This window comes from Rhipicephalus microplus, chromosome 2 (genome assembly GCF_043290135.1).
Source record: "Rhipicephalus microplus isolate Deutch F79 chromosome 2, USDA_Rmic, whole genome shotgun sequence".
In the NCBI taxonomy this organism is placed as follows: domain Eukaryota; kingdom Metazoa; phylum Arthropoda; class Arachnida; order Ixodida; family Ixodidae; genus Rhipicephalus; species Rhipicephalus microplus.
This window is the reverse complement of record NC_134701.1, coordinates 155,496,877-155,749,843: the sequence shown is the minus strand read 5'-3', so window position 1 is coordinate 155,749,843 and position 252,967 is coordinate 155,496,877. Positions and strand designations below refer to the sequence as shown.

At 47.2% G+C, this 252,967-nt stretch overlaps 4 protein-coding genes and 1 long non-coding RNA gene across 10 annotated transcripts in view; 3 read left to right on the top strand and 2 right to left on the bottom strand.

Moving 5' to 3' along the window:
* The first annotated feature begins 86,493 nt into the window (after window positions 1–86,493).
* Window positions 86,494–222,376, top strand: LOC119170664 (syndecan-4). The gene is made up of 6 exons (XM_037421892.2): window positions 86,494–86,749; window positions 193,393–193,452; window positions 197,396–197,534; window positions 199,116–199,207; window positions 202,153–202,339; window positions 221,837–222,376. Exons 1-6 carry the CDS (start codon window positions 86,681–86,683, stop codon window positions 222,004–222,006), a joined length of 717 nt encoding a protein of 238 aa, XP_037277789.2. The 5' UTR covers window positions 86,494–86,680; the 3' UTR covers window positions 222,007–222,376.
* Window positions 137,251–142,265, bottom strand: LOC142796416 (uncharacterized). Of its 4 annotated transcripts, XR_012893823.1 has the most exons (5): window positions 141,631–142,265; window positions 140,576–140,654; window positions 140,322–140,382; window positions 139,131–139,195; window positions 137,251–138,982 (listed from the first exon to the last, which is right to left on the bottom strand). It is a non-coding gene; the product is annotated as an uncharacterized LOC142796416 (long non-coding RNA). The 4 variants fall into 4 exon arrangements; XR_012893824.1 differs by lacking the exon at window positions 139,131–139,195; XR_012893825.1 differs by lacking the exon at window positions 140,322–140,382.
* Window positions 222,377–231,433: 9,057 nt separating the features above from the next.
* On the top strand, window positions 231,434–234,825 carry LOC119170665 (uncharacterized). Of its 3 annotated transcripts, XM_075886931.1 has the most exons (4): window positions 231,434–231,841; window positions 232,652–232,852; window positions 233,696–233,776; window positions 234,253–234,825. In XM_075886931.1, exons 1-4 carry the CDS (start codon window positions 231,526–231,528, stop codon window positions 234,780–234,782), a joined length of 1,128 nt encoding a protein of 375 aa, XP_075743046.1. In that variant the 5' UTR covers window positions 231,434–231,525; the 3' UTR covers window positions 234,783–234,825. The 3 variants fall into 3 exon arrangements, with proteins under 3 accessions (XP_075743046.1, XP_075743048.1, XP_075743047.1); XM_075886933.1 differs by lacking the exon at window positions 232,652–232,852; XM_075886932.1 differs by lacking the exon at window positions 233,696–233,776.
* Window positions 234,826–236,150: 1,325 nt separating this feature from the next.
* LOC119169700 (uncharacterized) lies at window positions 236,151–237,544 on the bottom strand. The gene has a single exon (XM_075886934.1). It carries the CDS (start codon window positions 237,542–237,544, stop codon window positions 236,429–236,431), a length of 1,116 nt encoding a protein of 371 aa, XP_075743049.1. The 3' UTR covers window positions 236,151–236,428.
* A 9,398-nt stretch (window positions 237,545–246,942) lies between these two features.
* LOC119169701 (disintegrin and metalloproteinase domain-containing protein 10) overlaps window positions 246,943–252,967 on the top strand; it is a 52,956-nt gene continuing 46,931 nt past the window's right edge. Inside the window, exon 1 of the mRNA XM_075885610.1 lies at window positions 246,943–246,991. Coding sequence (XP_075741725.1) covers window positions 246,943–246,991 — 49 coding nt within the window. The remainder of the gene's footprint in view (window positions 246,992–252,967) is intronic.

Sequence of the window (252,967 nt, the reverse complement as noted above, 5' to 3'; positions counted from 1 at the left end):
GACGTAAAGAAAATGAAGAGAGAAGGAAGCGGAGAGGAGAGAGCTCAAAGGGGTGAAAGGGAAGAGAGAGGCAGTAAAACGCGCGTAGAAGGACAGGCGAGAGTACGTACGCCTATATATGTTGTTAGGGGGTTTCCACGACGACCAGCGCGACCTCTTTTCCTTCCCTCGCCTACTATATTGCTTCCCTTCTCTCCCTTTTTATCCCTCACGCTGTTTTTCTGTGTCTTTCTTGTTCTTCTTCTTGGTCATCTCTTCGTGTTTGTATGGCGTTTAGCTCCTGTGTTTGCTTTTTTTTCTTCGTATAGCAAGTACGTACAGCACTGTTCCGGTCACGCGCTCCGCTAATGAATCGAGTTGCTCGTAGTGTATAGTCACGTGATTTCCCCTCGGGAGCGGCCGCGCTTCGCACCGCGACGTGTCGTCGTTGACGCTGTGTCAGTGTGCTACTGAGGCGTACATAGGTGCGGTGTAAGAAAAACACGCAAAAAAATTGCGTCAACGAGATCTGAAATGGGAATAGGATCATGTAAAGTGCAAACTAGCCTTAATTCGGCTGTCATGTAAGCGATAACGAGCGTACAAGAGTCGCTCTGGGTTTTCGCGCGTCGGGTTCATTTTCGTATCCTGCTACGTGGTCGCACTCGTCGGTATCACGTCTTCCGGGTAGCCGAAATCATGGAGGCGTGCCACCGGGGTTAGGTGAATTATTCAGATGTTGCCTAATGACTCTGCCGTAACGATTTTGCAGTCGCTTCTTCAATATATATATATTTGCTCAGCAACAAATGAGGACTGTTTTACTTTGGAACAGCCGTATGCTAAGCAACACTTTCATTGTTAAAGCTATGTATCCAGCTAATTATTATTTCAACTCTCATTAAATTGCGGTAATCATAGCATTTCTGCTTCCAACGCAGATGACGGGTGCTCGATTTCGATGGAAAGACTTCTGAAGCGCGTCGATTCGGTTGTTACCCAAGGGAGCGTAAAATGAAATTGAACCATTCGCCAAATAAATGCTCGCTCGATAATCGAGGTAAACGTCTGAAATAGAAACACGCCTGAGGCATGAGCCTAGGCAAATTACGTAATTGTATGACCCTTGAGTACTGCAGCGTTGTAGCCGTGCTTTGCAAGCACGGTTCCCGCAGTTTACAGTGCGAAACATGAGGGCGTGTTTTGGTCACTTATAATTTGTAAATGCAGTTTTTTTTTACGGCCGCCTTTGTGTGGCATGTCTATAGACTATGCCAGTCAAAACGATTCGTATGTTTCTGAAGTGCTGCTTGATCTTTATACTGCACATATTTCGCTGGTTTTCAAGGGTACATCATCGTCTGGGTGGAGCTCCTATTAGAACATTGCCTGGCAAAATGCGTGTTGGTCGTCGCATCGTTGGTGAAGATGTCAATCAGAAAGGCGCAATGAACACATCTTATTGTTATGACCCTGAATGGTCACTCTGTGTTTTTTTTTTCTCCTCTGTCATCAAGATGCACCATCTCAGAAATCTTGCTTGCGTAACAGCGCTCCGTGCTATAACCATCAAGTTTCTGCTTCTATATATATAGTTTGAATGACCCATGCGAGCGTCCATTTCCCCTTCCGACTTGTAGACGACATATACCAATGCTTATCTACAAAAAAGCTACACATTTCTTCTGAATAATTTGCTCATCCCTCATTTCTTTGGTCTAAGGCATGGCATCGCAGAAATAGAACAAAGAAAAAGAGGGTACACGAACAAGTGCGGACGTCAACAAAGCTTTATTGTGTAACGTCTGATGTGTAGCAATTTTACACTTCAAACTCTGCACTACCAACTATCCCTATCTGCCAACCCTCCCCTCCTCTTTTTACTTCCCTTCCCAAACTTCTTCCCACGCGTAGGGTCGGAAACTACAAAATGCGACAAAAACCTTGGTAGTACAATTCTAATGGTGTCACCAAAAATATTCGTATTATCCGACGTTCCAGTCCCCAGAAAACATGGCAAATTAGTGAGCCACAAAAAAAGCTGGCGTGCGTTTTTTTTTTTTTGCTGCTTCTCAGGGCCGCAACAACGTCATAAACAGCTCTGAATGATCGCCGGTAAAGTTTTGAGACGCTGATGATAATACGTGTACTTGTAACTATACGTGCACACGTGTGTAACTAAATAGACCATATATACTGGACTAGTGACGCATAAGTATAGGTAAGTAGACTTTCGATTGCATTATAGTTTTTTATAAACTATCTATAGTGTAAGAAACTGTCGGTACTGCACTATCGCTTAACTACCAATAGTATTACCGATAATGCAGTGGCTGCTACCATCCCTAGCATTATTACAGGTAATACTGTTTGTTCATAGTGCTCTGAATAATGAGGTCGTTGTTGGCCAGTAGTATTGCGAAAACATTCACTATATCCTACTGTCACCAACAATTGTGGGAAATATTTTGGTAAAAGAAATAAATTATTTCCAAGGAAAAAAATCCGGCTGCTTTTTGGTGAACTGCATGGTGTGCTCAAAATAATAGACTGGCACCCAGAAATAACACATAGAGGCCGGAGCAAACATTCAAGTAACTATTAAATACGAATCATTTCTTAGCGAACTTCGGTGACTTTGAGTGTATCTAGCTATCTATCTATCTATTTATGTATCTATCTATCTATCTATCTATCTATCTAACTATCTATCTAGCCGCTTACGTTTGGGTGCTCTCGTGGTCACCCCCTTAACTTGGCGTGAACCAAAATTAGCATGGAAGGGTAAGATGGTTTGAAGAATATGACGCGCTGGTCAAGACATGAATAATGTCACAATCTCGTCGCGTACGTTGACAAACACTTCCCGCCAGATAGTGGCACATACCCACAGGCCGGTATGTGCCACTAATATTCCGGTATGTGCCACAAGTGATTGACACTTAGTATCTACCAGAAATGACGAGAACACACACGGGCAATTTTAACGCGTGAGCGTTAAGAACTAGCCGACATCGGCAGCGTCCACCCGACGAATCGAAAGAATAAATGTAAGTGTCCCAGCTGGAATTGAACCCAAGCATTCTGCGTGTCAATGAGGCATTTTACCACAGAGCTACGCCAGGTCTCCGAACTACTTTTCAAACAGACCTAATCTTCGTGAAACGTCATTAGTGGTAGCAGTGCTGCCTTCCTAATTTTATAAACATTACATATGTACTCCTTTGATAGAGTCATCACGTCGGGTTAATGTCAATTGTGGTTAGTTACCTAGCGCTGAAGTTGATTTATGTAGCACTGTCCAGGGTGAGCGTTTTCGCGAGCATGAGCGCTTCATATCAGCTTCTGGTGTTCTTAATACGCATGTTCCAGTTAGCATCGTTGCGCAAGTACAAGCAACTGGTTATATAAACATCTGCAAATATTCAACATATGGCTTTGCGTACAACATTTGTACATATATTTAGCGTCATTTCATAACGTGTCACTCAATAAAAAAATGCAACATGGTCACCTTCCCTCCGCATGCTTCGCATACCCCCGATTTCTAGGTACGTAGGATCTGCCGAATTTTTATTGTTCGTCACCCTTCAACATATATTTATAAAACACATATCTGCAAGCAAAAGTAGTCTCATGGTAACGACCAAATAGAATAGAGTAAGGCATGCCAATATTTGCTCTCACAATCAAATAACGATACAGAAGTGTTGCTTACACAAGCAAAATTTCTTACAGAAATGTAAAGAGCCAGTTCGCAGGCTGTTGTATCACTGTTTCTACCAACAAAAGTGTGGACATCCACCTGAAAAAATCGTATTTGAAGAGAGTGAGTTACATTTTACAAATGGGAAACTTACTCCTCGACAAATATATATCGGTATGTAAAATCCCAATATTTACAATTGATAAGTTTACTTCGAAATCAGAAAAAGTTCACAAGGATTTGAATCCTAGCAGTTCCGAATGATTCAACGGCTTCTCTTTTTTCGCAGCGGATGAATTGTAAAACTTAATTATCATGTGTCAGCGAAACATTCGGGTAAAAGAAGACGAACTTGTCACCATCATTGCCCTTCAGCATGCTCCTTTTGTTTCATTCACCCCGTACCCGAGGAACGAAATTTACGCTTCAATGAGTTGTCGTGGTTGACTTTTGTAACATTGATTCTGTACTATCAAATGCACTGTAAACAGCGCTAACGATAGCTTTAGGGGTGAAGTCCCTTGGGGTCTAGACTTGTGCGTGGTAAGTTGGGTGTTCTGCGTTGTCCGGCGCAGCACATACAAGGACACAACTATACGACCGCCATAACTTCCATGAAGTAGGGAAACACCAGCTATGCCACTATGCTATCCTTCATTCTGCTGATAAGCGAGGTACCCACTACACATCTGTAAGGCATTATGTACTCCTTGTTTGTGCTGTCACTGATAATGAGGAAGAATACGCGCATTACAGACCACACTTTCTGCCACGGATGAAAATGACTGTGGACGCGTCCTCGCCAGTAAAGGCAACGCATATGCGGAAAACAAGCTATATGCCCGAGGCGAGGGAGTTCAGGAAGCAATGGCAAAGCAACAACGCAGACAAGCTGCCACTTCGGAGGTGTGTATGTAGCATACGATGGCTCAGTGTCTACAATTTCTACCGAACGCTGCCTATTTCGTTAGGTGTTTTTTGTGTGAATTTACGTTTTATCCGAGGATCATCGCTCTCTTGCGGGCAGCGATGGATCCAGGCCCCACCGTTCGCAATCCGGACTTGGCGTCACCTTCGACGTCCACCTCAAGGAAGCGCAACAGCCGGGAGGACGACAGCACCAGTGACAGCACTGAACTGTACACGGCGAGTAGTGAAGATAGCGACGAAGATTTCATCCCTGCAGTGAAGCGTAAAGCTAAAAGAAGAATGGTCGGCGCGTCTTCGCCAGCTAGCGTCTCTACCGTGAAGGCGGCGTGCAGTTCTGAACGCCATACCATACTTTTTGTTCCTGTCGACTCTTCGATCAACCTGAAGAACATGAACAGGCAAGTGATATCAGCGCGTCTCGAAGCTATCGTGCCTAATGAGATAAAGGATATTAGACTCAACCCACGGAAGAATATCCTGGCCATAGACGTTGAGCACCCGGCTGCGCTTCATACCCTGTGAACTGTCACTGAGCTTGGAGGCATCTATCTCAGAACTTACATTCCGCAGGATAGTGACACGACGACAGGCGTCATTTATGACGTTGATGTTTCCATACCGAACGCAGACCTTCCTGTTCTGGTAAAGCCAGCTACTGGGGCAACGGACATATTGCAAGTATGCCGGCTTGGCAAATCCCGTTGCATCAAGGTGACCTTCAAAGGTGATTGCATCCCATCACATGTAAAGGTTGGTCATTTTCGCCACGTTGTCCGACCATACATCCCAAGACCACTACAGTGCCACAACTGTCTAAAACTGGGTCATGTTAGTGCTGTGTGCAACAACAAGCAAGCATGCCCACGTTGTGCCGGACCCCACAAAGCAGAGGCTTGCCAAGCAACTCTCCTAAAATGCAGCAACTGCAACGGCAACCATGAGACCTCGTCCAAAGACTGCCCAGTACTGAAGAAAGAGAGGAGCATTCTGAGACAAATGGTTAAAGACGGATCCTCACGAAAGGAAGCGGTAACGGTTGTTCAACGACGGCGTTCCCGTCGACGGCGGTGCTCGAAGAAAAGAAAAAGCAGTCCTGTGCCGAAGGTGCCTTCACTAACGCCGCCACCGCCACCACCACCGCCGCCACGACCACAGAGACCTCCCCCGCCCCCGCCACCAGGTGGGGTACGTCCAGAGGTACCAGAAGACACTGTGGCGCTACAGAGAACATCCGGCTCTGACTGGCCCACTTTACCGCGGGTACACGTGTCTACGGAACCGCAATATCGACAGTCAACAACGAATATGCCCCCAGCAGGTAGTCTGTCCGCCCAAGAGGTACAAGTCTTTTCTGTACTGAGGTCGTTCATGAGTGTTATTCGCACTCTATTGGATAGTCTACAGATCCCTGCCGCTAAATGCGCGCTGCAAATCTTGGACACACTAGAACCAGTTCTTGCCGGACTTCAGTAACAAGATGGCGCACCATAGACCGCATCAGCCTTTCCGAGAAAAAGTCAAGCGTGCTTCCATAATTCAGTGGAACGCAAGAGGTCTACAGTCAAGAATGCCTGAGTTCCGACAATTCATTTTCGAAAATAAGTTTCCCATCATCATCATTTGTGAACCGCATTTTTCAAAAATACCTCGTCTGTCGGGCTATGAAGCGTTCGTTTCTTCAACGTGCATTGAGCGAAGTCAAGTTGCTGTGTACATCCGTAAAGAACTCACTTACGTTCTCCAAAGAGTAGATTCTCGCAATGGAAATCACTACGTGTGTCTATATGTTAAAAAGAAGAAGTTGTCGTTTACACTGATAGGCGCATATATAGCGCCGTCAGGTCGACTAGATCAACAAATCTTGAATGGTATATTTGCAACGACTCCAGCGCCTTGGATATTGATGGGTGACTTCAACGCCCATCATCCATTGTGGGGAAGCATCAGGACAAATCGAAAAGGCACGGACCTAGTTGATCTCGCATCAGAGCACGGGCTTCAGGTGCTGAACGACGGCAGCCCTACTTATCTCCGAGGAGTAACTTACAGCAGTTGCCTGGACTTGGCATTAGTGTCGCATAGCATTGTCACGAAAGTCCAATGGTTCACAGATATTGAAACACGTGGCAGCGACCATATCCCCACGTACGTGACAGTCAGAGGTTTGGACGATTCTCCTTCCCCTGGACATTCAAGACTTATTGACTGGGAAGAGTTTCAGATATCAGTGGAGAGCAAGTGCATTCACGGACCACCGGAATCCATTGAAGAAGTGATTAGTTGTGCAATGGAGACTTCCACGAAGATATGTTCGAAAGAATTGAGACGCACGGCACTCGACCAAGAGTTGGAACAACTTAGAGCGGTCCGCCGACGTGCCGAAAGACGATACAGACGCACGAAATCTATCTCTGACCTCAGAGAATCCAGACGCATTCAGAAAAAAATCCAGCGTCGAATGCACAAACTTCATGAACAACGGTGGAAGAATTTTTGTGACTCGCTAGACCCTCGAAAGCCCTTGTCTCCCGTATGGAGGACTCTTCGAGGTATTCACTCGCATCCGCAACAGCGTCACCCCTTCGCCGCTCTGGCGCTACATCAACGTCGCTCACAGCTTGATGTTTCTGGGGAATTTTGTGCAAGGATCGCCGGCGATATCTCTATACCGATCGATATAATGCCACAGGATGTTCCAGTCGCACGAGATCAGCAAATGGAGGTTGCGTTCACCATGGCAGAACTTCATGCGGCATTGAACACATGCAGACGCTCATCGTCCCCAGGTCCGGATGGAGTGACCTATACTGCCCTACGTCACCTAGGCTCGAAGGCTCAGCGCTGTCTCCTGGACATTTTCAATAAGTCTTGGCATGATGGAATGGTGCCTGATGAGTGGAAGTGTAGTCGCCTGGCGCCTTTGCTGAAGCCCGGAAAGTCTCCATTCGATTTGGCATCATACCGGCCTATAGCACTAGCAAGCTGCGTTGGCAAGGTCATGGAGAGGATGCTGCTTACACGCATGGAATGGTACCTGGAACATTATAACATCTATCCTGATGCTATGGCTGGTTTTCGACGAGGTCGCTCCTCAGTTGATAGCGTTATTGACTTAGTGACGTCTGTTCAGCATCAGAAAGCTCAGAAGCGGCTGTCGGTAGCTCTGTTCTTAGACGTGAAGGGTGCCTATGACAACGTGACCCACGAGGCTGTTCTCAATGCTCTTGAAGCAGCTGAACTTGGAGGTCGTGTCTTTCGATGGGTAAGAAGCTACGTCACAAAGAGATCTATGTTCGTTTTAACTGAAGATGGGTCTACGAATAAGTATTTCACAAGTCGTGGGGTGCCACAAGGCGGTGTTTTGAGTCCTACACTTTTCAACCTGGTTCTCGTGGGGCTCACTGAAATGCTGCCACAGACGGCTTATGTATCTCTCTACGCTGACGATATCTGCATTTGGGCGTCCGGCGTGACACGACCTCAAGTGCGCGCAAGAATACAGAAAGCGGCAACAATGACATCGACATACCTTCGCCAGCAAGGTTTGACTATCGCCACAGAAAAATGCGCAGCGGTGGCGTTTACACGCAAACCGATGTCTTTCTACTCATTGTGCATCGATGGCAGATCAATCCCATATAAGAGCACTCATAGATTCTTAGGCGTCATCGTAGATCGTGACCTAACCTGGAGCCCGCATGTCACATACCTGAAGAAAAAGCTCATTGGCATTGAGAATGTATTCAAGTTCGTCGCCGGAAAATCATGGGGCCCATCCGTGCACTCCATGTTGCAGCTTTATACAGCCCTCTTTCTCGGAACTCTCCGGTACAGCCTTCCGGTCCTGTCCAACACGTGCAAGACTAACATCCGTGCACTGCAAAGCGTACAAGCCCAAGCACTTCGGACATGCCTTGGCCTTCCAAGATGCTCATCAACAGTGTCAACTATTGTTATTGCACAAGAACAACCGGTCACAACGCACATCATTGTCGAGACGCTGAGAGCGCACATTCGGCATTTATCACGGCTACCGTCACATCATTTAGCGTGTTTGACAGCTCGGAGGCCCCATTCTTCGTACTGCGGTATCGTGACAAAACATCAGGACATACTACCGCCTGGCTTCAAACTTGCCATGCATCCAGCAACTGCGCCATGGAGTCCTCGTCAACCTGACGTGCGCTTATCAGTTCCTGGAATCTTTAAGAAGGCACGCATGTCAACGCTAGCCCTGAAGCAACTGACTTTGCGTCTGTTGGACGAAAGGTACTTCGACCGCATACATGTTTACACCGATGGCTCCACTAATTCCAACAGCTCCACAGGAGCAGTGGTTGTTCCATCTGAAAATGTGTTGCTTCAGTACAAGTTTTCTCACACCACGACGTCGACAGCAGCAGAGCTCGCAGCACTTCAAGGTGCAGTAAAGTACATTCTTCACCAGGAACCTAACCAATGGGCCATCTTTTGCGACTCCAGGTCAGCCTTACAGTCACTACGGTTTGTTCTGCAGCACGGGCTACATGAACAATCAGTATATCAGATAAGGCACGACTACCACGAAGCGCTTGCGGAAGGTCACGATATTGTATTTCAGTGGTTGCCGAGTCATTGCGGAATCGTTGGCAATGACCGCGCAGATGAAGCTGCTCGATCGGCTCATGACCAAGACCAGCGCACGCCCATACCACTCTTGAGAACGGACGCTGCAAGGCTACTACAATCACTTGCTCGCCGTATATCTCTCCTACAATGGAATACGCAGGGTTTCTCCAACACGCACCTGTATTCGATCGACCCAAACTTGCAACTTCGTTTGCCATCCGGGTTCCCACGATGCGCTGAAACTTTACTGTGTCGCATGAGGTTGGGCGTGGCATTTACGAATTCGTACTCTCGTCTCCTTGGAATGGCGAGCACTTCGGCATGCAACATCTGCGCCTGCGAGGAAACGCTTCAGCACATTCTATGTCATTGCCCAGCATACCAGACCGAACGACGTATTATGGAAGCCAAGCTCTGTCAGCTGGATTCACGGCCGCTTACAGAAGAGAAGATCCTGGGACCTTGGCCGACGGCTTCCCATACGCGCAAAGCCACGAAAGCCCTCTTGTACTTTTTAAGGAACACCAAACTTCACGACCGCTTGTGAAAGAACTGTGCGAGGCCGTGCTGTGTAGTTTCGAGCTGACTATTTATGCTTCTCTTTCTTACTCCTCTTCTTTTCTGTCTCTTTTCGTTCTATTATTCCCCTTTTCCTCCACCCCAAGTGTAGGGTAGCCAACCGAGCCAAGCTTGGTTAACCTCCCTGCCTTTCCTCTCTATTTATCTCTCTCTCTCTCTCTCTCTCAGTGTCTACACAGACAGTAAGCTATCCAGGAGCAGAGAGCTCGGGAAGCAGCGATTAATCACTCCGCGGCTCCCATTCATAAGTATCGGTCGTTTAACGTATGCCAACGGCCTGCAGTACGGAGTCAAAGTCCATGGGGCCGATAGACGTTCAGAAGACCGGTGCAATGCCTTCCTAGAAACATACCTGACGACGCAGCCATCAGTGCCCACATAAAGCGAAAGCTGATAAACAAGCCCTCGTACAAACCCAGCCTGGTCAAAAAATGAATCATTTCTTCAATACCTATAAAAATACCTAAATGTAAAAAAATGTGCAGAGACTTGGTCTGTGCAACGTCAATCTCGATCCCATCGAAGAACAATTAGCTCTACATTTCACGAACCCCAAAATAACAATGAAGGCAAAACAAAATTCATAACTCAGCACAACATACGATTAGGACATGTACTCATTGTATATACTGTTCACGCACGTCGTCACTCATTTAGATGCATTATTTAGCGGCTGTTTTAACTTCCCAGTGCTTTACCCACTCGCCTTTATGCATTTAATGGCGGTGCATGCTTTCTACCATCGATAGTTTCATGGTCACTCAACTTCGATAGTATCGGTAGTTCTACATCAATGGTGATGACCCGAGGTAGCTAGTAGCCCCTTCTTATTATTACTACGGTTTTTCGCATGGCAGAGAGTAATGTGTTGAAAGTGACTCAAAGGGACACTAAATAGTAACAATGACTCTGTTTAGATTGATAAAACGCACACTTAAAACTCTAATGGCAGATTTTTCACTGTCATAAGTTCATTATGAGCGGAGAAAAGCAAGGTTGAAGTTTCATTTTTTTTTAGATTTCACGTCGAAAGATTTGAGCGTGGTGTCAAAATTTTCAAAATGTGTATTTTTGTATGTTTGCAACATTGGCTCAATGAAAATTTTCGAAACATCGTATAATAGGTCTATGGCACCTACAGACGCCAATGTCCTTCATTTTTATTGAGTATACGCTATGTAGGAGCCAGTAGACGCCTTCCAAATTTACTGTGTCACGGTGTTTCGTGCGCGAATCTCACGGTGGTGTCTCCCCCGCATTTTTTTTAAATGCGAAGCATTTCATAGTGAGTTTCGGTGACTTTGACCGTATCTATCTATCTATCTATCTATCTATCTATCTATCTATCTATCTATCTATCTATCTATCTATCTATCTATCTATCTAGCCGCTTACGTTTGGGTGCTCTCGTGGTCACCCCTTTAACTTGGCGTGAACCAAAATTAGCATATAGGTTTTTGTCAAACGAATACCAAAGTTAGCTTGGTCTATGCATATTATTGAAGCATCCGTGCTTTAGGTAAGGCATAACGCTGAATTTCTTGCAGCAACATTGCGATGTGTTGCCTGGCATAGCTCCATTGCTTTCCAAGCTTCTGGTGAGAATGTCCGAATGGATAGAGAGTAACAGGGATTACAGCAGACGCTAGCGATCTGTTGCTTATTCTTCCGGGCACAATAGGGCTCAGTAACTGTCTGGCTATTATGCGACCAATGAACAATACTTAGCGCGTACACGGTCTGCTTAAACCTCCAATGCCGTAACACACCCTGTATGCATTGTTTGTGGTCATTCCGATCATTTGACTACATGAGGAATGGTACCACTTTTTCTCAGGGATGAAAATTCCGCAGAAATTTAAAGCTCCATAGTAGAGCACCGCCCTTTACATCTCAATGTTGCAGCTGCGTAAGAGGGCTGCCAGTGCCATTGCGTTTTCTTTTCTTTTCAGTGGATGGTTACTTGGTTATAGAGCATACCGGACGCATTGTGTTGCCATTCGCCGGCATAGTGATTGTGCTTTTGCCTTTAGCCTTTATGAAACAAGACTTGTTTCCTGGATAAAAGCAGAAACTATATTCCTCCCGTTACTTTTGTTTCGTGTTTTTTTTATTGGTGGCAGAGAGTATCCATTTGTACTGTTGTGACATACATCCTCCTTCCAACTTTATATGTTATGGTCAGAAGCGACACTAAATCATCCATGAGATCTCGTATCATTGACAGCGCGACATCCGTCACCCTCTCGCGAGACTTATATAATCGAGAAAACAGCATTCTTTGAAAAACTCCCAAGCATTTCCCCGAGGGTGAACATGGTTAAGTGCGAATACACGGGGTGATGCTATGAGGGGTATTTATAAATTCGCACTATTATATTTATTAATCACACTATGGTGCCTTTATGGTGTAATGGTTCCTGGGAATCGCAATTTGATCACACGGGGGAGTTTACGCTAACTCACTGGCGAATGCCAACGGATTTTAACTTTACTCCCACTCACGACCCGCTCTCGACGGGAGACTGAGAGAGAAGGCGGGCGCGCGAGAGAGAGGGGTGCGCGCGCAGCTGCAGCGAATGAGGAGAGCGGAGAAGCGAGCGAAGGGGGAGGGGGTATAAGGCGCGTTACTGACACCGATATCAGCGTCGCGTCCGTGGCTTATTCGGTAGAGCGTCGCGCTGCGGCCCGCCAAGTCCTCTTTCTTTTAAAGATAGAGAGAAGACTGTGGACGCCGCCGACGGCGGTGGATGGTTTGGGGTCGCTTATGAAGTGTATTCACACTTAAAAAAAAGAGAGCTGGTTCCAATTCTGCGACAATGTACAGCAATATGCCCATGTATCCTCCCATGAAGTCTCATTGTACTTTTGATTGATTGCACATTTGATTGCACCTTCGAGCGAAACCATGCACTCTATAGGCGTCTCGCGTGTTGCGGGAAATATTTTGTTTCTGTTGAAGCACAAGCCATCGTTTTTTTTTTCAGCGTGTAATTTATGAGACCATGAATAAATTTGAAAATAGGAGCGCAGACCACGTGAGCATGATGAGATTTCGTTTTCCTAGAGTTTAATGACTCATAAAAAAGTTGCGATCATCATACTTTAACCTTTGGCATCCGATGTTTCAATGAGCAAAAGCAGAATATCCTATGGCGTATTTTCTATTTCCGAAAAAATTCACCAGATCACACGCACCTGGGAATTTAAGGTGTGTGAAGCATGCGGAGAAAAGGTGACCGTGTTGCAATTTTTTTATTGAGTGACACGTCGTGAGATGACGCTAAATATATGTACAAATGTTCCACGCACAGACATATGTTGAAGAGTTTCAGATGTTTATATAACCAGTGGTTTGCACGTGCACAACGATGTCAACCGAAACATGCGTATTAGCAACACCAGAAGATGATATGAAGCGCTGATGATCGCGAGCATGCTGGCCCTGGACACGGCTACATAAATCAACTTCAGCGAATGGCAACTAACCAGAATTGACGTTAACCCGACGTGACAGCTGTGTCAAAGGACTACATATGTATAGTTTACAAAGATTAATTAGGCAACTCTACAACCACCATTGACGTTTCACGAAGATTAGCGTGTATTTGTAAAGTAGTTCCGCAACCTGGCGTAGCTCTGTGGTAAAATACTTTATTGCCACACAGAATTCTCGTGTCCGATTCCAGCTGGGACCCTGACATTTATTCTTTGCATTCGTCGGGTCGACGCTACCGTTGTCCAGTATTTCTTAATGGTCGCGCGTTAAAATTGCCCATGTGTGTTCTCATCATTCCTGGGCAGATACTAGTTGCCTATAACCTGTGGCACATACCCACATACCAGCAGCGCATACCCGCCCGTAAGTATGTGCCGCCTTGTGGCGGAAAGTGTTTGACGACGTATGCGACCGTATTGTGACATTATTCATGTCTTGACCAACGCGTCATGTTCGTCAAATCATCTCACCCTCCCATACTAATTTTAGTTCACGCCAAGTTAAGGGGGTGACCACGAGAGCACCCAAACGTAAGTGGATAGATAGATAGATAGATAGATAGATAGATAGATAGATAGATAGATAGATAGATAGATAGATAGATAGATAGATAGATAGATAGATAGATAGATAGATAGATAGATAGATAGATAGATAGATAGATAGATAGATAGATAGATAGATAGATAGATAGATAGATAGATAGATAGATAGATAGATAGATAGATAGATAGATAGATAGATAGATAGATAGATAGATAGATAGATAGATAGATAGATAGATAGATAGATACGCTCAAAGTCGCCGAAGTTCGCAAAGAAGTGCTTCGCATTTAAATGTAACCGTATTTTGTAAAGTAAAGCTCTTAATGGGTAGTAGGAGAGGTGCACAGGTGAACGCCCGTGCGTCTCTTCATACCTTTAGATTGCGCCATCATTTCTTCACACCCCTGAAACCAGAAATTTCTGTGTGCATTTAGAAGCATGTGACGGTTTGATTTGTTGGTGTTAAATTAAAAGATGTCAAGGAACTTCAAAGATAACTGTCATGAGACATACGAAGCCTGACGGCTCTTACCATTTATAAACTAAGCAGAGAAATTGTTGGGAAAATTCAGGGAAAATATGCGGGGCTTTTCAGTACTGCATATGTTTGGACTGCCACTGCATCCTTGGCTCTATGCACAGTTGAACTCACCCTGGTAGGCGCACGGAAGGCTTTATGCTTACCCATAGTAGAGTATCAAGTACTCAGAATCGTTCACCGCATTCTCCAAACACACGAGTGAATTACACAAATGCAATTAGTGGGTCCTCATCAAGTGTGAAGCCCACGAGACGGCTGTATGTTCTCCCATAGTAGAATATCAAATGATCTAAATTATTAGCCACTTTTTTCTTGATACACAGATGAACTGAGTCTCTTTGAAACTTTTTTTTCAGGCCCATGGGATCATGGCCATCGTCTAGGTTTGGTCCTCCCTTCTCCTCTCACACCTGAAAGGGGAAGAGGACCTTTCTGCTAATTAAATAAAGTTTGTTCATCATTATCATCACCAGAATTTCAATGTAATTAGTACGACTTATTTCTCTCCAGTTGTTGAGTACAATTTTTTTCGAAATCGTTATTCACTTTTTATAAACACACCTTAAGATGTACTTCAGTGAATTGCGTCATCAATCAAATAGGCTCCATTGTTGTAGATGTTGAGCGTCAGTGATTTAACAAATTTTTCTACACACACTCTTGAAAACTACGTTAATTGGCTAGAATATGTCCACGAGTGGGATTATTCAGGGTAACCCCACTGTAGAGTACGTATTTCTCATAACCGTTTTGAGGTTTCTTCAAGTCACAAGCTTACCTGAAGCACCTGTGTTTTCGGGTGTCACCAGAAGGGCCACTTTTTCGTGCACGTCTCGGGGGCAGTTTTCAAATAGAAAGAAAATTAAAGGACACTTTGAAAATTGAAGCACACTTGGTGTGCTCGGCAAAAGCTTGTTCTCGTTCTACTGGTCATGTCAAGTCTTTCTTTTTTCTGATTGGAATGGCAAACAAACTGATAGTGTGCTTGTTTTCTTTTTTTGAATTTTTACCGTGCATCGCATCCAGACGCTAGAGTAATCTGCCTCCGTTTCACACGCGTTCGTATTCTCACACACTGCACATTGGACAGACGCTATTCGCGTGTTCCAGCGCTCATAAGGCCCATTGGACAGATTTAGTTGCGCGTCCGCAGCACCCGTACGGACGCAGCCTGTCATTGAAAACGCCTAGCGGGCTGCGTCCGTCTGCTGCTGTGAACGTGCCGCTAAATCTATTACTCAGGCGTCAGGCATGGTGTCAGCTGTGGCGTCTCCCCTCCTGCATGACAGAGAGAGAGAGAGAGAGCGTAAAACTTTATTCGGGGGAAAAGCAAAAGGGAAGTTTTAGAGCCTATACGGTTGGAGTCCTATGTCCAGGTCTCCACTGGCCTTTACCGCCCACCGGATTTGATCCAGTAGTGCATGCGAGCTGCACTCCTGGTTCCGAGCTAGCGAGGTGTGCCTCTCATTTCTCCATACTAGGTCTTAGAGGTTTGACCAGAAGATTGGCTATGTCGCTTGGCTTACTAACGCACCCCCACAACTTTTGGCAGAGTCGGCCTATACCACCGCACCACAGACACATGGCCGGGTGAAGAGTGGGATGTGTCGCGTGTACCTTCCGTAGGTGCGGAAATACATTCGTCTGAATTTTCGTAATGTCGGCAGCCTTTTGCCTATTGAGGGATCTGTGAGGTGTTCCGCATTTTTGCCGCGTGAAGCGCTGGTGAGCTGAAATCTCCCTAGGTAAAATTGGTGTGGTCAACGAAATGGATGGATCATCCACTCGGTTACAAAACGCGTGACCTAGAGCGTTTGTAACCTTCGAGCCCTAAGTGTCCCGGACACCCGATCAAGCGATGGTGGTGTGTTTGGGTCCTAGCATCCTCAGCCCTATTGCCGGAAGGCGGCCAGTTAAAAAGAGCCTGCAGGCCTCCTGGGAATCGGATAGAATAACTGATGATTCTCCCCTACGTTTCAGAAACCTTAATGCTAAGGCTATGGCCATCGTCTCCGCCTTTGTAACAGAGGTCGTGCGCACGGAGGCACTCGTCAACAGCGTCATGTTGTGGTCGATAACAATATTTATGTGTCTCCGCCAATCTAAACTGGCCGTATCGACGTACGCGACGTTAGAAGCTGAGCCGAAGTGCTTTTAGAGACAGTTAACTCTCGCAATACACCACTCAGCGTGAAAGTCGTGATGCACATTTTTTGGGCACCGGTGTGACTGGGATTTGACTGCGGACATCTTGGGCAATGTCAACCAGCTTCTCATAAATGTGCTGTGGGTGGGGCGAGATTTCTATCCTAGCGCGTATCGCCAGGCCGATGATTCCTCTGAGAGATGAGGACTGCGGCACTGAGCTCAGCATAAGTGTTATGTATACTGAGAGCTAGGAGCCGCTCGGTTGGTGTGCTGATGGGTAGACCAAGTGCTGCCTTAAAGGCGCTTCTGATGGAGGCATCCAGCTAACTCTCCTCGCTTTTGTCGAGTGAGTGGTACGGTATAGGCCATACGTCACTCTGCTCGAAATCAAAGCCTGGACAAGCCGCACAGTATCCTTTTCTTTCATGCCTTTTTTATGATAGGTGATACGATGGATCATTCTGGCTATCTGTTTAACCGTAGTCTTCAAGGTGGTTATCGTGTGACTGGCTTTGTCATTGCTTTGGAGCCAGAAGCCAAGCATACGGGCCTGAGTAACCTCGGCTATGGCATGGCCATCAACCAGTAAGTTTATGTCGCCCTTACTTTTGTAATATCCTTACTGTGCATTTTTATGAGTTCAGATCTTTCAGACGCGCAGCTCAGTCCACCATTTCTCTCGAACTCCGCAATAGCGGTCGCAACAGCCTGGAGAGTCTGCTCTTACAGCACCAGCACTCCCTTTCTATAGCCCAAAGTGTGATGTCGTCCGCATACAATGTTTAGCCAAGGTGCGGGATTGCTTCGAGCTCGTGAGCAAGGCTGCACATAGCGATGTTGAAGAGCAAAAGGGGAGATCACTGCTTTTTGCGGTGTGCCTTTATTTGGCATCGAGAACGGCACCAACCTCATGTCACCTATCCCAATAGTTGCCGAAGCCCATAGAGGAAGGATTTAATGTAAATAAATGTCCACTTTTCACAGCTGATTGTGTTGAGGTCAGAGAGAATGGCCTCGTGTGAAACCTTATCAAAGGCCCCTTTGAGGTCGAGGCCCAAGATCGAATGTTGACCTCCTCGGGGTACGCAACTCATGACCTCTTCCTTTAAAAGAAGGATGGCATCCAGGGTTGAGAGTCTGGAGCGAAAACCAATCATGGTGGCGGGAATAAGTTTTTTCTATGTAAATTTGCAGCCGTGTTTGTACTACTCGCTTGTAGAGCTTTCCCATGCATGACGTAAGCGAAATGGGCCACAGTGCTCCGAGTGAAGATGTTTTACCTGGCTTCGGTATTGTTATTATTTTGGCTTCCTTCCACTCCGGAGGAACGTGACCTTGGGACCACCAGCAGTGGTCGTTAAGAAATTGCGTTATCTGCTCAAGAACCTCATTGCTGAGGTTCATGATAATAGCATTTGTTATACCATCCGATCCCGGCGCAGAGTTTCGATTGGCGGCCTGGGCTGCCGTGAAAACTTCTTCTTTCGTGATTTGGGCGTCTAACTTGGCATTCTCGCTGCCCGTGTACTCTAACATGCATGGCGGAACCACATAAGTACCTATATATTGGCCTTGAAGCGCCTAAATCGATTCTCCGCCGGTGCTGGGGTAGCCATGTACTATTCTTTGAATAGTGTGGTTCATGGAAGACTTCTATTTGTACAGCTCCAGCATAGCCCTGAGTATCGTCCCCGTCTGGCTAGTCCTATAGAGTACCACAAAGAGAACCACTAATCTGCACCCAACCATCGGTGGCAAGTTTGGTTGCGTACTCATTTGCTTCCTCCGACAGAGTAGCGATTCGCCTGTAGTGGCAGCGGTTGAGGCGTTGCTTTTATCAACTCTTGACCAGGCGTCGCCTACTATCCCACACGCGCAATACGTGACGGTCTATCGTAGGCGCCTGAACCGTGCGCGTTATTTTCTTAGAGATGGCACCACGTGTTACGCGAATGAAAGCAACCCACCCACTGACATCGCAGGGCGTTTGCTCCGGCAAAGGGCACTTTCGAAAGGACATCCAGTTTGCCATCACAACGTCACCAGCGACACGGCGAACCCTTGGTGATGCTATAGAGGTGCTAAGAATCTAATGGTCACAACGAAGATTTTCATCGAGGTTTGACCACGTGGCATTTTTAATGTTCAAGGTGAAGGTCAAATCACGGTACGTGTTCCTGCTGATCCTATTGCCGAGCCTGGTGGGTGCTCTTGGCAGAGTAATAAGGGGAAAACCTAATTTGAACGTTCTGTTCTCTTGGGAGAATCCTGGACGTAGCCCCAAGCGGTTTTCGAAGCATTAAAGTCGCCCACCACAACTAATTGATCTCTGATGCCAACGGCTCGAGATGCCTAGTCTAAGAGTGGGGCAAAGTCGTCATACTTGTTTTTGGGATGACTGCATGTTTGAAATTTTTGTTCGCACTTTCCCTCGTTTTTGTGGAAGAACATAATAATTTGGTAACTAATATCGGTCTGATCGTAATTATCTAGCGCGACTGTCATGGATGAATGGATTGATATGGCTGTACCGTTTAGATCGGGTGGTGGCTCACGCCATCAAGCCGTAATACTTAGTAAACCAAAAATTAGATTACTTTTTTTCCTTTGAATAGTGAGATCGAGGACTTGTACTTTGCAGTGAAAGGTTTAATTTTTACTCGTGCCTTGACTTTAGTCACCAATCAGATAACCTCCTTCTTGTTAATTCTACTCGCTTAAAGTCTGTTTTGCCCTCCCTGTCCCTGAACCCCAGTGCCTCGAAAAACTCTGCGCCATCTTCCTGAACTATAGGGTGAAGCCCTTTGCAGAACATTATCAAGTGTTCGGCAGTTTCCTCTTCCTCTCCACACGCACTGCATACCGTGTTTACCCCTTTGTATTTAGCCCGATATGTCTTGGTTCGCAATACTCCCGTCCTGGCCTCAAACAGTAGAGAACTACCCCGAGTATTATAATAGATCCTTTCCTTGGCAATTTTGTGCTTAAAAGTTCAATATATCTCTAGTGCGGACTTCTTAATTATGCCAATTCTCCGCATGTCGGTGTCAGCTTACTCCGCCTTCTTCTTAACCGATACTTCTTTTTGGTTTGTCCCCCTGCTGTTTTCTAAGTATTGATGAGTCAATTTTCTGGTTCGCTTCTCCAGTTTGTAGGGACATTCTTCATGTACAAGTAGCTGAATACCTTCCTAGCCCAACGCTCCTCCCCCATTTCTGTCAATCACTTCTCAAGTTTTATTTTGCTGCTATATAGCTTCCCTGCACTCAGATGATGTCCGTCCCATATCACCTTGTACTCCCTGATTTTGTGTATTCCCGTGAGCTCCTAAGGCAAGCCTACCTATTCCACGTTGCCTAATTTCTAATCTTGCTTGAACTCCTGATCTCATGCACAAGACCGCATTTCCGAAAGTCAGACCAGAAACCATGACCCTTTCCATATTCCTCTCACAACATCATACATATTGTAATTCCACAGTGCCCTGTTTTTCATTACCGCTGCATTCCTGTTACCATTAGTCGTCACGTATGTTTCGTGTTCACTTAGGTACTCGGCCTTATTGCTTATCCCTACGCCCAGATATTTGTATTTATTTGTTATCTCTAGCGTGACGTCCTGTATTCTAAGCTCACTACCTTCATTATCATTAAAAACATGACTGGTGATTTTTCCTTACTGAATCTGAAATCTAGCCTATCTCCCTCATTACCGCAGATGTTCATCAATCTCTGCAAATCTTCCTTGTTGTCGGCCATTAGCACTATATCATCTGCTTACATCAATGCTGGTAGTGCCTGTTCAATGACTTTTCCTTGTTTGACGAAAGATAGGCTGAAGCCCAGTCCACTTCTCTCTAATTTGGCTTCTAATCCTTGTAGATACATCATGAATAACAAGGGTGACAGAGGACACCCCTGCCCAACCCCCGTTTTACCTCTGCAGGCTTGGATACTTGGTTTCCCCACTTTATAACTGCCTTGTTACCTTTATAGATATCCTTTCAAAGCTTAGTGACTCCATCCTCCCCACCTAGAGTGTCCAGTACTCCCCACAAGTCCTCTTGAACCACGCTATCGTACGCTCCCTTGATATCCAAAAATGCCAGCCACAGGAGCCTGTGTTCCTTTTCTGCTATTTCGATGCACTGCTTCAGTGAGAACAGATTGTCTTCTAACCTCCTGTGTTTCCGAAACCCATTCTGCAGTTCCCCCAGCAACCCCTCATCCTCTATCCATGCCTGCAGTCTTTCCTTTATAATCTGCATCGCCAGCCTGTAGAGCACTGATGTCACTGTTATAGGACAGGTAGTTGTTTATGCCAGCTTTGTCCCCCTTTCCTTTATAGATCATGCTCATCCTGCTAAGTTTCGATCCATCGGGGACTTCACCATCGATTATTATTTTGCTCACTGCCTCTCTCAAAGCCTGTTTAGACTTCGGACCTAATGTCTTTATCAGCATAATTGGAATGCCATCTGGGCCTGTTGATGTACTACTAGGAACCCACTTCTCAGCCCTTTCCCATTCTCGCTGTGAAAATGGAGCCATTACGCCACTTGATTTATCCTTGTCTATTGTGGTGCATAAAGCACTTCTTTGTTGAATTTCTGTCGCCCTTGTTCTTATATATTAAATAGCTTGTCCCCTTCTCGTCTATCACCTTGAGCTGTGGTTATAAACCTCTGCTCTAGGCTCGTCTCCTTCCTTAGGGAGTTTAGATGGTTCCAAAATTTTCTAGCTGCGTATCTTTTTTATGTACTTCTGCCACCCACCGAGCTCCCTTTCTTCTAATATTTTCATTGATCAGAAGGGATGCATCCCTTGTACAGCTTGAAAGATTTCCCATTTTCTTTCAACATCATCTGTTGGTTCACCCCGCTGCTTAGCATGTCTGTGTTCCCTAGAGGCGTCCTGACGTTTTGCTATGGCTCTCTTAACTTTCTCATCCCACCAACTCTTGGGTTTGTGTCTGCTTTTCCGGGGTGACTTGTTACGTGCCTTAGCAAGCTCCAGCTCAAACAGTTTAATTAGATTCGTGTATGTCCACACTGTTTTATTATCCTCAGTGATTACTTTCTCAATTTGTTTAGTAGCTATTTCTATTTGCCTCTCTGAATAAAAATTTTCCTGTAGTTGCTCATCTTTTCTCCTTCCCACTTTACCTGCTCTTCCAAAACTAGCTTGATACGTTTGTGATTACTACCCAGACTTCTGGAGCCACCTTCATCTACGTGCATTCCCCTGAGCTTATCATACATCTTATGTGACATCAGTGCGTAATCTATCGTCTACTGCAGCCTCCCTACCTCCCATGTTATTTGCCCTTCACACTTCTCGGTACTGTTGCAAATGATCAAATCATGCTTTTCACACATATCCATGATCATTTTGCCTGCTCGGTCAATATACCCATCTATATCTTCTATGTTCGTATTCATATCTCCTATAATATAAATATCTCGCACTCTCCTCCTAACTCTACCATTGCCTGGTTTTCCTCTCTGGTCTTTGCTACCGTTCACAAGTACACCAAACCAAGGAGTGTCCTTTGCCCTGCCACTTTCCCTTTTAGCCATAAATGTTCCTTGCACTCCTGCTTGACCCTTTGCCAGCCTGTACTTTTATGAGTGAATGCCCCAATACCACCCACCTTTCTGCTGCCTTCTGTTCTATTACAATATTCCCACGTGCAGTCCGGATTGTTAGGAGGTTGTTCCATGTCCCTAAGATGTGTTTCTACCAAACCGTATACCATCGGCCTCTCCTCCCTTAGCTTTTCTTCTATCTCTTCCCACTTCAGCCTGTTCCTGCCACCCTGCATGTTAATATACCCTATGTCTGAATCGGCTCGGACCTCATGGCTACGTCTGTTTCTGCCCCGGACTCTACCTGTCTTAGATATTGGTGCCACTTTGGAATCGTATCTGTCCATACCACCTGTCAAACAGTCTCCCTGGTTGTTCTCCTCGCTACTAGCTATCCTGCACCCCGAAGGTCGCGCGTGCCCTCCAAAAAAGCTACTGCGCGTCCTGCAAGTCGCCGACCCACCTCATCACCTAGCTGCTCATTGAAGCGAATTCTGTCTCGTTGAAAACCACCCCACCTATGCACATCTCTGTTTATTTCCACCACCTCAAAGCCTTTCTCTCAACTGATCCACCATATGTCTCGGTTTGCGTTGACAACCGCTCTTTGTAGGTTGTCGTCATGCACAGGTACCTCCGGTATTGTGCATATCACGACCTGTACATGAGGAGAAGTGGTGCGCATATCATCGACCCCTTTCGCCAGCGTGGTCGCTATTCCTGCCGTATCTTCATTTAAGACATCGTTTAAACCGCCTGAAATAGTATCGCGAGGTTTCGTCTATCAGCGGTAGTTTTGAATACCATGGATTTAATCACCAGCGCCGTAACGCGGGGGTATTTTGGATCAAATAATGTGTAATATCCCTGCAATTTAACGGGGATGGTTACCAGCTTCTCGCAGGCATATTACATCGGGCGGGATTAGTGTTGAATGAATGTAATTCTGCAGCGCCGCCGTTCGTTTGTGGAAAGTGGGACAATTCCACTGCCAGATTTCTAGGTGGTTGCAGTTTCATAGAATTAGTTCGCGCCATGGTGACTACTGCCCTTATTGGAGATGTCCACTTTCTCCGTGATCCAATGGTCCTTCGGTAGGTGACTGCTCACGGAGGTAATACTGACACGCTTGTTAATGGCACGCTGAATACCTACAACTGCGTCGTTAACGTGTTGTCTTTGCTGTTTCATTTCTGCAGCAAACTCTTGTACTCCGAAAACATTTCATGTATATGCTGCATCATCTGCTCTCCGAGTTCAGAAGCTGCTCGTTGCTGCATGTGATTGCAGTTCTCGCATTAGGTTTCACAAGCACTGCAACTGTTTCCCCGTCTGTAAATGGCTGAGTGGCGTTTTTGTTGGCCTCTGAGGCGTTAAGCCTTGCTTCAAGTTTGGTTTCTAAAGAAATGATTTTGTGCAACTCCCGGCGTTCTTCCCTAATCTGCGTCGAAGTTTCTCATTTTCTATCTCGGCAACCATTTTCAGATATTCGGAGCACTGGAGCCCACTCTCCCGCTTCAAAATATTCGGGCGCTATAGTCTCCCCTTCGATGTAGTATTCCATCTTCAGCTCAATAAGGCCCACGGCCACAAGGCGCCCGGCGACGCCACCCAGGCTCGGCCTAGGAGATAGAGCCCTAGCCTTGCCACCGCGGGGTTGATAGGAAAATCTTGGGAACTCCAAAAACTGGGACAAATTTGCCTATACGAGTGGTGCCCGTAGGTACAGGGCAACCTCCTGCAGACGAGCCCACTGACAGCAAGTCCAGAACAAAGCGCGTCCGCCGATAGTCGGTCACCGGGCCGGAGCTCATGCGACGCACGTGGGCACAGCGTGTCACTCCGGCCGCGTCTCCCGGTTGAGGATGAGACGTCCCGCGGCGCGTCGGTTGGCCGAAGTTCAGGAGAACGTGGGGGCGTCCAGGAGCGACTGTGTATTTGGAACCTGGATGACGGTCGACGATGCGCAGGTACAAAGTCATTGAGGCGCCTGACAAGGGCGTCCAAACGGTTCTCGATGCTCGCGAGTGCTGGGTCTGCAGCGGTGGCTGGTGGCGGTTAAGTAACGGCGTTGAGGCTATGTGCCCGCGAGTAGTCCGCCACTCAGTCAGCCATTTAGCGAGTGTGTCTACTGAGACATCTCCTGCAGCTACGAGTACCGGTACCATGCTCTGCGGTAAGCGCTGGAGAAACAACTCACGTAACAGCTTCTCCTCTTGGGGGACGGAGGGGCTGGCCAAGGAGCTGGCGCATGCGTCGCGGGAGCTTTGATGGGTGACGGTCACCGAGCTCTGTAGCCGTGATGAGCTGTTGGAGTCTGCTGTGTTCGGACTCAGAATTGCGGGAAATGATAGCTGCTTTCAACGTGTCGTATGAATGGCTCGGGTGTGGCGACGCTAAAATATCAGCTAAGTCGTCGGCTACGTCCGGAGGTAAGCAGGACATCAGATCCCAGTACCTGGTCTGTTGGCTGTTGATTTTCCATAGATTCAAGTGCGCCTCGACTTGCAGAAACCATGTGCTGGGGCTGTTGGGCCAAAATGGTGGCAGGTTGACATGTTGAATCGCAGCGATTGCAGCACCGCTAGGTCTGGCGTCTTCTTTGGCGTCAGGACCGGTAGGATTGGTGGCAGAGCCGGTGGGATCCATGCGGTATGATCGGGGTTGTGTGTTCTTTATCGGGTCACCATTAACTGTCGGAGCTAACACAAGAAAGATCCTGTCCCGACAGCGTTCAGTTTTCGAACTGATTTTTTTATTATTATCGCGCTTCACCGGAGACGCGGCGCGGCGTCTGTGTTGTTCATACGACCTTCGAGTGGCTCCTGCTTCCTACAATGATATTCAAGTGAATTTTTCGAGTGCGCGTTCAGCTTTGTTTGTGTCGCATCAGTGAAAGTGCCAAAACTATTTTGATGCCAAAACCTGCTGCGTGAGTGGATTATTTTCACGTTTTGGAACGTTTTTTCTCCGGAGCCAGCCACCGCCTGGGCTAAGCCTAACGAGGTAAGCCCACGCCGGCGCGACGCCAGCCGCATCGCCGTTCCCGGGTGCCCTTTTCACTCTTCTCAGGGCTTATTTTCAGAAAAAAATGGAATATCAGGTGGTGGGGGAGGACATAACCCCCGAAGAGGTTACAGAAGACCGAGCTTGGCAGTCTGCAGGCGCCAGAAGAGCTGGTGCGCGCTCGGCAGGCGCTAACCCTAATGGTGCTACTCTCAACGAGACGAAGTCGACAACGGCCGAGGCCCCGCGAGGCCGCAACAGTGGCAATAACATCAAGGCTAGAATCATCCGCGCTGGCCGGATGCCCCAGCTCCCCAGGGAGGATACGAAGATCGTGATTCGGCCCCGCGGAGGCCTCAATATTGTCAAGACCGTCTGCACCGTGGTGGCTGATGCAATCCGGCAGCCACAAGCATCTGCGCTGAAGATTTGCGGGGTGACACGCTATGCCCCAACTTGCAGCAGAATATTATGGTTGTCAGCACACCTAGAAGAGAAAATGCCAACCACTACGTCAAAGTTCGGCAGATCGTCGTCATGGGCCGAACATATGAGGTCAGTGCCTACGAGGCCGCCCCTCATTCCACGTGCAAGGGCGTGATCCGAGGTATTCCACTCGTAGACGGCCCGAATGATATTGACAACAATATCGTAAATGAAAGAAATCCACTCGCCCTGGCAGCCAAGCGCATAGGCAGCACCGGTACGGTAATCGTCGCCTTCGACGGTCATAGAGTCCCAAACTTTGTACGCTACGGCCCCACCCTTGTGCAATGTTCGCTTTATCGCAAGAAAATAGACATTTGCTACGCTTGTGGGCGGCTCGGTCACCGTGCTGACGTGTGTCCCTGTCCAGGCGACGTCGTATGTCGGGGCTGTGGGGCTTCAAATCCTGACACACAACACAAGTGTACCCCCAAGTGCAGGCTGTGTGGTGGGCAACACCTCACGGCTGACAAGGACTGTAGGCAAAGATTCCAGATCCCGTATGTCGTGCGACGAAGGCGCTGGGAAAAGTCTCGTGCCACCGATCAAGGCCAAGCCACGGCACCACCATCACCCCCCACGGATGGGCAGGACTTCCAGCAGTCACGTGGTTCCGGGGGTCGTTCCAGGCGACGTTCTCGGTCCCATTCCAGGGGCCGTTCCCGGTCCAGGAGCTCCTCCCGGTCCCGAGGAGGAGTCCGGCGTTACAAGTCTGGGAGCCGCTGCAGGTCTCGATCCAGGTCTACCGGGCATCAACAGCAGCCTAGCGGGGTGTCAGCGAGAAGCAAGAAGTCGGGCTCTATAACCTGGGCCGACACGGTCCGAGGAGGGCCAGCTGAGGTACTGTCGGGGTCACTCCGAGAGCATGCGGAGAGCGCGCGCGAGATTTCCCAGCTGAAACGCGAGAACGCAGCGATGAAGGAAACCATAAACAGGCTTATGTCCGAAATTGCTGAGATTAAGAACGCGAAAAACCCACCACCGCAACCCGCCGCCGCATGCGTCGCCGATACAATGCCCTTACCCATGGAGGTGCACAGCACTAAAGCCGGCGACAGCAGCAGTGAGGGTCAAAGTGCTTCCAAGAAGAGGGCCGTCACCTACGAACAGGAAGGTGTAGCGATTCGAGTCAGGTCTGAGCTTCGAGACATGCTATCCGCGCACAGTGAAAGCATCAATAGGCTCGGGGAGAATTTCGCCCAACTGCAGATCACCCTGGCCGCGCAAAACGACCGAGTATCCAAGGTAGAGTCGTTTCTCGAAAGCGTAGTGAAACCAGCTCTGACCTCAACCGCCGTCGTACAACCCCAGCCCGGCGCTACGGGCCCCATCGTTCACGCTATTCTTAGCCAATCTGAGGGCAGCACCAGCCCACAAAAGCACCAAGATGGCCAAGCCAAGTGAGACGTTTCTTATTTGGTAATGGAACTGCAGGGGCTTCCCTAGTAAAAAGGCGTCCTTGCAGCAGTACATTCGATGCTCTAGCGAAAAACCCCTCGTCATTCTGCTTCAGGAAACATTAACTCCAAACGTCACACTGACTGGTTACAAGCCCGTCTCGCGTTATTCCGATGGCCGGGGCGTCTGCACCTTAGTCAGTAACAAGCTCACACACATCTCTCATGACCTCAAAATGGCCACCAGCAGCGCCGAATATGTCATGACCGAGATTCTGCCGCGCAGCTCGGACCGAAGCAGCATCTTTTTTCTCAACGTGTACAGAAGCCCTAAGGACCGACGGCAGCGCTTCAGGGCCCTCATAAAGAAGGCCGTCAACTTGGCAGGTCCAAACCCCCTGGTTGTGGCGGGCGATTTTAATGCTCCGCAACACACTTGGGGCTACCCGTACAATACCAGCAAGGGCGCGGAACTGTGGCAGAACGCGATGGACATGGACCTGACTCTAATCACGGACAAGGCCTTTCCAACTCGGTTGGGCACCTCATCCTGCAGAGACTCCACTCCCGACTTGATCTTCGTCAAGAATCTCCCCGATGTACAGTGGGCCAACTCAAACATTGACTTAGGTAGCGACCTTTACGTCCTGGTGATGCAGTTCTTAATGGTCCGAAAGAGGGCACGGGAGTTTTCTTGGACAAACTGAGACCAGTTTCGCAAAGTCCGCAACGACCGACCCCTACCTGCAACCAGGCCAAGCCTACAGGAGTGGATTAGCCAACTCAGAGAGGACGTCATAAGTACCACCAAGAATATTAGTACTGACCTTCCGGTTGAAAAAATGGATAGCCGCCTTGCCCACCTGCTCGAGGCCAAGCAGTCACTTCTCACCCGCTGGAAAGGCCAGCGCCTCAATCGCAGGTTGCGCAAGAAAATCTCCGACCTAAACAAGACCATCGAAGAGCACTGTCGCGTCCTCTCCAAGCAGCAGTGGGACGAGGTGTGCAACTCGGTAGATGGCCAGATGCGTAATGGCAAGACATGGAACCTGCTCAAGCACCTGCTCAGCGAGACTAACACCAAAACTAACCAGCGGAACGTACTAGCGCGAGCCATGCACGAAGCCAAGCAGTCCTCTTCAGAAGAGGAGGTTTTGAAGCAGCTGGTGCAAAAGTACCTCCCTGTCGACTCGAACCCCGCAACAACGTACCCCGAGTACTCAGGACCGGCCAACACTGAACTGGACGCCGAGATATGCCACGAAGAGGTTCGGCAGGCGCTTTACGGGCTCAATGGGAGGTCTGCCGCGGGCCCCGACGGCATAACTAATAAGACCCTGCGCAACCTGGACGACCGGTCAATCGACTACCTCACCGAGGTCATCAACGAGGCATGGAAGAGCGGCGAGGTCCCCGACCCGTGGAAGGTCGCGTGCACCGTGCTCATTCCTAAGCCGGGGAGGTCACCCAACTTGGACAACATGCGCCCCATTTCGCTCTCATCCTGCGTGGGAAAAGTAGCCGAGAATGTGGTCCTCAATAGGTTGACTCGGTACCTGGAAGACAATGGGCTCTACCCGTACACCATGATTGGTTTTCGGGCCAAGCTTTCGACGCAAGACGCTATGAAGCTGCTCAAGCACCAAGTCATCGGTTGCAACACTCCAGACATGCAGGCCATTCTCGGCCTCGACTTAGAGAAAGCCTTCGACAATGTTGCTCACTCTTTCGTGTTGCGGTCGATTGCTGAGCTCGGCCTTGGAGTCAGATTCTACAAATATGTCAAATCATTCTTTACCCGTAGGAGAGCCACCCTCAGTGTGGGAGGCCTTGTCTCCAAGGAGATCGAGCTGGGATCGCGCGGCACGCCACAAGGGTCAGTGATATCGCCCACCCTGTTCAATCTTGTCATGGTCGGGTTGTCCAAGAGGCTCTCATGTATCGAAGGCATTAACCACACAATTTACGCAGACGATATTACCATTTGGTGCACAGGTGGCAGCGACGGGCAAGTCGAGCGCTCCCTGCAGGAGGCCATAGACACCACGGAAGATTACCTCCGTCCCAGAGGCCTGAGGTGTTCCCTAAGCAAGTCCGAGCTTCTCCTTTACAAACCCACTAGGCGAGGGCCCAAGCCCAAAAACTGGCAGCCGATCTCGAAGAGTGATATCAAGCTCTACACCGGAGATGGCAGTGCAATACCCAGAGTTGACTCCATTCGGTTTCTCGGCATCACCATCGAGTCCAATGGTTCCAACGGCAAGACTATACTCAAGCTCGCCACCAAGACGGATAACGTGGTTCGGCTGGTTCGGCGGGTGGCCAATCGCTACCAAGGCCTCAAGGAAGACAACCTAATCCGCCTGGTCAATGCCTTTGTGCTCTGCCACTTTTCATATGTCGCGGCCATGCACAATTGGCAGCGTGCCGAGCGTGACAAGATCAACGTCTTGCTCAGAAAGATTACCAAGCGAGCCCTCGGTATCCCTATCAGGACGCACACCGAGCGCCTGCTCCAGCTCGGAGTACACAATACGTTGGAGGAGATTGCCGAAGCGCAGGAGCGGGCCCAGCTCGCGCGCCTTTCGAGCTCCCAGACCGGCAGACATATACTCCGAGAGCTCGGTCACTCTCCGGCTGAAGTGGACGAGAAGATGAGACAGGTGCCCCGTGAGATTCGTGACCTCTTCACCGTGGCACCGATACCGAGGAATGTCCATCCCGAGCACAATCGTGGTAGGCGACGGGCTAGAGCTGCCACTCTTCTCAAGCAGATTCACAGTGAGGAGCACGGCGTCAGCTTTGTCGACGCGGCCGCGTACCGTGGGAGCCGCGCCTTCTCCGCAGTCGTCGTCGACTTCAAACAACAAATTACCAACTGCGCATCGGTTCACACTGACGATCCGACGGTTGCTGAGCAAGTGGCCATCGCCCTGGCCATCCTGGAAGGTGAAAGGGAGGTCATCTATAGTGACTCTAGGTCAGCTGTTCACGCTTTCGAGCGCGGTGTAATCTCCAAGAAAGCCCTGCGCGTGCTCCAAAGTGGTAGCCGCGACGGCATCAAGCACCACGTACTGATTTGGTTTCCTGCACATGTTGGACAGGTCCAAGGCGCTCCCCCCAACCTCAACGAGTCTGCCCACGAGGCCGCGCGCGCACTAACCGACCGCGCGGGTTCCGGGCAACGATTCGGGGCCAACGGGGTTGCGGAAAACAGGGACGCGCCTGCCACGTACAACGAAATAACAAAATATTTTTACCTCGCGCGGAGACTATATCCACTCCCTCATCCAAATCTTAATAGGCCACAGGCCCTTACGCTCAGACTACTGCAGACAGACACGTACCCTAACCTGAGATCCCTTCACGCTATTTATCCTGACGTGTTTCAAAATGACACTTGCCCCGCATGTGGGGATGTATCCACGCTGGCGCACATGCTCTAGGAGTGCAAGGCAATGTACACTATCCCCAACACTACATCGGTCAGGTGGGAGGAGGCCCTACGCAGCTCCCTCCTGGCCGACCAACTTTGGGCCGTCCAGCAGGCCCGCGGAGTGGCCGACGGGCTTGGCCTAACGGTCCCGACGTGGGAGTCGCCCGCTGCGCGCTGACGCGCGCCTTGCAGGACCTCAATAAAGTTTCGCAACCAATCGCGCTGCACCCACTTCGCGGCCCAATGCCCACTACTTCTTCCTTGACGAGCGCCGCATTCTGAGGCGCGCGCTACAAGCCGAACTGCCGGAAAGCGTGAGCGCGACCAGCGTTCCTTGGAAGATAGAGCGCCGATGCAGGTGACGAAACGGGGAGCATTGCACGAGACGCCGCGGCGCCTCCCGCAAACTCAGGACAATGCCTCCTAGGAGGCGTTAGGCCGCGTTCACACTGAGCATTTCGGCCGCCGAAAGTGCTCCGAATCCGTTTCGGCAGCGGTGAGATCCGCCGAAAGGGCCCTCTTCGAGCCGATCACTCTCAGACCGATTTTCGTGGCGTCTGCCGCTGAATCGGTCACTCCGGACCAATAGTAGCGCTAGTCAAGGAGTTCTGAAAAATGGCGGCCAAGCCCTACTCACTTGTTATGCCGTTGTGCACGTAACTGAATGTTGAAACCAAAGGGAGTTTAACCTACTCTGTGCCTACTTCGCCTCCGTATTTCGTGAAAGAGGTGACAGCGCTTGCTGTTGGCGTGACCGAGCTTGTTGTGGTCTTGCAGAGCAAAACGAACCCACCAACGCCGCTGGCGTCGGTGGTTTTTCTGCTCTTCGTGCATTACAAGACAGCCACTTGCCAGCAAAGTAAGCAGTACTGTCTTTTCTTGCTTCCTGCGTACGAGAATCGTCGAAGTATACGGCTTCGCGAAGTGATCAGACGCGACGCTCATCGGCTCCGTCAATTTTCGGCTGGAACCGTGCTGTTTTCAATGTGGCTGCTCTAAAACTTGTGTGACTGCATCTGCCAAGTCAGCAAGATTCTGGAGACACCGATCTTACCCAGGTACGCCCGATTTTCGGCCACTTCGAGCAACTTTGCCTGACAACGTAGCGAACGAGCTAAGCCTCACGGCGGCGGCTCCGCCGCTGCTGGATGCGGAGACGCCGCTCGGTCAACTCCTCAACATGGCGCTGCCTGAACAACGTGGCTACGACCCTACGACTCTGTCGTGGTCGTATATCCCGACAAATTCATCAGACGACGGCCCATCCACCATTTCGGCGGAGCAAGCCGACATTTTTCAACTCGTCGAGGGTCGGCGTCGCCGCCGAAGAAACGCGGAAGGAGCGTCTGCACTGAAAACTCCTCTCAACAATTCCGCCACTGGAGACGCTCGCGCTCCATCTCCTAAAGCTCCACAAAAGACTTCACCAGTCTCCAAGTGGACGCCGAAACCAACGGTCAGGATGAATCCTGGCGACTACGTGATCGTGCTCAAGCCACGCATCACAGTAGCCCTCAAGGCAGCGTTTCAACAAGGTGAGCTCGGCGCTGCCATTTCCCAACTCATCGGAAGGCAGCACATGAATGACATCACCATTTCTCCCAATTGGGAGCAAAACATCATCATCTGTGGCACGCAGAATAACGAGGTGGTTCAGAAACTGCTGCCGGACTTTCAAATCAACACCAGCAAAGGACCGCTGCCGCTTCGCGATCACCTCAAGCTCACCGGTGATGTGTGTCGCGGCGTGATTTCTGTGCACAACCTCGAAACCAGTGCGTCTCTGAAACATAGTGTGCAGTGACGTGGCGGTGAACTAGTCTATGCACGCAAGCTGGGGAACTCCAACGTAGCTGTGTTGACTTTCGCGGGAAGCAACGTTCCGCGTTTCGTCCACTATAACGCAGAACTGACTCCCGTCAGGGAGTACACGAAGACAGTGCCAGCGTGCTACCGCTGTGGTGCACTGGGGCACCGGGCGGATATCTGTCCCAACCCGGTCACCGAAAGATGCAGCCTTTGTGGCCAAAACGTGGGCGCTGGTCCTGAGGGGATGGCCCCCCACGAATGCAACCCAACGTGCATAGTTTGCGGGGGTCCGCACCTCACCAGCTCCCGTGAATGCACTGAAAAATTCATCAGGCTTCAGCAACCAGGGTCCAGGACATCGGGGACCCCAACGAAACCAAAGCGCCGGTCAACTGGCAAAGTACCAATTCCTGGCAAAGCAGCAACGGCAACGCTACCACCTGGCGCGGCGGAATCTCCAGCTTTCGGCGCTCCATCTGGCAATGCTGCACGCAACCAACCCAAGGTAGGCAGTTGGGTGGAGGTCGCCTCCTCTCCCTCCTCTCTCTCTTCTCCACCTTCTTCTGCCACAAGCATTGCCGAAACACAAAAACGCAGGCATGAGCTCGCCCTTTTGCGATCTCAGAATAAAAAACTAGCCAGCGAACTTGACTCGCTCAGAACCAATCTCACTACTAAGCCCTCGTTGAGCGACGAAGAGGAAAATATAACAGATAGGGAGATTTCTACTACTGTAGAGAGTCGCGTCGCGGCCCTGGAGACCCAGGTGAATGCAATAGAAACACAATTGGCCGACCTCCCCAAAATTATCCACGACACCATCGCGCGTCATATGGAGACTGTCATCGCACAGGTGACACAAACAGTAACTCACATTATCCAAAAGTGGATACAAGATAATCCACGCGTCCTCAAGCGCGTAGGGCCAATTAGGGACGTTAATCGCCCCTCGAAATTTAACAAAGTGACTCCAGATGAGTCGGACTTTTCTGAAGACTCCAGTACGTCAGCACAGGGTGCTAGTGAACTGAGTAATCTTGACAACACAACCCCACCCTCTATCTCCGAACATGGCCTCCAACCCTTGGTCACGAGCCAGAGCAACTCAGCCGTTGTTACTAACACAGTGGAACTGCAGAGGTCTCAAGAACCACAAGAAGCGGGCTCACTTCCGCCTCTATCTTGAGACCTTTGAGTTCCTCGTTGCCGTGGTTGCCCTTCGGGAACCCGGCACGGACGTCAAACTCACAAATTACACTACTTTTCAACACAACCCGGAGACATGTATACTTGTTCACAAGCAATATACCGCCCAGGAAGTCACACTCCCCACAACACCGCCTTTCCCATACACGATGGTGTCGGTGCTGCCTATAAGGCGATGTGACCCACCTGTTTATATTTTAAACATTTACTGTCCCCCAAAGCTTAAGAACGTCACGTTCAGCGCAACTTTCACACAAGCTATGCAAGTGGCAGGACGGGACCCCCTCCTGATCGTCGGCGACTTCAATGCCCCAAGCAGGTTATGGGGTTACCCACGAGAGGACACGCATGGAAAGAAGCTTGCGGAACTTCTTTCTACACTTGGACTCACCATCCACACTGATCCCGCCAGCCCAACACGTGTAGGCAACTCTGTTCAACGAGATACTTGCCGGGACCTCACAATTATACGCAACATACGCCATGACGACTGGCTGAACACACAGGACACTCTCGGTAGTGATCATTGTGTATTAAACACAACCGTGTACATGCGTCCCTTAAAACGCCCACTTACACAAGCTCATATCCCAGACTGGACAACTTTCCGCACCACTCTACCTATTGTAGACCCTCTCCAGTCGGGATACGACACCTGGTCTGAATCACTGACGTCTACACTGAAACAACACGAACAGCTGATACAGCTCACGGAAACTCAAACGGACGTGGACAACCACCTCCTCCATTTTTGGCAGGCCCGCCGCAGCCTCACCAAACGATGGAAAAAGCAGAAACATAACAGACGCCTCAAGAAACGCATCCTAGAACTCACGGAGCAAGCTGCGAAATATGCTGCTCAGCTAGCCGACACTAACTGGTTGGACAGGTGCAACACCGCTGCACGCCAGATGTCTGGTCGCAACACGTGGTGCCTGTTTCGCGCTCTCATCGATCCAACACAAACACGCACGGAAACTCAACGTCACTTACATAAGGTCATGCACAACTTTACAGGAACGACAACACAGCTGGCAAACACGCTCAGGGACCGATATCTGTGCACCACCAAGGACCCCCGGACGGCCGCATACTCCTACGCAGGCAAAAAGAACACGCAGTTGGACACCCCGTTCCAGCTCCACGACCTCCAGGCGGCCTTACGCAAGATGAAGCGTGGCACTGCACCAGGGCGTGACCAGGTTACGGTCAAACTGTTGGCCAATCTTCCCGACGCAGCCTACGCCACGCTCCTCAAATACATCAATAGCGTTTGGGACGGAGAAACTCCTCTCCCTCTTGAATGGAAATCAGCTCTCGGGACCTTCATCCCGAAGGCAGGTAAACCTATTGACGTGGGGAACCTTCGCCCCATCTCCCTCACGTCTTGTGTCGGCAAGCTGATGGAAACGATGGTGCACGACAGACTCTCCGAGTTTCTAGAAACACAGCACACTTTTGCGGACACCATGTTTGGATTCCGCCCTCAGAAGTCAGCCCAGGATATACTTCTACAGCTCCACCATGACATATTAGATCCTGTTGAATGCCCCCACAATGACAAGGTAGTCCTGGCCTTGGATCTTAAAGGGGCATTCGACAACGTGAAGCATGAGGTAATCCTTGACCACCTCAGTCAGACCACCTGTGGTTATAGAACATTCAATTATGTTAGACAGTTTCTTACAGACCGACAAGCCTACATACGCATACAAGATGAGGAACATGGGCTTTACGTCATCGGCCCGAGGGGAACTCCTCAAGGCGCGGTCCTTTCTCCCCTCCTGTTTAATATAGCCATGCTTCATCTTCCCCCCAAATTGGCTTCTTTACCAGGGATACATCACGCTCTTTACGAGGATGATATCACGATCTGGGCCACGCAAGGTAACCTGGGTCACATGGAGTCATGCCTGCAAGCAGCAGCGACTGTAGTCGACGACTACGCAACCTACTGCGGACTCCAGTGTGCCCCGGCTAAGTCAGAATTTGTGCACGTACGTCCCTCCCCTCAGGACACAACTCAGCTCTATATCAGTCTTCCCTCAGGACCAATCCGTGAGGCCAAGGAGATCCGCGTCCTTGGCCTCTTCATACACCACCAACGCAAGGCCGACACCACAATAGCCAAACTTCGCACGGTGGGAGACCAGGTGGGCCGTATGGTCCACCGGGTCTCCAACAAGCAAACGGATTACGAAGCAGGGATGCAATGCGGCTTGCCCATGCTTTCGTAACGAGTAGAATACTCTACTCAACTCCCTACTTGCACCTACGCAAACACGAGGATGATCAACTTGAGGTCATCCACCGTAAAGTTATCAAGCGGGCTCTCGACCTCCCTATCACCACGTCCAACCAGAGACTTCTGGCCCTAGGCGTGGTGAATACCTACCGGGAACTTCGAGAAGCCCACCTCGTTAACCAATACACGCGCCTTGCACAGACCCATTCCGGTCGCCGCCTCTTGGACCGAATACACATCAAACACGATTACTATATTGAGGAAAGGGTGAGAGTGCCAGAACCTTGGAGACGCGCCCTCCGGATCCGACCTTCCCCGCAACATGTCCAAAGAAAACCACAGTGGTCGCCGCCAGGCGCGCGCGGAAGCGTTGCAGCGACACTTTGGTCAAGAGGAACACGTGTGCTACGTGGACATTGCCGGCCCGCACCGTGGGCGGTGGTATACTGCCGCAGTCATACACAACGCAAACACCGTAAACGGGCTCACTTTCAAAGCCTACAGCGCAACACACGCGGAGGAGATTGCCATCGCTCTGGCTCTCACCTATCCCTCTTCTAAACATATCATCACCGACTCACGAGGGGCCTGTCGGAACTATCAGCTAGGGTGGGCTTCACCGCTTGCTCAGCGCATACTGGAACCTAGCTGCCGATACGTTAATCCAACTTCGCGAAATCTGGTTTGGGCACCCGGTCACCAAGGACTCAGGGGTAACGAACAGGCTGATCAGGCCGCCAGCGCACTCTCTTCCCGGGCTATCTCCCTGTATTTGGAAGCCTACTCGCAATCAGACAATTCGGCCCTTTCATTCAAAGATATTACCAATTACTACAAAGAGGAGCACCGGCGCTATCCAGACCCTTGTAAGGGACTGCATCGTGCTGACGAGCGCCTCCTTTTACAACTGTTTACCAATACTGTACGGTGCCCGGCGGTGCTAAAACATTTCAATTCATCCTTTGATGGCACGTGCCAGTTCTGTGGTGAGGTGGCTGACACCTTTCACATCGTCTGGGCGTGCCAGTCTAATCCATCTATCCCCCCCAACCCCAATCCCACGAGAGAGGACTGGGAGGCGGCCCTGCTCGGCTGTCAAGACCTGAAGGCCCAAGAGGCTCTGGTTCAACGGGCGCGGGCGGCGTTGCTTGCCAATGGAGCCCCGGAATAGGGATTCCACCTAGTGCTGTGAGGGTAGGAGGCCAATAAGGCCCCAACCCAATCACCTCTCTGTAACCATTTAATGGTTATTAAATGTTTTCACCACCACCCGAAGTATACACCACCGGACAGCGTAGTAGCGTTTGCGAGCCGCGACAACAACCGGGTGACAGCGCATCCATCCCGCGTTCGCCCCGTAGTAGATGGCATATTCGGCGGCGCGGGGCGCGTTCAGTGCGAACGACGCTGCGTTTCAGTGGCAAGGGAATTTTGGTCGCTGTAGATTGTGGATGTTTCAGTGTGAACTAGGCATTACTCAGGAGCTTCGAACAGCACGTCTGCTCTCCGCGAACACTAGAGCCAGGCTCCCATCACGGAGAGACGCCACAGCTGGCACCGTGCCAGAGGACGGGACATAGGTCACCGGTAAAATTGTACAACTGGATTCGATCACGGCTCTCGCATAGCAGTGAACATTACGCTCGAAACCGTGTCAATTAAAGGCGTAGGTATATCTGTGCAGACTACATAATAAAGCTACCCATCCTTCTGTTGCGTGAGACTATTATCTCTGTAATGGAATGAATGTAGCGAGAGAAAAAAGTGTCTGTCACACTCAGTTAACAATCCCGGCCTACACTTTTTGAATATGAAAGGCTTAGCTGCAGGTCCAAAAATTATCTTTTACGAGTATAGAAATTGAGCTGAGTTCGTAGGAATCTATTTTTCAGCAGGTAGTTCAAAATACAAAAACACGAGCATTGCGTCTTTCTTAGTAACTAGATTTTCTTCGTATTTCGGCTAACTGCTCATGAGCGCACCCTTTATTTAACGGCAGAACTGTTAAGCGTGAGGTTCCGTGCTGGATCGCTCACAGAAACTCGCGTTGTCTAGCAACCACTTGGTTCAGCAGCGCTTACTTCGCCGTGTGCGCAACCTAGCAACGCTTTGGAGAGAGCGCAGGAGGGGAGAGGAGAACATAAACTGAGAGGAGGATCAGGAGAGGGCGATGAAACATAGATTAAACGCGATTTGACATTGAACCTGGGCACCCGGGACCCGAAGGCGAGTGTGATAAACATTCCGCGATCAAGGCCTTCGCTAAATCCGGGTCTTCGGTTTCTTGGGATCCTTCAACGCAGAAAATTGTCAGAAAATGGTCAGAAAAAAGCCACCTGGAGAAAGTTTAAGCCCTTGCTCAATGGCCAGCCATCTTCATGAGGTTGGTGCATTCATGCCAGTAAACTTTGTCGATCAAAAAAGCAAATAATACGCATCTCTGAAGCACAACACCAATGCGTAAGTGTTATGTTGCGTGTTTCTTTATGCCTACATATGCAATTCTAAAGACACCAATGTTTCTTGCGCTGCACTGCAATGGGACGCAGTGCACGAAAAAGCGGTTGTTTCCAACGCTTCGTCAAGACAATATTTTGCAGCCACCTACCAATGGCTCTCCGTTCTACGCAAGCTTCTGTTTTCCGACATTACTGCCAGATGGCGTCGATATCTCACGCGGCATAGAGTTGCTGTATTTGCTCTCTTCGGGAGCAGAGTTGCGCATAGTTCCGCCATTAAGTTCAACAGCTGTGTGGTTAATCCACTCATAGCGCATGCAGGAGACAAATCCAGCCTGATGTTTCTGCACGGGCGACGTACCACCGAGTTATTTGCACGAGCCAAGGAAGATTGCACTCCCTGCAGTGAAGCTGTATAGTGCTATAGGTTCTAACGATTGGCTTCCACGAATACAACGACGTGTTGAACAACATTTTTGAATTGGTGGGCAGATTCCAACATCACAGCTTTCAAGTGCATCACAGCTTTCAACACCTCGAAAGTTCTCTTTTCTGCGCAGTAATTTTCAACAAAAAGCGATGCGTTTACTTTAAGCATGCACATGACCTTTGCTTCCTGAGACGGATGGAGAGAAATAGCTTCAAGAGAGCTTGAAGAAAAATGCGTTTCACAAAAAGATTTTTTGAACGTGCCAGCTTGTCGATTTGTTGGGCAGAGCTTCTTTATCTACATCTACAACGAGTATCAGATATAACGAACCATATTATAAAGTCAATGCTACTTTTTTTTAGTAAGGTTTCACCGTAGTTTTTTTCTGCACTGTTTGTATAATGCGCACGTGGAGATGTGATCATGGAATATAATTTTAGATGCAAGTGTTTTGTCACTAAACACCCAACCAGTTATCTCGAGCGTTGTCTGCTAAAGCTGCGAACCGTCGGCCATAAATGAAACGCGTGTCAACACGGCACCCTTAATTCTTATTGAAGTACAAATCAGTACTGGCCATTCTTTCTCTGGAAGAAATTATTTTCAAAATCTAGGTGGATGGATGGATGAATCACAAGCGCGTCATGCCACTCCTCACGACTTGTTACTGGCGACAGCTTATACATACAACCTAACGCAGTGTTCTTCAGCTTTGTTGGCAAGGTTCGCAAGCTGCAGGGAAATTTAAAAGAAGAGTATGTTTCGTGTGATTCCAAGGTCCGTAAAGATTCCACATCGATTTCACATTGTCTAAAATGTTATCTCCCCTCTATCTCTCTCTCAAAGAGAAGGTTCGGGCTACTTTGAATCTTCATGCGTGTGCTACAGTCTCCCAGGCTGTTACCGTCAAACGAACAGCACTTTCCAAGTGAATGAAGAACGAATTCAATTCAAGGGCTCTTCTACAGTCCTCGAATACAACACACGCTGATGCGGTCTTCTAGTTTATTAAGGCTTTCAGAGCACGCCCTGAGAGACGAGTTTGAGAGAGGCTCATTTTGAAACGCCCGTCACGTAGCTTGAAATAAACTAGAATATAGAGGCTTTGTAACAAACAAAAGGTAAACATTTGAACACGCGTGGTAAACACAACGAACATATACAGAGAAAAGTAAAGACCGAGACACTGGAAGTTCCACTCTGCATTGGACGTACGTATTGACTGCGTAGCGCGTTTCACTGTTATTCAGTGTGAGCGTGGAACCTCCTTCATGTAAAAAATAAAGTCGTGAGTGAGTGAGTGAGTGAGTGAGTGAGTGAGTGAGTGAGTGAGTGAGTGAGTGAGTGAGTGAGCTTTTAATGAATTGCGCAAGAGAAGTTTTGCAACTGACATTTGTATAATATATTCTACTGCATTCCAGGTGGAGAGTGCACTGAAAAAATTTAAATTATATGTGCCTTACACGCTACAGATACGCGAACTATTCAAGCCGAACATGCGACATGCATATCGACTTACCAGTGAGCAATGAAAAAAAATACACCAACGTGTATAAGTGTGCACGGAAGGAAAATGCGCGTGTTATCGGCCATACTAGTTTTAACCAAAAAAAAATAAAAAATCACTGCATATGCACGAAGTGAATGATGATAAGTGGGCGAAGCAGGAGATCATTCGCTGTGACCGAAAATCACCCATGACATTAGAAACTCGTGCATGTATTTGAGTGCCAAGCGGTGTAGAGTTATATACAATGTTTATTGGTCATCAAGGGTATGCTATTTTGAGTTGTGCATTCCGTTTTGCTTTCATTATTACTACTTTTTGGTGTCGGATCATGTCTGATGTTGCCAAAGACAAAGTCTGAGCATGTTTCCTTGGTGGTGGTTGGTTATTGCACTTATAATAGCATTTTGAGAAGCCATATACTCCACAAGCTATTTTTTCATTTGTATTGAACAGATGTCATTTTTATTAAACAGAAGTGCATGGTACTGTGCGATAGTGTAACAAGAAACGGTTTCTGTCGCATGCCTCCGGGTTGGCCAATATGTTGTCATGGGGATAATAGGTTCTTTAATTGCTATAAAATACGTGAGGAAACACTGTTACTACTGTTAAAATTGCAGCGATATGAAAACATCCAAGTCTTTATCGTGAGCAACTTGAAGCACTAGTGTAGGTTTGTGTAGGAAAATTGGGAAATCCTTAAACTACGCCTTTAGGAGTCGAATGGTATAGCGACATCCTGTCCCTATAGTGCGTACTTAAAACACTCTCTCGATACTTTTTATTGTATGATGCTACTCGGGAAGTGTAAATTGTAGATCACCCCAATATAATCAATCAAGTTAAGAGTGGCTTGTGTCAGTGAAACTTCCACATACGGCTGCATTCTGTGTGAATGTGCGCGTGAAATTTTTCCATACTTGCTATGCACCCACTACGTGGTTCCAAAGAAATACGCACCGTAACGTGTGTGCCTTTCATATTGGGTGGCCCCTTTCAAGCCATGAAGTCATTATAATGACATGTTCTGACACCCGATCACAATGTACGCTTGTAGCACGCATTGTTACTGCGATATAACACGTTGCATTGGGAACCATGTATACAGCATGCGTGCGTTTGTAAAAGCATCCATTAATTTCGCTGTATATTCCTCTAACGGTGCGTTATTAGCATTATAATTTGCCTTCATTCACAGTCACGTCATCTATGACAATGTTTCCAAGGTAATAAGTATGATTGCCATTTATCATCTATTCAGAACTGAAAAACCTAACTATTCGCATCATTTCTACTAGCAACTTACTCACCAATGCGTCTGCATTACTTCGTAACCACTGCAAATTACATATATTAGGCTTGTTTAGCTATTATCTCACTGTCACATTTGATAAACTGCCTAATAATTACCTCTCATGCAAACTGATTCCTTCCAGATATCATACCAATTAAAATAATATCAGGTTCGCACACAGCTCTGACTTTATTTTATTAACTACGGCAAAATGACCTTCACACTCATCGTCGTAAAACTGTGGAGTGATGTATCACTCACTATCAAATCTTCATCATCTTTTCATCAATTCAAACATGCCATTAAACTATTTTTATTTGCAAACGTAAGTTTACCTTAGCACTATACGCTACTTCCAACTTGTTCTGTCTAATTATCACAATGCGAAATTTGTGTTATCATTACTTTCATATACATCTTTTCTCAAATCTTGTGCCTTGCCACTGTGTTTAAGTCAATATACTCCAGCTATTGCATATTACTTGCATTATTGCGTTTCCTTTTTATGTTGCTGTGGTTCACCTGCTCACTGTTTTTCCTTTAGTCTTCTTGTTAACTTCACTAACCGAGGGTCCCGCTGCAGTCTACGACTACAGGACCATCATCTGTATATTCTTTTGCATCTGTACTCTTTTGTATAATAGAATAATAAATGACTTTGACTTTACGCCTAGAAAGAATGCTCATTATATAAGGATGTCACTGATGATGTACTCGATAAAAATACGCGGGTTAACTAAACGGCACACGTAACCAACGGTGCTCACCAGGAAGAACTCACGAAACCCCTTTCGGGACGGGATCTTGTTCAAGACCAATTGCAACTTCGCACGCACTGGTTACAAGGATATTGTTCTGTCAGGGCAGGCGGCAGTACTTTGCTCAACATCCGGAATTAGCGCAGTGTCCGCAGAAAACTGCCCGGCGGAAAAGAAGAACGCAAAAAAAAGCTGTTTAACCACGCGTCACTGTTTTGTTTCGTTGTTTTACCACGCGGATCCGTACATGGAAACCCAGTAGTGAGTGAGTGAGAACTTTATGTTGATTCAAAGGTGGCATAGAGTGGACGGGACCGGAAGCCTCGCTAGCTCAACCACGTGGCTTAACCAAGGATGGCACCGGTAGGTGGGGTCCCTCGACGATGCCCCGGGCCCTCTGGACGGCCAGTAGTTAGTTGTCGACTTCCGTGCTGTACGGGACAGCCTCCCAGGAGGCTTGGTCTGGTAGTTCTAACCATAGAGTTTCCTATAAATGTAGACTATAGAAGGAAGTCTGGCGCTAGTGTCTATGGAAGGTGCAACGCACGGTGTTTCAGTGAGCATGTGAATGATAGGTAGTACACGGATCTGTCTAATCTTCGTACTTCTGGCTCCGTGTGTGTTGGTGTGGCTTGGGGCTGTTTTCTGAAGAAACAAAAATGAGCAAATAATAAGCGGTTATGCTTCAGCACCTTATTCTTCTAGGCTTACATTTTCAAATCTGGTCACGAAGTTCAAAAGTGTTCGTTTTTTTTTTCTTCGAAACACAACCGAAACACAGCAATAAACGAAGGCACACGTACAATTTGCCGCTCGCAAATACGAAGACTAGGCAAATCCATACACTACCCATTATTCCCATGGTCGCTGAATGACTGCAGCGCCAGAGTCCCCTCTTGTTAATTTTAGTAAACTCTATGGTTCAGACCGCGAGTTAAAGGGGCACAACCAGAGCATGTGTTCAACATTACAATACTCGTGGTGGCAGTGTGAACAGTGGGGTGAGAAATCCGGGTCGAGTCTGTGCAGTATAGTTGGCGTGATATACGTTTGCATCTGTGGTTGCAGAAGTGTAACTGCTTGTCTTTTTTTATTCAATTTAGGGTGTGGAAGGAGGAAAACTTTGCGCCCTAGTTTATGAAATGCGGCGATCGGGTGAGACGTAACCGATGTATCCTTGAAGTTTATCTATCCCCGTTCGCTATACCCGTCTGAGAGGGCCGCTTACCGCCGTGGGTAGTCAGTTCGTGCACTAGCTGGTGAGACCTCTCATTTGGGTTGCCGGTGGGGCAAGACGAGAGATTACCTGTATGGGCCGGGAACCGTGCGATAAGTGTCAGGGGGACTTCAACTTCGTTGGCCTGAGTGGGCACCTTATTCGCGATGTGAGCAGTTGTAGGGGAGACGAACCCGCATGAGGATTACCGGATGACTGTTTACGAGTCCGAAAAGATGGCGACATCCTCTCTTCGTTCGTGCAAAGCGACCGATCGCGAGTTCCCCGGCTTTGTGGGTGATTCTGGTGATCATCGAGGCAGCGTTGACTATTTTCTCATTCGCTGGCAGGAATTGTAGCGGCACCTGACCACGCCTATACGTGCTAGCTGAGAGAGTTCAGTGGATGATGATGAACTTTTATGCAACACGAATGACACGTTACCTTTTTGCTGCGTAGATAGCGCAATACTACTGCCTGTTCACCTTAGGGGTAGCGTGATAAGCCAGATATCTACTGCCATTTTAACACAATGCTGGGTGACTTTTTTTAATCAAAATAAATATCAGTCCCTCAGAACTCCAATAAAGTTATTGTCATGTGAAGTCACGGATGACAAAGGCAAAGCACTCCACCGAAAACAATTATTACGTTATATTGGGCCGCACATCGTTTTAGAACATCCAACATTTTGAAACTGAAGCCGAAATCAAGATGAAAGTTGTGGGGAGGGCGGCAGGGGAGAGGTAAGTTAGCCTTGTGAAGCTTAAGAAACCACGAATCTCGTTGATCTTAGGGGCTTAACGCGGCTTTTTTGGCTGACGCTACAGATCTTTCCTAGGTGTTGACAAAGTATCAAACCACAGCTTGACACGGACCACACAAAAATGTGCGCGAGAACTAAGGGGCAAAGCTGGTTGTGACACACCCTGTGAAAGCGCGGGTCTTTGGTTGCTCGTATACTCAACTCTCGCAACGAGCAAACTCAGCGCGTCGGCTGCCCAATGGTGGGCACGGCTGATAAGCAAGGTCACGCGAGGTTTTTTTGTGGGCACTTGTCGTTTTACCTCAATATTTAAGGGCAACGTTCATAAATAGAAAGCTATACGATTAGTTAAGGCACAATTGTTGAAAAATAACAATCTGTTGCAGGACGTGTGCACCACAAACAGGGCCACGACAACGTTTTCTGGATGGCATCATCGAGTACATCTGCGCTCCCCTTCACGTTGTGAAGAAGCTAGCTGGAAGTGAGGATCGGTTACGAAAATACTTGCTGATGGTAAAGCGAAGGAGGAAGGACTTTGCCAATGAAGTAGGGAGGAGAGGCTCCGAGCTTTCGAGTGCCGATGAGAAACGCACCATTCGTTGTAACTTGTAATGGAAGGGACTTAGATAGCAGTACACCTGTGCGCTGGTATCGAAATTGCCGGAGGCGGCATGCCTTATCGGATCGGCGGGGGGAAGAGGCGCATATATATATATATATATATATATATATATATATATATATATATATATATATATATATATATATATATATATATATATATATATATATATATATATATATATATATATATATATATATATATATATATATATATATGAGATCTAACAGACAGTAATGCCAAGGATTGTACAGGGGAAGTTATTAGAACCAATGGAATGTAAATAAGAAGAAAGAAGAAAGAAAAGTGGAGGAAAAAATAACCAGCCGTGAGCAGGAACCGAATTTACGACCTTCGAATAACGCGTTCGATGCTCTAACCACTGAGCTACCACAGCGGCCCTCCCTCCATCCACTTTTTTGGCTTTATATGTGAATTTAGAAGTAAGAGTTACCTAAGGGCTCGTTTTTTCGTGTTTTAACACAATATTAATGAGATCTAACAGACAGTAATGCCAAGGATTGTACAGGGGAAGTTATTAGAACCAATGGTATGTAAATAAGAAGAAAGAAGAAAGAGAAGTGGATGAAAAAATAACCAGCCGTGAGCAGGAATCGAACCTACGACCTTCGAATAACGCGTTCGATGCTCTAACCACTGAACTACTACAGCGGCCTTCCCTCCATCGTTCGGCTTATAGATGGCGCTGACTGTCACTCCTACTTCTAAATTCACATATAAAGTCAAAAAAGTACTGCCAGACTTGGTGTGTTTAGGTTGTATAAGAGGGACAATTAATCAGCTGCCCGCTCATAATAAGTTCACGTGCTACGTGACGCCAAACATGCGATTAAAAGTGTTATCACACTCGTCGTTTGGCTTATAGATGGCGCTGACTGTCACTCCTATAGTTCTAAATTCACATATAAAGCCAAAAAAGTGGATGGAGGGAAGGCCGCTGTGGTAGCTCAGTGGTCAGAGCATCGAACGCGTTATTCGAAGGTCGTAAGTTTGATTCCTGCTCACGGCTGGTTATTTTTTCATCCACGTTTCTTTCTTCTTTCTTCTTATTTACATTCCATTGGTTCTAATAACTTCCCCTGTACAGTTTTTGGCAATGCTGTCTGTTAGATCTCAATAATATTGTGTTAAAACACGGAAAAACGAGCCCTTAGGTGTACACTTCTTTCCCTTATATATATATATATATATATATATATATATATATATATATATATATATATATATTTATTTATTTATTTATTTATTTATTTATATGTATATATATAGGGTACAAGAGGTGGACAAATGTGCGAAAACACAAGTTTTACTAACGTTTCTGCAGGTGGGCCTGCCTTCGTCGGAGTGATTCACTCGGACGAAGGCAGGCCCACCTGCCGAAACGTTAGTGAAACTTGTGTTTTCGCACACTTGTCGACCTCTTCTACTGCATTTTCCACCGGATCCATTTTCCACCCCTCCATATATATATATATATATATATATATATATATATATATATATATATATATATATATATATATATATATATATATATATATATATATATATATATATATATATATATATATATATATATATATATTTATATATATATATATATATATATATAATCAAGTTTCAAGAGTTTGTGGGGAGAGAAATTTCTCTTGATTTTTGAAAAAAAAGTCTGTTCCCCCGAACCCCCGAAAAAGCCAAGCAGTTAAAGTGACAGCAGCATGTGTAAATATTGTTTATTAACAAATACTTCTCTTCAGTTTTTCATACATAGGAGGTTTGAATACCAATAATCGGCTCCTTGAGAAAATACAATTTATAAAATAACAGGTTTACGCCATTTTTTTTTTTAAATGCTCAAAACTTAGTCTGCGCCGATACTCATCAAGCTCATTCCAAAAAAGCACGTTCTGCAGAAAAGCAAATGACAAACAGAAGAAAACGAGAACAATCCTGAATTGATATAACGGGCACAATATTTAGAGGATGAAATCTCCGAATACGGTGTGCAGCAGATTCAAAGGAGTATATGGGCGCTAGAACACTTGAACCAGTGTCTTATTTACGCAGGAAGGACACGTTTGCAAGTGCACCGATGTTCGAGAGAGGCTGCAGCGCTAAAACACGCGCATGTGAAGCAGGCGAAAAACGCTAGACATAGCGACGAAATATAAGCAGAACCACTTTTTCAAAAACATATTCTATCAAAGTTAGGTCAAGTTTGCGGTGAGGCGGCCAAACAAGCAACGCATATTCGAGTCTCACCAAAGTCTTACGCACTGTCAGTCAGTACTCTTTTGTCGAGTTGCTTAACGTGCGTCGGAGACTCCTAAGTTTTCGAATACATCGTTGCAGATTCTTTCGACATGCCTGCGCTATGTTAAATCTCCTGTGAGAATTACCCCATTGTACTTGTACTACACAACATCTAGTGGACTTACACCACTAATAGTATGAGCGTGAGTCATTGGTATTAGTGTGAGTCACTTCGTTCATGATTGCTTGAGAGTGGATTACGAAAAGAAAATGAGAATAATGTCGATGGGTGAGCAGTGAGTGAGCGCTCACTTATTTTGTCGACCTGTGCGTGTCGGTGGCCTAAGCACCGTCCCGACGAGCACGCTCACGACCATTCGATGTACACCAGAATTATATGTTACTGTGGCGATTCGAAGTCGCAAGAGCGCAGCGGCGCAGCTCCAGCCGCATGTCCCGCTCATCAGTACGCTAGCGCCATCTGGGGAACTTGTGCAACACTAGGTACAAAAGGTCCTCGTTTTTTTTTTTTTGTTTCTGAATGATTAGCGGAATTCATGGAGCAATGCGGGCTTCTTATCGCGCCGCTTGTCCAGGCACCGATCTAAGAGCGATTCCGGCATTTTTCACTGACGGTTATTCTCTGCCTATGCCTCCCGTCTCGACTTCACAAGTAGTAGTAGTAGTAGTAGTAGTAATAGTAGTAGTAGTAGTAGTAGTAGTAGTAGTAGTAATATTCAAACGGTGATAATAATAATAATATATTATTATTATATTGAGAATATATTTACATTAATGTTAACATAATATTGTTGTTGTTGTTGTTGTTGTTGTTGTTGTTGTTGTTGTTGTTGTTGTTGTTGTTGTTGTTGACTGTTTATTTCTCAAGAAATGACTACACTCATCAGGTTTGCCAAAGCTACATTAGGCTTGAGGGGCAGTTCTTGGCAGCAGCAGAAAACAGCAGTCGTTGAAGTTATACATTAGCTTATATAGAATACAAAAAAAATGGCACAGAAAAGAAAAGCACCACTTTGCTTAAGACGATAAATAAACCATTCGCCTCAGAGCCTTTTCTAACTTGTGTTTAGTCCGGGTGCGCACAACCCTTGAAGGCAGCTTTGAAGCGCAGAGAAACGTAGTAGCCTCGTATACCTTTACCGTAACTTGTCCGACGCCTGGGTACCAGAGATGAATCATTGCGGCCGAAACAACGTGCCGAAACGTACTTGGTTTTGTCACTATTGTTACAAAAATGCCTCATCACTACACTTTCCATTAGTAAGTCAGAGAAGTCTGGCATACATAAGGTTTTAAAAGAGTCATTTTTCGGCATCGAGGTTAAGGTCATAAGTAAAGTTTTCTTAACGTATGATGAAGAATAGAGTTTACCCTCATTTGCCCGCGTGCCGCACAAATTAATGGCCGTATACTGTTATACGGTACGTTACTACACAACAACCCAAAGCATGTAACAACAAGCTTTCGACTGGATAATATAAAATCTGAAATTGTACAGCATGCATGTACATCGCGAAGACTTTTGCCTAGAGATTCTACAAGAAAATTCCAAGAAAGATCACTGTTAAAATAAAGACCAATGTGCTTTACCGTATCTACTTATTCCCAGGGGGAACACAAACAAGAATAACAAATAGAATTAACCAGCAGAAATGAATAATTGATATATATATATATATATATATATATATATATATATATATATATATATATATATATATATATATATATATATATATATATATATATATATATATATATATACACCTTTTCAATCGGTTGTGAAAACAAATAGGTTAAGTCTTATATGTAATACTTTTAATTAAGTTAGCAAAAAATCAGTCCGCAGCCCTAGTTGTAACTGCCTGTAATGGCCCACATAAAGCTGTTCGACGCCGCTATATATATATAATTGCACTGCCATCTGCGTATTGATATAAAACAACAGGGACACCATCAACCAGGTCATTCACGAAAATGTCGTATAGCAATGGTCTAATGACGGAGCCTTGCGGGACAGCGGACTTGATTAATAACAAATCACTCTTGACCCGCCCAAGAGAACCTAGCTGGCGTCGGTCATGCACAAACTTTCGCAGGAGATGCAAGAATGTGCCACGAAACCCCGATAAAGAAAGCTTGGTTAACAAAACAAAATGCCAAGGCTCACGCTATTGAATGCTTTGCTCACGTCAAGAAGGATTGCTCACACAAACTCATTACGTTCGAAAGTTAAGTTCAACACGTCGGATAAATCTTCATAAAGCACTTGTGCCCCTTTTCCTGGAATGAAATGGTACTGGGAAGAAGTGGTATATACTATGCTCGTCTAAAAAACTTGTCACTATTAGCAGTATATGATTTTCTAACACCTGAGATTGGCAAGAAAGCACATAAATAGGGCGGTAGTTTTCTGTACACTTATAAGCCGTTCCCTTAAAAAGAAGAATTGCTACGGCAGTTCTCATATTCACAGGAATTGTACCCGTGGAAGTAACGTTGTTGTACAGCGGCAGCAAAACTTCTTTAAAACATTAAAATTGTCTTTCTGGTCATTTACACGAATGTCATCGTTACCAGGTGGTCCCCGTACGCTTTAGACTGAAAATGAAAGATCTGAGTGAATCTTCAGTAAGAAAAGCTAAATGAGCAGGCTCTAATGTACTATTCTTCGAATAAATGCATGTCGATGGGAGGGGTGATGCATTAACCGACACTGGGGTGAATACATCATTGAAGTCGTTGGCGAGGGAATAATTACGAACACCAGAAGAACTGTAATCACATGCATGATTACCATGTTTGTTACCCTCTTTAGGATTGTTTATCAAGGACTATGTTTCCCTGGAGTCTGCTCGAGCATTTTAAAATTCATTTAAGTTCTTTACACTTTTCGCAGAATTTGTTTTGCTTCGTGTTTCATTGAATTTACACCGCACTGCTTCAGAGCCTGTATAACAATAAGCTAGACTCCAATGATACTTTTTTTCTTTTAAAGTTCCCACAATTTCTGATGTCATCTTCTTATTTCGTTTGTTGCGTTGTTTTACGAGGATGGTGCTGGGGGCCGCCCTATATAGTTGGTGTAATACTACAACGAGTCTGTCATATATATCAGCTGGAGCAACATTTTTAGAAAACTTTTCCAGTCATATTTAGATACTAGTGTGTAGAATGATTTTTTATCACATACGGTAACTTATTTCTTATTATAGATCACAGTAAGGACAGGTGTGCTGTTCTGCCGAGTTAACAAGCAACAAACAGAATAATGATCAGCAAGTTTGATTTGGACGCACTTCTCTTCGGTAGAATAATTGTTGGGGTTTATTCTCCCAAAACCACAATATGACTATGATAGGCGCCGTAGTAGAAGGCTCCCGACCACCAGATTTCTTTTCTTTCTTTCGTCTTTTTAATGCGCACCTAAATATGAGTACAGATCCTAAAGCGTATTCACCTACATAATAAATGTGGCCGCCACGACCAGGATCAACGCAATCTTTGTATCGGCAGTCGAGCGCTGTAACCACTATGTCACCGTGGTGCCGTGGATACAGAGTCAGCAGTATTAAGGGGCGGAGTCGGCAGTATGGTACGGGAGCAGTTCGCATTCTCGTTTGGCTACTGTTTTGCACATGCTCCCTTGAGTTACACGTAAACGCACGGGGCATTCACAGACCATTTCCTCCCCTAGTGCTGCTTACTACTGGACAAGCACTTTACCATTCATATATATCCAACACCATGATTGGCTTGCTTCGCGATCTAGCCAGCAGCTTCAAGAACACCAGCCCTCGCTTCATGTGTATTCATGAAGAGACATTTCGCCAGAATTTTTGTAAGATAAATATGATTTCGAATTAGCCCTGATTCCTTAGCCTGGAGGTTAGGGAAGGCGGTGAAGTAGCCAAGTTTACTCATTCAACAATTTGTCAAGTGATAACTCGGGTATTAATGCGTTATTTGTATATTTATCTTGGCTTGATTTTGGCGCTTTAATAATAGCCTGTGCTGGTGTATAACATCAGTTGACATCTTGTCTTTCTCTAGGTCATAGTTGCGGAAATGGTGCAAAACAGTTTAGAAACGCAGCTAGTTCCTTGTTCAAGAGTGACGCCTTTCTCAAATAAGGCACCTGTACTGTTTCTTTACTTTAGCGGAAGTTTAACGTTCACAAATTCCATGTCTCTGGTGTCCACGTTACAAAAACTTGCGTGAGCCCCACGGGACGGCTCTGTGCTCTCCCACATAGTGTACCTATTCCCCCAAATCAGTAGCCACTATTTCTAAACACACAAAATCCTCTGCGTGAAAGTGGCCTAATAAAGTATGAGGGCCACGGTACAGTTTTAAGCTTTCCCACATTAGAGTACCAAGTACTCTAAATTGTTAACTACTCTTTCTAAAAACAGAGCACCGGAGTGGCATTGATTACGTGGTTGGGACGGCTTTCTGCCCTACCATAGTAGAGTAACAGAAAAATTCTTTGTCGCACCATGTCGCGGACCCAGCGTCAGCGGCATGTAGTAAAATAAAAGAAATCACAGCGTGTCCACGGAGTGAATGGTGATGAGTAAGGCGAAGCGTCCGTCTGTGCGTGTGCCCAACCACGCGTCCATCCATCCGTCCATGCGTCTGTCCCTGCATTCGTCCGTATGACCGGGCCTCCGTCCGTCTGTTCTTCTAGAGAACACTCCAAGTACCGCCATCCCGTGTCTTTTCCTCATTTACAAGTACCGCCACCCAGCGGGCATTCCAAAGACTAGACGAGAAGTGGCTACCTACTACTACGACTACTGCTACATACATCGGGGATGCATGACCTACGGCTTAACGATCTTCACCCCCAAAACTGAGAGTGGTCACTCTAACCAATAGCGGCGGCGCTACGCATTTTCACCATAGAGAAACATACTTACATAAAGGGCAGACACTCCGGTAGCGCTCTGTGACCAAGCTACTGCGCTCCTTTCAGTGCCACAAGCGACTGGTCAGACCCGGAAATGTCTTCAGCATAAATGAAACAACGAAAAAATTGGCAGATCCCACGTACAGCGGGAATCGATGACAGGCGAAACACCTATGAGAAATGTTCATATGTCACTTTAAAATCAGCCCAACGTTACGAAGTGAAGGTAAATAATCTGTGCATGACTTCCGTGGCATAATTATCACGTTTGAATGTGTCGTTTACCTTCACCATCTATTCACGTGACGTAATACTAAATTTAGTATATGTGGACCTAGCTAAACACCCTCCAGCGCATTATGAAGGGCCCATATATTCATATGTAGCGTTGGCGCGCGTCCGCTGGGCACAGCGACGCTATGTTAGCGAAACTCGAGGATTCTATAGTCTGACGCCAGGTGCGACCAGCGTCCATCGGCACGGCCCGACGGCCACTGGCGCGAAATGCGACATGCTGAATTTCGCGCCGATGTGATACCCAGACAACACTGCGTCTCCCCCTTTTCATTACGGAGGGACGCCGGACGCACTGAAACACGCATGCGTCAAAGCAACCTAGCGCGGCGCGTGCCTGCGAGTATATATGGCAGGACTGGTGCCTGGCGTGGCAACACCGGCGTGACGCGACGAAATAAACGCTGGCGAGCATGCGCACCTTCTCACATGGCACACATGTCATGATTATCATGTTTGCACCACTCACATACCTTCGTTATCTATTTACGCCACGTAATACCAAATTTGGCATATGTGAAGCTAGTGAACCGGCCGCAAGCGCATCATCAGTGTGGGATGTAGTCATGTTGTTACATGACACGCATATCGTGTTATCATGTTTGGATGTGTCATTTACCTATGTCGTCCGTTCGCGTCACGTATTACCGAGTTTGGTACATGTGAAGCTAGCCAAGCGACCGTGAGCGCATCATGAGCGTAGCATGTAGTCATGTTGTTACATGACACGCATCTCATTGTTAATATGTGTGCACCAGTATCATGCCTTTGTCATCCATTCATGTCCCGTAATACCAAGTTTGGTATAAGTGAAGCTACCGAAACGGCCGCCAGCGCATCATGAGCGTGGCATCTAGTCAAGTTGTTACATGACACGCGTCCGATGATTATCATGTTTTCACCAATCACATACCTTCGTCATTCATTCACGTACTCAAATACCAAATTATGTATATGTGACTCTAGCGAAACGGCCGCGAGGGCATCGTGAGCGTGGCATGTAGTCATGCTGTTACATGACACGCATGTCATGATTTTCAAGTTAGGATTTGTTGCTTGTGTTCACCATGGAATCATGCCATACCCTACACATTTTGCAACATGTCAGGTGAACGAAACCACCGCAGGGGTTGCAGGACCATGAAATGTAACTCATGACAGTCATGACACAAATGTCATGAGTTTCATGTTATCACTTGTCATATATGTTTTTAATACAGTCATGTTATGCCATACCAAGTATCCATACCATTATCGAAACGGCTAGGAGAGCTAAAAGTCGTAGGTGGAGATAGATAGATAGATAGATAGATAGATAGATAGATAGATAGATAGATAGATAGATAGATAGATAGATAGATAGATAGATAGATAGATAGATAGATAGATAGATAGATAGATCGATAGATAGATAGATAGATAGATAGATAGATAGATAGATAGATAGATAGATAGATAGATAGATAGATAGATAGATAGATAGATAGATAGATAGATAGATAGATAGATAGATAGATAGATAGATAGATAGATAGATAGATAGATAGATAGATAGATAGATAGATAGATAGATAGATAGATAGATAGACTCAAAGTCGCTGAAGTTCGCTAAGAAATGCTTAGCATTTAAAATGTTTATTCGTTCCGAAGCTTCGACATGAACCCGAACCCTCATGCTCTGAAAGCGAGTGTCTTTACCACTAGGCTACACATCCATGCTTCCGCAAAGGAAATACATGTACAGTATAAATAGGAGGAAGAAAAAGTTGTCACAGAGAACAGCCTTTGCTTCGAGCTCTGTGAGTTCTCTAATTCTTTTGCCTAGACTTTTCAATAATCGACACACCTCGGAGGGGCGTTCCCCCTTCGAATGGGGGATCAAAACCCTCCTCCAGCAACCGAAGCCGGGCCGACCACATCATAGTGCGTCTGACACAAGTTCTCACCTCGGCCCAAGCGTGGTCCACGTTGCGAATTCTGATGACTCCTCCGTTGAAGATATGGCTTCGGACAGCGACTACGTGGTCGTACCAAGCCGACGCCTGAAAAGGAAAATCAGCCGGACATCGCCGACTGGCCGGCAAGCACAGACAAAGGCGAGTAGCATGCGGTCGTACACCATTTCGTATGTGCCGACATCGAAGACAGGCAACTTGAACTCTCTAAATAGGCAGAGCCTGTCAGAGTCGCTCGTCGCTCCAGGGAAATTCATAGAAATGCGCATAAACACTCGAAAGAACATACTGTCCGTAGAGGTCACTACGAAGGCTTTATTGGACACGCTGAAAGTGATTGTTTGATTAGGAAACATTCCGGTGCGCGCATTCTCCGCGTATGACGAAAAAACGACAACAGGAGTTATATACGATGTGGATGAAGAGATAACAGACTCGAGTCTCGAGAAACTGCTGTCATCGTCAGCTCCCGTGCTTGGTTTCCACCGCTTTGGACGCACGCGATGTGTTAAAGTAGTATTTCAGTCGAAGACGTTACCCACACATGTAAAAGTTGGGTACGTGAGGCACTCGGTACGTCCTTACGTACCAAAACCTCTGCAATGTCATAAATGCATGAAATTTCGGCACGTTAGTGCAGTTTGCAAGGGTGTGGTAACCTGCAAGCATTGCGGTTGCCTTCATGATGGTGATAACTGCAATGCTGTGGCCAAATGCCCAAACTGCTCAGGCGCCCACGACGCAACATCAAAGGAATGTCCCAAAATGAGGAATGAAATTAGTATCCTGAAGAAGATGGTTCGAGACCACTCCACTCACAGAGAAGCTGCAAGAACTGTACGGCGCCGTAAACATCGTTCGCGACACTGACGCAAACGAAGCAGCAGTGCTCATAGCTCATCGAATTCGACACACAAAACCGTGCCCTCACCACCTACAAGCCTACTTTTGTCGGCCAGAAAGGAGGACACATATGCTCAAATGTCAATACAGTCCACGCAAGTACAATGTAACCAGTCATTGGCTCTCCCCATGTCGGATACTCAGTGGCCTTCACTACCGTCAAGAGCTACGATAGCGCCATCATCACATAGTGCCCCTACCCCCAATGAAGAAAACAAGAAGATGGACAACGCAGATGTCAAGGCTATGCTTAAAAATTTGATGGGTTCGATGCGTAAGATTCTCAGCAGCCTAAACACTCCCGCTGCTAAGGCGGCTGTGCAGCTACTTGAGGTTTTGGAGCCTCTTCTACTGGTTCTTCAGTAAGTGAACATGGCACTGATATTCGAAGAACGCATGCGCCAGTCGCTTGTTATGCAATGGAATGCTCGTGGCCTACGCGGCCGTCTGTCAGACTTCAGACAATGGGTTTTTAAATATCAATTTCCTGTTATCGTTATATGTGAACCGAATATGGTTTCATCTTTTCGTATATCTAGATATATCCAGATTTGGTCCCGCAGTGATCAACGTACGAGCAAAGTTCTCGTTTGTATACGCCGTGATTTGACGTTCTTGAGACATGAAGTCGCGTCGCATACCAGCAATGATTACGTGAGCCTGACTATAACACATAAAAAGCGGACATTCTCACTAATAGGAGGATACATACACCCAAGCGCACAGATGGACTGCTTCCACCTGGGGCCATTCTCCAAGCAGCACAAAAGCCACACATTGTGATCGGCGATTTTAATGCACATCATCCTCTCTGGGGTAGCACTACAACGAATTATCGTGGAAGGGATTTGGCCAATTTTATGTGCAACTATAGACTAAGCGTACTCAATGACGGATCACCTACATTTGTTCGTGGCACGTCCTACAGCAGCTGCCTCGACCTCTGTTTCCTTTCCAGAAGCCTCCTGTCTTCCGCATGTTGGTGCTCAGATTTGGGCACTCGCGGCAGTGACCACCTTCAAACCTATGTTCAGTTCAGGTGGTTTCGCCGCACGCACACACGCTACATCCGTCAAACCGACTGGACACTGTTCAAGGCATCTGTCAAGTCTGGCTGTGAGCACACGACTGATCCATCCGAGGTAGAGAACATCATTGCTTCTTAACGGCGTGACACAACCAAACAGGTTAAGCTACCGATGCAGAGATCAGCAGTTGACTCCCAGTACGAGGCCCTTCGGGCAATCCGTCGCCGTGCCGAACGCCGATACAGACGAACGAAGTCGCCTTCAGACCTTTCCGCCTGTCGTCGAGCTCAACGACATGTTCTTCGGCATCTTGACAAGATTGACAGGCAACGTTGGAGAAATTTCTGTGGATCTCTGGACGCCAGGCAACCTCCATCTAAGATCTGGCGGGTGGTACGAAGTTTGCAGACAACTCTCCAACAACGTCAATCATTTCAAGCTGTTCCTCTACATCAGGAACGGACAGAAGTTGAGATAGCCAGTGAATAATGTAGCCTCATCGTGGACACCACTGATGGTCTTGCCACTGATAAGCCTCTTACTACCGTTGGGCCTCCATCGTCTGACGAGCGCCTTGATGTACGTTTTGCAATGCATGAGCTTGACGCTGCGATTTCCGCCTCCCGCCGATCATCGGCACCAGGACCTGACGGAATCACGTATGCTGCACTCAACCATCTTGATACAGAAGCACGACGTATCCTGTTATCTCATTATAACGCCTCATGGGAGTCAGGAGAAGTCCCAACTCATTGGAAATGCAGTCGCATTATTGCATTGCTTGAACCGGGGAAGTGTCCTTATGCACTTTCCTCCTACAGACCAATCGCCTTAGCCAGCTGCGTCGGAAAAGTGATGGAAAGAATGGTTCTGTCAAGATTAGAGTGGCTTCTAGTGAAGAACAACTTCTTTCCTGAATTTATGAACGGCTTCAGAAGAGGCCGATCTGCCATTGATGGTGTGGTCGACTTGATCACCAGCGTTGAAGAGGAACGAAGCCGACGCAGACTAGTGGCGGCGGTATTCTTAGACATTAAGGGTGCCTACGATAATGTGCTGCATTATGCGATCCTTGACGCACTGGAAGATTTCGACATCGGTGGACGACGGTAAGCTTGGACTTTTAGCTACCTTAGGGACCGCACCATTTACATGACGACAAATAACGGAGACACCGATCAATATAAGGTTCATCGTGGTGTTCCCAAGGAGGAGTTCTCAGTTCGATCCTATTTAATGTCACAATGATCGGCCTAGCAGCAGAACTTCCCAGCATGGTGCAGATCAGTGCATACGCTGATGACATATGCATACGGGCATCCGGAACTACTCGTTCACAATTACGAGCTCGACTACAGCGTGCATTGACGATCACATACAAATATCTACGACGTCAAAGTCTCACTCTTTCAATCGACAAATGCACAGTGCTTGCGTTCACGCGCAAGCATATGTCGAAATACCCGATATTTATTAATGGGACAGCGATACCGGCTGTAACGCACCACAAGTTCCTTTGGGTTGTCGTACACAGAGATTTATCATGGACGAGGCATGTCGCAGTACTTAAATCTAAATTGAAGAGCTTTGCTCTCGTTCTTCGCCACGTAGCAGGAGCAAGATGGGGCCCGTCAGAATCATCGCTACTTCGATTGTACAATGTTATATTTGTGGGATACATTCGATACAGCATGCCGGTGCTCTCCAACATGAGACCTAGTTGTGTGAAGACGTTAGAGAGTGTTCAAGCTCAATGCTTACGAAGATGCTTGGGTCTACCGCGCTGCACTTCTACAAATGGGATAATCGTAGAGGCTCGGGCTTGTCCCATCAGTGTATACATGCTCTGCGAGCCACTTAGAGTTCACCTCCGATTGCTGAGCAGACACAGACAGCACCCACTGTCAGTACTACCCGCCACTCACTCAGATTGCAGTTTCTCAAGGGTAATATCCCGGCATGAAAACATTATACCATCAATGTTTTCTCCGCCAAATGCCCCTGTAGTGCCTCCATGCGTCCTGCCTAAACCACCTGTTTCTTTTACGATACCTGAAATCACGAAGAAGTCGCTCATTTCTTCTGTCGGCCTCAGACAGCTGACCCTATATCACATTTATACAACGTACAGTGATTCTCTGCACGTGTACACCGATGGATCCACCACGCTAAACACCTCCGCCGCAGCCTTTGTCATCCCAGACATGGATATCACTCGACGATTCAAAGTGGACCATAAAACCACATCAACTGCCGCAGAGCTTGTCGCTATCTCGGAGGCAATAAGATTTATTTCCGCAGAGCGACCTCGAGCCTGGACGATTTTCTGTGATGCCAAACCCGCTTTGCAAACCATTAATTGCATCATGAAGCAAGGTCCGTATTACAGCTTGGCAATAGAAATCACAGAACTTGTTCAGGTTGCTTCAACAAATGGTCATCTTATACCTTTTCAGTGGATTCCCGCTCATTGCGGCGTGATGGGAAACGAAGAGGCAGACGCTGAAGCTAAAAATGGCTTAAGCAGTGCCCCTGAAGTACGCATTGCATTTTCACGAGCTGACACGAACGCCCTGCTTCGCTGCGTGATGCGCAGCTACACACTTCAGCACTGGACCAAACCAGAACGGCGACACCAGTGACTTCACAAATGGTACCCGGAAATGAGGTTCCGCATGCCCCCTAAATTGAAACGGCAACTCACAAGTATGATCTACCGCATTCGTCTTGGTGTAGCGCACACCAGACGTTACGCACATGATTGATATGTGGGGTTTAACGTCCCAAAACCACAGTATGATTATGAGAGACGCCGTAGTGGAGGGCTCCAAAAATTTAGACCACCTGGGGTTCTTTAACGTGCACCAAAATCTGAGCACACGGGCCTACAACATTTCCGCCTCCATCGGAAATGCAGCCGCCGCAGCCGGGATTCGAACCCGCGCCTTGCGGGTCAGCAGCCGAGTACCTTAGCCACTAGACCACCGCGGCGGGGCGACGTTACGCACATATCATCGGTCGCAGTGACACCGGTCCTAATTGTGAACACTGTGATGGGCCAGAAACACTTGAGCACATATTTTGTGTCTGCCCAGCATACGCACGTGAACGACAAACACTGATTTCTTCTACTGAACTATATCGCAGTAGGTCATTAACTGATGAGACCATGTTGGGCCCTTGGCCAGACACCAACAGTACAACTGCGGTCACAAGAGCAGTTATAACGTTTTTGGAAACAACTGGACTATGTGCTCGGCTATGAAATGTGTCTCAGCTAGAAAGAACACTACATACTCACCTCTCTATCTCACCATCGTCATCTATTAATCTTTCTTTTCCCCTTTCCCTTCGCCCAGTGTAGAGTAGCAGGCTAGAGCAAGCTGTCGCTCAGGCCGACCTCTCTGCCTTTCTGTAAATAAACTTACCTCCTACATGTACAGTATATATTAACATATAAATCTGTACCCGTTGTGCAAAAACCAATGCAGAAAAACAACACTTTCTTGTGGCACTTTACTGATTTTTGTGGAAATGTAGAAACGCATCGAACGTCCTCAGTGGGACACGATATGAAAAATTGTACAAATCAAATTTTCTTTCTTTGACAATAAATGATGCCAAACTTGAATCTTCATGGTTCTCCTGAGGCGTCTACTACATGTGTTGACTAACTACTAGAAGCGAGCATGGGTACGCCATCTATCGGTTGGTCAAACCCTTCTTTGCTCGGCCGCGATAAGGCTGGATTGGCCACTCTTTACGAAAGCATACATTTCTTTATGAATTCACGCCGGCCGTAAGATGGCAACACATCACACACTGCTTCCTAGGAAACGCGCGTATAACTTATCTACTACGGTATCTTTTCTAGTGCTTTATACCTCTACGTGTATTTGCGACTGCGATTGTGGCTTTCCTATCCGGCTTTATCATCTCGCGTACTCATGCTTGGGTCGGATATGGTATGAATCGGATGTGAGAGAAGTGTACATGGCGTAACCGCTACGAAAAACGTTGCCACGCTCCGTGTTCATAGGCATTGTTACGCCTGCGAGTCCACACCGAACGTCAATGCCTCTGAAAAAGGCAATCTGTGTCAAGGCCAGCGATCGAGCCCACCTGACGTGATCAACTCAACGACATCATCAAGCGGTGGCGCCGGTCTGTCACGTAACGCACCACGAGCTCACTCAGCCCGCGAGCCCGTCGAAGCAATCGGCGCCTTCTAGTCTGGCGAGTCTTACGCAATGCGTAGGAACGTCACTCGTCCTTGGCTGCAACCACGCGAAGCGGCGAGGCCCCATTGGAGGATCATGACATCACGGCCAGTGGCGCTTCTGGTTGAACATTTGGTTACTCTTAGGACCCACCCAGTGCCTATAAAAAATGGCAGCATATCCACGGAGTGAATGATGGATAGTGGGGCGAAGCATCCGTCTGTCCATTCGTTCTTGCATCCGTCCATCCATGCGTGCATCTGTGTAGCTGTCCGTGCGTGCGCCTGTTCGTGCGTCCGCACGTTCCTCTGTGCGTTTGTCCCTGCTTTCGTCCATGCATCCGCCCCTGCGTCCGTCCATGCGTTCATCCGTCCGTGCAGCCATCCGTGCGTCCGTCCATGCATCTGTCTGTGTGTCCGTTCGTCCACCTATTCAACACTCGAAGTACCACCATCTCGCATCTTTTAGGGGCGAATCTCTTTATAGCGGCACTCGTTCGTTCTTCGTAGCCGTTGTAGTGTGTAACAAGTATAACATTGTGACCTCCAAGGTGGTGCCGGTGAGAGATTTCTTCTGTGCGTTGTTGAACAATAAAAGATATTGCTCAATGTGCATGCCAATGGCTGCTAAGGGGGAACGAGAGGCAGGAGCATTCGGCTTTTATATAGTTAACGCGCACGCTGCGAATTTTTTATTGTTCAACAACGCACAGAAGACAAAGGGTTGCTACGTTATACTCGCTGGATGTAACCTACTTAGTTTTAGAAAGGTTTAGCGAGCGTTGAGCCGCAGTGCCATCAATACAATGAACTAGTATATACCATGAACTCTAGGTGGTTAAAGGCGGGAAGTAGATACGAAGCGCAAGCCGTAAGAAAGTAAAAGCCGAATTCTCCTGTCTCTCATTTCCCATTAGCAGCCATTGACATGTACATTGAGCAGTATCTGACTGGAAAAGGTTGCTCCGTTATACTCACTGGGCGTAACCTCCTAGGTTTTAGAAAGGTTTAGCGAGCGAAGTGATTCTCTCACAGAACGCTTGTGCCCATGTCTCAGTATTTTCAATTTGTTTTCCTGATATTTCTGGGAGCTGCCGCTCCCTCCTTTGCGGTGATGCTTCAGGACACACCTGAGAATGTTCCAGGTGTGCAACCGTCGCGCCGGGCTTCGTCGTGCAGGAAACGTGGCAACACGTCGAGCGACACGAACAGCGAGGCAACCGATTTGTACTCGGACGGCTTTGAGTCATCGGATGATGACTTCGTGGTCGTCATGAATCGAACTACAAAACGAAGACTGCTGCGGACGGCATCGTCGGCAAAAGTTTCCACCGTTAAGACTGCACCACAACGGTGGCCGCACACCATGCTCTTCATGCCCGAAGACCCTGCATCTAACTTGCGACTCCTCAACAGGCAAGTTCTTTCTGTGCTTCTTGAGGAAACCGCACCGAATGAGATCAAAGACGCGAGGATCAATGCACGGAAGAATGTCTTTGCTGTAGACGTTATGCACCGTTATGCGCTGCAAAACCTACGGCACATTACAGAAATCGGCAACGTGAAAGTTCGGCCAACGGTCGCTACAGGTTGCAATGACACTGTAGGCGTCATTTATGATGTGGATCTTTCCATCCCAGCTAATGACCTGCCAATACTAATAAAGCCAGTGACAGAAGGCACCCGCATCACGCACATTACCAGACTCGGCAACTCATGCTGCTGGAGGCTTGTGTTGAAGGGAGAGAGCCTTCCCTCGTATGTCGAAGTTGGCCATGTTCGCCACTCAGTGCGTCCATACGTACCAAAGCCACTGCAATGCTACAAGTGTTTCAATATGGGACATGTAAAAGGTGTCTGTGAGAACAAAGTTATGTGTCCACGGTGCGCTGGAGCTCATCCAAAAGACGCCTGCAGTGCCACCGTGTTACGATATCCAAACTGCCACGGCACTCATGAGGCCTCATCCAAAGATTGCCCGCGGGTGCGAAACGAGCACGCGGTACTCAGGCGTATGGAGCGGGATAATTCACCGCACAGGGAAGCTGCCGCTTCACTACGCCGACGACGGCATCGTGGGCGAAGACCATCACGGAAAAACTGTTCTACCGATAGAGAGATGTCATCTTTTATCAAAGAGGCTGACCCACAAACACCGAGCTCTCTGAAGACGGATACTGCTTAACAGAAGAAAGGGACAGCAGTCGCACCTTCCGAACAGTGGCCCTCACTTCCACGAAGTCAACCTACTTCAGAGCCGCATCGAATCCTGCGGCCCTTGACGACCCCTCAAACCAGTGATGCGATGAATGAAGATCAAGTGATAAGCTTGCTGCAATCGCTGATGAGTACCATGCGTGTCCTACTGAGTAATATGAAGACTTCGGCTGCGCAGACCGCACTGCATGTGCTGGACACCCTGAGTCCGGTGCTTGAAGCTCTAAGGTAATACCGTGGCCAGCGAGGCACCGTCGTTTCGAGCGGAAGTCAATAATGCATCTGTCTTTCAGTGGAACGCCAGAGGACTGAAGTAGCGCATGTCTGACTTTAGACAGTTTGTATTTGTGAACCGCTTCCCCATTATCGTGATTTGTGAACCCAAACTGTCTGCTTCAATCAAGCTGTCAGGATATGAGTGCTTTATGTCCTCCACTCACAGAGACTGCAGCAAAGTTATTGTATTCATGCGCCCTGACCTCACTTACGTTCACCACAGAGTCTCGCCTGATGAAGGGAATCACTATGTGTGCCATACTGTGAAGAAGGATAAGGTTGCTTTCACGGTTTTCGGAGCTTACTTACCTCCATCAAGCCGCCTTGACTGCGAGCGCTTACGCGGTGTCCTGACATCGACTCCAAGGCCATGGGTGATCACCGGCGACTTTAATGCCCACCATTTTCTATGGGGAAGCTCCAGGGTCAATTCTAGAGGATGAAAATTGGTGTCCTTAGCCTCGGAGTACGAACTCTGCGTTTGTAATGATGGAAGCCCTACATATTTACGCGGATCAGCCTATAGCAGCTGCCTGGACCTTACATTGGTTTCTCGCTCACGTACCAGGAAAGTGCACTGGTTTTCGGATCTGGAAACGCGGGGCAGCGACCATATACCAACTTACCTGCGGATAGAAGGTTTCACCAGCTCCAAGTCCTCAAGAAACCTCAAATACACCGATTGGCCGAAATTCAAAATGTTAATGGATGACTGCTATACCGTCGGCTCATCATATAACCTAGAGGACTCGATAAAGGATGTCCTGCAGAATACCACGCATTCACTTTTGACTAGTCATAAGCGCACCGATTTCGACATCGAGCTTGAGAAACTTCGCGCGATACGCCGTCGTGCAGAACGAAGGTACCGACGGACAAAGTGCATGGATGATTTGAGGCTGGCTAGACGCATTCAAAAGAAAATGCAGCGGCATATGGATAAACTGGCTAGGCGACGTTGGACATCCTTCTGCGAGTCGTTGGATCCACGAAAGCCCCTATCACTGATATGGCGAACTGTCCGGGGTCTTAGCACAACCTTGGGTCAGCGACACCCATTTACATCTTTGGCACTTCACCGTCAATGCAGAGAGATTGACGTGGCAGAATTCTTCTGTAAGAGTTGCCGGTGATTCCTATTTCACAGTATCAAGGATGGAAACATTTGGCAACCCACCGCCCTCACGTGATTCCCGTATGGAATGCCATTTTTCTATGGATGAGCTAGAGGCGGCACTGGCACTGTGCAGACGTTCTTCAGTGCCCGGACCTGGCGGCATTACCTATCGTGCCCTTTGTAATCTTGGAGATGAAGCTGGGAAGGCACTCTTACGCCTATACAACAACTCCTGGCAGACTGGTACGGTTCCCCAGGCATGGAAGTCAAGTCGCCTAATTCCACTTCTAAAGGCTGGTAAATCTCCTTTGGATATTGCCTCATACCGTCCTATCGCACTTGCTAGTTGTGTGGGAAAAACAATGAAACAAATGATTCTAACACGAATGGAGTGGTATTTAGAGCACTACGAAATCTATCCAGTATCCATGACCGGATTCAGGCGTGGCCATTCGTCAATTGACAACGTTGTTGATCTGGTGACATATGTTCAACACCAGAAAGCCTGTAAGAGACTGTGCGCCGCCCTGTTTCTAGACGTTAAGGGGCTTACGACAATGCCACCCATGAAGCCATCCTTAGTGCTTTGGAAACAGTAGATCTTAGTGCCAAGATATATCTGTGAGTGTGCAGCTACTTACAGCTGAGATAATTTTACGTGATGACAGCGAATGGCTCAACACCTGATTATTACAGCAGCTGAGGAGTTCCTCAGGGAGGAGTGCAAAGCCCTACACTTTTCAATCTAACTCTCATTGGTCTAGTCGAGCAGCTACCAAGCACTGTAGAACTTTTTGTCTCCGCTGATGACATCTGTATTTGGACATCAGGTGTGACAAGGCCTCAGCTTCGCGCCCGCCTTCAGCAGAATGCTACAACGACGTCACGCTACCTTCGTAAACAAGGCCTCGAGGTGTCCTGGGGAAAATGTACAGTGGTAGCGTTCACGCGGAAACCAATGTCTGCTTACAGCATATCGATTAATGAAGAATACATATCGTTCAGCAGAAGTCACAGATTCTTGGGAGTCATAATAGATAGAAACCTGTCGTGGACTCCACACGTGAACTATGTGAAGAAGCGGCTGATCGCAACATGCCACATGTTCAAGTTCCTTGCAGGAAAAAATTGGGGAGTGCCCATACCATCCATGTTACAACTGTACACAGTGCTGTTTATCGGATTCTTACGGTACTAGCTTACCTGCAATATATAACACCGGCAAGACCAACCTGCGCGCACTTCAGAGCATTCAAGCCCAAGCCCTTAAGATATGCCTTGGATTACCCCGCAGTGCTTCAACGGGTGAAACCATTGCCATCGCTCAAGATCACTCGATAAAGACACATATTATTACCGAGACAATGCGCATGCACCTGAAGCATTATGCCAGGACCCCTTCTCACCACCTGGCGAGCCTAGCTGCTGAAAGGCCCTCACGACATATGGCGCTACTGTCTAGAAGCATCGTTCATCGTTTACTGAGACGTACGCACCTGCATCAAAGCCACTGCTTCCTTCTTGGAGCTTGAGCCGGCCGCGAGTTCACTTAATGATTCCAGGAATGAGAAGAAAATCGGACTTACCGACACATGCCCTGAAACTACTGAGTCTATTCCTACTGGAACAAAACTACATTAACCACGTGTAAATATATATACTACGCCGTCTAGTTCAGGTGGAGCAGTGGTTATACCATCACAAGAGGTAACTCAATGTTTTAAGACTTCACATGTGACAACGTCAACGACGGCAGAACTCGTCTTGTCCCTTTTGTTGCTTCCTCCTAGCGAGCGTCGGGCCGCAGTGCCATGAATACAGTGAACTAGTATATACCATGAACTCGTGGTGGTTAAAGGTGGGGAGTAGACACAAAGCGCAAGCCATAAGAAGGTGTGCGTGTGCCACCTCTCGTTTAGTCCTTGGAATGTCCGCCGGATGGCGGTGCATACGCGGAATATATGATGAAAAGAGGCGAGATGATGGTACTTGGAGTGTTGACTAGATGGACGAAGGGAAACAAAGACAGATGCACGGACGGACTCACGGATGGCTGCACCGACGGATGGAGGCATGGACGGACGCAGGCGCGGATGCATGGACGAACGCAGGGGCGGACGCACAGAGGGACGTGCGGACGCACGAACAGACGCACGCACGGACGGGCGGGCGAATGGATGCACGGACGGTCACACAGACGGACGCATGGACGAACGAAAGCAGGAACGAATGGACGGATGGATGCTTTGCCCCACTCTCCATCATTCACTCCGTGAATATGCTGCCATTTTTTGTGTTGTTCACATCCCGTATTATTAGGGGCGAAGCTACTCATGCCGTGAATCGTGCGTTCGTGATGTAGTAGTAGTAGTAGTAGTAGTAGTAGTAGTAGCAGTAGTACGCGCACACTTTCTTACGGCCTGCGCTTCGTGTCTAGTGCCCACCTTTCACTGCCGCTAGTGCATGGCACTGCGGCCCAACCTTGCTGAACATTGCTAAAATCAAGGAGGTAGCCCGGCCCAATGAATTTAACGTGACAACCTTTTCTGCTGAGATAGTGCTCAAAGTGCGTTCTTCTGTTATTAGTTTCTGTAGTAAGCATCAAATTCAAGGCAAACTTTATTAGAGATTAAATCACCGATACCCGGCTCTGTAGGTTAGTTCACGATAAACAACTCTCTTTTTATTTAGGATTAACGGGCGCGGGTTTCCTCCTCAACTTTAAAGAGTGTGCGCGGCCGTTCTTCTATAGTCCGGCTGTGGAGGTGGCTACCTACTACGACTATTACTACTACTACAGCAACAACTACTACTACTAATACTACTACTACTACGACGATGACGACGGCTGCTAGTACTACAACAACCACTACTATTACTACCACTACTACTACTACTACTACTACTACTACTCACCGCTCGCTCGGCGAGCGATATGAGGCGATTACAGTAGCCTGTGCCATAGTTGCGCACAGTGTTTGATGATGTTGTCAGTTGACTACGCACTACAGGCGTGAGCCGAGAAGGAGTGCAATCTTGCCGTGCTTGCCTACCGGCCATAACTCATTATCTTGCTTGGCCATAGACGACGCGAAAAGCGAACGTGCTTTCTTCCCCTGTCAGTCGATGGTGCTGTAGACAGCCACCGCAGAGCGCAGGCCACGCGTTCGCGTGTTCCCTTTCATAAAGGACGGGAGTGTACATTCCTCCTCGATTCATCGTAAGTGAATGCTCAAGATACCCTGGGACTGCGATTATAGGATTTTTTCCGAGTAAAGATGCAACATCGTCACTTTAAATGTAATCGCCCCTGTCCGTAAATGTAGCCGCCTCTGTTCAACAGGCTTTGCTATAGGGTTACCAACAATCCCGGATTTCGCGGGACTGTCCCGACTTCTCATACACCGTCCAAAGTCCTGCAACGTTCCGGTCGGGACACCTATGGGTGCCGGCTTTGTTCCGAACCGTCCATTTAGGAGTTCTTATGTGATCCAACGCACGCTTAACAACGTGCGTGACACTAATGAGTGTGAACTTCGCACGAATGGCACGCACGAAGTTACGAAGCAATGTTAAGGTGGCTGCAAGGAGCTTGACGCATTTGAGCAAACCTTTCGGATACATTTTTTTAGCGACAAGAAATGCGGCGAACGGCACGTAGCCAGGTACCACTTCAAGAGGCCGCAAGAGTAAAGAAGGAATGGGTTTGTCTCGAAGATTCGGCATAAAATGGGCCGATTTCGCTGACTCCCTGGGGCAATGAGTGGGCGATGCAAGAATAAGTGGGCGATGCACCTATGTTGCTCAGAAACGCATTGAGAGTAAAACAATGCCAGTGTATACAGTATGGTTCACTATTAAAGGGAGAACTCGACTGCACACCATCATTATTCTTGGCCCTCTAAGAGCAAGTGGTTTAGGAAACAATCTTCATGCCAGTCATTGTTCTGTCAAGAGGAGTCAGAACTGTTAACCACCAATAGTCTTATGCATGTCTAAGCCGCCATGCTTCTGTAAGATAGCGAAATGTAAACATACTGCTCACGCAGGTGTTCCCTTTAACAGTGTACCCGTCTGTACATGCGGCAATAGTAAAGGCAAGTAATCCTTTATGCAAATACTGTTTTCTCGCAAAGTTACTCATCGTCAGAGCGGCTCTCTTGACGTATTCATCGTGTGCGTCAAGAGAACTCATTCTTGTGGACATTTATATTCGTTTGACGGGTGTGTTACGAGGCATAGCATGTCACCTTTAAATGTCCTGCTACGTTGGCGTATTGCGAAGAGAAAAAAAAAAGAGGACTCTATCAAAGGCAACATGCGACGTGCACTCCAAAATAGCTTAAGCCGAATAGAAGATTGATCGCTGTGACTGTCAGTGTAACTTTAGTATTTTCAAACGACCGCCGGCAAGAGAATTTTGGTTATTTTCGTTATTACCATTGTGCAACATCCTTTACGTGGACACAATTGTAAAGAACGCTCATGTTTGACATATACATCGTATGCGCGCTTCTCAGGTATATCTTTGATGCCTCCTTAAGCAGGTTGCACTTGCACAAAAGTGCATCTTGTTTATTCAGTATCGTGGTCTTTGGATGTATTTGGCCCCAACTGGTTGTTTTGCGATACCATAATCTTATAAATGAACGATCAGTTAGTTCTAAGTAAAACTGTGATTCCGTGCGTTTGCACAGTTATATGAGCCTGTGTACTTTAACATCCAAGTTCATTGTTTTCTGCCTTGTAGAGGCGCAGACAGTGGAGGCGCAGAGAAAGTTGTCAGCGACGGCTTGACCAAGCCGCGACACCCTTTTGTTTGGCATCGGCTTCAATGCAAAGCTCAAGAGGCAACATTATTAAAATAGACTAATCAGAAATATATAAATATTGACGAATACAAAAGAGAAACAGAAAGACATTATACAAAGAGTACAGAGAATATCCACATTTGATACACAAAGGCACGGCTGTAAAGAATACAAAAATTACTAGCTAGCATATACATAACACTCAAAGTATTTTATAACCTGCTTTCGTACACACCATCATCGTGCCGCTAACAGCGTTTCGCTACAAGGCAATCGGATTGTGAGTATTGAACTCGATTTCTTTAGACTTAAAAAGACACGCTACGTACTAAAGTGACGCGAGCGTATTGCGTGTAAGCCCTGTTTCTGTCGTGCACTCCTCCACTCATATATATATATATATATATATATATATATATATATATATATATATATATATATATATATATATATATATATATATATATATATATATATATATATATATATATATGTGTGTGTGTGTGTGTGTGTGTGTGTGTGTGTGTGTGTGTGTGTAACGTAAGTAGGTAGTGACTGAAAGTAGAGGCTGAGAAGGAAGAAGTGAGAATAGAATAAACATGGGGTATGAGCCAGGCCACGCCTCCCAGTCATCATAGTGTCACACGAGTCGGCAGGATGAAGACCTCGCAAACACTTCATCAACCGGCCATCATCAGCTAAGACCTCAGCGAAACGCAGTGACCGAATGCGGAGCACCGAAGTGTACCGTCACTGGACACCGTTGCAACCATCATGACGACTGACCTTCATCGACTGACCTTCCCATCCCCAAGTACACCGGAGCAGCGAACGATGGACCCGTGCAGGACTGGTTCGACCTGTTCGAGCTCCACGCTACCGCTGCATCCTGGTCGGAACGGGAGATGATCATCAACTTCACTGACTACATCTCCGGTGAGGCATTCAAGTTTTACCTCACCGACATCTTTGAAAATGACGAATCATGGCAAAAAATCAAAGAAGAGATGATTACCTGTTTTAACAACTATGACCAAGACCTGTTCAATGCCAACCATCTAGAGACAACCACACACTATCGTCGATTCCTTAGGCAGTCCTCAACCATTCGAAAGCCCAGCGTGAATCGACAACTGCCTCAAGACGAAGTGGCACATGAGTTTACTAACAGAAGGCCATGCGCATATTGGGAAAAACCTAATCGTCAAGCGCGCCTCCCTTCTGCGCGAAAGCCAGCATTTCCGAAGTCATCGCTTCAGCATATGACGCGAGGCGTTGCTCACCGACCTGATGCTCTTAATTCGTCTTCTCGCATACGCGGTCCACCACGCGGTTTTCTATCACGCGGCTCTTCAAGCGCTCTTATCGTTCACCATTCGGATCATAAGGATGCGGCGATCACAATAGACGACCTGACGCTTCATGAACATATTCTGTCAAGCCAAGCTCCTTCCGCACGGGCTCATGCATCACCGTCCGGTGCATACACACTCGACAGTCGAAGCAAAACAGAAGGCTCAGACGCATGGAACGTCACACGCTGCCAGGCTCAAGAGCCCCTCGTAGTGAACGGCGTAGAAGAAGCTTCTGAAGAGCTTTCTGCCAACTGTGAAACATTATCTTTATTGCCCAAACTGCATGACAACACCACATCAAGTTGTCAAAAAAACCGGCCTGATGGTCAAGAAGGGCTCTTACCACAACACGTTCCACAGCAACATCAGCAACGGCAGCAAAAGTGTGTCCAGGACTATAATGAAGATTCGATTAGAACGAGGCGTATCGATGCATTCAAATTCAATAATCACAGTCATAGGCAACCTTCACTCATTCGAGCACAGAGCAGAAGTTTACATTTCCCGTCAGGCGAAGTCAGCCGTCTGCTCATGGAGAGACATCCGGGCCGTTTGTCTACGAGGCCCAACCTTCCGCCTGGTTTCCCATCCGCGGAAATATTGCCAATGCTTAACTCTTCGCTGCATAAAAGAGTTGAATTCACTATTGATGAACCAGATGCCTTTAATACTTCGTGCCACATGCATACTTTACACACTGACTTGGTATTCAGCTCAGCAGTTCCACAAAGACAGAAGCATTCACAATCAGCATCTTGTGAAGAAAAGGGTTCTGCAGGAGCGTCTAGCGTTCATCAATCACAAGATCGAAGCGACGTCATTCCAGTATACAACCTCACTGCCAACACTGAAAACAAAAGCGCAGGTGCGACTTCTGATGACACAAGTACTCTTCAGGCAACCACCAACAATGAGCGGTTTATAAATACAGAAGATTCAATTGCACGAATCCCCTTACATTGTCTTGCGCCAAAAACAGCTGCATTAGTTGGCGTCGTAGAAGCCTGCGAAGTAATTGCTAAGAATCGGGGCGCACCATGATCAATGTCACACCCCAAGCAAGTCGACGAAACCAAGAATCTACAACGTCAACGTATACTTCAACATTGTCAACGACGAAAGAAAACTTCATCGAAACCACTCGTAAGGCTCAAAGAACATTGCGAAAAGGCCCATCGTCGTGAATACATTCTCCACCAGAGATCAAAAATGTGCCTTCGATCAAAACATCTGCGACATCGCTATGGAAAAATTTCCAAAAGCCACAAAAGCACCCCTTGTACTCGGCAAGAACACAGGCAGCGCCCAATCAACCTCGATCAACGCGCACGCAAACTGCATACACGGCATTTGTATCACTCACGACGAAAAATGTGACGCCAACAAAATTGTCGATCCTGCAAGGCGTTCCAACCTCGTTTATTCCTCGTAAGAACGCCGGCTGCGTTTTCATCTGTTTCCACGCTTGAAGCATGCTTATGTTGTCCAGAGCGTAACAGCCTGCCTCGCCCACCAGAGCCGTACTTGATTACCCCGGATTGCTGCCCTCTCTTGTGAAGTCTGTGCGATCTTATGGAACTTCAACGTGATGTGGAACTACAGCCAATTTGGACGTTTTTTGTGTTCTAAGATTGCTTGTTCATCATGTATTGTAATATGTAACGCGCGCATTCTTTCGGGGGGAGGGGGAATCGTGTAACGTAAGTAGGTAGTGACTGAAGGTAGAGGCTGAGAAGGAAGAAGTGAGAATAGAATAAACATGGGGTATGGGGTATGAGGTATATATATATATATATATATATATATATATATATATATATATATATATATATATATATATATATATATATGTATATAATAGGCAAGTGGGTGACAAATTGGTTGATATTGCGCCTCGTTGCACTCATTTCGTCACGGCATGAGACTCACTGCGGCAATTGGCATCATGCAGTAGAAACCAGCCTGCTTGCCGCCAGCTATAAATAAGCGCATACGGAACTTTACTCCGCTAGCTGGTATTGGCAGGCGGGCGCTCCTTACCATAACTGCTTCTTTTTAAATCCTGAACGCGCAGGAAAAGAGATATTGCACGTAGCTTAATCAGAACGCCTTCAGGGCATATCCGTTCGAAAAGCCATTTTCGAACCGCCTCAGCCAATCGTCCCCACTAAAAGTGTACGGATGTTACATTCATTGGGAGCAGCGTTCTCAAGGCTTAAATAGGCGTGGTGGCATCAAACGTTCTGTAAGCGACAACGTTAGTCGCAGAATAAAATACGCTCAATGTCTAGAACTAAAAGCTTGTTCAACAATCTCATGCCCAAGCATTTTTTAATCAAGAACCAGCAAAACACTCGCCGTCTTAACGTTTACATATACATGCGTGTTTATTGAGCAACTGAGCAGGTATATGCAAATTGTAATTTGTGAAATGTTGTAATTTCAGTATAGTATACGCTCATTCGTGAATATTGACACCAAACCTCGGCGGGCTATCATCAATAATTTAGCTATTCCGTTCATGTGGTGTGATTTCGCCTTGTTTTATGGGCTTATTCAAGCCCGAGTTAACTGTTCCGATCAAGAAGAACCAGATACAAACTTTCCTTTTGAACACCGATGATATTGAGCGATATATATTTTAGCCGCAGTATAGATTTAAAGATTTTGGGAATTTTAGTGTCATTAGCACACTGGCAAGAAATTGTGGAGCAGGCCCGACCATATTCCCATTACCAAGAAAACTGCGTTTTACTCAGTTTCAATATAAAGTGGACATGGCTTTTTCAGCAGGAAAAAATTAAAACGCTACTTTTTTTCTTACACCGTGATCGCGAGTGGAATGGCAACGTTAATCGGGAGTGGGAAATATAGATAGATGCAAATAATTAAATTGAGTTCAAGTGGAAATGGTATACCCAGATCTTTTGCATGACAAAGACGTTTTCTATACCACAAAGTCACACCATAGCTCGAAACATTTTCGTAAACGAAACCCTATATATAAATCACATCTAGTAGGAAGTGCCGTAACGCACGAAGTATTTGTGGCAGAATAATCGCACCCGGAGTCGAAGTATTTGCTTGTTAGCATATGCTTGTTTTCTAGCAGTAATGCTTATTGTAATTACCGACTCCGTGTTTTTGGAGTAGGGTTTTTTTGAAACTCAGAGGGTATTTTACTCAGCTTATTATTTTTTAGGAAATTCAACGTTTACAGGAGTGTATTTCGCGCACATTCTCGAGTTATCCAAAATTTGGCGTTTAATTTTGCATTATAAAATGTTGCATGTGTTCTCATAACGTTATTTCCATCAAAAATACGTCGTATTGTTGATGATAATCCAGTTTTAAAGTCATTTCATTTTTTTTCCCACTTCCTTTTTGTTTACCGTGTTAATAGGGCTGTTTATGTATACCTCTGTCAACTCGCAAAAGTGCGCTTTGTGTGTGTGTGTGTGTGTGTGTGTGTGTGTGTGTGTGTGTGTGTGTGTGTGTGTGTGCGTGTGTGCGTGTGTGCGCGTGTGCGTGCGTGCGTGCGTGCGTGCGTGTGCGTGTGCGTGTGTGTGTGTGTGTGTGTGTGTGTGTGTGTGTGTGTGTGTGTGTGTGTGTGTGTGTGTGTGTGTGTGTGTGTGTGTGTGTGTGTGTGTGTGTGTGTGTGTGTGTGTGTGTGTGTGTGTGTGTGTGTGTGTGGAGGTGAGGGGGGGTCGGAGCTTGGCAAGTGGATTCTCTCATCCCTCTCTGATCTTCGTGATGAAAAATAAAGGACCTATTATAATTATTCTCCATACTCCGAAATATTTGATGAAACTATACCTGAACGCGAAAACATATAGTTACGCTGAGTGTATTTTATAAGTCTGGACAGTTTCAACGCGCAAATACATATGCACACAAGGACAAACACTTGAACACAATGCGCCTACGTTTATTGGTATTAAGACATTTTGTGGCAACAGACGCAAGCATGTTGTACGAGATTGCTGCCGCTGATGGAAATCCACTCCTTTCAATTCGTCGTCACCAGCTTTGAAAATTCCCTTTGAACGTTGCACTGCTCTTACAAAATCAGTACTTATCAAATAAATCTGAATTCTCAAAAAAATACGGACGAGTGTTCATTGGATTATGTCGGATTTATCCAAAAACAAGGGGCCATAATCCTGTCGTGCAACTTACATCTACGTCTTTCACGATGTTTATTTTTCCTTTATTCAGCCCGCCTGCTTGATGTGCGGATTACAGTTTGTATGAAAGAAAGAGCTTATTTCACTAAAAAAATAAGAAATATATACACGCAACACCCAGGCCTAGAGATGCTCTGTCATCTTGAATTGCTTTTCATTGATTATCTCTTCGTCTGAAATCGACGAAGTAATTCACGAAAAATATTGGAATACCCTCACAAAACCCATTCATTTAGTAGGTACTTTTTCACAAAAACAATACAGAAATGGAACCGTCTCCCGGACAATATCGTTGATGAAACTAATGATGAAACCTTTTTTTTATTTTTTGTAACAACGCCCACAATGTCGCTGCCATTAAGAATGTTTTATCATATCGAAGCGTTCATGTGTTTTAATTGTATCACTGTTACGTTGTTTATAGCTTATATCATTCTCTATTAATGGAGTGTTTTCTATTAAAGTATCTCGTGTATTCTTGTAATTGTTGTAGCTATTATATTTATTGTGAACTATGTCATGATAGTATACCGACGCGTACCTCTGCTATGCCTCATGGTAACGTAGGTGAAGTATAGATAAATTTTCAAAAAATAACTCTTTCTGGCTGAGCGCTTGCAGACGCACCATATAGAAAGCCGTTCAGATGGCTTATGCTTACAATAACATCCTTTTTTTTTTGTTTAGTTGCATGACTGGTGCGCAATTTGCATCCTTTCAAACACATAATGGCACTTGAGCCTGCTGCGGTGCACCCCTTGATATTTGCAGGAGGTCACAATTGCGTCAGTGCGCACATAGCCTATCTTTGACGCATATTCCCATCTGTCCGGCGTGATCATCTCCCTAAGAACACGTCCGTGAGCGTGTGTTTTGACCAGTTTAATTAGTTACACACATTTTAATCTCTACAATGCCAGCTCACACTATGTGGCACCAATTAATTCAGCACATGCCCCACCCCCTGAAAAGTAGCGATATGAACCTGCCTTCTACTTTTTTTTTAGAAAGTCACGCTAAAGTACGCTGTCATTAGGCTATGCGTGTTTTCTTATGTAAAATTTGCGCAATTATCACGAAATAACAGTTCGTTATGTTTAGTTACACCATTATCTATAGTTTATCACCAAAATGTAGCACAAAAATGCCCTTGAGTGCCTCAAGTTTAACTCTGAAAACAGGTACAGAAAGACAGACCTATCAGTAAAGGTCTCAAACGCGCGAAAACATTTTACTGAACGGCTGTTAGCTAACGTAAATGATTGAAGCGTCTGTATGAGTAAGACTATCTTTAGGTTGGACAGTTGTGTTCCTACTGCTCTAGTCTGAAGTTACCACTGATCATATATTGACTGCGCCTACTTAGAATTATTAAGTGAATGCCACCTATCATAATTACATAAGCTACACCCGCTTGCTCTTACATAGGAAGGTTCAGCCGATCTATATATACAGTTATCATTCTATATCAGTTGCAGTAGCTGCACTTCTCACGACCTCGCGTCGCCATATACTGCTTATTGCCTCGTTCAGCAGTGCTGCGTAAGGCACTCTTCGACAGCCTGAGCACACTACGCTTAAAGTCGAGTTTTCCAGTCTGAATGCAGCGCCAGAATGCATAGTCTATAGCGGATAAAAGAAGAAACTTTGAGACTACATCGGTAAAAATGGAACGCGACGCGCGCGTCTTGCACCCTGCATCTTTGAGCGGATTGCGCCCGGGATAAATTGGGGACGCGAGAACACGTCTCATTTCTGTGTGCCCCTAACGGTGAATGTCAGAAAATCTGAGACGAGGCAGTGTGACCAACGCAGCTCCCTCTGGTCAGTGTGCGGTGCCTATACCAGGCCCCGGAAACTCTCAAGTTCAAGTGCTCACCTGTAGGGGGCGAAAAAAATCAACCGCGGCGCGTTTCTGCTTCAAACACCCAGTGTGGATCTGCTAACCTCTCTCACCACTCGCGCTATTGCACTTTTTTGTAGAGGCGCCTTTGTCGGTGCCAAGTTTATTTTAAAATGATCAAATACTACATGTTTGCGTACCACTACACATAAAAAACATTTTGTTCTTCTAGCAAGTAGTTTTTATTAAACATGTGCTGCGTCATCAACTTTTTGTAGTAGTTTTTGCTGCAGCTGACTCGATGTCAGTAGCAGCCTATCGACATCATTATCCTCATTTCAAAGCCTCTGCCGACCGACACATTCTTTCTCGTTCTGTTTATTTTGACTCGTTCAAATGCTTTCGCGAAGGGAATTCGAGTGACTTTCTGGGAACGAAGCGACCGTTGAAGCTTTGATCGGATGAACACCCGTTGCAAGCCCTGGCCGGGGAGTAGAAACCACTTCAGTTCTTTAAGGATGGTTGATTGCGGGGCTAGTAAGTTCATTTCAGCATATGTAGCTTTTTTTTTTGCCAATGACTGCGTAGGCGTCACACGGTGGCAGCGCATTGCAGTATTAAATTTTCAAATTCTTGAACGTCTCAATCTGTAACCGAAAAAATGTGCGTTACTTGCGGCGTGCATGGCTTCACGTGGCAACGAGTCGCTGACTCAACAGTCAATTCTGAAATTCTATCACCACGTAACACCAACCAGGCCGTTGCGATAAAAGAAGGCAAATAAATCACTGTCGCCTCGCATGTGTCTTCTTAGCTAGCCCATATATTAGTACAAAAACCCTACTACTTAATAGTGTGCTGCCGTCGCGTTTGAAAAACATCACATAATTAGGGGTCTGGTTTTGCTATAGTGTGACAAAGGAAGCGTCACATAAATGAGAAATACTTCTTTTTCTGCCACAGCCTCCTGGCCCACCTGACATGGAAGCAAATGTGTACAATGGGCAAGGAACCTGCTACATGACATGCCTTGAGAAGAAGAAGCCCTAAGTGATATACGTGTGATGAGGTAACACTACATATATGTATAAAATACTGCTGTTTACTAATTAACTGAGTTTATTTGTTTACTTTGGAAAATTTCATACATTGATTATGCATTGATTTCATGCATTGATATCTGGTGATGTTACTCGGTTTTCCAGACTGCCATGCAATGACAGTAGGACTACCCCCAAATGTCCACTCTGCAAGCACGTTAAAACATCTGAATGTCCACTACAACAGGTCATCTCTAACCTCACACATGTAATGCTGTATTTGTGAATGTTTTACCGCGCATATCATGGAGAGGCGCTTTAGATTGGCTACAAGCATTGCCTGCCTACCGTGGCATGGAATCTACACTTCAATGATGTTGAAACTGTAACACTATTAGTTAGATTGTGTGGCGCTGCTGAGCTCAACAACACACTGTTTGATCCCAGCCACTGCAGCCATATTTTGATGGGGGTGAAACGCTAAGACGCTTGTGTACTTACGGGTTTGTTCGATTCGCCTGCACCACATGATCCATTTTACAAACACCTCACCATTCGTTTCAGTAACGCAGCAATGGCATCTTCTAAATCTTGCCATTCATTTCAAAAAGCGCAGGAGAGGTACAGCACCAAAACTATTTCATGACTTTCCCGTACTTTCTGCTCTGACGGCGCTGGTTTGGTGGAGCCGCTCGCACAGCTTAACAAACAACATAGCATTAGACGTAGGTGCTGTACCCACCCCTATAAATGCGGCGTGTTTTGCCAAGATGTTTGCACCTCATTAAATTAAGCAAACAAAAATAAGGATTCCACCTTGTCGGTACCTTTTCATTCACTTGTGATGCCGCAACGTGGAACTCCTGCCGCACAAGTTCTGAACTTCTCGTGCACAGCTGTGAACCAGTTCGGATTGGTGCAGGTGAACTAAACTGACCCTTAAAAGATGGAAGCTTGAAAATATGAAAAATATGTTAACATAAGAGTCAAAGCAAGTGTTTCGACAAGCAGTCTTGTCTCCTGTGAGACTACAATGTCATTTGCTTGAACCCCTGGAAGCCAGAATCAATCTAAACTTGCCCACTACTGTACGACTCACGATCACTTCATAGTTGGCATGTGAATCGTCGGAAATTATTAATTGCACTTCATAATGAACACACCCACAGTGATGGGCATCAACAGGCTTTCCGACATTTAGTTGTGTCTTGTGACAGTTTACGAACAACACCCAGAACTGTTTTGTCTTAATTAACTGTGTCTAGCTCATACAGGTTTACAAAAAGATGCACCAAAGCTTATAAGACTGCACTCATTTGCTTTAGCTTTGCACATATGTTCCATGAGCTCCTAAAATAATAAATCATAAAGGTGATGAGCAGTTGCAGCACAGCTTCCTCAAAGACGTGAATGCTGTCATGAAGAGCAAGATTGTGTTGATTGCATGTGGTACTGTTTTTTTTTTTTTTTTTTGGCAGAAGTACGTTCCAGATTTATTTGTGTACATCTGCTTCTGTTTAAACTAAGTGTCATAACTATAGTGTCTACCACTACGAAATGAAATTTTGTGCACAACGGTCATAAAAAAAATCTAGAAAATCGCACAGGTAGTTGAAACATACATGATCTTCACTTATCTACAGCCGCACTGCAAGATAGTACGTATTTCAAGTTCTAACCTCTAAAAGTAGCAGGGAGAAAACAACTTCATTTTCGAGCACAAGTATACTGAAAAAGTAAACACAATAACAAATGTGTAATAAATGTGACCTTTATTGATCCAGTATTCGGACAGATTCACATCATGTACCACCAATTAATTTCAGGAGTGCTTGCTTGCAAGAGAGTACTCACGTTCTGTGGATATGTCTATGCAAAAAAAAAAAGAGATTGTGCTTAGGGTTGAGCAGACAGTGTGATGTAAGAGTACCAACAAAGATATACACGGACAACAAAATTGTACAATGCATACCTGAAGCTTATTTTCTTAGAATCGGGCCTTTCGGTCTGTAAGCACACACCTCATAAGTGTCCCTTTAGCATACATGTTCGCTGCATACTCAGCAGACTGGCCATTACCTGCGACGAGAAATTCTAGCTGGTGTGACTGTGTAACTTCACTTTGACAATAAATGTAGCAAGCCTAAAATATATTTAGGCCCATCCTCTAAATACATAATACCTATGATATGGGCTCACGGCTGAGTATTAAAACTAGTGCCTACCCTCTCGACACGACGCGAAATCGCAGAATTGTGAAGTACTCAATGTATCATTGCAGAGCGAGAAAGATTCAGAAATGTATGGATCTGCAATTGCTTATTCAACAAATTTAGCTAAACTACATTGCTCTAACTGCGCGAGCTATCTATCGCCAATGTGCAAGTTTCCTTCCCGATTCCACATCATGCATTCACTTCAAGATCAACACTACGGGGCAAGCGCTGCATCTGACGAAACAATCGGACCCTTGTCCTGAAGCCACGCTATTAAACTCTAGCGCCGCAACACAATGAGAGCGACGTTCATTCAGCGATTTCTATGTTGAGTTATATGCATATGCTTGTTAGCTTTCAATAGTCTTTACACATGGGTTGAAAGCTTTCAATATAAATGAGTGACTTGTTTTGTTTGGACCCGACCGTATACATTGATTGTACCGGCTTGGACACTCGCAATAAACGATGCAAACCTTACTTGGTTGGCGTTGTTTTTGCTAGTCGAGGCCAGCTAGGTCCCTTGGCGATAATTACAGACGCGAAACGCGAGCAGTGCGAACCAACCGTTCCCCCCTCCCCACCTGCAGCAAAAAAAAATGCGTCTGTTTATTGATGATGATAGTACTACCAGCGCCATCTTGCCTCGTGGTATTGCAGTTCAGTACGCCGCCGCTGCGTATTTGCATGTTATTTTGATACAACAGCCCAAAGGTACAGTTTCCGTTCTCTAAAGTGGAAGGTGTTCCGTGCCCATACCAGCGCGTCACTTTTTGACGTTGCGCCGCGCCCTCTCCCTATGGAGATAGAAGGCACGTGGCGACGTGAAGCTGTGCGCCCTCTCTCTCAATTGGTAGAGGTTGCGGCACCGCGTCTGAAAGCCGCATGCTTTCGCTCTGCAACGCGTTCGTGTGGTCAGGCCCTTATCTATTTAGAAGCTTAGGCGCGTGGCGTGTCTCGAGTTCGCGCGCACTGACGTCGATTGTCTCAGCAGTGCAGTGGTGCTTCGGTGTCGTTGTGTGTGGCTGTCAAAGCTAAACAATGGAGCTCGGCGAACACTTCATACGAGCGGTGCACATGCGCTTACGTGTCAGCGACACCCGCCCCTCTCCTTGGTAGGACAGACTCGCCTCTTCGCGGCGGGGGTCGATGTTTTCTGATGTAAGCCCGTGACCGACATTGTACACCTAATTAGGCAGGCAGGAGACGTCTGCTCTCCCGAGTACCTCTTTCTTTTCGAACGTGCTAGCGGTGACACGAAGACGGACAGCTCGAGGTCGGCTCGAAAAGCCGAACTTGCATGCGTCGGTGACGGTCGCGCCACGAAACCTGCGTTTTCTCGACTGTTTTATGACGCGTTTAGAAGTGTGCGGACGCCAGTGCCAGGGACTCCTCGGAAGCGAGTACGCGCAAGGGAGGCGTAAACCGTGATTAAACGCAGTCGAAAGGAAAAGAGTTTATTTTTATGTACTTTAAAAAGCTGAAGTTTACAAAGGTAGAGCTTTCCAAACAACAGACTTTAATTGGTTTTCAAAGTTCTAAGCAGAGGTGTAGACCAAAAATTTTTCGGAACAGGGGGGGGGGGGGGGGGAGGGTACCTCTTTAGGATGGCTATTTGTCACTCTGTGTGTTATAGCAAAAAAAAAAAAAAAAAACAGGAAGAAGGGAGGGGAGCACGGGCCCGATGTGCCGTATCCTGGCTACGCCACTGTTTCAAAGGTTGAGGGCATGAATCCTATTGACGCGGAGTGTGCTTTTTCGTTCGCTTTATAGTTCCTTTGAATTAAGTCCATTAGCATTACCGTACAGTTAAACACAACAAATGCCTTCAGTACTGCTCCGAAGAGACAGTAGCTCTGCAATGCCCTCTATCGACTGGACCATGAGACTCTTTCGGAGGAAAGAATCCTGCGCTACCAACCAGACTTAATGTCGCAGAAGAAGGCTGTGTAAGCCCTCCTGCGCTTTCTACGTTCCACAGGTCTCTCTAGACGACTGTGGTCGGGACGTCCTGCATATGTGTGTATGTGTATTCTTTTTTTTCCTTATTTATTTTATCTCTCCTTATATCATCTTTCCGACCCTTATTTCCCCCCCCACAGTACAGGGTAGCAAACCGGTCCTTCCACTAGGCTAACCTGCCTGTCGCTTCCTTTTATTTATTTCTCTCTCTAAACACAACAAATAATGTATCCGGAGTTTAGTTGGCTTAAATGTCTGTTGGTTTCATTAGATGTGTCCAACAAACAACACGACTCCATAGGACAATCCCCCTTCGTTAGATAATCAATGGTATTTTCTGTGAAATGTATGCATGGGCTATGTACGTTGATGTGCCATGTATACATAAACGTATTATTCTTTGTTTGTATCAGCATATGTCTTGATCTAACTGAATATGAAGCATATCTGCATGTTTAATAACAATGCCACATTGACTGTTCTTTTTGTTTGGCATAACGATATCAAAATTGACATTCTCTATGGGTACACCCACTGTTCTATGGGCTTATGTGAGTTTTACGGACACCCCATATTCTGTGCTCGGCTGCTTGTACAGCTGGAGTCAATGCATCGCATGCGTGCCTACATTTTATTTATCCGAAGATGTTTTTTTGGAGTAAGGGCAGCGAGATTGACGTTTTGCACTATTCATCATGCCTACTCACAGGCGACATTAGTTGGTAATTATTTGTCGTATTCGTCAGTGCCCCATTCGGCAATTACAGTTCCTGAGTTTAATGATAAAATATTCTTTATTTTAATTTCATTTTGTACAATACTGCAGACAGTAGTCCAAACAGGAGAGGATGTACATATACAGAAAAACAAGAAAGATCATAACTTGCTGCGTAGCAAGGGTGAAGATGTTTGTGAATTCCACCCTGTGATTGTTCGAAGGAAGAATGAATATTTGTATCAATTAGTTCTTGCGAATAAAGGTTCGATGCAATGGCTGTGCTTGCGACGTACGCGAGGCTAGACCTATGTGTTTCTGAAAGTAGTCGTCAGATATGAATGCTGTCTCTTTTTCTTTTTTAGTTGTTATTGAAGAGTTATCAGGCGATTGCTTTACATCATTCAATATTTCATTGTTTCCATTAATATATGATATGTAGATGATGTTGGCACTTCTGTACGGCACCAGCTACTTGCTCTCATGGATGATAGGATAAGTGAAAAAATCAAAGCCGTGAAAGCAAACCATAAATAACAGCCTTCAGAATTTATATCAGTTCGATCCCGTAACAGCATGAGGAATTATTGCCCTCTGTGTACAGTACAATGACGGAATCTTTAGCGAGAGCGTAGTGGACAATCGTGCTAAAAGTGGTGGCAAATCAGTGATTCGTTGGTTTTGTTCACAGCACGCCTAGTTCGTATGAATCCAACGATAGTAACAACGCTAAAAAAACAACATCGGGCACCCAGAAAGCAGTGACTAAGACACGCGCTGACTTTCACCTTAGCTTTCCAATAAAAAAATAGATATATGCATAAACAGATAACCATAGAATGCATGCGTGAAAAATGTTGCCTATACTTTGCCGGCACCTAATTCGAAAGCACATCGTAGCACGTCCTGGATTATAATCCAAGAACGGTCTTTTTTATCGGGCAGTGTCGCCGACTCCTGATTGACACATGCTAGTGACGGTGAACTTGTGGTGAAGACATGCATCCTTATGCTGGCGCATGTATGTGTCAGTCAAGTGTTGATCTGACTGACATAAATATCGCGGTCTAAATCAAATACCAACTCAGAGCTGGACGGCACGCCGGCACTATAAGCTGAACACGACCTTTAACAGCACGTTAACAGAAGTTCGTATTAAAGTTCAGCCCATAGGCATGAAGTTCAATTTCAGCTGAACATGAGGTTGAAGCAAGTTTTCGCCTACATGTGCTCAGAATATGCTAAACATCCCGATTTCGTGTTTTATTTATCTGTTTGTTTATGCACTCTGTAGCCTCGTAAAGGTTGCTGCAAGGGGGGGGGGGAGCACTATAGGAGCGAACTTATAGAACAAAGGTTTGTAAATACGTTCGCAAAAATTCTTACAGAAGGAATGGACAGGTGTTATCAGGTAAGGAATTTCAGGCTTTCATGGCTCAAGGAAAAATAGCGCATTTGAAGAAGTAGTGTTGTAAAAATTTAGAATTGACAGTTTTTAGCGAGAAATCGCACCGTGTCGATCAAGGCTTAGAAAAAAATTATTAGGTAATGTTCTGTTTGGATTCCAATGTCAATGTTATGAGCATGAATTCAAAATTGATGTCGTTATTTTTTTGTTTCTTACATGTTATCTTTCTGTTTTGATGTTTGCTAACCAGGTCTGATTCTGTGTTTGAAAGCTCGTTCGTTAAGTAAAACCCGTAACCCATTGCATTACTTTGTTTAGTAAATCTACATGCCATGCTTTCAGCTGGCAGTGTCTGTGTTAAATAAATAAGTAAATAGATAAATGAATGAATGAATAAATAAATAAAATAAATAAATAAATTTGGAGAAAGACGGGGTAAGAATAATAGATTATACACGTGGATCAAACACTCAATACGACGAAGCACGACCCAAGTAGTGCCTGAAATGAAGCAGTCATAGCGGCTTTAACTGACGTTTGTTGAGAAACAGATGCGTAAACAGAACCTTTCGTCAAGCATTTTAATTCATAACGTTTTCGCAGGCACAGTGTGCATTTACATCTAAGCAGATGAAAACTTAAAAAGGCAAACATGATTTAACCAAAGACAACAATTTGTGTATCGCGTTTTACTGTGTCGTGTTTTGTTTTTTATTTTTGCTTCCACAGGGACGTTTTTATAACAGCACATATTTTCATTGTTGAAGAGAACATTCTTAAACTTTGTTCATGGCAACCGACAGCCTATATTATGCTCTCAGAGTTCACGGCACAAAATTGATCGTCACGAAGTGACAGCTCAATACGCTCTTGTGTCACCACTATACATTGGAAAAGGCTACAACAACCAATGCAGTTATTCGAGATTAACCAAAGTGATTGTGAGCCGTTGTAGCTTGCATGTGTTCTTTCGCTCTGCGATATCGTTCGAGAACCGTGTGTGAACGTAAAAGTGCGTCATGCGCTTGTGCCCACAGTCAGTGCTGACGTAATCACACTTGTCTAGAGCACCGTGTTTCTGGTTCCTCACATTTGCTTGGAGCTTGTGTTCCTGCTTCAATTAAAGCACATGGATCTATGGCATGTGCTATAGTGTATTAAATATCGTTAGGAGCATATTCCCCGTAGACAACGGTGGCTGAAGAGGCCGGCTTGGTGCTCTAAACAAGTTTGATTCCATCTGCACAGAGCAGTGACCTAGGTGTCATTCTGAGTTTTGTCGCCTTGGCCACAGACGACCAGCTGTCGTAAATTTAAACTTCAAGGTCACGGAGTCAGCACTGATGATTGATTTGATTTGTGGGGTTTAACGTCCCAAAACCATCATATGATTATGAGAGACGCCGTAATGGAGGGCTTCGGAAATTTGGACCACCTGGGGTTCTTTAACGTGCACCCAAATCTGAGCACACGGGTCTACAACGTTTCCGCCTCCATCGGAAATGCAGCCGCCGCAGCCGCGATTCGAGCCCGCAGCCTGCGGGTCAGCAGCCGAGTACCTTAGCCACTAGACCACCACGGCGGGGCGAGTCAGCACTGTCAAGGCTGCAGCTTGAGCACCTGTAAGGATTCCAATAAACTTTCCGTATCCATCGTATATCGAAGCTGCTCGTGCCTCACGCATGGTGTAAACTGCTGCGGTCTAAACGGAGCTAGCAGCGATCGCCTGTAGATAAATTTTGTTTCAACGAGTATGCATGCCATCCTGTTATCACAAAAAATCGATCACATTTCATGGTATCTGTAATAATCTTCGTTATATAAAAAAAGTTGCAACTTCTGCCCTATATTGGAAACGAGTTTTACATTGTTCGTTACATGCCAGCGTCCGTTTGAGCGCAAACGATCGCCACCTAGGTCCAATATCGATTCTTAACAGTAAATGAAAAAGCCTTAAACGCACAACGTTGAAATGGTTGCGAAATAGAAAGTACCACTTAAGCAAAAATAAATGTGAGGAAACTGTAGTTATTCTCCTCGGAGTCCGAAGGCGGATTCGATGGCAAACACGTTACTTACGTTCTCAGCCTCGAAATGTCACCGTAAAGCAGGAACAAGACCATTTAAATGGAGCACAATTGATTTTATCGAACGAGTTAACTCAATCGATCGTTATTGAAGAAATGGTTCTAGACGATTAAGTACAAGGATATCAAACCTTCATAAGAAAGAATAGGTTAAAAAATGAGGAATATTAAAAAAAGTATACGCTTGGTCTAATGCATAAAAAAGGGAGAAGCAAAAAGACATCACTCGTTGCCTTAATGAAAACAAGAAAGGCACAAATATTTCATGTGAATACTAGGTTCTAGCGTATTCTGAATGTTTACTGACGTAAGCTGTTATTTTGTTTAGTGGTTATACATTATGTTACTGCCCAGCAAATTCTTGTATTTACCTAGGAAAGCATGCTTGATAGACACACAAAATACTTTTTTTTTTTGCTTTTAGATTAACGTATACACTTGTTTATCTTGTTTGGCCTCAACTACATAATTTTGTATTTTACATCTACTGACTATTCTGCAATTTTGTGTGTGATATTTCGGACGCTTTTTTTGTGTTGTTTTTTGCGAAGCTACAAATAGCGGCCGATGAACACTGAAGGCACGAATATGTCCTACGACATCGTTTCCGCCCAAAAGAAAGTATTCCATGCATTTTCCTGCCTCCTCCGCACTTTTGTTTCCACTAAGGAATTAAAACGAGTGGACGAATGCGGCCACGCTGAGAGAACCAAAACCGAAACCCCTGCGACGCAAACTGGCAACCACGTAATAAGAAGGGTTCTCCGTGGTTTTGCTGAGCGCCGACAGGCGGAGCGAGGCGTGCGCCGCGGAGCGCGTTTCGGAAAGCGTCTCTCCGCACGCAAAACATCCGCTAGGCGGCTAGGCCTCTTAGTGGTGCGGTTGAAATATCAAGACGCGGCAATGGTGACTGAATAGTTTGCTGGTTGTGCGTGTGCTGTGTGTTTGCTTATGGTCGCAAGTGGAGGGCGGAGGTGGATACTCGATTCCTAAGGGGACGCACGCCCATCGCAGCCCGCTGCAAACTTTCGTGGACCGTCTTACACGGATTATCATCTACGCCTAGTCGGAGGAATGTGGAAAGCGACGCTTGTTATCCTACTACTGCTCGCCGTCAATGGAGTACAACTCACAGCCGAAAAGGTACTGTGCCCCGACACTGGGACGCTTGCTCTGCCGCTGTCGCTCGGCGAATTTTGCATGTAGTGGATACCTCCCCTTCGCGGTAGCGTCGGCTACTTTCGACCGATGCCGGGTAGCGCTTACTGGCGAGCAACAGCTGCGCTTGGCGCAGTTTCTTGCTCTAATGCGTTGCCAAGGTTAGTGACCGAAGCGAGGCAGCGGCGATTTTCACGAAGTCATAGAAGCTTTACCGCTATACTCGCGTGCTTTGACAGGCGCTGGCTTTCGTGGGTTCGCGAGCGTTTTCGATAAAAGAACGAGAGTTTGTTTAGCCGTTACCGTGAGCCGCGCTGGCCACTCGAAAAAATAGCCGCTGCCGGTTTTTGTGTTTGCTTCGGAAATGTTATCGGACGCATCGCTCCGTGCTAGAAGTCATCCCGTTGTGGCACTGTGCCGCCGCTGATAAAGCGAGCGGGGCTTTTCTGTCGAGTGCGGCGTTCGCTTGGTTTCTCCTCCATCGACACACCCTTCTTGGAGAGTGGTGCTCGTATCGCGTCCCTCCCTGGAGAAGTGCCGCACCGGACGGGCGTTTTGCTAGCACGAGCTGGCGTTCTACCGCCGGCAACGCGTTGCCGGTCGACGTAAAATATCGTAGCGTTTCATGGACCGCGCTTTCCTAAAGCGCGTCTTTTACGCCAACGCTTCGAGCGTCGCGTCTCTGTCCGTGCAGTCAGTTCGTGACAGTCGCCTCGCAACTTTTTGTCCGCTTCCTCGTTTATGTAACCCGCTTTGTTCATGACGTTTAAAACTGGGAACTCCGCTTGCTTAAGCCTAATGACTGCTTTGCTATTGATTTGAATGAAGTCGAGCGCCCTTAGTTTCGCCGCGTGCGTTTACGTTCATTGTTCTCGCAATACCGGACCGTGTAGAGCACTGCCTCGACATCGTGCGGTGCGCCCGTGACTCAGTCCGAACGTGATAGTGGGTATCCCCGGTTTCGCTGTCAAAATGAGCTGTCGTATCCCTTGCGTGTTGCCGTACAACACAAGCCGGTGTTTGCTTTCTAACGGCACACGTTGTTCGTGCTCTGCGTAAGGAGACACTACCGCACATGGGTGCCATGTGTGCCGCTCGGGAAATGTCGTGCACCGGCTTAGTTCGGTGCATCGCCGGTGCGCTCTCGCGCGAAGCTCGCAAGCCGGTCTTGCGAGGGCGGAGCAGTTCGACCACGCTGTGTTCCGGCCCGGCCCTAAATGGAGCGGACTGCTCTCGGAACTGATCAAATTGGGTGCACTGGGTCGCTTAGCTTGTCTGTAGGCATTGGTTACCTGCAGGCTTCTTCTCTAGTCTTTGTTCATTCTTGTACTTCGCGCACAGCGGCGTTCGTTCTGTAAGCCTTATTACGTTGCTCTCTCGCCTTCTTGGTCAACATTCGTAAGTTCCGTCAAACCTGGACGTTTAGTTGGTATTTGCCTGTGTCCGCGTCCCCTCCCCCCCCCCCCCCCATTTTTCTTTCTTGTAGTTTTGCAAGACACCTGGTTGTGCTCTGTAAAATGTGAGCAAAGCTGTTTTAGACGCCCAGTGTCGACGCCGGTTGTTACGTTGCCACTTGAACGAGAGCTCCTTTCGTTTGAGATATCCGGCTCGCGGACGGCACAAATTTCTGCAGCAGCGCTTCGCCACGGCTTCGATTGGGCTCTTCGCATATGAGTGTGCGCTGCACAATACGATATAATGTTTCCCAGAGAACTGGTCTTCACTCTAATGAAAGTACGTGCAGTTGCCTCGGTGTGGGCAACTGATATGCTAATCGAGCCAGAAAAATTGCCATCTTTCCTAGTGTTACGAAAGGTCGTGAGAGTTCCTATCATGTTCCTTCGGTTTCCGTAGTGGTAGACCAAAGTGACATGAAGGTGGCTCGAAAATTCTTTTAGACTTCTATCAACAGTCTTCTTCCATAAAATGAGGCAAATAGTATCTAACCCGTTCAACTTGTGGTAGTAGTAGTCGATCGTTCTTGAGCAAAAATGTCGTAGGGAGTGGTGTTCATGTCCGGCCAATTAACCGACCCTTTGTAATCCGGACCGCGCTGTTTGTAACGTTAGCGCAGGATAGAATAGATAAGAAGCGATTACAGACGTGTTCAAACCGTCCTTTTTCAAATCTTACGTAAACTAATTTTTTTTCCCAGAAGTGTCATGCCTTTATATCGTGACGTAAAGTGGATTACACCCCTCCAATGCCTCGCTTAGGCTGGCGATACCAGTGTGCTATTCATGTAAAGTTCGTCAAGTTGTGGCGGTGTTTTTTTTCTTTGTACTTTCATTACGCTAGCAAGGCTAGCGTCTTTCGCTTCCGCTGTGTGCCTCGTGAATGTCTAGGTGGGTTGGGTTTTGCTCCGCCTCCTCTATCAAGCCGCCATCACTGTTGGGCACACACCGAACAAAAAAGTTGGCCCGGGCCAGTCTCCAACGTTGTTTAGACTAAACCCTCACCCCCTCCCTTCAAGTCATTCCGGACGTTCTCATTAAATCTATCGGAGTCTTGTTCGCTGATTCACTCACCCCCCCCCCCCCCCCCCTTTTTTTTTAGCGTGTTCATTTGGACGAGCCATGAGTCTCGCGTTATCTGACAGTCCAATCCAATCAGTTCAGAGCTCGCTCCGAGGCGACGGTTCTCGTTTAGTGTAACTTGTTTTGGGAGGAATGAGGGCTTCGTTCAATCAGTATATACTGCAATACTGCAGCTTCTCGTGTTCGGCTTTCCTTTTTTTTTTTTCTTCTGTCGTGCCTCTTAGCTGCGTAACATGTCTTACGCGCGCCCATTTAAGTCTTTACTATCTTCTCAGATGTTCGATGGTGGCGATGGTGTTCATCTGCGTTAAGGGCCAGACTTTTAGTGCTTGATAAGCAAAACTTAACTGGTACAGTAAGAGACTGTAGAGGCGGTGAAGAACACCCGGTTTAGTGTAGTTGAGCACTCCCCCAAGCCTGCTTTTCATTTAATTTAGCCGGTATAGGCTCGCCAAGATCGTAGAGGACGTTAATTTTTTTTTCGTATTTCGTGACTGAACTCGGCGTCCGCCCTCAATTTGTGGGGGCCACGGATTTCGACGTAATTTTGCCGTCTTCATAACTTTGATCATTATCTTGCGGTAACATAAGTATGAAAACTAGTTCTGGGATATCTGAGTGTAGTGCGACCTACTTCTTGACTGATAAGCGTTAATATGGCCTCGGCATACGATTTCAGTGTGAGGTTGCGTCCATCGGACGTAAAGTAGGGCGTTTTAATGTCTCCATTGGCCTTTCGCGCTACCCCTGTCGTTAAGAGCTAAGTTTTTTTTTTTTTTTGTACTGTCCAAGCTTTTTAGGAATACAGCTGAAAAGGGTACTATGTTTCAGATTTCAGTTTCAGAGCCGTAATGCGGTGCGAATTACGTATATGCACGCAAGTTTGAAAGATTTCCGCAGTAACTGCACAGTTAACCCGAAAACGCTGCTTTGCTACACGAAAGGATGGGAAAAGTTGGCACACAGCAAGGTAAGGACGATTTCTTCCCTCGTGGAGGATAGCGCCCTTTTCGGGTTCCCCTTTCTTTTTGAAGTAACTGCAGCCATGTTCTTGCCGTGTCCAAACGACCCATTGGTACCGCTAAACACTTCCAAATGGTGCCGTGGGCTTGTGTGGTGTAGGGGACAGTGCACGCACACGCTGAATCGATGGTCGCGAGCTGGAATCCGATGTTCTTGCTGCAAATTCTTAAAATTTATTTCTGATTGCGATGCTTGCATGTTGATTGTACGTCGAAGCACATGTTTGCACACTCTTCAAAATCTTCGAGGTCAACCAAGATGAGATTTTTCCTTTGCGCAAAAGGTAACTGTTGCTCTCTTGGGGTGTATCAGAATAGGAGGGGAGGAGCAATAAGCTGCGCAGCTACCCCCAAAAGAGAGCAATGGCTGTGGCGGGTAAGTTACTCTCCTAAAGGAGCGACCGCTGTACCCTTTTTCCGCCTTAACGTAAGTTTAGATTTCGCGCATTCTGATAATTGTGTTAGGGGCTGGTGGGAACAATACGCAAGAACGTACACAAAACCGCCAAGATTTGTGCATTATACTCGGGTGCATTCGTGCATACAGTCTATTCCCGTCTCGTTCGCCATAGCCGCCGTGAGTGCATTCCGAGTCGCCGGTTTTGCAACTATACACCACCTGCTCCCGTGGTTCTGTTCTGCTGGCCCTGGTGTGAATGGTACTAATTGGTATTCGCGACAACCCGCGGTTTTACCGCACCGCTGTACTCGACTGCAAATAGTGCCGATTCGCGTGCGAAAGGGGCGAACCATGACCAGGAAAGCGAGTCCGGGCGCGCAGGAAACAACCCTACGACGATGACTACGTGAAGTGAAGGTGCGTGCGAGAGTGTTCGGTTACGACAATCGATACGACGACGATCTTTCGTTTCCTGAATGCCTTTAAATCTGTCCCGTATAGGTGAAGCCTTTAGCGTCCTCTCCCCCCAGGGCCTGTCTATAGCTCCCGGCCACACGCTATGCACACAGCGTAGCTCTTCGGTAGGCGTCCTCGTGCGGCACTCTCGGAGACTCGCTGGTGCGTGTATACACGATCGGCCGACCTCGCTTTATCGCGCCAGTAAGTTGGTGCTGATGCGTTTCCTGCGGCTGCCTGATCGCTTTTGTGGCCTCCAACCCCCCCCCCCCCCCCTTTTTTTTCCCTCGCGCTTGCGTGGCCTCAGGCGCGACGCATCTTCAGTCCACCGATGATAAGGGAAGTGATGGCTCGACTGCAGCGTTTTTGTTTCATTTCTCTTCGTGGCCCGCATCATCGTTCCCCGTCGTCTGCGTGCTTACATGCGCGATGGAATCGTCGCGTGTCCCTCGCATTTTCTGCTCAGTTGCGGGCTCGCAATACTCCCTCGCCTTGCCGACGTTGCGATTTTCAACTTCGTCAAAGGACTCGGTTGGACTTCTTTCATTGCTGTGCGTGTGCGCGCATTGCAATAAGAGTCCGGTGACTTCTTTTTTGCCACGTATCACTCGCATGTACTTCGTCAGAAGAGACGTTAAATCTTTTGGAGGTTCGTGGAACGCGCGACCACGGAAGAGTTAAATCTGCTGGTTTATGGAGTTGTGTTCGCGAGTTGTGTACACGATGAAAGAGTGGTGCTTTTTCTATGAGTGGTGGTTGTGGAAGGCGGCACTTAATTCATTTCAAGTGCTGACCTCTTCAGGGGGGGGGGGGGGGGGGCGGGATTTCCTACCGCCATCGTTGTAAACTGTCGTATTTTTCCGTGACACAGGCAAAACCACGCAGAGCATAGTCATAGCGTAGCATAGCTGATGCTGATGACTTGAGATGGATGGCGCTCACCCACAGAGGGGGATGGGTTAAGAACCGGGTGGTAGAATACTTAAATGAAACTAAAATGAAATTAAAGCCAATCTGAAAAATTAGTTGAGATAACACTGCCAATAAACAAGTGTATTTGCTGAGCAAGTAGTCAAACAATCTCTTGTTCCTGACAGACATCGCTACGAATTATAAACTAAAGATGTGAAAAGGTTAGGGTGCAGTAGCACGGTAATCTTTTAGTTGCGTTGATGTAATCAAACACAGTTGGGCATATATCCCTGTGGCAGTAACCAAATGAAGTGCCGCCAAGTGATAAAAGTACTTGTATCCCTAGCTTTTGTAATGGGGCTACTAAATATATTTTTACTCTGATAAGAGTAACGATGACAGAATAAAAAGAAGTGTTCGATTGTTTCAATTCTGTTGCAAAAAATGCACAGCGGTGACTCCTTAAGTCGAGCTTTGTTAAGGTAATAATTTAGTTGTGGAACTGTCCAGTGGAATCTGGTATAAGTGACCTCTAACTGATGAGATACACATAGCTTTCGCGCTTGCGCCAAAGTCTTCTTTATCTTGTTCTTCCAACGCCTTGATGATGGTAGAAATCGAAAAAAATAAAGCTAGAAAAAAATTCGGAAGTCCTTGAGCTTCGCCTTCTAGAGTTGAATGCGATAGCAATATCCGGTTCACAGTTCGTACCAAATATTTAAAAAAAAATGCTGGAGGAGGAATGCTTGCCCACGAGTGAAGCCTTGCCTGTGGTACGACAGCGGCGGTGGCGGCCATCTTACTAGGGGCATGATAAAGTATCGACGTTCAGCGATTAAGAACGGAGGGTTTTCCTCGAACGCCCAACGAGTTCAATGTGGAAACTTTTTCGGGACACAAAGTGCTCCGCACGTCCGCCTCAGTGTAACTAATTTTGCTTAGTAAGCCTCTAATTGGAGGCAGTTCTTGGGAAATTCAGTCGCCTATTCTCGTTTCTGTGTTATTTTGTCGGGATCAACTCTCTAATTTAGGGTTAACTTGGCATTTACATTTAACATATCAAAGCCACTTGATTTTAAGTGCACAATACCAGAAAAGAGCACGTTTCCGCCATCTTGACAGTGGCAAAAGCTGGCTTCACTTCTACTGGCAAGGCATTGCGGAAACCTCCACTCCAGCAATATTTTTAATCTTCCTGCGTGCCGAGTTCAAAATGGCTTGCCACTGAAGCGTTCGCTTACGGTTGCATTTGGTGTGACGGGGAACCACGGGCAATTGTGCGCGTAAAATCTTTTTCGAACTTGCTGCCCACCCACTACGGCGTCTTAAGGGAAAACGCGCAGTAGCGTGTTTTTTTTTTTTTTTTCGTAATGGGTGGCTTGCTTTAAACCATGAATTCGCGATAGGCGCATGTTTTGATGCCCAGACGCAATGTACGCTTTTATCACGCATTATTGCTGCGACGTTGCATTTTGCATTGCGAAGCATGTTTTTATCCTTTGCCACGTACATCACTCGCATGTACTTTTTTCGTAGAGACCCTTTAAATCTTCTGAAGGTTAGTGGAACGCCCGACCACGGAAGAGCAATGCGTCTGTTTGTAAAGCATGCAAGTTGCTTTCGCTGGATTTCCATGTGGACGCGTGGCTGTGTGGTAGAACACTTTCTTGCCACGATCTGGATCCAATCTTCACTCAAATTCTTTCTCGATTTTTCTCGAATCTTTCTCGCTTTTTCGGTCACGTACAATACGATTTCGCTTACAACCAACGATGCTGACACCGGAAGTTTTGCCAGACTAGCGTTAAAAAAAGCAGGAAGAAATGAAGGGAAACAAATAAGGCTTTAGGATAAGCCCTAATTTCGCGCTTGGCACCAAGCTCTCGATTAATAGATAACGTAGTTTCGTCATCACTTTATCCGCTTTATCTCTAGCGCTGCTCAACAGTTTGGTAAACACGTTATAAGGTCACGCTTCCTCGTGGTGACAAGAACATTTCAGCGACAGCTTTTGCCGTTCTTACTATGGGCATTAAAGGTAAGAAAGCATCAGTATCAAATACGCATATTAAAAGTTGCAACATAGCACTCACCGAGGAATTGCGTAAAAAAAAAAAACGCGCCCACAGAATCAAGTGCCCAAGCTCATTTCCTTGGTGCGTCACCCCTTACCGTTCGCTGAAAGATAACGGTTATCGGGCACTATCAGACCTAGAAGGCTGGGGCGAGCCCCATAATCTCCAACAGTGCCGTATGGCCTCAAATTGTTTTAGTATGCAAAGCACTGCGTTTGCATTCATATGATATGTAGATGTGTTTGCAACACGTCCCGCTTACTGCCCAGCACCTGAAGTTCGAGCGCTCTCACTGAGGGAATTTTCGAATTGCGTGCGCTAAGTTAGCCGGCGCTTCGATCTTAGCGTTTGCGTATGGGTGTCATCAGTTTCCAAATAGCGTTTGCCCTCGCTAACGCACGCTCGCCCAGCGTAAAGGGCCTTGCGGGCCGCATGCTATTTTGTATTTTTGGGGGGGGGGGGGGGGGGGGGGGCTTGGGGCGGGGTAGATTGACCGCAAAGCAAAGTTGTGAAGCATGCGCAGTGGCAGCAACCACAGTTGATGGTATACGCAAAGGTTTGCGTACGCTATTGGGAAACTCCCTGTTCCCCCGAACCTGTAGTGAAGCGTCCTGCGTTGGCTAGCTAACTTTAGATCCAACATGCTGCTGCTATACGTACTTACGTTCCCGCAAAATTTTTTTTGCAATAATATATGCAGTCTGTTAGAAAATGCATCCAATTATTGGAAATGTACACAAATTGTTTCAGTATTGGGGGTTTCAGTATAGTTTCGTTTTACTGACTTTCCCAACGCTCATTAGTCATTGCCCCGTCCGATCGGAGCGTTGGGGTACATTACGCTGAGCAGGTGCGCGCGGACACGGTTGCGCGAAACGCGGCTTTGCGAAAGGATGGGGAGTCTTACTATTCGAAGTTCTCTTATTCCAACTCCTCCTCGGTGCAGCTGATTCTTGGAGTGCTTGGTATACGCTTGCTTCGTTACGTTATGTTCGCTCCGAGGGAGCGTGTGCGGAAAGGCCCTGAGGTTTTTATAAAAATTGGTACAGCGTGCATAGTCCTGGCGTGTTCTCTCAACGCTCGTTGAACGTCTGAAACACGCGCGAGCGTGCCCGCGACGTTCCACTGTAATGGCCCCCCTTTTTTTTTAGAGGGAAGGCTTCCGTCGCACCTTTAATCCCACGTTCACGGTGCAGACGCGGTGTTTCAGTAAACACGTGAAAAATGCAAACGAGGGTCCTGTTGAGAGGGGGGGGGGGGGTGATACCTCGGTTGGGAATACTTTGTCGAGAAAGTGATTGTCCCCCCTGCTCCTCCCCCCGTCAGGTAAAACTGCTGCGATCTGCATGTTTGCCGCGGATAGCTTGCTCCCCTTCCGGTTGCCTATATAAAAGACGACTACATACTAAATGCGCTTGTTTTGCACGCTTTTATTGGCAACTCGGCGTTATCTTCTGAGCTTGCAAATATCCTGGTGCATGGAGTGCAACTGTTTTGGAGGACTTCTATTTCTACTCTTATTTATCTAACAAGGTATCTTAACAAGTATACCTTGCAGGCATGGCCGAGGCATTGCGTATTGGGGGTCGATACAAAGAAGGAACGAATTGGGTGAACATCAAAAGCAGCCAGTGTGCAAAAGTAAGAATGCGCACTGTAAAACTGCTCTTGTCTGTCAGATAAACAGGCAAGTTTATAACGCACCGGCTGCATTTTCGATGGAGGCAAAAAATGCTGTAGGCCCGTGTAGTCAGATTTGCGTGCACGTCAGTCCCAGGTGGTCGAAATTTCCGGAGCCCTCCACTACGGCATCTCTCATGATCATATGGTGGTTTTGGGACGTTAAACCCCACATACACACTCACATACAAAACGGGACAGTGTGTTGGACAGATCGAATGCAAGTGCAGTGAAACAGGTTACGCAGTTTAGCGGTACCAGTGCGGATAGTAAAGAAAATTTTCACACTACTGCGTCGGTTTGCCCGTGAAATGAAAGGGCAAAAATAAGGGGGATGCACGAAAACGTGGGAGCAAATCTATCAGCCAAGAATTATCAGTGAAATGATTGACAATATGCCGGCGAAATTCGTCGTAATTGCACTGAAGGGTGATGCTTCGTTGTTTGCACTCTTGAATTGAGGTTCGCACGTGCCGAACTATAGGAAATGATGTGTTTTCGGCTTGGCACGTTATTGACCGGTAGTATAATGTTCAGCGCCGCCGCATCGGAGAGAAGGCCCCTGTGATATAGCGAAGGTGTTCGCGGCGATAACGTGCGCATGAAGGTTCGTGGCGCCGGTAACCTTGAGTGCCTACATTGTGACGTGTGGATATTTTAGCGTAGCCGGTTATGAGAATCTACCACTACCTCTCTGGCGCGTTCTAATGAAACTATATTTGTCACATCGAGAAGGTGGTTCTGTTATGTATAGAAAGTTCGGCGCACGTTCATACTCTTGGAAAAAAAAAGGTAGTAGTACTTGCTAACTTTGGGGTAGCAATGGTTTTGTGGCATGTTACAACCCTGTTAGTATAAGTGCAGTTAGCAACGGCGGGGTTGGTAACAGTTACAACCATTGCTGTTACTACCAGCATTTAGTAACCGTTACTTCCCTAGCCGTTACCACCCACTTGTAACATTTAACGGTTTCAAGAAAAAAAAAGTAGTAACCGATATTACACTAATCATTTAATTTGACATATTTTTTCAATGCATTGTTGATCAATCATTGTCTCATTACTACACAATTTGGGTAATCATGCGTGGTGTGCATGAACGCGAAGGATACATAGACCTAATAAGTTCACTACTTTTTTACGCTACTGTACTAAGTGAACGTGGGTATGTCTAGCCCCTACTTCGCAGATGCCTGTCTGGCACAGGGAAGCACTTCTGTATCAGAATTATAACAAATGTGAATCTAGAGCACTATATCATACTACCTGGTTACGTGTGTTTCGGGACGTCGCAAAAGTCTTTTAGTCAGTCTTACTTTTAAATAATGTCATATCTATATATTAAAGGGCCACGATAAGGCGTTATGTGAAGTGGCCGAAACATGGTACCGCACTCATTAACATAGTGTCAGTGCATTTGAATGCAATGCTTCACACGCCTAATATATCGGCCGTTAAAAGGTAATATTCCTTTTTGAGGTCTGACGTGTCAAAACAACGATAATATTTGGAAGTACGCCGCATTGAATAGTGACCGTCTTCCTGAATAATTTCTACCGTCTGGTTAACTTGCTCTGCCGGTCTTAATTTGCTGTAATATACTAAGTTTATCGTAATTTTCTATTACAACGCGTGTATCACTTCCTTATGGTTCATTAACTAGTACTTCTCCGTTTCGGCAATATTGAAATGACGTTTACATATCTCGGATGCGTAATTTAAAACAATGTATTTTCTTGATCCGTGGATATCTTCTGCGTCATTTTTCCGTTTAATGATGACACATCGAGACGATTCCTCTGATAAGTTATCAGAATCGGAATCCCTCGCTATTTTGGATTACATAGCCAACAGTCGGGTAGCAAAAAGGTAGTTACAGAGATAGAAAGGTAGTAATGCCTGCAGTTACCTCTTTCATTCCAGTTACTATCTGTTTACTAACTTGAGTAGTAAACAGGTCGGAAAAAGTTAGTAACGGATGCAGCTAGTAACTGTTTACTAACGTAGGTAGTAAACAGGTAGCAAAAGGGTATTAACGGTCCAAGAAAGGGAGTAAGTGCTGCAGTTTCTACCTATTTGCTTGAAGTTGCTACCTTTTTACTTTTTTTAAGAGTGCAGAATATGTAGCGGAAATGTGACTATTGTGTTCAGCTTTCGACATGTTCTATATTGCTAATGCTGTCAAATGTCGTGAAATTTGCCAGTTAGCTGTTACGCATTGTGGAACCACCAAGTTGGTAAACATTGCTTTGACGAGGTTGCGAACGTACATTATTAATTTAAGTTGGCTGCGAGCGAACGTCCCGTCTGTCGAAACGCTTTTTCCTCAGCTTCGATAACATCGCCGCTAACGTCAATTCATCGAGGGAACCCCGCCCACTTAGTCGTTTGCGTATACGATCGCGGTGCACGTGCGAGCACAAACTGTGCACATAGGGAACGTGCAATAAGTGCGCCTTATAAGAAGACCGCGACGGAGCGGAAGTGTAGTGCTAAACACGACTCGCGTAAATGCTGTAAAGCCCACTAATTCACACTTAACGACAATCGGCGTTCATGGGATACAGTTGTTTGTACAGTCGCCTAAAATGCGTACCTCGCGAACGTGTGACGGAATCGTAATCTTCGTCTAATGGCTTTGCCCGGGCAATCGCCAGGGCGATTCTCTCGACAGCAGATATGCACTCAACCGGTGGCTGTTCACTAGACGGCGCGGATGGCAGCTTCGGCAAGTGCTCGGGGGTACTTATCTGTTCTGGCTGACTATATACAATATTTCGGTGTAGTGAATAGGGGCAAGGGAATTCCGGCATTTTTTTTTTACGAAAATATATCTGTTTTGAAGTACTAAGTGTCCAACAACCCGGTTGATTTAATTTTCTCACCCTAGAGTAATTTATCACACACACACAAAAACATTATAGGAACCGATATGTTTAGCTGTTCCGTGCAAGATCTACAATGGCGTCACATCATACCTCGCTGCAATTGTGAGCATGACGCACGTGATTCTAATGTTGAGAAGCTGGTGTTGTCATCTGACGGTGTGGCGAACTGTGCCGGCCTTTCGGAACTTCGCACTATCAGAGTGTGGAACGTTCGCAGTTTGCTCCTCATTTCCCGCTGTGCGAAGCAGTCTAGATGGGAAAGGCGGAGGACATGCGAACGTCACAAACACGTTCGCATTCGGAAGCGTGGATTCCTTGAAGTGGCGACACATCGCCGGTTAATTTTTAGCCAATCTAAATGACTTCCAGCCGTGTCGTTTATCGCATATAGCAACGAAGGAAATGTGCGTTGACAATTTTGACCTGTGAAACTCTGAATACCTCTGGAGTTCCTTTCAGCACTTGTATACCATATTTTCATGGACTGGCAATACCTTGAACAAAAAGCACATCCCTGTGACAGTTCCTGAATTGGAGTTTTCACGTGTGCAGATTCTTCGGTAAGCAGCATTTAACCGTGACCGAATCTTGTCGCGTAAATATATGTCGGCGTCTCTGTCTTCAAGCATATCATCTTTGCCGGTTTCACGGAGTGGCTATCGAGTTCGTTGGTCCCGCGCATGATTTTCTTGCCCTGCGCCATGACTCACCATCAGCATCATTCGAGCGAGCCGGCGTGCACGCCTGAAGGGCGTGTGTAACCGCCGTTGGGGACGTCATTTGATCTGCTGAATGTAGTTTTACTATCGTTCTCTGCGCACTTTAGTCTTGATTATGGGTCGCCTGCACTTCGTGCCACAATGCTACGTTATTCGGTGCGATCGTCGTGGGTTTGGAACCCGACCACGGACGGCAGTTTCGATAAATGTGCACTGCAGGAATAGGCTTGCTGGAACATTGAGCAAGCTAAAGTTTGTGGTATACTGTGCAACGACAGTTTATGGAACGGCAATCGTTGACGCGAGTTCGTGAATCTATACGAACAGTTTAACTATACCCTGAATCACCTAAATCGGAACTGCTTCTCCGTCTACAGGATTTGGGAACCACTGGGCAGAACATCGCCCTGGCGCAAAGCCGAGCGTCTGGCGTCAAGCACAATCATGTTATAGGCAAATTCACGAAAATGCGGTGGCGCCGTCTTCGTAGGCAAAAGACGGTCAGCCTATATACCGCAGTTTCTACTGGGTTTTCAAAGGTGCATGTGGTGTTCTCAGTCAAGCAACGAGGAAAAAAAAACGGTATGCTGACGAACTGCGTCGCGGTTAAATGCGAGTCGCGTCTCACAACTTAGTTTTGTTGGCACACATCGCTATAATTTTACCCATAATGTCGAAATCGGCCTACCTGCGTTTACAAGCATAGCATGGGTCTACACCATTGCCGTGGGCAACAAGAGTGACATTTCACTTTTCACCGCCTTCTTTCCGTACATGTGCAGGGCTGCCAAGAGCTAAAATCTGATTAGCCTTTGTTTTTCTTATGTCTTCTCTTGTTGTGTGCATCAGGGACAGTCTTGAGTCCTTGCTTGCAACCTGTTGCCGACGCAACTGTATACGTGGTCAAGAAAGCAGCCGGTCGATAGGTGGAGTACGTCTGTTTACTGTAGGTGCGTCGTGGTCGTCATCCCTCACTTGTGGTGACCTCGGTGGATAGATTATTGGGAATGACTATTTTTGGCATTTTATGCATGTGCCTGGTGTTTTTTTTTTTTTTTTTTACCGGAACGCGTGAGCACCTACAGAAGTCTGAGCTCCTGTTCCGGTCGTCTTAGTGTCCGGTTCCTGGAACAGCCTAGCAGAATACAGCTGCACAGGCCTGTTCATCGCGGACATGCACGTACTGGCGTTCATTTCGCTGATGTGATCCGTTATACGCCGCTTATCGACTGGGTGGTCGACTCTCGCGTGTCCAGTTCAAAAAAAAAAAAGAGAGAGAGAGCTGGCTGGACGTACGCGCACACGTTTGTCCAGTATTCGATACAAAGGGTCTGCGCCGATTGCAAGTATACGCAAGTACACAAGTCTGGCAGGATGTCGCTGGACTTCTCGCTTACGATCTGTGATTGGCTCGGTACAATATCTGGTCGATCCGTTTAGGTGGTCGCGGTGCCCGTCAACAAACCACGTTGTAATCTCAATGCGGAAGCAGTAAACGCTTTGCTGACGTAGCAGTTTCCAGGGTATATGTGTAGGATTCCGAGTACCGTAGCGTAGTGGTCGTAAACGCGGCTGTCTGGCGTTGAACCGTTTCACTACGTGGCGTCAGCAGCGTGCGAATCGATAATGTTCGGCTCTCGTCGAGTCGGTGTTTTTCCAAGGTGGCATTGATCACTAACGTCGGAAGTATGGTTATTTCCATACTCCTAAAGGGACACTAAGAGACATAATGACTCGTTTTATATTGACAAACTGCACTCTAGAACTCTACGCCACGTGTCTTACACTCGTAAGTGCGTTATAAGAGGATAGTGAAAGTTTCATTTTTAAATCGCACGCTAAAATGTCCGCACGTAGGGCCAGAAATTTCAAAAAGCATTTCTGCTATTTTCGTGACATTGGCTCGATAAAAATATTTTGAAACTTTGTGTGCTAGGCCTATGACACCTACAGATGACAATGTTTATCGATTAAAAGCTGTGTATAACTCGGTATATACCTTCAACATCTATGACGTCACGCCGTTCGGCGCGGGAATCTCAACGTGACCACTCCACCCGCATTTTCTTTTCTCGCTTACCATGAGTCCTGTTGCTCTAAGACTGGGGATTGTGAAATTGTGCCTTACGAACACGCGCAAAATCGTTTTGCCGTTCAGTGTCGCTATGAGTACATCGTAGCGATGTTAAAACACTCGGACTGTTAGCAAAAAGGTATTTAATAAGGAGACGAAGATGTTGCCCACTACTTCGTCCCTATGGTCGTAACAAAACGTACTGCGCCTCTGTCGAACACCCAAGATGTGGTTCAGCAGACTTCGTCCTCTCCACGAGATGTTCCGAGCGCGTGGCGCATACCAGCTGGGTCCAGCCAGGTGCTCGCGCCATCATAGCCTCTGTGCAGCACAACACGGCGCGTATGCGTGTCCTGTGCGTGCGGTAATTGGCGCGTTATTTGAATGCGGGCAAGATGTCGTGGTAATCTAACCACCCGCTCAATCTAATAGGCTATATATTAACAGTATAGCAGGCTAGAGTATTGGGCTGCACTCCTGATTATAGTTTTCTTATGCCTTACTTTTCTTGACGTTGCTACCTCGCAGTTTCGTAGCCAGGGGGTGGCACACCACCTGCCACCGTGAAACTGGCGTATAGGGTAGCCAGCCATGCAGACTCGTGTCTGCTTAATATTTCCCATTTCTACCTTTGTTCGATTCATTAATTCAACGACAGCGCAATCAGACTGGGGTGACCGCGCGCGCCGTTGCGACGTCGCCCGCCAATCAATCTGCTGGCCCACTCTAGCCAGTACAGTGATTGACGTCTTCCACGCGTCGTGTAAGTATGTACATACATGCTGTTCCAGTGCGCTGACTGTTCGCGTGGACACAGTGGCAACGACATGTGGAGCGCTGACGCGGAGTCTCGTTTCGCCGTCGCTTTTGGTAATGCCGCGTGGCGGCTTGACGCGGGGAGGGAGGGAAGCGGGGAGGGAGCGAGCCCTCTCGCCCATTTTGAAACCCCCGAGGAAATGTGATTCTCCAGAGCACGCCGGGGCGCCGGGTTTCGCGTGCTGCTTGTATATTGGCGAGATGCTGCTCCGGCATGCTGCCACGCCATCGCTTCGCAGCCGACTAGTGGTGCGGGGCACTTTCGATATTTACTTTTTTTTTTGCCTTCTCTACGTGATGTCGAGGAGGCCGATCTCTTCTAAGACGCGAGTCGCGTTTCGCATGCGTCATCTGAACTATAAAAAAGGCGAGAAGGTAGTTATGTATTGCGTGCGCCCTCCCACTTTCTGCTCCTAGCTTGCGCAGATATCGAGTTTGCGCTCTCTCGCTGTTGGCGCACTTAACCTAATCGCCGAGCCAGTCACCATTCATTCTCCTTGATCAGAGACGCGTGCCTCAAGCCAAGTTTCGTACTCCCTGCTAAACGTTTTCAGTGCTTCTTCAGCTCCGCTTCCGTCGGTTGCACCCTGGCTAACTCATGGCCGTGCAGTTGCGCCGCATAGGATTCACATCGTCGCACTTGGGGACAGTCGGTGCTTAACTGCTATATCGCAAAAGGGTGCGTTGCTAACGGCACGTCATATAAGGACGATCTTACGTAAGACATGGCGGAGCCGCCATCTCGGGCTGTCAGTCGAAATGTTTCCTCCTTTTTGTATCTCCTCACCTCGATTTATGTGATCGGGAAACACGAAACGGACGTACACTTTTGATACGCCACTTTCCATTGTCTCTGTTCATTCTGCCGTTCATGATACGTCGAAACCGCAATGTGAACAGCTTAATATGACTAGGATATGGCGATGCTGAAACCGATGTGTAAAATAGCGTATAGCCTGCAGTGTTGTCGAATTCTGCAGTGGCGGCATTTGGGGCCGATCAGAGAAACGTAAGTGTCCCTGCTGACCATTCAAACGTGACAAGATGGCGACTTGGGCAACTCGTGGCAAATTCCGCCAGAGCAGCATCGGACCCGTTGGCCTGTTGGCGGGAAGGTAGGTGAGTGGGGAGGCAGAGTGGTAGGCAGGGTCACTCGATCCGTTACTGTAATGCGGCACGTTTCCGTATATAGAGCATGATCAGGGTGACAAGTCGGTAGAAATGTTATACTGCGTGGTCGTCGATGCCCCCCATCGTTCCATCGGGCGGCTGCAAAACGTGTGAAATCTGACGCAGTCGCGGCTAAGCTGGCTCGTATAAAAACATCACTGCAGGTGGGTGAAAGTATACATTCGGCCATTGCCGCCGCGCTCGCCGGCCGAAGTAAAATACATTCAAGTTCACAAGTTACGTGTTTTCCGTCGTGTACTCCGCCTTAATTTGAAGCGAGAGGCGGTGAAACGGATCTCGCTGTACCGCTGTATATGGGAATGGCCTCTTGCAAGCGCTAACAAGTTATTTGCCATCTTTGTATATTTCTTTTCGTCATGATGCTCTCAGTATTTGCTAATGTTTGTCTGCTGTTTAGAAACATGACGTTTCCCTTTCGCTTCATCTGCGTGCAACCGAACTTTCCAAAATTATCGAAAGCGAAGTTCTTCGCAATGTTCTTAATCCGCGTGTGTTGGTGTGTGTGTATGTTCTTCTTATAGTCACGAACACGCACAGCGCTACACGCAACCGAGTCTCGTCCTCTTCAGGTCGTTGTTCTCTCCGCGATAACCAATAACGATAATATTTGTGTCGGCTGTATCATTGCGGCATGATGTTTCGCTGACGCGCTTGCCTCTTTTTTTTTTTTAATAAAGGCGGGTTTTGCGAAATGCTTCCGGCCGATGCTAACACGGTGTCTCTTGTCAGGCGGTTGACCTCGCAGTCCTCCCCCCCCCCCCCTTTTTTTTTTTGCTCTACGTGTACACAGCGTATATCACGAAGCGTGACGAAATGAACTGCTCTTTTTTCCTGTGACGCGGTCGCAGTCGGTGGCAACTTCATATCGCATTTCGTGTCCTCTGCGTCGTGCTGAACGTCCGACAAACTTTTCAGCGAGTTTAACGTAAACGTGTATACTGAAACCAAGAGGTTGTCGTACTCCCGTTTTGTCGTAATGAAATAACGCATGATGACGTCTTTATGTATTCTTGGCTTCCATCCGACCTTTAAAACATTTTATTTTTCGCGGTACTACATGACACCGCAGTATGCGAACCGCGCGTACGTCACTAAGTGTGCTGACACATGCACGAGCTGTCTGACGGGATACTCTTATCCCGCGGTTTTGAGATCTTACTGCTCTCCTTAGGACTCTATCCGTAAGAGTGAGGTATACCGGCTTGGCGTAAGCTAGTCTTGATCTTTTATATTTCGTCATTCTTTTCCGGGCACTGAAAGTTATGCGCTGGGATTATCGGGTTTGAATCGCGAGTATACATATGTGATAAGCGCTGCATCCGAGCTGCAATCGCGTGCGCGAATGGCGCTCGTCCGTTATCGATTTCTTCGGGTAAAATAGAGTATAAACCTGCCTTTCTGTTTTCAGCGCGCGTTCCACTGCGTGTAGACCTTTGTTCCTTGATCCGTTTCGCAACTAAGCGCTATAGGATTCAAATCGCAGATTCGACGTATGTACATAAACAATCGGGCGAGAGGGTCCGTACGCTTCGACCGGAGCTCTTGCACGCCCCGGCTGCTCCGAATGATTTATCTCGGAGGAGCCATTTGTTTACGGGGCTAATGACGTACGGGGAGGTCGCCGTCATGGCAATAGCTGCGGGCATAAGAGTGAACTCTCCTCCGCGTTTGCCTTGTATCATGCCCGCTTGCGAAGTTCGACTTTATCTATATATACGGAGTTAGCGCCGCCTTCCGGCGATTGTGCCTCCCTCATTTTTTTTTTGTTCCATGTGAGCTTGTGTCCGTATGCTTCCAGCATTCTGGGTTCTTTCATTTGCTATATACCGTCGTTGCTTTGTGCTCGACTTGCATGGATCGCGTTGTCTGCTCTGAATCTCTTGGGCTGTTCTGGTGTTCCTTAGCTTTTCATTCCAACGGCCATCTCCTTCATTCCGCCTTCCTATTTCGTATTTACTTGATTTCATTATTTTTGGGGAGGGGAACTGGGGGCGTTGCGTGGTTTGTGCTTTAGCGAAGTGAGAAAGGAGGATAATCTATTTGAGAAGACCGCCGCCCGCATTTGAGTCTTCTCTCTCCCTCTCTCTCCCGCGAGCGGCATACAAAAGCTTCCTGCCCGTGGCATCGACCGCTTGGGTTGTCCGTCCCACTGCGTCTGTGCTGCCTGTGCATGTTCGGGGGAAACACGCGGGAGTGCCATAGCGGAAGCGTGGAGAGGCAAGCGGTGAATCATCGCGCTGTGTAGTATACTGCTAGGGAAGATGAACAAAATTGGGAACAAACGAGAGGGGAAGCAACTGCGCGCGCATACTTTCGCGCAGTCACTTATTCTATTTATTTTTCTTTAATCGAGCCACGCCTTCGTTATTCGCGGCGCTTATCGAACCTAATGTTATTCTCGTACCGTAATTTATTTTCTAAAAGTTGCCTCCCCCAACTTCGCCATGCTGAGCTGAGTGTCGGAGTGTGTATATATAACAAATCGCCTCTGCCCGGTCGTCTGGATGTATGGTTGTCGCATACCACTGTGAGCTTTATTAAACGCATTATGAGACAGCAGCCGGCATACGCCGCCGCCATCTTGCCGTGCCGGTCGACCGGCAAACCTAGTGGAACGTGCAAGTCCTGTGCCTGCCCATTGTACGTTCAGCACTATTCTCGTTTCTTTCGTTTTTTTTTTGTCTTCTTGGGGCTCGTTTTCATATTGGTGGGTGACGGATTTTATGTGGCAACGTAGATGTGGTTGTAGTAATTCGGGTGATGCCGGATGTTTGTGGGCTTCCATTAATAATTGTAAAACCGTTACATCACGACTGCTGCTAACTTTCATCCGCACTGCACATTACCTTGCGGCATCCTACTGAATAGCCCGTGACGCAAACGGGCGTTCTTGATGGCTTTGATTCACTTTTGCGTACTTATACGTGTTCGCGATCTTATCTTGTTTTTATTGGGCATGCTGTCAAGGCAAGAACTGTAATCTCTCATTTGACCTCAAGATCGGTGTGCTTTGGTGACACGCATGGTAGAAGCTTGGGGGCGAGCTTCAAACCTTAAAATCGCGTGTAATTCCCGCAGGCAAAGATTAGCTCAATAGGACCATACCAGCGAACCATCATTTGTGCGTATTGGTTTTAAGTGGTGGCTGTACGTCGATTTGGTATGTAACACTGTATACATTCGCGCGCGAAAAAATATTTTCGCATCGCGTCTGTAGAGCGGCACTGCTCTACAGACGCGATGCGAACATATATCCTCTTTCGTTGTCAGCTCTTCCTTGTTCGTGAGATCTTGGATGTTACAGCTGAATGCTGGATCCGGCGCCGGCTTGCGCGAGTGATTCCCCCCCCCCCCCCTTTTTTTTTTCTCGCAATGGCTGCCTGTCTGTATATCGATCGACCGAAGCTAAAAACGGACGCGGAATACGTATAGCCCGGGTCTCCGTGGCGCGTTGCAGTTCTCGACAATGTGTTACCTCAAAGTATACGCGCGGTAATGGACGAGGTTAGCTTGGCTTAACTCTCGGCTTTTCCTGGCCAGATTCCGCTACGCTGGCTGCAACTCTCCTTGCGCGCCACTGAGTCCGCGTAAGGAGGTCGTTTCATAAATTCCATGGACCGCCACCTGGCCCGACTGTTATATCCATGGTCTCGCTGCTTTATATGCGGCACCTCACCAAAAAAGCTGCATGTGCAAAAAAAAATGCACTGGAACTTTTGCCGTTGGTTCTTACCAGATTCCAGAATTCTTTTCGAATACAAACACAGGCCGTCATAAATTTCACCCCGAGGCGAATGGTGTATGGTTAACATATCGACCCTGACTGTTGAATCACGCCGTGCGCGTCTCAGTTTTTGTTCGCATGGTAATTTCCTTCGGCGTGTGTTCAGATTACGCGGCGGGCGTCCGTGCATAGTGATCGCTCCTCGAACCTGCAAGTGAAGGCTCAGTTCAGCTTTGACAGTTCACCACACCGGCTGAGAAGGTGGCTTTGTTCGAGTCATCTATACGGAGAATGCTTAATAACTGACCCTATGCGCTTTTCTTCTCGCGCCGCCGTGATGGTCTAGTGGCTAAGGTATACTAGGCTGCTGACCCGCAGGTCGCGGGATCGAATCCCGGCTGTGGCGGCTGCATTTTCGATGGAGGCGAAAATGCTGTAGGCCCGAGTGCTCAGATTTGGGTGCGCATTAAAAAACCCCAGGTGGTCCAAATTACCGGAGCCCTCCACTACAGCGTCTCATAATCTTATGGTGGTTTCGGTACGTTGAACTCTACATATCGATCAAACCATTTTTGTTTTAGTATCCATGATTTTAAAGTTGGCGTAAGTATTCGGTTCTTTAAAAACACTAAAGAACAATGACTTGTTTTAGATTGCCGAACTGTGCTCTGAGAACTCTATATATTGACATGTTTTACTATCCCAAGTTCATTATTAACGAATAAAACTTATGTTCAAGTGTAATTTTTAAATTTCGTGCCTAAATCTTCAGGCGTGACGTAAGAGATTTCAAAATGGGTATATGGTATTTTTGTGGCATTGGCTCGATGTATTCTGAAACTCCCAGTTGATAGAGGTGCACTATTCTGGAGGTTACGTAAGACCCAGTAGATGGCTTCGAAATTTATGACGTCATGCCGTTTGGTGCGGGAATTTCAAGGTGGTGCCGCATTTTCTTTTCGCGCATTTTCTCGCTAATTAAGCGTCGTGTCGCGGTAAGTTTTCGGGATTGCGAAATTTTCTCACTAATCCGCGAAAAGTCGTTTTGTTCTTTAGTGTCTCCTTAAACCTAATTATCGCCTGGTCTTCTCCCTCTTTTCGTTAGAACCCTAAACTTGGTTAGCGCATCGAAGTATTTCTCGTTTCAGAAACAGCTTCGCGTTGGACGCGTTTCGTTGGAAGGTTGGGGGCATGGTGCTGTCAAACGCTCTTGAGCGAGTGGCGAGCGCTGCGCACCAACATTCGCAGCCTCAGTCTCGTAGCTGTTTTGCTCGGCGTGACAGCGCCACCGCAGTTTCACCGGACGTTACTTCACCGCTGGTGGCTATAGAACCCAAGCTGCCGAACTCGGTTTCATTATTGCTCCGATACCTCTGACGAGCGTAGCTCGACCTGATGTTTTTCCTATAGATCGAATAAAGTAGTTTTTTCATGTTTGGATTCATCTTTCTGCCGACATGGTATCCCACAAGCGAAGCTTCCTTTTCCTTCGGGCCCTGTTGGAAGACTGTCCCCAGCTGCCATGGTGGCTTAGCTGCGCTGCTGAGCACAAGGGATTGGGTCTGCATGATTCCAGGCTGCATTGTGATGCTGGCGAAACGATACCGCCGTGAACTTGGATTTACGATTACAGCGAAAAACTACGGATTACCGATTGACCCGGAACTTCCCGCTTTTACTCAGACATGCTTTTGGCTCGTAGAACTCCACCCCCTCCTTATGACTGTAATAAACCCTATAGTAAGCATTTCAAACGGCGATGAAGGAGGGAGCTCAACTGAGACGCAACAAGACGAGACAACGTCGTTATTCCCTGCGCACGTTGCGTGCATCGTAAAAACCCTCCGAGGCGTCCGTGTCCGCTGATAAGCGGAGCCTTCACACGTGGCTTGGCGGTCGTGTCTGCAGCCGCTCAAGGTGGATATTTTCGTGCAGTCTGGCGGCGCTTCGCTTTCTTGCACTGCTTTCGCGTGGGTTGCAGCCCGTGCATGCAGTGCATCCACTTCTCCTGAACGCAGGCGCCGCCCACTCTTATCTCGGCTCGCTGTCTGGACGCCTTCCGATTCTCAGGGGGTGAGACGCAATTGTGAAGTCAGGTTCTCTGCTTGTTACTCATCGTATAGGTTTGTTTTGCTTGTGACTTGTCCAGACTTTTTTTTTTTTTTGTCGTCGTGATTTCAAACGAGTTTGTGTGGTTTTCTATGCGCTTTTAAGATAGAAATACATGCTGCTCGCTAGCTGTGCGTGCTTTGAATACGTCTGCGCATACGTGTTTTGACTCGTCACACTCTCGTCTTCCGTCTGCCCCTCCCTTGTCGGTGCCAGTCGGTTGCAGTGCTGCTCTATTAATTAGCATGCAAGCCAGTCGCGCAGCTGATCGCATTCGTGTGCTGCGCGGCTTGATTGGAATCGCGTGGCGCCACGCTCTTGTGCTCGTTTTTTAACTTCCACTTTCAATTTATTCGAATGTACGCCTAAAGTATATAACGCTATAGTGTACATACAGTAATCCTAAACCAATAATTTTGTTACCCAGCACCTCCACCAAAACGTTACGTGAAGGTACACGCGATACTAGGAGTTTCAAGATATATTTACACCACGCCAACGCGCAAGCCGAGATGGAGAACAAGAGCTGAAGATGTTCCTTTTTACCCTGGCGCATACCCACAAAGGGGGCCCTACACCAAAATCATGTAGTCTTTTTCCGCGCCTATCTAACGGCTTTTGTGGGACATGGTCTCGTAACAATATTGAAAACGACAGCCTCGCGCATCTGATACCGCGTCGACATCGCTCTGTTCAGCAGAGCCGGTTCATTGGTACGCGAATACACCCGCTGTCAAAACAAGTTCCTACAGTGTTAGGGTTTCGACTCGAGCATTGTCGTCGCTCTGATAAGCACGGTCCCGCGTTAACTTGTCTCCGAGACTCGCTGTTCGCTGCAAGATTCACAATTAAGCTTCGCTCTGCAATGAGGAGCAGAGTGATTCAACAGCGCTGGCGTTAAGTATATACGATTTGGGCGCAGCTGCTCCCTTCTGCAGGAAAACTGTGCTATAGGTGTGATTTTGCGATGGTGCTTCCTGTGTGTGTGTGTGTGTGTGTGTGTGTGTGTGTGTGTGTGTGTGTGTGTGTGTGTGTGTGTGTGTGTGTGTGTGTGTGTGTGTGTGTGTGTGTGTGTGTGTGTGTGTGTGTGTGTGTGTGTGTGTGTGTGTGTGTGTGTGTGTGTGTGTGTGTGTGTGTGTGTGTGTGTGTGTGTGTGTGTGTGTGTGTGTGTGTGTGTGTGTGTGTGTGTGTGTGTGTGTGTGTGTGTGTGTGTGTGTGTGTGTGTGTGTGTGTGTGTGTGTGTGTGTGTGTGTGTGTGTGTGTGTGTGTGTGTGTTGCCCGTAAAAACCATGCGGCATGGGTTGATCCGTGTCTGCAGTGTAGGGTTGACCCGCACGTATTCGCTTGGCGTGCCTGTGGCGCTGCAACGCCGAATACCTAATGCATGAAGATGATCACTGAGGATAAATTCTGTTTTAAAGGTTTATTTTATCAGTGGCCCTCCTCTACAGTACGTCATTCGACGAGGTAGAGTTCCCACACCGACCAGCTGTGATTGATCGGTGCATTAATACTTCACCTGTTCAATATTAGTGGAGGCTTAACGTATACTCGGTTGGAGATGGGCAGTTCTTCGTGGACTCTTGGTAGCGTAATAGCTCTTTATTTCGCCCCGAGTCACCTGCGTCACTCGGTCAGCGCGAGCATGTCATCGTCGACGTTGACCAACTCTCAATCATCGTCCTCTACCGTGCAGGAAAGGGGGAAGGGGCGCAGCGCTCTTCTCTCGATATGGGACAGGCCAGCCACGGCTTCGGGACCGTTCATGCATGTTTAATCGCCGGTTTATACCGCGAAGGTTATAAGGGCGGTGTCCCGCTGTCTGCGAGCGCCGAACGTCAATCTAAATGCAGACGCTATTTCGGCACGGTGTTGCGAAGATGGGTTTCTTCCCCCCCCCCCCATCCCTGACTTTACTGCCCCCTCTTTCCGCGCAACGCGTTATGGCAACTCTTATACGTCAGCCCATCACGTCAGCGGCTGCCCCCGTTCGCGCTGTTTTCTTGCTTACCCCGCTCTTCTTTCGAGTGTCGTTTACTGTACTGCATAGCACAGACGCTTTCTCTTTCGACCTCGGCGCGTATTCGGTTGCGTGCACGTTTTCGCCGGCGGCTCGTGCGTGTGCCAGCGCACGTTTTCTTTGAACCCCTTTTTTCGCCTTCCGTGCGTGCGCGATGGGCAGCTTTCATTTTTCTGTATACTTTCGTTTTTCTTTAGCTCGGCACGACGTTGCTGGGAGGAGGCGGTAAATGTCGGTGGCGGGGCGAAGCAAGACCCGCCGTGTGACCTTGGACGTCCTTACGGGGATCAACTTTTGCCGCCGCCGCCGCTTTCGATCCGTTCACTATTACACTGTCGGAGCGCACCAGCTGCCCTGTCGGGCTTGATTTATGGTTGCGTGTAGAGATTCTGGAGCTACGTACGGTCGGCAGTGTACAGTCGCGCTGCCAACGAAGGTGTGCAGGTACTGCTTGAGACTGTGAATGGCCTTACGCTGCAAAACGCTCAATTCATCGCGTCGTTGATGCCGTAATACCTAAAAGACTTACGTAGATCTCTTCACGTAATAACAGGCGAGGTCCACTTGGGGGATAGGTGAGGGGGGGGGGTGGCATTAAAAGAATGCACCCACTTTGTTATGATTGTGCCATCATTGGCACTGACATCCCGAACGATGATGGACCATTCAAGCACAGCGCATATTGCGGTTATCGGAGGCCGCAAAGCTTTTCTTTCTTGACCTGACAGTTATCTGTGGCAATGCAGATAGATTCCGACTTCGCAGCGCGGTTATTCGTGTTATGGCTATCGGTGCTAGAATTTTGATAAACACCAGTCAGTTATGTCTGTGGCTTTCGTAGTTTGAGTTGTCATCGTGAGGTTCGCTGCCTACCGGTGCAAACTTACGCTACATAGCTCATTATCATGAAATGTTTTCCCTCGCCGTATTAGTTTTGATCTTCTGGAACTTTCCGCCCATGCGCGAAATTTCCCCACGTGCCCACGTACCTGTTGCACTACGCCTGAACCCAAATTAGGCGTGCGATATCACTGGAACAGTCGCGTTCTCCCGCATGGTCTCAAACGTACGCTCGAGGTCGACTCGTCCATATGCGGCTTCTGTGACAGTTTAGGCGACTTTTATGCGTTGGGCCCGCTGTGCAGGCGCATGCACCGCACCGTTCACCCTGGTACGCGTGGCTTATTGGACACGAGAGAGAGAGGGAGAGAGAGAAACGTCTAGCTCTGCGTCGTTTCAGCACAAGTATATCGTAACTGCCGCGCATTCGCCGACCCTCCGTCTCACCTTCCTGCCACCTTTCCCTTTGCACGTTCCTCGGTTTAACTGCCGACCTTCGGCGTCCTTCAGAAACACGCTCGCTTGGTTCCTCGCGCGGTCTAGTTCCTCGCCCGCTGAGCCGTCAAAGGCCGCGAAGCCGTTCATTCGTTCGGCACACCGCCGGTCGTCCTGTCGCGCTTCCTTCTCCGCCGCCTCTGTCGAGATTCGACGTCGACAAAGGGGCGACCTCGTGGAACGGCGGGCCGTAACGACCGTGGCCAGGGCTCTGTACTCCATATATGCGAGGAGGACGGCGTCTTTCCAGTCGAGACAAGTCGGCTCAACAACGTCCTTCTCTCCGTTCTTCCTTCCCTCGTTCCTTGCGGGTCGTTTCTCCATTCACTCGCCTGGAAGCTTGCCGCGTCGTAAATATCTGCGTGTCGGCGGCGGTGGCGGCGATTGCTTGGCCGGCTTCTTATCTAGGTGTCGGCTTTTGCTCCTGGACCGCTGAGCCGAAGGTTTAACGGGGCTCCACTGCGAATGCTGTGATGCGTCCGACGTGTCTCGGCGTCAGGATCGTGGAAGGAGCAGATATTTCATTCCTATATAGCACTTGCTCGTGAATGACCCCCCCCTTCCCTTTTTTCCTCTCGTTTGCTTTCAGAATAGCGGAAGGTCTAAGTTACGCCGGGCCACAGTCACACAATGCCACACAATGCTTTTCACAATGCCACTGCGCATGCGCACTTCCCCTAGCGGGGAAAGTCTGGAAGCTCTTGATTTCGCTGGTCTTCGTTCTGGCGATAGCGCGTTTCGGACCATACCAAAACGTATGGGGGCAGCGCAAACTTCGATGCAAACTGTATAGCGTAACCTCATCCGCTTGTACATAGTCTTGACGCCTTCGGGGTCATAAGTGCCACCGCGCGTGTTCGCTGTATCCGCATATACGCAGCATATCGTTCACATCACGTAGATTTTCATCTTATAAAACTGTTTCGAAGCTGCGCACTGTTATGCCCGCGAGTCCTCGTCAAACGTCCGTGCCTCTGAAACAGGCAATCTGGGTCAAGGCCAGCCCGCACTCCGCCGGGCGCGAACAACTCCACGGCGTGAACACGCGCGGCGCATCTGTGGCCCACGTGCATTGAGTCAGTTGCGCACGTGACAGCGAGCCGGCGTCCTCATGTCTGGTGGCCTGACGCATCGCGCGGCGAACCCCATTGGAGGAGCCTGCTCGGAAGACCAGCGGCGCTTCTGATTGGACATTTTAGTTGGGCCCGGTGTAAATAAAAGAAGCCCTGCGGCGCGTCGCGATCGGAGATCCTAGGAGAGGAGTCCCCGTGTCGGAGTGCCGACATGTGTGTGAGTCAGCGGTTCTAGGCGAAAGGCTGACCTATGTGTTAGAGAGAGGAGCTCGGCTCTTCGAGTCTCTGCCGGCCCCAGTGCCGAAATTGTAACGCCTCTGTATATATGCTGTACATAAACCTTGTTTAACTCACCGTCGTCTCGTCCGCTCGTCTCCTCAGCTCTGCGCAGAAGCAGTCGCGAGCTGAGAAACATACGCTACCAAACGGCTGGTGACCTTCCCGGCGGAGTTGAAAGCAGTGGCGCCTCCGGGGCCGTGTTGGCGTCGCCGTCTTTCGCAACAGTGGTGGCTTCGGCGGGATCGGTCCGCCGTTTCTCAACAGTGGAGGTCAGCGGCGGGATTCGGAGGTGGCTTCTCAACAGTGGTTGGCAGCTGCGGGATCGGCCGGCGTCAGCGACATCGATGCGGTGAGTGCCTGATGTTTTCCCCTCAGTTCACCAGACTACTCTAGCTCAGGTTGTAGTAGTTTAGAGAAGGGCTGTGTGAAGCATTGAAGTGAGCTTTGATAGTTTCAAGCCAAGTCGAAGCGCTTTGAAACCAAAGTTAATGCGGAGGGGGTAAACACGGAAGTGTGAAAAATTGCTTGCGCGTCTTGCTAGTAGGCTTATAGTGGGTACGGCAAGTAGATTTTAAAAGGGGCAAACAGCAAGAGGCTAGTGTGAACGATGGAGAACCTTAAAGTGAAGGAACTCATCGAAATTTGTGAGGAACTCGGCATTACTTTGGGCCGTGCGAAACGAAAGCAAGCGATCCTTGAGATCATGAAGGATGAGGGAGTGTCGGCTGAGGAAGTCGATGAGGCCTGGGTGGATATTAAAGCACGCCGTGAGGAGGCTGAAAGGCGAGAAGTAGAAGCTCGCGAAGAAGCTGAAAGGCGCGAAGCTCGCGAAAGTGAAGAAAGGCGCGAAGCTCGCGAACGTGAAGAAAGGCGAGAAGCTCGCGAACGCGAAGAAGCTGAAAGGCGCGAACGTCGCGAGGAGGCCGAGAGACAGGAGCGCCTCGAGATGAAACGAATAGAATTGGCAATCCTACAGTGTTCGCAGGCGCCTAGCGCAGCTTCTCCGACGATTCAGGTCAGTGGTATTAGAATTCGGGATCAACTGCCACCGTTCGTAGTAGGCGAGGACATGGCGAAGTATCTCGTCAAGTTTGAACACGTCTGTGAGCGAAACGCTTTGGAGCGGTCTCTTTGGGCGCAGAACCTGCTAGCTCTTCTTCCCGGCGAAGTGTCCGACGCATTAACTTGCTTGTCTAGGGAAGCGTTTGAGAGCTATGACGAGGTTAAGGAAGTGCTCTTGAGACGTTATAAGTTGTCACCCGAGGCTTTCAGGCAAAGGTTCCGGTATGCTGAAAAGGGGAATGAGTCACACGTTGACTTCGCGTTTCGTCTTAAAGCCGATTTAATTGAATGGCTCAAGGGCGAAGGTGTTTATGATGATCGCGATAAAGTGGTGGAATGCGTTGCACTGGAGCAGTTCTACCGCTGCATCGAGGATAATGTCAGACTTTGGCTGCAGGACAGACTTAGTGAAGTACAGCTAAACAAGGCAGCAGAGTTAGCTGAGGAGTATTATACTCGCCGAAAGTTGCACAGCAGGGCAGTGCGCGTTGAAAAAGATGAGAGAAAAGAGGGCTTTTCAAGGAAACCTGATCAACGGAAACCCGTTCCGCACCGTAATTTCAAAAAGGACCCATCTCTTACTAAGGACAGTGTAGGAGAAGGGCAAGCAGAAGCGGAGAAATCGAGTGAGGTTTCTACCACACAGGCATTTGAATCGGAAAACAAACGGAAGCCGCTAATCTGCTACAACTGTAAAAAGGAAGGGCACATCGCGAGAAACTGTCAGGAAAAGTTTGCCTTCGCAACGATCCGAGAATCAGAGAAAAACATTCGGTTGTTGGAGCCGTATCTCCAAGAAATTAGGGTGAATAAGAAAACGTGCCGAGCACTTAGAGACTCAGCGGCAACCATGGACGTTGTCCATCCTTCATTGGTGTCTCCGGATGACTTCACAGGAGAATGCGCGTGGATCAGGCAAGTCGCCGAGGAGCAGAGTGTTCGCTTACCAATCGCCACCGTTGTCATTGAAGGCCCGTTCGGTAAGCTTTGCACCGAAGCGGCTGTGTCTGCCGCGCTGAATGGTCGTTTTTCTTATCTTTTCTCCAACAACTCGGAGCAGCTTCTCAAAGAGCAGGGCAAATCGTTCTTCCCCAACTTAGCGTGCATGGCTCTCACGCGATCGCAAGCGCGAAAGCTTTCGCGGAAGCTGGACTTGGTTCCATGCGGTGAACTCTCAAGTGACCTTGTCGGCGGGTCGACGGAACCCCAAAAAGGAAATTTTCCGCATGAGTCATGTGAGCAGTCACGCGAGCGGCCCGTCGCGGGAGCGGCCGGCGCGGTATGCGCTGGGGGAGACGACGTGGCGCCATTGAGTCAGAGCGAGAGGGTTGCAACGCTCTCGCCTGTAGCGGAAAGTTGGAGCGAGCTGCCGAGAGTTGATCGAGAGACGCTCATTCGAGGGCAGAGTGAGGATCTCTCGATTGAAGCGCTAGTGGAAAGCCAAATTGAAGCGCTCGTGGAAAGCCAGAAAAACGCGGCAAAAGTGCTGTCGAAGGAGCACTACGAGAAATCGGGGAAGAAGCGCGCTTTTGAAGTTGATAATCAGGTAATGCGGCTGCAGCCACCAAAAAGGAACAAGCTTGAGGTTGATTGGGAAGGGCCCGCCACAGTATTATCGAAGCCTTGCGATACAACTTATGAGGTGCAAGTAGGAAGGCGGCAGAACAAAATTTACAACTTGATGAAACCCAATGTTCAACATCAAGCGGTCGTAAATCAGCTGTTGAAGGCTTCAGAGGAAGAGGGAGCAGAAAATTTGAGTTCTAGTGAGGTGATCGAAGGGGGATCGAAAGTAATTTGGGAGCAGATAAACCTAGAGCCTAGCTTAAGTGAAGGAGGACCTGAGAAAGAGGACCTGAGAAAGATTGGTTCCGAGTTTGAAGACGTGTTTTCGGACCGCCCCGGAAACATGAGGGTGATCGAACACGATATCGAGCTAAGCGGTGAGGAGTCAATCAGTAGCAAGCCGTATCGTTGTTCCCCTGTGCAACGTCGCAAGTGTGAGCCGCTCTTGGTGCCGCATAGGTATCGTCGCCTAAAAGTGGCCGGTTACTGAGGTGGAGCATGTTGCTCCACAGCGCAACTTTGACGTTCGCTAAAGAAAAAAAAAAAGGGGGGAAGGTAAACGCTAATGCAGGTGCATTGAGCAGTGCGTTCCAGCTAGTAACTTCTCAACCTTTCGGTTTCTGGCTGGCGATTCGGGGCAAAATTTTGACCTCATCACGACCTGGGCTGAGCGCTCTCGTTCAGAGTGATCTCAAGGGGCCAACTTTATGTGGTATTCTAATCCGTTACGTTGTTGTACGTGGAAAAAAAAAATTGAGTTGTCATTTTAGGGGTCTTTTGTCCCACATGTGCCTCTTGATGTAGAGGGAACAAAATTCCGATAAACACGTAGATAGGTATATGTTGTACTATACTTTGTCTGGTGTTCTGTCGGGTGACCGAGGGCACTTGCTTGTGTCGTGTGTTGTCTGTTGTCGAACCGTTCTTAGCAAGTTGCAGAACCATCGACAAGTGCTGAAATCGAAGATGGTCAGAAGAGACGAGTGAAGCTGGTCAGCAAGTTGTGGCGACAAGCCAGTGGGGCTGGGATCCGTCGTCAATGATGGGATGTGTTCCCGGAACAGTCTGGAGCTGTATTCTCCCCATGGCCCTGGAGGCGAACCTGGAGGGACCTGGCGAACGAGCGCACCTGACATCCGAGCCCCGTGGAAGCAGCTCGTCTTTCCGGTGCATTGTCTGGCGGCGGGGGTGCTGTTATGCCCGCGAGTCCTCGTCAAACGTCCGTGCCTCTGAAACAGGCAATCTGGGTCAAGGCCAGCCCGCACTCCGCCGGGCGCGAACAACTCCACGGCGTGAACACGCGCGGCGCATCTGTGGCCCACGTGCATTGAGTCAGTTGCGCACGTGACAGCGAGCCGGCGTCCTCATGTCTGGTGGCCTGACGCATCGCGCGGCGAACCCCATTGGAGGAGCCTGCTCGGAAGACCAGCGGCGCTTCTGATTGGACATTTTAGTTGGGCCCGGTGTAAATAAAAGAAGCCCTGCGGCGCGTCGCGATCGGAGATCCTAGGAGAGGAGTCCCCGTGTCGGAGTGCCGACATGTGTGTGAGTCAGCGGTTCTAGGCGAAAGGCTGACCTATGTGTTAGAGAGAGGAGCTCGGCTCTTCGAGTCTCTGCCGGCCCCAGTGCCGAAATTGTAACGCCTCTGTATATATGCTGTACATAAACCTTGTTTAACTCACCGTCGTCTCGTCCGCTCGTCTCCTCAGCTCTGCGCAGAAGCAGTCGCGAGCTGAGAAACATACGCTACCAAACGGCTGGTGACCTTCCCGGCGGAGTTGAAAGCAGTGGCGCCTCCGGGGCCGTGTTGGCGTCGCCGTCTTTCGCAACAGTGGTGGCTTCGGCGGGATCGGTCCGCCGTTTCGCAACAGCACCCGCGGAAATGAGTGCGATGCAAAATGCAATCGTAAGCGAAGGTTCAGTCGTTTCGCGATTTGTTTGCCATTTAGGCATTCGTAAACGAGTGGTTTACAGATAGCTAGCCTTTCCCGTACAAAGCTATTTGTACACCTCTGTTCCTTTCCATATTTCTTTCCCCCCTTGTCAAATGTATCACTACGTCAACAAAAACTTCTTGATGAACTATCAACTTACTCAAACACTCACGCTAGTCGGTACAACTGCGACTGTTTACAACACAATTCGAGCGGGCGTGCAAGTAATCACGCCAGCGTGCATGTCTGAGCTCGGAGCTATCATGCAGTCTGCGCGGGCATCGCCTGCCTTTCGGGTTGCCGTGAAATGTGCTGGAAAGAATTGAGCACCCTGTCAAGCGAGCACGAACTCTTCGTAGCTTATTGAGAGTTCGCAAGTCGGTGAGCACAGAAAGCTAGCCGCAAATGCCTTTTAGACCTGCATGAATGTAAGACAATACGGCACACGCCTATAGCTCAAATACTTTCTGCTGTTATGGAATCCTTAAGATTCAGAGTTTTAAAAGGAATGCAGCATTGGACGCAGTTCATCGCGACTGCTTGAATGCGATTGCGAACAGCAGAGTTTTAAGGTTAACTGCAAACATAAAATCGAAGCTGTTGAGCTGAATTTTAGCCCCCCCCCCCCTCTCTCCCTGCATAGCAGTCTTTTATCGCCCGCTTCATGTACGCCTTCGTGCTTCTTTATAGTTACGGAATTGTGCAACTAATCGAACGTCAACACTGCAATAACCGAACGGGCGAAACGCAATCCGTGTATTTGCAACTTTCGCTTTTGATCCACGCTTCCCAACGCAATGAAAAAGGGAATGCGATCGCTCACGCCGAACAATCGCGCTCGCATTCCATGTGTAATAGTTCTATAGCGAAGAGCTTGCCTCAAAACTCCTTTTCTGCGGTGCTCCGAACGGGACCTGGGCGTGCTCCTCCTTTGTTTTGGCGCGTCCATTGTTCCTCTCCTCGTCAGCCTGTTAAATTGTACACAAAGCGTGCGCTGCGTGAAGCGGGCGCCGTATTGAAAGTGGAACACTTGGCGGTGTGCTTTTCATTTCGGAATGCCGCCGCGTTAAAGCGTCGAATGCAACTGCACCTCGCAGCCCCCTAACGTCTGACCCTTCTCGCAGTTTTCCTTGTTAATGCAGAGAACACTCTGCAGCATTTGCATTTCTCGGTGATCGATATTGTCCCGCAGTCCTATAATGCGCATAATTATGGCCTTTGTCAGTCTTAAGCTGTCGGGTATATAGAGCGAACGGTTCGTAAAGCAACACCTTTATGACTATACACGTGCGTAAAACATGGATTGCTGTGCCCTAAAGGTTTATTCGTTGAATATCGACTCGCCATGGTTGTGTAGTGCATGGCTGAGGCTCGCGGTTGCTGGCCCCCAAGTCGGGAGGTCGAATGCCGGCCGCATTTTCGATGAAGGCGAAAATCCGTGTGCTTAAGTTGAAGTACGCGTTTAATAAACCCCGGTGATCGAAATTTTCGGTGCCTCTTATAATCATGTGCTGATTTTCGGGACGATTAACACCAACATTTTTATCTATACCTCAGTCAGAGGTTGTGTGGACAAATTAGTCGCAAATGTTCTCGCACACTTCAGTCCTGTAAGGCGACCGGTTGCAGTCGCTTTTAAATTTGATGAATCATCTAACAGTAACTGTTTAATGGAGTAGGGTATATTCTTTCGCTGTAAACATCGTTAAACTAGGCGAAGCAAGATATCCTGCTGTACTGTATAGCTGATTTCATGGAATAACATCCATGAGACGGTTTTTCCCGTGCCCTCTTCAGCTGTCGTGATACGAGCGTTTGATTGGTAGCGGTATATATGTGCATATTTTCTAATACCACTTCGCTTTGCTCGTTATAAGCTTTCACACAACCTGTCTGGTTTCAGATGTCCATTTTTGAACCGTTGTCTGCAATGGGAGCTGTGCACGCTGTCATCGGCGCTTTTATTCGACTGCATTTTCAGTTTCCGTACTTTTCCCTTTTCTCGTCTCGTATAGTTGTGGTGCTGCGCGAGTTTCTTCTCCGTCGGTGGCCCTTTTCTCGTGATGTCGTTAGAACCACCTTCCCTCCATTTTGGTTTCTTCTTGTTTCCGAGATTTGGGTTGGGAGGGCCTCTTTCGTAATGAGTTTCGCGCCGTCGTGGTCCGAGGCGAAAGCGCACGTGCATCGAGGGGGAGCTGTAGCCGTCCTTTCCCCTCCACTTCCCAGCTATAGAGTGCAACGTCCGGCCCGGTTATTTTATTCTGGTGCTAGACGGCATGCCCTCCTCCTAATTAACTACGACATGGACGAGGGGGCGGAGGTGAATGTCGAGTTCTCTGGAACACAGGCTCGTCACTCTTCTTTAGAAAACATTAGAGAAGGGACCTCCCTTACCTCTGTCGCCTGCCACTAGCGGACGACGCTTTGTACTTTGCTACATTTCTGTCGTATATGCGAACTTTATGAACTCAAGTCGTGTCCCTCAGTGCGCGCGGCTTTTATTTTTCTGTTGCCTTATAGCTGGCATGGACAGTCGCGCCCATTATTAGCTGCAACGTGTTGTCCGTTGTCGCAGTGGTTCCAACGCTGCATGGTATAGCGCGGGCATACGAAAATCATTGCCTGAATCGATAATTGTCATTTGCAAAAGCAATTTCGCGCTTGCAGGTGTTACGGCATGCGCCTGAGGCCCCCTTCAAACCACGACCACCGCGTTGCGACTCGTAATATACTTTACGGCAGCTGTTTGACTCGTTTCGCCGTAACCTCGTCCCTGCCGAAGCGCGTGGGAATTCGCGGTTTCTCGTTGCCCCGAGTTCCTACGGCCCGTCGCTGCCGTGGTTGCGCGCATCCCGATTCGTGGCCCCCCAGCTGCATCAGAATGCCGTCGGCGTACCGAGCCGTTTGCATAATGCTGGGGCGCGCTGCGTTGCCTGCCTTCGTGCGGCGGTTGTTTGCATGTGCCTCGGTGTTTGTGTCTACGCTATTCTCGGCACCGTTGGCACGCCAGCTCCGCGGTGTTTACAATGCGCACTTTGCGTCCTGTAAGGCCTCTTCGTGCTGTTTTTTCTATTCATTTAGTGTTTCTTGTTTGCTGGACCGCCCCCTTCCCCCTCGTTGTCTTTTGATTCGGCGTTGCATTTAGATATCTGCGAAGGCGTGCCAGTCGATTTTATCGCCCCCGTTATAAAGGTAGCAATGTCACGCGCCTTATCTGTGCGTGTTGGCACACGTTATCGTGGATGTTTGAGGGCAGCCGCGTATAATGCCGCCGTTTTATAAGTCGGGCGAATCTGCACCAGTGCCCGTTCCTCTGCACCAGTGCCCGTTCCTCTGCGCCAGTGCCCGTTCCTCTGCGCCAGTGCCCGTTCCTCTGCGCCAGTGCCCGTTCCTCTGCGCCAGTGCCCGTTCCTCTGCGCCAGTGCCCGTTCCTCTGCGCCAGTGCCCGTTCCTCTGCGCCAGTGCCCGTTCCTCTGCGCCAGTGCCCGTTCCTCTGCGCCAGGGCCCGTTCCAGCGAGTGCTCCTTGACCCGTGAACTTTCGAACGTACTCGAGCAGTTTGTGTGCTGCTGAGATTGAGTGTTTGCAGCACGGCCCCTTGTCGCAATGCGTGTATGCATTATGTTCGCGCCGCTCAGTTCCAGTTGTGTATGGCAGCTAGAGGTGCGGGCTGAACGCTCCGCGCCTTTGTGTCGCTGATCTCCTGCGCCGCAGCACCATTTGTCTGTCCATGCATTCTGCTTTCTTTTGGGACCATTTCGTGAGACCCGCACCTCTGCAGGTCTAATCTTGTGCCGTGCGTAGAATGGCCTCGTGTTAACGAGCGTATACTGCCGATAATGCTATACGCTGTACAGTGCCTCGACCACGCTCTCACTCGTGGGACATGCGAATCTGTTGGTCCTGTGCTCGGCCATCTTGTCTCATTCGTGTACGCGTTTTGAACCCTTCTATCGGCAGATGCAATATCCAATCGCTATTTTCGCCGGTTTTGAAGGCTGAGACGTGGATTTGTTACGGATTAACTGGTAGAAATACCGCACCTGTCTCCATCCCGTTCATCAGGTTATCGCGCTCTTGGGGCTTAATCTCGGCCTTCCAATATGCAGCTGTACGTAAAGTATACTCCTGAAAGAGTCAACGACCCTGCCCGGCAATACCCTGCACGCTATTGAAGTCACGTGTTTCGTATGTGTAAGCATTCAGTCATCCTTCCTCCCGAACTGCGTGGCATAAGCGTACGTGCGCTGCGTGTTTCTTACGCCCTTTCTTGTAACATAGCACTCGGAAACCTAGAATGGTGGCGGCCGTCACGAAGCGCCCTGAATCCGAGAAAGGCGCCGCCTTCACGGTGCCGTTGCCGCAAAAAAAAAAAAAAAAAAAAAACACACACACCTTCGGGTCATCACCTCACGCCGCGCAACACACGGACTTTTTCTCTTCCGTTCGCATTTGAACGTGGTCTCTTCCGTCCATTTGTACTGTAGCGTATCTCTTCTCTCGTAGATGTGCTGGCGCAGCTTTACAACCGGGTCACCATGCGCGTGGCGGCAGCGGCTGACACGACGCGCGTGACCGTCGAGACGACGCGTCTGCACGAACCGCCGCAAAGTGCGTGTGTACCATTGTACGTATACGTGATCGGAATCGAGAGTGCGCACCGCGGCCACTTTATTCTTCTATTTTTGTTTACAAGAACACGGCAAGAGCCGGCGGCACGCGTGTACAATCTACGCCGTACACACCGCGCGGTTGACGTTCGTCGTGTGTGGCGACGCGCGCGTCTTGTACATATAGTGCACTGGGCTTTTTGCCGAAAGACACCGTAATACCCATTATAACCGGACCGGATAGCCGCGTTTACTCTTCCTTCTGCTTGTAATCTCTTGCGTGTCTCGCTTCGCTTTAAAAGCCGTGCTTTCTGTATAAAGAAACAGTTTACGAGCGCGCGTTCCCTGTTTAGCTTTTGCGGCTCCTCACAACAGCACACAAGACAGAGCCGAGTGCGGTGTGTTTATTTCTCCTTATCTCTGCGGCCATGCCGCCGCGCGCTCCTCACGTCCGTGCTGGGCGAACGCGAAAGGGACCTTGTACGCCTGTTGCCTCACATTGTTTTTTTTTCATCGTTTGGGCTGATGTTTTTCATCGGCACGCTGTTGATCGGCTCTTGCCCTTTTTCTCTCATAGCGTGATGCGAATGAAGGCTGCCTTTTACGCACTATAGTGTGATCGCCATAGTGCGTGAAAGTCCACGGCTGTGCGACCGTGTGTCTTGTGTCAACAGGCGCATCTTTTCCTCTGTGTATACCTTGCGTGTGTTCACCGTCTCGCACCCGAGGCGCGCGTCATCGGCCGTTATTGCAGCATGTAGGGTGCAGAGCTTCTGCGCCTCGTACGTTTTTACTTGGAGTGTATGGCTCTTCGTATACAGCCTATCGCGTCACCTCTTAAAAAGAAAAGGGCCGAAGGTGTTTACTTGGTTACTATAGTTGCATACATCAGGTGCAACGCTGTGGAAGATGTAAGCAATACGTTCGCTTTCCAAAAACTAAATGCGTCTCGCGCTTGATTTCGTCGTTGTAAACGTGGCCTCCCTGATCGGCTTCATCTGCGCGCTGACGAAACTGATCGCGGAGGCCACAATAGAACAGACACTCGGTGATCGTGAACGGCCTATTGACTATATGAAGGGATTTTTTTTAATATCTCGGGGAAACTGGATTTAATTTATTACTCGGCCTAAAGAGAAAAAAAAATACACCTTACAGTTAGTAAAATAATTCATATTCTGTTGCGAGCTCTGTGGCGCGAGAAGTAGCTTTCACAGCGTTGCGCCTGATGTATGAAACGGAGAATCGGAAAGCGGTAGCGAGAGGATCGTATATCTATGTACTCATAAAACTACCCTACACGGGGGGGGGGGATAAGGGGGGGAGAGTTATAGATGGCATGCAGGTGTCACCGTTGCATTAGTGCTTTGTGTTGTCTTTTTTTTACGTTTTCACGTAAGCCGTACTTTCGCCACTTGCATGCGCACAGGAATGTCTTATGGCCTGGCTGTCCTCGTACAGACCTTGTTAATTCCTTGTGGCCCATTTTTTTAAAATAGTTCCCGCATTTCTGCACGAATCGAACTAATTCCCGTACTTTTCAGGTGCTCATTCATTCAACGCATTCCTCTTGCTTTTCGAAAAGTGAACAATGCTCTCATCCTTCAGCTAGGACTTGTGCACTTCAGGGCAAAATATTGATTTACAATGGAGACATGTGTGTTTGTATATTTGCGTACGCAAGTAATTGTATAGCCGCTGTTTGATGCCGCGGACATGCTGAACCAGGCAGTTTTGACGTGGCCATTAGTCATATAACTAGCTGCCATAGCAGTAATATAATTCGCGCTTTATTTCGTCATGCCTTCGTTCTCTGGCCCATGCGCTTCTTGCGGCCACATTTGCTGCGCATTATGCAATTGTGTAACAGGTTTCTATGTATAGATATCTAGCACCGCGCCCCTTTTTCTACAAACTCGGAAAACAAGCCAGGACGGTCACCCAGTGGTGTTCTTTTTTTGTTCTATGTCCTCTTTAGCTCAATCAATCAAAAGCTTTGCTAAATTAAAATGCGAAGAAAGCCGGGTAATAAACATCAGCTGATTTCTTAGGCGAAATTCTCGCATGCCTCGCCAAATGCGAAATTTCACATTAAGTGGCGTCCCGTGGGCTCGGGGACCTGGTTTGCTGAAAATCCCGTGATGACGTCAATTGTAACGTCACAAATCGCTAAAATATGACGTAATTGTAGCATGATTACTTCACATTAGACGTCATCTCACCGTATCATAGCTTGGTCAGAAGTGCTCCGATGACGGGTGAATGCAAAACCATTGGAGATGTGTCTGATTTTGAAGGCAATACAAAACCACGGCGGAGAGCTTCAGAAATGTGAGGGGGGCAGCATCAGTGCATCGGTCGAGAGGTAACAGAAGGCAAAAGGGACAGTTTCAGGAGCTTGCTCCTTTTGCTGGGGGGTTGTCTCTCGTCGTTGCGCTGGTGTGTACGCTAGTGCTCATAGCTCACACTAGAGGCGCAGCTGTATTCGTTTCAAGAGCGTTCACTAGATGGCGCGCCTCCGCTCACGCGACGCTAGCTCCACTCTCGGCGCGTGCTCTAGTTTGGTAGGTTCGCGCCTATATAAAGCGCTCGCTCTCCGCGTGCTTCCTTTAATTCACCGTACATCACTCAGTGCGCAGGAGGCGGCGCGGAGGGCTTTATACTTTACGGATCACAAATCTATTATATTAACAGGAAAACGTTCCTCGGAGCTTATGTGATCTGTAAATAAGCTCTTGAAGAAAATGCATACACTGCATCAGTATGTAACTATCTGTATGTAGTGCATTGATCTGTAAATAATAAACATTGTGTATAGCGTCTGTATACAATCACATTAGAACTCTCGTGTCACGTCTTTATATGATGATGATTGAGCATATGTACAGATGATTCATGGTTTTCCGGATTTAACCTCTGGAGCAAGCTCCATCATCATTCCCTTCGTATATATGCGGGAATTTTTTTTAAATCCAAAGTACGACGCGAGTGTCTCTTTGACAACTTACACTCAAAAGTTCTGGAATACCAGTTGGGAGATATAGCACATCTTTTATTCTATATTACCTTTTCGGCATTCGTACGCTCCAACACCATGGGGGGACTACATTTGCGGAAAACACTCGCCTTCGACGGTCCGCCGCTCCTTACCAACCGGGGTGTGTGTCTGTGCGTGAAGCCACGCTGTCTGCATCACTTCTCACGGCTTCCCGTCGACGCCTGAGGCGGCTCCTTCCGTTCGATGCGTGTATTCCGTTCCTCTTCGCCCCCCTCTTTTACTTTCTATGGCTTACCAGCGTTCCTTCCGCGGGCGTGCTTTCGCGTACTCTTTTTTTCTTCTACCTTGCACCTTTCACGCTGTCGTCGAGGTGTTGGAGGAAGTCTCGTGTTTTCACCTGGCGCTCCTGTCGGCATTCGGGTCTCTGTAGGTGGCACAGCAGTGCGCACGGATTGGAGAAAAGCGTGACGCCGTAACCGCTTACCATAACTCGGCGGCGGCCGCTGTAGCCTTGCCCTTCAACAGCCTCGGAAGGCCAACCATACTTCGCTGGTCACTCCTGCTTCTTCGTGCGTTATCCCCGCTTATTTTTTTTTGTATGCGCTATTCGCTTAGTTGTACCTCCTACTTGGGTGGCCCTATAAGCAGACTTCACTGCCACTTTAAGGAAACGCATTTCCCGTCTCCGAGTCTTTGGGAGAGACTTCATGAGAGCTGTTCTTTCGCAGTCTTCGGTTTTGACGAGCGGCGTGCTATTCGCGGTAACCTTGTGTAAAGGCTAACGTTGACTTCGTAGAGAGGCCAGTAGTTGTTTGGCTGTGCTTCGACTTGTACTTGTGTGCCCGAGCTCTTTCGTTTCCGTACTGCCCTCAATGGTTCTGTCAATCGTAAAAAAAAAACGAAAAAAACTGCCCTCTTATTCGCAGTTAACTTCCTTCCTGCATTCATGGCAGTGAGTGGGTGTGTCTACAGGCTAGGGCCGCTTGAAAAGAATGGCAGGGGAAGGTTATTCGGATATACCTTTGGAGAGCGTGTTGACGAACGCTTTTTGCCTCGAAGATAGACTAGAATGTACCTTTAGCCATGAAAGGTGAGGTGAACCTAGTTAAGTGTTTTTAAAGGCGAAGCACCCTCTCGACGTGCCGGCGTGCGTCGTAGTCTACTGCTACAGTGGCGGGCCATTTGCTCGAGCTTCTATAGCACTTGCTCAGTAACTTGACTTTGGCTACAGAATGACGCGACCAAACTGTTGTCGCAATAAGTGTGCCGAACGCGTGCCGAGGTCTCACCAAGGCTAGCGAGAACATTGATACGACGGAATTATAGACGGCGAAGAGGACAAATGTATACGGGCAGCTATGGTTCGTACGCTTTTGCTATCGGGTGTGCCTTCGCGCCGAAAAATTCAATCAATGAAACTTTATTTTCATGAATAGATATATGTAATTACAGGGATTATTTGGGCCGATAGCCTAAAGTGGCTAGTGGACGGTCCAATACAATGTGCAACATAAAAAAGTGTACAGGTCAGCTCTGTACACTTTTCGCGAACTTTTCGCGAAAAATTCGCGTACCACGAGATTTTCGCGAAAGTCATATTCCCGCTGTGTCTGAGAATTCAGCCACCAATTATATTGCGGCCTAGCCACCATGTCCGCGCAATAACGGAGCATAAATTCGCATTGGCGTTGGAGCCCACGATCCGTAAACTTTTGGGTGCAGTTGTACATCTTGACAGTACCAAAAACCACGTGGACAGTCAAAATAACGAAAAAAAAAGAACGGGACAATGGCTTGTCCGATCGTTCCTTCACGCTTTTTTTCCGTACTGCGATGGACCAAGGAGAGTGTTGCTGGCCTTGAAGAACGCCTACTTCTATCATTTGACCTTCGTAAATACACCCCAACCGTTCGAATTTCGGGACAGGCATGAGCCCCTAGCCCTCCCCTCCCCCCCCCCCCCGCCCCCTGGCTTCGGGCCTCGCTCTTAACTACTTCATGCATGGTTGTATTGTTGTAACAGTGCGACAACTGTAGGAAGAGACAAAAGGGGCAGCAAAGGGCGCTGACCAAGTGCTACGACCACTTTTGTACAAAGTGCAAGAACAACGCTTATGCGCGACGACGCACGTGACCGTGACAAAATAATCTTGCCTCAGAAAAGAATATTCTCTCTCGGAAAGAAGTGGTGTATACTGATGCATTGAACCGCGGCCTTCCTGATAAAAAAAAAAAAATTAGTCTTTCATTCTGCTTATTGCATTTTTTCAAAAATTGTGTTTTATGCAACAGAGGACTGCACTTGCGTTATTTGCAGTGTACAGCTATGAGACTACCATAGCCATTCTTAACATTGGAAGCATGCCGTCTTCCTCGGTCATCGAAGGATTTTCATTTTGTGCTATGTCCATTTTTCAACGTGTTTTTCCATACATTCGATTGGCATTCAGTAAACCAATTCTCTTGACGAATCATACATGATCGACTACTCCAGTCGCTGTTCAGTACACACTTTAGAAAGCTTGCAAAAAGGCGGAAAACAAATTGATATGTGGTCGCTATTCTTTTCAAATTGTGAGATACCTTATGTACGTACGGTGTAACATCCACACGTCTTTGGTCATTGTTTTTCTTTTGCTTCTGTTTTTACTTGACTTCACGCAGGAGGGTTTCGCAAACGGGTATGATGACGCTGTTTGCATATCCAGCATCTTTTAATCGTTTGTTAGACTGACCTCGCCCGTGTGATGACATGACTGTGAAGGGTGGCCTGAATTCAGGTTGTCGCTATTCCTCTTTTTATCAACTTTGAATGACCACTATCAAAAGGAAGGAAATTCTTAGCACTCCTGGTCTAATAGCACCGACAAGTATGATCATCATCAGAAAACTAAAGTGGGTGAACGTCTAAGTACTGAATGCCGTTGTCTTTAGGCAATTCAAACTCCGATTTGAGCCCCCAGGTGTGCTCTTTGAAGACGCTGAGCACTGGTTCAACCTTGTCGTCAAAACACATTTGTCCAGTTCTTTCAACAAGCACTGTGTAATCACCTCACGATACTCTGTTCTTGCACTTTGTATAAAACTGGTCGTAGCACCTTCAATAAAATTCAGTTGAACAGTCGGCGCTTTTCTCTTCTTACAGTTGTTGCGCTGTTACAATACAGCCGCGATGAATCAACGCGCTCAAATTAAGCTCTTGTTACTTCATACAATTCTTGTTATCTTGCGGGGCTTACTTTGCATTCGTGCGTACGTTACTTTCGCGATGTTCGGGCATTTCTTACTGCTGAGTTCCTAGTTTATCGGGCGAACTTCTCTCGTCACCATTACACCGGTCGCCGCTACCCTCGCTCCTCCCATCGCGCAGGCCGGTGGCTCTCTTGTCAAATGGTTCCAGCTGTGGCGCCGTGGGCTGTCGAAGGGTCGTGGGGTGGCCGCGTTGTCCATTTCCCCCCTCCCCTTCTCCTCCCCCCCATTTTCAAGGGGCAGCTCGTTTTCCTCACCCAGATCGCGAGATGAGCTTGCGCTCAGTGTGGCGCCCGTGGTCCTCCCCTCCCGCTGCAGTGCGCTTTCGCCGAGCATCGGCCGATTCTCTTTGCGTTGTTCCGGGTGTTTCTTCTCTGCGGCCTGGTTTTGCAGCTGTGCCCCGCCCCCACTTCCTGACCCGCCGTTTCTTTATTTTCGAATGCGCTTCACAGAAGCACGCACACTGTCGTGGTGCGCCAGTGTTCTCGAACTTGACAGCTGCTCCCGTTTTCGCACGTTTTAATAGCTGTTCTCTCGCCCTTCTGACACGTCCGTTTCTCTCGTCGGGACCTCCCTGATGAAAATGGACCCAACGGGAGGGGTCTTCCAATATTTCCGTGCATGGTCGCCTCTGTACAGGAGTTTTCGTCTCAAATCTTTTGAATCCGGTTTTGCGGAAAAGCCATAGGTAATTGGTACTGTAATTAGTCATCGGTGTCCGTGATTAGTAATATACCGAAAGTTATTCGTAATTACGTCGGCTACAAGCAGCGTCTTACGAAACGCGGATGCTTTTCGATATGTACTTTACTCTTATTTTACACTTGCTCAATGATGGAAAATTGTATCGGTATCTAAATGCTTTTCTCCGCACGAAGTGTCGTGCGCACGTCTTTGGGGTGTTCATTGTTCTCTTCTTTGCGTATCAATTGAAAGAAAAATGAGCGAATGCTCGCTATTACGCAACAACTGCCCCTATTAGCAGATTTGAGGAGCAATGAACTTCGTGGGCGAGTTGATAATTATTACGCTGTAGCTGGTACGTTATGCCACAGTGTACACCTTAATTATGACACGTAGTTAGCTCGCGGGATATCCATTGTCACATTGCAGTATCGATGCAGTTTACTATTCTGCTTTGTGCCGGCTTGCGGGTGACGAGTGTGGTGTCTGGCATGTCTTCGTCAGTCTCGAGCCGACTTTTTGCTGCTGACTTCCTCGTGACAACCAGCTTCCATTTTTACCCTTCAGCCCGGGAGTCGCTGCCCTCGCTGGCGCGGGCCAACGCTTGCTTCGGCAAACTTTTTTGGCAACACCTTTTACACAATGGAAGGGGTGTGCTTCTGGTGCTGCTGCCCATTACGCCAACCACGGCTTCAGCAGTGTCGTTTCCAGTGAGCGGTGTTACTCAAGGCAACTGCGCTTCCTCTTGCTGACTCGTCGCTTCTTTCAACCTTCCCTCAGTTGACGAATGGCAACACCGGTGAAACACCGGTGGCGTACTGCACAACTAGTTTTAGTGTATGTTTCAGTGCATGTCTCTTCCTCCTATGGAACGCTACGTTGTAGCTTGTTGCCCTTCGTACGTTATCGCCCTTGTACGCAGGCCGCGGTTACGGAATGCGTCTTTCTGCATGGTGCCGGCACTTTTTCTTGCCACCCATGGCGCGCACGATTCTTTTTTTCGCTTTGTAATATGTCGTGCTATGGAGCTCTGATCACGTGTACTCGCGGTCGCTCCGAGCCTCTACGCGAGAATGCGGGTTAGTTCCCGGATGAGTCGTGATCTGGAGTGCCGAAGAGGCGTGGCCAAGGCCCCCCTTCCTTGTCGGGTCGGAAGAAATCTTATACGCACTCTCGCTCCACTAATTGTGTGCAATGTAGCGAAGCCTATAGGCGAGTTTACCGCGAAGTGTTTTGCGTTCGCGGAATGTGTTCGCCAAATTGTGCGCCGCTAGTCCTTTGCGCTAAGCGTCCACGCAGTCACTATCGCAGAATACGTCCTGTTACATCCTGTTACAATTGGCTGCCCTGGTCAGTGTCGTTCGCAGCACTGCACGTAGTTCGAGAGAACCGCTGGTACCGCGGCTTGCTTTTGTACTTGTTGCCAGCTTCATGATATTTTTTTATGCAACTTCGCATGCTAGCCTCCTTGCTGGCCTGGCGGTGGAAATTGGCCCAATCTTGAGTACCTCTATTTTTGTTCCTTCATTCGTCCCTTGATGTATCTTTTCATCTCGTGTCTGCCTCCGGGGAAGAGCGCTGTAATGACTGCTATACCTTTGACTCTGGGTAGGGGCCTCGTTGAAGGAAGACCGGAGGGAACGAGCTCTTCTTCAAAACAATAGATTGGATGTATATGTATATATAGTAGAGGCGGGAGGGAGGCCGATCGTGGTTTGCAACTGAGGACCTCGCTACGCATCGTCGCGACCCGTGCGCCTTTGTGCGTCGCTCTTTCGCTGCTGCCCCCCTCCCCTTCTGATTCTTTACGCTGCGGGGTGGACCCCCGATGCTTTCGAGAGGCCCTTTAATTGGTAGGTGTGGGCCTGCCTTTCCTGTGGTTTGCTCTTTCTTTCCCGCCAACTTCCTCCCCATCCTCCTCATCAGTGGTGTGGCAAGCCCCCACTGGAATGCGAGCAGGAGAAGCGGGCGGGGAGGATTGAATGAAAGCAGAGGTTTCCCGCGAGCGCGAGGCCGCCGACGTCTTTGCGCCCTCTCTCGAGAAGGGGGGAGTCGTGAAGGTTCGCTATGTTCTTTCCCGTAGTGTTGCCTTATTTCGTTTATTTTTATTTCTCTCAGGAAAAGGAGGAGACTGCGCTGTGTAGGTGTGTAGCGAGCGCTCGGGACAGTTGGCAAGAGAGATCGTGATGTTCCGATCTCCCCGGCTGATCTTTTTTTCCTTTCGAGAATCTCCGTGGGAATCTATCCTGTGGTGGGAATTGAGCTTTAAAGCGGAGTCCCAATCTGTGGAGAACGAAAGCCGCTTGCGCAATTATGTGATGTAGTCCTCTTGACAGACGCACCACGTGCTTCTTCCGTGTACACTGAAATTGTTTGCACGTGTCTCATTTGCTCTTGTGATATGTTGAACCGCCGAGAATTAAGAAGTGGTGGTTCCCTTGCCAGACCTGTGTTATCACGCCGAGGTTTTCACATAGAACACCAAGGACCCTTGAAATCGTTGGAAGTAAGCACAAGGCAGGGAGGTTCACCATTAGTCTCAGGTTGGCTGTCTATCCTGAGTAATACATTAGCCAAGAGCGTGGAAGGAGAGAACTGAACAAGCAATAAGTGCCCGGACGTTTTTGATATTGCACCATATGACCGCCGTCTTCGGGGAAACAAGCGTCCTAACTGCCTTATGAGCCATTTCGTCCGTAATATCACGTTGGGCGTTGATGACGAGTGTGCGGCACCGTGGTTCATGTTGAGCAATGACGGAAAGCGTTTAACCTTGGTGACTAAGCTGAAGCGAGTGAAAGAAAGGGGGAGGGGGGTACGCACTCACTGACATGTTAAGTTCGTTAGCGCACGAATCCGTCGCCATGCGTCCGAGGTATACAGCATTCTAGAAGGTTCATCATGAGGTACCGATGGCCTCGCTAAAGCTGCCCTGGCGCCACCACCACAGCGAGTTGACACCTGCTGGTTCTGTCAAGTAACCCGTCTGAGTGCTTCGCGGTGTGTATCGCTGAAGTATTGGACCAAGACAATTCTGTGTGCAATGATGCGCTTGTTTGTTCTCGTTTTCCACCTATCGGGGCGTTATTTTCATAGGGTACATGACAAACCCGCTTCGCCCTTTCCAGGGTGCGGAACGGAGGTGGTGCGATGTGCACTTGGTGGTGCTATATTATGTGCGGTTATTTTTTGTTCAAAATATTTGAACGGCATTTTCTCTAGGAAGCGTGCTTTATGGAAAATGACTTTCACGTGGGCTTTTACACAAAGCTGGAGGACTTCTCAGCTACTATGCACCCATGCTCCTGTCCGGAAGAAGAGTGAGTCCTGACAAGCGCGCCTGCAAGTACAATGCCCTCGAATCGGCTTTGAAACAGGAAGAGAAGTACTGCGTGGTAACTGTCTCTCGCATAAGAGGTCATCTCAACAGCACGACGTAGGGGATTGTGTAATCGGAATAAGATAGAGGAGAAATAAAAGAACAGGGAAAAAAACGGGAGAAGAGGTCAGTTAATCTGCCTCCCTCGCATCATTTATAGCGCATTCATAAGCGGTGTTCCGGTCTTTCCGTTTCTCGTTATTTGTACAGTTTCGCCTATAGATCTAGTTAACTATACGTCTAATCGTGTCGCATATGCATTCTGTCCTTCCCGTAAAAAGGTCATTTCCTACCACAAAGCTGTCTAACGGCCGTGCCCGCTGTTCTGTGTAGTTTTAGGTTTCGACACTCTTTCGGAAGCCGTGTGAAGTTCAGCGCTAAAAGCTATATGGAAGGTAAATTCTGATCGATTGCAGGGCATCCACTAACCTAATTCTACCCGACACGTAACCAGACTACGCTGTGCGCGTTGCTGGTTTCCTGCCACCCGCACGCACACACTGCGTGCCTGCAGCTTTCCAAGCGTTTTCATCGTGTTACCAGTTTGATGAAAATGCATCTCTTCTCCGGCTGTATAGTGCAAGCGCGCACGTTTACCGCTTGCGCGTCACGTACGTGGCGGTATACTCCTCTACATTTTCTTTTCGCTTCGCGGTGACGCTTTTTACTGATATTATCGATTTGTCCGTCGCGGAACTAACTAGCCACGTGGCCGTTGGTTGCAGCCCGCTATGTCTGCCGGGTAAAAAAAAAAAAAAAAAAAACCCCGGCTGAGTCGTGCCTTGACAGCCGTTTTGGTTGCTGTTGTATGCCTTTGCCTCTCGCGAAGGGGAAAGGTACGAGGCTATCAGCATGCCCCTCGCCTCCTTCAGTTCTTTTTCTTCTAGTATTCTTTAAAGCAGGCGCCTGAACCCTGAATCATGAGACCCTTCGTGTGCCCCCCTGCATTACCGAATCTTGTTTTGAAGTACGCTCTATGTGCAGCTTCGGTTCACTTGCCTTTCTCGCTCTACGGATGTACACACACGTCAGTGTTTTTCTCATTACATATCATACAGGGTGCGTGCTTCCTTGCACTAATATATATATATATATATATATATATATATATATATATATATATATATATATATATATATATCCTTTATTCCTTTATCGCGTCATCGCGTCCTGCCTTTTTCCCGTCTGCGCGTTTCGCGGTGTGCCCGCGTGCCTGATTTATTGAAGCGCTGTATACCCCCTTCCCACCCACCCCTCACTCTCACTGTATTATGCTTTGCATTTTGTATGGTGTGCATGTATTGCGTCGCTGTCCTCACCGCGGCCTCGCATCAATACTGCACATAGGGGTCCCGGCAGACCCGCATCCGAGCTCTCCCTTGCAGCTTCGGTATAGAGGGTTGCCTTCCTCGACTTAAATTATCTCGTTAAAGCTTGCGCTGCTGTTACAGCGATACAGTATTGCTTCCAAGATTTCAATAATTCACGTCTAATTGTGGAACTTAATCTGATTATTGATTGATTACTGCCATTAATGCAATGTGTAATAGTGTTTGAGCTTCGATCTTGATCGGCAATATCGCTATCCAGTGTTGCAACATTTCACAGCTTCTGTGAAATTTTTTTCATAATTTTAAAGTTCAAGTGCCGACAGATTAAAAACTCGCAAGCTATTTGCCTCGATAGACAGAGTTTATTGTGACGCCGCGAAAGTGCTTGATCTTCAAGGCCAGTTAACGACTGCCGAAGCGCCAGTGGGTGACGCGGAAGAATTGAGAAAGCTCGTTGCTAATTCCTTAGACACGTAGTCTGAGCGCTCCGTCGTGCCTGCGCCATTCACCACCGGTCTTCGCGGATGAATTTCACCCCGCAGCTCTGAAGCTCGCTCCACTTCAGGATACCACAAAGAGCGCTCGCCGTCCAATCGCGACCGTGCGAGGCCCTCCGACCAATCGCCATCCATTCTTAACGTCCTGCCGCCCTCTCGGGGCAACCGGGTGCCATTGATCATAAAGGAGGCTGGGGGGGGGGGGGGGGGGGGTCTGCTTCGTATATCAAGCTTCAGTGGCGCTGCACGAGTCATTTTCCTCGCAAAACCCTGGGGTCCACCGGGGCTGGAAACTCTGGGAGTGGTGCCTCGCTCTGGGGACATCACTAATCCCATTTCAAGACGTCCGCACCATTCCGCCGCCCATCCGGGCGATCTTCCGATATCGGGAGAACGGAACACCTCTCGAGTCCTTCGGGTCGAGATCCCTAGGGAAGTAGGGTAAATGGCGGGGGGTATCCATCCTCCTCTCTCCTCCCCATTATTTTCAGTCGTGAGACCATTCAGTGTGTGTGTGTGTGTGTGTGTGTGTGTGTGTGCGTGTGTGTGTGTGTGTGTGTGTGTGTGTGTGTGTGTATCTCTATCTCTCTCTATCTCTATCTCTATCTCTATCTCTATCTCTATCTCTATCTCTCTCTATCTCTCTCTATCTCTATCTCTCTATCTCTATCTCTATCTCTATCTCCTCGGACGATTCCAGCTGTGTCTGAGGGCTGAGATCTCGTGCGAGTGCTGCTGCCATTTTCAGCAGCTCAGGTGTCCGGAGGTGGGGGAAACAGGGGGTCGCAGTCTCCCGGGTGGTTTCTCTTGCATCATGCCGGAGTGAGGTTTCTATTGCGGATTTCTTTCTTTCGTTCCTTCTCCAGAGTTTGCTCATTAGCGCTTCTAAACGCGTTCGCCGCTGACCAGGTAATCTGCATTTTAGTTTTTAATTTTAAATACACGCGCACATAGTGCTTGTCGAAACTGGAAGGTTTTAATTGCCGTTCCTAGAATCGAAACTGGCTTGCGGCGCACAAAGTCGGACAGTCTCGGAGCACTTAATTTTTTTTTTCTTGTGCCTACTTGACAAAAACTGGTAGCTTTTTTATATTGCACTTCTACTTTTTTTTTCTTCCCTTTAGGACTGGTCTTTCGAAAGCAGCTTTTAACTTCATCCTTCAGAGCGCTCGCCCGTATACCTTCGCGGAACTTTTATTTCTTTCGTTACTCGTGATTGCGCAGATGCGTTGCCGCTTACTGTCCACGGCGCGCTGCATTTTTCCCCACTTTCAGGAAATCTCAGTGATGCATTCAAAGCCGAAAGTGCCGCTTACGTAAAGTCTCAGCCTTGAGAGCGTCTCTACTTATCCAGGACGAACGACGACCGTATTTTCGCTTTTTTTTCTCCCCCCATTGTAATGCTGTCCGCGACTACGTGCGCCGACTGCTATCTTTGTTCGCAAGTTCTGTCTGCGTGTTCGTCTGCACGCTAATAGGGTGCGACCACTCGGCATGCAGACGCGTTGACACGCAGGCGCAGTACATGGTTGTTAGGTGCGCTGACTTCGTTGTTTTTGCGCTGACGTGTGCCCAGACGCTCCTTGTTATGGCGGCGCTTGGCTACTTCCTCGAAGCTCGAGGATTAGATCCCGGCAGTGGCGGTCGCATTTTGGCTCGTCCATTGCTCGTCGTCCCACGTCATCTGCGCAAGCTCATCTTGCAAGAACTTCTCAACGCCCCAACTTCTGGACATTTTGGTGTCTTAAGTGGTTCTTAAAGGGAAAAGAGAAAAGTGAGCCCCGTAACTGTCTGCATTCGAGTGCGACACCTCAACAGTAGCTCACAAGGGATGGGGGGGAGGAGGATTAAAAGGATAGAAATAAAATGTGTGTATATATATTAGAGAGATAGAGAGGAAGGAGAAAGCGAGGCGCAGGGACAGCGAGGGACGGAAGAGGAGATACGAAAGATCGGAATAGTCGTAGGATTCAAAGTACGGGGCACCACTTGGCGAGAGCTCATGTCGGCGGCAGGAGATGGCGTAGGGGGAACCCAGTCGGCCACGCCAGATCTGCGCTGTCGTCGGAGATCGCGGGGGCACAACCGGTCGGCACAAAATCCAGCGAGCGAGTGTTTAGGTGTCTCCAGAACCTATGACCGCGTCCGCCGACGGGTATTCTGGAAAGGCCTTTACCTTTCCGTTCGCCGCTACGTTGCAGCGTTGGACCTGTGCCAGTGCCGGAAGAAGCCTTCGTCTCTCCCCGCCGGCCATCTTCAACCTGTTCAACCGTTTCTACCTGTTGAGCCGAGCCGTTTCGTTAGGTGGGGTTGGATTGGTTAGGTCTCTACCCAACATCGGCAATAGGGAACAAACCGATAGCTGTAGCTATGGATTATGCCACTCGGTATGCAGTTACTCGATCGAGCGCTGCCGACCAGCGCTGCGCGACAAACGCCGCCGATCTCCTCCTCTGCGACATCTTTCAGCATGGCGCTCCTTCTAACCTACTCGCTGACCTTGGCCGCTTCTTCCTGTCTCGTGTGGTTGACGACCTCGTTAGATCCTGTGCTACGCGGCACAACTTCTTACCATCGTCAGACCAATGGACTTGCTGAACGCCTCAATCGCTCTCACGGACATGCAATGTACGTTTCTGACGACCACACCGACTGGCACAGTGCTTTCCCTTTTGTAACTTTCGCCTACAACTATAGTCGCGTCATGGAGCTGCCGGCTACTCACCACTTTATCTTCTCTTTGGATCCCTTTGGGTACTTCGTACACGCAAGATGCTGTTTCCCGTGCACTCATCGCACGTATGCAGTAGCCCGCGCCAGGTTCTCATCGTCCCAGAGGACACAAGTCTCTCTACGACCCCCGACATACACTCTAAGCCAAAACGGAGCAACAGGGGTATAGGGGTTGCTCCTTTCAGGGAGCAATTGCATTGCCACTCCCATTACTCTCCTAAAAGGAGTAACTGCAGAGGGAGGAACCGTTGCTCTCCTTTCAGTTCCTCCTTCGGGGGATGAACAGTTACTCCCTCCAGTTCCTCCCTGCAGACCAACAGTTACTCCCTCCAGTTACTCCCTGCCGACCAACCCTTACTCCCACCAGTTGCTCTTCTAAGAGCAACAGTTACTCTTTACCGTTCCTCCCACGTGTTTGCAGTTACTCTCTGAAAACCAACTGCACATGTTTCCAGTTACTCCTTGGGGAAATGAGTATTTATCTCGAGTATGCTTGTCACACGCTTAACACATGGCGAGAGCTCCTTGGAAGAGCACTGCTTGGGTGCTTCTAACACAAAAAGTGGACAATATTGAAAGGAAAATAAATGCTTTATTGTTCTTTTTATGAGGCGACGTGTGACCACACGTAAAAGTAGACTTCGCCACACCACAGCCAGCACTAAACAAACACCATAATACATCAAAGGTTTTCTGCGTCATCCGTGGAAAAACAATCTTGAATTTCTAGCATAGGGCAGTCTGTGTCATCATTGGTGAGAGAAGGGCAACTTCTCCAATTCTGAAGAACTCAAGTTTCGCAGCTGGTGTTTCCATCAGGCTAGCGCAGCAGAACGTCACCGCAGGCATATGTGAAGCATCTCATTGCTGCAAGAAAAAAAATAGAAGTGTGAGGTTAAACATGCCAGAATCAATTCATAACAATGAGTCGCACACACTGAAGCAGCGCTTACATTCTAGGATGTCTACTGCAAAATGAAATGTGAAAAAAAAGGAAGGTTCGGCCAAACGTTACTTGGCAAGCCATATAAATGCTGATGTGGTAGACGCTCTTCACATGATGTCTCGGACAGCAATATTCTGGAAGAAAATGTGCAGCACCTCAACAAGGCATATTTGTAGCAGTTAAAGATACCCTTAGGTTCAGTTAACTTGTTTCCTATACACAGCTGAGTTACATTTCTATGAGCCCAGTCACCAATGGGCATTCTAAATGAGGTCATGTGTGTGGCAAATAACGCGTACTGTCCGCTCATGTTAAAATACTTATTTAGCTCGTGCACATAATTGCTCTCGATTCTACTGTTCTATCATACGCTGCTGCGTCTTGAATTGTGCAATACCTGTAGGCACAAGCCAAGCATGCAAAGCCTGCTTGAAAGCAACCATTTGCAGAGGCTACATGATAATCTTCAGTATATTTCTTTGTACCTGACGTAAACGGCTGGACAAAATTATAGACAAATAAATGTAGACGGTGCTACCTTCAAAAAATGCTTTAAATTTAGAAAACTAGGGTGCATTTGTTCACTCGGTTGACGAGTCACAGCCACGAGATATGTAAACGAAGCAATATATCTTAAGGCATGCACAGATATTCTGATTCTTTGTTTGACAGTGTCACAGATAGCTTGCCAATACATATATATTTGAGAGCAACAAGATGTGAAGCTTTTATTAGTTCAACGTCTTGTTGGTTCACAGCCAAACAGGTTACTGCTTGTTAGACAAATTGGAATAAGCACACCATGGTTTCCAAAAAAAAAAGCATTATTAGAAGTTAGCTCCCGGTGTGAATGTCTGCCTATTTATTTTGTACTGCCTTCTACATGTGCCACAAAGACATTTGTTGAGGATGTGCTACCAGTCAAGCCAAGATCGCATACTTGGTCAATGTGATGGAAATACAAACATTAGAAACACTGCCACCTCTAGTAAGAGCATAACACTTCAGTATCTTGGACTAGCAAAGAGGTGCACAAGAAAGTTAAGCCCACTCTTGCGGAACTTTGAACGCGAATATTTCAGAGTGGGGGAGGTCAACATGCTGTGGCACTTTTAAACCCACGAAACATCTGCAGAAAACAGGGTAAAGGCAAGTCAAGAAACGCTGTTATGAAGGCCTGCGCATGGACAGCTTCGTGAATCTAGGCCCAAGTGTTATGCTTTGTGCAAGCCAAAATCCATGTAAATAGGGAAAGCATACTTTTAGGAGTACCAGCGTAAACAAATCTTGGCAGTTGGCTTTTTAGTACAAACAGCAATCCCTGCAATGAAAACATAAACATTTTATCTTAACGGTAACAGTGTGAGCACACACACGGGCCAGCGGAGCCTTGTCGAATTGTCAGTGCCAGTGTAACCATGTGGCATAATGAACTATTCTCTGGCCAACACATGCACAGTTTTCCCCTAAAAAGCGATGCTTTCATATACGTAGTACAAAAAGTCTGCACTTACCAAAATTCACTTGCTTTCTGTACTTTAGCATCGTTGGGAGCATCTTTATCTGCAGTATAACCAAATTTGTGTCATATCCCTGAAAAAAAAGTAAAAGACATGCATCAAATATTGTTTCATTTGGTAGCAGTGAAGTCAGGTTAAGAACAGCCAAGTGGGAATCAGCCGAATTATGTGCATGCGGCAAATCCCAAACGGCGTTATTGAGGTTGTCGAAATTTTCGTCGATTGGTATTAACATCGATATGCGACTTCAACGGCATGCCAAGTTTTCACAGCGCATAAAGATTTCATTATGCAGAATAATAACAGCGCTAACGAGAACATACAGCATTTATGATTGTCTTTTACAATATTCAGTTTTGCTAAGGTTTTACATCACTAAAGAAATCTGAAAGATTTGGTTCATTCCTCCTCCAATCGTTCTGTCAATATGTAAACTGCTCGCTTGATGGTGCGCTTATAAAATAGTACGTTCAGCGCAGAGGAGAAGCAAGTGACGCAGTGATGTGGGCAGATTTTTTTTTTTTAGGCGTGCGGGGAGGGGAGGGGGGGGGGGGGGGTCCGCTTATCTGAATAGGCCCGGCAAGCGAATATGGTCGTCAATTTGGGCTCCCTACGCCCGGCCTAAAAAAATTCTGTGCGCAACCACCTGGCTATGCCAGTGAAGTGATGCGACAATGATTTGTTCACTTACTGATTTACATACACTTTACATCTCTAAAAAATGCGGCCCAAGGCCCCAACACTCAGCCGTTAACATTACATAAAGCCAATGGTAGAAAAGTGCCAGTATGAATGCAGCTACAACCCCGCCCCAATGTTTTTTCAAGCGAGGTAGTGTTGCGGAAATGAACTTTTAACTGCAAAAGTACACTGGCACTGCAGTGGTGACAGGGGAAGCAAGAGGGTATGCAGGCGGTAATAGAGGTAATTTAGTCCGATACGGCTAGCAATGGATACGGTGAATAAGAGCAAATCATTTCTCTTTCAATAGCGCAACCACTCAACAATGTATTGTAAGAGCATTAAATGTTGCTGGAAATGCCACTCACCTGCACGCTGATGCATGCTCGGTCCTTTGTCCGACGAGCGAACAGGCTTGCAGATAGCTGAAGACGTGTTTACGATGTGTTTGTTCCACCCAGCAGCAAAATCCACAACTACTTCGCGCTCCATAAAGATAAATATACACTAACCTTCATCACGAATAAGCAGAAACGCAAATCTGCGGCACACACACACGATCAAAACATAGCTCACAAGCTCGCCCGTCCATGTGCTCGCCAACCACAGACCATATGAAAATGAGTAAGTAGTGCGAACGGGAACCTAGTTGCGCCGAAAAAAAAAAAAAAACGTCCAGCAGTGGCAGCACAGGCGTCAGCGCAATAATTTCAGTGTGTTCTCCTAATACACCTATAAAAAAAACTGAGGTACACTAAAACTCATAAATAAATATAAAAAGTTGAGTGTAATTTTTATTTAGTGCTAGTCAACATAAACACTGAATAAAAATTACTTTGTAACTTACATCGTTTGCTACGCTAGCGCCACACTTCTCGTGCGGGCGCAGATGGCGCAGATTTGTCATTCTGCCCTCAAACTACACGGTGAAGCGTGCTACTAAGTGTATGGCTGATGAGAAGCGCGTCTAGGTCCGCTTTTTTTTTTTTTCTTCTCCGATATATCTGGGCGGGGGGGGGGGGGGGGGCTCCTTATGCACGTGTTTCGGTGCTTGATCGACTTTGACGCCCTTACTTCGCGGACGAACGGCGTGTCTAGGCTTTTTTATCGTTGTTTTGCACGTGTTTCGGCATTCGGTCCGCTTTGACGTGCCAGCTCTCCATTCTGCTGCTGCGTGTGTTAGGTATTTGCCGTACTGTATTCTCAGGCCTTCTGCGTTCAGCCAGCGCTGCTATCTTATTATCTACGGATGCTAAAATAAATCACTGTTTTGGCTTGGTGAAGTTTGGCACACAGAACAAACAATAATCTGGCCCATAAATATCAATGTGGGCGGCATGCATATTTGTGTGCGGTGTCCTGCCGGGGAGTAACCGTTGCGTGACGAGAGCATTTACAGCGGTTCCTCCTTCCGTTGCTCCCTTACAAACTTAAGATGAATACAGTTGCTCCCCCATTCTCGAACAAGTCGGCCATCTTGTTCCGCTTGGTCTTTTCGGAGAGTAACAGTCGGTCTGAAGGAGTAAAAACAGCCGTTGCTCCCATTTTGGCCATTTTTGGCTTAGAGTGTATGGATGCTGATTTTCCTGCCGGGCTTTCTCGAGCTACTGTGGCTCCCATCCCGTCGTGTCCGCCTCTGCGAGAAACTTTTAACGCGATACGTTGAGCCTTACCGAGTTTTGCGCCAGGTGACGCCTGTTACCCACGAAATTTCCCCTAGTACGAACCCGAATGGTACATCCAGAACTGATATTGAGCATGTTTCTCGCCTGAAGCTCTGTCAGTGACATGTTCGTCTACTAACAGCAGGCACCGGGACGGTGCTTTGCCGCCCGGGGTAATGTCACGGTTATATTGAAAGGTACTTCAGGCGCGGGTGCCGAAATGACAGAGGGAATGAACATGACGATATTTTTGGGGGGCTGTTTTTGATCTGCCCCGTTGTCCTGCATCCTTGCGCGCTGTGTGCAGTGTTAGCCCAACCGGCGTGAACTTGTCATTATGATCACCTGATCATCACCAACATCTTCACCTAATCACTGCAACTTCTTTACTAAATGAAGTTTGATTGCGAGGCCTGTAGTTATCTGCGCTGCAGGATCGAGCGTGTGCTTGGACTTCGTCGAGTGCTGCCTTCCAGGTTTCAAGGTGTAAAACCGCAAGATAATCTTCACCTTCGAAACTGTTATCAACATGCATCTCTTGCTGACTATGAACATGTCATAGAAAAATTGCACGATGCATTGTAATTAGAAGTAATTGAACTTCCTGCGTAAGTGTCTTCAAGTTCGTTTTTCTTTGTGGATGGGCGCTCACTTTGATGACTGCACTGCCGCGTTCGATATGCCCCTTCCCGCCAGTCGCGTCAAACCTATTTTGCTTTGCTCAAAATGGACATGACCGAAAACTTCTTCGCGAAATGATTCTAGCCACATATATCATTGTTTATTCAAAAACGCACCGTGGATAATTTAAGAATTGATATTAAATTGAAATTTCTGAAATACAACGTATGATCTTGCTACATCGTATTGGAATTTCGTATTTAGGGCTTTGCAATAGTTTTCTATCGCTTTAATGTATTTGCCGACGGTTCTTCGTGGGTGGCGTGTAAATGGGTTATAGGAATGGTGTGTGCTGGCTGGTGCATCAAGACGGGAGCAGACGTTGCTATAGAAACGGGACGGTGATGGAACGACAGGGTGCTGGTGTCAGTGCCCTGTCGCATTCCATCATCGTCCTGTGCCCTTCGTCCGTTTAAACAGTATTCGGACCACTTGTATGAGGAGGGTGGCAAAAAGTAAACACGAAGGAATATCGCGGTCACTCCGAGCGAGATGCGTTAGCTTATTACTTGGTGCATCTTCAGCCTCGCAGATCTTATGTCAGCTATGAGAGACGCATGAAAGCTCGCAGCAAGCACATGCGTGTTGCATAATCAAAGAATTGCTCGTTTTTCTTGCTCGCAATCGTTAGTAGCCCGATTAAGTGACTTGTTAGTACTGCAAATGTAAAGGAAACTTGGGTATACGCACCACCTTGACAGGCACGGTAAAGCGGGAATTTGGCGAATGGTAGAAAATGCTCTTATTTTGGTTAATTAGTTTGGAGGCGTAGAAACCTCCTGTCTATTGTTGAAATTATGAATGAGTGAATGAATGAATTTCCTCTCGACCGCGTCAAGACTCTTGTTTACGCCGCTGCATAAACAAGAGCCTTGATTTACCTACAAACTGGGCACGTGCATGTTTTCAGTTTGTAGGTAAATGTGCTCGCTTGGCGTGCGCGGTGCCGCCCATGAGCGCATCTCCTGGGCGGTGGCTCACGGCCCTTGCGCAGCTGCCGTTGACGTCAGCTCGTCGGGTGGTGCGCTCCTCGATTCGTTTTACTGCACTGCGCCTGACGAGCCCGCCTCTCGTGCACGCTTGGCCGCCTGCGACGCGCCGAAGCGCGCTTCGGTTCATCGCTTTGCTGGCTCCGTGCAGCGAGTCGTTGCGTCCTCTGACGCTCGCAAGGTGTTTGTGTTTGGGGGGGTCGTGTGTGTGTGTGGGTTTGGGGGGGTCGTGTGTGTGTGTTTGGGGGGGTCGTGTGTGTGTGTGTTTGGGGGGGTCGTGTGGGGTGGGTTCGTGTTATAACTTGAGTCAAGCTTCACATTCATATATATGACAGTGTTGAAAAAATAACGTTACTTTTTGTCTATTCTGAGTGGTTACAACAGGAAGAGAAAAATTACGACCCGTAAGTCTCCTTAGGGGGACACTATACAAGTGGGCAGATGGTCTCGCCTGTTCAGTAGCTAAATAACACTTACAGGCGAGGAGGACACGTATCGACTGTACAGTGCAATTTTGTGCGCTACATTGAATACCTTGCTTTTGTGGCATCCAGATTTCAGTATGATTACTGATTTCTGGCTTCCCAACAGTGTCTTCAAGTGATTTCTAGTGTACGTGAGGCTTAAGGCCATTTTCCGAGCAGCAGTAGGCGTACACCTTTCCATTTCACATGTAACCGTGTGTGTGCGTGTGACGTAATCGCCTCGTTGCGCATGCCCTGTGGCTTGCTCTACACTCGACGTTTCACACAGCGGGCTGCATTTCCGATGGAGGCGGAAATGTTGTAGGCCCGTGTGCTCAGATTTGGGTGCACGTTAGACCCCCAGGTGGTCTAAATTTCCGGAGCCCTCCACTACGGCGTCTCTCATAATCATATAGTGGTTTCGGGACGTTAAACCCCACACATCAATCAATCAATCACATGGCAGGCAGCGATGACAGCCTTTATCCTTCGCTTTCACTGATGCACCTCGTTTTCGTCCTCCGTCGACACACAGGCCCCTCCTTCTACCCGTTTTTCTGCTTTCGACATTCGCATTGTCGCAGTCATCCTCTCGGCACAATCGTAAGTTCAGAGTCCTGTGTAGGTGCATACTGTAGAGCACGGCACACTGCAGGCGCTCGTTCCTTGGCATGACTGCCGCCCCTAGCGACGAGGCGGGACACTTGCCAGTCACCGGAGAACGGTGTCCGTCGCTGATCCGTCTTCTTCCGTCGACGTCTCGTCTTTTTTTGCCGACGGCGACGGCTGGCCCCCCATTGTTACCGCCTGCGGACGCTGCCAGCATCGAGTCTCACTCTCGCGATCGAGTGTTCGCCCTCCCACCCACACACACCTTCACGTCGACATTTGATGCGCCGGTGTATGACGGTGTCGCTCGTCTTTCCCACTGTCGTGGCGTCATGGCAGTGCACTCGGATGGCGTTTCCTGTACTGTCGGAGGAGCCGGATGTTACGGGGCCTGTGTGTGCGAGTTTTTTTTTTTTTTTCTGATACAGCGACGTTGGGAGGTAAAAAGAAGCCTGTCCACGAGTGCGTAGGAACAATGTAGACGCAATTTTAGCATAACTTGTTCGAGGGCTCGTCGGTGTATAGACGTCTTCATATCACTGCTAGGACGGACACATCAGGCTTGAGGGAAAACCCTTATTTCTTCTCAATTCGGCTTTTTAGCGCTAAAATGCCACTGCGTATGCTAGCTACCTATAGGGTGTTCACGCTTGTACCGCAGTTTTTCTTCGTGTTTTGTGAGCATATAGAGCTGGGGATCATAGCCACCGCAGCATGAATCGCTCCCTGAAAAAAAATGCATAGGTTTCCATCTAGGCCTTTAACCTAATATCACCAAATAAAAGTTAAAAGCACGCATCTCTTGAATGTGGTGATAAGGAAGTCAAGTTACAACAGATCACACTACGATAAATCCTGTATACCCCGTGCTAAAGACCGGGTAAACGCCGCGTAAAAGGTGAAGCGCGAAATACAAAAGCCTGCCTACATAAAGGCAAGATCGCACGAAGCCTCAAAACTGTGCTATTGGTTGCTAAAAGCGTGCTGCTTCCAGAAGACTTCGCGCTCTCACGTTGATTGGAACCTGCACAGCTCTTTACTGTCATCTCCCGTCTCTCACCGAGGTGCGCCCCATCGGGGTGCCGGAAATATGTCGACGCTGCGGGGACAGATCGTCTTTGCTATATACTTGTTTCTGGCGCGAAATGCATTTCGCCAAAGGGGACCGAGAAAGGGCAAAAAAAAAATGAAGTGAAATGCCCAGGACATCATCGCTCATGTACTGCACTCTCTCTCGTCCTTTCAAGTTCCTCCAAAAGCCGCTGTAAAAAGGACGCCGGCGGAAGTCGTGCAAAGCGGAACCGCCGCGGGAGGGGCCCGCAGCCAACGTTACTAGCAGCATCACCCCCCTCCCCTCCCATTCCTCCCCCTCTCATTCTTCGGTGGTCCGAGGCCGGGGGGTTTTATGCGTATATACCTCCCAATGTTCGCACCCTCTAGAGCTTCGGGCAAGTCTTTCACAGCTCTTTCGCGTGCCCTTCCTACGTGCAGAGACGCAAGTATGCAATCTTGTGTACTACGAAGCGTTATTTCTTGCTTTCCTCGCATTTCCGGGACTCCACCGCAGGTCCCATAAGCTCCGCGCGCAGTTGTCACGCAGTGTTGTTTGGCCTCGCTGTCGGGACAGACTGTCTGCGTGCGCTCCTGGAGCCTTCTGTATAGCTTCGTTCTGTGCCTGCTTTTACTCGGGCACATCGCTGTCCTGGTTGCGTGCGATATCCTCTTTTCTCCCACCTCGATGTGTCGTTGATAATGGCGTTGTTGCCAAGAAACGTCGGCGCGAATTAGACCGTGCGACCCTCGCGGCTTCATTTTTCACTCCTTGACGTCGCCGTCCTGCGTGCAAGTGCTTGTCTCCGTGTACGGTTTCGACTTCGTATATATATATATTTTAAATGCTTGTTTGCGTGTCTCCTCTCGCTTTAATCTCGTCTCTCGCTGCCTGTTGCTGTCTTAATTCCGAGGCGGCTTCAATGTGACGCCTCCTATTTCTGCCTCGCTCACCCCAGGCTGCATACGAGTGTACGTCTTGTTCACGGCTGTCTTTTCTTTTCAAAAACAGGCTCATCCGTCGTCTTGTCCTCCTCTGTCAACTCCCCCCACCCCTCTTTTATTTTCTTTCGCAACTTTTCTATGTTTTTCTACTCCTCGCGCTTCCTATTCGTCGACCGCGCTTCCTGTGTGTACCCAACACTGTCCAAATAAGTCCTGCTGAAAAAGTTTCCACGGCCGTATTGTTTTGCTCTTCTTACTGTTGCTGCTGCACTCTGTCACGCTGTCTTTAAAAAATGAGTCTTCTGACGTCGTGGGCTCACGGATGCGCGCTCCATTCGCTCAAGTGAATCTTTCGCCAACTCTGTTCTGGTTGGTTGACTACGGAAAGAAATGTTAAACGAAAAAAGACGCTGAAATCCCGTCGGAATGTTGTCAGGTGGCTCTTTTCAGGTTTTTAGAAATTGCAACACACTGCGGGGACTTTTGACAAACCATATCTTTTTGTGGCAGTAATCGCCTTATGATTAACAGGTTCCTTTTTTTTCTGCATATAGTTCTGCGGAGCTATGAACGGATCTATGCCAGAATTTAAAACGTACTGCTCGTCTTAAACTGATACAGGCTTGTGTGGGCCTAGTCTCAATACCATACCTGTGGTTATACATGATACGGCACCGCAATATTTCCGCGCGTGTGAGGTGCTTTATTTTTGTGTTTAAGTTACACCAACAGAGACTGTTAGCAATGCTCGGCGCAGACCTAGCCGCAGTGCTTCAGAAGCTTGACGATTATTAAAGGCTATTACTTTAAGATTACACAGAGCCGAGGTTAGCCCAAACAGTTTCAATTTGAACACGCCGACTACTGCCTTCAACGCGATGACCAGGTGACACCATTAAAGCGTTAGACAAGCACAGGTGACGAGGAGATTAGCTTCTCTTGTCACCCGCAGGTCGTGGGATTGAATTCTGATGGAGGCGGCTGAATTTCCGATGGAGGCGTAAATGATGTAGACCGTGTGCTCCGATCTGGGTGCACGTCTAAACCCCCCCCCCCCCCCCCCCCAAGTGGTCGAAATTTCCTGAGCCCTCCACTACGGCGTCTCTCAAAATCGTATGGTGGTTTTGGGACGTTAAACCCCTCATATCAATCGCCAATCAATCGATACTTCTCTTGTCTTCTGATTGTACTTGTTAAAGAGCTTCAGATCTTTGCGATAAGTTGTGTGCAACACTCTCGTGGCGGAAGTATTTTGCTCTGTTCATATAAAAGCCGCAGATGACGAACAAACGTTTTCATCGATCTTTTCCATCGAACATCTCTTGCTTTCTTGCTTAGTCTAATACCTACAATATTGCTGTTTGAACGAATCATTTCGCAACATAAATGGCAGCTCCTGTCGTAAGCAACTGCTTACTAAGCCAGACAGAGGTTGGGGAGGCTGGCCTTAGTTACACGTGTCGGCAGTGTTCGGCCATTAATTATATATGTGTGTGTGTGTCTAGTTTTTTTTTTTGGGGGGGGGGGGGAGGGGGGGCTAAAGTGGACTTCATTATGAAGAGTTCAGGCCTACCGTAATGACCCTCGATAGTTTCTGCTCATGCGCAAATAAAAGTGCAAAAACAAGGATGAGAGAGAGAAAAAAAAGGTAGACGTCTGCGATGTCGTGTGTAGCGAGGCTTTTCACTGCTGTAGCTACAATAGACGTACACATCAGCGAACGACTTTCAAATCGCAAACTACTGGAAACTAACGTTTCGTAACGCTATCTTGCTCAGTGTAATCTTAACTTTGGATTATGTTCTTCACGATACATCGAAAAGAGGTGCAATGTTACCGATGAAAATCTCCTATAAAGGGAGCGTGTGAACCTGCAATGTGTTGAAATTCCTGTCGCTCCGGTATATTTCGGAAAGACGCGCGCGCACTCGGATTTTCTCATAAAGCCCTCTCGCGTTACGCAGTCTCGCAGTGCGCCTATAAAAGCCTGTTTTTGTTTTTTTGACAGAAATTGAAGCCGTCCCGCGTTTCCATTTCTACACCGCTATACGGCTTATGAAGTCCTGTGCGTGTTTTTCTTTGTTGGCAACACTTGGTGCGCGTTATAACCGCGCCGATGCGCGTCTCCACATTCTGAAAGCTATTTATCAGCCGTGCAAAGAGATTAAAAACAACAAAAAAGCTGGACTAGTAAGTCCGTGATGTCGTGAACAATGACGCTCGAATTCCACAGTATTACGACTCGCATAGGCAAACCCGGACCTCTCTCTCTCTCTCTCATCAGGGGCACCCAATACCAGTATTTTCTCCTTGAGATTCATCTTCGCATTTTCTTTATCTTTTTTTTCGAGCCTAAAGCAACCGAGTCCGTACAATCCTGTTTGATGGCAGTTTTGTCGTTTCTCTGCGTCGTTCGCCTCGTCTCGTTCAGTCGGTCTTAGCTGTTTTTTTTCGTCCCTGCTGTGTTCTCCGCGTTTTCGGGAATTCTCAATATTTACTCTTACGTGCCTATTTTTTCTGCGTTTTTTTAAGTCACTCGTCTTTTCGGTGTTCTTTTCTTGAACGTTCTCTCGATGTGGTGATGCTCACCTTACGTTCGCTCAATGAATCATATAAGCAGTCTTCATTTGCTTATACAAGCCCCACCATTCGTACATCCACATACGCCTTTGTCGCATGTACGAGTGTAATGCAGTCGACGTCCCGGTTCATTACTCAATTACATCGCTTATTATTTTCCCTGTTACTGCTCGCGTTTCTTGTTTTTTTTTTTTTTTTGCAGGGTGTTTCGCAGAATCTTTTTCTTGCCTCTCCTTACATCTTCGTCTGTCTCGAAAAAAAAAATCTTTCGCGACACTGTTCCACAATGCTCGCGGGAAGCTTCGTGAGGCAGCACTTCGCTAAATTGTTTCTCCGGTATGCATCATGCCATGTCCTCGCATAGTATATATAGTATATACTTATACAGAAACGTATATAGTGCCTGCATTGGGAGCGAATGTCGCAAGAATGTGCGTTGCGAAAGCCGCTATACGAATACCCTCGCGCAGGTCTATACGTATAGTGTTTTTACTGTGTATTTTCTCTTGTTCTTTTCTACGTACGCCAGCTGTATTTTATGGCGCGTATAATGGAGTGGCCGGGCATACTCTTACGCTCGGGCGTTGCACGCGACAAGACCGTGCTCCGTGACACTTCCTGTAGTCGTGTGTGCGCTCTCGCTTTTTTTCTTTCCTTTATTTGGTTTCACTCGCGGCGCCATGCAAGGCAGTTACTTTCGCTTTAGGTACATTGCATGTCGTGGTATGTCGCGAGGTTCTCTTGTTAAGCTCTCTGAACACAGGGGCAATGTCTTCGCGAGCTTTTACTGCGGAATGAGTTGGGAATGCTTTCGTACATATAAACGCACACAGTGCATTGCGAGAATTGCGTAGTTGTGTCGAAGATATATTAGGTGCGAATTGTATTCGCCTGGTGAATAAGTTCGTTCGTTGTTCGTCACCATAGGGGACTGGACTCAAATTTTGCGTGTTGTGCGATGTAGTTGTTGGTCTCTTTTGGTTCCACCCCCATGCTTTCGTTTACTCTTCTTCCCCTGTTTTTCTCCTGGTGTTCGACGTAGCGCTCAGCCTTTGACATGCATACTTAGTATGCAAAGGTGATGTATGTTGCGGTTTTGGTAGTGCTAGTCTACTTACATAGTCGGCACTGCAGGCCTATTTTACATGGTTAATGCATTTGTCTCGCCTTGCTCGCACTCGCCTGAAAATCCCCGCGAAAGTATAGGATATTCTCGTACATCTCGTTCTCTACTTACAGCGTGCTCTGTGCAGACATTGCAGGAAATTCGCAGTGGCCAGACAGCAACATCGTTTTTTTTCGTTTTTTTAAACTAAAAGGCTCTAGCTGTCAGAGCCTCGTTGCGTAAAGGGCTTTAATACAAACCATTCTTTTCAGTGTTGCTGTCCTTACTTGTGTACCAGCCGTGGCATAGGAAACAGGCCGGCAACAGTGCACGGTGGTCGAATGCATTGCCCTACTTTTCTATACGGCTCGATTTTAGTTTCGTGCGCAGAGTTTTGTTACTTAGTCAATCTAGTGAAGAGGTTGGATGTATGACGTTGCTGAGCCAAGAACGATTGTGATTTTTTTAATGCTTTGAGCATATATGTACTTGAAGCTGTAGTGCGAGTACTGGCTATAGCAATAGACTGCAGTATAGGGTGTGGATATTGTTAGTAATAAAACTGCGTCACTTTGACAGTGTAGATAATTTCTAACTGAGGGTGATTCTATACACTGTTTCGGGTATTATGATTTTCATTCAAGGTATTTAGCAGTCACACTTATTCGGCGATGTACACACCTGCTGGTGAGAGTAAACGTCATCACGTTTTTTGAGTATACTCCAGAACACATTTTCACGCTTCTTGCACTTCTTTAACCCCACCACGCGTGTCGCACGCACACGCAAGCTAATTTCTCACATCGTAATTACTCGCCGACTTTCACTTTCTTGGTTAACTATGTTGTCACACGGGCTGGCGAGGTGTAAGCACAAAGGGTGCAGTACTGACGCAGTCGTCAATGTTCGAGTATATATATACGCGCTAGCGCGACCGCTTTCTTAATGCAATATACGCGCGTTTCTATAGTACATTTGGTCTTATGCCATAGGAGTCTCGGTAATTACACTGATTAGTTCCTTATAGACCATCACCGACGTCACGTGGTACGTCTTCAGTGAGTCACTCGTTTGTTTCCCCGTGCGATAGATTTGAAGGCCTCGAATCGTTACGAAACCTCTCTTGCGTAGGTTCACGTATATAGGTTGCCCACGTATACGTGTTACGTTCCTTGGAGAGCGTGTTCCTGTGGAAACTGCATCTTTCCTCGTGCGGTCGTTCGTTAGGCGTAGATTTTGTGTGTGCGTGTCCTCCCTGTGCACGAACTTATACGCATGCAGAGAGATCGTAATATTGTGGCGTGGAGCATCGCAGCTTCAGCAGCGCGCTGCTGTGAGATGTGGTCGCCTTCTCGTTTCTTCTCGATATATAGTGATGGCTTTCTCTCCACACGATGGTCTTCTTCGGGGAACACTGATGAGGCAAGGGATTAGTGCGGCTCGCAAACTGCCGCGACCACCAATTACCCCCCCCCCCCCCCTTTCAGACTAGTCGGCAATGTATTTTACGTAAATGCAATTCATGGGTGTACTTTTGCGGTGATGGGTGAATCTTATTCCTGTGCAACCAGGCTGTAAATAGCAATAAATGCATACGCTGTGGTCTATTCATGAACAGACAACACGCTAAAAAAAAAAGATGTGTTATTCGTCTCGTTTAGTCCTGACTCGCCATATGTAGCACTTGAACTCTTTTGGGTCCCCCGGCTGTGTGGCCTTCAAAGAGTTAACGTTCCTTTAAAGTAATATATGCATGGCGGAACAGAAAACTAGCCTCCCCCCCCTCTTGTTGGGAGTACATTTAATGCAACATAATACGCCATCAGCCGTTGAAGACCATGATTCTACAGTATGGCGTTCTTTGGCCCGAACTTTGCTATACCTATGTGGTATCAATATATATTTACATGAAATGCCTGTACAACTGTTACACTCCGTTCGACGATATAGCGCAAATGTTCAACGTCAGGACGTGTATTCCTGCATACAGGAATTATGTAGCTGCCGTGCTTTTGCTGAATATCTATTGGTTTGCGAGCATTGAGCTCGGCTCAAATTTAAACGATATGCTATGTTCTGAATAATGTTGCGTGTGCGGTCGTGCGTGCATGAACATGAGGAATTCATGAACTTCGGTATAGCGGATAACTTCGGTATAGCGGATAACTTCGGTATAGCGGATAACTTCGGTATAGCGGATAACTGCGGTATAGCGGATAACTGCGGTATAGCGGATAACTGCGGTATAGCGGATAACTTCGGTATAGCGGAGAAAAGTTCTGTCTCCATACTTATCGCGGGTGACAATTAAACATGCTGCACTGACTGTATTCCTCTGGTTGTCGCACTGCGGCTGCCATGCCTCGAGGAGATGACGGCAAGACGCGATACCATGGGAAGGCCAATTTGTTACTCGCTTGCCAGAAACATAACAGATGACGAGGGGAGAAAAGTTCCGTAGACACTATCCTGCTTGCCGCCAGCGATATCTAAGCGGAGACGGAACTTTTCTCCGCCTCTGCTGACTGCGCGCGTGCCCCTTTGTTATATGCCACACTACCTCCTCAACGCCCAGGAAAATGGGTATTGCACGGCGTTTCATACAAAGGCCTCGAGAGCATATCCGTTCGAAAAGATACTCGAACGTCCTCGATCTTGACTTTTCTAGTATTGAGGCTTTGGCACAAGTTGTTACTCGGGATGTCGCTTCAGTGATTTGTATACAGCAGTCGTCTCTCGAGATCTATCAGCTTTTGCAACACAAATAAGTGTTTTACGAGCAGTGTTTTGAACCTTAAGTAAGCAATTATCACAGAGCAGTTGGCGTCTGCATGCCAGTAGGACGCAGTTCAAGTTTCTCTCTAAAGCTCGACAACGTGATTGAAAACTATAGATAACTCGAAAACTGCAAAAAAAAAATCCTTATTCCTCGCAATGTTATGGCTCCGCGGTGTAGTCCTTATGCACGTTCCACCCACGACGCATCTGCGCATCTGCAAGTGACATTTTCTGGGGATGCCGACCATTCAGAGATGGGTGGATAAGGAGTTACTGCGACGAGAGAACGCGCACGCACACACGCAGAGAGAGAGAGAGAGAGAGGGGGGGGGGGTAGAGACAGGCTTAAGCGCGTCTTCATCGATGTTTTTCCTTCGCAATCGCTGGCCTGTAACGTTGGTGTCATAACTTCAGTTTCCATCGATTGCTGTGGATGGCGGTGCTTGCTTGCTTTGTTGCTATGGGCGGGTTCTGGTTATTATTGGTCAACCGTTATGGTTATTATTGGCCAAGGGCCTAGATTAGCAAGATTTACGGATAAGAGCTACTGGACAATATCTCACTAACCTGCGATTCTCTGATGGCATAGCCTTGATGAGTTAGTCAGGGGACGAATTAGACATGGAATGCAGAAAATGTCTCCAAATTGAGATGCACAAAACTAATGTGCAACAGTCTCGACAGAAAACAACACTTTGCGATAGCTGGAGAGACGCTGGAAGTTGTAAAAAAATTTGTCTACTAAGGACAGGCAGCAACTGCGCAGCCGAACCGTGAGAGTTAAATAACTAGAATAAGGATGGGTCAGTTCACATTCGGCAATCATTCTAAAATCGTTAATGGTAATCTGCCACTAACCCTCGAGAGGAAGGTATATAACAGCTCCATCTTGCCAGTATGCTTAAAGGAGCGTAAACCTGGAAGCTTACAAAGAGGATTCAGCTTAAATTGAGGACGACGCAGCGAGCGATGGAAAGGAAAATGATAAACGTAACCTTACGAGACAAGACGAGAGCAGGGGTGAGTCGGGGAACAAACCGGGGTTAAGGATATCATAGTTTAAATAAAGAAATGGACATGAGCCGGGCACGTGAGAGTAGCTGCTGTTGTACGGGTGACGCACTCGTTTATGCGATATTTCTTGTTTTTGTTTAAACGCAAACTTAAGAAAAGTCATTACTTGAGGAGGGCTTCAGGTGCCCCTCTTCCGCCTTTACAAGAAACCAGTTCCGGCAAGACCGTGCGGATCAGCAATGCACAAGAGTTTTGCTTGAGCTGTTAAGTGGGTGCATGTACGTAAACGTCGTTTGTACTTTGACGCAGAAAAGACTCACCCGCGGCGCTGATGTACGAAGATTATTGTACTGAAATTTTAAGTGCCGATAACTTCATTGGCCCTCACCGGCGTGTACTGTCGTAGTCTCATGCGGCTTGGCGTATATCGCTCTCTAAACCACATGTATCATATTGGCCATCTGTATACATAGTGCGCGCGCATTCGCGCCAAGCAGTCTTCCTCTTGTTTTTCGAGCGCCTTCATGATGATGATGATGAATAAGGAGCCCTCTAGGTGGTCCGGGCTATCGTGTGCTGCCGTCGCTTAGCGTAACGAATGCAAAGGCCCTCCTCAAAAAAGAATACAAAAGCGCAAGCAAGAATGGCGAGAAATGAAAACAAGAAATGATCAAAAATAAACAGAGAAAGACAAAAAATATCGTAGCATATCCACGGAGTGAATGATGACGAGTAGGGCGAAGCGTCTGTCTGCTTGTCTCTCTGTGGATATGCTGTGGGGGCTACGCCGGAAAAATGGAATACCCTAGACCATAAAGATATTCGCACCTAAAAAGGGGTAAAACTGAAGAAAAGCAATGAAGGCTGTCCAGCTCCGCTCTTCCTTTCGGCTTGGCACCACTGTATACAGTGCGAAGCAGATTTTTTTTTCTCTAGGTTAACAATCGCTTCTTTCCGCATACTCCTATTAGCACAGGTGGGCCTCTCTTTGTTCTCAATCTCTCTTCCCCACTGTTATCTTCGTGCCTTCCTTGCCAGTCATGTCGTTTATCCAAAGATGTTTCTGATCAAGTCGACTTCTACGCCCAGCTTCTTACGCGCGCCTCGACTTCTTGCGTATCGCCATTAATGTTTATACTGTGTAGTCTCTGCCGCACTGTGTACGCAACCGACACATAAGGCACACGCGAGAACGCCGCGTGTCTCGTGTTCCGCATTGGCGATAGCGCGACGAGCGCACTATGCGACGACGCAGTTTCATTGTCTTTTGGTCATCCGAGGCGCACCACATCCGCCATCCTCAGATTTCGAGTGTTTCTCGGTGCCAAGTTCGCGCTTGCACGGTGCGTCTTGTTGCATGGTGCGCGCGTGTCTATCGCATGCTATGCGGAATCTGCGTCCTGGTCCAATAACTTGATATCGCCGGATGCTGCTGCTGCGGCCTCGCCATTTCCTCCAGCATTGTCGTGTGCACTCTTGATAGACGTGTTTGCGTGCTTGTCCGCGTTATTGCGACGCTCGACTCGAAGTGATCCGCAATCGGGCGTCCCGAGTTTCGCGACGTGCCTCATTACTGAGCTGACGAAAGCTCGCGCGATTGACTTTCTTTTCTTTTTTTTTTTCTTTTTTTTCTTTTTTTTTTTTGTGGAGCGTGTGAAATCACTTCCTTCCGTCGAAGGCCTGACGCAGAATCCGGGACTCGTGAAGATCTCGCGATGCGCCCACGATGTGACTTGCCCATATACACCCTTACTAGATGGCATGCGCGTGGATCTTGTGTGCGCTCTTCCATAAATGTTAGCGCTTCGTGAACGGGATGTTGCCAAGCTGTTGCCATATTTCCTGGATTCGTCACCTGCTTCGTGCGCGTGTAGTTGCATTATCCGACGTGTGCGGTGCACGCGATGAATCTTCGGCAATGCCAGGTTTCCAGGGTATACGTTTCGTACCGAGGTGCTTCACGTGTGGCTACATTGCCTTACAAACAGTTCTAAAGCAGTAGCTACGGGTGAGACTGAAGGGGAACTGACAAGGAAGTTTTCGATTGCTTCTCCGTCAAATGAAATACCAACCGGCGTATTCAGAAACGCTCCACGACTCGAATTCCGTCCTTCACTTGACCGAGTTGAGCACTGCGCCGTTGCTTGATTGAAATGTACGCTGCGTTTCTCAAGAATCGCTGCTGATTATTGCCGATATGCAGTGACTTGGTCTGCCAAAATACGGTGCTCTCATAGACTTTTCTTAAAGTCAAAGTGAATCGGAGTGAAGGAACGTTTTAGAATACGCCAGTAAGCCACCAATAGCGGGAAATGTAAGCCCGATTCCACACTTGAAAACGATTAGCTGTTCTAAAAGCTATAGTTCTGGTTTCCATATTGTATCCTGACGTCACGACACGATATGAGCTTTTAGACATGTGCTCGCGCATGATGTGACATTTCCATGGCTTCTCTGCCGCACAATTGGGGAAGTGCAAAAGGTCATTTTGTATGTTTTTGTACCTGACGTCATCACAGCCAGCTATACTGGTGCGTGAAGTCTCTACCAACGTCGACACCGTAGAGTGACCTGAGGTTGGCGACTATTAAATAGTTTTGCCATGCGAAAATTAACTTTAATGTCACCACTTCTGAGCGTCACGCTTCGTCTCTGTACATGTAGAATTCTACGGCGGAGTCGTATCTGCCTTTTAAGAGTGGTGTCAGTACCCCTTTAAAGCTGTTGAATCTTGACCGTGAACATTTACGTTGAATTACACCCATTCTGCGACTGCATTTCCGACAGTCTCGTCCGGCTCTTCGGTGTGTGTGTTTCAACACCTCCTGCAACAGCTGCTTGCTCTGTTGGTACGAAGAACCGATGGCGAAAAACATTCACCCGCCGCATCTCTTGCTAAATGCATACAGCTTGTCCAGCACGCACTGGCATGTGTTAGTGCCTTACGAGTTTGCCAAGCACATTACGTGTCGCTCTTGCATGCAGGTTGCTCTCGGGGTGCATCATCTTCCTTCCTTACTCTAACAGGAAAGAGACTCAACACCTCCTGTATGTGTACTACGCCCGCATTCGCAACTTATCCTATACCTTCGCTCTTACACACGCGGCTTGCTTGCTTTCTGTTTCCCAAGTTCCGCGCTGGGGAAATGCGCAACTATAAGTGCGTGGACACCACGGATATACAACCCACACAACAAAATCCGCATGGACGAAATCTCGAGTTATCTATGCCCCGACGACAGCTTACCTCGAGTTTTCTTATCTCTTGTCTTTCCATACTTTCCCTAAAGCGTCTTACCGTGTACATACACGGGCAGGATGGCAGTGCATGCATCTGGCGCGTATACGTGCGAATCTTATCGTTGAAGCGCACGCATTCGGCGTTTAGGTTTTTCCCGTTGGTTGAAATAATAACTTTATTAGGTTGAAAATGAAGGGGTTTAGCAGCTAAATGGGTGACGCCCCATGCCCAAGGCTTCACTGGCTTGCACCGCCAGCTCGACGTGGTCCAGGAGTGCTATTGTTCCACCTCCGGGTCCAAGCTAACGAGGAGTGCACCTGCGACTGCTCCAAAGAGCTTTCAATTCTTTACATACGCTGTGAGCGATTGAGTTCATTTGGCCGTTTAACGCAACTCCACGATATATGGTAGAGGGTTGGCGACGACTCGCAACAGCATGGACAATTGCGCCCATACAGTCGAATGAATTTTGTGCGCTCGTAATAAACTTAAACTCCAGTTCGATTTTTTGCGGAGGTCCAGGCGTCTTCCGCTTTAAGAGATTTGTGGGGGGCGCCATATTTATGCCACGTGCATGCATCGCTTAAGACCTTTATGAGCAAGCAGGTCTCGTGGAGCCATCCAAGCAAGGTCGTTGTCTTTCTCCTCGCCAAAGGCTGGGTGATTGTAACAGCGAAAAAGGCTGCTGCTGCTCCGCTCGGTTCGTGAGCACTCAAGCCTGCATGACTCGCTCGGCCTGCATGTCTCGGACAACAGACCAACCTATAAGTGTTGTATAATTCGCTGCCTAAACGATTGCAAATGTTTAATAGGGGGGGGCTTTTAGTAAATAGCTGGCACACCTCTTGCAAATGGTGATGTATGGCTAGCCGTCGTTGCGCTCTCGACCGTTTAACAGGGTTCGCAAGGCCACTTTGTGCGTACGCTCACCCGCATTGCTTATATTTGGTCTTGCGATACTATAAGGTCGGGGTTTCGATTCCCGGACGTACCACGATGACTGTGCAAAATCGGACTTGTCACTTGCGTTCCAATGTGTTTCAGTGGAGCCGAGGTAGCCTGAATTCGCCCACGAAGTCGGGGTTATTGTGGTTTAGACTTAACTCTCTACATTTTATTGTTACCTTCAGTGTGATGAATCTTCTCATATCAAAGCAATTCCTCTTTCCTTTTCTCAAAGAAAATAAGTGCTCCAGTTTCTGGGAGCTGGGGCATGGCAATCTTAGCTCGTTTCGTTTCTGTCTGTCGCCAAACGCATATACAGAGGGCTCGCTTGCGTGTCATGTATACATACCGGATGGACTCCGCCAAAATGGATGCACGCGCTCGCTCTAACGCATCCAGAATCGCGTGCTCACTCAGGCGCCCGCCTGCTTCACGTATACACACACACGCCGTTGAAATCAGTGTTGCAAAAAAGCAAGCGAAGCGCGTGTTATCCGCCTGCGTGGTCTCCCAGTCAGGTTCGCCCACCAGCGCCTCCGCCACTACTGTGGCCCGCCGAGTTGCATTTCCGTTCGGTCCGTTCTCTCGTTTCGTTCAGGCCTGCGTATATATCTACGGCGTGAACCGCATTCGTGCTGCGGCACCACAGGAGCAACAGCGATTCGGAGGGGAGCTGTATAGGTGGTGTAAAGCACGCTTGCCCGAGTACTCGCGCCCTCGTTGCCGGCTATATATGGACCGGTCGAAAAAAAATAAGCCTCCACACCCGCGGGCAGGGGACGTATATACACAAGACGCGCCTTGCTTCAACGAAGGGCTCCCGACTCGCACTCCTCGCGTCGTGGGCGCCCATCGGAAAATGTATATGTGCGCACGCTCGCGCAAGCGTGTAGTATATATAAGCCGTACAGCGTAGTGCACGGCGCGCGCGGTGCTTTGAAATATGGACGTCCGCTGCCCGAGGGTGTGTGTGAGGCGTCCGTTCGCCGCGTTTTGCATTTCGCGTTTGCATACTCTTATCTTGAATCGGAACGCGTGCGCGATGGAGTCTGCTCGTGCTGTTGCTTCTGTTCGTACTCGTATACAACTTGAAAACTATTTTTTTTTTGTTGGTATAGTGTATAGGAGGAGCTGTGGGTGCGCGCGCCGTGGATGTTTTGCTTCCGAATGCGTGCGCTTGCTTCCGAATGCGTGCGTCTGCTTCCGATTTTTTTTTTAAAGAAGTACTCGTCCTTATGTGATCGTATAGTGCGTGTGTTCTTGGATGCATCTATGTTTGCACCTGCGTTCCGCACCTATGCGCACCTCAGAATTGCTTAACAGGTGTGTGCACGTGTCTTGCCCTCCCCCCTCTTTTGTCCTGCTTAGGTTTTTTTTTTTTCTGTACTCGATATAGTTAACACGTGCGTATACTCGAATGCATACCGAACATGCAAAACTTCCCGCATGTTTTCTTGTTTGCAGCACGATATTTAAAAAAAAAAAGATGCAAAAAAGGCGTACCGTGACTTCTCCCGGTATTTAACTTCGTGTCTTTCGTAATACACTAATCACTGACCTTTTTTTTCTTGTTTGTTAAATTATCTTCTCGTACAGACGCTGTAATTCACTTCGGTTACAGCGCCCGTGTTCCACACGGGTGTGTAGACAAACATTATACGTCGACCTCGGGCAAGCTGATAGATCCATATTAATTTCTTTGCGAGAACGAAGGTCGTCGTTATTGCCATCGGCTAGAACTGTACCGTCTGTTCCGTCTCTGCCTACGGCCCGTCTGCTGCTGTACGCTATGATCGTCGCTGCCGCTGTACCTCAATATACCCTGACCGAACAGGCGACCTTCGAGTAGCGCTTCCGATATCGACCCTCTCGGACATTTGAAGGTCGCCGGTTCCTTCCTTGCCGGCGGCAAGCCATTTGTCGTATATATGTATACTTTTCTTTCTTTGCATTTTCAATACAAATGCTACTAAAAACATCCCCTGTACTTCGCATCATTGTCTATTATAATTCTCAATACCATTGTCTACGAAGAAAGACGAGCCCTGCAATTTTTTTAATAAACGTCAGTGACATCTTCTATGTCAACGAATCAGTCCAGTGTAAATAATAATAATAATAATAATAATAATAATAATAATAATAATAATAATAATAATAATAATAATAATTTATTTTCCACCAATACATAGTTGATGGAGAAGAGGTGCGCATTAAAGCGACTATCCGCTTGACTACGTTTGCACCCCTCTATCTACATAAGGCGGTGACGGCAACAGAACACCACAACTGACAAAAGTGCACGACATGTACGTAACAAAAAAGAACACAAAAAGTGGCACATACAATGTAAATCAAATGTCGCAGTTTAAATCCTCAAATACGGAACACATATGTTTACGTGCAGCGGGGACTGGATTTTCGTGCCTTGTTTTTTGTTCTTTTAATTTTGCTATGAACTTTGAAAATAAATCTCCATTGTCAGGAGCATTAATAAAATAGTGGGGAAGTTGAGAAACGGTGATATTGGCTACGTTAACACCTCATGAATGTAACCTGTTTAAATGTAACCGTAGCTGACAAGTAATGTGCAATCAAATCTAATGAAACGTCATGGAACTAGTCCTTTGTAAAACTCCCTTGCACTGCACTGTCACCGCAGTGGCAATCGCCGTCCTTACGTTCCTTCGGGGTGAGTGACCGCGGTATAACGTCGAAATACGAAAACGGACCGATTCGCCCCGCGGTGTCTTGTGGTGCACTCGAACTCCGGGGACTTCCCCTTTCGGTAAAGCTGTCCTCGCTTCTCTCTACCGCGCATGTGTTCTTCGCTCTTTTCAATTCGCCGCGGCATCTTTGGCCGGTAAATTGAGGGATGTGTACAGAGCTTGGGGGCACTGAAGATGTGCTGTTCGCTTTTTACCCCCCTCGTGCCAGCCGACCGACCGACTGGCCGTTCCCTCGCGGTGTGTTTGCCGACCTCGTAAGCGCACGACGGCGTGAACTGTGGCGGTGACGCTAAACGAAGCACGGTGCTTGGCTCGGCAGAAGGCACAGCCTACGAGTCCACGCACTGCTGCCCCCCCCCCCCCCTTTTTTTTCTTCGTTTCTGCGGAGTATACGACGTGACTTTTCATCGTTCGGCTCCCTCTCATTTAGTGCGTGCATGGGTGTGGGTGTGTGTCTACTGCTAATATTGACTCGGCTGCAGTCAGAAGTACTCCTTCTCTACGTGCGCAGCTCGCGTTCCCTGCGGATACAACTCTTTCTATGCGCTGCAGCTCATCTTTTCTGTTCAGTTAAATCCGTCTAGTCTTTCTCTGCATGCGTTGTTGGCGCTCGGAATTCGGCAAATTCTTGTGGAAGAACGCGCGCACAACCGACCCAAAGCCGTGTGATGTACACCTTGCGCAACTTTGAGTAAAAAAATAATTGTGGAGCCTCAGTTTGATTTCGTATGGGGTCGGCCCAAGACAGAAGGGAAACGTCTCTCTCTCTGGGTTGCATGCGAGAGGCGCAGTAAAGGAGCAGCTGAAACCGGCAACTTTCGCTGCACAGTAAGAACGAAGATACGAAGCTTGAAGCTCGGCTGAAACTCGCAGGCACCGGCCGCAAGAGTCCGTGGCTGAGCCTCGGCCATTAGTGAACTAGAATCCTCCGTGACGATGGGGAACCGTGGTTGCGTGCCCCCGGCTAATTACGCAGGCTTCCTATAGCTGAGCGCGTTCGCCATCCTTGCATGCTGCAGAGTCGCCTCGGCATCGGCGGTGGCTGAGGGGACGATGACAAACACGTATACGTACGCTCACTCCGTCGCCGCACGAAGTGGCGTCGCAGCGTTTCCATTAAACGAAACCTCGTACATCCTACACGGCGCGTAATGAGCGAAACTTTGATGGGAGGACTGCGCCGGCGAAATTCGCGTGTCGCATGTATACTACACATACGCGAGTGCTTTAATGCTAGCGGGCTCGTATACGCTCGCTCGCGTGTGGTATGTGAGCTGCTCTGTGCGGTCTTTAGACCCGCGCGGTCTGCCACCGAAACGAGTGACTCACTGCGGCGCGGATTATTTACCGGGTCTCCACGGCCGTGGTTGGCCCGTAAAGAACGCGTATATACAACCGCTGTTACTTGTGTTCTTTTCGAACATTTGTCGCGTCACCACTCTGTACTGAAATGCTATACGGTGCGGGGCGACCCTGTCATCCGCCGCTCTTGGCTATGGGCAAGTATGATGCGTGCTTCGCTCATATTCTCAATAACTTGCGTTCGTTGGGCGGCCACTGCGGCAGAATTTTCGTAGGGATGATATGCGAGAATTCTCGTGTACTTCGATTTATAGAGAACTTCTTGTTAATATAAAAAGTCACAGAATTTGGCCGGGGGTGTGCAAATCGTTCACTTGCTGCATTGTGTGGGGTGTATTAGTCAGAAAATATGAGAAGTTAAATTGTAAATAAATGGTAAAAGTGCAGACTTGAGTTTTCTATTTCTCTTGGGCGATGACATGTGCTGTGCTTATTATGTGCTAGTGACTTCTTACGTGCTTTCAAGGTGTCACTGCAGTTTGTCGTGGTGACCGACGCTATAAATATCTCAACAGGTGCACCATGAGAACTCCCAAGTGCGTGGTCAAAACAAATCTTTAATTACCTGTTATAACCTGCTTCAGTGGTATCTCCAATTTTGGCTCTCAATACCGCAGAATTACATCTAGTACGCTCTTTTTTTTTTTAACGTCTACTTGTTACTTGTCTCATATCTTACATAATTGTACGGTGACAAAGCTTTCTAGCAATGTCAATTCGCTACTCGCCATTTCTGCTAGATGGCCCTGCTTATAACATCGTTTTTCTTTGATTTTTTAGTGACGATGACCAACTTTTGACGATGCCGTTCGGCCAACTTTTGCAGTTCAGCTATGCACTCGCGCGGTATCAACTGTAACTGAATTTGCATTTCTGAATGTTATATACAGTATTTACATATTATATACGATATTATTCATATTTACAATATACATGACCCAATGCTTTGTCGCTGAATATTAGTTCCATCCTGCTTACGCCATAAGAAACTTGTCTTGTAATGGCATCCTTCAAATCGCATGACAGCTAAACGTGAATTTAAAAATTAGTCTCGTGCAATACTGCCGAAATCCAGTTCGGCATTCGTATGTGAAGCGAGATAGTGTGCAGTTCAGCCAATGCGCTTTTGTTAGACATCCTTTTCTATAGCCTCGTTACCCTCACGCTGCGTACAAATTCCAATCGAGCACTCCTCCTGTTTGCGTGACTTCGCCCATGTGAGCCCGGAACGCGTGCTTTACCGCCGCCTCGTGTCTGCATTCCGTACGTGATGCATGAGCCTCTGAATATAATATGCGCGTGGCTGCGCGTGCGTGTGTGCCCACTTGCGCGCGCGAAGCGCGTTGAAAATGACTCGTGTCGCAAGCCGCGCGCTCAGCGCGTTCCCATGCACAGGGCCTTTCATTTTTCTTTCGCACATCAGGGCGTTGATTACGCCGGTCGCAATCATTCCTGCCTTTATGTTTACATGGATTCCTTGCGGCTGCCATTACTTCCCTTATGCAGTGTTGCCTTTTCTCGATTGCTCGCGTTCATAACATTTTTTTTTTTTTTGGTCTTAAATCTAGCGTGCGGCGGCCGGAAGTTCCCAACCTTGAACTTCTCCGTCTCCGGGCTGCAGCCTGTGCTTCGTCATACGCTCCCCGTCTCGCTTCGTCGCCGCTTCCTCTCTGGTTTCTGTTCTGTTTGTTTTTTGCCGCGTAATAAAGACACGCACACAAAAGAAAAAAAAACCTAGATCGTGTAAAGTTTGCGCAGCCCAGATAAAGAACGCTGCCTTCGGATTCGTCTCTGGCTTGGCATCGTCTCTTTCCCTCCGCTTAAGGGAAGCCTTGTCCCAGTGGTATCGTGACCTCTGCCTCCCATAGTTGTTGTTCCGTCAAATAAATTTCCGGATGGCAGCCCGCCTTTTCGATGCTGCGGCACGGTCCAGCGGGGCTTCGGTCCAAAGACGGCTGACCGCCGGTGTTCTCTCTCTCTCTCGTCCTCCTCCGTGCCGTGTCCGTACAGACCAAACGCCGGCAAGCCCACAAGGAGTCCCCCCTGTTTGTGCTTTGTCTTGTCAGCCCCTCTCACCCCCCCCCCCCCTGAATCAGCGCCCTTTTCCCATTGGTTCGCTCGTTCCATATATACCCTTCTCTCCCCCCCCCCCCCCCGCAGCTTCCTTTATATTTTAATCTCTATAGCGAGCAGCGGATGGGTGTGAACTCGCTTGTTGCCACAGCTGTTTTATGGACCCGCTGCGCGGCCTGTGCGCGGTCGACCCGATTGCGTTTGTCGATAAACCTGCCCGCGTTGTATTTTAGTCCCGCAAGGGGAGGCAAGGCTACCAAATCTACTCGTTCGAGATTCGCTATGTACAGGGCGTGCCCTGCGCGCCATTTCCTAAAACAGCACCGGAGGGAGCGGTCAGCGGCGACTCTTTCGGCGTAAACACGCGCAGTACTGTAGGTCAGCCGCGAAATCGTGGTTATTACTCCACACAGGAGTGTTCTTTGTATAGAACTGCAGTGGGCGCGGAGCGGTGGCTCACACTGGCCGTTGAAGGAGGCTGTGGACGATACAGCGCCACGCGCCGGTTGCAGTAGCGCTAGAAAAAAAAATTGCAGCACACAGGCTAACCGTACGTGAGCCGAGGGGTCCGTGTTACGTATTGAATAATAGTAAGCAAGCGTTCGTGCTTCTGGCTCCCTTGCGCGTGGGAACGCTCAATGAGTAAAACTCTTGCTGGTTTTAAGTGTGCGTCAAATAAGGTTATGTCGATACGATTCCAACCGAAATATTTACCATATTCTTGAATATTACTCCACTTTCCAGTACAAACTCGGTCCCTGAGGCGCCAGAGTGATTGCCTAAAAACTTTGTTGTAAATGTCCGGTGGTATTAAGCTGAGGCACCAGAAGCAAAAGTACAGCTGGCCCCTTCCGTTTATGATGATCGCTGGATCTACGCTTTGAACCACGTGTACGCCTATACAGCGCCCATGCATACGTGCTGTATGTGCACATGATAGCAATGTGTTACTGTGGTCGTGCTGTGGGCATATATAGAGTGGACTGAGAGCATTGACATAGCGTTTAAGTTACTTGGAGCAGCCCTCTGGTTACTTGAATTGGTCACAACATCGTACAAGCCGTGCGAGTGGAGGTGTAAGTGCAAATTTGATTGCATTACAGCTAATTACCTTGATAACTACCGGACAGTCAACACTTTATACTAAATATGGATAGACTTCACAGAAACTCGCTGTCCTCTTATCTGTATATAGAACAGAGAACTACACACGCGAAGATTAACAAAGTGACGCGATTGTTTTATTGAATGTAGGCTTGCGTTTATTGTAATATGCGCCTCTTTTGAAAGGGTAATCCATTTCACGTGTACACTCTTCTTGCGCCTGCGTTTGATCCTGGCGAGCGCTCGTGTTGTGCTCGCCAGCGGCGGAAACGAGCTTGTTACCTTGCTCTAGCGCCATGCTAATGACGTGTACGTTACGTACAGCTCCAGAGTTGGCTGCTCCTCGGCCGGCGTCCATCGGCTATATGCGCGGACCACCATTCTCGATTAACGACGCTCTCTCCCTCCTCCGCCCGATGCCCGCTAACGACGACGCTCCGCGCACTCGCCATCTGCGCTTCGCGGTGCCCCCGTGTCTTCCAGATGTTACTCTGTAACGACCGTGCAAGGCGGCCATCGTGTGCCTTTCGCCAAGTTGTTCGTACATTGCTGGCGACATGTATAGGAGATCCTCTGATGGGGTGCGACCGTCGATGAGCTACGTGTGGCTTTCGCGCTGCTCCCTGGTGGTCGCTCTGTGTATCTTGTTGTGGAGCTGCTCATTGCCTATGTACGCCGCTGTAAACTCGCATGGTTCACTGGGAATTCGCTCATTCACCTAAGACGACTTGAAGGTAGAGGTCATATTTCCTCATGGTCGAAGTTATAAGGAAATAAGGGTTGGTTGATTATTTTATCCTTACGCAGCCCATAATGCGGTATCGGCCGAGAAACTAGCGGTGCATTGCTGTTTTTTTTCTAAGATCAGTTTAATTTACGAGAGAAAAGTGCTCTTTTGTCGAAGAACAGGGGACACGAACCGTGGGTTCACGTGTCTCCTGTTCTTGGGATTGATCAAAAATTGGGTGGTTTTATGAAGTGGACATGAAGTTTCCAAATAACGGAGTCTATACAATAGAATGATCACAGATTACATAAGAAATTGTGGTGCTTGATCTATTGTATAGATCTGTCCCTGCGAAATGAAGTCTTCCATTTTCTTTTGTGGTTGCGCACTTTCCGGTTTTGTTCGCCGCCCAAAGGAAGGCGCTACGACGCCGTCATGTTGTGGTACGTCACTAAACGTCACACCAGCCTGTGTTACGTCACGAAGACGTCACAATTTTAAGGGATGTCGTCATGATGTGTCATCGCGTGACTTCTTGCATCGCTCGTCCATGACGCCATAGAACAGTCGCCGCCGACGGTCAAATTTATTGTTTGATGAGGTGCCAAAGGCTCTTGCCTTGAAGCAAAAAAAAAAAACAAGACCACGCTCCGAAACAAAGGAATCCTGGCAAATGTGCCCACAGCGAGTGTATGCTAGCGGCTTTAGAAACGTCCTATAGCGTGCACCTGCGCGTTCAACTCGGAAGCTTCACTTGTAAGTATGATCAAACTTAGTCTCGTGCCGTTTAACGAGCTTTGCATCTGCCCTCCTGGTTACACCTGCGCAGGTCTACGAGCGGTTGATGAAACGGCGCTATCCGCGTGGCCGTGGTGCGTATGCGTGAACGGTCGTACAGTCGTGTGCAATATGAAAAGGAACACAATGCCATAGGCCATAGGGGCTATAGTCGCCTAGCGCGAAAATTCTAAACTCTATATACAAGGAAAGCTGCCATCATACAACCGCTCGCAGCCGCACATCGCGAGTAAACGTTAATGAGTAATTGGGCGTTACCTTCCGTACTGCTAACGGCTGTATTATCCTAATTGCTGCGCTGTATACATGAAGCTGATCCGCTTCGTTCTGTTGCGTGGGTAAATTTCTGGGAGTAGTTCTGTCTCGCCGGCCTCTTCCCCGAACAAAGAACTCCAAACACGGGAAAGGATTTTCCTTTTTCGTCGCCATGGAAACGACAGGTCTACATTACGCAGCGGCCGCCAATTGAATCTTCAAAAGAAAACTTGCGTTGTGGTCACCCGTCTGAGCCTTATCTGCTTTCCACGCCGCTGAAACTCAATTTCATATTTCTTTCTTTTTCTTTCTAGTTTTATCTCAAAGAAAAATAAAGGCTCCTGTGTTCTACATGCGCGGCGTTTCGTATATAGTGCGCCGGTATATAGCGTAGATCCCCCCCCCCCCCCCCCCCAGCGGTTTTCGGCGGCGCCTAGCAATCTCAGTCCGGTTTCCTGTCGAAGTTTTTATTTTCTAGCCCTCTATGTGGTCTCTTCCAGCGGTTTTTCCAGACGCCTCTCCATCCTCGCCTTGTGCAGTGTACTGCGGAGCTACGGTCTATTCGCGCCAGCTGCTTGGGAGTTCTGCCAGGCGGCATCACGATTGACTCTTCTCTGCCTTTCGCTCTGTCGTCTTCCCGTCTTCGCTCCTCCTCCGGTCGTTGCCGGCGTACCCAAATGGTCGTCCGTCGACGTCGTTTACGCGCCAGAATTGCCCCTTTCATCCGAGTCCTGATTGCCTTCTCCCCATCTGTCGCCCCCCCCCCCCCCCGCGTTTCTCATTGTATATATTTTTCTCTCAGCCTTGGCCTTCTCTCGAGCTTCTCCTTCGCAGTCGGCTAGTTTGTAGTTCTCGTTCCGTCACGTTCTCGCGAGATCCCGCGACTTCGCGCTTCATTGGACTGCTCCCGAAGAGCGAGAAACTTACTTGAGGCCACTAGAGAGGTAGAAAACGAAACAAAAAACGGAAAAACTCTCGTATTTTGTCCCCAGACCACTGTGGTTATGATGCGCATCGTGGCGGCGGCAGGCTCTGGTTTGTTGGTGACTACCAACAAAGTAAAAGTAAGATGACTATCATCATTGATATATCATCAATGATTTCATGCAAACCGTTATCGCAACACTTAGTTGTCATAACTAGGAGAAACTAAGAAATAACTATAGAACAAGTCATTGAGTCGTCTTAGGCAACTGCATAAAGGGCCTTGCGAGTTGTTTTTTTCTCACAATTCATTTCCATTATAATTCACCCACCCTTACCACACCAATCGTACCCGGGTCCTCGAGGCTAATACCAGCGGACGTTATCTATACTATGCTGCCACGGCAGCTTCATATACTGTGCGACACGATTGAAGCCAGAGAGTTCTAGGCCGAACAGGTGAGTCAAGTCGGTGCGTGCTTCCAGTGCATGGTATAGTTCAGCAGTACACAGGATGTGGTGGTACCGCAGCGAAACAAGCATATATCTGCTTAGCCGAATGAGGCGGGTTATCGATTCCCGGAGCTGCCTTGTTTTGGTGAGGACGAAATACGAGAACATCCGCGCACATGTACAATTACGCGAATGTTCGCACGTGGTCAAAACTAATGCGAAGGCACCGTAATCACTTGGTGGTCTTCGGGCGTGAAACCTAAGAGGTCATCATTCTGAGCACTTCTCTCTCATGTTCCCCAGCGCAAACAAGTCGCGACACTATGGACTAGAATCTGGCCGTCACCAATACATTGCAAACGGGTCGCTTTTCTACATCGTATCTTCAGGCCAATGAACCATCTCGGGTCACGTGCCGGTCTCATCGTACTTAGACAAGGGAACGGCAGCTATTCGCTATGGTCTCGCTTGGCAATGCCGGCTGGGTGATATTGTTCTTTACGGGGTCGTCCACTTATTCAACGAGTTTCTCGTTCGTTCGTGCTGTGGTCAAGACATGCTGAATCTTCGATATAACCCCCCCCCCCCACTAATTAAAAAAAGGCTACTTCTGTAAGGGGTTTGAGAAAAGGTCAAATTTTTTTTTTTTTGATTCTCGGGTGGCCTTATAGCATCGCTTTGCAGCACGGCAGTGAAAACCATAAGACCGCCGCTGTTCCGGACCTATCATAAAGGTTTAACGCTAGCTCTTGTGCTGTCTTGATGTGGTCGTCGTCTGCTTTTTTTACGAAAGGCTTTTCTGCAGCACCATCACTAGCACGCCCCAACTTGCTCCCTTAAGCTGTTTCGTAGCAGACTTTGAGAGCAGCTCCCCATCTTCTTGGCTCAATCTTTTTATCTATATTTCGTATGCTGAGCAGTGGATTGTAAAATCTACCGCTGCGCATTTTATTGCCTCGGTGGTCCCGCTGTGCCTTTTCTATGCCTCCAGGCGTAGGCCTCCCAAGCCGATTTGTTTTTACTTTTTTCTTTCTTTCTTTGGTCCCTGGGGTGCTTCCAACTCCTCCGTAATCGCTCACGCAATACCTCCTTTGTGTGTCCCGATTGGTTTTCTGGCCTCTGCAGCTCTTTCTTCTCCTGGGCCTCCTTATGTCACACCCCCCAATTGACGTCCCTTTCTTCGTTACTTGAGCGGCGCGTTTTGTGCGCCGTTCTGATCGGTCTGCCATGATCTCGTGACCGGAAAGCCGGTGCCGGGCTCTGACGCAATCGGCAAGTTGACGAGTCTTCCAAAGGAATTTGCCGCAGCAGAAATTGCGCGTGCGGACTTTTTTTTTTTTGTCGGTGTACTTTCTCTGTTTAGAATTGCGAGAGTGCGTAGTATAGTATTTTACTGATAACGCGTAAAAGGGAAAGCTGTTCAGCAAAAAAAAAAAAAAAAAACCTTGGGTGCCTCGTAAAGCGTAAAAGAACTATCCGTTGGTGGCCACGTGAGTGCATGCTGTCACGTGATGACGTCATCGTGGCGTGACAAATCGCCAAAATTTGTGACGTCATGATGGCGGTGTGATGACGCATATCATGACGAGACATGACGTCATTGCTTTGTGAAAGCTGGGGCCGATCACGGAGGCCGGGAAAAACCATGGATGAGGTGAAATGCTTGCCATGCTATACGATTGCTGCTGCATGGATACTGTGCAAAGTCACGTTAGGTGCAAAAATGTTTTGGAGGTGGGCAGACTACGATTAATACATACTAAGAAAAGTGGTTCTAGCCCTGGAGTTTTAAGCAAATGCATGAGGGGGTTTGTATGAAATCTGACCTCTAATACGTCTCCGCCGCCTTAACATTCGGCACGAACCGTGGACGGGCTTGACCAGGCATAAGAGCTGCATTTCTCCAGCACTATATGCTAAATTTTACAAGATGTGCTGCGTCACCCTTGCGCAGGCTCACCCGATACGTGGCCGAACGTGCAGGTCTCCTTGACGCAGGGTCAGTTGTTCAAAGCGTTCGGTGGGACAGACTGGAGGACTAGTAATTCGCATCGACAGCTCGGAAGTTGCGACCTCTGCAGAAACGTCGCGTTTGACGTCACTGATCGAGCGGCACGTCGCTGTCGACCGACCCTCTGGCAAGTGATGCGGGTGAAAAAGTGAGCTGCCAAGCTGCACGGCTTCCGGGTTAAATTAAGCCTTTCTAGTTACATGTGCCAGCCACTGAAGCAAGAGGAGAGGCAACGTTTATTTTTTTTTTAATACTGCTGCCCCATTTGTGCTATCGCAGGGGTTGGTTTTATTTACGTCGACAAACAGAAAAACAATGCAACACTGTAAGTTGAAGAAAAATCTAGAAACAAAAGGGAACTCTTCACAAAGCGCGAATTTATTCCTGGAAGAAATTAGTCTAGTTGAACGAGGCAATACATTCCGTTCTTCTACAGCAAATGGAAAGAATTTAAATGTTATTGCTAGTTGCAATGGTGTGAGATTCAGTTTATCGCTATTCTTTAGTGGTTCCACTATGTTGGGAAACATACGTTCGTTTATGCGTAGCGTGGGGCCTATGCAACAAGACTATGCAACAATTTTGGGCACACAATTCGTTGTCCAAATGCGTAAGCATCGCTGTTTTGCCAAGTTCTACTGTAGTAATACCTCACAAGTGGCGTTTCTCTTCGGATCGTGCGACTCGGAGCTTACCAGGTACGAATACCCCTTGGGTAAAGTACAAACGCTGCAGGTACGAATACCCCTTGGGTATAAAGTATCGACTCTGGGTACGAATACCCCGAAGGTAAATAACCACCCGCTCAACAGCGACCGTCCAGTGCAACGTGCACCGGTCGCGTCGTGCTTGCCTTCGGTGCATGCCTGTACACTGCGCGAGTCATCGGGACGTGGCGGGTGACACGCCCGGCCCACTGATTCAGGTTTCGCCGCCGGAAGGGCCGCGCTAGATTCTCTTCCCCGCTCCATTTGGGTGAGAGTGGTCTCTGCGTGCGTGCCCATGAAAACGTCCGGAGATGAACGACACTTCTAATGAAAATCTTTCCATTGGCTTGTTTCGTTCGATACTGATGTAATCTGGGGTAATCTGGGGTCTGCCCATAGTGCCGGAGCCAGCCAAAGCCTCTGGAAGATGTCGACGAGAGGAGCCGGTGTGGTTAACAGGGGCGTTTATTTGCATTATGTACAAGTAGCGTGTTACAAGATGGTGGTGGCATCATGGAAGCTTTCGACGTAAGGTAGATGGGAGCGTCCGGGAGCTTTGTCCTGCAACCGCCTCACGTCCAAGTGGCGCCATGCCAGGGAGGTCGATCTTAGCAATACTTATGCGGCTGATCAACGCGCCTTCTCAGTTTTTTTTTGTACATTGCTGCCATAATCCGTTGCAAAAGCTTATAGGACGTGCAAAAAAAAGCCTGTTTTACAATTCGCGAAATTGTTATCAGTGTATTGTTCGGCTAACCGGTTGTTCGGAACAATTTCAATGGGGAGGGGCCAATGCCAATAACTCTTGTGTCAATCGCTTGACGTACATGTTCGAATAGTGCAGTCTTGTTGCACTTTGCCGTGGTGCATCGCAAACAATAGACGCGGACAAGAAAAGGTGGTGTTTAATTTAAGTGAAAAATTAGTAAGTGAAAAATGCAGGGGAAAATTGATCGACTGATTGTTTTAACCTGCCGCAAACCATTAAGCAATAGTTTTGGAATAACTTGTTTGGTTGATCATTAATTCACGACAAAAACTGTTCAAGAATGTTCTATAACGTTAGCATTCAATTCATTTAAAAACATATACGGATCTCAAGTTTTTTTTGCAACATATGCTTGATTTTGATAAACATGTATAGCGTTCAATTCGTCTCTTCTCACGCAGTAAATCGTACTCAGTCTCGCAAGTGCTCGTGGCCAAAAGCCGGCATAATAGCCTCAAAGTAAACAACCACCGGAAGTGTGAAAGTTAATCCCGTGTTTCGGAGCGGTTCATCCAGAAGTATTTTCTAATAGGTGATTAATCTGCACGTTAGAAAGAAGTGATATCTGATAAGCAGCTGTTCAGAAAGCTGTTCTAAAGACATTTTTCTCGGAAATCTTCAGTCCTACTAGAGTAAGCTCAAGTCTGCAGAACGTCCCCATCGTCGGTCTTTTACGTATATACCCGTGTCAATATTATAAGCACACCGCAGCGCCCCTTTTCATTATTGAAGTTGAGGAGATGCCGCATAGGATGGGCTCCGACAAGTTTCCACCATCCGGGGCTTTGTAACGTGCTTAGACGTTGCACGGTACAGGAGTCGTCGTTTCGCCTCCATCGCGAGCTCGGTCGCGGTCGGATTAGCGTCCGTCGGATCAACAGCCGGGCACAGCACTTTGCCACCACGCGTCGACCGTTCCAGCTAATTCACTTGTAGACTTGTATACTTTCGCAGTAACTTATTCGATTAAAACGCTAATGATTCAGTCCACTGACGAAAGTCTCGTTGCTATCTGACCCAACGTTCCGTTAACGTTCGTGGCCAACCGCTGCATGCTGCTTATGAGCGCCGTGGGGGGGTTTTGTTATTGATAAGTTCCGTTCACCAGCGACACACTCCTGTCAAGTTTAAAGCGTCGGTCGATGCGTATCCGTACATACGGGGCTCTTGGAAAGCCACTCCTGTAACAGCGTTAAGTGCAAGGCGCCCTCCGTGAAGGGACAGGTTTGTATTAACGGCACAAGACGAACTGCGCGAGTTTACAGGCGAGAAGAGGGGGGAACTCCGAGCGGCCCCGTTGACTTAACGAAATTAACGCGTCGCTTCGAACCGCGCATGGTGTCTTGTTGCTTTCTTGTTAATCCCGTCCGCATGCTGCGTGACCGTTCGTTGAACAGAACGAATTTAAGTAAGAAAAAGTGTGGACGCATTTTAAAAACCTTGGGTTTCCGAAGCTATACACGAGGAAATCCTGGTTCCGACGCGGCTGTGCCCGTCGCTCAGCCGCTGCCGTTTGTCTTGTTCTCGTGGTCTCTGCGTGCGATGGCCTGCTTTATCTCGACTACTAAGTCGAGCAGCCCGTTCTTCAAACGGAGGAGGAAGAGAAGCATGCGATACAAGTGAACGTGGTGAGCCCGCACGAATTGCGCCACAGACACGGCTCCGGCACGATTAATTTTCGCGTATCTGCCTGACCGTTCGTTCCCGTCCCATTTTTTTTTTATTCCTTCTCACTTGCTTGGCTGCTTCCAACCCTTCGGCGCCAGGCTTTTACAGCTGTGTTCCGTTTGTGCGGAATTCTTTTCCCTTCCGGCGCCACTTTTATATAGTGGCGTGTCGCTTTTTTGTCTTTTGTATGCAGACATATTCTTTGCAGCCTTTGTGTTACTCGGCAGGATGCACGTACACCGAAGCGTGGCTTGACGATTAAAAACTGCTTCGATCATCTCTGTATATCGTAAGCAGTAGTCGTATCGTTCGCTCGATCAATGGATCTGCATCGCCCGCAGCGTTTACCGATGTTGCGCAACTAAAGTCATCGGGTAACCGCAGGCGGTTTTAATCATCCCCTTCACCATGTTAATGGATAGCACATTTAACGTCTCAGTGCCGAAGCTATCGCTCATTTTGAATTGCTTTGGAATTCGCTGTTGCTCGCAACGCTGAAACTCCCGTAACTGTGTCGTTTGCGGGCTGTGCGGAACGAGCTTGCTCTGTGGACTGTTCGAGAAACTAATTTCTAAGCAGTTTCTGTAAAATAGGTTATCGCTCCTGAATATGCGAGTTTATCTTAATGTATCCCGCGGCAATCACTTCGCGTATATGCAATTTTTTCCTTCATTGATAGTAGGCGTCATTGACCCATTAGTGGGGTGAACGAAGACCTTGATTGCACGTGCATTTGTCATGCATTTAAGTGTACTGTAGAGGTTGTTTGAGTAGGAATACATGCCAAGAATGACCAACGTTTCGTTAGTTACCTGCCGCATGCAGTGGTCTGGTTGTACATATAGCTCGACTGCCTACCCGCCGGTCGCGGGATCGAATCTCGCATTTTCAGTAGTGGCGAAATTGCTCGAGGCCCGTTTGCTTAGCTTTAGGTGCAACTTGAAAACCCATGGTGGCCGAAATATCCGGAGCTCTCCACTCCGGCGTCTCTCATAATCTTATCGTGGTTTTGGGACGTTAAAGCCCGACAATTGTAAGGTTTCGATGGGTGGGCCCCTTATTCAAAGGTACACACCTCATCAGTGTTATGGAGGTGACATTCAGATGGCCCGTAGCAACCGCTAACGAGTTCGCGCTTGCGTGTAACAGCGAGCATTTAGTCGCGTAATCTGTCGTTTCATTCATCGCTCCTTTGTACGTTACAACGCGTAGCAACGCATAATATACGAGCAACCCTCGTAGATATACGAGTACGCCTGCCGCCCTATTACGTCTCGTAATGAAGTGATTTGTTCTGGCGAGATTTGTTGCGTAAGATATAGCTCGCGAAAGTTTGTTTTCTAAAGCGCGCTCGTATATAATGGCGTAATTGAATTAAGCGCGCAATTGCACTGGGTGACAAGGCGGCGCGTTTAACATAACGACCGCCCCTAAGGGCCAGTGTCAGCGCGCACATAAACGCGTTGATAACGCACGCACGCACGGGATGGATATATTCGCTTTCTGGGAAAACCCCTTCATATCGCAGCGCTTTACGCCGAAAAACCCCGTATACACTGCGCCGTTCGATCGATGGCACTCCGTTCATTCCTTCTTATATTGGCAGTTGATTCCGCGCAGCATGGTGCATGTTGCTCCATGGCGGCTCCTGCTGCTGCTCGAAAAACACTCGGATTCATGTCTCTTTTTTTTTTTTTGCGAAAGTTTATGTACAGAGTCTGTTGTGCTTTCATTGACCTTTTGTTTAGCGTATGTTGTCGTCGTGAGTTTGATATATTACTTTTCAGGAATGAGCTGTTTTGTCGCGAAATACTACCGCCTTTCATTTTGCGCAAGTTTTGTTAATGTGCCGCTAAACACGCAGCTATTATAATTTGCGCCTTCTAAGTTCATGTTGCCTGTTAACCTTGGCAATGCTGTTTATATCGGTTCATGTTAGCTGCGGTGTCTAAATCGAGCCTTTCGCGTCTTTCTTTGCACAGCGAGGTTCCTATACTAGTATACTTCTGTCCTTTTGACATGTTTTTCACTAATCTAAGAAAAAAAAACTTGTCGTTAAACTGCTCTATATTCGGGCTTCAATTTTCAAAATAGCGTGTCTCTATGATGCCCGTAAAGCATTCACACCGCCAATATGACTTTACTGCCGAAAAAAAAGGAGCTTGGCTTTAAGTATGCCTTAATGTTCGCTTTGTTATTCAATCCGGAGTATCCCACTATACGTCTCTCAAAGCCCCAATGTTGCCTCAAGAAGTTCAATCCCTTGACTGAATATCTAAACAAGTCGAATAGCTCTACACCGGCACACCACGGTGCTTACTGGAGTTCCTCCAGTTTGAAGTGTTTGCTGCATTCCGAAACGCTGTTCTAAAAAAGACATTCAATCCGCTCTAACCGGACGCCAAATCGTGCCCGGCTGCGCTTCTCTCGGCTTCGTTAGCGCTGCACGGTACTAAACACGCTGCGCGGAACCTACGCAGTGCTTACGCGTGGGCGGCGTTGTTTCGTACTGTGCGAGCGTGTCCACATTATATCCCGGCAGTGACGATGTCGCCGTGTGACATTTTTTTTTTTTCTGCATCTCTGGCTGCTATCGCCCTCTTCGTGGAACTCATCTGGTGACGTCACTGCGCAATGGCGTCGGTCGCGCTTAATGTGTAGATAATGGCACTCCGAGGACGATGCTGTGGCATCAAGCGGGCCGCCGTGCACGCGCGCGCGCTATGTTGGCGCGCCGTGGTCGGCCGGTGTTAGCGCAAAAAGGCGATGGACTCGCACAGGTTCCCTCTGTTCCGGACGGCTGCCTGTGGAGTTTTCCGGCGCCGTGTCTGTTGCGTGCATTGAGGAGGCGTACACCTTGCGGGCACGCGAAGTTCGCATTACGAAGTTCGTATCCTGCTCAGACCCAAGATGGCTATTCTCGGGTCAATTTAGTTGACCTTTTCGTATTGGTTTTGAGAAAGAAAATTGGTTTTGAGAAATGAAGAAAGACAAATTTGATTGTTCCTACAAATTAAATGAATTAAAACCTGTGTGATCTACACAGCTGTTAACTGCAAATTGCAATTAGGAATATGCATCAAAATTGATTACAACTGTATTGGACGCCGTTCGTGCGGTCACGTTTACTATAGGAAAAAAAAAATACGGAAAACTTTCTCTAAAACGAAAACTTTTCTGAGAAGTGCCATTTCCAAGCGCGCCGTGCGTCACGGATACGAGCGCTATGTCGTTTCGCTGAACCCTGTAATGCCCAAAAACCGTTACGTCTTCAGATAAATTGCGAGAAAACGTTCACTGTGTTTACTCTTTATGTACAGTTCATTAAAAATATTAATGAAATTTTGTTTGAGGCATAACTTAATTAGTACTGATTGGAAAAAATTATTGCTACAATATAATAGGTAAGCCTCTCTATCATTTCATTACATGTAAAATCTACAACAGATGCTTATCATGACACGTATAATAGCTTTTAGTAGCTTTGAGGTGTTATATTCTGTATCAAATATGCTACAGTGGGCATTACAGGTTTAAGTAAAGCAATGCCCTCCGCGCGAGAAATTCAAGTCGGAAGTAAAAAAGTATGTACTGCCAGCTGCTACTAGATGATGCTTGGAAGTGAAGTTTCAATTCGAATCTACACCGTGTAATTGAAACTTTGCGTGACTTCGGGTATACAGATTTACCCGGACCCCCCCCCCCCCCCCTGTGCAAGCAAAATTAGACATGCCAGGCAGCTGCGGACATGCCAGGCCCCGCCGCAGTGGTCTAGTGTTTGATGCTCGTCTAACCCCAAGGTCGCGGGATCGAATCCCGGCTGTGGTGGCTCCATGTTTGATGAAATCGAAAATGCTGTAGACCCGTGTTCTCAGATATAGGTGCACGCTAAAGAACCCCAGGTGATCGAAATTTTGATAGCCCTCCACTATGGCGTCTCTCATTATCATATGTTGGTTTTGGGACGTTAAACCCAATATATCAATCAAGAATGTGACGAACATAAGTACGGAGGATTGTGTAATTGCGTGTTCATGGTTGGCGTTCTTTGCAGAACGAGGAATATGACGTGATAACTTTCACCGACGTGTTGCGGAACGTGACGTGATGCTCTGGTGGCGAAAACCAGTCTGCCGGTGTACTGATAACGCGCGTCGCAGTCTTCGCATGGCCGCTTCACAAATTCAGAAAGTTATACGTCTTTGCAGTGTGCCTGTTGAGTCTCCTGAAAATTTCCGGGTATTGCATATCTGCAGCGATTTAGTGCCTGCCTGACGCAATTTTCTTTTTTTTTTCTGTTCCTGTATGCTTGTTCTAAACAAACGAACTGCACTCGCTGTCTGGCGGCTGGAAATACCGAGATTACACTAACAGTCGCAGTGACCTAGATCTAGCTTTAGTGTTCGGCTTCAGCTATTTTCGTGTTGGAATAAATGCCACACGCTGATTCTGCTGTGAAAGTCATTTTTTGTGTAATATTTTTTCATAGTGTTCTCTATACCCAACGTAGCATGCAGTCCAGCTGAAGGTCACATATTTTTCCCAGGAGACACCCCCAAAAGGAGGATCCACAAACATTCAAGTTCTCTGGACACTTACCATTAGGAACTTTGTTTAAGCACGGTCATTTAATTTCTTTTTCGCCTGAATTTGCATGAATGCATCGCTGACGTATTCGTGATGTTGTTCACCTTATGTCGTTTCCCCGCCATGTATCGGGGAGTTCGATTACCCTAAATCCGAATTCTTCCCCATGCCGCGACGCATGCGCTCTTTCCCTTGCGGAAATGTCTCACAATGTCTATCGGAGGTTATCGTTTTAGCAACGCCGGTTCTCCTGGTTTTCGTCAAAACAGCAGAGTGCAGCACAGGAAAGTGGAGAAGGTGGATTTACAAAAGGCCACTTTTCTCCCTAGCCTATCCTCACAGTTCAGGTGGAAGGTAACCTGAAAAATTCCTATCACGGATTGTACGCTGTTACGATTAGGGCTGTATTTTCTTTTTGTGCTTTACCATCATCGTAGTCGGTGCATGAGTGACGCGCCATGCCGGTGCCCGACAGGAAACCTATGAAAATTTGATTACCGTGGCACAAATGTATACGCCGCGTGCCTGTGGTCACTCGCATCGTCCAACACAAAGCGCTCGCTGGACGGCGCGGTGACCCCGCGGACGGACGCTCGCTATATACGTTTGGCGTGGCTCGCTGTGTTCTTCATCGCGTCCATTATCTCTTGCGCTCGTACTATTGTAGCACACCGCGACGCTCCCTTGTTTTCTTCTCGAACGGGGCGTCCCTCCTGGCGGTCATTCAACGCACCTCTTTCTACGCCCTGCGGTCTTTCTCGGCTCGTTATCTCTCGCACGCTACGTCCCACGCATGCGCATACGAGCTCTCGCGGTATAAGCACGGCGATCCGACTTCTCGCCCAGTACGCGCGTGGGCATCGGAGCTGGTGAAACAAGCAAGCTAAGTCAACGACGAGTACTGGTTCACACATGAAGTCTGCCCCGCCGTCATTCCCCCTCTTCTTGCTCGTCTTTGCATTTTCTCAGCAGTGGACGCGGTTGAAGAGCGACTGTGCGAGCCTGTTTCCTGCCTCTTCTCATCCAGCCCCTCCCTGCAGCTCTTGCGCTTCCTCTTCATTCACCCCCCTCTCCTCGTTTCTTTCCCTCCTCCTCATTCGTTCGTTTGGTCCTTTTATTTACGTGCAGGTCGTGGGCGTTTGTTGCCGAACGAGGAGGGGGCGCACCGCAAGCAATTTTTTCATTATCCTTCTGTCTTCACCCTCACCCCTTTATTTCCTCCTCATTTTCCATTCGTCTCTTGTGCTGTGCAGCGAGCTTACTCGTTCCATCGTCCTGCGGTGGTCATTCCCGTTTATTTTCGTCCATTGCGGGATTCCACTCTGGCTTCATGTGGGATTGCCCGCCCCTTTTGGTCTCTCAAAATCGTAGTTTGATTTTTTTTTTTTTTTACGGGGTGCGCGGCACCCTGAACAGTGTTCGCTGTGCTCTTCTGTTCTTTATTTTTCCCTTCATCTCTAGAAGGGTCCTTGATTTGCATACTCTTCTGCGTCGTGCAGCTGAATGCAGCCACGTATACGGATCCGAGTGAAGGCTCTCTTGTCCTTCCTCGTCTGTGCGCGCCCGGCGTTGCCTATTCAATTCCACGCTTTCCTGCATGCCTTGACTCCCGGTTAAAGAGAAGCTTGCGCACAAAAGCTCCCCGTTGCTTGGTACGCATCGTTAATCGCGTCAAATTCCCCTTCCTTCAGTTTTTCGCTAACCCATAGGCTCACTAAGTTCAATGACGAATGCAACTCGGCTTGTCTCCCGGACTTCCTTCAATTCGTGTCTCGGCTACATTCTTCTCCAAGCCGCGTATATGCCCATCCTCGATCACTGCAAGCCAAGGCCTGTCGTTCCCGACGAGGTGCAATACTCGAAACTCGTTGGCACAGATAGTTTTGTTAGCGGTGCTTGACTATGTCCAGACTGTAATTACCAGTTTTGTTTGTCTGACGAAACGGGCCAATCTCGCAGAGGTGAGCTTGGGTTCAATCATCTGACGGCTGTGCGAGTCGAATTCGGTGTCGTTTGGACAGCTGACGCGCCCTTTCGGCTGTATGGCTGCGTTAATCGAGGCTATTATACCTGTCACGTTTTCAATCTGCGCTTAGGGAAAACTCTACAGTTTCCCTCCAAAAACACTCGACGGACGTCTGGCGCTACGGTCTGCCAGTTCTCATTGGTTACGAATGCGATTTGAATAGTATTAAACATGTGTTGAATTTTCATTTTAAGTAAGCACGCTTTCTTGCGACGCATTTTTTGCAACCAATGGGGGTGTACTTTTTTTTTTTTGCAAACTGCACGCACAAGCAACGTGCTCGTGTTGTCATCGCGAGAGCCATGTCATAACCTTTAGAGAAGACGTGGTATACGTACCCATCATGGACATGTAATGGGACATAATTGCGTTTTCAAGTGTAGTGCGGGGAAACGCACTTCCAAGTTGAGAGAAGTGTGTGTCACTCCGCTTCCTACATTTTAGTAATGCGGTGCAGTTCGTTGCCGTCGAGCATCTGCGCCTGTTTTGAGCCTGCTGCACCCTGATGTGCATTGTTTTTAAGTCTTCTATGAATATTCATGAGTTGCTGTAGATGCCCCTTCCGCCCTGTTCACCTTTGTCTTGATAGTTAGTATAGCCATCTTAGTGGGAACTTGCAACCACTTTGTCACTGTCCTTGGCCTCGCAGATGTTTTAAAGACATCAGCCCTCGTATTCTACAACGTCCCTTCACTCAACGCTCCACCTTCACTTGAGCAAGTCGATGGTACCGCCGTCTACCGCATGCAGGCGACAACTTGCAGCGATTCTAGAGAAGCGTGGCGTCATTTTTGGTCGGGCAGCGTCGCTTGCTCCACTCGGTCAAGTGAAGGACGAAATTTGAGACGAGGCTGCTTAAACAATGCGGGCGTCTATAGGTGTCAAGGCAGCGTTTAGCGAAATCGTGGTTGTCTTGTTATAGGATATGTCGCGACAAGGAAGGTGACACTGTCTGTATATCTGTAATCGCCCGCCTCTTCCCCGTCCGCTGCCACACTCCATGGAGGCTCGACCGCGTCTGATCTTGTGTCCTGATTGGGTCGTCCTTGGCGTCACTCTTCGCGCGCCCGCGCTGGCTGTCAGGAAGCGTTCCGCCGGCACGATCGCCACGTTCGGTGACGGATACGCCACGCCTGCTCCCCCACCCCCCGTCCCCCTTGTTGCCGGAAGTTGGTAGTCTCTGGCCGTGCATGCTCACCACTGCCGCGGTGTTGAATTCGTGGGGGAGCGGCTTCATGTGTATGACCGTCGCAAGTTCCAGTTGTCTTTTCAAGAATAATTAGTAAATGGTTGTTGACATCTGAGCTCGCGCATTGTACACTTGCGCGTGCATCACCTGATTTAGGAAGTCGTGCTCCGTATCGCATGCAATCTATTTTGTGCAAAACAAATATTTCCTATTTGAATCAGAATTAAAAAATGACCCGAGAATTTTCGGCGTTTTCTATAGTTCACTTTTAAGTGACTGCTCTTTTATAGTGTAAAGTGATGGGTTGCAAGTTCCAGGAGATCTCGAAAAAGCGGACACGTCTTTGGCAGGATAGATCGCGGAACTCACGAGGGTAGCGTAATGATTCCCATCGGCAAATTCTTCTTTCCCCGCCCGCCACTGAGCCGTATGCGTTGCGCCTCTCGAATTGCGCTTAATGTTACCAGGTACCTTAGCTGCCGTTTCCGAACTTTGGCCGTCGTCCTGCTTTTCTCTCAATTTTGCTTCAAAAAAATTGTCGCTAAAATAAAGCGTGCTTGTGCTGGTTCAAGCGTTCATATATCTGTACATCTTGTTTTTAGACTACATGCATAAACCAGGTTGCAGCTCTCGTTTACGTCACTTGATGAAGCCCTTTCTTCGAATGCCGGGCGTTTCACGAAACCCTATATGTCCTCCATGCGGACAATCTCGGGACATTAGTCAAAGAACGAGCGATGCTGCTCGCCCGGCCCTGACTATCGGGAGCCTTCACGGTGCTTGAAACCGGGGCGTCGCGCCAAGGGAGTGCCGTTTTCCAGCAGGCGCGCGATATTAGGGTGGGTGACGCACCTCGATTCTGGGAAGGCTCCGTTCTCTGCAGGAGTGGATGAGCGCAGTGGCGCGGAATGTGCCCTGTCTGGCGTGGGTTTATAAAAGACAGTCTGGCCACAAGGCGGCTCCTTGTTTCGTAATCCTGCAAGCAGTACGACAAAACGGTTTTCGATGGCTTCTCAAGTTTCTATAGAGATGATGCATTGCGACGTTTGAGGCGACCGTTGTAAATGCGACCCGACAATCTTGATCTGAAGATTTCCTCCCCTCGGCGCCTTGTCCTGGTCCCTTGCGGTTTCTAGAAACTATCCTCATTTTTAGTCTCGAGCCATATCTTATAAGCAGTCTGCGTTTTTATCAATTATGTGTACTTTTCAATTAATCCTTTGTATTTTATTGTAATTATTACTCATGTGTTCGTTCTGTTTCCATAGTTACTCAGTGCTGTCCTGTTGCCCCTTCCCCCCTCCCCCCCTTTTTTTTTTTGTACTAGACTTGCACGTTTCTCCCAACAAGTCCCCTCCCAGTCGTGTACTACGTACGGGGGTGGGTCAAGAGTTTTCCGGCCACTGTCCCATGTATTTCTGTGGAGGGTAGGCCTGGGGACTTTTCACAAAAACTCTACGTGTCCAGAAGGTGACCTCTTTCTGTATATGTAACCCAAGTATACATACGTATTTAATTTGAAGCGTAATGTTCAAGAATCTCGCAGGGCGCGGGTTCGAATCCCGGCTGCGGCGGCTGCATTTCCGATGGAGGCGGAAGTGTTGTAGGCGCGTGTGCTCAGATTTGGGTGCACGTTAAAGAACCCCAGGTGGTCTAAATTTCCGGAGCCCTCCACTACGGCGTCTCTCATAATCATATAGTGGTTTTGGGACGTTAAACCCCACATATCAATGTTCAAGAATACCAGCTAAACAAAATTTCTTTAGCCCTTATACGGGACGATGTATATGGAGTCTCTCATAATCGTGTGGTGTTTTTTGTGATGCTAAACCTCAACAATTACATGAAGCGTAGAGGTTCGCAGTGTTTGGCAATTAGATCAAGTTACTGCACATTATGTATGGCGGGGAGGGCTGCTGATGGAGATCAGAAAATCCGTCCGTGTCCGCGCATTCTATTTTTAAGTCGTTTCAGTGGCATTAAGAAATCTACATCGCGATCGGACGCTAACTGTGCACCATGCGGCGATGCCTCTTTCTCCTCTTTTATCATCTTTCCTTACGACGTGTCTCGCCAGCCTGTAGCGCGCGCGCGTTTTTGACGAGTCGCAGATGCCTCCGTCCGCTGTCATCTCGTGTTTACACGCCGTGCTCGGGCGTGTGTGCGCGTTATACTATCACTCTCGTCTCCGAGGAGTCTTCCTTGGCTCCGTCCAGAAGGCGGTCGTCACTCTCGGCACTCGCGCTGGCGTTCGAGCGACGGAGAAAATTTGTGGCCGATTTCTCGGCTCGTTGTGCGTTTCCACGGGACAGGCGTCCTTCCTCACTGGTGGCCGGCGGCTTGTACCACTGTCTCACCCCCTGCCTGCCCTTCTCTGATTTGCTGCCCATCAGGGGAACGTCAATCACGAGCGACGCCTTTGCCGCTCCCTGCGCATCGCTTCTTCGGCCGCCCTTGAAGCTCGCTGGCATGCAGGCCACGGCTGCACGCGGATTTGCGTTCCGCGCGGTACACTGATGACGGCACCGAACGCAGCAGAGTTTGACTTTTTTTTTAATATGCAGCAGGTTTTTATTGTAGGTGATGCGCGATCGTTTCCACGTGCGCCTACGCGGCCACCTTGCACTTTTTTCCCACCGCTCCTATGCCGCAGTTTTGGTTGGTCATTCGCTGCAGTGAGGCGGCCTCGACATAACCTGCCAGCTGCTAAATTTTGCGTGCGAACGTGCTGTGAAACCCTGTTCCGGTGAACGTTCGTGCTTTTGTGTCCGACCGCATATGAAACTCTGCATTGGATAATCTCCAGTGAGGTTTTAAAAAAAAATGCTTGTTCGGATACAATTAAGGTCTTCACTGTTGCTGTATGCCACGTTGACTTCCGTGTGTACAACGCCGAGAAATATTTCGCCGTTCTTTTCTGCCCTCGCGCAGTGGCGAATAGCGCCCCGCCGCGGCGGTCTAGTGACTATAGTGTACACGGCTGCTGACCCGCAGGTCGGGGAATCGAATCCTGGCTGTGGCGGCTGAGTTTCTGATGGAGGCGGAAATGCTTTAGGAATGTTGGCTCAGATTTGGGTGCACGTTAAAGCACCCCAGATGGTTTAAATTTCCAAAGCCTTCCACTGCGGCGTCTTACATAATCGTACGATGGTTTTGGGACGTTAAACTTTATACAATCAATCAGTCAATGGCGAATGGCTTCGGACTGTTTTTTTTTTCGGTTTCCTTGCCGCGTGAAATATAGTATTTTCGCAATGCTCAGCGCACTTGTGTAGCTGCACTAATTTGTAACAATGATCGCGCACTCCGGTGATTAGTGTTACCCTTACAGGATTGTCAGCAACGTGCGATGTTATCGAACAGCCTGCAAACGGTCGGGGAAGTGTCGCAAGTTCGTGGCATATATATTATTCAAGAGCTGTTTCCTATAGTCCATAAACAGCGGGACAACTCTATGCTGCACGTGCTATATATATATATACTACGTGCAGCCTTGATCCGTGTCGAGTGGCCTCTGTTATACACACGGATCATGAGTAGGTCACTGCTGCGGCTCGTTCACACACACGTATATATACAGAGCGCCCATAGATATCGATTTCCCACTGCACGGACGGCTACCGCGTGTTGCTTGCTTGCTCCTCCATGGGTGCGTCGTCGTCGTGACACCGGACGCGTACGGAACGACGCGATTGCTGCAAGCTGGAAGAGGCCTCTTGGTGTCTTCAGAGAACACGGAATGCCGCCGGCTTCGGATCCGTGCCTCAGTGTGGCTCCTCCGGCCTTAATGGGTCCCTCACCAGGCCCCATTGTATACGAATTCGAGTTAGACACTGGCACTCGTTGTTTCTTCGAAAAAGAGCGTTATGGCACCAGAAGGTTTTCAACCTCTTTATTACGAGCTGAGAAAACCAGCACTTTTAAGTGGCGCGAAACCACGAGGAGAGGAGGAGAGTTCGAAACCCTTGCCGGTCGTCCCGCGCATATCCTCTCCTGCATCCCAGCCAACAATCACGTGCGACGTTCCCGAGCAAGCCCAATCCCCGAGCACCAGAGTGGCGTCGTTTGTTAACTAACGTTATTTTGTGGTCTAATGCATGTTTCTGCCGGATGGATGCCATGGTACGTCTTCGTTTGGAATTTGACGTGGTAGAATAGATGAACACATTGAGTGCTCGAACGCGCTGAAGCATTAATTTAGTTTCTAGGACTGGCGTCCGCTCGACGCGCTACCCGCGGAGACACGAACGCACGCTAAACGCAGGCATACATTAACCCCGCATCTCGTTGCAATTCACGGGGACAAAGTGAAAAAGACGCGCACATTTCACTTTCGATTATTTATCCCAAGCAGCAAACTACACAATTAAGTTACACATGTGGTGTGAAACAATTTTCGCCCTGTCACATGCTACTGTTGGCTACGTCAGAGAAGTCGTTTACGTAGAGGGTCTACGTCACACCACTACCGTCTACGTATTAGGCATTTCTTACATCTACGTCATGACCTCATTATCTGGACGCGTGCCCACGAAAGGAAGGACAGGCAGTGTTCATCTTGAAATTTGGCCAACATCCACGGGCTGTAGCGCTGCAAATTTTGCTAGAAGTGATCGTGAACGCCCCATGTATGCATTGCGCTCGTCATCTCGAAATTGTCGAGCCGGGTGAAGTGGCCCTTTAAACAGAAAGCGTTTCAGGTCGCCCTAATATAGCTGTTGATTCAGCAAGTATCACAGTTTGCATGTGATGCCTGCTCTGTCAAATTTCGTTATAACGAACGCTGGTGTAGTGACTTATCGGTTACAGGGAAACAAATGTGAACTTGAGTTAATAACGCCGAGTGGCATTTAATCATTTTATAGCGAACCCTGCAACGCTACAGAGGAACCGCGATATCGACTACAACGAAATGTTTGGTTAGCTTGAGACCCAATATTATAAAGTTCGCATAAAAAGGAGCGCAAATATTAGAACTCCCAACCACATTTATTTTTAAAGCGTAATTGTGACATGAAGACGTTTGTTTATAAATGTGGCTGGAGAAGTTCGTGCAAATTATCACTACCAAAAGTGAGGTATATAGAAAGGCCCTTTCGTGTGAGGACACTGTGAAAGAACATAATTTTTCGTGGTGTGTGCGTTACTGTAGCTAATATTTTGCTCCAGCTAGACTTCCCGATTCGTTGGAGCCCATCTTTATATCTACTCTTATAAAGAATATTGGATATAACGAGCTCATTCGTGGTCGCGATGGTTCAACGAATGTTCAACTGAAGTTGCCCGCACTTGTCATATTCAAATAAGTGCAGTGCTACGTTAATTCTACATGCATAATTCCACACTCGTCGTTTGTGCGTGTGTGGATACTGATCACACAGAATAAGTACAGTAAGAGTGTAGTATTTCATACGAGCCGCTCGGCGTATACATCACGTAAGATGCCATGTTGAACTGCAGCGTGCAGTGTTGTCGATGCGGGCGAGGGTTGCAGATGTGTGAAGCGATCGATGTTCGGTGCGCAGCGAAACTACGTACACCTGCCACCACCTCATCGCTTCTTCTCCCGCTATGTGGCACCTTTACTTTTAAAATTTACCGGCTTGGCCTTCGACAGAAGTGTAACAGGGCGTGCATGTCTTAAGTGCTGCGCCAGCAGCACATCGGCTTGCGCAGTCCCTGCACTGCAGAAACTGCAGCACCTGGGAAGTTATGCCTATAAGAGCTATAGTTATGCCCGCCGTCGCCGACATGGATCGTTGCGTGTGGCCGACTGCGTTCTTTCTCACGGGGTTGACGTCAGCAATTGGCAAATGACATGCTCACTGGTCAAAGCGGTGCTGCTGCTCAATGGCCCTTGGTTTGGAGCGGCAGTAACGCTGCGTCTTCCCCCTTATCCTTGGACCTTCCTTCTCGCCTGATGGGCTTTGAAAGCCGAGTTATCGATCACACGCATCGGCGATTTCTGAACGCTCGCACGCCACACGCCCGCCTTCTATATCGGGCATTTGATGACAGCGCAGTGGCGATAAACGAAGTAAATAAACGTTAAATCAAAATATTGCTAACTGTCAATCTCGCGTCAACTGCGCCGTTTAGCTGCCCACGCTTCGATGAACTCGACTGTGTATTTGAGCGTGCTGAGCTGTTAGTTAGCGCATGTTGCCTGCGTTGTATTCAAAGCACGCTTGAACTCTGTGGTATCTTGTAAGAATGCTCAGCTGAAGCAATGCGTGACTCGAGCTGTAATTGCACATCCTTGATGTGTGCAGACAACGAAAGCAACATTGAAGAAAGCCAGGCGCCATAGTGGGCCTTTTATTCGTAACCCCGCCTGGTGCCACGAGGCAATATTGCTTGTCTTCAAAGGCATGCGATGCGGTTTCCCTTATTGACCTTAACCCTCCGGGATCGTCTTTTCCTCGCAAACTTTCGTACGCAGATGGCACAATTGCCCTCAGAGTTTCAAAGGGTTTTGCCGTGTTTTGTATACGTCCCTTGTTTCGTCTGTGCATTCCTGCAGCCTTGAGTGTTTCCGTTATTTTCTGTCTCGCCAAGGCCAGTGGCAGCTACTCCTGTGATATTACACACGCTTTTCTTCTGGGCCACCTCGAGGCGATCTATAGAATGGAGCATTATACCTTAAGCGTCAGTCTTCTGTGCCCTTCCACGTCCTGGGAAAGACGAGTTTCGTGTTTCCCTGTTGATGCAGGCGTTCTTCTTCCGCGGCGTCCTCCTCCTTGTCTCAAGCGTGCGTCAAGATGGTGGCTTCGTCGTCGTCGCATCTCCTGGAATCCCGCTATATTGGCTGTCCCCCTTCGCTGTCCGGGGCGCCCACGTCGCTCCCACTGACAACAAACAGTGGCTTCCTCGCGCGAGCCCGCGGGCTTTCTTTCTTTTGTTCCTTTCATGTGCGCTGGCAGTCGGAAGCTTGTGTCCTTTCACCCGCTTGTCCTCGCGGGCCCTGTCTGCTCCACGATGCGGGCAGGGACGGGCTTTAGTTGGCCGTCGGGGCTGTTGCCTGGCTGAGGAGTCGCGGGGATTCAAAACGAAAGAACCGCGGCCCGAGGAGGTACGTCTAGATGGAAGCGAATGAAGGGGGACGGGAAGGAAGACTGCTGCGAAAAGCTTGCGCTCTTTTCTAGCTTGTCGACTTTTCTCGCTCGGGCTGTGTAGTGGCTGCACTTGTGCGCTGCTAGAAGGAAAAGGTGGAGGAGGGGTGATACGTTTTTCTCTTCGTTGTTCGAGCTGTGAAACCCTATGTCGTGGGTGCGTGGGTCTTCACGACGCGCTTGTGCTTCCTTGGCAGGGCACCTCTCTCTCTCTCTCTCCTCGTGTTATCGAACACGAGTGGGGGATGCTTTTCACTGGCGCTCGCCTCTCGCTGTTGAATACCAGTCGGTGTCGACTCATCTGAAGGTCCTGGCTCCACGTCGTCGTATTTTCTTCTGATTCTTTATCCCAGTTTTGTCGCTTTCTACAAGGGTTGTCTTGTGGCGATTGTCACAGGGTTGGGGCCTAACAGGTATCTTACCGTTCAGCTTCTTCCCTTTTTTCTTGGCGGCGCTTAAGGCGTACCTACGTTGTCTATTTCCAAGCAAGTCAATTGCAGGGAAAGCTGCGGTTGGCTGTATGAGCAGGTCTTCTGGATGCTTCTTGTAATGTGTCTTTGAAATCGCAAGATTACGGTATTCCACTTGGCTAAAGCAACCAGAAGCAGGTACCGCGCCGCTAGAGCATCTGTTAAACGATAACCTCATCGATGAGAACAATTGCTATTTGTCTCACTGCATTCATACTTCACAATTTCGTTATCGCCATCAATCCGAAGACTTTCGATTAGCGAAGGGGTGTTTTTGCTTAATCGAAGCAATACCATCCAAATCTCGTCGCTCTTCATAATTCACAAATCCAAGACCTGACTCTGGATAAGCAGAGCTGTGCGGCCATTTCGTTCATCACGATCAGTGCACAAAAAAAGAACACCAAAACACAAGGAATTGCACGACACAAGCGACCGGCCCTGTGCTGTCGTTTTTTTTTTCGTTTTTTTTTAGCTCTGGTCGTGATGAACATGTTACAGCTAGCCATTTCATTTCTTTCAAATTTGCTGTAACCACGCGCCGGAGGAGCTACCACATAGTTGCGCCCGACATCATACCGCCATTAATCGATTCTTATTCTTCCGAGATGCCTACGATTCATATGATACCGAGTGAAGTGCCGCTGCATGGCGGCATATTCCTATTATCGGGACAATCGCCCGGGCTCAAATTGTGCTCGATGATGGCTGGGCTTCTTGTGGGTGTCCCAATAGCTCTAACTTCGTTCGATGACTTGTTCTCGAGCGCAACGTCACTGTATGGGCGGTGCTCACAAAGCCGACGGCGCGCGGGGTATGGGCGATAGCACTTTCCTTCTCCACATCTTCATCTCTGCTGTACAGCGGCCGCGGGGTGCAGACCTTGTGCCCGTCTGACCAGAGTAGCCAGCGTTGTGGCTGATGTCTCCGGCTCCTTCTCGTGTATACCCTATAGGTTCTTCGGCGCAGGGCGGGGGCCAGCAGTTTTGGGGCGGGAAGTGGCTCGATTGCGCAGCTCGCGGCCCCGGTGTGAAACAGCGAGGGAGGGGACGACGAATAGTGCAGAGCCGAAAGCCCGGCGGGTATTGCCCCCGATCCCGACCGGCGCGACGCTCTCCCAGCGGCTTGCGAGTGCAGTTAGCGGGGGCATCGGACGGGCCTTTCTCCTCCAGGCTCTCCTCGCCAGCTTCTTTGTTCCCCTAGCTGCATCCACCATACAGCACTTCTCGTGCTTCCCTGCATGCGTGCACAATGTCTTGTTGTTCTTCTCTTCTCGTTTAGTGCTTTTTCCGCGCGGACTTTGACGTTCCCCCTCCCGAACTCTTCCGAAACCCTCCCCGCGTTCGCCCGTATTTCGCGCGAATTGTCAGTGGCAGCTCCTCACTTCCGCTGTTTTGTCCGCCTTCCTTTATTTCTTTTCTCCTCTTCGCGCATTTTTCTCGCGGCCTTCTCCTTTTTGCGTCACTGTTAGTTAAATTATTCTTTCGTTCTTTCTTGTTTCTACGGCGTCCAGTAGCTGCGTTCCTTTCGTATCGGCCACGCAGATGGCTTCCATTACGAAGTTTTGTTTTTCGTCTTGTTCTTTTATTGTAATTTTATTTTTCTCGTTCTGTGTTGGTTACTACGGGATGCCGGCCGGCTGTTTACGGAGAAGTGTTAGGCTCTAGGCCTATGCTTCTCGTCAGTCCAGCGGGCGATATAGATTTGTTCTTTTAGTGCGCATTACGCATATGTTAGCTTCACGTCTCCTCCTCTTATTTACGCATATAGAAGACGTGCCTCACATGTGGTATCAGCCACGCGACTATCACTCGCCACCCTTGTGTCTTGTTTCTTTTTTTTCGCACGTTCACTTGTGAGAATCCCGATCTGTCTCAACTCGGCGAACGTCACTTGGTGTCGCATAGCATGGAAGAAGGGCCTGTGCGCTTAGTTACCTGCATTCGCGTCCCCCATTAACAGACGGGATTCAATATTTATGCTATCACCTTTTGTCATCTTGCTTCCAACGCGTTATTTTTCGGGATTTATACGGACATTTGACAACGTGTTCTCAGTCGCAGTTCCTTGCTCACGCAGCGTCTTGTTTTACGAACGCATTTGGCCGCGTACTTCATGCAGCTTCTATCTTCACATTCCCTACCTTTATCACGCGTTGGTATCTCTTCAATGATTCGTTTTTTACAGCTACACCAATGAGCGGGCGCTGTCTTTACCCGGCGCCGTTTCCGTTCGCCGAAATTAGCGAGGGACGATCGCGCGTTACTTCCTTCATGGCCTTCGAAACCACAGGCTTACACTAATCCTTGTCCTTCGCTTAACAGTGCGAAAAAATCAGTGTAATTCCTTATTGTTATCAACGCCCTTGTTCTTTGTTCACGCAAGCGTTACGTTTTTCTAATGCACGCGAATCAGTATTCGACGCAAAAGGCAGTTCCCGCATCTTTTATCGTGGCTCATCAACGTGAAATAAAAAGAAAGCGTTGAGTACACATGTTGTGGCCTCACTTACCCGTATTCTTTATGCGTAAGTAAGAGGGACGGTGCTGATTAAAGAGCATGTCTACGTATTTGGGGCACTATAAGCTAGCCACTTTATCACGAAGCAGTGGCTTGCATTGTTGCTTTTGCTTATTGTTGCGCTCTATATATGGTTATTTCCGAAACTGCTTGGCAGTGCCGACTTATAATTTAACTGAGTACCAATTTGCTATGGTGTTTCCATTGCTCGCTCTGAAACATGGAGCCTGGTGCTCATGGGCTGCCTCAGTTGTATTAAACGCAGCTACGTGTTATGAGAAGCTTTGCCCAGTGTTGTATGGACGATTATTTCGTGCATGTTTTTTTAATGATTTCGCATGTTTGATTGAATCGGGACCAATTTTCATAACCAGAATTCGCAAGTTTTCGCAATCTTCTTAACCAGAATTCGCAAGTACATGCTGCAGTATCTCAAATTTATACAGGATTTAAGTGCATCCTTTGTTACGTGCAGCGCGTCTCCTGTAGGAGTTTGCTTTTGTATAACAACTTAATTACTCAATTACTGTGCCCACCTGTATATGCACTTGTCTAAAAGTTTTTCTTTGTTTTGTTTGCAGGTGCAAAGCACGAAAGAAAAGCATGGCGATAACGGCATGTTCTTCATTGATGATCCCCAGGTATTCCTTTCTAACACCCTTGTACCTCCTAACTTGGTTTTCGCTGCACATTTTGGGTGTTGTCTCTTAACACATATACCTCAACCAACCACAAGCATTTCTAGAATCTTTTAGGATACATTGTTCTCGCAAATTTACATGTATTAAGGGAATCTGCTTTCACTATCGTGCTTGTTATGGGCTTTGATTCACTATAGCATGGCAGAACACCCGTGCATTGTAGCTGTTACTAGACATGGTTTATGTAGACCTAGGAACACACATAGCTTATTTACATAACTTATATATTCTGTACATAAAAAGGATGAGTCCCCGCAGCATGTGTTCAGGTTAAGACACATCTTGTGTTTGGTCTGGTGCTGTCATCGTTCATTTTTTGGATAAGACGCATGGGCGTTAATATAAGATATTTGTGCTGTACTGCTGTGCAGACATTTTCTGAGGCAGTTTTCTTTAAGTGCAATGAAGCGTCTCTTGGAGCAAAGCATATTCATTAAGTGCATTTCATAAATGGTATTGGCAAAGTTCGTCTTGAAATTCAACGGTTATCTTGTAGTTGTGCCCCATTTCTGTGCTGCATATTTGAAACCATTGAATAAATGTAGAGTAGTCCAAAAAAAATTTTGCAAGAAATTGCTTGGCTACACAACTTGAACGATTGCTACATTTACACAGCCAAAAGGTCACTGCACTGGAATGATCTGAATATATTCATTTTCGGAAGTGATATTGTGATGCGTGATAACTTCCCCAAAGAAAGCTGTATACCCAATGTAATCTTTAGGAAAGTAAGTTCACTAACTTTTGTGGTTGATTGAGGACAGCATAATTGCTTCTGTGCATTTCAAGGCTAATTTGACCTGCTTGGTTTATACTTCTTAAGGTTTTTGATCAGTGCAATGACCATGTGTGTAGTTTTGTCACTTTGGCTTTGAAGAATTATTCACAATATTACTTCAAAGACAAAGCAGAGTACAAGGTAGACACACTAATCGTAGTTTTTGTGTGTGTGTGCATGTGTTGTAAAAGCTGAGCAGTGCTGAAAATCGCGAACTAGCCTTCAAAGTGTGTGCACTGTCCAACTTCTGTGTTGCTGCATTCATTCTGCTAGAAAAAAAAAAGAAATGAAAAGGGCTTCTCTTCAGTTAGTAAGCTAGCCTTCCCTGATACAACGCGCATATTTTGGTGAGCTGAAAAAGCAGTAAAGGAAAAATTGCGGTGGCAACACTTTCTTTGACATCACCTAACCAGCCCTCCATGGTGTTGCTGATTTTGATGTTTGCTGAAGTCTACCTAATTCGAAAGAAAAAAAATGTGAAAGCTATAGTATTCCCTGTGGGAGCGTGATGCTTAAAATAATTTCCTGTTCTAGTTTTCTAAATACTCAACAACAAACATTGCAACAACATTTCAACAACAAACATTTCAACAAACATTTCAACAAACATTGCAGTACTGTAGTAGAACTTAGTCTCTTGTCAGTTACACTTGTGGAGGAAGGAAAACCTTGAGGATGGAGTGGCCACTGATAATCTTCAAGCCTAGTTGTAAAAAATCTCATGATATAATCTCACGATTTTTCATGATATAGGCAACCACTTGTATTGGTCGGCTCGCTCTGGTTGTCTGCTGCGAGGGCCCAATCGCATCCAAGGTCGTGTTGTAGGACGAGCTTGGCTCGGAATCCTGAGACTCTTCATCCTCTTCGCTGTGCTTATGCTTTGCAGGGTGTATTTGTCTTCGCCTTCATTATTCACCTGGGCTCTACATTCGCCTTGAGACCTGGCTTACTGGAGTTTTATTTGATGTTGTAGAGCAAAGGAAAGCCAATGCCTCCTTTTATACACAAAGATCTAGACGGGAAGAGCCATGCTACACTCCCTCAACAAATATAGTGTGTGTTGCAGTGATTTTCCTTCAGCAGTTAATCTGCAAATGTGCCAAAGCTAACATTTACCCAAAACATCTCTTGTTTACACAGCTTATTACATACGAGACCTGTGCTACGTAAGAGTGCTTTGTAGGAATTATGGTTTCGATAACTCCCAGTATCTTCCTTAATGGCAAGCACTGTTCCCATAATTAGATATGTTCTGTTATTCTATTATGTACAACAGTGTTGAAATACTTGAAGGTTTTTGTACATTGACATACGCGAAGCTTCATCACCCCACTTAAGAGTGCTGCTACTGCTTTTGAGTCTTTAGTTTTGCTCCCTGCTGCATCAGTATCCCGGCTGCGGCGGCTGCATTTCCGATGGAGGCGGAAATGTCGAGGCCCGTGTGCTCAGATTTGGGTGCACGTTAAAGAACCCCAGGTGGTCAAAATTTCCGGAGCCCTCCACTACGGCGTCTCTCATAATCATATGGTGGTTTTGGGACGTTAAACCCCACAAATCAATCAATCAATCCCTGCTGCATCAGTGGCTAGATGAGTGGAAGTAAGGCTAGGCACTGGCACACAGTATTTTCGATTGTGTTTACCAAATGCTGTGCGAGCATATGTGGGGATTGTTTCAGAATTACCGCGTGGCACAGTGAATAGCAAATGGAGTCGCTTGTGCAAATTCTGAAATGTACCCATGCATGCTATTTAAATACAGTAAGGCTAAATAATTACCTTGCTTTCGGTCCTTTCTTCCCAACCTTCACAAACTCCATTTTTTTTGTCTCTATTTTTTAGGTGATAACACGAGTGCAAACAGATGAGAAAAGCTATGGTGCTGCTCATTTCTTCTTTGTGATTCATCCTAGTTTGCACTGATTATTTCACGCTAAAAGCTATGTATACCAACTAGGCCCAACAAAACTGTTTGACTGAACGTTCAACAATGCAATACTAGTGTGGAATGTTCCAACTCAAAAGTGTGGCTCACATTTACCATTGTACTATCTTGTCCTTCATGAAAGGGAAGTTGCGAGCGCATCTTGCTCTTTAAGGCGGCTGCCTACAGCACAATCGAGAGATAGCTGAATAAAGCGAGTCGGCATTTGGCAACACGACTTGTTGTCGGACTAGAGCGGGAGCATTATGTTCACTGGCCATGGCTATTTTTTTTTTCCCTGATAGATTGCTTCGAAAGCCTACGGGCTTTCTTTATAGTTGTCCGTTGGTGGTGCTTTAGGCAGCCTGCTGCAGTGTGCAGGCTGCGTACTCATGTTTCTTTTTATAAAAGATGACTGTGTACATAGGGATGGACAGTGCAATCGCCAAATATTTTTGTGCTTATAAATCATTTTTTCAACATAGAAAATGCTAATTACAGCTTCCACTTCTATTTTTCTATGAAAGGGACGATGGAGTAGTAAATTATAAGTGAATTCCTAGTGATGACTTGATGGCATGTAAACCAGTTGGTCGTGCTCATTCCAAGCATACCTTCGACTTGATCTTTACAGCAGAAATGTTATGCGACATCCTGCATGAAGCTATGCTTCATCCTGCATGAATTATCATTGATGGCAATTTCAATTGCTCAGATTTTTTTTTTTTTTTTCATACGAGCTCGCCCCATTTGGCTTGTGGTTTCTTTCACAAAAAGCAAACATTCTTAGAACTTCTCATGCTGCGTCTATTCTGTGACTGCCCACTGTATGTGGTATAACGAGAGATGCTAGCATCAACATTGGCAGGCATCCGAGTAGATACGGTAAAAGTTGTACTTTGACAATGCCCAATTGCACATAGTACAAAATGCTACAAGATCTGTTCCATATTTCCTCGGGCACACTAAACTAGACATGTGAAATTTCTGTGCCACATGGCTATTGTACATGCCTAAAGTGCATGTTCCCTGTTCTTTTTCACCGGTGCAGAATAGCAAGCCAAAGCACACTAGCTCGGGCAGATCTCCTTGCCTTCTAATGAATTGTTTTCTAAAGTATTCTTTGTGTAAACATGCATTTCAAGTCATGCCCATTCAATCTTTCTTCTTTTTATGCAGAGCGACCAGGCTGTGGAAGGCAGTGCAGATTTTGAAGACACGGACGCGTCATCTGGGATAGGAGACGATGAAGATGCTGAGGGCTCTGGGGATGAACACCTATCCGAAGAAGAAATGGGTTCCGGAACCGTGGGTCCAGGTGAGTGTGGGCAAAAACTAGGACTTGGTTGTGTGAATTTTCAATTAACTCTAAACATATTGAAGTAGGATAAGCTAAGACCTCATACGAGCATTTTACTTGGACTTTAAGGAACATTGAAGCTTTAAGGAACTATATTTTTACACATTATGACTTGTGTAAGATATTCTAAGCACGTGATAGCAGACATGAGGAATTCCAGAACAATGCCTCCCAGAAGGGTATCTCTGTGGCTACTTACAGATCTCGGAGTTCGACATTTTAGTGCTACATTTTTTGACAGTGAGCTGTAATATACTCTTCTTTCTGCATTGAGAGTGGCTTCTTCTTGCAACCTTTTCATTCACTCACCTTTACGCAAGATGAAAAACTTTCTGGTAGGGTTTGCAGCGTCACTTTGTCTACAAGCTAGCTTTCCTTACGCAGTCCTCACTTTTATGGAACTCTGCCTTCCAATGTTGCATTAGACGTAATGGCATGTATTTTTCATATTCTAGAAACTCTACTGCACTCTTAGAGTACATTAAAAATAACATTGTACTGGTATTGGTAGTATCAATGCTTGAAAGTGGCGGATGTTTATTGAAGCTAGTAGTTTCCAAAAGCAAACTACTATTGCTAGAAAGATTAAAGGTGGGATGCTGATGCCGTCCACGAAGTGCTCACACATAAGTTTCGACCTACAAAGATTCTGTGTGCGTCGTTGAAGCGATTCACAAAGAAAATTCTCCAAGGATATTTTTTTCCCTGTCGTCTATCTTCTAATTGCGGTTTCACTCTTCTTTTTTCAATTGGGGAATACCATCTAGACAGAACGTGCCCCTGTTCTAATTCATCTCTTCATCATAAAAAAAAAATGAAAATAGCATGCATCGGAGATCATCAATCTTATGTACAAGCTTTTTTTTTTTCAAGCCTCTCGGTTGGCATGAGGAGGAAGGTGCTTGCACGAGAGCATGACAGTTTACTGTTTTGTGTAGTGCTTTGATTATCGTTGCATGCAATCCTGCAAGATGGGGCATTGCGACTAGAACTGGCAACAGACTCTGCAAGTAGCAAACCCTAGCAGTGCCTTTTTCGCACATAATGCAATTGTCTACATCTTGACTGTCAAAAATCTGCTGAAAAAAGAGCTCTCGAAGTCTTGGCAGTATTTTTTTCCACTTAAACAACAAGAGAGCTTTGCATGACACTCGGAAAAAGGAAGTTGTACTTTCGTGCTCCTTTAACGTCATTCTTGCTTTCCTTGTGTGTGCATGCTCAAGTGCATGCTTCTCACTACTTTCCTTACCCCCCAGAGTGCGCGCCTTAATGAACAGAAGGGGATTACGTATACAGCCTTGTCGAAACTTCAGCTCCTCATTAGAAACACTCCGAGTGTGACATAACAGGCATCTGCACATGATGGATGCATCCCATTGTGAAGGCTTCTAACTTGGGGGCAGCTCTTTTTTTACTGCTGTCAAGAGGATGTCTAGATGGATCACCCTCTGTAGCATCGTTCCTAGTTGAGCATTGTTTCTTGATTGCCTCATTGAGTTTGCCTTGCCTCTAAAAGCCTCGCGTTTGTCCTTGTTGCAGTGTTTGTCACGCCCAAAGTCACGGTCGTCACAGACACGAAACACCCTCCCAAGCACTCTACCAAGCCAAAGGGCCCCGCTCTCAATCCTGAGGCGAGTTGAAACATCATACTTCGTTATCTCCTTGCTATTTTTTTCTCACTAGCTGATCTTGATTGTTTCATTCTTGTATCATAAATATAATGTAAAATATTTATAACAGAGTGTTCAAATTATGTTAGCTTCAGTGTATGTCACGGCGAACAAGAAACATGGTGGATCCCTATGTCGTCGGAATCGATATAACACAAAAGTGAAAAGCTTTTTGACGAGATATTTGGTTGCTTATAGTGCATTGAGATATGCGAGCTAGATCACTGTTTATTAGTGTTCGACAGGTATAGCATGATTTAATAGGGACCAACGCATGTTGACTCCTCACGGTGAATCTGTCCAGATGCCTAATGCTTCTGGTAGCTGAAGCTGTTGCCATATACCTGCACACATGTGGTGCATCCCTAGCAAAGATAGCAGCAACAAGCACATCAGAAAAACTGTTACTCCGTATGCACTCCTACCACGGCCGCTACTGGGCTCCTGCAGTACGTCGTGAAACTCAAAGAAAAACGCAACGTGCGTCGTGCGTTTCCTCTAGCTCACTGGTAATTTTCACAAGGCGAGCGCAGAACGCTGTGCGACAGCTGGGCGAGTGTCCGGGAGTGGGAGCTATGCTTTAATATAGATTAATGTTAGGAGTATAGTTATGAGCAAGACTTCGTTGAAGCGGCCTTCTCGTGGTGCGTGGAAACGTTGACGAAATTACTTCTATTGGAAATGTGCTGAATGGGACTGCCCAGGCAAGTTTTTGAGACTGCAACACTACTCTGTTAACAAGAGTATTGTGCGAGAGAGAAAAAGGATGCATTTACATTGTTTCCTTTCTGGCTATGGTAGTAGAGCGCTCCCGCATGTCATCTCTCGTAGAATGAGAAGTCGTGGGTCGAACTTCCGGCGCTGAAACGTTTTTCTTCACGATTTTTTCTTTGCAGTCTGTTTATTTACATTGCTGACATACTTCTGTGACGGAAATACGTAGTGAAATTCTTGCTGGATCGTGGCATAAAGCATTTTAGTGTTAAAAAAATGGAGCCACATTACCATATTGCATCAAACTTTGTATTGCTTACTGTCCTCTTCAGAAAATATTTTATAGTGGAGCTGTCGAGCTTTTCCTTGTGCAGTTTAGCAACACCTGAAGGCTAATAGTATAGTCGTTATTGTGGGGCGGCGTGAACTCTACATCCCCTGCTTCGCTGCCAGAACACATGCGCTCATTTGACTGGCAAGGAATGCAGCAACTCTGATGGGTGAGAGAACAAGTGCAGAGAGAGAATGAGAGAATTAAAAAAAAACAAAAGGAAGAAATAAAAATATTGAAGGCGAGAGGAGTACATGAAAAGAAATAGACAAAAAGAAATATAGAAAGACTGAGAAGGAAAGAGAAGAGGGCAAGCATAGGCAAGTGTAATAAAGCAAAGCAAAGGGTGGGAATGGGAAGTGCGGGTGAGGGGCAATTGCAAGGGGGGCTTGACATTGGTAGGGCAAAGAAACTGCACAAGATAAGACTGGCACAGCGCCGTGTGTAGTGCTGGGTGGGCATTGGTGTTGCTTTCTTCTGTCCAGTTTTTTTGCACTACCGTTGGCATTCCACAAAAAAAAACTGAGGGGCTTATTCAGGGTTGTACAGTGCATTTGATAAATTATTATGTCCCGACGTGTGTGCGTTGCAGTGTTAATTAGCACCTTCAAACATGCTGACAATGAATCATTTCTTTGGCACCAACCAGAAAAAGGCACAAATGCATTCGTTGCAAGTAGAAGTACCACCTATCATCACACACGTTATCTCTGAAGCATCGCCATTTGTTCATGAAACCTCGTTGTCCTCATTGCAGTCACTTGGCAAATGAATGCTGCCAAAGCCTCGCCATTTTATGTTATTTATTGCATATGTAATGCATAGCTCAATTTAATTCATTGCTTCTATCGACAGGCAATTACGACATAGCAAAGTTGAGAAGCCAGGCGTATTGCTCTTCAATGCGTATTCATTGATCAAAGACTGGTCATTAAAGAGATAAATCAGAATAGAACTTTCCATGGCCATTTGGGGTACCAAGTTCTAGCTTTTTCCCATTGGATATTTCTGAAGTGATAGTAGCCTGATCTGCAGAGGCAACACAGCTTGCGAAGGGTAGCAAAAGAAATCTGCAGTCATTAATGCATAGGCCTGTGCAAGTATCTGTCTAGCAGGTGCACAATTTATCTTGTATGGTGACATATCAGTTTCATGTAGTAGACACCATATCCAGAGTAGAGTTGACTGATAGAAACATTGCACATTCTTCACACCATTAAGTGCAGCCAAGGCATGTCACTTTCACCAGCATACTGTTAACAATTGCTTATACAAGGAGTCATTAATTGTGCGTATCTTCACATCTTTGTAAGCATGCATCTTGTAAAGACTTAATTGTTTTTCAAGCTGTATAATGTAGTTGCACTTTTTCAATGCTGAAGTGCCGAATGCAAGATGCACTGTTTTCTGCGAATATCAAACAGTGTGCTTTTTTTATTGCAATGATGGTTCAATAGGTGGTGCAGACTGTTTTCCAGAGGGGCCTGCTATATTCTTATGGTGTAGGCTGAGGCTTTATTCTTTTCGTCACAATAAGAATATTCAAGAGGTGTGTGAATGTGAAATGTTGGAGCAAACAGATTGATCTGGCAGAATTTTATTGAGCCTTCATAAATCTAAGGCATTTGTAGTTTACTTGACAGAGCATAGACCTCAGTTCATCAGAAGAAAGTGTACTGTATCGCTCGGGAATGTGAGGTGACGGCAAAATATTCATTTTAGTTAGAATCTGTTTCTTGGGCACTGAAATCTTTGGACTTTCCGGCGGGACTCTCCGTAGCACTCTCCGGTCCTCCAAATGCAAGACGGGCATTTCCAGAGGCATGTGGCGCCTGCAACTTGCTGTGCCTTGTCTTTGCAGGACGAAAATGTCATTCCGGAGTTATCTGGTCCAGTGACATCCACCAAGGGCCCTCGTCCCGACATAGCGCAGGGACCCCCAGGCGGTGGCTACGACGACGACAATCGACAAAGCAACAATATACCCTTGGGGCGCAAGCAGGACAACCGACCGTCCTCCTTTTTTGCTCAGCCTGGCATTTTGGCAGGTAGGTGTGCCCACACTGCCAGCCTCTTGCTCATAGGCTATCTGTAAACACAACTCCTTCGTCTTCTTTGTGAGGCTCTCTATGCACATCTCACGGCTGTCTCTTTCATACAATCCAGTGTATTGCAAACTACTTAGTATATTCGTTTGTGATATGAAACTGAATGACAGGGTTGTAGCTACGCCTTTATGGCATTTTCATTGTTGTAGAAAAATTTGGCTATTGTTGGGGAAACATTGTCCTTTGAGAAAAAATAACTTATTGCCTGTGTATTTGAATACCACTGAATTGACATTGTGTTGCTTGCAACGTTAATATTTGATGCTTAAGAAGAAAAATAATTTTTACCTAGGTAATCTATGCATTTTGACAAGAATACTTATTGTAACAAGTTTACATTAAAACATTATTCGTCACTATAAGGGGGCTTGCACGCTCCATTTATTCCTATGTCAAGATATGACCTCTTGTTTTGTTGAAGCCAATTATGTGTTCAGGGGCTCAGATAAAAGCTGTACAGGTTATCACGTCAAATCTGGGCATACAGGTTTGACCTTTCTGCTGATCAAGCCATAATAGCGGGGCGGTAGTTTCTCTCTAACACTTCTGTTGCCACGCTAATTAGAGCTGTGAACTTTTATTGGTGCTCAGGTTCAGTCGCGGTGTGGTGGCTTTACGCCCACAGAGACAAGTATTTCAAGTGAAGGTGTCTGTTTAACATTATGCCGTGCCGTCCATTCAACAAGCACGGCACCGCATAGCCACACTCCACCGGGAGCTGGCATACGCGATGCGGCTGCGGATCGAAGCTTGTCGGCGCGGGCACCCAGGCATTGCGTGATCTCTTGTTACGCACTGGTGCGCCATGCTTGCTTTGCCGTGAAGCATGCCTAATGATTAGCATGCAAATAGCAATTGAGCGCGCCGCACTGTGGTAGCGGGAAAGCTCACGTCACTTACTGCAATGTAATGTTTTCTATGTAAAGAAAGAGTATCTAACATGCTGCCCATGGGACGAATTGAGCCGGCAGACGTCTCTGGAAGCTCGCGTTCTTCAGGAATAAAATGCTTGTGACGTTGCTAGATCGCAGTATTTACTCGCCTATCACGATTATTAACTCCTTGTGGCAAGCTGCAGAGATGGGACTGGTCTCAAGCGATTCATAAATGTAAGGCAGTCCATGAGGTCACCTTGTATGGAAAGGTGCTGTAGAACAAATGCTAGTATATTTTGGAATCGCAGTCCAGAGTTGTTAATGTAGACATGTATCGGCATGTTTCTCGAATCTGGACACCAAGTTAATTTCAGAAATGATCGACATATAATAAATCTGAAATGCATTGTTTCGGTAGGTAGTGTAAACTTCCATTTTGTTCAGCAATCCTGCCTCTTGCCCCCCTTGCCGCATTTGAACCTTATCTTCCCTGTCAGAGCCCATCATAGCATCAAGCCCATGATAAGATCAGCATCAGCTACAATAGCTTTGGAGTTATCATGAGAACCCTTCATAAGGGGTTACAAAATCTTTAGGATAGTGTGCAAAACTAGGTGTGCATTGTCACCCATTTAGCCTAGCAGAGAACAGATTCCCCTCGGGTCGTATGATGTCAATCAGGTGGGTGTGATGGACGACGGGATGCTGCACGAGTCTTCAGTGTTCCACTACACACGGAAACTTGCTGATCATTGATGAAATTTTTCTGCCTGATGGTTAACTAGGCCATTCTCTTACGGATGGTAAGAATTCAGAAGCTGTGAACACCAAAAACGGGAAACCTAATGGCACGAACTAGTGATCATTGCAAAATGTCAATGTTAGCGCTACTCCGTTGCAGGGAAGTAAGGCTTGAAGCAGAAAAAAGAATGTGTTGTGGGTGTTAACTAGGGGAAGGACTACTGGGTCCAAATAACAAGCCAGGAAAGCTGTGCAAAGTGGATTTATGCATACTAGTGCAGGGAAGTCATCTTGCATGCATGAAGCCCATCTTTTATGTGACTCTCTGAAGAGGCTGCGCTATTCATTATATTCTAGTATAGACTCCCAACAGACAGAGACCAATGTTGTGCAACTGAAATTCTGCCAGTTTGGCTCAACATTCATGAACAAGGAATTCAATTAGGCCCGTGAGCTGTTCAATGCCAGCTCATGCTATAGAGAAGCAAAGATGGTCAAAATTATCTGCATCTGCCTTCTGCAACGTCTCCCATATATACAGAGCCACTTTGCAGTCTTCAGTTGTATAAACCAAAGTAACACCAAGAAGTTTTAAGATGCGTGCCATTAGCAAGAGTTCGGGCACTGAAAGGAGGAACTGCTCACATCGTTCGCGGACAACTACACACAAATTTTTATGCGACTCTCTGAAGAGGCTGCGCTATTCATAATATTCTAGTATAGACTCCCAACAGACAGACCAATGTTGTGCGACTGAAATTCTGCCAGTATGGCTCAACATTCATGAACAAGGAATTCAATTAGGCCCGTGAGCTGTTCAATGCCAACTCATGCTATAGAGAAGCAAAGATGGTCAAAATTACCTGCATCTGCCTTCTACAACGTCTCCCATATATGCAGAGCCACTTTGCAGTCTTCAGTTGTATAAACCAAAGTAACACCAAGAAGTTTTAAGATGCGTGCCATTAGCAAGAGTTCGGGCACTGAAAGGAGGAACTGCTCACATCGTTCGCGGACAACTACACACAAATTTTTATGCGACTCTCTGAAGAGGCTGCGCTATTCATAATATTCTAGTATAGACTCCCAACAGACAGACCAATGTTGTGCGACTGAAATTCTGCCAGTATGGCTCAACATTCATGAACAAGGAATTCAATTAGGCCCGTGAGCTGTTCAATGCCAACTCATGCTATAGAGAAGCAAAGATGGTCAAAATTACCTGCATCTGCCTTCTACAACGTCTCCCATATATGCAGAGCCACTTTGCAGTCTTCAGCTGTATAAACCAAAGTAACACCAAGCAATTTCAAGGTGCGTGCCATTAGCAAGAGTTCGGGCACTGAAAGGAGGAACTGCTCACATCGTTCGCGGACAACTACACTCAAATGCAGCAAGCGATTAAAGTGTGCTTTCCCACAATGCTGGTATCACGCGCTCTATGGCTACTGGCATATCGATAAATATACCACCGTTTCACAGCCGCACCAGGCCGGCGTGCCAGTGCGTCGCAAGAGATCACATAATGCCTGTGCGCCCGCAGATAAGCTTAAATTCGCTGCCACACCACGTGCGCTGACACCCTGTGGAGCGTGGCCACTGGGTGCAGTGTTTGTGCAAAGAGTGTATGACACTGTACATACGAAAATTGGCGGCAGAGCATTCAGGGGCAGTATTTTGTTCCCGTTCTGTCGCAGCACAGGGGAGAGATCGACTGGAAGAACGAATGGGAGCAAACAGCTAATAGATGGGCTGAGAGAATTCGGAAATGCTTTTAACGCATGAAAAAACGCAGAATTATACCTGGGCATCAATCTGTATAGGCAGGCAGTGTTTTTCAAAGCGGGAAGCAGTATGACCTTAAAAATTTGTTTGTGTATTGAGTATACGCAGGATCTGGGTAAGCCAGGCACGAAACGGGCACTTGCGCCAAAGTAATCGAATTAGCCCAAGTTTTGATCCAATCCACGTCTTCCGGAGGCAGTTTTATATCTGTTTATCGACAGAACAGAGCCTCTGCTTGTTTTATGCGTGCGCTCTAGCTATTCTCGCATCTTCACCGTCGGACTAGCCTCGACGAATCATGTGCTGCTCCCTCTAATTCTTCTGTTTGAGTCCTCCTCCGTTCTTCGGCAGAATGCTTACAAATAACTCCCTGCATAACTCGTGGCAACGAATCTATATGGGAAGCACAGGTTGAGAGAGAGAGGTACAAAGGTTAGCTCTCGTCGTTGAGCTTTGTGCTTTGGATCGAGTCGGTTCGTCACACTCAAAGGCTGTGGTGCAGCATGAATAACTAGGCGTGGCAACGTTTGAGACTCCTGCCGACACATGGTTCGTTTCACATCCAGAGTTGGACCTAGCAGTGGAAAAAAAACTAGGTAACGACAGCTTCATTTTTAGAAGTTGAATGCGGTAGCGTTATCAGTAGGCTTGTGCGAATAGGGAATTTTAAGTTCGAAGCAAATTCGAAGCGAATAGTGATTTTGATTGAATAATTTTGAAACGAGCTCTAATACCCGTGCCACACGGGCATAGAAAATGACATTTGGTGGCGAAAGCCTTCAGTTCCCGAATGACATTCGTTTCGCCGGCGCTGCTACACGTCCAAAGCGAATGACATTTGACTTGATGATGTCGATCACAGCGCCTTCCAAGTGAGCATTGAGTGAATAGCAATAAAAAAATTGGGAAGCATTTACAAGCTTCATACACATCAGATAATCATCAAATGTAGAAATAAGCGTATTACGCTGTCCTAAGTTTTAGTTTCTTGCTTTGTTTTACAACGTTGCAGCCGACCGTAGCAACCTAAGCCAACGCTAGTCAAATCCACAGCGTAAACGGACACTAAAATTGACAAGCGTTTCATTATCAATACTTTATTTTCCTCGTATAACGTTCAAAGCATCTTTTTGACTTTAGTGCAAATAAGACGGAAAATTTCATTTCTAGCTCAATATGATTTGTTTTATATACTTTCAGGTAAATCGCACTTCGCGAGCTGTGTCGTCGAGAGTAGGCATTTCTCGGTCAACTGAGTTCTGGCGAAGGCAGTTGGTGGCGGATGGCATTCGGATGGCATTCGGATGGCATTCGGATGGCATTCGGATGGCATTCGGATGGCATTCGGATGGCATTCGGATGGCATTCGGATGGCATTCGGATGGCATTCGGATGGCATTCGGATGAATGCCATTTTGTTCGCCCGTGTGGCACCGCGCGAATGGCAATAAATCTGAAGGCATTCGGGGGGTAAATGCCATTTTTTCTGCCCGTGTGGCACGGGTATAATGGTATACAGAATATATAAAGAAAAATGGGCATATTTATTATGACGCAAATAACCTGCACAATATTTTATTTAATTAAAATAAGGCCTCTAGGCAAATGCTTCCTTTTTTGTTCAAAGGAAGCCGAAACAACTTTGAGTAGTGGCAGAATCTGGCTTTCGGAGTAATGTGAGTGATAACCTGTAAAATGTGTAGCATTTTAAAATTTGTTGTACTTAAAGCATATAAGCAGTCATGACAAGCTTTTGAGCATAAAAAATGAATTGATGTGAGGGTAATATGTTCATTTAAAGATGCCCTGCAATACTTTTTAAAGTGGCTATGGAATGAATTCACTGAAGCTTATTATTACATGAATTCACCGCCGCGTAATTTTTAGAATCCATATAGTTCGAGCGGAGTTGCAAAGATTTGTCGCACGCTGCAATTGCATTCTCTCTTTTTTTCTGATGAAAGTGCCCAAAGCTAAGCAGGGAGGAATGGCATGGGGAAAGAAAACACGTCACGCGAGCCCATAGGTTTAACTGGCTCATGAGTAGACTAACTCGCTCGAACTCGGATCAAGCTAAGAGTCGGTCTGAATGAGTCCGGGTGAGCAATATTTCCATTAGTCCGAGTTCATTTGAAGAAAATTATCTTCGGTACGAGTCTGAGCGAGTTCGGCTGAGAACTTTTCGCGAGTCCTAGTGCGAGCGGGTTCCAAGAGCAAAATATTTTTCTTGAGGGAGTCTGGGCGAGTTCCACTTTATTTTGCTGACCGAAGTGCATGCCTCATGACACTTGGGCACTTTTCTTTTGTTTTGTTTTTCGAATACGCGGCTTTTCAGTGGGATTACGCACATATGCATGTACAAGAGGCAGCCCTAGTAACGACAGAGTGCGCCATGCTCACATCGGCCAATGGCGGATACAATAGTGTGATGAGTGATTTCTGAGCTTGTGGCATCACTTGTCCAGAAAAGAGCAATTTTTAGCCGAGTTCGAGAATCTATTATGAATGAATTGCAGGCCATGCGCTGTGCTATATTTGGTTCGCGTGTTTTCGGCAGCCTCCACCACTGATCAGCAGTGTTTTCTAGCCATGCCTGAGGTTCATGATGAGACAAGCGCAAAAAATACACACACTCGGAGAGGACACAGACAAGCGCTTACTAGCAACTGAAAATTTTATTTCGAAGCAAACACTAATAAATACATCACACGCATGTACGTCATTCCCAACTTCCCCTGTCATCATCAACAACGTGATATTACAAAATATGCACGCGCCCACAACCGGAAACACACGTACCAAGAACTAAGAAAAGAAAATGTAAAAAACAAAGAAACACCAAAAAACAAAAAAAACGTAACACACAGAAAAACACTGGGTTATGTGACGTCCAAAAAAGCAAATTCCGCATCTGTTAGTAGAACTGACGCTTGGCTGACGCAACTGTCCCCTCCTTTCCGTATTCTATACGCTTCCATCATTTCCCTCGTCGTCCGCTTGTTGTGCCTGTCAATTATCCGTGTGTCGTAAAATTTCGGTTGGCTTGTGCTCTCCTTGCAGTGCATCGCTAAGTGTGAGTAAGGGGCCCCCTATAGTGAACTCTCATGTTCACGAAGGCGCACATTTATGCACCGATCCGTCTGACCAACGTATTCCTTTCCACATGTGAAAGGAGTTCCGTATACATCTTTTTTGCACTCAATGTACCTCCTGCCATGCTTTATGCTGCATTATGCCTAAAGTGTTGCAGGGCCCCTTTCAATTTGAAGTAAGGCTTTGTGGTAGAGTGGATTCCTCTTAGACAGGTGCTTTCACGGCTTTGCACTCCAATACAGTGAAACCACCTTTAGAGGCGGCTATATGCGGATTAATATACATCTATTTGTTCATGGCGAATACTTCTACATATTCAATAATTTAAGTTCAAATCGAAGCGAATTCGAATACTCCACTATTCGTTTGAATATTTGAAGCATGAATACTCAAATGCTTTGAATATTCGAATTCCCACCCATTAAAACAACACGCAAACATAAGTGGTACTGCATTATCTGTGCTGTCACCTGAGGCATGAATGAGAGCACAGTAGGCTACCCAGCCAGCTTGTAAGGGGCAGCAGCAAATCACATCTGTCTATAATTATCAGTGCATAATGAGTTTGATTCCAGCTCGAACTCAGAGTTCTTATTCTTCACATCTGTGGAATTTTATCACTAGCGGACAACACATACGCCAAAACCAGATTTCCTTAACACTGGTTCTTTGACGTTATAATCCTAAAAGCTAAGCGTTCCAGAGCTGAACCAAGCTAGAATATGCGAATGAGGGAACCAGACCTGCCGGCTGTAGCTTCTCGGCAAGGCCCTAAGACTGCTGCAGAACCGTGCTCTCGATGTCATTTTCCCACCACTGTGTGCATAATCGCCTAAACTGAGATGAGGCTACGTCAGAGATGCTTGGATGTGCATGCGATTACTCTAGGGAAGATGGCATCTTTGCTACAATCATTGCAGTTTTCGTGCTTCAGTTCATATTGCCTTATTATAAATCTCCGAACCTCTCCTAAGTATTAACAATAATTATATATATGGATTTTCACTCTGGGATGCTTTCAAACAAGCATACTTAAACTCTACAATCCTGTTGAATGAACAGAAGTGGCTGTCCTTCCGCTGTTGCCTTTATACTAAAATGTCCTTAGAATTTTCTCGGGCTTGGAACAGTTGGCGATTGCTTATTTCGACGACCACCTTTGTTGTATGACAGGTTTATTTGAACTAGGGCGGACAACTGGCGAGCACTGCGCAACACGAACTAGACCAAACCACCACCTTATTTGTCGGTCATTGAATGTTCACATCTGCAGGCTCAACAGTTTTTCCATGCAAAAAAATGCGTAGGCACCGTGAATAGTTACGATTCAGCCCGCACTTTTTGATGGTGAAAGCAGACAATAAACACAACAAATTGTATTATGTATTGTCAATAATACATGGTAGCGTTATCGAGCAGTGTTTACTATCCTTCTCACTTGCTTCGGGGCGTACGGTACACCTCGACTGAGCCGCGAGAGAAGGAATGATGATGCAGGTGATGTTGGCTGTTGTAAGCTGTCGCATGCCGCCCAACGCAAGTGCAGTTTCGAGATACTTTCTGCTCCACCATTTCACCAAGTTTCTACTCCATCATACACCATTCTGTGAACCTACAATGTTCCTACAATGCAGTATACCTACGTGCGTCTTCAAAGAAATGCGCACCTTTTGCGTAGCTGCACACTTTGATGTGTGTGCTGCTGGCGAAGAAATACAGATAAGAGCATTTTAGTTGGTGGGCAGGTTTAAGCAATCTACTTGTTACACCTCAGCTGTGTGGAACCATGCGAGATCCTACACTTCTGCTGCACGATTTCTCTTAGCAAGGCTTTACAACCACAATGACCACATATAGTCTTCTATGCAGTTTCAAGCACTGGTTTGATTTGAAGCACTGCATGTAGTTACAAAGCTCTGGCTTTGTGATAGAATACTTCATCATTCGAATGCTTGACTACGGATTCCCAGGTTTGACTCCTGCTCAAACCCCTATTTCTTATTCCTTGCTTGTAGACACCGCTATTGATGCATTTCTACGACATGGGCTCTTGAACGCTATGGCGATAATGAACCATGGTATTAAACGCGATAGCATTGTAGAGCTCATTTGTCAGGGAAAAATTATATTTTGTGACAGAGAAATTGAAAACAAAATAAAAAATTTTCGGGTCCAAGTAAAGATTAAACTCTAGCAGTTTTCATGGCAAGCAGGTGTTTAATTTCTCGGTCGCTTGTCTGCTTAAAAATAGTAATAATGTTCATGCTTTACAATGCAGCATGTAATGTCTCAATAATATTGCATGGTACAAGCAATACTATTGGCATCGGTTGTCAAAACATGTGATAAGCATAACGACTGTGATTTAAAGCCCACCCCCCATTACAAAAGGCATGTGCATTACTGTGCGGGCTAATAATTTAAAATCACTTGGTGCATGTGCAGAACGTTTCAAAGTATTTTATGCACATGATTCCTCGTAATTTAAAACATGCTACTCATCACACAGAATGCAGGCATATGCGGAAGCTTCACTGACACAAGCCCCTTTTGACTTTACTTGATTGATTAGCACACAGTAGTAATCCACAATTCAAACTTCTTGAGTATTGTACAATCAAAATTATGCACAAAGTGGTTGAAGTACACACTGGGGACGAGATATTGCTGTCACCTTCAACTCTTGAAGGCGGAACTTAAGGGTCCCCCAATTTTCGTTGCACATCTAGGCAATATTCGTCTGGCAGAAGGGGGACTGCAGGGGTCTGCATTATGCTGGAAGCGCTGTTCGGCATAGGCATTTACACGGTAATAGAGGTGTGTCCACATCGGAGGCGCAAATTGAAAATTGCACTTTGTGATGTCTGTCATTCCTCGTTCTAGTTTTAACTGTGACAAGTTCGCCACCTCAGGATAATAAGCACACTGGTTACTTCAGATGTATCAGCATCATGCATCAATTTGAAGAAACACAAACGTGTTGATTGGCGAGGTAATAAATTTTTGTCCAAATTGAGACAGCAAATTGGTAGGATGCATAAAGATGTTCACTCTGTGGTACTAGTTATAGGTGTGCACACAGGAGGGGTGGGGGCAGGGGGGAGCCTGTTCCCTCTGGTTACCCAAGAAGGGAGTATGCAAACTTGGCCTTCCACATTGACCTAATAGCTAAGGGGGGGGGGGGGGGGCACTGAAACTAACCTTTGCCCCTCCTGAAAGAAAATCCTGTGCACTCTTATGATGGTAATGATGCTTACCCTACTCGTTATTGAATTCCTTTGTGTTATTTACAAGCTCTCTGTCCAGCAATGTGCCAGAACTTTTTTTCTTTACATACAGCAAGAACTGTTGTCGGTCTGAAACATTGTCGTTCTAAGCATAACAAGAAATATTCATGGAAGTTTGGTTAGTCCTTGGCAACATTCGGAGCATAACTAATCTGCAAAAAATAGTCTCAAAACATTACTCAGCTTACACCCAATTTTTCAGGAAGCTTTGGGCAGCAGTAGCAGCACCTCATTCAGTGTTTGAAATGCTAGTCTTGAATAGACTCAATTACGAGAAACTTTGTGGTCGTGTATTATAGTTTTGCTTGGCTCAAGGGAAAAATGTACTGTTCCTTGCTTGCTCAAGGGGTAATACTCAGCAGGTGGATAATCTCTGAAATTATGAAACCTGGCTCAATCAACATATTCAGTAAATTCAGTGAACTTTTTTAGACTAACAGCCTACTTCCATACATACTGGAGAAATCTTTTCCTTCAGATTGTTAAGAATGATTTAGATTTTCTGCATTTGCTGGACAATACACCAGATGTTGTGAAGTATAGTTACCCAGAATACGCTTGAAATCGTAACAAGAGCCATTGTCGCATCACACATAAGGGTTTAGATGTTGCTTCAGCTTCTGTGGGTGGCACGTTGCCTTTCTTAACATTCTTTCATTCAATTGCTCCTCTTTTTTTGTTTAATATAAATTCACACACAGTATCTTTAGTGCTTTCTTTATTTTTAGTCCCCCTAGTTTTGGGGCATAATTTTCCATTATGTATTTTTCAATCCTAGTTAGCTTTGGGGGTTAGGGTTGCTTCAAGATTATTTATTGTGCAGCAGTCGGCCTTGTGTAGCTGCGGTGTCTCTATGAGTTAGTGCATACTTCTGGGCTAGGACATGTGCTGTTGGGTACCGAAATTTTGGCGGGGCGAATGATAGCGATGACAGACCAAAGAAGCAATGTGAACGGGCACAGCATGCAATCAATGTACTTGCATAGGAATGCTACCTCTGCTGTGCTACCTATGCTGTCATAGCTTTGTCGAATAATGCTCATGGCTTCTAGTGGCACCTTTTGGTGCAAAAAGCACATTTTTCATTAAAATGAAAGTTGTATCAGAGTCTAGCAATACCTGTGGGCTATATTGGGTAATAAGAAAGGGAGAAACATTCGCGTTGCACCCGGACTGTAATCTTGGTTAGTGGTAACGCAAGTTATGTGATGCGCTTGTCAATTTTGTAGCATGCGCTGAGATTTGGGTGATTGAGAAAGTGATAGGGTAACCTTAATGAAAGTATTGTAGAATAGATGCTTTCTATTCAAAATCTACTTCTGTTCGTTCAACCGGAATGGGACCAATGGGTAGGATCATTTGGTCAATTGAATTGGTAAATGTAAATGAAAGGAACGTCTCGGCACACTACTGATCCACGCAAATATAGTTTAAACTCCAACAAAGTATTGGGGATGCTCGAAATATTTCATTTTATTGGGAAGTTGGTAAAGTCGAAGTATTTTTAGGTTCTCTGAAATCTAAAATTTTGACATGGGGACAACCAAAAGCTACTGAGTTCCTATTCTTGCTGCTAATTTACTGCCGTGCATGGGAAAAGTTAAAAAAGGTGGCCCTGGCATAGAGCCACCCATGTTGTTCGCCTGTAGGGGCATGGTGTTCGGGCGATGCAAGCCAGAAAGAGCATTACGGGAAGCATTAAGGGGCAAACGATACATTGACACACAGGATGAATGAAGTGATTGTTTAAACAGGCAGACCTGAAAGTTGCTAGGCGATCTCTTAGAGCTACGAAATCACTAAACCAACCATTGCCCCACAGGTTCCTACCTACAGGTCCTTATAAATTCCTACAAGACCGTGAATTGAAAGGTCAACATAAAAGGCAATGTTTGTTTGCTAAATGGAAACCACATGCACCCAATTTCTTTAATAAAAGCTATTTACACCCACTGAAAGATGAGACAAATTGTGCTTTCACCAAGCACATTTGATTGTTTTGAAAGTTCCTGAAAGTTTTCGTTCTTTTATGCGAGCAGGTAGATAGACCATCAGTAAAAAAATTGTTAACCCCATGATTTAAATGAAGCACTTTCTATCATGTGAGCTATGAGTGATTAAAAGTAGCACTCTTTTTGGGCTGTGCATTTTTCTCGACTCTGCCAAGCGATTGGGGCTAAACTCGGCGTCGATGATATTCGGCCAAAGCATCGTAGATAAAGGTGTCAGCATTTTCTGGCTCGTGCTTGTTTCATTATGTGCTGCCACAGGTCCAGCCAGGTGTTTTCTAGTGATGTTCCAAAACTATGAAACTTCTCCGAGCTTAGGGGTGATGAAAGCTCAGCATGGTGGCATGCTACAACATTTGACAATGCAATCTTTAGCAATATGCGAGCAGTGGCCTGTTTGTCTTATCAACACAATGGTTGTCTGCACAACAGCTTTAGAAAACAATACATTGTGTGAGTAATCACCTATGCGAGTATGTTTTCTTTGAATGTCCTGTTCAGGCTACATATTAATGAGCTTAACTCAATAACTTTCAGGCAATATTCGGTTTAATTGAGTAATAAATACTGGCAAACTGTCTACTAGCCTGTTAATTCATCTTGCCACCGTAGAGAGATTACGATGCCAGAAAACTGCCTCTAAAGATTTCAGTATTTTTGGGAGGCATAGCTCCCTGCCAAATGAGAACTAAGACGAGCACAAACTGAGGTGATCGTTGACGCAGCTTTTAGATTTCATTGCAACAGTCTAGCATTAACTGCAGAGTGTCTGCGATCTAGGTATAAACTTATTCCTAAGAACATACATACCTATCACTTTTAGGTATACATGCCTGTAAAATCTGCCGAGCTGTTCACATTATAGAGCCACTTATCAAGGTGGCATATTGCACTCGCTGTGTTTGCTGTTGCAATGTATACATTGCACAGCTGTGGCCATCAACTCTTCATCGGATGTAGATTTTATGCATCGCTTTTTTGACTGCAAGCCATTCAGTTCTGCCTGCTGAAGAAGTGAACTTTGCGTTTCCATTACATAGATGCATTATTCTACGCTTCACCACAGCTGTGCGCCTCTCCATTGCCTTTTATAGGCAAAGTTCCTTAGAACCTAGCCTTGGCTTCCATTGTCGTCACGGTATAGAATTTTTATAGTGGAAACATATAGTGAGACACGAGAAAAGATTTTACAATAGACTGCTACGTAGACATAGGTTAATTATAAAGTAGGAGATCGTCATTCTCTGTGACAATAAGCTATTGCAAAGAGAATTGACGAGTTGATCTCTACTGAAATGTGCCTAGATGTTGAGGCTTCTCAAGGAAACCTGCAATACAAAGGCACATGTCAAGCGGTATTTGTCCTAACAAATTACCCGTATTAGAATTGTATCTTACCACCGGTAAGATGGCAGGCTCTTGTATTTACTTTCGACGTGTATCCTCCACCCTAGCAATTTTCTAAACCCTCCTTGAATTGCCTAAGATTGCTGGAAGGCGAAGTGAGTACAGTTTACTATATACAATTTGTTGCTCATGGGTCGCAATGCTCTGCTAACATACAGTTACTCTCCTATAGGTTATCCAGAGCTTCGCCCATTCATTATGATTCACTGTGTGTAGATGCGTAGTTTTTTATCTGGTTAATTGTCCTCGCCACATGCTATACATACATCACTGGTTGTTTGCTGCTGTTGCTGTCATGTGATAACTTTATTGTGCTTATGCAGTATTCACGATGTATTGTTGCATAAATGCAAATTTTTGCAATATATTTTGGACTCTCAGAAAAGGGAGATATGTTTAAGGAAATTGCTGTTTAAATGGACCAACTTCCTCCGATATGATTGGTTTCGTACTTGAATTCTGCACTTTGGTCGTCTCTCAGAAAACAGAACTACTAAATGGAGCATGTTTTTCTGGTTCTTCTGTGTTCAGTTTGATGCATCTACGGTTTTAACACTGTTATATTATACACTTGAACCTCGTTATAACGAACCTAGTTATAGCGAAATATCAGTTGCAACCAAGTAAATTAAAGGTAGTCTTGCAATAGCTATGGTGTTAAAACTTTTTTTGAGCGAGATTTAACTTTGTTATAGTGATGTTTGAGTGTATAATAATGATGCAAGGTAGGGTGGCAACTGTAGTGACCATTCTCTAAGGAGGTTAACGAAGTAGTTCTGTGGGCGCGTGCTCTGGCGTTCGTGCTTTTGGCCTTGGGTTACGAAAAGAAACGCCCTGTTTTGTGCCGGCGTCCCTGTGTTCTTGGGACATTTTCTGGTGGAGGTGCTGGGTACGGTAGTAGATATGGTCCCCAGAGAGCACCCCTGATGCAAGCCCATAGAGTAGCTCAGCCGAGCTTACCCTTGTGCACGTACGTTTCAGCAGTCTCCAGGGACTCGAACCACTGCACGGTTCGCTGCCTGTACGTCACAGGACTATGAACCAAACACCCCCTAACGTCGCTGCGCCAGCACCAGTGCACCTGGTTATCAACCAGCCCAAGACGCCGAAGACATTTTACGGAGCTGCTTTTGAAGATGCCGACGACTGGCTTGAGCATTTCGACGGGATCGCCATCATCGATTGGACCCCAAATCGTACGCTTTGGAGTCCAATGGCGCTACAGTACTATGTGTACTGCTTTCTGGAGGACTCCGTAAAACGTGGTTTGAGAACCATGAAGCAACGCTTACGTCGGCAGTTCCTTGAGATGAGTTTCATCGGCAGTTCCTTAAGGCCTTTGCCAGAGAGTACAGGAAAGAGACAACAGAGCGTGCTATAGAGGTAAGGGTTCAATGCCCTAACGAAAGGGTGACGACTTACACAGAGGACATGGATCGGCTTTTCAGGCATGCGGAGCCCTCTGTGACCGAAATGCGTCGAAATGAGCTACATAATGCGTCGAAGTGCGTCGACATGAGCTACGCGGAAGCACTGCAACGTTCTCCATCGTGAAGTTCACCCAGTGTGTTTTACTCTAATGAGCGACGGGCTCAGCAAATGAAGGTATGCTTCTGTCCTCGCAGCCCACTGTTGATCGCCGAAGCACGATCAAGGAAGAGCGACATCTGGCGTACACCCGACCACAGGCCCCTTTGTTTCTACTGCGGGGAAGCCGGACACACCTACCGAACATGTCCATGCCGCGGTGTGGGTCTCCGTGGATTTTCGCCTAACGCTCCTGTCCACGACCTGGCAAGTGGTCACTGGAGATAGTTTCATCTCGAATTGTCGCAGTGTCGAACATCGGTCGCACGAGCCTCGCTCGTCGTCGCCTGTTCGCTACAGGTCAGTGTCCAGCCTATCCATGCGGCGCTCGGAGATGCCGTTCACCCAGTCCTGCAAGTCGGGTAAACAGAGTTCAGCAACCTATGGAGGTGAGGCCGCTGATGCTGACTCTGCGAAAGATCCTTCACTGCGACGACAGGGACGGCAGCAAAAAGATGTACAGACGCAGTCAAACGTGGTACGAAGAGTGGCGACATCAAACATTGCGGTAACAGTGGATGACTGAAAAGTAATAGCACTAATCGACACTGGAGCAGACACTTCTGTTATGAGCATGGATCTTGCCTGCAGGCTGAAGGTTCAGCCTACTCAGTGGGCTGGGTCGCAGATACGTACGGCAGGTGGCCATCTTCTAACTCCGGAGGGACGGTGCACAGTGCGAGTTAGTATTCACGGATTTTCGTATCTTGGAGATTTTGTAATACTGCCAAGTTGCTCGATGGACCTAATTCTGGGACTGGACTTTCTGCCTGACAATGGAGCCGTGATTGAATCGCAAGAGTCGCAGGTGACGTTTTCTACAGCACACGCTTTAGCGCGCAACCCTCGCGACAATTACGTCAATGCTTTGAGCATTGTTGACGATGACGTCACGTTACCGCTGAAGAGTAGCGTGTTGACCTTGGTAACCTGCGACGTTTTGGATGAATTTAACGACTATGAAGGTATTGCAGAGGCAAATATCCCGCTGCTGCTCAAACGAAACATCTGCATAGCCCGTTGCCTTGTTAGGTTAGAGAATAAACGCTCTCGTTCTGCTGACCAACTTCAGCAATGAGTTTCAGCACGTCCCTAGAGGCACCACTGTCGCTTTCCTTGGTGAAATTGCAGGCTTTTTCGATGTCTGCACATTGGATACGACTTCGCCGCATGCAAAAGCCTGTGCTCACCTGGGCACGGGCATTTATGTTAATCCAGACTTACCAGATTCACGAAACATGCCCCGCCGCGGTGGTCTAGTGGCTAAGGTACTCGGCTGCTGACCCACAGGTCGCGGGTTCGAATACCGGCTGCGGCGGCTGCATTTTCGATGGAGGCGGAAATGTTGTAGGCCTGTGTGCTCAGATTTGGGTGCACGTTAAAGAACCCCAGGTGGTCGAAATTTCCGGAGCCCTCCACTACAGCGTCTCTCATAATCATATGGTGGTTTTGGGACAATAAGCCCCACATAGTGAGTAGTGAGCAGATTCACGAAACAGGGCATTTACTTTCGTAACCCAAGGCCAAAAGCACGAACTTCGGAGCATGCACCCACGAAACTACTTTGTTATCCTCCTTGGAGTCTTTCCACTATAGTTGCCGGCCTACCTTGCGTCAAACCTTGCGTTGTCATACCTTGCGTTGTCCTAGTAAAGCAAGACAACACGCTAAGCTTCCGCATTGATTACCGACGGCTTAACAAAGTCTCAAAACGCGTTTACCCCCTGCCACGGATTTATGATGCCTTAGACCGTCTATGCCATGCCCAGTTCTGTACATCATGAGATCTCGTTAGGGTACTGGCAAATTGAAGCTGACTGCCTGTCTCGTGCTCCTATTTCTCAGACGTCATCCAACACTGAACTAGATTTACCGTTTCTTGGCATCGTCGATGTGGTGCGGATGGCTGAGCTTCAATGTGAGGACACTGAGCTACTTTCTGTCATCCAACATCTTCAAGGAGAAGACGTTATCGTCCCAGGCTGGCTCTCAGGTGGATTACTATCATATTGCCTGCAAAACAATATTCTCTACAAGAGAAATCTTGAGAGCAGCCAGGAAACTTTTCTCCTCGCTGTTCTAACAGGCACTGCGTGAGCAAGTTTTGCAAGCGTGCCACGACGATCCTTGTGCCGGTCGCTTAGGCTTTGCTAGGACATTAGGGCGCATCCGACAAAAGTGCTACTGGCCACAGCTGTATTCGTTCGTTTAGCGCTATGTCCGCACCTGCCGTGACTGTCAGAGGCGTAAAGTTCCACCCGCAAAGCCCGCCGGCTTCCTCCAACCTTTAGATCCACCTCCAGCACCGTTTTGGCAAGTGGGAATGTATCTTGTTGGTCCATTCCCTACGTCATCCTCAGAAAATAAGTGGATAATAGTCCCAACAGACTATATGATTCGCTATGCAGAAACCAAAGCTTTGTCTAGGGGAACTGCAGTTGAAGTCGCCAGATTCTTCGTCCACGACATCGTTTTGTGTCATGGTGCACCTGCTGTTCTCATAACCGATCGGGGAGCAGCATTTACGGCAGTTATTAGAAGTCGCCAAGCTGACGTACACCAACCACCGGAAAACAGCTTATCATCCCCAAACGAAGGGCTTGTCTGAACGGTTAAACGAAGCACTGGCCGAAATGCTATTTATGTATGTTGATGTAGAGCACAAAATGTGGGATGAAATTTCGCCGTACGTCGGGTTTGCTTATAATACCGCTGTGTAAGAGACCACAGACCCAACACCATTCGAGCTTGTTTATGGCCGTCGCGTCGCAACACCGTTTGACGCTATGCTTCCCGTAGACCAGGACACCAGCCAAAATGACAGCGTCGACAACTTCGTTGAGAAAGCCGAGGAAGCCCGCCAGCTTGCACGGAACTGCATTCGCATGCAGCAAGGTACCGACGCTCGCCGTTACATCCAAGGCTGAAAAAGTCTACTATCAACCAGGTGACTATGTATATGTTTGGACCCCAGTTAGACATCGTGGGCTTTTGGAGAAACTATTGCGACGCTACTTTGGCCCTTATGAAGTGCGCTGCCTTAGCGATGTGAATTACGAGGTAGTTCCCCGAAGCTCTGAGACCAGTTTAAACCGAAGACGTCCACGTCCACAAGTAGTCCATGTAGTACGGATGAAACCGTACCACACCCGCTAGTTATGAACACTTTGAACTTATTAATACTCTTATTATCCACTTCTTATTATCCACAACAGCGCTGGGTGAATTGACCGGGACGGTCACTCTTAAAAAGCGGGAATTGACGCAAGGTAGGCTGACGATAGTGGCCAGTCTCTAAGGAGGATAACGAAGTAGTTCTGTGGGCACCTGCTCTGGCATTCGTGCTTTTGGCCTTGGGTTATGAAAGCAAACGTCCTGTTTTGTGCTGGCGTCCCCGTGTCCTTGACACTTTTATGAACAGAAAAGCAATGCCATGACTGAGTTTTTTCAGCTATAAAACTCGAGAACCTGCCAAAGTATTTCCGATGGATTGGTGGAATAAATTGTTTCATATGCTATACAGGTTTATGCCACAACTTTGCTGATGCACTGCTTGCATTCATGACATTGTGCTGCTCAGCAACAGGTTGCAGGTGAAATGACCATGTCACATTTCGACGGAGTTGAAAGGCTCAAATTCTCCTGTACTTATGTTCAGTGCACATTAGGACAGTAACGAGAAAGAGCCCATTGGTATTAGTGAGTTGCCCGTAAACAATATCAAAAGCATCAACATATGTCTTATCAAAATAATCCCTCGGACTGCAATAAAATGTTTGGTAAGGGAGAAAAAATGTGCGAAAATAATTATGCAGGGGGTGTTACCGCCTGCATATTTATTCAGCCTTGATATTTCTTCGCTAAATCATTCAGACATCTTAGATTTTGGAGGCTGCTATGGCCAGAGTAACTATCTATTGGTAAAAGTTAGTTGCAACATGTTCTAAGGAAGCCAGACAGGGCAAATGTCGAGCAATTTTCGAGCAAATACGGCTAAAATACAAAAGTAGTCAAAATCTGTAGCATGGCATTGATGTTTAGCTAGCAGTTTTTAGTTCAGAAATAAAGTGAGACTGCCATACTCTTTTCCTTCATACTCAGTGCTATAAGGCATTCAATTGTGGAGCGATTGGTCAGCATTATAAAGAACGCAAGAGAACTGAACGCTTTGAAGATGAAATTTTGTATCACATAGCCATTTCGACATGTAGCGTAGCAGTATTAAAGTACTCTTTATTAGGCATGATGGGCATGCATTTAGGAAGTGAATTCCACTTGTCAGTTTGCAGTGATGTGTGAAGTATTACTTTTCGACTATGGAATTTCAATCTTGCAATGGTGTTGAGTGCGAGTAGTAATGGGGACACTTAAGACACATGAGACGAATTAGTTGTTGTTGCATAGGACTGTGAAAAAATTTATGATTAAGGTAGGTCAGTGTCAGCAAGTCCTTGCTACACTGTATCTAAAGATGGTTTAGCAATTCCAGAGTCTGCGGAACTGATTTTTTTCATCTTTGTCTTCTTTAAATTCACGGTTATTGCAGCTGATCGTCGCGACAGGGGTGTGATCATGGCCTTCGCATAGGATGTTCTTGAAGTTGTTTGTGCAAGGTAGCCGCTCTCAACCCGTTTCTTTTCTTCCTCTGTGCAGCGGTGATCGGTGGTGCCGTCGTGGGCCTGTTGTGCGCCATCCTGCTTGTCATGTTCATTGTCTACCGGATGCGCAAGAAGGACGAAGGAAGCTACGCCCTGGATGAACCCAAGCGGTCACCGACAGTCAACTCGTACATGCGTAGCAGCAACAAGGAGTTCTACGCTTAGAGAGATTGAGACGATACCGCCACTGATGTGCGTGCAAAGGAAGGACACCTCTCTTACCCCTCCTCACTTGCCTCTACCCTCATCTCGCGCAACACCAGCACCAAGGGGGTGGGCAAGCCACAAACTTCTCGCGTGGAGGCGTCATGAAATGCCGCAGCCGCGGAAGTTTTAAAAAGACAAAAATGCGTACGGTTTGCCACGCATGTTATACTTTTCTCCCCCTTTTTGTTCCCTCTCCACGTAGAGTAACGTTTTAACAAACTTTTACTTCTAGTTTCCTTCTCGTGTTCCTTGACCCTGTTTTAAAGTGAAAGCGTATTCTTAAAAAAAAAAGACATTTTAAAGAATGTTGGATTTGTTGTGCCTTATAGTTGTCTCTTGATGTAACGAAATTTTGTTTCTTACATTAGTTGGCCTTTCATTTTTAACACCGCGTGTCATCATCCCCTCTGTAGTGCAGTCAATGACAGCTCGTTCCCGTAGGCTCCGCATGCAGTAATACCATGCCAGCTTCAACTGAAAGGGGCCTTCTATTTACTGCTGCCTGTCAAGTACAGTGTGAAGGGTGTTGCTCCTATAGTGCCATTTATTTAAGCATTCTTACTTATATACACCGCAACTTTGGCGCTGCAGTTTTTTGTTGAGTGCAAGCTCACTGTATGGGAGTACGCAGCGGGAAAAGTCCAATGCCAGGACATATCCACACACCTGGCCTGTAAAGGTGTATGGACAGTCAAAACGGTGAAACTTGGCTTCGTTGTTCCAGCCGTCTCATCAAGGTACCAAACAAGGACGTGCTTGCTAAAGCAAGCTCTCACTGTGTTCTATGCTCGGTCAATTGGCTGCAGCACTAGCTCTAAGCAAGTTTCTCCTGTTTGCTCCATCCTAACAGCAGTGTCATAAAGATGTCCGGTTTGTACATTCCAGCTGCTGTCGGGATGGGTTTCTTACTGTTGTGCAGTGTCCGTATAGTCGCAATGTTCCTTACATTTGCAATGCCTTGGTGGCAATCGATCGGATTCAGTTGCAGGCTGGCCAAAAGCAGCACAATGCTGCTAATGAATGTCATGTGCAATTACTCTTCTAAGTTTTGTGGGATCTTGGGCTGACATCTCATGGATGACAAAGCAGACTACTTCCGCACTTTACAACATGCAGATCATTTCGTGGAATCGCATGGTCTCTTGTCGGTGTACTTTTTACGAAGGCCCCAATGCTCTGTTCCCTGCCAAGAGTGCACGTTGGCGAGCTCCTATTAGGCTCTGCTCGTGTTCACAGACCAACAGTGTGTATGTGTAAAGCTCTGGTGTATGCCACCAAATGAGTGCAAAGTGTAGTGTTCCTGTACTTTTTATTCCACTGTTCCTCTTCGCATAACTCTGTACTGTTGTGCTGTACACAAAGAGGCCTCCCTTCCTGACCAAATCTAAATTGATGTATAACAGTTTCCGCAATTGGGTGACGTTTAACTCCAGCATGAAATGATTTATCTCTTTAATCGTGTGCACTCAAGGAAGGTTTTCGTGATTTAGGCTGTTTTCTTTTGTTTATTGCTTTTCTGGTGCTGTTGTCCCCAAGATGAAACGTTGCCTTGGAAATGTAGCATTGGAGGATGTCTTGTAATCAAATAGTCCAGCAGAAAGCAGTAGTGGATAAGCAAACCTGGAAAATTGGCACATTGGTACATTCATGCTGCACAGGTCAGGGTGGGTTGAACTTTTCAAGCTCTGCGAGTACACTTGCCATGTATACAACCTGCCCAAGATTGTTTTTTTTTTAGTACCCTTCTGTGCCTCCCTCTCTTGTCACTTAAAGTGCTTGTAGCGTTTTGTATCGCCCATTTTCTTTTTCTATACAATATACACATATACACGAAAGGGGTGTGTCGTGAAAGTCTGTGTGTGCATGTTTTATTCACTCTGTGCAAGAAGGGCGTTCTGTCGCTTTGAAACCTGGTATTGAATGGGACATCAGTGCTTTTCGAGTGAAGAGCATTATCATTATTTCACCGGAGCCCACCTGCCCACGCTGTCTGGGCCCCTCTTATGCATCTAGCCTTTCTGTAATGACACTTTGGCATCCCCGTCCTGTTTAGTCTCCATTGTTCCTCGTCTCCCTTTCGTCACGCTGTTGTTTTTGTGCATGTGTTTAGCGTTCACGAAGCCTCCTAACTATCACCACCCGGTTTTTCTTTCTTGTACATACTTCACGAACTGTGCATCCCATGCATCTCAAGGAAGGCAAATGCAAAAAGAACCTCTGACGGGCATGGGAGCATCCAGTACGAAGTTTAGCGTGCCTCGTGCGCTTTCTGCCTTGATGATACCGCTTTGATCTTGTTTGTCTGGCTTTTTTGTGTGCCGCATATGTCATTTTAGAGCATAGTGTGTTCAGAGCCTGTAAATACTGTACACTTCTCCAAAATTCGCTTAGGAGATAACCAAGCTTGTCTGCAACATTGCGAGAGTAGTATTCTTTTATCAAACTTTGTATGTGTGAACAGTGGATGTTCTAGCAGTTTGTGTCTTCATAAAGTGGGGTCGTCAAGAAATTCCTTTTTTTTAATACCTTGTGAAATCGTCTCTATATTTTTAACTTCCTTAGTACTATATTTTTGCGAGGAAATTTTTGTTTGTCTGCACTTCAGTACATGAACGGAAGATTGGTTATTTCTCCTCAATACCTATTAAGGTTCTAGCCATCCTTAAAGATTTTTAAATGCTGTTCTATATGATTTCACAGACTTCTTTTCTATTGCACAGTGTTAACTGAAGCCAGAGCGTGATGTTTCCATTTACCGTTCCTTGCATTTAAAGCAACCCTGTTCTAGTTCGGTAGTTTTTGTTTTTCATGCCTGCTCACTGCTAGAATCTTAATATATTGTATGCAAAGAGTGCGTGTTGTTGTACGGTGTTTTCACACATCCACATGCAACTGCTGCGAAGCAATCTTTTGTACATGTTTAATTTAAAACGTCGCTGCATCAAAGACCAAACAGTAGCTTCCAAGACGTACCAAAATGGCGATGTGTCCGCATTAGTCATCTTGGCTGCCTTTTCAGCGAAACTGCTGATAGGTTCCAAAGAGTGGCACAGTTGAAGGCACTGGTCTCCACCTTGTATTGCTTCGAAAACATTTTTGTACAGAAGTTTTCATAGTTGTCAATACAATAAATTGATGGATTTACAAAAAAGTCCCAAAGTTGATCAGTTGTCCTGTGGAAGTTGTCAGCGTGTTATGACATTGTTCCTTATGCGCTAAGTATGGTTGGTGTTTGCAAGCGAATCTGTGTAGGCACTGGCAAGTATACTTTTATCCTTTTATAGTGGAAAAACATTAGCAATAGCTTTTTTATAGATCCATTTGTGCATCCATAGAGTACACACGAGAGACACACATAAGGGAACACGCATCAATTTCATGTACGTTTTTCAATAACACAAGTGTACTCCTTACAAGGAACCATATTTGCTAACTAGGCAATTCGACAGTCTAGTAAAAGAACTACGGCGAGCCCTTCATATCCTATCGTGAAATTGCTCAGCACTATCGCCTCGCACGTCGAACAAAACCACCTCGGCATTCTAAACTCGCGGAACCACAAGAAATAACATGGCGCCGCCTCGAAACGAATTCGTTCCAGTGACCACGGGTATACGCACACATTTACCCCGATCTGTTCAGTCAGCATTGCTCAAAATGTGGCTCCGTGGCCTCCCTCTATCCCATACTATGGCACTGCAGAGAGGATCCTCCCCCGCCTGATCTCTTGACCACTGCCTCGTCTGAGGCATGGGAAATGGTACTCGGAGATACGAGCCCAGAAGTACAGCACCGGGCCATACAGCAAGCTGAGGAGGTGGCGGCTAGGCACGGCCTGATCGCCATTCCTCTGTGAATTTTTTTTCACTTAACTGAAGTAGTTTCTCCCTCTCTTGCCTTGTAGGCAAGACTGCTGTGGGAAAAATGCGAAGTGCCAGACGAAAGGACGGTCTGCGTACATGTCTATTCTACACACCCCAGGTATTTGCGAGAGCTAGTAATTCTGATAGACATGCGTTCACACGCAGCTGCAGCAGTGTGATAATCAGTTGCTAATTTATTCAAAAACATTCCACTACCCATGTGCCTTACACCGCCCCCTTTCTAATCCTGAAGGGAAGTTGTTCATGAGATTAGAAAATTTTAAATGGTTCGGGCAGCATGCAGTTACAAAATAATCAAAGTATTGTTACTAGAACTATGCAATGCACAATTTCACAGGAATTCAAACAAAAGGCTGCAAAAGAAATATTGATGTAAAATGTTGCGTAATGGTAAAAACTTGCTACTCAACACCCAGTGGAAGACGCCAAAGAAAAAGTATTGAATAAACTGACTTAAGAACATGAAGTTCCAATATGATCTGCAAGAACATTAGTACAATTTAAAGGGAAATGCAAATTGTTTTAAAAGTGAATGTTAATGTTTGAGCGGTATTTTATGTTTGGCTATCTGGCTGGCATGTCCTCCTACAAGATGCCTAAAAGATGCAGTAATTCTGAATGATTGCATACCTGGTCACGAGTGTATAGGTAATCGTTAGATAAGATTGTCTGCAAACATTCATGCACACGATATGATGTTTGGAAGGTCGTTAATATGTGATGGAAAGGAGAGTGATTGCCCAGCGGCACACGGGAGGAAACGTGAGGAAGGGGGCAGGGCCACATTTTTCGAAGGTGAGTGTATACAGAGATGTATCTCGGAAAGTGTGAAGCTCGGCAATAGCTGGTCGGATATATGTTGACATTAAATGGGCCTTGTGACACTTTTTCAGTGTGGTTGGAAAACGCTGCCGATCGGTAGTCAAGGAACCTGAGAAGATGCGAGCCGAATATAGCGCAGCACATGGCTTCTAAATTACCATTAGCTTTCAATAACTGCTACAAATCGCTACCTCTTTAGGTGTAGAGTAAACTCGGTCAATTGGTATTCATGATTGTTAGACTGCGAATCCAACGATAAAACTTGCTAAGGCCCGCATAAAACTGGATTGAAGTCGTATGCCCGGATTCATGGCCATTGGCCGATTTCCGCAGCGTGACCTCCATAGGTGCCGTGGCTGCTGTGAGATGCCGCCACGTTCCCGCGCGCTCACACTGGCAGTAAATTGCGGGTTCAAAGAAAAAATCGCACAGTGAACGATGTAGAGCTGGCTACGCCAGGGGGATGCACTGCCTTAGACCATAGGGAGCTTAGCCCCTAAAGGTGAGAAGTGCTCAAGGTTATAAAGAGCGCTGATGACAAAAGGAAACGATCGAGATGCGTCCTTCTATCACCCTTTCTGTGTCTTTCAGCGCGCTGGCTAGCACGAAAGGAAAGAAATTAAGCCCTTGAAACGTGCTGCTAATAACGGCTCTTATACTGGATGGATTCAAAAATTTTTTCCTGCAGTCGATTCGTGAAGCAATAGGCCTTTAAAATGAAGCAATTTCATGGTTACTGGGAGAAAGCGTTGCAGGGTCGCTTTAAAGTGTCTTTCGATGGTGCGACTACCTACATCTACACCAGAGTCCTTCAAATGTCTGCACTATAGGTCGATGTCAGTCTACGTAATGCGGATTTTTTTTCTTCACTAAAATCTAGGGACTACAGTTCTACTTCTGGTGATGTGCAGTAGCCTGGATAGTTATGACATCCGGTACCGAAACTTCAGAAATGGCCCCCCGTGCGTCACCAACGGAGCTACGGTGTTGAGCAGCCGTGGAAGCTTAGAGACATACAAGCACGCGACGAGTAGCCCATACCGCGATTGGACGTTAGGGAACTCGAGACGGAAATAGCTCTTAAAAACGTACTGCCATTAGTTCTTCGGGAAGCACGCTTAGTAATAAATTTCCAAATCCCTTAAGGACTTGTATACTTCCATTGACAAAAAAAAAAAGCGAGATAGAAAGAATCGTTGCTATATATTTTCTCTCACGCCTTCTATTCATCCATAGACTCTCTTCTCACTCTTTGGAAGCTACCGGCGCCTGTTTTTTTTTTTTTTCGTTTCTTTTCGACGTCATTGCTGCTCTAGTCTGATAGCCGACACAAATCAGGAGCGATCGATGTTTGGATCAGTAGCGCTTCATGTCACGATGTGTCGCCGCACTGAGGTCATTTAATGACAACGTGTAAGAAAGGTTTAGAACACATCTAAAATATATCTGTTTCGATGTGTAGCCTGCCTGAATGAAGTTGACCAAAAGGGGGACACGTCTGTAATTTTTGTGTAAATGTTAACAGCGTTTCCGGCCTCGCTATTTAGCAATCGCAAGTTATTAATTTCCCCTAGTCCCACGTAACGATTGCTTTAAGTTCAGTTACTTTCCACGTGCTATTGAAGATTGGAATATGCTGCCAGAGTCTATAATTGGTTGTTCCTCGCTTACATCATTTGAACAGAATCTAAAACGTTTATTTTCCGAATAACAGTGACATATGTTTTTTTTGCGTGTGTGTGTACTTTTTGTTGGTTGCATGATCCTGCAGTAGTTGTCTTTCAAATCTTCAGCGCGGTGCAAAAGTGCCGCCTCAAATGCGTCATGTGCTGTTCTGCGCGTATGTATTGCATCGCATGTGTGTTCCATTTATGTATGTTATGTATAACTTCGAGTTGCTGGTCACAATAGTACCGAGAAATTATCTCGAGACCTGTACGGTACTTCTTTTTTGCAAATAATTGTTTGTACTTCCACCCTGTAACGGCCCACTTCTGGGCTAACAGTATAAATAAATGAAATGAAATGAATGAAATGAATGGTGCTATTTACCTGCTGTCGCCGTTTTGCAAAGCGACCGTTGTCCTGAACTGCCGCTGCAATCGACAAAAAGGCAGATGTCTCGTGCCTCTTATGGGCTCATTCCTTAGCACGAGCCGCGCTTGATGGCCCAATTTCATCCGTACTGCCAGACGTTGAATATATTACAGCAATAAGATATCGAAAATCAGCAATCTGCACTGATACGATAGAAAAAGTAACTACATGGACAGAATACAACCACCTCAAGTTCCCATGGTGACCTCACAGGAGTCAGTCCAGAAAGCTCGAATTCTTAATTACTAAATTTCGATGTCGTCCCCCCCCCCCCCCCAAACCTGTACCTACACAGAGCTGGTCAGACAATATCAGCCCTCTGTGCATTCTGCGGAGAAATGGAATCAATTGAACATTATTTTTTGTATTGTCACCGATACGCTATACTTCAAAAAGCCTTAGTTATTCCATTTCTGAAAATAGGCGTTACATCGGCGGCGGAAACTGCACTAAACTTTGGTGCCTCAGTTTTGGGACATTGCCACAGGGATGCTTAAATGCCGTTTGCGATTATATTCAAGCATCCAAACGCATCCCATTGTGGTCTTCGATCAAATAATTCTTATTTGGTATCTTTAAAAATCTAAAAGGTGAGGTGAAGTAAATTCAGCTGTGCGGTAATCACAACACCTGAAATCTTGAAATTTTTCAAACTGATTTTTCCATATTTCTTCGTTTACTCTCTTTTTATGTGGTTTTTCTTACATTGTTCATACTTTATTCCAAATGCAGTTTTACACATACTTTTATTGCTCACAGAAAAAGTGCACTACGCTTTCTTGGCCAATGCCCCATACAGTGGGTGTGAGCCATGTGTCCAGGGAATAAAACAAACAAACCTACCGTCTGCTGCGTGGGCCTCGCGCTGTTTGCACATGCAGTTCCGGAAGATTGCGTCTCAGGCAGTGCCTATCCCCCAGAGTGGGTTGCGCCAAGGTATTGAGAAACCGACCAACCCACCAGTACTTCGCTTGCTCTTTGACATGGCTATCAAGTGGGCCGGATTACTCATACTTACGTTTTACGTCAGCGTGTTTCTTGGGACAGAAGGTAAGCGCGCCTCGGAGCCTCTTTGACGCCTGCCTGCCTATAGCTATCCTGCTAACGGCGGTACTGTGTCCCAGGGTGTCCTAGAAGCGATTTTGGGACGATAGCCAAACCCTTCCTCAAAAAATTGAAGGCCTACCACGTCCAGTGTCAAGAACACTTGCTGACTCTTGGTGTAGTGTGCTTCACTGCATAATAATTTTGCATTGTGGCGGTACTGGCCAATTTTTTCCGTTTCTATGGTGGTCGCAAAGGTTTATTTTGCAGTTACATGGGACGTATGCACGCGAGCATGCTTTCTTTAGGCTTGCACATTTGAAGGGCGAACACGGCAAGAAACAGCTTGAATGGAGCTGCAGACCACATGGCTTGACAAATATTTAGCTGAGATCGAAGTGGCGCACCACTTGGTTTCGACCATTCTGTGGCAGAGAAAAATAAAAAAGGATCAATTTCACGCTCCACGTATTGTTAGGGAACCCTTAACCTACTCCCCCTCCTTCTTTCTGCCAGATCAAGGGGTCCCTTATTATTAAAGGTGCCACCAAAAAATCCTTGGCTTAGAAGCATTAGTATACAGAACCGTGAATATATTTATTATATGCACAAGCGGCGAGGTTAGCACGCTAAGCGACGAACGTGCTGTAGCATACTGCACATTGTCGCCACTACGGACTGGCAATAGAAGCATTTCTCGCATTTCTAAAATTCGTTCCATATGGATTCCCACAGCGCGACGGCTGAACCAGTTCGTGCGGTACTTCGAGCCGCTCTCGTACCCGCCCTACCAAGTGCATAGGGACCACGTGAGGCTCCGCAGGTCTATCAGCCAAGGGGCTCGGCACGACCGCCACCACGTCTACCTGCGCTTTCAAGGATTCAATAGGCAAGAAGGCGTAGCCCTATGTCTGCAGTGCCCCCATTTTAACTTTGTGATTTGATTGTGTGTCTTAAACCGCCTTGTTGCCAGACTCGTAGTTACGTAACCTTGGAGCACTTCATCCGTGCCTTGGAGGAACTATTTAGACCCACCATCGGTAGAAAGACAAATCATGAAAAGAGTACAGAACGCGGCGACGCGCTCTATTCCTGTGCTTTAAGCTTGTCGTGGTTCTTCGGCGTTTAAATAGTTTCTTCAATTTGTATTCTGAGAGTAGGGCCCGTATTCACAAACGCTCCTTCACTCAAGGGCTCCCCTCGACTTCACGAAGTCAAGGCGGAGCGTGCTCCTCCACTCAAGGAGCCGATGTGTTTCATGAACGCTACTCGAGGGCTCCTTCTCCAAGGGCCGACTCGAGAAACGCTCCTTCACTAGATTTGCGCAAGACGCATCTGGTAGCGAGGGTATGTGACAAAATACCACATTAAATAACAAAAATTTAGGTTGAAACACTTTGCATAAAATAAAAAATTGTCGATTGTCCTTAAATGTGTATACGGTGGAAGTATTATGTGAGATTTCAAATACTATAAGGTAGTTTCGATATCAGGCAGGCACCGTATTAGCCAAGCCACGCCAGAGCCGAAGCCGCCAGGCTTAGATGCCGGTTTTGCGAAGACTTGTTTGCACGCGTGAACGAAGTTTTGTTGCACCTCGTGTCGTGGTGCCATAGTGACGAACGGTGCAATGTCTTTCAACGATGACCGTTTCGTCGCGCGTGATGGCAGGAAGACCACCGCAACTCTGTTCGTGTTCACGCGTGAGGAGCGTGAACTGCTTGACAATCTGGTGACGCGGCACAAGGCAGTTATCGCAAACAAGAGAACTGACGCGCTCGCCAAGCGCGCTAAGGACAGTGCCTGGGAAAAGCTGACGAGCGAATACAACAGCCAACCAGGCATTCGTCGCGTTACGGTGGCACAGCTGCGTAAGTTGTGGGACAATGAAAAGTCCAAGTGGAAGAAGAAGCAGTCGGAGGAAAAGCGAAACTTGTATGCCACAGGTAAGTTTACGTTTGTTTACTACTGTAATCGGGGAGTTTCGAATAGCACTAAGTTAGCAGGCCTCGTGGGTGTAGCGTTTGCGTATGGGGGTCATATATGAGTTTTCAAATTGCGTCTCTTGCGTAAGCTATCCGAAAACGCCCTAATAAGAGCATAGGTTCCGCTCTGAATTATATGTCGTAAATAAATGTGTACCTGCAAGAATTGTGCGAATCATAGGCGTGCACAGGGTTCTCTTTCAGGGGAAGGGGGTGACGGTTTTTCGCTTGCAGAAACATTTTTTAAATAGCATCACGTCGTCACCGTTCTTTTTTTTTTTTGTCGGCAAAATCTTCCTGCACTTTTTTTCGCCACCGGGTGGCAAGTGTGTCATTTCATTATGAATGAAGAAATGCTTTTGCTCAGTTTGAACGTGCTTTGCACTCTATATACATATATATCATATATAAGTGCAAGTTTTGGTTTCTTTGTCAGTATTTCTGTCTATTTTTGCAGGACATAATTTTTTCTCGAACTTATATCACTGTACAGTTTTTTCTCTTAATTTCTTTTCTTGTATTTACTGATGTATATTTCTTTATTTACTTTGTACTAGCCCCTCTTACTCGATTCCGTATTGGGCTTTGTAAGGTATGATGAATAAATAAATGAATGAGTAGTAGTAGTAGTAGTACATTAAATAGTTATCTGTGTACCATAAATTTTCGCTGCCTATTTCTCTCGCATATGCGTTGTCTTCCTTAAGCACTTTCTTTGTGCTGTCACTTGAAATTTCAATGTATCCACGTAACAACATTTTCGCACCTTAGGGGGCGGGCCATCTACCTGCCGGCCAATGAGCCCCTCATTGGCGCTAGTTGGAGCGGCGGCATCACACATGGGGACACGGCTCCAGAACCCTTATGACAGCGATGGAGTCCACCTCAATCAGCCAGTGCTTTCTTTATCGCCGTCGCGTATTTTGGAGAGCATGCTCACTGGTAGCCAAGACAACACGGAAGAGCTGCTTGGTAAAAGACGAATGGGCAAAAACTGTCAGATGTAGCAACGGTCGTGCTGCTATATTGCATCAACGTTCTCATGTATACAATGTGGGAGGTGTTGCGTTTCAATGTTGTTTTGTTTTGTGACTAATGCCTCTGTTCCTACCATTTGCATATACAATTTACTAAAATTTACGTGTACAAATAATTCTCATTCTCATTACAAGAACATGCCATGTTGTTAACAGAAAGTAATGCTATGTAATAAGCCTGCTATTACTCTTTTAAAACGTTCCTAGCATAATTTGACGTGGTTCAGCAAGTACTTGTGTGACACATACGTTTCACATCATGGGTGGCCTTATAATAAGCCCAACTTTGGAATTGTATTTCAACTTTGCTTTTGTGTGCAGATGCCCTTTTCCCAGCGCCACTTCCCGGCAGCAAGAGGCTGACTAGCCCACGAGCTAGTACTCTTGATTTGCCAGGGATAGAATTCGCCAATAGAATCAATATTTTTGCTACAACTGAAGCTCATATTCGTGAAGGACAGTCACTGTCTTTATTGTGTTTGTGTCTGATACCGTATGCATGCACATGAAGTATCTGTCACCATGTGTGATTACTGGTAAGGGGCTTGTATGTTTGCAGTGTGACGGTGTTGCATGCCATCAGCTCACATTATTTATTTTCATATTTACAACTGTTATTATTTTTTATATTTCAATCACATACTGATTTGTTAAAAATGTTGAATGTTCACGTAGAAGCATGGAAACACACAAATATTTGTGCCTGTACCATAAAGAGGCTTTTCTGATTACGTCGCATGCTAGCAGAGCACCGGTTCTGCTTCTTTTGTATGTGCAGACTCTACCAATTTCATGCCATGGCCAGCTGTTGGAGTCACCAAGAGTTATGGGTTTGCCGACATCGGGAGCACAGGCGCTGGTAGTCATAAGGCCCAACTGCATGCAATTATAAAAGTGCTGGTGACATGGCTTCACGGGTTGTGTGACTTACATAAAACAGGAATATTGAAGATAAGTTATTTCTACAGTTTTATGTAAAATTAAGCCTGCCTTTTGCATGAAATATGTGGTTGACGTATATCACACACTTCAGAAAAAGGATGTGGGTAAAGTTACTTTAAATAAAATGCTTCTGAGGTATTCCGCAGTAAAGCTCTCTTAGCTACTGCCATAGCGATATTCAGGTTCGACAGAGCAGTATTATGAATTATGTGTGCAAGTAACAGGCCGGGCATGACCCGGATAAATTTGCACACTTCTCTTTTACTTGCAGGCCTGATGCGTGATATAAAACGTTCATGTATTTATACTTGCAGCAGCATCTAACAGGCATGCTGACACTGCTTACACGTGTTACGTTTCCCTACCTTATGCAATTGTATTGTGTGTGTGCAGACGAGACAGTTCAGCCACAACTGCGATCGAGCGAGGGTGCTGGTTCCCCAGGACCTCAGACTACACAGCCACCCACGGAAGGTGCTTGCGCAAGCTGTCCCTCTCACACCTTGGCAGTAGTTGCTCCTGGAAACGAGGAGTCGCGAACAGCAGCAGCAGCTCCTGAAGAAAATGGAGAAAATTTGGTTGGTGCAGGAGGACGCCAACGGCCGAAATCAACGCGAAGCCGCCTAGCAGCCATAGAGCGTGTGCTCGCCCCAGAAGCTGCGGCCCGAATGGAGGCACTAAAAACTGATGAGCAGCGCAAGGCACAGCTGCATGCCCTAGAGCTGCGCTTGCGTAAGCTGCAGCTCTTGCACCAACGAAAAATGCACAAGATGCAAGTACAGCGGGAGCAGGAGCTGCATAAAATGCAAGTGCAGCTGTTGGAGCAGCAGCTGGAGCAGCAAAAATGGCGCTTCAACATCGAGCGCCAGAAGCTCCTTTTTGAGTTACAGGAATTTTCGCTGTTTAGCAGCAGCAGCGCATAGAAACCCAGTCGGAACAAAAATAAAGCACGTGTGCAATCTCACACACCTGATGCTTTTATTTAAAATACATCTGCAACAGCTCCATGTGTGATAAAAAATTGTTATTGTTGCGAGTCAGCAAGGATGAAAAGAAAACCTGAAACGTGACAAATTCAGGAACTTTTCAGCATGCTCTCGCATGTGAACATGCATAGATTTCCCAATCTGAGGTTGTTGGTCTACTCAAAAGAACATGTTACACAATTTATTCATTAGGCGAGGTAAATGCACGAGTAATCAGCCACATTCGGCATCGAGATCCGAGTAGGGTGTCGGCTTGGTTCGCCACATCAGGCTGCTGCCGCCTTAAGTGTTGTGGGATAATCACAGGTGGTGGTTCTGCATCTTGCCTTAGGACTGCAAGGTTGTGTAGGGCAGCACAGGCCGTTGTAATGACTGCGGAGCGCTCCGCCAAGTTTTGTAGCCCCATGTCTAAACACGGGAAGCGACGTTTCCACACGCCAAAGGCCCGCTCGATGGTGTTTCTAGTGTGCATGTGAGCTGCTTGATACCTATGCAAAGAAATCAATGTTGTATTACTGTATGAACTTACACTTATTAAACGATACACTTAAGTATTATAGCCAGGCCGCTAGTCAAAACTGTTGCTGCTAATATGCCGATTCTATTGTAACGTGGGATATATTCAGGGCACAAAAAAACGATACATGTACCACGCTTATTGTAATTAAAGACTTCAGGCGCGATAGGTAGCACACAGGTACACGTTTCGTTCTGGAGATGAAAGTTAAAGGGTTATACAGGTGTACTAACCGGCTCTCAGAGCTGTCCGGTGGCGGGTCAGCCATCGGGATCATGGGGAAAGACGTGCAGGGGTATCCAGCATCGCCAAGTAGGAGACCCGGTACTCGTTTTTTATCGTACAGAACGCGTGCACGACTGTTTTCGAAAGTACGACTGTCATGCACTGATCCCGGCTAGCTCGAAATGACGTCGTATAATTGTAGCTTTGGCCCTGCAATCACCTATTGAAAATGCAATACATGTTATACTGTGTTTTTGTGGTGAAGCAGCCGTCTACTACGAACGTACTTAATGCCTGCATGATCTTGTTTCAGTGCAGTAGTATTCACTTTTGTTCCAGAGTGCAAAGTTAGTCATCAAAATTTAAAGCTATTCCATTTGTGGGCCAATATCAGCTGCATTCACGGGACAGGCATCATCGCAGACGAAACACTCATGCAATATATGTGACGCTATTCGGATCGCTCCACAGCCAGCACTCGCACGAGAGGGGTGAATTACCACTGCGACCAAAAACTTCAGTCCCCCCCTTTCATTCCCCCCCCCTAGCATTGCAAATGGGACCTGGGCCTGCTCACTCATCTCGCGAATTGCTTAGCGCGGACTGAAAGAGGACCGCGAGATAACATGTGATGTTTGGTGTTGTAGCAAGCAATCCGTGGGTTTAAATCGCGATTTGGTCTTTCTTGTGAATACAGCTTTACTGGGTTGCAAACAAGCTAAACGAAATAATAAAAAAAACGCCGCGTTGTTACAATAGCATGCACGGGGTTTTTAATCGAATTATCTACCATTAAGTTGTTTTTGTTAATATGCAGTTTATGGAATGCCTTGTGCAATGTTTATGTTGAATTACTACATTTTAGAAGTACTGCAATGCTTTCAACGTTAGCAGCGAAGAATGAGCAAGTTACCTGAACATTTATGGAGAAGTACCCTTTCCGGTTGCGGTAAACTTCGCCATTCGGCCCACCAGGTGATATGATACGGACGTGGGTGCAATCTATGCACCCTGTCACACCGGGAAACTCGGCGATCCGGTAGAATTCCACCATCGTCTCACGGCACCTGTCATCAGGGTTAGGGAAATTCCCGACAGCCGGGAACAAGTGCTTCGCGATCAGCCGTGACACACGTTCGATGACGCGGCTCACCGTCGGCTGAGACACATTCACCAAGTCGCTCATCACTACTTGAAAAGTACCCGCTCCATAAAAACGCAGCGTAATCAGAAGCTGCATCACAGGTGGAAGAGGGTGGCCACAATTGCTGCAGCTCTCCTCAAATGGCAAGCACTCAAGTAGCTTCTTCACGCTGCTCTTGGTGAAGCGATAGCGCGCGAGAAATTCACTGTCTGTGAAGTGCTCCATGGGGTTCAACCGGTCTCTCAATTGTTGGCGTGGTATGCTTACACAGTCCTCTACGTCGCCAAACAGCTCGTCGACGCGGGGAACATAATCGACGAACGACGCGTGGTCCGCCATGATACTTGGCTCGAGGGATGATTCAAGGTAGCTCGATCGCTTCCTTGGAAATCTCGAGGAAACGCCCAAGATTTTCTCAAGTGAAGGAAGCGTTTCAAGTGAAGGGCGGTTTGTGAATGGAAAAACGCCACTCAAGGAGCGTTTCGAGTGAAGGGTCGATTGGATTGGATTGGATAAACTTTTATTTGGTCCTCCAAAACACAGATCACTGTGTTGCGGGCAGCTCCCACGTGGAAACTGAGATGCCAAGCTCCTCAGCCGCCTCGCGGGCTTGGTGGACAGCCCAGAGCTGACATGCCAAGGACGAGCTGCGGATTGCCGCCTCCCATCTGGCAGAGGTGATGTTCGATATATGAGCGAATTTGGTGCACTGCCAGAGTGTTCTAATGAAGCTATTTCCTCACAATGTGGACAAAGATTACTTGGGTATAGGTCAGGGTACATGATGTGTAACATTTTCAAAGTAGGGTACATCCGCGTTTGCAAAAGCCTTAATGTAAGTGCTTGGGGCCGGGTTAGATTTTTGTGAGGTGCAGGGAAAATCCTTCTAGACAGGTAGAATGTTTAGTGAGCTCGTTATATGTTGTAAGAATTTCCCAGTTATCCCCTTCACCGGCAGAACGCATCCCCGGGGAGGCGCGGCTGGAGAGTTCTCGTGCCGCCTCGTGTGCTGCTTCATTGAGATTGGGAGGGGAATCGTTGACTTGCCCAAGGTGAGCTGGGAACCAACTCAGAAGATGATGCGTTATGTTCTTGCCTTGCAGTATTCTGAGCGTTTGTTCAGAGACCGTCCCCTTGGCGAACGCCCGTAGTGCTGCCATGGAATCACTGTAGACGACTTCAATGTTATCCATCTTGAGTGCTAAGGCGATGGCCACCTGTTCCGCAATGATTGGGTCTTTCGTCCTGACCGTCGCTGAGTTGACGACATGGCCAGCCCCATCGACCACCACTGCCACAAACGCTTTCCCATTGGCGTAGGAAGCCGCGTCAACAAATACGACCCTTCGTTCCTCGTTTGAGACTTGACGAAGTATAGTCCTGGCCCTCGCTACTCTTCTTCCGACGTTGTGGACTAAAAGGTCGAGTCGAGGAGCGTTTGGGAATACGGGCCTAGGACTTCTTGCGAAATATTGAACGCGTTTCACAACAATTTTATGAAAGTTGACGTATGCTGTTTACCTAGCTGAGTGAGTGAAACAACTTTATTGACGATTCGGCATAAAGGGGGAAGGGGTAGGGGGATTAAAGCGAGACACTAGCGCGCTCGGACGTCCCGGAGCAGCAACCTACTCGCGTCAAACCCGTGGGGGCGCCGCTTTCAGCCGCTGGCGTTCCAGGATGCTAAGCACGTGCTGGACCCCGTCTCTTTGATTGCCTGGCTCTCGGCTGATAATTTTGCTGCTTATGGCAGTTGGCATTACTTCTTGGTTACCCGGCGGTTGTGCACAGTCCCAAATGAGGTGTCTCTGGGTGGCTCGCGCCTTCTTGCAGTGTTGGCATACATCAGTGGTGTAAACCTCCGGGCAAACGTGCTTTGCCCAGATGGGGGTCCATATTGCTTGTACTTGCAGCTGTTGTAGTGTGGCTGCTTCTCTGCGTTGTAGGTCTCGGTCAGGCGGTGGGTAGAGACGTCTGCTCGTTCTGTACCACTGCAGAATGTCGGCGTAGGTTGTGATAAAATACTCTCCGTCTTCGGCATCGGGTCGTTGCGGCTCCGAGGAATGCGTTGACAGAGACCCGCGGCTAGTTAGCGCGTGTGCCTCCGTATCTGCCTCCTCGTTGCGGTTCGGGCCCACGTCCAGCTCCCCGGCGTGCGCAGGGAACCACTTGATGGTAATGTTGGTTTCCGGTCTTGCTATAGTTGAACATACTCTTGCAGTGGTTCCATGGACGTTGTTTGTAGCAAAGTTGGCTATTGCCGTCTTCGAGTCGCTGAGGACCGTGCGGCAATCCGGGATCGCTAGTGCCAGTGCGATTGCAAACTCCTCGGCTTGCGTGGGCGACTTGCACCATATGCTTCCCGACGTTGTGAGTACTCCAGTGTCTGCTGCGATGACTGCTGCTGCGTACGCGTTTGGCCGGTGGGGATACTTCGCCACGTCCACGTAGTACGCGCGCGGATCGTTGGCGTGACCTTTTGTGAGGGCCTTGGCTCTCGCCGTTCTTCTTTCTTGGTGCACTTGTGGATGCATGTGCTTCGGTAAGGGTGGAACCCCCAGTCTTTGGAGAACGTCCCGGGGTAGCTGCTTTGCTACCTCCGGAGTCGTCGCTGGCGCGTTGATTCCGATGCGCTGTAGTATCGTTCTTCCCGTCCTGGTCTGGGACAAGCGGTGATACTGCGCCGTTCGCTGGGCTTCTGCGATTTATTCCAGCGTGTTGTGAACGCCCAACGCGAGCATGCGTTCTGTGTTGGTGTGGGGGTATAAGCCCAGGGCCGTCTTGTACGCCTTTCTGATCATCGCGTCAATCTTGATCTTCTCCGCCGCTTTCCAATCGTGGAACGACGCTGCGTAAGAGATGTGGCTGACTGCAAACGACTGGGTGAATCGTAGTAGACTGTCTTCTCGCATGCCCTGGTACCGCGTGGTCACCTTCTTGAGTAGGCGGGTGGCCAGCGAGAGCTTTGCGTGGAGCTTCTGTACCGTCACGTTGTTGCGGTTCAAGTCCTGGAGGTGCAGCCCCAAAACTCTGAGCGTCTGAACGTGCGGTATCGGCGTTCCGTCTTGGGTTACCACGTTGATGTTCTGCGTTGTCGGGCGTCGCGCACTTCGCGGTGAGATCACTAGCAGTTCCGACTTGGTTGGTGAACATTTGAGTCCGGTGGGTCGTAGGTGTTCTTCTACGGCGGCGACGGCTTCTTGTAGGGCTGCCTCGATCTGGCTGTCGCTTCCTCCCGTTGACCACAGCGTGATGTCGTCCTCGTAGATCGTTGTTTTGATGTTTCTAACGCGTTCCAATCTTCTTGCAACACCTATCATGACAAGGTTGAACAACAGAGGGGAGATCACCGAGCCCTGCGGTGTCCCCGTGCTCCCCAGCTGCTTGAGCGGTAGTTGTAGTTCTCCTGCCACAAGCCGCGTGGTGCGGTTGGTCAGGAAATCTTTGATGTAAGCGAACGTCCTCTCCCCCATGTTGAAGTGGGACACCTGCCGAAGGACGGCCGAGTGGTGTACGTTGTCGAATGCTCCCTGGAGATCCAGTCCGAGCACCGCTCTGTTACCCAACGTGGGAAAGTGTCTGTCCACGATTTCGTTCTTGAGCAACAGCATGGCGTCCTGTGTACACAGTTTGGCCCGGAACCCCAGCATTGTATGTGGATATATGTTGGATTCTTCCAAATAACGTTGCCATCTGTTGAGTAGGACGTGTTCAAGCACCTTGCCCACGCACGACGTTAGAGAGACGGGTCTCAGGTTGTCTATGCTGGGTGGTTTGCTCGGTTTGGGGATCAGGACCATTTTCACGGTCTTCCATTGTTGCGGTAGCTTGCCCGTCCGCCAGCACTGGTTGTAGTACTTGGTGAGGGCTTCGATTGCCGTGTCGTTCAAGTTCCTCAATGCCTTGTTGGTGACGTGGTCCGGTCCGGATGCTGATTTACAGTTGATTGTTTGTAGAACCGCTTGCACTTCCCATTCTTCGATGTCGGCATCTAGTCTCTCGTTGGTTGCCCCTTCGTAGCTGGGGTGTGGGTCCGTTGGCGTTACGGGGAGATACTTGGCGTCCAGGCGTCGTTGCACCTCAGCCTCTCCCATTTCTTTGACGGCTTTGTGAATTGTCTTGTTCAGCATGCAATGCTGAGCTCCCTTGGTTGTCTGATCGTTGAGCAAGTGGCGCAGCAGGCGCCATGTCTTGCTTTTGTGTAGTTGACCGTCCGCTTCTTGACACACCGCGTGCCACTGCTGTCTGTAGAGGACTGCGCTGTGATGCTCGATGACTCTGTTAAGTCGTGCTATACGTTTGCGTAGCTTTCTGTTGTGGCGTTGACGTTTCCAGCGCCGTATCAGCGAGTTGCGGGGTTCCATGAGGTGCGCTGGTCTGCTGTCCAGCATCGTAGCCTCCGGCTCCGCTTCTACCGTCTGAGTGGCGTCTTTGGTCGTGGCGTTCAACATGTTGGTCCATGCTTCTATGTTTTCAATGGTTTCCGTCACGTTGTCTTCTAATTTCTTTCTGTACTCGTGCCAGTTGATGATTTGCTGTTGCTGTGCTCTTTGCGTGTTGTCTGCGATGGGTATGGTAATTTCGAGTATGCAGTGGTCACTTCCCAACGTCTCCCCGGTGTTCCGCCACGTGACTCCACGCAGTGCTGAGGCCGTGCTTATGAAAGCGAGGTCCGGGTTTGTGTCTCGCTGCGACGACGTTCCGTTTCTCGTAGGTGCGTTGGGGTCGTTTAGCAATTGGTAACCTGCGTCCATTGTTTCGTCGTAGAGACTGTGGCCCTTCGCCGTCGTGTATGGATACCCCCATGCCGTATGTTGAGCGTTGAAGTCTCCACACAGTAGGGTTACGTTGGAGCCCGCGAGCTGTTGCGCTTTGTGCACAAGGGTGCGGAATTTTTGCTGGAAGTGCTTCGGATTGCTGTACACGTTGATTATAAAAGTGCTTTCACGGCGCTTACGCTTCCCGGTGACGATTTCAACCGTGCTGTGCTCGATGGTGCCGTTGGGTAGCAGCTCGTGATCTATTGAAGTTAGATTCTTTTTTACCAAGGGGCAGACCCCCTGCCCTGCGCCTTTCCCAACTGTTCGTGAGCTGGGGGGCTTCGCAAAGGATCTGTACCCCGGTAACATCGGTGGGGTTTCACTGTGCGTCTCTTGTAGTATTATAACGTCGGGTCTCTTGGTGCTTTGTTTTATGTACTGTTGTAACGATGCTTTTCTCCCCTGTATGCCGTTGGGATTCCATTGCCATATGACGAGATGATGCTGTTGTGTCTGTGCTCTGTTTCTGTGGTTAGCGGTGCCTGTTGCCGTTGTCCCGTCCATTATTGCGGTTGGGTGAAGGCCTGTTGGGGGATAAGTCCTGACGCCGTCAGCGCGTGTATTAGTGCATCCAACTTAGTCTGTATTCCTTGTATGGTAGACTGCATGCCATGTACGGGTGTCACCAATGTGTCGCGTGCGTTGGTAGCATCGAGGCGATCGTTAGTAGCTTTGATGACTTGGCTTAGGGTTTCGTAGTTGGCTTTCATGGTCTGTTCTAGTCGATCTTGACGTTCTTCTAGGCTGTTCAGCCTAGCGTTGACTCTTCGTTCACGTGCGTATTCGAGCGCTTGCTTCTTGGGTGCCGGTTCGCTTGTCCAGCAACGTCGATCGTATCGGGTTCTGCGCTGTTAGCTTCCGTAGTAACTGGGACTTGTACCTCCATGGCTGAGTTTGTGTTGTTTTACTTTGGCGTTGGGGGTCTTGGTTGACTCTGCGGCGGCGACAGTGGCGGTGGCGGAGTCACCTGTTGTTGCTGCTGCTGCTGCTGTGCGTTGATGAGTTGGTTCAACTTAGCGTTCATCTCTTGCATTTGAGCTCTGTTCAGCGATGCATCGCTTGAGCTGGTCATCTTCATTGCGTAGTGACTGGATGGTGTTGTCCTTTGCTTCAGCTACATGGTTGAGCGGATTGCGGTTCGCCGCTTGCGGGTTGATTGCTTGGGCCCCATTTATCACATTGCCCGGTCGCTGCTGGTTGCGGTTGTAATTCATGTTTTCGCTGCGCTTGCCGTCGGTGCTTCTGCCGCGGCTCGCCGATTGTCTCCTGCTTTTGTCCCGCTTCCTCGAGCGGCTGCGTCTTCTCTTTGATAGAGGCGCCTCGTTCTGTTGTTGCGGTGGCAGCTGCGGGAAGTCTTGCGACGAAAACGTTGACGCCGCGTTTCTGCGCTCCCATCTGCGCTGAGTAACTACGAAGGGCATCTTGTACTTGTTCGTACAGACTTCCGTGCCCGTGGCGTGGGCTCCGTTACACAGTTTGCAACGTGGCTTGCACAGCGCCGCGTGGTCTGCCGTCGGGTTAGGCGCGCCACACGCAAAGCAGATCTTGGTTTCCGGCGAGGGGCATACATCGGCTCGATGGCCGATTTTGCCGCATGTCTTGCATACGTTGTAGTGTTGTCTGTATAATCCACACTTTACTATAATGGAGCCATACATTATGTAGTTGGGAACCTCTGTTCCTGCGAACAAAATGACGATCGAGGTAGTGTTTCCAATCCTGTGTGCTTCGAGGGCCTGCGGGTTTGCTTGGTTAACAATATTCTCGTGCAGATCTTCGGCAGTGTTCTATATATACTGCGATGCCAAGGATTACTCCTTTCACTGTGCCGTGAGGCGCGGTGCAGTAGGCATGCGTTTTGTAGCTACGGCCCCTAATGTACAGAGAGCGTACGCTTGCGTAGTAACGTGCTCGTTCTTCATCGGACGTGCTGATCACGATGATGTTCTGCGTGGGATTAATACAGATCGTATCTGCTTTCGCCGTGGTTTTGGGAACGTTGGCTGCCGTTGTGACTGCGGACATTACGATGTCAGCTTCCAGTTTTGCTAAGAATAGCCCTCCTCTCGGTCGTATTACAATCGTCTGCTCTTCCCGCGGCAAATTCAGCGGCATGCGGGACGCTTTAGTAATTCTCGCTACCATGCGTTTTGCTTGAGCTTCAATAAATTGCGGAGTTGGCTTGCTGCTTTGGGTAACTTCGTTAAGCTGGGGCTTATTAAGTCGTTGGCTTACTTGTTTTCCGGAGATTTTCCATCCCGCGATGTCGCTTGGGTGTGTCGTTGCCACGCACCGCGACTGTGGTGCGGCCGGTGCTGCGTAGCACCTCTTGGTCGTTGATCGTGTCGGTGGTCATAGTGTCATTGCCGCCAGCACAAAAGTCCATGTCTTCCGTAGAAAGGGCCGCGAAATGGTTGTGGGAAACGGCGTTGAGCGGCGATGAGGCCGAGGCCATCTTCGGCGATGAGGAGTCGAGCGTCGAGCCGGGCTGGGCGGCCGACGCAGCTGCGCGCCCCGGCCGTACTCGTGCTAAGCCTAGGCGTGGTCCGCTAGGCCTAGCGTCGTAGAAGTGAAGAAAACGTCAAAAATTGACGAAAGGTCCGGTTGGCCGGACCAAAAATAGTATCAATCGAGTCCAGATATGTTCACGGACACTGCAGTGATGATATCCAATCGATTGGAAGCAATTAAGGCGGCACAATTAGCGAAAACTGCGGAGCTCATTCGGAGCACGTCTGCTCAGCTCGGCGACCGTAGCGCCCCCCTACCTGGCTTAGACGCTCCAACAGATGTCCTTCGGAGTTTTAAATGCGAAGCATTTCTTAGCGAGCTTAGTCACGCCGGCAATGCCACGCCAGGCACCGATCTGCCTGGCATATGCTCGCAGGTGCGCGCCTCGCTGCGTTGCTTTGACGCATGCGCGTTTGAGCACGTCCGGCGTCCCTCCGTCACGAAGCAAGGCAGACGCAGTGCTGTCTAGGTAACATCGTCGGCGCGAAATGCAGCGTGTCGCATTTCGCGCCAGTTGCCGCCTGGCCTTGCCGACAGACGCTGGTCGCACGTAGCGTCAGACCATGGTTCTGTTCCAATTCTTAGACAGCACGTAGACAGTCCACGCAGACTGCTTAGAAGACAGCACCGAGCCCATGCTGTCCGACCATTGGAACAAGTCTGGACGGCTTTTACGTGACGATGCGCTACTACGCGTCGAGAAGAGAAAGCGAGAATAAACAAACGTAACAGTTGTATTTTCTAGCTTATTTCGTGTTTAAATCGAAAACAAATAAACCTTACTCACATTGAGCGTCTAGGGAAGCGTCTGCTTGAGTGCAGTCGACCATTTCGGTGAGATCTTATCTATCTGAGTGATTCGCTGAGCCGCCATCTTGCTTAGACAGCATGCAAAGTAGCCTGCATCGTGTTTGTCTACGACGAATCTTCTCGAAGCTGTCTATTTTGCCGGCTACGTGGGAATTGGAATTGGACTTAAGATGGCCGCCGTCCATTTAGCTGTCTATTTAGCTGTCTACAGGAAGTATGGGAACACACCCTATAAAGTGCTCGAGGTTTGCTAGCGTATACTATAGCGTCGCTGGGCCCAGCGTGCGCGCGCATCAACGCTACGTGCGCTCGCCGCCGTTTCGCTAGCTCCACATATACGAAGGTTAGTATTGCATAAATAACACGTCCGAATATGATAATAATGATATGCGTGTCATGTAAAACATGACTACATGCTAAGCTGATTACGCGCTCGCGGCCACTTCACTAGTTACCCATATACCGAATTCGGTATCACGTCGCATGAATGGACGACGAATGCAAATGACACGTTCAAGCATGATAATCATGACATGCGTGTCATGTCAAACATGACTACATGCTACGCTCATAGCACGCTCGCGGACGTTTTGCTAGCTCCACATATACCACATTTGGTATCAGGGGACGTCAATAGATTACGAAGGTAAATTACATGTCGAAACGTGACAGTCATCACATGGAAGTCATATACGGCATAATTTACCTCCGCCTCGTAACGTCGTGCTGATCTTAAAGGGACATACCAACCTCCTTCATTCGTGCTTCGCATGTCATCGATTCCCACTGTACGGGGGATCTGCCAATTTTTTTTTTTGACAAAGAATCACGTACTTGTAAGCCAGTGCCTTTGTCTTCTCAAACACCGAATTCCACCAATTCTGTGAAGAAAAAGATATGGAGGCTTCAATCAAAATTTTTCTCTCAACTTTCAGTAAAAGTATGAGTGTTCTCATAAATGATGCAGACTTCACTCAGGCCCCGCCGCGGTGGTCTAGTGGCTAAGGTACTCGGCTGCTGACCCGCAGGGCGCGGGTTCGAATCTCGGCTGCGGCGGCTGCATTTCCGATGGAGGCGGAAATGTTGTAGGCCCGTGTGCTCAGATTTGGGTGCACGTTAAAGAACCCCAGGTGGTCTAAATTTCAGGAGCCCTCCACTACGGCGTCTCTCATAATCATATAGTGGTTTTGGGACGTTAAACACCACATATCAATCAATCAATCAATCAACTTCACTCAGGTTAGTTGATCAATTAGTCTTTCATGTACTCGTGTAGAAAAAATGGGAGATTGTTCTGAATAAAGACTTAATGCGGGATAATACTTTTGATGGATTATTTAGTGTAATGAATAAACGAGTAAACACTGAAAATTTCATGACGTCATGGCAATATGGCATTTAACAACAGCGCCGCTTCTTCGTTTGTCTCATACCCTCCCCTTTCTTTTGTTTGCCTAGTAGGCATTTGGTCATGAGTATTGCCGCTTTGAAATTGCAGACGCGTTAACTGTTAGACGGGTGTGGCGACCACTGCGCACAAACCTGCGCAGCCTCCGCTCGTCATTGGTCAGCCCGGCGTGATACGGCCAATCGCTGCAACACGCTTCCGATAAGGAACAGTGCCTCCGAAGCTTCACTGGAGGGTTACGTCCCCAATGGTGGCCGTAAAACCCAAGCTGCCAAGCTCGGTTTGATGATTGCTCCATTACCTCAGACGAGCGTAGCGTCAGCATGCTCGATTCGATGCTGTTGTTGTGGGTAGAATAAACAGCTATGTTGGGATCCGTGTTTCTGTCGACACGGTAACCCGACAGAGGACCTGAAAAGCGCTCTCAGCGTGATCGGAAAATTTGGGCGATGGTTATAGTCTAAGTTCTTGAGAATACGCCAGGCAAACATTAAAGCGCGGCAGGTGGCCTGGAGTTTAAAAATTCTCACTCAGCAGGAAATCATTCCCTCTTCGTTGACGAATGATGCCATGACCCCAAATGACCGCGCAATAAATGCAAGGTCCACGTACATTGCTGATTTGAGTATTGCGAGCTCTGGGGTTACCGTGGCTGCCGCGGGATGCCGCCACGTGCCGGAGCAGTGCACCGCACTGAAAGCATGACTAAAGGTAAGCCGTGCCTTCCACAGACAGGCACAGAACTTGAAGGAACACTATAGAGAGCAAAAGAATTTTTCATGTATTAGTTAACTGCAATTTAACGGTCCCGAAAATGCCATTCTTACACATGGCGTCTAGTAAGCGAGAAAGCGTTCGAAAATAAAATGAGGGTGGTGGCGCCACCTTGAGATTACCGCCCGAAACACTGCGACGTAAGAAATCTTGAAGGCGTCTACTGGGTTCTACCTGCTCCCAATAGATGAAAAATGAAGCAAATTGGCGTCTGTGTGTGCATAAGACTTGGCGTATGAAGTTTGAAAAATTCTATAGAGCCAATGCCACGAAACTACTAAAAACACCTTTGGGAACTTCTGACGTCACGCTCGAAGATTTTGGCGTGAAGTTCAACTGAACTTGAACCTTAATTTTCGCCGCTAATAATAAACTTATGATAGTGAAATATGTGGCCTTAAATTTGTCCGAGTGCAGTTTGTCAATCTGAATCAAGTCATTGTTCCTCTTTAGGGTTCCTTTAATTAAAGTCCGGAGGGACACTACCCGGAAACGGTAGGGCAACGGTCCGCTCCCACGTTGGGACCGGTAGGCGTCGTGGTCCTTCTGGACAGCCCTTAGAGGTTCTGAGCTCTTGAGCGCAGAGCTCCATTTTTATTCGGTCGAGCGCTGAGAATTCTGCAATGAAGTGCACTGCCAGAGCATGTGGTTTCACCTAGACGTAGTGCAACAATCTTGGCATGTTAAATCAATGTCTTCAATGAGTTGGCTGTGGGAATTAAAAGTGGCACATGACCTGGTTTGAAGCAAGATGTTTTTGCCCTACAGAACTTCCTGTGAGGAAGGGGGAACACCTTTCTATCAAGCTTGTAATATTCAGTCATTTGGTGGAAAGTCAGAAGAACGTCTTTAAAAACCGCTACGTTAGAGTCTTAAGATTCCCCAGGCTGCCCAACACAGTGAGTAACTTCGCGAGCTCGGGCCTGGGTGATCTCGTTCAGTAAAACTTCCTTTGCGCCTAGTTCGTTCATAATCATAGAGGCACTTTTGCAGCGCAAACACAGACATACTACAAAAAAATAGACGAAACACGCAAGCGCTGACTATCAACTGACTTTATTTCGGTAATAGTCAAGGCAGCCTCAGCGCACATGCGCCACGCAATCGACAAAAATCACACACAAAATTGTAGTCAGAGTTGAAAAATGAACCAGAGAATTACATACGCAATGAAATGAGCTCAAACTTAGATGCGTGCAGGGACAGCGACGGGTCATTTATGCGAAGATAAGCACTTTTTTCTGATATGATAAGCTTCCAAAGCCGGCAGCGCATGCTTGCTGTTGCTCCTGCCAAGGATCGACGTCCCTTCAACTTTTACAATTGAAGAAATCGTTAATACGAAGATACTACGAAAACAGAAGTGCCCTAAGGGCGCCACAAAGCCATATGTCACTCTTTGCTACTATTTGACGGACTGTACCAATTTTTGCGGCAGTCGATTCGCGAGTCGATTGGCCCTTTTAATGAAGCCACTTGACCATTACATAGAAACGTGTGGCAGGGCCCCTTCATTATACAAGCACATGTAACTGTATCATGCTAGGGCGTGGGCAAAAAAAAATTGACTACGAGAAGACGACGATGACGCCCCAAACACAAGACGGTTGCGTCTGTTGTGGTTCGCGTCTGTCTAAATGCCTTCAGGCGAAATATATAGTTCTCGCAGCAACGACGTATGTCTGCCTGTTCGCACGAATTTGTTACCTGAAATACGACTGATGGCTCTCGCTTCCCGATTTTAGCGGCCGTCAAATGTGCCGTTGTTGAACACCATTAAACGAAGCTTACCGAGCAAAGGAAGCAACAACTGCACAAAGCATGGCGCCGTGTGTCCCGCGAATCAGCGCCCTCGCTCAACAATCTGCCTTTTCCCTTTTTTTCTGTGCTGCCCTCTGGCGTTTTGGTAGGGATCGGTCGGAACCGGGAGAACTAGCATTTCTGGAACGAAGGCCTCCGAGACCCTGAGGCGTTTCGCGACTATTAGGTTAGACAAAGGCGCATGCACCGCAGAATCGTTGTAAAGGCGGATTGGCGTCCCGCTGTCCGCATTTATCTTCGTATTGCCGGCGCTGAAGTCACGAGACAAAATTTGCAATCCGGACATGGTCTGGATGCGCGCGCGCTCGCCGCCTTGTCTCGCCAACCGGCGATGACCAGGAGCGAACAAACCGACTCTGCGCATGTCTATTGCTATGACGACGCACGTACGTGCGAGGAAGGAGAGGAAATTCACGTTGCCTCAGCTTTACGGTCAAAAACAAGTGTAACATCGTGGTGAGGGTTTGTAGCGGGGTGAGTAATGCTATCGCTCTAAAATGCAGCTTTAATTTGTGCTAATGCTCTGAGACCGTACTTATACGAAAGGTAGCTTGCACGTTCGCAGCAGAGTGGCCAGTTGCACTTGTGATAAGCGTACTAGAGCTTCTTTTTTTTTTTTTTTTGCTGAGGCGCTTGTAGAAGTTTGCAGCCGCTGATCGCCTTTTCGGGCTCATTTGCGTTCTTCGGCAGGTATAGTTTTTCAGCAAACATTAAGTTCACCCGTAGCGCGTTTGTCGTTCACTATAACGCGTTTGTCGATGCCGTTGAGTAGTTGAGCGTTGAAGTGAAACCTACGCTGGGGAATCGACAAGTAACGCTAATCATGCACTGGTAAACGTGTATTAAACCAAATGAAAACTGCACTGGCTAGGCAAGGTTAAAAAGTTAATACGTGGTTTCGTTCGCAGTAGCGCATATTGTCGCGGGTGCTAAATAATGATAGATTTTTTTTCAACTCCACTTGTATAGGAATAAAATATAATGAAAAATATATTTCAATACTAGGACAATAATTAGGTTTTCGCTTTTTCTGGGGTTATTCTTCGCGAAAGTCATGCCACTTTTTTAGAGGGGGGGGGGGGGCTTTTTTGTGATGATTTCAGCTTAAATGTACCTAATAACTCTGGTTCGCAGGCTGTTCCATTTGAAGCTCAGGCCGGACACGTCTGCCTTTCACAACGATCTCGTGGTAGAGACGTCACTGCTTGGCCGAATCAAGCCGGAAATTGGCCACATATACAGCGGAGAACTTGTTGGTAAGTTGGACTCCATATTTCAGTTATCTTATCCTAATAAAGATTTCACTAATCAGTTTGCAACCATTAATAGCTGTCTGGGCCAAAAGGGCTGCTGCCTGTGAGCCAGCCTCAGGACCGCGCCTTCTGGGGGAACAAACTTGATTTCCCCCTATAATCAGGTGCTTGGTAGCCGACAGTGTCCCTTGCGCCATAAGACCCCGAATATCATCATTCATATGCACCGAAGAACGTCATATTTATTTATTTATTTATTTATTCATTTATTCATGATACCCTACAGGCCCCAGAGGAGCATTGAGTAGGGGGGGTTACAGAAAAATCACAATACATAAAGCATAAAAAGAAATATATCGAAGAAAACAAAGAAAATTGCACAATGGAAGGGAGAAGAACAAACACTATAAGCAAATGCAGCAAAATACAAAATGAAAAAAATGATAAAGCATCTTTATACAAAATCAAGAGAACGTATAAATTTGCAGTAGCTCACGAAATTTGGCCGGATCTCTCAAAGAAACAATTTCATCCGGAAGGCTATTCCAAACTGCGATGGCGCGTGGCAATGCAGAATTATTGAATGACTGTGTGTTGCCGAAGATGCGTCTAAAACTGAGATGATTATGAAGTCGACTAGATGTACGCGAAGGAATGTCAAGCGATAGACGACTGGTCCACGAGTTGTAGTAGTACTTATGGAGGAGGCATAGACGGGTGACAGAGCGGCGGGAATCCAAGTTAGTAAGGGCAATATCGCGTTTGATTTGGGTGATGCTGGAGTGGCGGTTATACATTGAAGTGATGAAGCGGGCTGCACGATTTTGGATGGATTCCACTTTATCTATTAGGTATTGTTGATGCGGAGACCAGATCGATGAAGCGTATTCCAGCTGAGGACGTACAAACGTTTGGTAGGCCTGCTGCCGAATGGTAGATGGGGAATGATGCAGATTCCGGCGCAAGAATCCCAGAGTTCTGTTTGCTTTCGCGCATATCTTGTCGATGTGAGTACACCAGGCAAGATTAGTACAAAGATGGACACCAAGGTATTTGTATGTAGATGAACGGGGAATTACAGCTGAACAGATAGAGTAAGAAAAGTTAAAAACCGATTTCTTACGGGTGAAAGAAAGTACGCAGCACTTAAATGTGTTAAGCGTCATTTGCCAACGGTCACACCACTGATTTATTAAGTCGAGGTCCTTTTGTAAATGCACGTGGTCTTCTTCAGAGTTAATAGTTCTGTACACTACGCAGTCATCCGCGAAAAGACGAATTGAGGAAGAAATTTTACAAGGCAAATCATTAATATAAATCAGAAAAAGAAGAGGGCCTAATACACTGCCCTGGGGCACACCTGATGAAACAAATGAAGTAGACGAGCTGAAGTTATTGACAAATGTAAACTTCTGTCGATTTGACAAAAAAATTTCTAAGCCAAGATAATGTTGATGAGTCGAGTTTATGTGCAGACAGCTTAGCTATTAGGCGACAATAGGCAACTCTGTGAAATGCTTTCGCATAGTCTAAAAAGATGCAGTCAACAATTTTATTACTATTCATTCCGTTGTGTAAATCAGACGTAAATTCTAATAGCTGAGTATCACAAGATAACGCTTTCCGAAAACCATGCAGATTTAGAAAGAAGAAGTTATTTGACTCAAGATGGCTGTATATATGAGAGGTGATGATGTGTTCAAGCAGCTTGCAACAGATGCATGTTAGCGAAATGGGGCGGTAGTTACCGGGTGTGTGTTTGCTACCATCCTTGAATATCGGAATAACCTTTGCTATCTTCCAGTCAGTGGGAAGTTGACCAGAAGATAAAGACTGTTGAAAAATGTGGCATAAAATTTGACTGGAGGAAGCGGATGTGCTTTTAAGTACCTTGGAATTAATATTGTCAACACCACACGATGTAGACAGCTTTAGACCGTGTATAAGTTTAGATATGCCTTCAACAGTAACATTGATAAGAGACATGAAGCAGTACTCATGATCGGGGACACATGGAACTGAAGAAAAGTCTTCATTAGTAAAAACTGAGCAAAAAAAAAACGAATTGAAGGTTGAAGCACACTCAGATGCAGAGACAGGAACATTATCGGTTATGTAATGTAACAATGCCACTGCCACGGTTAGGCGAAATGGCACGCCAAAACTTTTTAGGGTTAGTCAGTAAAAGTGAAGACAGGTCGGCGGAAAAATATTTATTTTTCGCTTCGCTAATCGCAAGACAATAAGATTTTAAACAGTTTTTATACATAGACCATGACTTAGGAGATGATAACCTTTTAGCTGAAGCATATAACCTTTTCTTTTTATTTCTGAGCGATCTAAGCGATTTACTAAACCAAGGGTTGGATTTGTCGTTAGAGATTGTTATTAGTGGAACATATTTATCTATGAGGAGCGCTATAATGTTTCTAAAGGAATTCCAGTTATCCTGAACAGACCTGTTGGTGAATGAGGAAGAAATGTATTGTGTAGGAAGACATCAAGTTCAGAGTTCATTAGATCGTAATTTGCCTTGCTATAATCCTTGATTACCTTGCGCTGAACACCCGGAAATTTTAGTGGAATAATAATTGAAAACTGTAGAAGGTTGTGGTCGCTAAAACCCTCTAATTGCACAATTGTACCTATGGTATGTGGCTCTGTTGTCAGAATAAAATCTAAAATATTAGTATCGCGAGTGGGCTCTGAGACAAGCTGGGTGAAATTAAAGTCAAGACATAGTTCGATGAATTCACTTGACGTACTGTTCGAAGAAGACGTGTGAGACCAATTAATATCAGGAAAATTAAAATCACCGAATAAGTAAATTTTTCTGGTG

Coding starts and splice junctions, on each gene's coding strand:
- LOC119170664 (XM_037421892.2), top strand. CDS start 86,681: ATGTGGAAAGCGACGCTTGTTATCCTACTACTGCTCGCCGTCAATGGA. Junction 193,453..197,395: donor TCTTCATTGATGATCCCCAG/GTATTCCTTTCT, acceptor CTTTTTATGCAG/AGCGACCAGGCTGTGGAAGG. Junction 202,340..221,836: donor TCAGCCTGGCATTTTGGCAG/GTAGGTGTGCCC, acceptor TCCTCTGTGCAG/CGGTGATCGGTGGTGCCGTC.
- LOC119170665 (XM_075886931.1), top strand. CDS start 231,526: ATGTCTTTCAACGATGACCGTTTCGTCGCGCGTGATGGCAGGAAGACC. Junction 232,853..233,695: donor CAACACGGAAGAGCTGCTTG/GTAAAAGACGAA, acceptor TTGTATGTGCAG/ACTCTACCAATTTCATGCCA. Junction 233,777..234,252: donor CATCGGGAGCACAGGCGCTG/GTAGTCATAAGG, acceptor GTGTGTGTGCAG/ACGAGACAGTTCAGCCACAA.
- LOC119169700 (XM_075886934.1), bottom strand. CDS start 237,544: ATGTACCCTACTTTGAAAATGTTACACATCATGTACCCTGACCTATAC.